The 288,358-nt window shown below is 37.1% G+C and overlaps 1 protein-coding gene across 1 annotated transcript; it reads left to right on the forward strand.

Annotated features, from left to right (window-relative positions):
• Positions 1 to 3,937: 3,937 nt before the first annotated feature.
• On the forward strand, positions 3,938 to 235,152 carry TMTC2 (transmembrane O-mannosyltransferase targeting cadherins 2). The gene is made up of 12 exons (XM_062491239.1): positions 3,938 to 4,445; positions 104,372 to 104,942; positions 144,068 to 144,896; positions 158,132 to 158,246; positions 167,423 to 167,508; positions 168,339 to 168,523; positions 170,117 to 170,195; positions 180,372 to 180,493; positions 194,034 to 194,115; positions 208,150 to 208,264; positions 215,089 to 215,152; positions 234,973 to 235,152. Exons 1-12 carry the CDS (start codon positions 4,363 to 4,365, stop codon positions 235,150 to 235,152), a joined length of 2,511 nt encoding a protein of 836 aa, XP_062347223.1. The 5' UTR covers positions 3,938 to 4,362.
• The last annotated feature ends 53,206 nt before the right edge of the window (positions 235,153 to 288,358 follow it).

Below are 288,358 nucleotides of genomic sequence, written 5' to 3' on the forward strand. Positions count from 1 at the left end.
CATGAGAAAACCAGTAAGAGGATCATGTTCTGGAAGATGACAAATAGACACATATGCATTTAGTAAGTTTATACTGTCAACTTACTCTGAACAAGAAGGATTAGAAACTCTTTTTGATCTCTCTTTGAACTATCTCAAAGGACATGGGAGATAAACATGCAAAACAGATTAGGATTAGTTTGGAATGGAGCAATATTAAGCAAAAAATCTTTGAAAATTCAGAAGAGATGAAAAATTACCTTTTTCTCTGCCACTGAGATATGCTCACCTATGAGTCACACAAATGCTCCTGAATGTGTTGTGCATACAAGAAACTTCCCTTGAACTATTTTTTTTTTTTCTCTGTAGAGAGAGTCTGCATAATTAGATTAGGTCAAGTTAAAAATGCATTGGTTTTCTCTCTCCCTGTGTCCCTTTCTCTCCCCCTCTCTCACTCCAGCTCTGCAGCAATACTCTAGCTCCACTGACTGATCTAAAGTAGGAACTGGTGCCTCCCAGAAATGCACATCCTTAGGAAATGTGTTCAGTTAAAATCTCTTCTGAGTACTGATGAAAGTCCTGTGTGTCCTTGTTTTTCCTGCATCTGTTTAGTTTTTATTGTCTTATTTCATAAAGATTTCCATTATATTTTACAGTTTTGGAGTTGCAACTTATTTTTACTTCGGCTGTCATTGCTGATATTATCATAACACTAGCCAATAAAAAACCCCAAAAACCCAATAATTTCTTAGAGAATGCAGGAACACTGGTGTCTTTGAAGATTAACATGATCTTGTTAGCATGAAAGGAAAAGAACAGCTTGGATCCTAGTCCAAAGAATCCAACAACTTTACCTCTCTGGATCCGTGAGTAATTGTGAAAGCAGCACTTGGCTAAAGCATTCCCCTCTACTCCTCTTTTTCCACTTTTGATCAAGTAAAATCACTTTTTCCTTCCTTAGATAATGCCATTTTGTTCTTGACTGCATTGATGTTTTGAAATGCACCAAAATTTACATTTCTGAGATTCATTAAACTGCATCTTTGGGTGTCATTTAGATTGCTCCAAATTAGGCAGAATATATTATGACATTTCTTTGATGGTATCTGAGCATAAGAACTGGTAAAAAAAATCTAAAATCCCAATTAATTATTCCTAGAGTAACATTTAATATCCAGTTACCTCATTCTAATCAAAACCCCAGCAGCTTTCAAAGGGTTAGCCTTCCTCTTCTCAGATAATTTAAGGAAGTTGGCACAAATAATTTTTACAAGCTCCAGCAAATGAACCCAGTGTACAGAAATTGAAGTGTCTAATCTAATCTGTTGAGGGATCTGTACCACATGCATTACCCTGACATTTAAGGTCTCATAGTCAGTGACCGGTTAACCAAATCTGTCACTGTGACAGACATGTGTTTCTACATGCTGAGCCACAACTTAATCTTTCAGGCATGGTTTAGGTGAAATATCTTGTAGCACAGTGACTCAGAGTCCATAATGTCTTTCATGAAGAAATTTCCCAACTGGCATTAAAACAGATCATTTTTGATTGTTGTATTTGCAATAAAGCAAAGCCAAGCCAATTTGTCTACTAAGCTCTCTACACAGTAGATCAGCTGTTAGACTATATAACTCTAGCTATCTTTACAATTACTGTTGTTGTTATTATTATGTGCTATTACACCCTACATCTCTTCCCTCTTCCCTGGCACCACAGCCTGTGACTTTCTGGAGGTGAAGACTGCTTTTGAAATATCTGCTTAGTGACAGATCTGAAATTCTAAATTAGTTCTTCTGACACCTTTGGTTCCTGTACATCACATTGTAAATCTGCTACAAATCAGAATGTTGTGTGATATCTCTCAACGATATAGTAAAATATAATGTTGTTCATAACTACATGCATTTAATACTTTTAACTAACTCTAAGAAGAGAAGGAATTCTTTTATCATTATTTGCTTTCTACCCTCTTGTTTTCTTTTGTGGTGCTGTTTAACAGGGTCAATAATTTTGTTGAATTTGTCTCCAGATTTCTGCCTTGCTCTTTCTGGCTGCTGCCCCTGGCATGGCCTGGCTTATGGAGTCCCAGAGCTGACAGGTGGGGCAATGCACATGTTGCCATCCGTATCTTTCTACAAAGCAAGTTGTCTCCACTGGAGACAGCTCTTGCCACTGGGAGGAAACTTGTCCTTTGTTTATACAGGGAAACGTCTCCGCAAGATACAGACTTTGTGGATTGTTGTAGTGCAGCTAAATCTACTTGGACAGGCTGGTTCCAGTCACCCTGGAGCACTTGGGATGTCCTGGGGAACAGGCACTCCCTACACATTTCATCCCACCCTTTCTTGACATTTGCTTTTACTAGATAGTGCCTGACTTCGTAAAACTTTTTTTCCTGGATGATCTATTTTGTTTCTAAAGCTTTTCTGCCAGACCTCACCTACCCCAGTCAGTAGTCCTACGTCTTTGAAGAAAAAAAAAAAATGCTTTTGATAGATAACAAGAGGCTTCCGCCACTATGACTCAGCAGCAATTATACTGCTTTTTATGCAGAGTTTATTAGGATGTTCCAAAGAAGGAGCTGCACAAACTTAGTGTGTGAATTCAGAAATTCCACTGCAGCAAAAAGCACTGAGTCGTGATGACTGGGATCTTGGCAGTAGGTCCAAAAGCCTGTTGAGAACTGGTGTTTGAAAGGAAGGACCGCAGGTCTTATGACAGAGTACCAACTCCTTAAAATCTAAGTTACAATGTTCAGTGCCTCAGGCTGAAAACTTTAATGCCAGATCAATGTGATCTGCTAATGGGTTCAATAAGGCCCCTCAAAGCTTTAATATACTGAAAAAAATGTGCCCTCCCCCCATGTCTGCAATTACTGCCACTGATGGTGATAACACACTCCCTAAATCTAAGTAGAAGCAGCTGAGATGTTTGGGACACTTGGGGCAGACTTCCCAGGAGCACTTTAAGCATGGCTTGAAAAGAGGTCTTAATGCACTTTGTATATTTTGAGGTTGCAATGAACAGCATTAAATAATCACACAGGGGAGAAGGGAACCTTGTTATAAGCTCCCCAATTTATTAGACACAGCTTGATGAACAGATTCCCATTCTTCTGGGACAGCATGATGTGCCACTTGATGGAAATCATGAGGAAACTGTTACATAAAAGAGTTGGCTAGCAGCGAAAGGAGGCAACATTTTAAAAACTCTCAAAAAAAAAAAAAAAATAACCAGCTTGATGGACCCAAATCCTTTCCATAACTTCATGCCTCTATATCCCATGAATTCTGAAAGACAGTTTCAGTGCATTATTTTCCACAGCTGGCTTTCCTTTCCAGTCTATGTATCTGTTCTACTCAAAGTGCGCATCTCCGGCTATACCCATCCCTCCTCTCGTGGGCAGCAGTGGTGGGGCTGTCCTGAGGGAGCACCAGCTTGCAGCACTCCTTGCCTTGGGGTGTGTTTGTTTCCCACCCTCTCTGCCAAGTTTCAGTGATTTTGCTTAACTAGTTGTAAGCTGAGCTAAGAGCTCCTCATGGATGTTCACACTGATAGAGAGGGAAAGAGCAGACTGTGGGCAAGTGTGGGGCTCCCCACTCTGGCATCCCATCCCCAATACAGGTAAAGCCCTTCTCTTTCCTACTAATCTGACCTAGTCACCAGGGCTGCGTAAAAAGAAAAAAAAAAAAAAAGGGGGGGGGGGAAAGGGGAAACAGGAAAACAAAGAAAATGAAGACGGGAAAAGGGAGAAAATGGAAAAAGGAGAAAAAGGGGAAGGAAAATAATCCCTGATTGCGCCCGGCTGGCAGCGGCGCGCGACCCATCACCCGACCCGACCCGGCCCGGCCCAACACAGCCCGTGCCGCCGGTCCCGGAGCGGGCGCGGACGCGGGGCTGGCTCAGCCGCCGGCGCGCGGGGCGGGGCGGGGCGGGGCGCGGGGGGGCGGGGCGGGCCCGCACGCAGGCGCGCTGGGAGCCCGGGGCGCCCCACGCGGGCGCTCCCAGAGCCTCGGCGGCGGCGCCCGGCTCGGCAGCGAGCGGGGCGCGGGCCGGGAGCGGAGCTGCGGCAGCGCCGGGGAGCCGCGGGAGGAAGGCGGGAGCCGGAGCCGGAGCCGGAGCCGCAGCCGCGCCCCGCCCCGCTCAGCCCAGCCCAGCCCCGCTCCGTTCAGCCAGCTGCGCTCTCGCCGCCGATCGCCCCGCTGCCATGGGGTAGGGGCGGCGGAGCGGGGGGGCGCCGTCAGGCTGTGGCCGGCGGAGCGCGGAGCGGCGCCCCGCGGTGCCGTGGGGCGCGAGGGGCAGGAGCGGCGGGGCTGGCGCGGGAGGCCGGGCAGGGCAGGGGGCTGTCCCGGTGCGAGAGCGGCGGCGGCAGGCGGAGAGATGATCGCGGAGTTGTTGAGCAGCGCCCTGGGGCTCGCCCTGTACCTCAACACCCTGAGCGCCGACTTCTGCTACGATGACAGGTAGGGCGGGGAGCGGCAGGGCGGGCGGGGGCCGCTCACCTGTCGGAAGCGGAGCTTCGGCCGCTCCCCTGCTGGTGCCCGGGGCGGCGCCGGGTCCCGGTGGCTCCGGAGCTCCGGGTGGCCGCGGCGACACCCTCCGATCCCGGAGCTTTGAAAGGTCGGACTCGGTCCCGTGCAACCCCGCGCATCGGGAGGGGACCCGCCGTTCCAAGTTGGCGTGTCCCGGGCTGATCCCTTGTGCGCGGTGCCAGCGGGATGCCCGGCCGCCTCCCGTCCTTTCCCGTCCCCCAGCTCCGCAGGGACCGAGCGCCCACGGGAAGTTGCCGTTCGCTGCTGGGCTGCGCTGGGCGGCCGCGGGGAGCGGAGCGAAGCTGGGCTGGCTGGGGCCGGCTTGGGCTGCCCACCTGCTCCGCTCCTGGCCGTACCTGCCCGCCGGAGCTGCGGAAAGGCGCTGCTCTTGGTCGGGGAAAATTCCGATTTGTGCCTTTTCCGGTGACTTAATCTGATAGCATTTAAAACAGATGCATAATTGTAATGTATTATTAGGGAGAACAGCACGCCTGGCTAAACTTATTAGCAGTCCTGGGGTGATTCATGCTCCATTGGAATTAAACCATCCAAAAAGTGAGGCGGGATTGACTTTGACAGCGTTTCATCAGCCTCTCTCCTCTGTGGCCAGAGACCGTCTGCCCCGGGGGCGGCTGGCTGGGGGCTCTCCTGGGCCCGTCCCGTCCCGGCAGCGCGGCTGGAATCCTTCGGGAGTCGGCAGCTGGCCACGCGTGCGGGGCTGCCTGTGCGGGAGGGAGGGAGGGAGGACTGCCCCTGGGTGGGTGTGTGAACGGAGGCTCTTGCAGCGCTCAGGTTCACGGTGCCAGCGAGCTCCCTGAGCAGCTGTCAGGCAGGGTTGGTGCCTTGAAGCCTTTGGTGTGAGAGGAGGAAACGCGAGGAAGCGCGACGAGGTGGGATGAGAGATGCGCCTGATCAGGAAGATGTTGGCTGGATGAGTTGAGCTTCCCGGCGCGCTGATGGGATGCGAAAGGGTTGGATGTGTCTGTGATTTGCCTTGGAAAATAACCTGCCTGTCCTGCAGTAATTAGTTACTGAACTTGGAATTTTCCTCCCTTAAGCGGTATTATGGTGCACCTGCCGTGTTTAGGATCTGTCACCGCTTCCAGAATACTCCCCCCTGTTTTCAAGGCTTGCTACTATTAAACCTATTATATTGAAATCAAATGCCAAGTGTTAGTCCTGGTATAGGTCTCTGGCTGAGAACAGAGTTGGCTGTAGAATGTGGCAATTCAGGCTTCAGCCCTCCAGGTCATTTACATGTACTTGAAGCCTTACGAGCAATTAAATGGTTTTAGGTTTCCCTGAGTCTTCCAATTTTCTACAGCGATTTTTCTTAAACCCATTTTGAAGTTTTGAAGCTTTCATTCATAAACAATAAAAGAGAAAAGTCTGCTGTTGCCCTGAAATATGAGATCTGAGCGGAATCAATAGGAAGTAGTGAATATTTTGATAAAGCGACACTATTTTAAACCTGCTTATTATAGTTAAGAGCTGCAGGAGTTGTGGAATATTTACATAACACTACATAGCATATACTGCAATGTTTGGGCAAAACCGGGTTGTTCAAGCAGAAGCTTAAAAGCTGTCTTACAGGCCAGTTCAAATGGACTGGGCATGGAAAGCCGTATGAAGTATTTTCTGGTGCTGTTGATGTGGAGGTCAAGGTTACTCTTGATCTTGCCTGAGCGTGCTTTAATGCGGTTAGAAAAAAGTGATATTTGAGTGTCATCTCTGAAAGTGTGGAAAAGGTAGTCACACACTGATTTTGCTAGTACTATTCCCACACTGTTTAAAAGGTGTCCTAAAAGACTGCTTTGTTCATGTGTTTACGTCCTAACTAAAAAAAGTACATCCCATCCTTGTAGCTAAGATTTAGTCATTGACTAGAGTGCTCTGAAAGCCAGTTAATGGCATATCTGTATGTGGGGTCATCTAATTATGATGTTTTTCAATTGCAGCACTGGAAGGGACAAGGCAGAAAGGGCTGTTTCGTTCTAGTAATTGTTGAACTAGAAAGGGTTATCTATTCAAAGAGGCAGGCTCTCAGACCCAAAGTATTCTTTTAACTGTAATCACAGAATCTTGCTGCCCCGCAGGAGCCGGCTTGCAATGTAACAGTAGAAAAGGAGGTCGATGCTGGAGCTGCAGGACACAGCGCTCCATGTGGGAGATGGATCATGCTACTAACTTGAACTGAACCAATATTGTGCATTTAAGCTGGGAATTAGCAATGTCTTGTTTCAGAGGGCAGCATATTGCCAAGCTTTTTTTTGTTCTACTTCCTTTGCTATTATATTGAAATTACATCACACTGTTCTCTTTTTAATACAGTGATCAAACTTACTGCATAAAGGGTGTCTGTAATTGCTTTCTGTATTTTTTTATGTAGGTTGGGCAAGATTAAGTGGCATCATAAAATTCTTATAGCAAAATCAATTTTCCAATGGTAAGACGTAATATTTTTAGCAGCACGGCACCAAACTGAGGACTTATGGACAGCAATATAACAGACTTGCTTGTTGTCTGGGCTTTGATTATGTATCAAAGGATTCAGTATTTTGTTTCCCACCCTTTACCCACTTAAACTGAAATAGCATGAATTTTAAGCCTGAGGAGGTTGAGTGAGCAAGCGTACATGTTCTTACTTTTTGTCATTAGTCTGCCTATCTCGTTTCTTTCAGGCCAAGCAGGTATATTGCTCCTAATCAGTGCAATCCCAGAATTTTTGAGCAATTGACTTATTGACCACTTTGAATGAAAGTGCCACTTGTCAGTTTCCAGTCAGTTTCTAAACACAAGAGCTAGTGTTTTGTTTTTGTTTGTTTTTCTTTTGTTCTGTAGATGTAGACCTAGAAAACACAAGCTTTTGCCACCCTTGTCCCTGTCACTGTAATTCTTACAGACAGCTGTGATATTTCCTGTTTACATGTGTAGATTATTACTGGTAGTTTCACCTCCCCAGCTCAAAACCTCCTTGTTCAGCTAGGAGCAAATGGGTGTATTTCCCCCCCTCTGTTTACTTATTTATTTGAAACTGAATTTAAATTGAATGTGGCATGTAGTAACCCAAAACAAGAGATGAATGAAGAAAGGGAGGAAATATTTAATGCCCACAATAGCTCACACTGCTTGTTAATAAAGGTTTATTTATTGTTAAGCAAAATCATCCTGAAACTGGTAACCGGGTAGAGAGAAATGCAATTTTAATTCCTGCAGATGTGTTGAAGATCTTGCCCGTTGCACTGTGTTAAATCCATCTTCTTGCCAGATGAAGGGGGGCTAATCTCTGCGCGCACACAGTTTGTGTTTCGTGCTAGTATCTACCAGCAGTACCCACTGCTGCAATTAGGCTTCCACATAGGCATGACTATTTTTGCCTGCCATTTGAGCGCCACCAGCCCACCTGGCAATTTGACCTGCAGGTGCCTTACGCTGAAGCTGGCATCCTTCACGTGGCCTGTGCTAAGACAGGTCACTGTCAGTTCATAGCTGGGGTGGGGGAGATTCAGTGCTCTATCTGAGGTCATGCATTTAGTTACAGTGAACGTGGCAAAAGCAACTCATCTATCGAGGTGGTCCTTTTTTCTAAATCTCAAAAGAAAGGCATACTTTAGGGAGAGTATGGTAGAAAGCTTTAACCTTGAGTGATGTATTGTCTTAGTGACACATTGTCAAAATTGGTGTTCTGGAAAATGCGTACAGATTTGTCTGTTTCTGTATAGGGCTCTTCCATGAAATTTGGTGGCACAGACCAACTTTGTCTAGCTTACAATGCACTTTATTTAGCAGGCCTGAATGGGGCAGCCTTGCTGATGGTAGAAAATATCCATCCGCCCTGTTTCAAAGTTGCTGGGCAGTAATCCAGACTGCGTTGAAAAAATCCTGTTAAATGTTTTCACCCTGTAGTGTCAGACTTGCATCATTTTAAAACAGGCCGAGCCCATACACATTTGACAGTACCTCTGTGCCACACGAGATTTAATCTAGCAAGTGACCCAAATACATGCACTAGAAGAACAAGTGTAAGTGCACTGGGGAAAATTACTTGCCATCTGTCTCCTTGTTGTGTGTGTATATTTGATTTTTAATTTACATTTGCGATTTTTATGGCCCCTTTTTGTTGTCTTCTGAAGTTTTCACTACAAGTAGACCTCTCCAGTTGCTTTTAGTAGCTCCACTTTGCAGGTAGCTACAATCTTCTGAATTCCAGTAGTGAGGTTGGTAATGGGGAGACAGGGACTCGCGTGCTTTCTCTGTAGTGCTTCTCCTTTGCCCCCTCTATTCCATCTTCTGCATGCTAACTTCGAACCACCATAAAGATAATTTTTGTATGAAACAGGAGCTTTAATGTATTCACAAAGGAATAAAGGTAACTTGGAGAAGATGCTTGAGTAACTTAGGCTGTATAGTAAGGTTTGTAGTTGAGTGTGTTGTAGCTGAGTATTAACCAAGTGAATCAGTAACTGACTGTGTAATGGGATGAACCCAGCTCAATAATATTCTATTAGTACCAGTTATTTTTAAAATGCTGAACATAAAGATATATTTGGGTTTTGATTTAAAAATGGTTTCTGCATTAAAAAATATGATGAATGAAACACTTTGATCCAAATGTGAAAACTTAGTTCCATCAAAATATTGGTGGGTGGTTTTTTTTGGTTTTTTTTTTGTTTGTTTTTTTTTTTTTTTTGTTTTTTTCCCATTTGAGATGCTGTAGTATAGAGATTTTAGAAAGCAAAAAAGAAATATCCCCACTGGGTTTATTTTAAGATTCTTGTTGCATATGTAATACTAACATAAAACATGTCACTTCTAGTAGCTGGTTCAGAGAATATATTCATGCTTGTTAGCAGACAGAGAGTCTCCCTGAATCACTGGCGGGATGTGCCTCATCTGCAGGAAGTTCTTCCAGCACACAATGGAGTTACAAATTCAAATTATCAACTTTCTCCAACATCTCCCATATGTATTCCAGCTGCACTTCTGAATCCTATAAGTTTGCCAGAGCGAAAGTCGCTGAAAGGCTCAGAAGTATCTCATCTCAATTTGTTAACCATCTGATAGCTGCAAGAGTGATGAATTAGAGCTCCTTTGCTTCCCTCATCTGGAAGTTTGCCCTTCCCTTGTTGTTTGCTGCTAGGTTTGGAGGGGTTTTTTATTTTTTTTTTCTGTGAAGTTGACTGAATCAGACTTTGCTGTTTGTTTATGGAGTTTCTTTCTTTAGCTGAAATATTTGATGCTGAAACTGATGCAAGTCTGCTGGCAACCTCTGGTGAGAGTTGCTCCAAAAACAAAGCTGGAGAAACAGACTAAATCAGAAGGCAGAGATGCTTCGTGTTATTGTTACTTATGTAAAGGTGAATCTGTTCTTTGTGCTAGTGTATTATGTTAGATTTAAAAAATATATTTCTAAATATTTTATAGGCTTTACTCAGATTTTGGGGTAAGTGTTCATTTGGAAAAAAACCTTTTTAAAAAGCCCATTTCTTTCTCTGTTTTTTTAACCCTATTTTTTTTTTTTTGCAGTAGTTTTTTAAAAAGTGGAAGCATTTTATCTGGAGACCTGAATCTTATGCTGAAAGTTTTAAAATGAATTTTGGAATTTCTTATAATTGTGGAAGCCTATAATTTGCCTTAGGGCTTGGCAACCTTTGACTCCTTCTGCTTTCCCACTTGGGGCAACTGATCATATAAGGCCCTTTAGAGTGGGAGCTTGTTCTGTGGGCAGGTTCTTTAAGTCAGGATGCAGTAGGTTTTCATTTCACATCTGCTAAATCAGGTTCTTATCCTGTCTCAGGATGGTCATCCAAATTTAAGATGTGTTATTTTTTGTGCAGGCAGTCCCTCCCTAGTAAGAGGGTGTAAATTTTGCAATTTGTTTCCCAGTTTCACCCTCTGCAGAGCTCCATACTATACCATTTTCCCCTCAAGGCTAGCCTGTTGGTGAATGAAACTCGAAGAGTCAGAGGAAAGTGTTTCTTTGGAATGGCATCCTAAATATTATTTAACATGTCAACAATACTGCTTGGTTTGTTACTTCAGGACAGTTGAAGTATTTTGTGGACCTGTGAATAGCTTATGACAGACATCTCCAAAGGCAGCGACATGCACTTGGCTCTGTCTTCAGAGGATGCTTCAGGCTAGCACAGGCTTGCTGCTGTTTGTGTGTGACAGCTGATCATGAGACAAAGGAACAGGCTGGATCGCTGGGGCAGCAGCCAAGGATCAAGTAATCTATCAATCTCTGTTTTACTTCAAGGAAAAAGAAAATTGGTAAATCAAACTGTTTGAAGCAGATAAAATTTTGTGACTCAGCCTCTGTAACTGAGGAAGGTTCATTGATGCTTCACTGACCATTCCTGGCCTTGTTAAGCCTTGAGAGGGAGAAAAAGTAAAAGTGGCTTCCTTGAATACTAATCCTTGTGTTCCCTAGGACACTGTGAATTACTCTGTTAGCCTTCATTGTCCTAGTGGCTTCGTGAGGAAATTTTTCAAGAATAGTGGCAGGTTTCTGTTGGAGGTAAATAGTACTCATTTACTGTCTTCATGTGCCTTATTTCCTTTACATCCTCATCTTTTTAATTGCTTTTTGCTTTATTGCAACTATTTTGCTTTCAGCATAAGATATTTTTTTTTGCTTTTGTATCTTAATTATTTTGATTTTTTTTTTTGTCCAGTAGTTTATTCAAGTGGCCCATATTAATGCTTCAGAAACTTAAGAATCGGTGTAATCTGTAAAAACACTGTGGGTGTATATGCTATCGTTATATTAAATAGCAAAATTCTGTTGTATGCTAAAATTTGAGACCCTGGCTTTTATGGCATCATTCTTCCAATGGAGAGCTAGACAGGTTTGCCATTAGTCTGCCACAAAGGCTCCTTAATATATTCACAGGGGTCACTGTTGACTGCCTCAGATCATTTCCTTCTCTCCAGGATTTAAGCACATTGGCCTCAGCAGCATTTCCAGTCCCAGCTGGCCTGGGAATCCAGAGACTGACAGATAATTGAATGTGGATTTTCCATATGATGGTACAAACTGTTGTTTCTAGATGACTGGACTGATCTGTGGAATCCCCTATTATTCACCAACTTGTCAGTAGACCCCAAAAGCCCTGCCCTAAACCTGACCTGGGTTTCAAGGGAGGACAGGTTTTTCTGAATTTAGCCTCCTATGTCCAGGATGGGTATTTCTGAATTTAGTGTTACTCCAGGCTATTTTGCTAATGAGAGGATTGTGTGATTTTTAGCTCCTGCATGTCTTAGTTGGCTAGTCCAATTTGTGTTCAAGGGAACAACGCAGTAATTGGTAGCAGAACTATTGCTGTGAAGTCCCTGCCAGTGCCTGGATGCTGTTTTCACGCAGCTTGGTAATTTGTGTGCTTAAATCCTAAAAAAGGACTTGAACTCTTGAAACAGGGTCAATATTCATTTACCAAAATTGTCATGGAAACAAACCCACCCAACAGCAGCCAATGCCATTCCCAGATCTCTGTCCAGTCTTCTCACCTCTGTGGCTTTTTACATATAGCAGTTAATATTTAGAAGCTGGGCTCAGGAGTGAGACTCCAGCATGCCACTTCCACATCATTGCTGTGGAATGACCTGCACCCAGTGGTTAGGTGGGAAACCATTCTCTGAACACTCTCAAATGCTTAACTGAAAGATATACCACAAGTGTTTATCTGCAGCCCCAACTTAGAGATAGCATTTCATTTCCGTACGCAGTGCTTCCAATTGCTCGGCTGCCTGCTCTAAGTGTAACTTGAGTTAACTGCTTGACTAAGATTTTTCTCTCCCTCTGATGCAAGGGAATGTAGCACAAAGTTGTATGGCTCTCTGTGAATCAGGTACTTTTATTTAGGAGGTGGTGCCTGGCTAAGAGTGTGGGCTTCCAGTGTCATGATGCATCAGAAGTGCCTTTGCAGCATCCAGCCTCCAATTTCGATGCAGGAATATTTCTAGCTGATGCTTTTTAAAATAGCTTTTATGTTTTCTCAGCAACTATTGAAGCTGGTAATGGTTATTTACTTTGGTGCTAAAAAAGCCAGCATGGAGTTCCAGCATATGAATAAAGCATTAAGAAATAGTCTTCCACTGAAAATAATTTTCTGAAGTTGATATTTGGAGCAGTTTTAAGGTGACCTAATTACTTAGTGGGGGGAGGAGGAAAAACCCCTGAGTCACTGGATGTTGTCCATTATAAAGATCTTTAAGATTTAAGGAAAATAAAAATCTATCTGTAGAACAGGGTCAGCCAAACCCTTTACTGTGGAGTATCATGCCTGAAATCCAGCCATCATGCACAAAACTGTTTGCTTTTATCAAAGAGCCCCTTGATATGTCTTCATCCAGATTCTAATAGGAGATGAAAAAAGACATCAGGAGGAAACTGTGTGTAGAAAAGATTGGGTGTGCTGAAGTTGCCTGTAGAAGGTAGGCAGAGGCATCTGCCCCATTGTAATTTAAATTGTAAATATTCAGTGTGTGGTTGGTTTTGGAACCATGTATGTTGTGGTAATTCCTGTGCCTGCATTTTACCCCTGGGTGTTTTCTAGAGGTGTTTTGTAGCATGCTTCAGTTCAACCTGCTGTAAGTGTGGTTGTGAGTTGTCAAGTTGGAGTTCTTTGCTGTATTAATGCCTATACACTTGACAGGCTTTTAGTAGACGTTTTGCATTGAAACATGCAATCATTGGATTATAAAGTAACAATATCTTGGAGGAAAACTGGGGAGAACTGGAATTCTGAATCCAGTATAATTTGATTTTTTAAAATTTTAAAATTTATTTATTTTGTTTGTAAATTATTTGTTTCAGGTCTTTCACATGAAATATTGAAGTGGGAATTAATTTCAAAAGTCTGCCACTTCTGTGACTTTAGTTTCTCCAGTTTTATGTGTGCGTATAGTTTGATATTGTTTTCAGAGTGTATTTTCAGTGGTGGACCTTTGAAAAGATATGGGAGGCTCTTGCTGCTGTAATTATTTTTAAATAATACACTTAAAAATCTTCCTTTTGAAGCACAGTTTGCTTGTGCCTTTTAGGCTGTTTAGTAGTTTCTCCTCTGCAGGCTGATCCTGGTGGTATTTTTAATCTTTGTGATACTGTAGCACTTTGGAAACATTGGAATATTCTTGGTTTCATTTCACAGCCTGTCCACTTTCCTGGGTCAGAATCAGTTATGTTTGGCTGGCTCCTTTGTTTGAGGGGACTTGTATTGGGCTGCTTTGAGAAGAGGATTAGGTCCAGCTGGAAATTCAGATGAGATGCCTGCAGTCACTTCTGGCCAGTGGAGTAACTTTCCTAAGTTTCCTATTTCCAAATAACACTTAGGATTTCCCTTACTGAAGTAGAAGGAACACATATTGTGTTGAGTGTGACTCTGTGGGTGGAACTTGCAGCTGTTGTTCTGTAGGTTATGAACCTTCTACTCTGTATTTTCATGCTTTGTATGCTTTTAAAAATAGTTTGTCTTTTCAAATAATAAAAAAAAAGCTTGAGGGAACACTGTGCCTTGTTTTATCCTCTAATTTCCAACAGCTATATGACAGTGAAGATGCTGTCATACCTTCTCTTTTATTTGATACTGTATTTATTTGATATTACTACTTAGTGTGGCTACAGTGTTGTTTTAATATTTTAATAAGAAGACGAAGAAATTAGACTCACATTTGAAACAGGATCTTAACAAGCCTTATTTTGTGTGTTTGACATCAGCGCTCTAGATACCACTGAAATGATAAGAATATTTACATCCTGGATTAAGCCTCTCTGTATTGGCCCAGCTGACCTCTTTGGTGCTAGTATTTAGTTGTTGAATCATCTTGGGTAACTGAAATAATTTCTGGTTTGGAAGTTTGGTTTGTGAGTCTCTAGCAAGGTTGCTCCTATTCTCCTATCCTTTCTTTGGCTTTCCAGGCCTCCTTCCAGCTCCCATGCCAAAAGGAAACACTGTACAGTTCCTGGGAAGATACTTCTAAGTATGGAATGCTTCTATCTATTTCCTTGCTGCAAAATCTTGAATTGTAACAAGAATTTTCTTGTAATAAATTCCATGAATTTTCATTGTATGTGTTTCATTTTCTTCAAACAGTTTCAGTTGTACTTGAGGAAACTTTTAAAGGTCATTTTGTCTGTGGGGGTTGTTTTGTTTTTTTTTTTTTTGTTTTTTTTTTTAAGAAAGAAAAGAGGGCTGCTCTGACAAAATTATCATTAGTTGCAGAAGAAAGGTTTCCTTTTTTAACCAATTATTTGTAATTAAACTTCTGATGTCTTATATTTTTTTATAATTAAAGGAGAGGAAAACTTAGGCTTTTTAAATCACTTTGATCTGAATTAAGGTTCCAGTGCCAAAAACATAATTTAAATGCTGCATGGATGTATAAATGAAGCCTGCTGAAAGAACAAGTACTAAGAGCATAATGAAAAAATTTAATCAAATGGCATTTCTGTGTCTAGCAGCTCTTATTTTGTAGCACAGTTCTTTATAGCTTCTTTGTAACACCAGTGTATGTGAATGAATTTTCTGTTTTTGTGAAAAAAATGTAGTTATATGTTCTATTCCATTTCACAGTACATTACTCATCTCTTGCATGTAAATCACTTGGCTTGTTAAAAATGTTAGTATTTCTCTTCAATAAACATCACACTTCTGGAGAGTTCTCCAAATATACTTTTATCCAGAAGATGAAAGACTTAAGGACGGGGAAAGGCCACAAAGAAAATGGATCCTCACGTTTTTGTGCTCATGGTAAAAAAAGCCAAGCCCAAGCTGGATTACCTGGAGTTCTGTCTTGTGCTGCTGTTTGCTGCCAGGCACATTCCTGCTCTGCCTGGCTGTTGAAAGCAGCTCCCACTATGGAGATAGTTGTGATGATGTGGCTTATGGAGTGTGGCTGGCAGGTGAAGCCTCAGATGGGTGCCTGCTCCACCTGAATGAGCCTGGGGCTGTGTCAGGATGGGCACTGAGTGATGCTGCAGGTTACTAACATCTCTTACTGCTTTGCTTCTTTCCTCCCTGTTCCTGCTTGTTATGACAGCAGACTTGTGGCAGTTGAAGCCACATCTTTGACAATCTGTTGTGCTTCATGGTTCCATGGGGCTCAAGCCTTCATAAGGGTATCTGGCTATTTTGAAATGATGGCTTGGGCTTAAAGAAAGAAACTTGTTTTATATATACTTTCCCTTTCCCCAAGAACTGTGAGGTGTCTAGATGCTGCTTAGCCAGAGCAGTTTTGGTTTCTCTGGAGTGTGTTTTGCTGTAGCACTCTACTTGCTTTAATCAAAAGACAAGAGGAAGTGTGGAGAGTCTCCTTCTCTGGAGATAATTTAAATCCAACTGGACACATTCCTGTGCAACCTGCTCCAGGTGAATGTACTTTATTTGGATGGAGTGGAGTGTGTCTTGGACTAGATGACCTCCAGAGGTTCATCCCAAAAGTTTCAATTCTGTGAGTCTCACTAAATTAGTTTTGTTTAATGTTGAATGAGTAGGTTTGTATCAGAACCTGGGATTACCCTGATGGAGCTGATTAACTGGAGTTTCATGCCTGACTGATATTAAATGCAAAAGGAAGAATTGGTTGTCCAGTGAACAGGGTAGCTAGTAGTTCTTCTGGAATTTAGAGCCTGCTTGTAGCACATGACAAAAGAAAAAAGGATATTAATGAAAAAGGTGATGTTTATATGTTAGCCAGTAAGTCTGTAAGAATTTTCAGGAAACTACAGTAAACCTGTGAGAATTTATAGGAAATTCTTTTCCTCTAGGGGACAGTCACCTCTTTCTTCCATTTTTCCCCTAAATGTTCCATTTTCAATCAATATAAACAATCCTGTCCGAGAACAATTGAAGGCTACCTCACTGAGGGCTGGGCAAGTGTGTGGTGAGGTGAGGAAAGAATCCCACAAAGAAAGGCCTTAAGGAATATTGACTTTCACCTATTTATGTGCCATATACCTAGTCTGCTAGCTTGCCATACTAATAATTATTATTTGGTATTTTACTTTTGAAAAGTGATGAAAATACTGACTGTATAGGAATACCTGTAGTGTTTTGTCCCTATATCACTAAGATAAGTGTTAACCCTATTGTAATTCTGAGCTGTTGGCTTGATGTGTGTGGAAATAAACTATTTCCTGTATTGCAGGAAGAAAGGTTTGCTGCTCTTTGAAGCTGTAGATCTAGCTGCTTGATGACAGTGTTGGAGAAGAAGGCTTCTTGGAGCAGGAAATTTACATAGTAGAGATCTGCAGGTACCATGGTGATGAGGACCATACATGTCTTGAAAGGCTCTGATGCAGTGGCTTGGAGCAAGGTACCACCCTGTTGGGCACAGTTTCCAGAAACACATGCTGTGTGTGATACTTCAGTCTACCAGTTTTTCTCTGTGCTCGGCTTGTTCTGAACATCTTGCAGACTGAAACGCAAAGATTTTGTTGAGGTTCTCTGTGTTGTAGCTTACTGTAGGCAGGGGGTTTCAGTTTGTGTTCACACTATGCTCACTAATTGTTAATGCTGTGAGAAAGCACAGGAGTTTATTTTACAGCAAAAAGGTTTAAACTTCAATTTCTTACTACTGAATCCTAATGTTAGGATACTGTTTTCTGAATAAGTAAAATTACTCTAAAGCATAAAAATAAAGAACTAAGACACAAGTAAATGTAAATATGGGGAAGATTACAGGATTCTGGAATACAGAGTTATTTTATTATTGCCTGTGCCTCAGTCTTTCTGTAAATATTTAAGGAAAAATCTAAGTGATGTGGGTGAGAATTTTCAGTGTGTGTGATTGAAAGAATTTATCAATTTTTTTTTCCTGGTTGTCTAGTGTAAATTAAACAATTCTGCTTTAAAACACAAATTGCACTGGATCCTATGTGGTCAGTGATCTAAGGACATCTGTATTTTGTGTGGTGTAGTGAGTGGGAGTGATGGCTGAAGGTTTTTGCTTGAACAAGAAGGCACTGAGAGCACTTTATTTTGCATACTTCTCTCAAGATAAGAAATAGTGGGGAAACATCTGTGTGTAAAGCATGGAAATGTACAATGTTGTACTTTGTGCTGTTGTATGCTGTACTAGTGGAGAGCATTTGTTTTCCATCCTCATTTTTCTTGGACCAAAATCCTATATAAAGTGTGCAAAGTAGCAGAGAATGGTCCTGTTAAGGAAGAGAAGATAATGTGATAATTCTAAGAATGAATCGGAAATTGTCCCAGTTAGTCCTTTGCCAAGAGTAAGTGAGCACATTCAGGAAGGACTTCTTGTTATGGTCTATTTTGTGTTGTAAAAAATGCAAAAGAACCCTTTGCATAACAGGATGGTTGCATTTAATATGCATACTTATTTGCACATCTAACTATATAAATGCATACATACATATACACACACACACACAATAAAAGACATGAATTTTCATTCTATCTGTAGTTGCATGCTATCTTATGTTTGCACCGGCAGCACAGGTCATGGATAAAGTAAAGGGATGGGCCTACAATCAGTGACTTTTCCAACAGAGTGTTTAAATTATTTTCCAGTTATGCCCTTAGGAGTTTCTGGGCTTATAAATATAGTAAGCAGTATGATAATCAGAAAAAGCAAGTTGTTTGTTTTGTATTTAGAGAATCCTTATTTGTTTGGTCATTGTTCTGAATTGCACCAGGAACTGCTAAACTTTTACTTTCTGCAGTGAAGGATCTCTTCTGACTTTGCAATATTTGGGTTTCCCTCTTTTGTTCTGCTGAAGGTTTGAAGTTAGCTCCTTGGGTCAGCCACGTTTTAAAATAAAACTAAATGAGGAAACAAATGCAGAGATTGTATTTCAGATGTTGCTTCAGAAACTAACTAAACTTTGATGTAATTGTATTCAATTTAGATTGGTTGACTATTACTGCTATTTTAATTAAAGAAGACTACACCTTACTAATCTGTTATTCTTGTGGCTGCCTGAAATTTATTTTTTTTTTTAAGTACAAATGAACAGGTGAACTCTTCTGCTTAACAAAGTCAGTGTTTGTGCTTAGACAATTATGCATTAACTATTTCCTGCAGATTGGAGAGGATGACCTGCTTAGTAATATTCAAAAACTTTATTCATACTTAATAATCTACTTTAGTGAAGATCTGTTTATTTTGTCCTGACTTAGTTAAAATGAAAAGGAAAGCAAGCAATTTTGTAGGTCTGACATGCTTGTAAGAGAGAAAATGGCAGAGTATGCCTTGGCTTTGCTGTTGGGAATTCACTTTTACAAACACTTGGACATGTGTTCAGCTTTTCATATGTAAATAGTCCCATTAGATGAAGTCTGGGTCTAAATGGAATCAATGGTAAAACCTGTGGCAATTTAAATAAGGTTAGAATTTCATGAATGAGTTCAGTGAGACTACTTGTATTCATAAACACATGGCTGAGTGTTTGCAGGATAGAGGGCCTGAGGACAGGAGAATAAGACTCTTGTGACACAGTGTGAAGTCTGACCTGTCTTGCTGCTGAATGATGAAGAGCAGCAGTGAGGAAGTAGGGGACCCTTTCGTGCATAAACAAATGCTGTATATAAAACATCATAAATAACTACAATTCATAAAATGCTTGGTTGGTCCTAAGTAATGAAGCAGTGAAAATATTTATAGGATGTACTTATAATATGTTTTTATTTTATATTTTTTGGCACAAATAACTGTTATGTTTCATTATTCAGAAAAAACTTAGTAGCAGGAGACCTTCTTTTGGAAGAGGGAAGGTAAAATAGAAATTCTAGGGCAGCCCCGCCACCTTGTCTGTTTGGTTGTAGGAGTCATGCAACATTTGATAATTGTGTCAACTGTTTTAATCATCATGTGTATTAACTACTTAATTTTACACCACACTTGGTAAAGAAACACTGTGGGTATTACCATAATTGTGATGGTTCTCACCATCTGAGGCTCTCCCCTCCAGATGTTTCACCAGTTTGCGAATTTGATTTGGAGCTGCATGTGCAGCAAAACAACTGTTATATACTCTAACAGATCTGTCTCTGTGCAGAGCATATTTGCAGAGCCTAGTTTCACATTTCTTGATGAGCAATATTATTGAATGACTGTCCTCTTATAATCCTGTGAGATTTAGAAAAATGCAATTTTCCAGGTTTTTGAGGGAGTCCTAATTTACATTTCATAACACACACAGCAATTAGCATGAAGTCTTATGGCAGCTTGACAGTCCTTTGTGCTTATGGAAACAGTTACACAATAGTGCATGTGCAAATAGTGTTATCAGGTGCCCTTTGTTTGTGCTCACTTGTTTTACCTGGGGCATACTAAACAGCTACAGCCTAATTCTCATTTAAACTCAACCTGCTCTGTTGTACAATGAACTTGCATAAAGAGAGAAATGTTGAGATCTTAAGAAAATAAAGAAAATAGTAGTTACCATTCCTTGTTCTGAGTGACCTCATTTTGGCCTGCTCACACTGTTTTTCTCTATGTGCATGGCTTTGAATGCCAGTGATGGGAGGAACATGACCTCCTAGGTGAGGTCAGATTCAGGCTGCAAAGTTTCTTTTTGTCTTTGTTCTCTCTCTTCTCACAGGCAGGTGTAGAGTCTTGTCTCTTCCCCAAGCTGGAGGCTAATAGTGCCTATGTGTTTGGAGAATGAGAAGAACATCCCAGCTGCATTGTCCTGCAGATTGTGCAATCCAGCTGTTGTTGGGGAATAGAGAGGGGAGACTTGGTGTAGTGGGCAAGAAGGTGAAGAAGTAAAGCAGCAAGGAGGTAGAAGGTTTGGCACTGGTACCAAACAAACTCTTTGACTATTGTGTGCACAGATGGCTGGGGCAAATACTTTTGTGCTTCTTACTTCTTGTTGATTTTTTTTTTAAAGTTTAAAGCATTTTGTTTCAGTCTGATAAGATACTGATGCAATTTCATTCACTTGTTACTCAGTTTATCCGGCTGTGTAGGGAGCAATATCTTAGGGTGCTTTCAGGAGCTCTTGAGATTTTCTGCCCCAAGAAATGTTGGGCTGCAAGGTGTAAGAGGAGCAATGCATGGAAAGGAGGCACAGGGATAGTGGTCCTGTGTGTTACAGACCAAATAGTGTTTGCAGGTACAAGAGCCGTCTAAACATTATGGTGTCAAACAGGGGAGGTCTGGTGGAAGGAAAAGGCAAGGCAGAAGACATAACAAGAGAAAGGTGAGATGAGATACAGACCTTGTTGGCTCTTAGGCATGTGAGATACAAAAGATCCAAGCTGAGTACACAGGCTCTGGGAAGAATTGCTCCCAGAGTATGAATGCTGCTGCCTTTGCTGAGAGACATTATCCCTAGGCTTTGGCAATCTTAGCTGTTCCTGTTGTAGGAAGCCAGGCTGGGTCAAGCTGTTTAAGCCTGTTTGCTTGATGGTAACAAACCTAAGATCGATCACACCATCAGCATGGTCAGCAGGTCTGAAGAAATGACTGTTCATAGGGGAAGTGAGGGTAAGCAATCAGTGCACATAATCTGGTCAGAGGGTACCAGGGAAGCCTGTCCAGAGAGGCCTCTGGGGATTTCACTCCTGCCTTTCATGGGTTTTCATGGTACTCTTCTAACCTGTTCTCTCCGTCTATCTGCTTGGTTTTCTCCTCTTGTTTCCTACAATAGAAAGCCATGAAGACATATATTGAAAACAGATGCTGGAACCAAAGGAGGAGAAATGAGCAGTGACTGACTTAATAGATTTAGGCCCAGTGAAGAAGAAAGACACAGTATGGCCTAAAAAAAAGAGGTGAATTATTTTGGAAAGGAAAATGGATTAAACAATGTGACTGAAGACAGAGACTTAGCTGATGCAGTGCAAGAGCTAGATTGCTACAGAAGCTACAGTTTTGTGACTGCCTTGTTTAGCTATTCCTTGCACTACTTTGAGACAGACAATGATGATGCAGAGTACTGCTGCTTTGAGTTGGCCCTTGCCAAGGCTGCTGTGTGGCTAATGAAGCATGAGGTTTTAACCTTGTCTTGGCAATAGTGGTTTGGATTGAACTCCAGGCTGTGCTATCATCAGAGATAGGGCTGTGTGTATGAAGAAACAGTCGATATAAAGCTATGGAAAACTATGCAACAGTGCCCTTGTGCTTCGAATACTTTATACTGAAGTTTTCAAATCCCTTTCAACATGAGAACTGACTGCCAAATGTGGCACTCATTTTTTACCCCATTATAAAATTAAATATTATGCATTAAACAAGTCTTCTTTTCCCTGTTTGCTTAGGTTATTGTTTTAGTAGACACATATCTTTAATTCCAGGTAAATAGGCTTTTCTCTCTTTTTGGACTTACTCTTCTTTCCTATCATGTCTTGGCTTCAAGGACAAAGGAAAGGTTAATTTTTGCATTAAAGAAAGAATTATTTGTAAAGACACATTATACTCCTAGGCTTCTAAGACTTGTGGTCTGAAACTGTAAATGTAGCCACAACTAATGTATTCAGAGATGAGGTCTCTGTGGAGTTTTACTGAAATGTTTGGTGAATGCCCTCAAGAGCAATGAGTGAAGCTTTATAAGTTTTCTTGTAGTTCCCTATATACTGCCTGATGTTTAGTACTGGCGTGATCTTGCTAGAAATGTATTATGTAATTAGACCTCTCAATTTACCATGGAAAAATAGAATAGTGATAGTATTCCCCATCCCCTTTAACTTGTTTGTATATCTCCTTCTCTCATCCTAAACTAGTAAGAAAATACTGAGATCTTTGTTATTGCCATATTTTTTAGTGTGCCATTTTCTTCAGTAAGAGGAATGCTTTAGAAGTGCTAATGGCTATGGCCTGTGTTCACCTTTAGCTGATACAGCATTTGTTTGGTGAGATTGGTTTTGTACTTAGTGGCAGAACTGTTCTGCATGTGGTGTGGGAGCGGCATGCTTGCACAGGTAAGCCAGTAGGAACTGCAGAGAAGGTTTTCTTGTAACCTGGAAGTGCTGCTCCCACCAAAGCTGTAGGTCAAGGTAATGCTATGAAAACAATTCAAATGGTCGGTAGATAATGGCAAAATTCAGAAGGCAATAAGACCTATTATATGTAAAAGCAAAAAAAAAAAAAAATCTATAGTGAGTATTCAGGAATGCTAGTACTTTTCATAATGATTTTATTGCTTGTTGTAGTTAACTGTCTTAAGTACATGTGGCAATAATATTCTATTTTCAAGGTGATTAAGTTGGAGTTTTGGAGACTCTCTAAATATTAGGAACAACTGCAATCTCTGTCTGACCTAAGAAAGGACCAAAATCAGGAAGTCATTCTGGGTGACATATGGGCAGTGCATACTCTTGAGTTCCTCCAAGATCTAAATATACTCAGAGTCTGAGCTGAAACAGCATTGTTTGTCTGCTTCAATGTTATATTTTTGTCATATGCTAGAGTTGTAGTTTTATCTTCAGGGCAGATGTAGCCAGAAAACTGAGATAGACCAGGACCAGACTTATTGAATAAGTGGCTTATCTGTAATATGGGTGGTTCAAAAGTATAAACTATATAATTTCTAATTCATTATCATAACATGATTTCTGAAGCATGAATCTGATCCTTCTAGAGTTGCATCATTGCTGTTTGACAGACTATAGAAATGAAAGCTGTCCCAGCCCTAAAACCTTGTTGTTCAGGCCCCTATTCTGGAACAAAAACCCCCACCCAAAACCAACATACTTTATATCTACCCCTGCCCATTTTTTATTTTACTTAGTAGGATTGCTTGTATGAACCTAAACATTGATATGGCTGTCTTATTTTTTCAAGAACAGAAAAATCTCAGAGATTTTGCTCATGTTTTATTTCTGATTACTTCATGCTGTGAGTATCGATGACATAATGAAAATCTGTATCTGGAGTATTGTTGTGGGGAAAGCAAAGTGTGTGCAATGTTTCTCATCAACCATAATCAAAGGATTGACTATTATAATTAATTGTATTTAATAAAGAATTGCTGAACTATTTTTTTTTTGGTAATGTATTTAAAATCACATGCTCATAACTTTACATTCATGTTTGAGGAAGCTTTTGGAAAATTCTGTTTTCCTCTTTCAGTGTAATTATGTCTAGAAGAAAAGGGATTTGATGTTTCCTGAAGGTAGTTTTATTTCTTAAATCATTGAATGAAAATGCAGTGGTTAATGTTAATAAATATTTACTTTGATTTTAAGCTTGGAATCATCAGCAGTGCCACCAGATAATCTGTGAATTTGCCTGAGGTGGTGATGTGAGCCTTCAGAGTGTTATATTTGAAATTGCACTCATCCATTGATTAACTGAATAAAATTTGCATCTTTAACGAAGACCAGCCTATAGCTTTCTCTAGGTAAATAGTTCTACGCATATTTTTCAGGAGTATTTTACAATTTTTTTCCCTTTTAGTGTTTTAACATTAGTTTCTTCTGTGTGTTGGGGCTTTTTTGTTTTTTTTTCTTCTTTTTTATCTTTAGAAAAAGCTTTTTTTTTCAATACCAAACAAAACCCAAACCCTATCAGAAAAAAAATGTTGGGAATAAAAGCAATTTCATATCATCATAGAGCATGAACTGTGAAAGTGATAAAAAGTCAACTAATCTTCTCACAAGTCAGTATTAAATTTTTTGTCTTCAGGTTTTTATGATTTTGTGGTTTTTTTTTAATATATATTTTTATTGTTATTATTTGCTTTGTCTGTGTTCTTATTCTTTCCTCCCTTTCTCTTACATCATACTTTCTATTGGCCAAGGATAAACCTGCTTGGAACTTGTACTTGTCTTGCAGGAAAGCATTTTCAGTGATGGGTTGGATTCTTTAATTGTCATTACTCTCTTCTCGAAACCTGATATATTTATTGATTCTTATAATTCATGTAATCTGCTGCCTCTCACTTTTGTAAGTATTTGGTCAAAATAAATGCCAGGGTTGATGGTGAGTACTGGTAATGATGTCTTTTCTATATTGCATTAAGTTCTTTAACACTATGAGGTCATAAAAGAGAAAAATAATAGGAAACCATTGTGTTTATCTAAAATGTGTTCTGCTCATCAGTTTGGCTCATGAGCTGCAGTACACTCTCTAGGACACCTTTGCCAGCAGGGCAGATCTGTGAGAATCTTCCTGTTGTTGGGGTCAGGACCCTCTTTAGATCTTGAGCATTTGCAGTCCTAAGGATGTACAGGTTTCCCAGAGTGTTTGCTGTGGAACTGGTGTGTCAGCCTTGCTGAAAGCCTTTGGCCTCTCCTCCCCTCCTGCTTTGCTTGGATAATCCTACAACAGCTGTCAGGTTTTCCTTTGATTCCTCTGGCTTCAGCAAAGCTGCAGGGGCACAAGAAACCTGGCCCTGACCCCTGCTGAGCTGGTGGAGATAAGAGCAACATCATCCTCATTGAACTTGTGTACCATTGCCCTACTTCAGCTAAGTGAATGGTCAAAATCAAATCCCCGATTTGATTTCCAAGGATGAGTGACAGGCAGTCCTCCCCTCCCATCACCGGTCCCTCAGATTCCAGCTGCTGTGCCCTGTCACCAGTGCCCCTGTGGGTGGAGTGTGGAATAGTGATATGGTGTCAGCAGTTCCCTGTGACAGCATCCCTGCTTGTGACAGCTAGAGGGAAAAAGTGGGTGGTTATAGATGAGGTTGTACTCAAATTTGGTTGAGACCTGCTGTCTGTTGTTGTGATCCAATGCAGAAAGTGTTGTCAGTAGTTATCTGATTAGGAGCTGGGTGCTAGGCAGCAAGAGATCAAAAATACAGAGCTGTTGAGTTGGTCCTGTTGTATTTGGTATTGTTTGTGAGGTTCAGTGGAACACATATCCCTTATTTTAGATGGTGTCTCACTGTCCCTGAAAACACATCTCTTAAAAGTTTTGCTCTTGCTTATTTTCGCTTCAGCATGCATTTGTGAGCTAACTGTACTCAGGAAGGGTGCTCTGCCATTGATTCAGTTCTTGTCCTGTAAAGCATCCCCGCTGAACTCTTTTGGAAATGGCTTAATGTATAGTCTGCAGTGTGAGGAGACTGGCAGTGAGAAGGGTAAATGATTAAATCATTCCATAAATACTGATAGACAGTGTGAACATATACTGCTCTGATTAACTGCTTCCGCTTTATGTACATAATTTTCTGTTAAAATAATTTGTTTTCCTACAGGTAAAAAGTTAATCTTCTAATTTTAAATTAATCTGGGTTTGACTTCTATTAGTGCAATCTACTTTCTCTTTTCATTTTGACATAATTTTCTACTCTACTAGGCAAATTCAGTAGTTTTTGCATTGGAACCTGGTGCATGAGACCTTTTTAAATGTGTAGGTATTGCAGGTTTCCTTTTCTACAGCTTCCACATCACTTTGTTTACTAATAACTTTTTCAATGTCTAGAAATGTACAGGGGTGATACAAAGACTATGCCTTATTATTTCAATCTACAAACACTCGTCCTTAAGGGACTGGACTTTGCTATAACCCTTTTATCCTCAGCCCCTCTGTGCAGTATTAATCCCACAGAAACTGCTGAATGGTACATGTACAAGATGGAAATGTATTTTTGCAGTCTTGTGATGTCATGAGATTAAATATGTCTCCATCCCTTGGATTTTGTTGTTATCAAAATGTCGAGGTTATGGCTTTGACATTAGGTGGCTGGTGTAAGCTTGGCTTTGACCCTTCTGTGAGGTATCAGAAACTCCTGTCTGAAGATGTTTTCATCTCCAAAGTTGGTTAGTCTTGAAGTATTTCTCTTTGTCCTGCTGCTGGCAGTGCTGATCTGACAAGCTGTGGGTGAAGGCAGCAGCCCGAGTCCCCACTCACAGTGTGTTTGGGGACACTCTTGCTTCTGGCTGCCAAGAGCTAAAACCCAGGCATGAGCATGGGAGCTTGCTTAGGGGTCCCTGCATCCTGGAAGAATTAGTACCGAAGTGCTTTTTTGCACAAAGTGCTATGAATACCATCCTATCACCCTTTAAAAATCCAGAGTGAAACAGAGCCCTTTGTGATTGTTTGCTCCTTTGTGTGCTTCATGGCTTTCTAATAAAAAACAAAACACCTAAAGTGTTTGTTCTGCTCTTTCAAAGCAAGAAATATGCATTTCTGTATTGGAAAGGGGAGTCTGTATTTTATCCCTTTACGTTTTCATTTGAAAAACATGGTAGGAAAGAAAGAGATACAAATGCAGTGTTTGAATTAATCTTATCCTGATTTTTGAAGAGGGCTTTTCTCATGTATTAACTGTATTTTGTGCTTTGAAAAGTGATGTTGTGTGTGTAAGTCCTAGCGTGCCGCACCATTTCACTGTGAATGCTGGGTGGGGACTTAAGTCAAATCCTCCTTCAGCCATTCTTTACAGAGCCTAGTCAAGGTTTTCTTTACTGTCCAGTAGATACCTCTGGGTCTTACAGATTTAGTCTCTTAGCCAGGGCAATTTTCAGGAATTCCTGTTTGTGGCATTCTTGCTACAAGAAGAATTGTCCAAACATTGAAACTTCTAAATTCTCTTATGTTCCTCCTGTTTGAGGAGATGATGTACAGTGGGGAAGCGTATTTTTAGCCTCTGTAAAATGTTGTTTCTCAGCATCTTTACTTTCTAGTTCCAGTCTGATATTTCCTAGATTTTGAGGTTTCTTTTTGTTTTTGTTGTTTTGTTTAGTTTGTTTTTGTATTTTTTGTTCGGATGTGGGTATCAAGTTTTTATAGGTTTTTAAAATTGTGTTGCATTTCTATCTTCCTCAGATTTTTCTTCTTTCCTTTGGAAAAGCTAGCTATTAATTTCCTGTTTTTTTGTGACAGTTTTGAAAATGACTCTGGAACAAATGACACAAAAGTGCTTTTGCTGAGGCAGCTTTACCTGAGTCTTTGCATTGATGTAGCTGGACACTGCTGGCTGTAATGCAGGCAGACGTTCTGGCAGGTGTTTTAAGGCTAATATATATATATATATATATATATATATATATATATATATATATCTTCCTCTTTTCCAGGTATTTTTTTTTTTTGATATTTACTCAGTTGTTTTTTTGTTGTTTTTTTTTTTTTGCAGTGGTTTTGATTTTGGATTGATGAGTAGTATTACTGAGTATCCAAAGCCTGAAGAGATATGCTTAATTATTGCAGTACTTCTCTTAATAGTTGACAATACATCTGCAAGAGCAGCCTTCTGCAGAATGCTTCCATTTATTCATTTATTTGTTTGCAAGACAACAAGGCTAAGCACACAGTTTGCTTTAAACCAATGTCAGTCCAGTGCACAGATGGAGAGCACCTATTTCGTGCCTGTGCTTCAGGGTGGGATTTTCCCAGCACAGATGTGTATAAGCAGAAGTCAGAGATATATTTGCTTAGTTTGTGCTTTTCATCCAATTTTGCTTCTGTTTAAGGACTTTTGCTTGACCTCTTTGGAGTTTCTTTGCTGAACATGTATGAAGAAGAACCAGGAGCTGAACTCCAGTTTTCAGAGTAATGTACTTTTAATCGAGTGGGGTTGTAAGCTCTTAAATTGTCTATGACCTGTTTGGCCTTACAAATCCCTTCTAGAAGAAGAGATAGTCAGCAAATGTATTGGAACTAGAGTCTATTGGAAAAGGTTGCAGTCTGGAGAGGAATGTGCAAACTGTACTTTAAATTTCCTTCCATTAGAAGTTTCCTTCGTTGCCAAGTGAGTAAAGCAATGATTATGTTATGGGGCTGACAGTTTTGCTAATGTTTTATATTTTCAGAACAAGATTGTTCAGTTGTTGAGGATAATGTAAAGTTCAAGGACTCTTACTAATCTTTTTGATGGGACTAAAATATATTTTTATGCTTCCTACCTCCTTAAAAAACCCTCCAAACATCTTCTCTCAAGGTGACAGAGGAATTGACTCCCTATTTAATGGATTTTTCATCGAATTACAGCAAGTAATTAGGTACTCTCTGCCCTTCTGGTGGTGTAAAAAGCTCCACAGATTCTCTAAGCTGGCCTCTTTACTGAGGATTAAGTGTGTTGGAGTTCTCCCTGCTGTGTTTCCTGCTGCTGCATTTTACAACTCCTTTGGTGTTGTAAGTCATCTCTGGGGGGAGGAGCAGTTACCCATGTCCTGTTCATAACTGCCTTGTTCCTACTTTATCTCTTCATAGTGAGAAGTGTAACTTTCATCCCTTTCTTTTTTCTTTTGGTCCATGCACTTAGGAAATAAGATACAGAGACTGTAGTTGCTCTTTTTGTTGCAGTTACCTTTGTGTGTTTAAGGGCATTGGACTGCATTACTATATGCACTGGGTATCTGTGCTCATGGTGAAATGATGTTGGCTCAGGTACTGATGACTTTTCCTTCCTCTTTGAATTCAGGATGTCAGTGAAAGACTCAGGAGTGACCAGTCTGCAGTTGAGACCATGATGCTGCATCCTCATCCTCTTCCCTTCGAGAAAGAGACAGGAAGCTGTATTCTTCCTTACTTTTGATGTTGGCAAACATGGTGATGCCTTTTTTATTGAATAAAGAGGAAACATAACTGGAGGCACTTTGTATTCTAGTTTTTTCTGCTGTGCATGTTCTTGTGTGTGTGTGAGTAGGTGATCCACAGTGATGTCTGATATGATAGGCTATCTTGCTGTGTAACCCATTTCTGATTTAAAAACTTGAGCCTGATGTCATACTAGCTGTATGAGCAAGATTTATATTGCCTAAATTCATCTTAAAATATTTAGGTCTAGTTGAAAGTTGTTATGGGGGTAAGAATATTGCTCAGAGGGAACAAAGATGTGCAGCATGTGCAGGCTCAATGAATTTCATTACCAGAGAGACTTCTCCCCTTCCCTGTCTCCATTCATAATGGTTTAGTATTTCAAGTCAAATGTTTTAAAACATTTACTTCTCCTACATGCATGCGAGGATTCTTTCTTTTAACTTGAATATGATTGTTTATTAATAACCTTTAGAAATAGTGATTTTGGTTGATAAGGAGTAAATACTGGTTTCTTGCTTTAGAGGACAAAGATATTGAAGCTGACCAAATAGTGTTGCTAAAATATACAGAATATATTATGTTAAGCTTTATTTAAAAAATCTTTCTTTGCCTGTAATACTACATGAGAAAATTATCACATAAAAAGATGATAAAGCAGAGAGAGAAAGAGAGAGTCTAGCATTATTGTTGGTCTACTGTGCATATCAGTCTTTTTAAAGCAGGATTACTAGAAAAATATCATCACAAAATCAGTGGCATCATCTTTTATCCTCCTTCCCTTCCCCTGTTCTTTATATTTAAAAGAAATAAAAAATCCAGGAAAATACCCTGCCATTATATCTGAGCTAAAGTTTTAGCTGCTGTAAGTTAATGCATAGCTAGTAAACATAATTAGGTTGACTCACAACAACAAAAAAAGTTCTTTATTTCAACTTTCAGCAGGAAGAAGGCAGACTGATTTTTAAAACCAGCTACAATTATGACAAAGGAAAGAAATCAAAATATTTTGTAGAAACAAGGAGAGTTTGTGGAGTTGTTTTTTCCTAGGCATGCAGGAACACAGAGACATGATGCAAGTGAAGTAGTTAAATTAGGTCGTGGCATGAGCTTTAGTGGGGCCGACTAGGAAATAATTTGCAGAGTGGAGGAGAGCTTCCTTCCTTAATTGTTTCCACCTGGTAGCAGGCTATTGTCAGACCAGGGACCTCTCTGCCCCTTGGAGCAGCACTCTGAATGAGAAATACACTGTGCTCTGAGAGTAAGTAGTGTTTGGGTAATAGCTATTTCTGCCTGGATTCGTTTTACAAAGCTGTTTGGAAATGTGATAGAACAGCATTCTCCTTTAGGAATACATGTTTTCCCACTGTGGTCTCACTTGAGAGACTGTTTTTCTGTGTTTCCATTTTTGTGTCACTGCTTCTACTACTGCAAACACCATGGTATGTTTTCAGAATTCTGTATAAAAATTTTAAGTGTTATATTACCTGTTAAAGCACTGCAACTTCTTTGTTTTGAAAAAATGCACCCAGAATTTGTTTAGGAATGCAGCGCCTTACTAGAAGACAAATTAAGTAAAGAGTCCTTTATTATGCTCTAGATTTAGCTACTAGGAGGAAGAAAAAGGCTTGCCTAACACACACACACAAAAAAAAAAGCAGAAGGAGCAGGCATGCATGTGAAGTGATATCACCACCTGATCTTGGAAAAAATCATAATGACTTCTGAGGCAAGCCCTCACTCTGTGGAAATCAACTTATCACATCTAATGCACCTCAAAAATTCATTCCAGTTTTAGTAGCTCAAGGGTAGAAGGTCCCTCCTTTTGTAATCTATGCCTCTTTACAAGTGTCCTTGATTTCTGCTTTTAAAGTCAGGAGGATGTAGAAGTGAAGTGGGATAAGCTTTCATCAGAGATCAACTGAAATGTGGATTTCCAAGGTAAGTGTATAGGATTACTGCAGGCTGCCTGTGTACACCTGTTGTAGTTTTAGTCTCATTTAATTTCTCTCAAATGATGGTACTCTATCCTAATTAATAGTTTGCTATGTTTGTTGATGGACTTGGGAATCAAAAATTCAAAACTAAATTGCAGCGATTAAAAATGTCTCAGCAAAGAGACTGGGGACTCTCTGGATACATTAGTAAGTGCAGTCCCACTGGTTGCTGACAGCCCGCTGCTGGTGTTGCACAGGTGGCTTTGTCACGATGGAACACAGGCATTCCTCACACTCCTGGCATCCCTGACATGGAGCAGGAGGCAGACAAATGCCTACCGACTGCTGGGGATGCTTCATCTGCCAGAGCTACCCTGGATTCCAGGAGCTGCTTGGTACTAGCTGTGGAATATTAAGCAGGGTTGAATCTGCCTCAGTATGTTGGAATGAGATTGCATATTTCATTAAAGCCTAATTTGTTTTTCATGGGGAAATACCAGAGGCTTCAGCAATTACCATACTTCTAAGATGGGGAGAAAGATGCTTGGATGAAATTTAGCAAACAAGGCTGTCAGTGCTCATTTAGTAACTCCTTTGTGAATCATTCTGAACCTAATTTGCATGATTGTTGCAGACCCAGAGAAACTTTTGCTGCAATTATTCAGTGATACCACTATATAATCAGCTGGAGGTAGTGGGTATGCTTCTTACAAAGCTTTTTCTCATCATTTCTGGCCTTTTCAGTGTCTTTCTCAGCCTCCCTGGGGGCATTCTCCCTGGCACTGACCCAGAGAAGACAGATACATGAAGGATACTGGGTTGGATGGAGGAGGAAAGTTGGCCTTTTAATGGAAGGATAAGATTTGAACCTGCATTTCTTGAAATCTGCAAAGTTTAGGGACAAAAACCTTGTGGGTTGCTCACATCCCTCATACTGGAGCCTGGATTGAAAGTGCTTTGTGCATCTAGGGTTAACAGTCTAATCTAGGAATTGAATTGAGTCTGTATAACTTGCATGATAAATTTTGAAGTGCTTGCCAGATGAGAAAAAACGGGGGGCTGGGGGGGAGGGGGGGTTAGGGAAATTAGAGAGTAAGTAGTGCCAAATAAGCTCTAAAGTTGTCTTGCTTTGCTCTTTATTTCAAGTAGTAGAGTAGGAAACTGTCTTGAGTTATAATGAAAAAGGAGTCTGTGCCTCACTGTATAGTTGTGAAAGTTAAGTGTTTGTAAATGACAGAGTTCAAGACTAACAGGAAGGAAATACATTAAATCTGAAACAGCAGCACAGATATTTTTGATGGTGATGGGGTAGGGTGGAAAGTGCTTGTGGAGCTCTATGGGACAATATAAGTTTTGTTCCCAGGCTATGGAAATGGTTAGCAGCTGCTTATTGCCTGTAACAGTTTGTTCTTAATTGACAAGGTTCCCATCTTGAGAGTTTTTAGTTGTATGCTTATATCTCCTCTGTCTTGGTGTTCTCTAAACAGTTTAAGAAGCCTGGCATATCTCTTCCACCATGGCAGCAGAAATCAAATTGCATCAGAGCAATCAGACATTGTGAAGTGAGTTGTTAGGAAGTCACTCTGCCTGAGATACAGCTGTTTCTTGAGCATATGTTATCACAACAGCTACAAGTCTCAGTAATGCTGCATGGAAAAGGAAGAATTGTCACTGAATTACTGTTCAAAAGAGAAATAAAATCCAAGTGAACACCCATCTTCAGAGGAGCTGAAATACAGCGTGGCTTGCACTTACTGCCTTTTGTGTGTGCTTGGTTTTTATTTATTCTGCAGCATAGATGGATGGCCTGAGGACAGAAAAAAACCCCAAACAATTAAAAATGCAGAAAGCATTTTTAAAGATGATATTGCGGAACTGGCTGGTCTGTTCTGTGCAAATGCAGTTCCAGTGTGCTTTTGCACATGTGTTGGTGCATATAAAAAACTGACTTCAGAAGTTGAATGCTGTTCTTGTTAAGTTAACTAACATGCTTATAGTAGCATTTTTTTTAACAATTCAGAGATAATAATTTTTACAGATATCATCGTTATTTAGAAGATGTTTTGGCTAAGCTAAAAGAAGAAAGGAAACAAATGCTTTGAATGCATACATCTGAGCACTGTTTCACTTTAAGCAGTCATAACACTTTACCTGCAGTTTATTGGTTTCCTGAATTAAGGTAGTCTGATCCCTCCATGAACAACTGAATCCTGCTGGCAGCACAGGGATCTTTTCAAGTGTTGCCATGCCATGTGCATGCATTTCTACATTGTGATACTGTTGCCTCCAGTTTAAAGCCATGCTTCCATGTCTAATATTCTTGGTTAGTAATTTAACCAATCTCCTCTATAAATGTGATCTTTTTCTTTCCACTTCATTGCTGTGCAATTGCATGGCTCACTTATTTTTATGGTTAATGGACAATATCTCTTGAAAGGATTTGGGAATCCTTCTACCAGATAGATAGCATCTATTTTGCCATTGTGCTTACATAATGGTGTATGATAATGTAAAGCTGAGGCTCCTAAAACAATTTGATTATTCATTCAGATAAGAAGTCTTACCATAAGTCATTGTTGACAGTGAAATGGAAACAGGGTGGTTTTAGTGGCTCCAGTATTCTCTGAGTATGCTATGAAATGGTTCCTTGTAAGAGAATTCTTACAATGTACCCTATGGCCATATGTTCTTTGTTCTTTTTTATGGAAACAGTTTCTTGTGACGACTGTGGCCGTGTGTCTCTTACTAGGCAAAAGCATTGTTCTCTCCTGCGGAGCAAAGATATAATTAGGGGATGGGTTTTGTGGTGGGGCCTCTGCTTTTTCTCTGTGGAAAGACAGGGTGAGGATATGCAGTGCAGAAGAAATGGAGATGGGCAAAGCCATTTAAATGTGTTCTGTAGTGAAGGAAGCATGTAACATGAAGAGTGCACTTGAACTTAATGGTGCTCATGTTATTGCAGAATAAGAAAAAAATGACCTTTTTTATGCAAGCATCTTTCTCTTGAACCTGTAAGTTTCACAGTTGGTGGGAAGGGAAGGAAACTGTACGTGGCTGCTTCATTAAGTAGCAGGGAATGTAATTATGACTTGTATTCTTGATTTGTTATGCTCAATAACAAAGTGAATAGTTAGTGACAGCATAGTGATAGATAGTGAGTGACAGCATAAAGAATGCTCTTAGAAACAGAGCCTGTCTCAAACTTCGCAGCTGGGCTTCAGCTTGTCTTTAGTATCTGTGTTATGTGTGTTGGGTGGATGCCCAGGTTGTCCGAAATGTTGGTGACTCTGCTCCCTGCATCTTCATCAGAACATCAGGAATTCGAACAAGTCCATCCTGGCTTTCTGGTGTTTTTGTTTGTTTTTTTTTTTTGTTTGTTTGTTTGTTTGTTTGTTTGTTTGTTTTTTGTGACTGGCATGAAAGAATCCTTAATTACAGCTGCACTCTGCTGTAAGAAGTGTGGTTGGCTAGCAGAGAAGATATCAGCCCAATTCCTACTTGCTGCTTCCTGCAGGTGAGGTGGGACAGTAGAAAATCAATTAAGAGATGAAAAAGCATGTTTTAAAATAAACTTAGTAGATGAAACTCCCCAAAGTATGGAAGTATTTGCAGGATATGATGAAGATTTTGACATTTGCATAATTGCATTAACATTTGTAAATCAAATGTATTTCTTGTGCCACAGTGAGAGAGGCTGGTTTTAAATATTCTGTGAAATTTTTTTTAATATTTGATAGTGAAAGAATTTTTTTAGAGTGTGTAATTGAGTTGGATTCATGGATAAACAAGTTTAAAGTGATTTCCATCTGTGTTTCTTGTTCCACATAAATCCCCAATTTTCTATGCTCTCTTGAGTACTCTTAGCACTTGAGCAGTAAAACCTTTATTTTACCTGACATTAGAAATAATTTCTCAGTGAAAACAGTTTCTACAATTAAAGCATCATTCCCTTGTCAGTAAGAATATTGCTTAATTGAATATTCTATCTGTAAATACTAATTTGTGCTTCCAGGTGACCTCCAGGTATGCTTCTAATCTTCTTGTCAGTATAGAAGAGTGCTTAAAAACCAAAGACAGAGGGAACATTTTTGTTGGAAGGACTATGTTCCCAGTTTAGTTACCTGTAGAAAATTTCTTCTGTATCACTTAGGACTTGGTGTCCTTGATACGTGACAGTAGCACTTTCTTCCAATTTTTTGTTTTGCAAGATTGTTAAATTACGTATTTATGATTTCTGAAATGTTAGGCATATATCTGTTGCATATTATGTTTTTATAGAGTTCTCTTGTTTTGACAGTATTGTCACCACCAGTAATGTAAGATTGATTTGAAATTTAATCTCTACTATGCCAGTGAGTAGTGCATCCAGTTTGCACATGAACTAATCCATTTGAGTTCTGAACTGAGGGAAAATATAACCTTTTCTAAAAGAGGGCTTGATATCCTAGAATGTTAATTACCTTTAAAATATCTTGCAGACCTGTATGAACACCACTTAATAATTATGATATTTATTTAGAAATAAATGTGTTAACCTCCTTGATACAGGAAGCCTTGCATAGTTCTTGAGCACAGTTTTATATCACACTCTTCATCAAGCTAGGCTTCCGTGGATTGTTCTGAGCTGCAAGCACAGGAACTGGCTTTGTAAATGGACAGCTTCACATTTGCTTCAAAGGTAGCTTGTAAATGAAGAGGTAAGTTTTAGTTAAGGAAGGTACATCAGAGATTTATGTACTTAATCTTGAAATTGCTGAACTCTGGTGTTTTAAGTCCTTGCAGCATTTTGCTTTGATAGGCAAGCCAAATCTTTGCCAGTGTATCACATTGCCATTGTTTAGTGTGGAAGGATTGGAAAGTGCCTCACTAGGCTAGGAATTGTTTGGTACGGTGTAGTGTCTCAGTCTTCTGCTGGAAATAATGCTTACTAAGTACAATAATGTTCCTGGTGAGGAGAAATAACGTGCTCTGAGGAAATAACTAAAGAAAACTGTATAGCATACCATATATTAATTGTAGGGGGAGGCAAATTCTTGGCAAGATATTTAGGAATGTTTCCATTTAAGCCTGTAAAGGTCCAAATATTTATTTTTCTTTTCTTCCAAGAAGGAAAAGAAACATTGACTTTTCAGAAACTGTTAATTTTTTTGTCCCATTTTGTAAAGTAATAGTGTTGCTGTTGACTCTCAACTGGTGAATGTAAGCTCTCACCTCTCACGGATATGATACCTAAGATACTGTGTACTCTATGTGTTAAGTCATAGTTAGAAGTTCCTATCAAGGAAGCCAGCAAGTGAGGAGATAAGGCTGTACTTAAAATGTACAATAATGATTGTAGACTCATTTATCTGACTGCTCTGGTACGCACTGCATTAAAGTACATAATGAATAACTACATCATGGTTCATGTAGGGTTTAACATTCTTAGGTTAGGCTTTTATCACAGGCATTAAAAGAATGAATAGTTATCGTGTGTATAAATCATATGGATAAGCAGAATGTAAAGCAGAATTGAAGTATGCTGCACTCCTTGGTGGCTAATCTGCAAAGGATAACAGCATATGTTCTCTGTATGGTTATATAGCTACCCCTTCAGTTTGTATAGGTCCTATCATGAATCCTCAAACTTCAAATCATATTTATTTATTACATTTTATTTTTGTCCAAATCTGAAGTTATGATAAGAGAATAATGTAGAGTTTTCTCTGTTAATGATGTGTACATACAAGTAGTTAGGAAGAATGTAGTACTGCGCTGTGTCTTTTGTTTTCTCTTCTTCCCTGCTCTATCCCACATTTTAATTCTTTTTTTCCTTCTGATTTTGTACTGGATAAGAAAGGATCTTACCAATTTGTTTGGTGTATGCTTGGAACAAAGGACACTTCTCTGGTAGAGAATAGTGAGAAAACACTGAGAACAGTAAAGAAAAGTAGCTATGTTTAGTAATGTTTTCATCTCCTTTGCTTCACACTACGGACATATCTTAGTTTAGGCTGGTGACCTTTCACTTGTGCGTAATATTTTGGTCATCAAGTTTAATCCAGATCTAGATCTTGGTGTTGATTTCTGTGTTACTGCATTACTGTTCTTAACCACTCCTTAAATCTCTGGAAAGAATGAAGTTACTGCAACAGGAGAGCATGCTGTTACTGATATTCCTGACCATTGCTAAGGTGACCCTTATCACTGTGTATGAGTGCAAAAATGCAGCTTGTATTTGTCTACAAAGTCTGCAAGAGAATCTGCAAATAGGCTCTCAGAAGCAGGTGTTTTCTGCTGCCTGTTACACTGAGTGTGTCTTCAGGAGAGGCACCAAAAACTCAGGCTGCTTGGAAGGGGACTGGGCTGTTTGGTTCTGAGGTATTCTTCAAACTGGAATTTACTTAGTTTCATTTTCCCTCTAACTGGTGTGAAAAAGTCCAAACTAGGATTAGCTCTGAAGCAGGCTGTGAAGTCATTCTGTTTTCCCAGACTATTGGAAGAGAAGGTTATGTTGATTTTACTCTCCTTAAACTCTGTTCTCATCCATAGTCAGTGTATTCTTTGTGTTTCTGGCAAGGAGCACACCTTATGGAAGAGAATTTATTTAGCTGGTAACCTTTTTCAGGAGACCCTGAAAAAGAGAGCTTTTGGCTATGTATATATCTCTGTACATTATGCCACCTAGGGCAATGTCTGAAAATTACTAGGGGGGGTAAAATATTACTACTCGCTGAATCTGGTTTTGATGACAATAGTAAGAGAATTACATTGAAGAAAAAGGAATGTAGACCTTTAAAAATTAATCAAGAGGAGTGATATTCTTCCTGTGTTCTCCTTCTGCCTCAGATTTTAAGATCTAAGCATTAGAGGCTGTGGGTTCTATAAAGACACAACTGTTGCCTTTTGTACCTTGATTTTATTCTGTTTCAGTTAAACAAACAAAATGAGAACTGCTCAAGTCTAATACTCCCTCTGAATTATTGCAAACTTAATTAAGAGATCTCTGACTGTGGTGGTATTTTGATAATATGGAGGTGCTTACAATCTGATTAACATATGCAGCATTTTTCTTCTCTCCTGCTGGGAATAAAAGTCTGGTGCTAATAAAATGTTTCCTGACCTTGAATAAGAGGGTGTATTTCTTTCTTGATAAACATATGAGTGCTGATATTTGATGATTTTTTTTTTTGAGAGACAAAGTAAACAGTACAACTTGTGAGAAAATATGCATAGTAAATTCTACTCATCTCTCTTTTTTTCATGAGAATGTCTTACTCCATGAAGGAGTAAGTTAAGAAAAGTAGCTATGTAGCTACCATGTAGCTAATAAAATAAAATGCTTATTTTGGTTAAAGAGCTTTCTGTTCAGAATTTATACTTAAAACATTGAAGTAAAAATAGGAGTATTGTTATTGTTTTTTGTGTATACCTCTGGGAATTCTACTTTGCATCTTCTAAATGCAGTAAATAAAAAAAGAAGGAATTAGAGCATACATGACTTGAAAAGTTTGCTAAAGATGTATTAAAAATTTGTGAATACTTTATCTTCCTCCCCCCCCCCCCCCCCCTTTATAATTTCCCAAATACTTCTTAATTCAGTGGTGCTTCCTCTTTTTTTGGGCTGAGTTAAAGCAATTTCCTTTGGAGCTTGCAGAGACACATAATAAGGGTCTGCCTACAACCGTGGTTGAATTAGGAAGTGCTGAGTGTCAGGAGACTAGAGGGGAGAAATACCCAGCTGAAAGCATTTGAATTAGTAGATTTTTAGCTTTTCATAACAATCAAACAAACAAAAAAAAGTCATTACATGTTCTTTCCTCCTGGTTATATAGCTCAGATTCCATAACAATAAATGTTATCCTAGTGTAGCCAAGGTCTGCTCCTAAAGCAGCGGCTTTCTCAGCTGTAGGTGGGGAGGGATGGGTGGATGGATGGTGGAGATGCAGATGCAACTCGAGCTAGGAAGATATTTGCCAGTCATTCTGTTATCTCTCCCCTCACTGGTATCTGCCTCTTTGAAGTGCTGGTTCCAGATTTTGTCAGGTGTCCCATTTGGCTTCCATTCGAATCTGATCAAATAAAAATGAGAAATTTACATCTTTGCTATACCAGATATTCTCTTATGGATATTTGTTTTTGGTGGCTGGCACACCGTGTTTGTCAGGAAATTGTCTTTGAAATGCTATTTGCACTCAGCACTTGACATCTTTAGTACAGTATAGCCTGAGACTTCTCTAGCAGCCCTCAAACTTCTTGAGGGAGGGTGAGAGCATCTTCTATGTCTTGAGAAACCTTCCCAGCTCTAAAGAAGGGATTAGTGTTGTAGTCAGAGTTTTAAACCAGCACAGTTAATAGCTAGCACAGCCTTATGAAAGTCCTGGAAGAGGAAGGTTGGTGGTCACATAAAAGTGAGTCTGGTTTTATTCTGATGGCAGCTTGTGGATGCTTCTGGTGATGTTGACTTTCTGTGGGTTAAGGAAGGCAGGATGAGAAGAGCAGCTTTGGAAGAGGAGCTTTGTTCCCAGAGTCTTCTGGCATTTAAGGTTATGGAGAGCACATCTACACCGGACATGATGGCTGAGCAGGAACTGTGACATTTTTGTTGCTATATTGTTTTTATAGTTGGAGGAGGAAGAGAGGAGGGATGCTTGTAAAAGGTGCTTTCCTCCTAGGGAGGATGTTTTTCCTGTTTGATCCTGTGACTACTACAGCAGGAAGGAAATAGAAGCCATAGAACTTGGAGGAGAGACATTTCTCTAGTAGAAAGTTGTTATTATGTAACTGTCAGCTGGGCAACCTCTTAGAATGCTGTGCTTCCACCCTGATTGCTCCTTGTTCCCAGTGATCAGCTGTTTGGCTGCCAGCTTCTGTTTATAAGTCATTGTAACTAGCTTGGTTCCTCCTTCTGGGGTAGGTGCAAGATGCAGACATAGCTCCATTAGTGTCCTGTGGCACTTAATTGCACAGTTGGGCTTTTGACAAGGGAAGGCAACATTTATTGAGAAGTTCAGAGGGATTATGTGAAATGTCATCAGAAGCCTGTGCCTGGAAGGTGGAGGGAAGGGATTAAAGGATTTACTGTGGGTGATGTGAACCTGCACATCTGCCTGGTTTTGCTATGGTGAAGATCAAAGGCTATTTCTGGATACATTTTGGGGGCTTTGAAGTGGTGCCCTTGCTCGTGTCAATAAGCGTCGCCCATGTAAAGGTTATGAAAGTCAATCATGTGACACAAGACTGCATAAATGAAATACACATTTTTTAATATAATCACATTCTGCCTGGTCCACTGGTGCTCTTCTCATCTAGAAGCCTTTGGTGATGGCCTGGCAGCCTATTCAGATAAGAAAAACAAATATTTCTTTGCTTTTTCATGATCTCACTCAGTTTACCACTTTCAGCTTGCTATTATCATAACCAAAAAAAGAGGCTAATTAATGTACTTAAAAATGCATCTTTTAAAACAAATTTCTAAGCATTGTTCAGTCATCGTTTATGGCTCTGAACTTCTGATGTGGTGTTTATTAGAAAATATTTTAGTAGTCTTCCAGTAGTTCAATACACATGTGTTTGGTTTTTCCTTTTTTGATGGCAGCTTTTAGCAGATCAGTGATTTTTGAAAATCATCCCCCTGTTTTGTGACTGAAGTTACTTCATTTCTACCTTTCTGCTGTGTGAAATCAACGGTATTCGAAGTCCCTCTCTGTAAATGTACTATTTCTTGCAAAGTCCTCTGAAGTGATAAAGTGGTCTGAAACATTTTGTTGAGAAAAGGATTGTTTTCCTCATAAATACAGGAAGTAGAAGCAGCATTCTTTCTTTTCAGTATCCACAGAACAGTATCAAAGAATTTGATGTGTGCTTAAAAAACAAACATGCAGAAGAACAAAAACTGTTAAACAAGGCTTTGATATTCCCACCCCCGGACTCTAGTACTAGCAGAGAAACAGGTCTCTGAGCGTTATCTTGTAGGGCTTTACACCTGATAAAAAAACAAAGTACATTTTGAAGGGCGGAATTACTTTGTTGTCCTTGGAATGGTTACTAAGCCGGGTAACAGCATGACTGTTTACAGGGAATAATGCCTCCAGGCTTTAGGCAAGGGAGTGTGAAGGATGTGAGAATAACTGGCCCTGGGAGACACCAGAGAAAGCAGGATAAGGCTTCAGCATCCCCAGGCATCTGATCCGCTGTGAAATTGAGCAAAAATAATGGTACTTTGCAACTCAGGTCGCAAGAATTTAGGATCCAGTGTTGCTGCATATTACTTTCCTGAAGTGGTCTGTTGACATTTATGTTGTTTCTTTTGTGTACAGTTGTGACTCTCTGGGTCTGTGGGGAAGGCTGGTAGTAAGATATGTATGCATGCTGTTTGTTGTGTCTTTGGCTCTGATACCTCACATGTTTCTTACTTACCCCTTCAAACTTTTTACATGGAAATTTTTACTGTGAATGATTTTCAGAAATGGAGCTATGTGATTGCATTAGCCTTATTAATTAATGTTTGTGCAGTTGTATTGTGCCATTATTTTAGTAATGGGCTTTCAATGGGATCTTCAGCTCTGGGCTGAAGATTTTAGTCTTGCAGTACTTCTTGGAAATAAATGTGCCTAAATTGGTTAGAAAAATTATTTACATGCTCAGTAACATCAGGTTGGGGTCAAGATCACTATTCTGTAAGTGAGCATTCTGCTTCTCCCAGTGTGCCCTTCTAGCTCTCTTCCATCTTTATCTGTCCTCTGACTGCATGTTTAGTATGTTTTGACAATAGTTCTAAAAGGAAAGAGTCTCTCCCCTGCTGACCCATGGAAAGCCTTCGAAGCTGAAAGTTAGAGCGTTTTGCTGAAAGATAAGAGATCATATTTCGAAATAAAAAAAAAAAGGAGGGGGCTGGGTTTGAGTCCTAGTCTGGCTGGGATCTGGGAAGGGAGTGTTGTGTGCAGTGTGATGTCCTTCCTCATGTTTCTCAGCCTTCTTATGCTAGGCAGCCACTGGAAGGATGCTGGCTCTCTGGAAGAAGTACTTCTTGCATGAATCAAAGGAGTGAGACACAGTATTTTATTTAGCCCCCAATTTACATATATTAAAAGTGTGAAGGAGGAATAGTTTATACTGACCTAGAGGAAATATAATCTGTTCTTCATTTTCTACGTGGCTTTTCCACTGAAGTTGATGTAGGGCCTCTGCCCCATCCTTATAGAAAACTTGGGCTCTTTTGAAGTCCCCTGCGCAGAGTGAAAACCTGAAAGAGCTCAGGTAAATATTTTGTAATAAAATTACTAACAAAGATCTCTTACTGAGAAAGTGGTGTTCTGTGTTCAGAGGTGTGCATGAGGTGATTCTCTTACCACCCCGTATTTCATATAGTCTGTGTTTGTATGTGTGGGCTTTTCTGTTTCTTCTATGCCAGCTCTCAGTAAGTGACATCTCGCTGATTTCTGTGTGCAGGGAATCCTGCACAGTAGTTCCAGTAGGCATGACACTTAAAATACATTCTAACAGACAAGTGACGTTTATATGAGAATAATATTAGTAATTAAAGTCTTTCTTGAAACACTGATTTGAAATTGGTTTGAACCCACACTCAATTAAGACAACTATGCTGGGAAGCTATGTTTGCTTACATGACTTTGAACTAGAAGCTATACACACACACTACAAAAATACCTATGCTATTATTTCCGTAAAAGTAAACCAAAAATCTCCTCCTAACCTACATAGAGAGTAAGAGGAAGATGCTTCTGTGTAGCAGTGTAAGTCAAATAAAGGAGAGTATAAGACTGGTTGTGCTTTCACCATGTTGTCATTCAGAGCCACATGAAAATAGGATTGTGTGGGAGTGGCTGCAAATTTGTATTTTTGGGGTCACTTTTCTGCATTTGAGTATGTAGGGGTGCTGAGCACATTTAAACAATGGATTGCTAATTAGTTGGTGATAGAGGGTCTGATTGTGACCTTGAGCTGTGAATTGAGTTTGTTTTGAGGTGTGGCTTGAATTAGCAGTTGTGTTAGTGGGGAAAGCTTCTGGCTCAGCATTTGCTTTGTAATGCCAAAATCTAGCCCACGGCAGGAAAAGCTTCTGTTCTTTAAATCCCTAGATGCTATTTTCTGGAGGTAGGTAATATACAGATGCAAGAGAGTTGTTCTTGGAGTATCTGCTGCAAAAGGTTGTATGTCAGAAAATGTTATGGATACCTAGAGGAAGCAAGTATGCTGGTACCTGTGTGCTCTGCTAGAAAATATGAAACTGAAACACTATCAAAGCCCAAAAGGACTTCGAGTAAAATCATTAATAAAATATGTTTTCACATAAATTCACAATGTAAGGCATGAAAGGAATGTTATGATATCCTGTGATCTGAATTATGCTAGATGCTTCTTTCACTCATTTATCCCTTTTGTAAAACTGCTGAATTACTGGACAAAAATACAGTCTGGGGTTATACAACTGATAAAGTACTTTGGTATTTTTTTTCAATTTTTGTTTTTAATCAAAACCTGCAGTCTGTGCATCTGTGGTTCCTAGAAAGCTGAAGACAGATATACTTGCTTCCGTACCTGATGCATAATTTCTGCAGTTGTGATTATTCCCATTCACTTCACTTTTCATCTTTCTTTGTATAGGGTGAAAAAGAGGTCAGTTGGTTTCTTGAACATTTGTCTGTTGAATTCTATAGGCTCTGGGTTTTGGATGAGTTCTGCATCCCCAGTAAAGGACATTGGTGTTTAGGGGATGTGTCTTAAAAGAGCTTGAAGTGAGTGTAAGAGGTGGGTTGTGCTTATAAGGGCTCTTCCTTCCATTCTGTTATCCAGAGGAAGGTCAAATTTTGGTCTAGAGAAAAAGACCTTCTGTACCATCGGAAAAGTTGAAAAGCCAAATTGTCTTTCCTCCACTTCTCTTGAAGTGCTCCTCAGTGTCCACTTCATCAGCTTTCTGAGGGAAGAGGGAGCAGGGGAGTCAGACTGCCTTATAGGTACAGCAAGTTTCTATTTAGTTGCCACTTGAGTTGCGTTATCGGTAGCACAAGTAAATAAATAACAGTAATAATTGAAGCCAAACAATGCAATTAGAGGGCAAGATTTTACAATCTGACTTTCTACAGGAGAATTAGTACATCATATAACAAACCAATTACACACAGAATCAGATTATTTAAAAGCCTGATGATATTTGCAGTTTGTTTATGGCTGAAACGTAAGTCCATAAAATCTGATTTCCATAGAAAAGTGTCAGGCTGTAAAAGCAACACTTCTATATAATGTGTGTAGTGTTGTTGCTTTTTAAAAATTTTTTATTTGAAACTCTTTCTAGATTTCTGTGGTGATGCACCATGAATAATCCTAGAGAATTCCTAGAGAAGGAAAAATGTAGTGTTTTATTTGCTTTGTACTTTTTATTCTTTTGTTAACGTGCAGCCATAGAGAGTGGGAAGCTTAGTGGCCAGTATCAGTAGTGCTCTGAGGGCTGCTTCCAGGGGCTCCAGAGAGTCACATAGATTATTGTCCTGCTTGGCCCCCAGCCAGCTTTTGCTGCTGGAGGGAGAGCAGTGACTGTGTGCTGGGGGCATCCTCTCCTGCCCTGGGCACTCTGGGAAGCTTCAGGATGTGCCCTGGCTGGGGCAGGGCACGTGGGTGAGGCTGGTCAGGAGATTCTGGTCAGTATCCTCACTAGGGTGGTTCTTGGGAATAGGAGGAAACTTTGAATATCTGGGAAACTGGATGTCTGTTGAACTACACCAACTATTGGAGCAAATCAAAGCCTGGTGTTATCAGTTGAACTGTTTGCTATTTTTCTTTAATTTTTTTTTTAATTTTTTTTTACTTTTTTTGAAGATCAATATGCCTTTCTTTAAAAAATAAAGAGACTCTCTTAGTGATGAGATCCAGCATTGCTGCATAAGTGGGCACTGCAGCACCCTCACTGCACTGAGGGGTTTTTTGCTTGTTTTTTAGAGTAAAATACATTTTGCTGGTTGCTAACGAGCCTGCACTTTTAATAGTACATGAATAAGGGCACATAAAAAAACTGGAAAATGAAAAAAAAATCTGGGAAGGGAAAAACTAAAGAACTACTGTTGAAGATATGATATGTATGAAGTAATGAGCCTCCTATAATATTTTACAGTATAATAAATGTGTAAAGGTTTTTATTACAATATATAGTTTTAGTTCTTTGCCACACAGATTGTCAAAGATGCTCAGCTGATACTGTTTCTCATCTCTAGTCTGAAACAAGTTTGTTAAAATCACTTACAATATTAGGCAAGAATCAGAGTATCTGTTTTAGCAGGGCTTTCAGCCAGAAGCAGCCTCCGAGCAGAATCAGTGTTTGATACTTCATGTTTCATGAGAAAAATGTTGAATGAGAGAATACAGATCTTTCAAAATGTGGACATAGCATTTATGACTGTCCTGTAGTCCAATGTCTTATCCTCCCAAATGTCCAAAATAATTTACATCTAAGGGATAAAAATGCTATATTTTTGTACAGTGAGCAGAACCAAAAAATGGCTAGAAACATTTGTTGTCAGAAAGACATGCTAAGTTCTTTTTGTCTGATTTACTGGCTAAATTATGCCGCAGCACAATACTTCAATATTGCAAAGCTAATATTCTAAGCACTATGAGCAAAATCTAACTTTTAGTATGAATAACCATGTTTGTTGTGATGTACTGAGATTCCAGAAAATCACTGATGCATCGCACTGTCTCTGTCAAATCCCAGGTTAGTCCACTGGTATGTACTCATGTGATTTCCAGATAAGTAAGCTGATTGCTTTATTATCTTGCCAGATTCTCGTTTTCTGTAAAGCTGACAGAACTGCTATCTGACACTTGCTAAAATGCATTTTTAAAGGATTTTTCCAGTTCTCCTTTTTATCTTATTTTTCTTCTGGGCCAGTACTCTAAATGATGATTTTAGATCCTCACTGATGGTGATAAATTCGTGATTTTCATACTGAAGCCCATCATCCTGAGCTCAGCTTTTTGCAGAACACTGCTCTACAACACCTAAGTGCTATTCTTGTGATCTCATGCAATACTATCCTGTTTCATTTAATTTAATCAGGATTGATTTTTGAGTAAGCAGATGGCTTAGTGTTCTCTAAGAGTCTATAAGGAAATGTCTTGCCAGGAAAACTTAAGTGTTTCACGATATTTAAGTTAGCTGTGATTTAACGGTTTATAAGAGAGTGTATTGAGCTTTTTTTTGTGTGGTTCATCAGCAGGGTTTCATTGCTGATCCTCAGGCTCATAAATGGAGACCACAATTCTGTTGCTGGATGCCTTTCAGAGCAAAGCCTGTTTGGCTGACAGGACGCTGGTTCCATGCGTGCCGTTGCTTAGGCTGCCCAGGCAGTCTCTTCAAAAGCTTAATCCTTTGTCTGTTTGGAGGATCTGGATGTATCTAGTGCAGCTAATACGAACTGAAGAAAAACAGCACAAAAAAAGACAACATTTTCTTTTGGTTTTTTTTCTGCATAATGGATAAATCCAAATAGAATGATTCTAAAATGTTATTTTAATTGCCCAAATAATGACTTAAAAAATATCAGGAAATACTAAGTTTAAAGAATATTTAATTCTTTTTGACCTCTATCATGGCATATTAGATAGTGATTAAATATATAGTTATTTAGTGTGGAAATTAACTTCTTATTACTTTTTTTCTTCTTCCAATATATGTGTTCAGTGTTAATTTTCCTTTTGTTATAAAACAGTGAATGACACTTTGAATTGCATTTTTTTCCCTAGTTTTCTAGAAAAAGGCTACTTTCAGTTAAATATTGTTGCAGTATCTTGGATATTACCATATTGTGTTCTTGATGTAGTTAAGGCCAACCAGGTAGTGTTCCATATGTGGAAAAGTGCAGCCAGAAGGTAAAGTTAAGCAGTAGCTCCCCTTTGGCCAGTGCCTGGGAGCTTGCATCTGGGGAATTGCATCCAGTTTGGGGCTTCCCAATGCAAGAGAAAAGTTTATGAAGAAGATAGAGTCCAGCAGAGGAACGTTGAGGTGGTTTGGGGTTAAAGGTGTAAGTGCACGGGGGGAGGCTGAGGAAATTGCATTGACTCAAGTTGAAGATGAGAGGACTAAGGGGGGATCTGACTGCTGACTGCAACTCTCTGAAGGAGGGCATTTAGAGGAGATAGATCTTGGACACATTTAGTGGAAATGGTGGACAACAGTCATATGTTTGCTGGAGGAAAATTCTGATTAGGTGAGTGGCAAACAAATATCCTCAGTGTATGTAGCTAAGCAGTTCAAGAGGTTTCTCAGGTTTCTTTGCTCTTGGAGCCCTTAAGCAGCCTAGACTCATCAAGGTAGTGAAGCAAACTGATCTTTGTTCCAAATTAGCCGTGTCTGGTGCAAGGGCTTGGATGAGATGGCATCCAAAGGTCTCTCCCAACCTAGAGTATATACTGATTCAGTGAATAGTCCTATGAATGATGGATTTATTATTTTTTTAAAAGTTCATGTTGCCTTATATTCACTGAATAACTAAGAGAAATTACAAGAGCCTTCCCTCTAATGTCTACTTACCAAAGGAGGTATTTGTGGTTAAGGGACTAGACCTGATTAATTTTGCTTACTATTGTCCCTCCAGATTTGTTTGTGGAAGTAAGAGAGATCACTCTTTGGTTTTACTGATGGACTGGAAAGTAAGCTCTCCTGTTTGTGCAACTCCCTGGAGGTTCATCAGTTTTGAATAAATTGGTAACTGAATGGAGCTATTTGCATGAGCAATGATTAAAAGAAAAAAAATATTGCTGTATTCAAAAGCATGCTATAGCTGTCAAAGCTGTTTTCTCTCTTTAAGGAACTACATCTGCTTAGACAAACATTGTGTGAGTTTTTTTAAATTAAAGCTCACCATAAAATTTTCACTCTTGTATTCTCATGCAGTCAGTATTGTTCTTGAGAGTTACTAAATTTTTACGTGCATAAAAATTCATCTGTTTTGGTCATCCCTCTTTGCCAGGCAGATCAGGTGCATTATGTATGTGGAATAGAAGTGTAAGGAGTATGTATATAGAAAACCTTTTAGGGGAAAAGGAGCTTAAAAAGACAAGAATTTAGTTTAGAAAATTTCTAGCAGCTAGTATAGTGTTGCCTTTAAACTTGGCTGTTTGACTGGATTTTATTGTTACATTTCCCCTGTGTGCAGCTCATTGCTTTTGAATTGAATATTTGCTGAGATGGAGGAAAAGTTTTAAATTGGTGCTATAAGCAAACTTGCCTGAGCAAACTTGTGCCTCAGCAACACACTAATTTGGTTTTTCAGTTGACTGTGAACTAAATGTAGGGGAGGAAACTGGGAAACATCATTGGACAGCACTGTTCATCAGTACAGTTCTTCAAAAAACTGATAGGGCAGATCATCAGCTCAAATTAATTGTCTGTGATTGTGATTGTTTTCACATGTCCCAAATCTTGCTTTTTCAAAGCAATTCCCTGGCAGGACTATAGAATGTTAAGGACTTTCTTGCGTGTATGTGGATATTTGGGAGAAAAAAAAAATGTTCATTTATTATTTGTGTTTTTTCCATTCCCCCTATTTTTTTTTTCTATTTTGTGTCTTAGCTGGCAATCCTACTGGTCTCTTTGACTGACCTATACCAGGGGTTATGTTCTTCCATCTTCCATGTTCTTCCTACTTCTCCTGGGCCTGAATCACTGTCATTGTGTGACTACATGTGTAGCTTAAACTATACACTATGGCTCAAATATTCTTTCCCTGTTACATGCAGTTTCTATGGGTGGTAAAATTAGGAAGCGTGTGTGGTGGAGAAATAGTTCCATAAAAATTAGTGTTCATTGGTTTCTGTTTCTTCTTATTTGGTTTGCACCATGTGTGTTGCAGGGACAGTCTGGGGTGTGGAGGCACTGGTGAAAACAGCACTGCTCCATGTCCTCATGGATGAGTACATATGAGATGTCTTTAAAAGCACTGGTGTTTACCTAGAAATGTAATAATGATAGAATCCTGCTTTCTATCTAAACATGGGTTGTGATCCCTCAGAAATATAAAATCTCATCTCATTTTTTTGTAGTCAGGCTATTGCCATATATGCCCTCTTCAGCTACTCAGCTTGATTCAGAGGGGAAAATCCCAAACAAAAACCCCAGCAAAACAAAGCAAACAAACAAAGCAACCCCACCAAGCCCTCTAGAAACTGCAGACAGAAAGCCTGACACCAAACTTCTGCGTGGTGATATTGTGAGTGTCCTGAGAGCTCAGTCTGGTGAGAAGAATGTGTAGCAAGGGTGGTTTGGCTATGTATTGATGTGTGCTCACATGCCTGCCAGCCATGCGTGTCTGTTGGGCACTGTTCCTGCAGCGCGTTTTGCCCTCTGATCATGATCGATGATTCGTTCCATGCTCTTGGTAGTAGATGCTCTTTACTATTAAAAGGTAAAGCTTAACTGTGGATAAAACATGTTAAGGAGAAAACAGACCAGTGATCTTCCAGCGTTGCTCTTAGCAAAAGGGTACACAGTGTTCTTTTGTCTCAGACAAACTGTCCTTTCTATTTCCTCTTAATGTAATTAGGAATGGAGTTTGGTTTTTATCTGCTTTTGAAATATATTCATGGTATAATTTTTTTTCTTGTGTAGAAAAATAAACTGCATTTCAAAGGACAGATCAGACCACAAACTTAGAAGCAGTGCAATTAGGTTACTAATGCATTACATCATTTGTATGTTTTTTAATAGTATTATTCTATTAGATGGCTTCACAGCAAAATGGTAATAATCACAACCACAATTACATATTTCAGATGCTCCGATTTATGCCTTTTACAGGTGCAATCAAGCAGATGCTATCCTGTATCAAGAAAGGCATTAGACTGAAAGATGATGTGTGTTATTGGTGCAGGTGTCATTAGGTTATGGATAATGTTAGATTCATTGGTCTTCCTGCTGCATGGAGGCAGTGGTGGCAAGCACAGCTTTGGTGCTGTGAGATTTGTCTCTAGCTCCTTTTTTCCTGCAGTGATGAGGGGGTTGGGGATCATGTTGTAGCTGAGGATGAAGGTCAACTAAGAAAGATGCAATCTGCTGGAAATGTTAGCTTATTTGAAAAGCACTTTTATCCCATAATGACTAAAATGGTGGCACCAGATGTAGAGTAGTGGTTTTGAGATTATTTGTATTGATCATTGCTGATGTCCTATTTTACTACCTAATAAGGTACTGCTGAGCTTTTTTTTGTCCTAAGCTGATGATAAGATGCAAAGATTGTCAATACCTTTCATTGTCATTATTTTGAATTTGCATATTAACACATACATCATAATTACACTATTCTTTATGGCTGTTTGTACAAGGTAAGGGGAAATAAAAACAATACTTTTTGTTTTGGTGTTTAGGTCTGGACAATAGGATGAATGCTGTAATGTATAATCATTAGGAAGGGCTGTAGATAGCAGTCATAGAAACTTAGCATTTTTTTCCCCCGTTGTTTTAACGTGTTACCTTTTCATCTCTTTGATCCCTTAAGATGTGTACTGCATAACCTTGGATTAGTAGAAACAAGAAATGCTGTGCATCATCTAATGACATATTTCTTCTGGCTACATCAAAAGAAGGTTAGATAAGATCTGTTTTAGAAAATCTGCATAGTCTGCAGGAGTATGGTTTGTAGCCACGGATACTGTGACTTCCTTTTGGAAAGACGGATAAAACTGGAACAGTCTGCCATGTTGGTTTATCTTCAAATGCTTAGGGAAGCCTTGAACATACTTGAAATCATGTTAATTGTGTAAGAGCAGAGCTCATGTGTTCTCCTTTCCTATGTACTGACACTCAAAATACTAGTGAGAAGTTACTGAGGGTTGATATGAGTTGTACCCCATTCTTGATTATTGAGAAGCTGCTTTTAATTCACTTAGTTTTGATAGTATGGAGTTCAAAATTCTTCGTGGGTGAAGGTGGTGAGCAACATTTTTTCTTCCATTTGAAACTGAAGTAGTGGTAATATTACTTTTTCATGTGTGTTGCTGTTGTGTAGCCCTGAACATAAATAGGTTTAATTGTATCTTGGCAAATCTGGCTTGGTTCCAGCACCATCTGTAAAATGGGAGTAACATTTTTATGGTTTGGAGATGGTGTAAAACTGGCAAGATAAGTTCAAAGATGACATCAGTTTTTAACAATATATAGTTCTTCTCTCTTCCTCTTTAATAAAATTGATACTCGCTTTTATCAGGAAGAAAAATAACTAGTGTGAGAAGGAATCTTTAGATAAAATTACTTCTTAGTTGAAAGGTTAAAAACAATGCTGTGGTCTTGCAGAACAGAAATGTGCAGGCACTGTGCAGAAGCCATCATTTGGGATGCAATGAATTATTTAAAATACTATGTATGGGGGAGACAAGCCAGTCTCATTTTACGTAGAAATTCCAAGGTGCTTCAAGTGGAGTTGCTTGGAGTTACTGTGTGTGGATACAGTAAAGGTAGAGGCCGGCTGTGATGCCAGGCCACATCTTCTGTCCTTGATTTGCAGCTCTTTGCTCCTACTCCTGGCCCAGGGAGAGGTGTCACCTGCTTTGAGTGATAGCCCAAGGATTGGTGCAGTGTGCTGAAGTACCCTGCAGTGAAATGCTTCTCCTCTCCTCTGACCATTTCCATCAGTCACACATTGGCCAGTATTGTTGAGTGTAACAAATCTATGGTGATCCTCCCATTTAATTGATGGCTTTTAAGAAATCTGTGCAAAAGCATGTATTTCAACTATACCATGTTGTGAGTGATAGTCACAGAAATGCTCAGATGCTCACAAGGGTGGGCTTAATGAAATACAGAGGTGTTACCAATGTAATAAAGTACTTATTATCAGCCAACAGAATTGAGGATTTGCTTCCCATTATTATAACTGAAAGTAACAGATATATTCTTTCTCATAAAAGAGAATGTGTAGTGATTATAGTGAGTAACAATGAGTTAATGTCACAAACGGTAAATGTCTGTGCATAGTTATTTGCCAGCTAATCTGGCCTGAATCAGCATTTTCCTTTATTCTCAGAGTGTACCAAAGGGATTCTGCTCCCCTCTACCTACCTACCAGTACTAAATGTCTTATCAGAGATCAATCTTTGCATCTATTAGGAAGAAAAATAGTCAGTGGGAGAAGGAAGTTTCCTATAGCTGGGCCCTTAGACTAGGAAGAGACCAGAAGTATCCTTCAGTATATAGAAGAAGGTAAAAATTGTCACAGGAAAATTCAGTCGTTCAGCTTACAATTTTTTAAAATAATGTTTTAAGAGGTAGACAGGATAACAGTTCAGGAATCCAGTTTGAAAGTGTTTTTGCCAAGCTTCTTGTGGGAGAAGTGAGGATGGACTGCTATTTTTGCTCTGGCATTTTAGCAAGTACAGATCTGTAGCTTTGGCATTTCTTACCTTGAAAATCTATTCTTAGTTTAAACCTAAATAGCAAAACTCACATACATGCACTGAAGTATTGACTATATCTGACATTGAATAAAAGTGCCTACAGTAACGATGGATTTTAAATAAGTAAAATATTCAGGTTTTTTTTTTTTACTTGGTATCAGAGCTCCAGTTACCTCAGAACAATACCTTTTCATCACTATTCATTGTGGATGAAAATGCTTGATTCATTGCTGAAGTAGAACCTCTCAGTAACCAAACTGCAATCCAAATATCTGGGGGGTGAGATCAGAGTTTTTAATGAAGTTTTTTGTTTACTTCAGTGGACTGTAAAGATGTGATAATTATTTAAAATTTAACTTTTTATAGAACTAATCTCAAACCATGTTATGGGGTTCCTTTAGAGTCCAGTATACACATTGAAGTAGAAGCTAAGCACATTGATTGTAAATATAAATGGTGTTCTTGATGTCTGAGCTGGATCACTGGGAAGAAGACATGAAAATACAGTTAAGACTGTATACATTTAAAGTGTATTTCCACTGATACTAATTGAAATGGTGCAAATGGTTGATGTGGTTGCAAGTCATTGCTAGTTGTTTAGGGCCAGTTCATAATCTCTTTTGGCTGCTTAAGGAGCCTACAGCTGCTCAATGTGTCTAGGTTCAGTATTTCAATTTAGTACAGAATGGAATGAAAAATATTTCATTAAAATGCATCTAGCAAAAAAGGCATTCAAGACAGCCAATAATAATTGATCTCTAAAAAGATTTCTGTAAAAAGAAAAGAAAAAGCACAGACTTAAAAATGGGGTTATTGGGTATTTGTGAGATCATTTGGACAAGTCCTGTCATGAAAATGTAATAAAAAGTGTATTTGGTGCCTCCTAGTTCATCAAATTTGTACCTTGGCAACATTTCACATGATACAAATGGAACAGAACTTTTGGTATGTAGCCATTTTACAGAAAAAAAATAAAATTAGAGTGAATAAGCTTTTTCATGTACTCCTTTTTTTCAGTTCATTTTTTAGCACTGAAAGCCTTTCCTCTTTCAAATGAGTGTGGAATCACAATTTGATCATATCCTTTCCAAGACTCCACTGTTTAAACAGATGGGGGGAAAAAAAGAAGCAGCAAACGCAGCTCTTTGCAGCAGATGACTCCAGCCGGTGTGTTTAGAGGAAGTTTAGGAGAGCTTTTCTGTTCCTTAGTGATTCATTGTAGAGCAGCCCTGCCTGAAGCACTCGTGGTGTTTGCTGGGTTTTGTTTAATTCCTGGGACTTACTGGTTTCAAATTTCTTTTCTGTGTACCCTTGCAACCCTGACATGGATTCTGTGACTGCAGGGACCAAAAAAGATCAGTATTGTGCTGCTAATCAGGAGGGTATGGAGATGTTTGATGTGGATGAGACTGAATCAATCAAGCAGTTTTAGTGAGTGGTGGGTGTTTCAGATGGCAAATATCTACTTTCATAAAGCTGAAGAAGTGGCATGTAGACTGTAGATACTGGTAGTATTCTGAGACTATATTTAAGTATGTGGTCACTTCAAGGATAGGCAGAAATTGCTGGTTACCTCCTTGTGTGATGTTTTATCTTACTAGAGCTGACCCTTCACTGATCTTCAGCTGGTATGGTTTGATTTTTGTCATTGTGGAGAATGCCTGCTCAGAGCTAGTTTAGCACCTTTGCTAAAAAGCATGTAGTAGATGTTTTTGCCTTTGGAGCTGTAGCCCTTAGGGTGTGACAGTGTAAAGCCTGGGGGTCCTGATACAATGCTCTTAAACATGATACTGTTATCAGGGTACAGAACTGTTCTTTAATGACTAATATGAAAACAAACATAGGAAACATTTCATGCTCCTAACAAACTGCATCTTAGTAAAATGCTTAATTCTCTGTCATTTACTTCATTTGGGAGATGTGCAAAGTGATACAAAGACAATCAAAAGACTGTTCTAAGTCATAGTGATGGAATAGGTTAACTCTTACTGTGCATTTTGCTGTCAGCTAGGTAAGATGCCATTCAAATGTTAAACACAATTTTCAAAATCAGCAGTGTTAGTGAAGGCTTTTGAGTGTTTTGCTGTTCTAAACAGTCTAGCACATAATTTGTTTCTCAGTCTTTGGACACCAGGAACAGTGGAAGACTACAATGAAAATAGTGTGAGGTTTCTGGGTAGCACTCTAAAAAATGAAGTTCTAAAATAACTTCCTCATTTTAAATTCCTAATTAAGAAAATGTGCTCAAATTCATCCTTGTGATTTAGTTCCTCCTCCCCCCTACCTGACAATAAGTAAATAGCTGCTGTCAGATTTTCTTTTTGCTGTGACTTGGTTAGATGGATCAATGTGTGTCTTCTGGCTACAGGAACTCCTGTGATTAAGTTATGGATTTTAATGTTTGACAGTGACTTTTGGCCCATAGTTGGTTTATGCCGTGAGGCTCTAATGTGACATGAATCTGATGCAATACAAACTGGACAATGAGTTCTCCAAAAGATGAAAAAGCAGAGCTGAGTAAAGCCTACAGAGTTCAGAGCCAGCTGAGTCTTAAAAGCAGAGCTGTTCACTTAGCAGTTGAACTGAAATGACCTCCACAGTTTGTGGCTGGGTTTTTTTGTTGGAAAAATTTGGCTAGAATCATGTCTACTATGAGAGCATGTGGTACATGGCTGGTCTAGAGGGATTCATCTGCTTCATATGCCAGTATGTAACCACAAACCATATGTTCTTAGCTATTGAGTACATCTCTTATGGGTTTTTGGAGTTGGGAAGGAGCCATTAGCCTCAGAAAAATGAGTCTGAGGTGGGGGAAATATCTCTGCAATAGTCTGTTTCATCGGGGCTTTTGCTTAGTAAGCATATATACCATGTTAAATAAGGATGTGGAGAAATATGTACCTATAAATCTCAGTGGCACTCTGCCAGTCTGACTCAGAAGATTTTCGTCATGACTTTTCATGGCTGTGGAGATTTGATAAGGTATTATGTGCTTGAGCAGTGAACATCAGTTTAATATAAGTAGAAACATTAAAGCATCCTCTTTTATAGTTGTGATATATTGCTCATGCTTTGGAAAAAGGTGAAATCTCCCCCCTCCTCATTAGTCTAAATTAAGTAATCTTCCTGGCTTGTTAATAAGAGGAGTAGTGAAACATTGAATGTTGTTGCCTTCTTTTAATGTCTTGGGTCGAAATTCTGGTTTGCCATATTGCAAACCTCATGTTACAGGGCATACCTGAAAATCCTTCTCTGTTCCAATTACTGAACCCACTAATAAGTTTAGGACAGATAAGCTGAACTTTTTTTTTTCTGCATTACTTAGAAGAGGCATAAAGGGCTCTGTATAGAAGAGATACCTTTTAGAGGAAATGCTCTGAATTTCTCCTACTGTGTTCCATAGTCTTCATGGTGATCAGTGGAGTAGCTTGGCCTGCGTGGAAGAAGTAAAAATAAATGTGACTTTATCCATTTAAATATTTTTGAAAGTGATATTTAGCTCATAGGTGCATTAAGGCTTCAATAAACAATATGGCTCTGTTCTTAAATTGGTACCAATTTCTTCATTGTGGTAATTTACTTCTGTACATGGTACATGCTGCATTGTGCCCAAGAATCTGCAAAAAGGTGCTTGGTTAAGTGACAGAGTATCTACATCTTTTGAGATTTAAGAAAAAAAAAGAATTAGCAGACAGAAATGTGCTTCAAGGTCAGCTGTCAGACAAAGCAAATGGTGGAATTGAAGCACTGACAGGTGACAAGAGAAGTGAAAAGTTTGTCTTCATAGCACCATAGTCTGCCTTATAGCAGTTGAAATTACTATTCCTGAATTATATGAATGTTGCGCATTACTATACCTGGCCCAGACTTTTCCTGGCATATTAAAATTTTGTAGATCTCAGCATGGACAGAAGGAAGAGCCATTAGAGACCTTTTTTGTGGTTATCTTTTAACATTAGAATGGGGAGGGTTCCTGGCATATGTAATTTGATAAGATGAAATGGACGAAACCAGTTGGAATAGTTAGAATTCTTGTAGACCATCAGGCTTTTCCTGTTGCTGTATAAACCCAACCCAGAATATTTAGTTTTTTTTTTCCCCCCCTTTATTTAATACTCACAGTATATGCTGTTAGTTATCCAGATTCAAGACTGAATAATCTTCGTGCTTGTGTGGGAATACCTATTCTTGTTTTCTGACTTCCAATTTCTGTGTAAAATGTAATGCCATTGTGATTATCAGGCTCTGTCGTTATGGTCAAGGTCTTGTTACTTCAAGATTTGTAAACGAGTCTGAGTGGAATGGCTGCAGAAGGCAAATATTAGAGGTATTTAATGCTACCATACAATATCTGAAGCAAGTTAATGCTAGTCATTCACAGTGTTCTGTAGATGAGCAGTGAAATAAGCATTTGACCAAAAGCTGACAATGGACAGCAATAGCCTGTGGGAACGCTAGTCAGTACTACTCCAGAAGCTGTAAAACAAACTAACGTGTGAAAATAATTCTTCAAAGGAAAAGGAAAGGTTGAGAGAATAATTTAAAAGTTCATTAAAGCAGTAAAATACTTGGACTCCCCAAATTTCTTTTAATGGATGCTAAAATCGTGGCTAAATTTTAACATCTCAGGAACTGAAAGCACATGTGAGAATATTGTAGCTGGTATGTGTAACCAGGTGCCCGTAGCTGTTGTCTCACAAGTACTAAATTTGTAGCTCTTCCGGAAGCAGTCACAGTTTTTGAAATTGATTTGTAGAATTTAGGAATGAATGAATACAGTTTTACTAATCAGCTGCATTTGTTGGTAAAATATCATTTGCTGTTTAGTTAGGTAAGTGGTGTATTTTATTTAGACACTTTCCAGTTAAAACCTTGTGTTGTTTATAAGAGTATAAGTACACGAAGCATTAGTCTGTCAAAGTAGCAAGGCTGTCATTGCTACCCTGACAATCTGTTCCTGTTTTATGGATGCTGCCCCTTATTTGGCTAGTATAGGGTTTGTTTTCTGAAATTCGGGAATATACCTTTTTTATTTATCTCACAACAATATCCTTTAGCATTCTATGTCCCCTCTGGGGACATAGAGTATTTAAAAGATTTGCCATTCTGATTCCCATCAAACGTCAGTTTTGTTTTCAACAAGATGCTGATTTGGTTACATATTGAGGTAATTTAGTACCTAATTATTCAGAATAATTAACGTATTTAGTAAAAACTGCACAAGAATTGCTTCCTAGTTCAGTTCAGCTTTTCATTTTTATACACTCAAGTAAGCAGTCTCAAAGCTAATCTAAGTTTAAAAAATGAAATGCTTGATCTCTGATTTATGGAGGTCACAGAATTTGTTTAATCATCTTCTAAAATGTACGTAAACATGGTGTGCCTCCTGATGGACTGAAGGCTGCTTTTCTTCCAGATGAAGCTAGTAGGCTTTGCTGACTTTTTAAAACAAGTTCCTCCTGTGATATAGGTGCACTAGTTTTGTTTTTTTAATGCAGAAATTAGAAGCAAATACTTCATTATTACAGTATTTAAAGTCTTAAAAGTTTCTGGTTTGCTATCATGCAATATGTTCTAATGTTTAAAGTAAGCAGAGCTCTGAGCTTGATACATTTCCTCTCCATTTTGCATGATTTGCACAAACATCTTTGCTAAGTAATTACTTGAAAAAATTGTGTTTACTAATTCTTTCTGAAAATATTGGATGGAATATTGGATTGTTTCACTTTGACACAAGAGTTGAATTACATGTGTTGAGCTTTTTTGAATATAAGCAAGTTTTCTTTGACTACATCTTGCTAACAGTTTGTATGATTTGATGTAGCTTTTGGAGACTGCAAGAGAGTTGCCTGTAGGGTTTCAAATGAAATGAGCTTTCTACAGCTGTTGGCTTCCTCATGCCAAGAGTCCACAAATTAAACTGTTCCTTGCTGTTTTAAAGAAAGATCTTTAAGCATGCTTGTAATCCCCTACAAAACCTCTCTCCCTTGATATTAGCCATATCTGAGAACAAAAGCAAGATGTGTCGAATGAAAATTAAGAAAATACGATCTTCTATATATATATTTCAATATATATTTAAACTTGAAAGTTGATGTTGAATGTACCAGTCTTGTTCCCATCATCTGTCTACATGAAATCATGCAGCAGCTTTAGCTTTATATTTAGGATGTGGAAAAAATAGTTCTGTCAAAACAATATGAACATTTATTATGCAAATATCCAAGAATCATATTCTGAGCTTTTGAGCCTTAAACTTGTAAGCTTCTGGTGTGCATTGTATAAACAGGCTCTCCAGTAGGATGTTAGGATCCTGGAGTAAGAGGCTAGGAAACAATTAATTCTTTCTGCAGACTCCACTGGAGCAGGCATAGTTCTTACACATATGGTTCAAGTACAATCTTTCCAAACCTTAAAAGCATGTATGCTCTTTTTTCCCCCTTTCCATAATGTGTGTGCAAATTAGGACAGAGTCATTCAAATGCGTGTGTGCATGCATGATACATTCACTGTGAAATAGTATTGACAATTAAATCCTATGTTGTATTTGGATCAATTTTAATTTTATTGCTATGTCCCGATATACATACCTGCCTTACCTCTTCACTTATTAATGCTAAATGTACGTATTCAAAAGGAGACTTAAGCTGTCTAGTTTCCAATTCCTGCTTCTTTCTCTCTGTGGATTATTTGAAAGGCCTTCATTTAGCAAATGAGGAAAGAAGCATTATTTAATACAGCTCACCCACATTAATGAAGTTGGCAACTAAAGAATTTGCATATTATAATGATGTGCTTGTGTACTGCAAGTTTTAAAAGAATATATAATGAATTGTAATAGAAAAAAGGTATGATGGGAACAGATAATATATGTAGTGGATGTGCAGTCTGTTAAGACTACAGAAGGCTTTCCCTTTGAGAATGGTAACAGTTTCTTCAAGTATTTTAACTTTTCTGTTTTGTAATCTCCTAGAAGAAAGTTCTCATTTCTCTGTTGTTTGTTTTTCAAAAATACTAATCAATAGTTTTATATTTTATTACAACAGAAAGTCTCATGTAAGTCTAAGACATAGGTTAAATGCCTATTCACTTAATGAGTCAGATTAAATATCAGGTAAAATGGCTTAAACTTTGGACTTACTTCAGGGAAGAATGTCTTGTGGGTTCAGAGCTGATGTTCAAGTATTGTAAACAGTCGGAGCAAGTGAATTCCAAGGAAGGCTAGTACCAGTGGAGGTTGCTTATTCCAGGTTTAGGCTTGTTGCAGTAATGAACTGCAATGCTTCTCAACCACTATTCATTAAAAATCTGAACAATTATGTCATTATAGTAGGATGCAATGAAGAGCAGTATTATATTGTTTGGGAGGTTCTCATCAGAGCTTGGGTTCAAGCCCCAAAGATTTAAGTCTTCATCATGTGCGCTTTGCAGAGAGGGGTGAGTGCTGCACAGGCTTTGTGAGAGGCAGGTGTTTGTCAGGCTGAGCCTTGCTGCCTGAAGGACTCTCATATGCTCATGTTGTTACCTCCTCGTGGCTTAAGCTTGAGTGAAGCAGAGAGAGGGAGTTCCAGTGTCTTGTTGTTATTTTGAGATGGCAAGGTATCATTTCTTCTTTGTTTTGTTGGTTAAAAAAGGGAAAGCAAAAAGAAAGATGCCACTGAAAATTGTGACTCCGTCATATTCACCCAGTTACTTCATTGATCCATTCTTCAGATCAACCTTGTTAGACACCACAAGGTTAAAAGAAATGTCACAACTTGAAAAGGAGATAAGGGTGAGAGTTATGACAATGATTTTGATGGTAGAGAAAATTAAAATTTTGAGGCTTCATGTTGATGATGTAGAATTCCCTACAAGTTTTCACAGCTTCTCTCATTTTCAGAAATAAATCCAATTTATGCTGATATTTAAATTTCAAAGCATATTGCATATTACAGTGATGTCTTTTGATCTATATACAGAGTATTTGAAACTTTGAATGCAAGTGACACTCCTTGCTGTTACTAAATTAATAAGGAGGAATCAACATAAAAGTAATTAGTATCTTCATGTCCTCAGTCTAAATTCAGAGGAACTGGCTTGCAGAAACTATAAGAATCAAAACTTCTTTTGTGTGCTGAAGAGCTGCAAGTCAAAAGATATAATGCTGAACATACTGTTACAGACCTTTTCTTCTTTGAGGATCATGTGATGAAATATAAGCAGCTGCAAATACATTAATGTTGATAGTAAAACAGAATAAAATTTTTACTTGCCTACTTGCAAAGAAGTGAACAAAATCCTTAACTTCTTCCCCTGCAAAAACACCTCCAAACAGACCTAAACCTCATTATACCTTACCTTACCTTACCTTTATGCAATCTGTTTTTCATGTTGTCTTGGGAATTCTGGGTATAATCTGTAATCCAGCCATGCAAACATTTCTCATCTTATGACTTTATTGTAGACCTGGTCCACTTGCATGCATAAGAAACTTGCCAATTAATTTTTATTCTTAGGGTTGTGGTCTTTCTTTCAGACTAAACTTGTGATCCGCATTCACCTAGTCTGAATTAAATTTAGGACAAAAAATTGGAGCTATTTACTTCTTCCCTAGAGACCTCTTGTATAGTGAGGTTGTTTTTGCTTAATCAAAATCAGACTGTATGAATTTAAGGGAGTGCTGTGATTTCAAAACTGGATTCTATGCTGTCCTGAAGAAAAATATGAATGAAACACTAGTCTCTGTTCAGTCTGTCTCTGGGCCATAATATGCAAAATGCAAGTTCAGGGAAAGGGAGGCAGGGTGTGAGCAGTCCCAAGGTCAAATTTGTTAAATAAATAAATTAAATTCTGTTCATGGATGTTCTTTTGTAAACCACTTTAAGAAAGGAATGTGTTGAGAAAGCTCTACCAGCCACAGGCAAAATCACTTGTCATTTAAAGAAGCAGAGGGGAGAATTTGCTTGCAAGTAAGGTGGAGGTAGAGCAGAGTCATGTTGTCTCTGAGGAAAATTCGTCATCATTCAATGAATTGTCCATCGCAGCTCTTAGTCCTGGAACTCTGGAAAAATGAATTGTATATCTTCTCTTAAGTAGCTGAGTGGAACTAATATAGTAATTTTGCTGTGGAAAGACATTACTAAACCTCTGGACATACCTCCTGCAGTATGATGATCTGTGATCCCAGGCAATAATCTTGTTAGATTGGTGTGAATGCATGATCATGCCTAATGAGGGGTAATTTAGGGCTGAGATAGACATTGCATTGCCTAATAGTTTTCTGTAGCTATCAGTATATAAATTGTTTCATTAATATATACAAAATACTTCAAACATAGAAAGGAACTTTACAATATCATGTTAATTGACCATTTAATAAAATTCCCCACTAAAAGTCTAGCTGTAGCTTGAGTTCTAGGAAGCAGTGAAATGTTTAAACTTCCCAAACCATGTAAAATTGTATTTCTCATAAAATACACAAAAAGCCTTTTTTTCATTTAAAGTGAGTTTGCTGGTTTTTTCCCCATGTATGATGGATCTGATGTGCATATTTATTGCATGAACATCTACAAACAGTACATTCAGGGATACCTTGTTCCTTTTAGCTGTAGATGAACTGTGTAATATTTAGGAAAATATTGGAGGGGCTTCAGTGTGTTGCAAGATGTGTTTGCAGTGTGTTGTGCTGTGAAGTCTTGTGTGTGATTTTTGTATGCATGTGCCAGCAGCAGAGCTGTCTGATTTCCTAGGGGAACTGGAAGAGTAAGGAGAATTCATAATACAAGAGATAGCATATCCAAGGTCATATTATGATTATCATGGTCATCCATGTCCCATGTTTCTTGCATTATTGATACGTGTATTCTCTACCTTCTCTCTCCAAAATAGCAGATAACCTTGATGTCCAACAGAGTGCCAGTGGCTTAACATTTGTTGTTCTTGTGATTTGTACTGGTGGGTCTGTTAGGCTCCTGGCTTTTGCAGAAATGTTTGGTGGTTTTGTGGTATAAAATGTGTTGTTTTATAGTCTGAGCAGTGACCAACAGATCCGTTTCAACTTTAACCAGAGCCTGATTACAACCAATTACCCCAGAGAATGAATCATGGCACTTTATGCCGGTGCTGTTATTGTGATAGACATCAAGATCCAGGCAGCTATGTAATACTGTTGCTTTCATGTTCAGCACTGCTGTTGCTGTAGACACATTCTTGTTCCTTGTGCTTTCAGAATGGGAGAAAGGTGAGAACTAACTACTTAGTTAAAATTAGAGGAAACATTTTCAAGAAAAGCACTCAAAATGTGATTCACCTCCAGCTTTGTTGCCTCTCATATGTTTAAGTGCTCTTCATTGAGTGAATGTTGTGTGCTATTTTTCCTCTGTAGACCTCTAGGGAAAATTTAAGTTAACTAAGAGAAAAATGTTCATACAAATTAAATAGTTCTTTTCCTTTCCTTGGTTGACATGCCATTTTGCTATCTGTCAATTGCACAGGTTTCCAAAGTCTAATTGTTATTTTCTTTAGCATAGGAGTGCTTTTCAAACTGTTCTCAAGAGCTGAGCCCCTGTGTTCTCTCCAGAGTAGTTTATACAGCGATGACTTTAACTTTTAATCAACTGATACTTGTTCTTGCTTTTTCTTACAGCTCTGGCACTTCAGCACTTGCAATTTTGAGAGTGTTTTGGCTGAACTTAACATAATAATATTAGTTCTGTGTGGTCAATAGTCTCTTAGCTGTTTTAAGTTGCCTGTAATATTGCCAGCTTTCACAGTATCACTGGACATGTTCCTTGCTGTCTACTGCCTGCTTGCTTACTTCCCCTAGCTCAGGTGATAAACAGTGTAATAATTTTTCTTGGAAAATATGATCGAAACTCCTAAGTTTGTCAAGAAATCCATATTCCAGGAATAAAGCAACTGTACTCTTATTATGTGTCTGCCCTATGCTGTACTCCTGAAGACATTTATCATTCTGTTTTGACAGTTACTACATCACAGTTGCTTGGTGTCATGAGCAAGCAATGTTCTAGTCTTTTTTTCTGTCAGAAAAAAAAATAAACATTTTGGGGAATGTGAGCTAAGGATAATTGATAGTAGCATGCTACAAAACTGTGTAGGGACTATTTTAATGTTGGAGTGCTTCCTGCTTTTTCTACTTCATTGGAGCCATAGAAATGCTAAGCACACAAAGCAGCATGTAGCTACATAGTGCACTGCCATTGGTATTGTGTGCCACGTGCTTATGAGAACAAGGAGAATAATGTTTGCTCAAGTTTACTGAAGCTATGCCTTCATTTAGAAAAGGAAAAGTTGGAAGTGGCTAGTTTTGACTCTGCATTAAGAGTTTGAGTGAAATAGGAGAGTGTTCCTCCTGGAACTACCCATGTAAGTGAACTTCAGGTAATGGCTGTTCACGGGAGCCTACTAAGAGAGGCTGGCAAAGAAAGATCTTGTTCGGGGTAGGAGAAGAGCCTATTGGAATATCCCTGAAGTTTTTAGTATTTCAGCTCTGGATGCCTATTTCCAGTTTTGAGACATGGATCTCCATGAAAGCTAAAAGCTTCTTCTCTTTGTAATACACTCACTGAAATGTCCACTCGTAGTGTCAACATTTCCCATGGATCTGCCATTGCAATAGCTAGCACCAACCCTGTTCTACTTGTTTGAGGAAACACTGGAGTTTGAGCATGGGTGAGTGTCATTCGCAGTGTCTAACTTTTGGAAGCTGTTGTTATCCAGGCCAGAGCACATGGCATTAGGATAGCAACCTCAAAGTTTCATGATGATGAAGAAGGGCATCATTGTTTCTATTTTTGTTAAACTGACAGCCCAAACTGACATACCTGGGGAGACACAAGAAATAGAGCAGGAAGGAAATATTTTATCTGGTCATGACGATGAAGAGCAACAGTCTCCCTGGTATACCATGGCATCTGAGCCTTGAAGTAAAATCCTTGTATTTTTTGATGGTTCATCTTCAAAATGAAACAAAATTTCTTGTTTTCTAGAGTCCCAACAAGAGTTTTACCTTATGTGTTTATTTTCTCTTTAAACCCCACTGATGTTGTTGAGCAACTGAAATGCTTAAAGACAGTACTTAGGTCGAAACTGCTCAGTATCTTAAAGTAGAAAGCCTTGTGGGATTAGGAATGAAAAGGAAGGGAATAATGTATTTCTCCCCCAGCTTTCAGTGAAAATGATGAGATGCAGAATTTTCTGTTGAACACCAGTCTCTTATTAGGGGAATAATACTGACATGTGATGGAGTGCCTGCTTGTTCCCCTAATGATACTCTGAGAAACAATTTTTTAAATATCCATAATCATATCTGACTCTGAGACTGGACTCTAATCTTGTCTCTGAAGTACAGGGACTTTATTATTATTGCTTTATAATAGTAGCCTGTCTTCTCTTTGAAGTGTAGATTTTTTTTACTTTTCGTTATGTGTGGTTTGGATTCTTGTAGGTTTGCCAGCTAGAGCTGTTTGTGTAGTTTGAAAAGTGTGAGAAAAGGGAAGTGCTTTCTCCAGTTGGACTTGTCTCTGGTTCCTGGAGTGGTGCAGAAGAGAAAGGAAAGAAAAATTCTTATTATAGTTTTTAACATTGAACAGCTGCTTTTAAAATTATTATTATTTATTTATTCTTACATGTACATTCTGGCATGACTCACAAGTGAGATTGGGATTCATCCTCTTCACTCTGGGGACATTTGTCTGCATCAGAGAAATATCACACATTGTGACAGCATTGGCAACCTGTCTTCTGCAGAGACTGAGCGCTGGATCCGATGGGTAGTTGTAGATAGGGAGTGAGCCTTACTGGCAAAGATTTCTCATGCTTGCACTGCACCTGCCTTTACTGTGTCTTGATCTGTCCCAGCCCCTTTGTTGCAACAGCAGTATAGGAACCAAATTAACACTCTGCTTCACATGAGGGAGGACTGAATTGAGCCATTCTTGCAGGGTGCTGCAAAACTCCACTAGTGGCTTCCAGAGTTAAATCTGTAAGCAGCCAATGTGCAATTTGAGTGCCCTAATGAAGACGCTGTAAGGAGACATTTAAAAACACAGTCCATCAAGTATTCTTACTAAGTTCCTGAATGTCCTCCATTTTGCCCTTACCTTAATAAGCGAACATGCTAATAAAATGGTTTTGTAGAGGACAGAATAGTACTTATTACAGTATGTGGTGGCTTCTGTGAAAGACAGAATATCCTTGCAGTCATTTGAATTGTATTTTGCAAGCAGAGCTGTGTTTCAGAAGAAATTACACTGACAGTCAGCAAACTGGCAGGTGAGGCGTGAAGTAGTGCTATAATTAGTATTCTGGTATTCAGCTTGCTTGTGCAAAGCAGGCTTCTGTCCAGATTGTGAAGACTTTTGGACGAGAAGTCTCAAACTTGTGGAGGGTTTTTTATGTCATTGCAAAATATTAAGCCTGTTCTTCCTTTTTAGAGACTCTTACTAAAGGCTGTCTTCACTCTGGTTTGCAGCTTCATTCAATCCCATTCTGTTTTTGCTCTTTTAAAGGTTTGGTTTCACTGCAGTATAACTTTCAGCATCTGTAAGGACTCTCTATGGATTGGTGAACAATAGGAGGGGAGTGAAACCTTTGCCAGCTCCATACAAATTGAAGCTTATACTTAAAAATGTTCTGGGCTTCAGTGCATCCATCTAATGTCAAGGTCCTGATTGATCGGTGCTGGGAATAGCATCAAATTCCAGCTGGTTGTGATGTGCCAGGTAATGATTAAACTGTCTCATTTGGAAAGGAGGAAGGAAAAGGAGATGAATAAATACATATTCCACAATTCCTTAAGTTGGGATTCCTGTAGCTCTACAAGTGTGGAATAATTTTGGCCACTTATTCCTTAGTACCTCAGAGCTTTTCTGTCCTGAAGTCAGTGAGGAATGACCTTATGGGGTCAAGCTGTTATTAGAGAAGTTGGGATATGTTGCTACCTATGATTTTTCTGTATGAAACCCAAGGTATTCAAGTCTGGTCTGGCAAAATTCTGAACTCCTGTCCAAGCTGTGCTTTTGCCAGCTGTGGAATAATATTGCAAATACGTTTCTGTGTGTAACTTAAAAAGCAGAAAGATTTTGTTTTGTGTGATTAGATGAGGAATCCTTTAGTTAAAGGCCTATAGTAAATGAATCCCTCTCAAATAAATCACATTAAGGTTTTAAGCATGTTGTCTCAAAAGTTTTTCTTCAATAAATGCTTTTAAAGAAAAAGAATATTGAATTTTGGGGTTATTAGAGATGTTAAATGCAGGTCCTCTGTAGTAAAACTTCAGCTCAGCATAAAATAATAAATTTTTTTAAATTCTTCCAAAAGCATAAAACTAGTAAGTATGGAGCTGCACATCAGAATGCAAATGTAGTGTGATGCTTTTTCATGGAGTTGTGGATGAATTCACCAACAAAATTAAAGCAAGTTGGTAGGTTTCCAAATTGCACTTAACTATAAACATGGCCACTTCTTGTGTCAAGTAGTAGAAAATAGGAAAAGCAATTACAAATAATATGAAGATAATTTGTTTTCCTTTTTGTTGATAGTCTTATTTCACAGAATCACAGAATAGGTAGGGTTGGAAGGACCTCTGGAGATCATCTAGTCTAACCCCCCTGCCAAGGCAGGCTCACCTGGATCAGAAACTCACCTGGGTGGGTTGATTTGCCTCCACAGAGGGAGACTCCAAAACCTCCCTGGGCAGTCTGTTCAGTGCTGTCACCCTCAGTGTAAAGAGGGTCTTCCTCAGGTTGAGGTGGGACTTTTTGTGTTTTAGTTAGTGGCCATTGCACCTCATCCTGTTACTGCACACCACTGAAAAGAGTTCATCGCCCCCCTCTTGGCAGCAGCCTTTGAAATATTTAAGTACACTGATGAGATCCTGTCTCAGTCTTCTTCAGACTAAACATGCCCAGCTCCCTCATTCTCTCCTGACAGGAGAGATGCTCCAGACCCCTCATCACCTTTGTGCCCTCTTCTGGACCCTTCTTAGCAGCTCCTTGAACTATGAAGACTGGAATTATTGTTCACAGTATTCCAATATTCCAGATTCATGCTGAGCAGAAGGGGAAGATCACCTCCCTTGACCTGTTGGGCACACTCTTCTGATGCACCCCAGGGTACCACTGGCCCTCCTGGCCACAAGGGCACTGCAGGCTCATGGTCAGCCTGTCATCCACCAGGATTCCCAGGTCCTTTCTTAGGGAGCTGTTCTCTAGTAGGTCAGCCCCCAAGCCCTTCAGTTTAAAGCCCCTCTCACCACTCTGCCCAGCTGGCTGCCCAAGTCTCGCCCTTTTTAGGCAGGTGGACCCCATCCCTCATTACCAGGCTGCAACTGTTAAAGTACAATTTCTGAAGTTAATTTCAAAATCTATGGTTTTCCTTTTCAGTCATAATCCAAAATGCTGTTTTGAAAGGTGCTGATGAATCACTTAAATCAGAATGGCTATTCTGCTGTTACAACATTTATTCTTTAATTTATTTGATTTAAATATTTAACACAGCTTGCTGCTTGCTTATCTTAGATAATGCTATGGTTAATTGCCACCTTCATTCTCTTTTCTCTCACCTCAACTTTGCTTAACTCATTGGTTTAAAGATTAATGAAAATAAGTCTCTTGAAGCTTCAAAATAATTAGTCTTTTCACTTTAATGATAGACCTTGGAAAGGGAAGTTAGATGGGCTTTCTCTGAGGTTTAAATTTTCCTCCGTTCTTTAAAGCAGTGTAGTGCAATACTGCGCATAAGCAGGGAGAAAAAAAAAATCCTGTTATGTTCAAAATTGCTCCTTAAGGGAAAGCTATTAAAAACAAATTGCATTAAAAAAAAACTTTGTTTTTCAAGACAAAAATGTACTCCAAAATCTGAACTGTTAGTGACTTTTTAAAAAATTCCTATCTATGACTGAAATGAGAACTGAATGCATGTTTAACACATTGTACATATGGCATGTATTAGGCATATGTAGTACTGCAAGCATAAGTTGGGTTTTTTCTCCTTTCTTGGAAGAAAATTTCCTGAAAGTCAGGCACTATGTTAGTTATCACTCCTAAGACATAGCATGAGGTGTTTCTTAAATTCTCAGCTTGAAACAATAGGAATATAGATCTGCATTTAAATGTTACCATCTCTAGAATATTCCCCGTAGTTAAAATACATAATATAGAAAATATGCCAGTTAGTAAACAGTTAATACACAGGTGTTATTTTAGAAGTGGCCCCATTGCATTGTACTGTTTAGGAAGGTTATTCCCTTTCCAATTTATCTATCTGTAAAACTGCACTCAAAAATATGAAAGCAGTGATTTATTTTAACATGCTGAACTGACCTATATTATTCTGGAACATCTGTTGCCCTAAATTTTTAGGTTTTGAAGTAGTCTGAAGCCTACAATATTTAGTCAGGTCATGTATTGACTTTCTCTGAATTTCCTCTTCAGTGTTAATTTTATTTGAATAATAACTTCAGATTAGACTCTTAAAAACAAGCCTTTTTTTCATCTTCCCACCTCTCTTTGTCAGTTTAGAGTTTTAGAATTATCTTAGTGTTTTGGTCAATTCCTCTTGGTCGTTGAGCTGTGACTCCATTCATGTGTATCCTACTGTCTTTGGAGCAGTGACCACCTGTTTACTCTTACTGCCATTATATTTTTGGTGGTCTCTTCATTTAATCACTTAATTATTTTGGAAAATATACCAAATGATAGCATCCCAAAATGTGGACGTATCTTTAAAAGCATGTTCATTTATTTCCTTTTAATCTAAAATAATGTTTTCCTATTTGTTTATAAGTACATGGCTTACAGGATTAGCAATGCAACATATACCTCCTTAAATAAAATAATTACATGATGTCTTGCTATTTATTCTTCACATTTTGGCAGGGTTTCTTAACTGATTAGGAGAAGACTGGAGTCCTTGGTGGAAGTGCTTTGTTGGTTTTTTGGTTCTGGGTTTTTTTTACCCCTTCTCGTTAACAATGGATGATAATTTTTATTCTACATTTTATAATAATCACTACAAAACACCAAATACAACAGGACTCATAACATCTTTGGTATGTCACTTCATTTCCCGTTCAGGTTTTTTTTTGATGGCCTGCATTCCTGTGCCTTTCACTGGTCTGGCTCTTCCCTTGCTCTCCTACTGCCTTAGCTCCCTTCTCCTCCCCTATGTGTGACCCTGATTTTTGCCCTCCACGTCTCCCCAGCATACGTTCATTTCCCATTGCCATTTCCTGCCTTTGCTGTGCATTATATTGAGGTTTGACCCTTTGGGCTTAGAGAAGTTTGACTTGATGCCAGGGAAGCAATGAGAAGTGATGGTCCTGCTGGCTGATGACAGCTTGTTCCTGAGCAAAGCAGCTGCAGGTAAATTTAGTTCTCTGATGAGAGCAACACTTTTTTTCTCTTTTAATTTTTTTTCCCACAGGGAAATTTTGAAAAAAGACAAGCATTTCATCAAAGTTCAAGGAAGATGTGAAGTTTATGGAATGTCCTAATTGTAACAGTTTAGCAAAACCAGGCAATGGTGTGTTTACCTTAATTTTACATGAAATTTGAAAAGGAAAAAGAAGTCCACCAGCATCAGAGCTTTAATGTATATGTTAGCATCTAAGCTAGGATACTGGACTCTGTTCAAAGCCAGTGGAAAAAATAGGCAATCTGGGCATGACTCGTTTAAAGCTATTGTTGAAAATAGTCAGATGAGTGCTAATTTCTCAAAGGTAGACATTTAAAGTTTGAACTATGTTACCTCACTGGAGAATCTCTCCAGGGATGAGGAGCATTTACTTAGGAGCGAAAATCAGTAGTAATTTTGCTTTTGAGAAACAACCTTCTGAACTTAATATAATACCTTTTAAAAAAATTCATTAAAATATCAGTCCTTGTAATTAAATAAATCAGAGTCATTGAATAGATATGATTGATTCCTTACAGAAATGTTTCTGTGTGTTTTCTGTCCTCTGTATAATGAGGAAGTATGAAATTTTTTAGGGAATATTTGTATATTCTTAATGCTCAGCTAATTGGGCCCTCAAATATAACATAAATATCTTTGGCTGGAAGTGATGTGGACTTGGCGTCTGTTTGTGTTTTTTTCAGGAAATTGTAACTGCAGATTAGTGATCATGTCACTGTAACAACAGAGCCATTTAATTTTGTTTTCCCCTTTAGGAAGGGTAAGGCAGTGAAGGGGAGAGGAGAGTTTAGACGTTTCAGCATAGCTTATTGTCTACACAGACGAGGAGCTTTGCTGCCCTGTAGCTTCTGTATTGTCCCATACAGTTTTGGTGGCTTGACCTGCTCTTCAGTCTGTTTGACCCTTGTCTTTCTACTGAAGCTTATGCCTGTCTGATGCTAATTAGAGAGCTGTTTTCAGCCATGTTCTCCTGAAAGCAGGGTGTTGTCTAAAGACTACATTGGTGGTCCCAAACAGAGTGATGCAACCCATTTTCCCAGTTGCCCTCACTGACTGCACTGTGAGCAGTTACCCTACCAGATGCATTATGTAGTTATTAAGCCATGAGGTTAAGGTATCAAGTACTCAAACACTGTAGCATTGGCTTCCTCTCTGACTGGCTAGGGAATGAATTCAGCAAGGAGCTTGCTGATGTCCTGCCTGTCTGTCCTCACATTATGGTCTAACTTTATAAAATGTAGCTGTTGAACTTTTTAAAATGTAGCTGTTGATTCAAAACACAGAGAGTGACATATAAAAGATTACTGTGTTGAAGATTCAAACAGTGCAAGACTTTTTGTGTGCTGGACTGTCTTTGCATTCCTTGTAAAAGTAGCACAGAAGAGCTAGTAGGAATTTGGTGTCAGGGCTTCAGAAAATAACTAGAATATTTTGAAGTAGCTGCCTGAATAGAACCAAAAACAGTGTATAAATTACTCTCCAACATATAAATTAACCCTCAAATGTATAAATGAATCTCAAACCTGTTTCTAATGTTTATTGTGCAGGACTTTGTTAGAACTCTGAATCTTACCTATAGATTTTTTATTTTTTTTAATAATAAGTATAATGTTGTTATAGTGCACCAATCAGCTAGAATATCCAGTAAATATATCATAAAATACTTTGGAAAACAGAGTTGCCAAGTCCATCTCAGTAAAGTTAGTATCAGCTTCTCAGCTATGTCCTTGGATAGTTAAGACAGCTTGGAAAACATATGAACTAAAACTTCTGTTTGTAATTTTTTGTCTTTTTTCTTTGCATCACGACTTCACATTTTGAGAAGGTTGATGGTGCTGGCATTCAAAGACTAGTGATGCTCTTGATTTTTTTTTTTCCCTCTTTTGTTTTGAGTAGTGTAACGAATGATGTGATAAGTTTGCTTGAGCCCATTATAAATTGAGAACCATTTTTAAAATCCAAGCTATTTTGAGTTAGCAAAGGCACAAAAATTAATTTCTGTTAGAGTGCCTTATGTATTTATCAAATGAATAATTGCAGAATATCCATACTCAAGAACAGCTGAAACAGTTTTATATGCATATTTGAAGGTGTATAAAACTTGCTTAGTCAAGGAAATAGTCTGCAAAAACATGAGAAATGTTACAAGTTTTGATTTCAGAAATTTTGTTAGTGAGACCTAAGTGCTTTCTTGAGTTAAGTTTGTGAACAGAGAAGACTGTACACAGTTCCTTTTTAATTAGGAGTTGTGGGCCTTGTTATTTGGAATAATTAGACAATGTTAAAAGACTCAGCTAAGATGGAAAAATTACTTTCCTCCTGACTATTTTTAAAAATTGCAAATATGAACATAGAGTGCAGTATGCTAAGGGTGATGATTATTATTCATAGAGTTGTAGAATATGCAGAGTTGAAAGGGATCCACAAGGATCATTGAAATCAAACTTCTGGCCCTACAGGAGAATCTCAAGAATAAGATTGTGTGCCCAAAAGCATTGTCCAAACACTTGAACTCTCTCGCGTTTGGTTCTGTGACCACTTCCCTGGGCAGCCTGTTTTAGTGCACGACCACCTTCTGGGTGAAGAGCCTTTCCCTAATATCCAACCTGAGCATCTTCTGGCACAACTTCAGGCCATTCCCTTGGGTCTTGTCACTGGTCATCAGTGAGAAGAGATCAGTGTCTGCTCCTCTGCTTCCCCTTGTGAGGAATCTGTAGACCAAGATGAAGTCTCCCCTCAGTTTCCTCTTCTTCAGGCTGAACAAACCAAGTGACTTGAGCTGCTCCTCATAAGGTTTCCTCTCCAGACCCAGACACATCTTGATTACTCTTTTCTGGATGCTTTCTGGTAGCTTTATATCCTTCTTTTTTTTTGTGGTACCCAAAACTGCACAGAGCACTTGAGCACAGAGACTGCCCCAGTGCAGAGAAGAGGGGACAATCCCCTCCTTTGCCCAGCTGTGATGCTGTGCCTGATGTCCCCCAGGACAGGTTTGGCCCTCCTGGCTGCCAGGGCACTGCTCACTGAAGGTCAACTTGCCACTCTCCATAACCCCCAGGTCCCTTTCCACAGCTCTGTTTTCCAGCGTCTCATTCCCCAGTCTGTCCATGCATCCAGGGGTGCCCCATCCCAGGTGCAGAATCCAGCCCTTTCCCTTGTTGCACTTCATATGGTTGGTCATTTCCCATCTTTCTACTTTGTCATGGTCTTTCTGTAGGGCCTCCCTGCCTTTGTGGAGCCAACAGCTCTTCCCAGTTTAACTATTCCCTTCCAGTCCTGTGTCCAAGTCCTTTAAGAAAATGTTGAAGAGCGAAAGGGCCAAGGATGGAGCCCCCATTCACTGTAACCCTTTGTGCCTTTCCCATGAACCAGTTGCTCACTTATCATATGATGTATTTATCCAGGTGTGTGCTGGACATTTTGCTCAGAAGGATCCTGTGCGAGACAGTATTGAAAGCTTTACTGAAATCCAGAAAGATTACATCAACTTGCTTTCCTCCATCAACTGGATAGGTCTCCTTGTTGTACAAGGAAGTAATTTTGACAAGTAGGACTTAGTTCCCATGAAGCTGTGCTGGCTGTGATAGATGACTGTTTTGTCCTTCAGGTGTTTTTCAGTACCTTCCAGGATAATCTCCTCCATATTTTTACCTGAACTGTTATTTTGTGTGTGAACACAGTTATTATGTTAAATGCTTGTTGGCGTGCTTGAATATTTAGAGAAGTTCTATAATAAGTGGATTGCCGTGAGTCATCTTGGTTGTTCATCAGACTGAAAAATTACTCCATAGAAGAAAAATTACAGGAGTAAAACCTTCTAGGTGCAGGTATCTGTGGTTTGTAATGTAGGAATGTGGATTTCATGTGTGTGCATTTTATTTCCGGTATCTTTGCTGTGAGTGATTACTGCTGAGCTTTCTGTGATTCTATCACAGCCCCAAATTGCTTTTAAACAGGAAACCTTGTCCAGTCATTTTTTAAAAAAAGAGTGCTTTGGCTGATGTATTTGGCATGCACCTTGTCTATGACTGTAGTTATAAGATACGTTATTATTAAGTGAACAAGAGGAAGAACTGTAATAAAGAATGTCATGACACAGAAGATCTCTTCAGGTGTTTTTAATCACAGTGCTGCTTTTCTCTTACTGAAGCAGCATCAAGATTTTCACCCCTTCATCACTCCCAGGTTTACAGATATCTTCCTGAACGTTACTTTGCTTCCAAACAACTTCATTATTACCTTATTAAAGAAATATGCAGTTAGAGTTTTCTTGGCTTAGAATCTGTGACTCTGAACTCTAACTTGAACATTTTGATAAAAGATAAAATACTTCTTAATATTGATTTCAAAACTGGTATGCTGATACCATTTGATGTAAGGGCTACTTTAAAAGTTTGTTTAAAACTTTGTGATCCACTTATGTGGGAAATATCCTGGAATATTTTTTCTCTACGAGTGAGTAAAGTTATGTAAATATTTATGTGAAAATCTCTAAATATAGACTGCCTGGAGGTTGTTTAAAAAAAAAATCCTGGCACTAGAGTATTGATACTCTTTGTAATTCTGTTTTATATGGCTGCAGTTGTATGGTTCCATGTTGTTCTCATCACCGTTGCTACTCTTACCAAACTGTTGGAGTCTGTATCTTCCAAGAGTTAATTCCATCTACTTCACTTTCTTGTCTCTGCAATGAAATATGTTCTTTTTAATTTTCATCTAAATTAGAGAGCTCTCTTCTCCTGCTAGTTTTGTGTAAGAGTATTGTTTCATTATTCCTGTTGCATCCTGAATGTTTTATTTATTTATGTATTTCTCCAGTGGAGTGGGGTTAGAAAAGGTCACTAAATAATTGGGCATTTTCTCTCCCCTTTTTCTTGCAGTAAATCAGGTCTTAATGCTCAATTACTCTGCAGCTATTCAGACTATTGCAGAGTAGGTATAAGTCACTATGCTTTAATTTGACAGCATTTTAGACTTTCACTGCTGGCTTTTCCACCAACACTTCTGCTATTGGTAAAACTGGCTGTATGATACAAGGCAAAGAAGAGTCAAGTTTGAGTTGTAGCAGAACCTTTTCTTTAATACCAAATTTCTAAATCTGAATCTTTTACTGAAGTGCTGGTACCTTCAAGTTGTAATGCCTCTTGTATTACTCTTGTATTACTATGTTTAAAATTATTAGTAAACCTTCTAAATTGAGTAAGTTCTGTGATGCCAATTATCAGCAGCATTTGACTTTTATATTACAACACTTAAAACCCAGAAAGGCTATTGTATGAGGCAGGTTATTGTTTTTTAATGCTGTCTCATACAAATTTTAACCTCCAAGTTGTCATTTCTTTTAATAATGATTGTAAGCTTTTTTCTCCCTAACAAGAATGTATGAGTGGTCATACTAGATCACATTGCTTATCCATCTTATTATTATGCTCACAGGAGTGAGCAGCAGGTGAGGAAAGATGTGAATGAGAGCAGAGGAAAACACAGTATCACCTTAATGCCAAGGATCTGCACTGAATACCTATATTATTAGTGAATGTTAGAAAGAATAAAGCAAAAACCTCACTTTGTAGTTCACTTCCTGCATACCACCAAATGTTTACATAGCTGTTCAATGGCATTTTTGCAGGTTTGTTTTTTTTATTGAAATTTGAAAGTTCTCAGTTTGTTGAGCTGCTCCTTATATGAAATAAGTTTATATTTTTTCTATCTCTGTGATTTCTTGTTTCCTTTTTAAGAGAAAAAAACAGAGCATGGGCTCTCTAAATCAGTAAAAAACAGTTAGGTGCATGCACAAGTACATAGTGTGAGATTTTTTTAAAGAAATGTCCTTATATTCTACTTCTTGAAATTTGTAATAAATCAGTATTAAAACACAAGTTTATGAATATCTAATATCTCCTCAGGTTTTTCTTTTCTTTTTCGTGGGCAATAGCTAGGCCCAAGTCCATTACTTCCTAAATAGGCATACTCAGGGTATGTTCTGCTTGACTAAATGTACATCTACAGAATATGTTAGGATTTACTAATTTAATAATTTTCATGTAATGAATTGCCTGCAAAATATTGTGAGGGCTTTCTGCAATGCTTCAGAGTTGGCAATAGTCCTTACTATTGGATTTAACCCAGCAAACATTTTTTTTATTTTCACTGTTATTTCTTTTTACTCCTACACCTGTTTTTCAATAATTTAATAAAATGAGAATAGCAGAAGTGCTTTTTGGATCTTTCTAAAGACATTCCAATGGGTGTGAAGAGTGTTTTGAGCCTGTCATAAGATTTATGTCTCTTTTCTAGCTGTCTTGTTTTAAAAGTAGCATTTTCTTTTAATTGCATCCTTACATGGCAGCCTTTTACTCATGAACTCTTTATCAAAAGCAGTGTGTGGTTCTGGAAATTGCCTGACTTTTTGGAAGAAATCATCAAAATTGAATTTGTTAGGATGATACCAAGCCTTTAGTTTATCTATTAATATTTTAATGTGTGCATTTTTCTATTTTAATCTTTCTTCTATTGCATTTAGCTCTGTTTGAAAGTACTATATCTGGTTCTCCTTTTGTTGAAGTTTTTTATCAGAATTTAGATCAACATAAATGGTTGCTACCACTTTATGCAAATTAAAATGACTCACTATCTTACTTGCCATGGTAGTGAACAGATTTTTGAGAGATGAACTATAAACTAGAAGTTTATGTGCAGTTTGTCTTTCATGAAGGTACGCAGGCTTTATTTAAATATGCAGGAAGATTTACCTCCAGCTTGGTTTTGCTAGGCTGCTTTGGAACGTCGCACAGTGCTGTTTCATCTTGACTAACCTACATAATTTCCTGCCATCAGCATTTTTTCCGTCTCCTCTAGGTCGTTAATAAATACATGGAACAGTGTAAGTCTCAGTACAGCTCCCCAGGGCACACCACTGTTAACTTCTTTCTGTGCTGAGAGTCTGCCATTTATTAATGCTCCTTTGCTTCCTACCTGTTGGCTGGCTTTCAGGCTATGACAGGGCTTTACTACTCACTCTGCGGTTACCAAGGCTGTGTTTTGTTTTGTTTGTTTTTTAAACAGCCTCTTATGTAGGACATGTAACCTACATTCAGGGCTGCTTCCTTGCACAGTGTTTTCTTAACTCTCCCAAAGAGTTCTAACTGGGAAGGGAGACCATATTTCATTTGTAAGGGCTGTACTTCTTTTCATCCCTGTAATGCTCATCAAAATGCTTTATCTCTCCATGTAGATTCAACCTCACAGTCCTCAACATCCAGATATTTTTCACTTTTAAGTATGCTACAGCTTACCCTTCAATAAAAGAGGATTTTAGCAGAAAACCGTAATTCAGGTTGATGGTATGGGGTAATGAGTGATGTAGCTAGATATTTGCCAGTGAAACTGTAGCACTAGTGTCCTCTTATTCTGATGCCTACCAGCAGAGAAAAGGAAACTATATCTACATAGGTTTAGGAGGTTTTTTTCAGTTGCCTTATATTGTAAAGAATATGCATTTTGTTACTGAAAATTGCACCTTGAAAGTAATTTATAGGATTTTAAGCTTCCTGAATAACGAAGCCCCCTTCTTCCTATATGTCATATATAATCTAGCATATTAGAAACTGTAAAATAGGTATTATGGTGTTTCTTTCATATAGTATTTCTCTTCTGTGGTATCATCCATTTGACTTGGGATTTATTTTCTCAGTTTTTTCACTCCTTTCAACAGTTAACATAGTTGCTATCTTTTATTTTGGGTTCATTGCCCCATTTCACACTTCCTCCTGATTCTCTCAAATGTGAGAGCTCAGTAAGCTGTTTGCCTGTTTTAGCTGAGTTGCAAATCATGGGAAGAAAAACTTTTCTGTTTAGCAGCAAGCGTAGATGTAATAAGTTTCATAGCTGGTGTGTAAGAAAAACTGGGTTTATCTTTGTCCAAAATATTTTGGGTCATTGCCACTGTCAGTTGAAATTCAGAACCATCAAAATTCTGTCTTCAGTCTGTTTTGATGTAATGTAAACTTCCACAATGGTGGGTTCATGAGCAAGAGCCTTGCTAACGCGGGATTTGTATGCATGCATAGGCTAAATGTTGCCATATGCAAACCCCTTACTTGTTTAATATTTACAAATTTAAATTATTTTGGGATATTTTTAAGCATAATGCATGTGTTGCATACTTGAATTTCTCATCTGATGTTACTGAGATTTTAAACTTTTTTGAATTTAGAAAAAAGTTCATGTGAATTAATGGAATACGGTGTATCCTTGTGTTTCATTATTTAAATACATTGTTGCACTAATTACATGTGTATATATGGGGATATGAATGTGTGGATCACTTAAGCTAGGGGTGGTTTTTTAGAAAAGTACTTTAAAAGCAAAAGAATTATGATTTTATACTAAATGTTGTGATGGATTCCTCCCTGAAGAGTATGGGGGAAAATAATTTTGAGTGGGTGGAGGGGGTTTAGTTCTATTTATAACCTGGTAATAAATTTCAGTGTCAGAAGGCTTCTGGGAAGACCTTGTCCTTTGGCTTCATTTGCTTCATTCTTTGTAGAGTCTGTTCCTTTGGGAAATACTTAGGTCATACCATTTATTTAGAGTGTTTGAGGTAACAGAGTAATTCATAGCAGATTGCTTTGGTTGATAATGAGTGCTGCTGCTTTTTTTTGGTCTTGATCTGCTGTTTGCAGTGAGATAGTCAGAGACACATAGCTGTTCTTTTGCACAGGAATTAATGTCTTAAATGTCTTAAAGCTTGAAGTTGTTCCTTGTCACCCTCCTTTGCCTCCACTCAGCTGAGGTACCACATTCCAGCTGGAAGCACCCAACCTTCTCAATAACTGTGAGGAAAATGAAGAGGCCTGTTGTCACTTGTATTTGCTCTGGAGTTGTGAGGGGTTCCAGTTGAAAACAGACTTTGTTGTGTGGCATCAAATGTGATCACACCCATGGGAAAGACCTTGTGCTGAAGAGATTCATTCAAGTAGAGGTAGATTAGTGCAAACCAAATAGAGATAGATTAGCCCAAGCCAAATTCTTTACTTTTTTTCTGGGATGTTATGCTGCTCTTCAGCGCTCAGAGGTGACAGACTGCCATCTTCTTCCTGTGAGTGCAGTCAAGGATGGGGCTCACCTCAGGGATGAGCTGATGCTCGAGGGGTGGTTGTTCAGGTAGGTACATGTGCATGGAAGATGTAGATGTTAAGTGCTGATGCTTTGAAATGCTCCTTCAGAAGACCCAAGAAGTAAAGCTAGAGAAGGGTTGTGTAAGTTGTTTCTTCCCCATTGTGGTTGGAGTCCAGCAGCAGGGTTGAGAAACCCTGTGGGTGTGGAGATGCTGAACATGAGAATGATCAGTCTGGGTTACCAGGTCATTCTTGACAGGCACATCCTCACTACTGGAGATGGGGAAGTGATTTTAATTCTTCTCTTTTGATCAGCAGAATTACAAACAAACCAAGTTCTTTCACCTTCTTCCTGTATTTAGACTTGATTCATGGTTCCTGGATTTTTTCTTCTCTCACCTTAAATAGTTTGGTGGTAACAGGGAAAGGTGGCCATGGATTGTCTGGACAGTCCTTCTTGAAGGAAGGTAGCTGTGTATATGTGGCTCCAAGCAAGTGGTGACATATATTGAATTGGGGAGGTGGGTGCTGGAGGTGGCAGAGTGCTTCTTTCATTTGTCCAGTTGTTAAAAGCTTCCATGATGGGCATGCTTTCTGCATAGTGCTTGTCTGCTGTTGTTCTCTTGCTGTTGCTATAAAATGTACTTCATAGTTTTGTTTCTGCTGAAAGTTCTCACTAGTATATGCTCATTCACACCTAAATCATCCTGTCTTTCAGGCCAAAAAGTAATTCTGTATTCTCATAATAAAAAAAAAAGACATAATAGTCATCTGGGTCATTTGTTAGAGAGTGACATCTTAGAGGTCAGGGCAGGCAAACAGCTGGCTGCTATATTGATTTGGAATGCCACAGAGTATTTCTTGAAGGCTGGAAGTCATTACTTTTACAGACCTGTTATGTCTTATGTGCTCAGCATAAGCTTACTCTTTTGGCCCTTGCTGCATGCTCTCCTGCTGTGGTCCAAGTGTTTTAGACACGGGCTGCACTGCCTTGCTTCTGCCTCGTATCACACACTGCTGATTCACACATCTGTGACCTTTCACTCATCTACTGGTGTATAGTCCAGATAGGTGGGAGGGACAGAGGGGCTCTGTTACTCTTTGGAAAATGTGTTAAAAGAAACAGACTTTGAGTACCAGCTTCATAAAGTAGGCATTCCCTTTCAAAGGGTCTGATTTGCCTTTGGCAGAACAGCCTCTCAGCTCTGCACAGGCTATGTTGAGAACCCATGCATAAGTGTATGTTTTTTGTGTGAATAGATGCCTTTTTCCTGGAATGTTGCTTCCACGGAATGATGTGTTAGACTTCTACATGAGACTTCTACATGAGACTTCTAAGAACTGGGAACATTTGCTTTTGTATAAAGTCATTTGGGTAAAAGCCCTTTTGAGCTAATATGGGGAGGATTTGAACAAAGGTATCTGCTGCTTATTCAGAGCCACTTCTTCTATGGAGAGGTAGGGAATAAACTTCATAGAAAGTTTAAGAAAACAAAGCAGGAGTTTTCAGGAGTGTAACAGGCATAATTCAAGCTAATTATATATAAAAAAGTATGTGAAATTAGGGGGGCTAGTACTGATAGTTTTTGCTTACAACTGTAGATTGTTAAGTTGCACTGTTATCTTCATGCATTCTGTATTGCTTTCCATACTTTTAATTTTGTTAACTGGATAGCCTTTGCCTTCCTCCACCTGCTGCTTTTTCCTGACAGTCTTTGAATGTCATGAGAAATGCATGCATCTTGGTTTTGTGCTTGAAAAGATTTTCGTGTACCATCTCACTTGGAGTGCCATAAAAATGCTACTGGTTTGGTAATTGCAGACTTCAAGTTAGTTCAAGTGTGTGGTGAAACATGAACATTTCATATAGTGGCTGTGGAAAGGGACAAACAGGATTTGTTGTATAAAAGTCATATTTTGGTGTTATAAATAACATACAATCCATTGTTTACAAATAAAGTGTGAATATATGAAGTATACATGTGAATAAAGAATTCTGTATATTTTACAGGGCAGACTTTGGGTATATATGCTCAGTAGCAACCACTTCCAAACGTCTATCATGTGTACCAGACTTCAAAGAAATTAGTGGCTAACATGACTGATATTTTGTTATTGTGTTGGTCATAGTCATAAGCACACAACAGCAACTCTTGCACTGTATACGGCATTTTAAAAGCCTATGAATTACTTTATGTGCTACTAGGAGCCAAGAAGTCTTTGAAAGGCATATTTGGTATGAAATGTGATTGTTTGGATATCCAACTGATTCACTGCTGCACTTCCTTTCATATTGCTAGGCTATTCAGAAAAATCCAGATCTTTCTGAAACTATTTCAGTGACAAAATCCCACTTTCATCAGTGAAGTAAGATCCAGATATGCACTTCCATGTATTCTTAACTCTTTTATGTGTCTTTCCAATTTGTCTGCCCTGAAATGTTGTTCAATGGGAAAATTAGCACTTAATATTTGTCTTCAAGAGTTATTATGTTTGCTAAAATAATAATTTTATTCCTCTCCATCCAAAACAGAATAAAGAAGGTTCCCAAATGAAATCCTCTACAGGGATGAGTGCCTTCAGTGCAGAACTTGAATGGAAGCCCAAATACTGAGCTGCTGTTTTACTTTTCAACAGGAGAAAAACATGTAATGTCTTAGCAGTGTTACTTGTAGTCTTCCTGTTATTGATGTAATCCCTCTGCATTCCATCAAACCAATGTCTTCCAATGAAAATACATTAAGGAAAAAGGAAGGACTATTTGTAATTATTTTCATTTGTCAAGCAAGTTAGTGCTTGTTCTGTCTTCACTTCTTGCATTTGAAACTGAGTTCTCCATCTTACATCATTATAGCATTTGAGCTCCTCACAGTCTTTGTAGCACTCATCATTGCAGCACAGTAAATAATTTTTTTGAATTGCTTTTCTGCAGAGATGTAATTATGGGTCAAGAAGGTTTTTTGAAGTTGCATCTTAAAGAAGTTCTCTGTGTATTTCAATGATTTCAGTGGGCGTTAAAATTCTGGTAATCTGAGTTATGTTCACTACCAAGCCTGGAGCTGCATCCCCTTTGCTTGATATGAGCATGTCAAATGGTAATACTGTGTACCACGTCTCTAAGGAGTGTTCCATTAGACCACAGAGCCAGCTACAAAAGCTCCTCCAGCCTGTGAAGTTTCTGTTGGTGTTTGGGACATGGAGACATAATTACCTCCTCTCCCAGATGGTTCACTGTGACCTGAGGCTGTGGCAATCAGCTGATGTTAAGGGACAGCCTTATTACCCATCTCCCTAACAAAATGTACAGCATATATCATTTAAGCAGTGAACTGGTAACAAATTAAATAATTTTACTGTTCGTGACAGAACCTTAATTAATAAAATCTGACTCCAAGTGAGCAATTCTGCCCCTAGGCAGAATTGTAATTAGATGTTTTAAAGAATCATGGTAGTTTTTTTTCATGTGTTATTATAATTATTATATTTTCAGTCTTCAGTTTTCAAACTTGCATTCAAGAATCCTGAAGATCTGAAAACATAGAGAAAGGAAGTGTTGCTGTACTGTTGTGTGATAAAGGGTTGCTTACATTCTTCTTTCTGTTTGTAGCTCATAGGGGTTTTATTTATTCCCTCTGGTTACTTGCTGCTTTATTTCCATGCCTGTTGATATTTTTAAATGGATACTGAGAGTGAAGTAAAAATTGTCTGAGGGGTAGATAAACTGCTTCAATAAATGGGTTTAAAGATTTTTGATTTGTCTCTTTGGGGCAGGTCTTGCAAAAAGCCTGGGACAAGTGCACTATACCATTGCTACTATCAGGATAGTAGTGATACTCAATCAACTTTAATTAAAAAAAAAAGTGCATGAAAAGGCAGGGAGTCCATAGAGATTTTAAAATACATTTTTTTAAAAAATCAACACTGTAAAGTGAACTTACTTTTAGCTTAATAGCAGAAAAACTTCATCACAGACCAACTAGCTTTGGGGGTTCTAATACATCCAGATTTTCAAGTATTTCATTTTATTGTGGAATGAAAAGTGTGAAAAGTAGTGTAATGGAGTATTGGTGGGAGTATTTTAGCTATAGTATTCTAGGACTGGTCTAATTGCCATTAGACTACGATAGACTATGATTGCTTAAATTAGCAATCACTTCGTCTTTTTCTGAAGGGGAATCTTACTCTGAAAGTGAAACAGATTATATTCAGTGCTGTTATTTGACATTTTTGGCCCTCTGTCCTGGCTGTAGTTAATAGCTTTCTTTCTGACAGACTGTGATTTGTACCTAAATTTGAGAAGACCCTGGAGACTTGGAGGTGCAAATAAAATGGGTCCTGTCAGATGTGGTGGACAAATTTAGGCTGTAGAAATGAGGTGCATAAATAGTACTGCTATTGGGAACGGGTAGCGGTGTGTGTGGCTTGTCTGAGTGGTGCTGGCAGGACCCAGCATGTGTTTAGGTGTCTTTTCAGGTATGCAACCCTCAATAAACATCTGACTGACTGCTATTGCCTTCTATGAATATACAACTCACTGGTGGTGAAAGTTGCTACTAAAGTCTTAAGAAATGATGCTCTGAAATGATGTCATGACTTTTTTAATGTTAGTGTTGAAGCCAAGCATCTGGAACTAGAGATTTAAATGAAATGTGAATGCCAGGAACCCATTTCTTGTTCATATTGCATCAAACTTCAACACTGCTGTAGCAGTACCAGACATTTGAACTCTGAAGTGTATTGACTTTTGCAGAATATAGAAGGCCCTATCTGTGTTATCTGAAGGTAGTAGCAAAGAGAATTGATCTCTTACTAATTTTGTGAGTGCATATTCAAAGTATGATTTTTTTATTTTTTATGTTGATTTGAAAATGTGAACTGTTTAGTGTAGCTTTAGATCAGCTTGTTAAATGAAGCTCTTTATTACACAGCTGTGAGAAGTTTAAATTTAGGTATGTTTCTGTAGATTTACTTACTGTTTCCCGTGCATTTACTGATCTCTCGGCTGGAGGCATGATGGAAAAGATCAGTAATACCTCTGTATGCCTACATAGAACAGTTAGAATATTTTCAGTCCTTTTTGGTTCCCCAAGTATTAATAGAAATCTTTCATTTATTGTTCCAGTTACAGGTGCTCACCTCCAGTTCTGTGTGCAGTTTTGGGCACCACAACATAAGAAGGATATAGAGTTCTTAGAGAGCATCCAAAGGTGTGTCACAGGAATGGCAAAAGGTCTGGAGGGGAAGTTGTATGAGGAGCAGCTGAGGTCACTTGGTTTATTCAGCCTGGAGGAGGAGACTCTGGAGGTGACCTCCTCGTGGTTTACAGATTATTCATGAGGGGAAGTGCAGGGGCTGATGCTGATCTCTTCTATGTTGTGACCATGACAGGACTTGAGGGAATGACATGAAGCTTTGTCAAGAGAGCTTTAGTTGTGATGTTGGGAAAAGTTTCTTTCCTCAAGGGTTTAGTCAAGTACTGAAAGAAGCTCTCTAGGGAGGTGGTCACAGCAACAAGCTTGAGAAGAAAGTTCAAGAAACACTTGGACAATGCCCTCAGGAGCATGGTGTAATTTTTGGGGTTGTTTTGTGCAGGGCCAGGAGCTGGACTCAGTGATCCTTGTGAGTCTCTTCCAACAGAATATTCTAGGATGTGAAGTAGTTACACTAGTTTATCTATCCTTATGTCAGTTCACCTGGTTTTAGTAACCCATGTAAATTTTAATTGAATTGCCAGTTATGGTTAAACCATGACAATGGGAGACTATTTAATATTGGAATAAATTATCCTATTAGAGGGATAATTTTTTTTTATATATTTCGTAAGTAAGGCATAATGGAATGCTTAACCTCTTTGTTGGGAAGCATAGCCAGGTGGAGGATGACAGACAAGTATGGGACACAGTGTATAAAAATGTTGGTCCTTTCTTGCAGACTCATTTCTTCTGTTGAGGAATTGCTAGTACTGTCCAAAAGTGATGTTTTTCTCCAACTATACAGTTTACTGCAAGGTTGGTAAATTGATTTGATTCCTTGAAATAGATAAAGAAATCTATTTCTCTAATTGCTAATGGTTATGTAGGCTGTATATAGCAGGTAGATACTATAGCATATATGTTTATTTCAGATGGCCTTTCACACTTTAAAATCCAGACATTTTTACAGCACAGGTGAAAACCAGTCAACATCATAGTATTGTCAGAAACTGGTGGGGGGGGGTGGGGGAGTAGAAGAGATCATGGAGCTGTTAAGGGAGCTCCTTTTTCTACTGCAATGAGTTTTTCAGGTAATGAAGATACTAGCTTCTTGTGACTCAGCTAATAAATGTTGACCTCTACAACATGATTCTAAGTTCACAGTAATTAGAGCAGTCTCACTGTCCTATGTGAATTTTTGGGTTACAGCAACCAGAAAGGCACTCATTCCTTGCCCTTTCATTTGGGAACTGTGATTTTGTGGGGCCTTCCTGTTCCTGTGAGGTGACTGCTTTGAGTTGACTTCATTCAGAATTGATTACAGAAACAAGTTGAGGCTGTCTGTGCTTTTAGTGTGCTTGTCAGTGCCTATTAATGTATTTGTCAGGCTTTTTATAGACAGTCTGTGAACTTTAAAAATTTAAAATGCTTATATTCATTATGATGAATGGGATTTAACTGAACTACTCCTATTAACTGGATGCCTGTAGTATTTATGTAGTATTTTACACTTTTGAAGTGCTGTACTACCATTAATTAATTTTCCAAACACCCCTGTACTGTACTCTAGGTGAGAAACTTTGTGTCTAAGTACCCATCAGTAGTGCTGAGAATGTTCCTACAAAGCTATAAAAAATGACTGAACAGAGATGCTATAAATTAAAAAAACTGTTTCATTTACTTTAATGTAGTTTGTTAACTCTGACTTTTGTTCATAAAGAACAGAAGATGACTGTGCTTGCTCTTAAGACCCTTGGCTCCTGGCTATAATGGGGCAGTAGTATGCAAGAAACAACCTCACCTTTCTTTCTTTCTTCTTCCCCCCTAAATTATGCCAACTGGTTTCTGCATAAATACATTTATTGTGTTTATGATGTCTAGAGAGGGACATTGTAAGGTGTGAAGTTTATATGTACATTAAAAACCAAAAAGCACCAGTGAGCTTGATAATAAATCTGTTGATGTAATTGGGGAAAAAGAGTTGGTGAGTATTCACAACAGCCTACAGTCAGATGTAAAAGTTTTCTAACCTGCTTTTAGGAGCAAGATTTTAGAGCTTGCTATGAAGACATTTTTAGCCAGACTAATAAGAAGTGGCATAATCCAAAAAGGCAGATTGTTTGAAATTTTGATCACTTGCTTAATAGAGTGTTTAAGTTCCTAAGACTGATCACTGTATTTTAAATTAATACTCGGTCAGAGAGGGAAGAGCCTCTAGCACTCAGTCCACCTATTAACAAGGGAAAAAAGTATTTCCTGTAAATTGATTGATTTCTAGCTTATTGTGGCATTTGAAAGGAAGTGATTTAGGAAAAAAAAAAAGTCCCAAACTTACTGGATGGAGGTTTTTTTTCTGACAAGAACTATCATATACTTGGACAACTTAATGAGTTTGTGTTGAAATTTTATTTCTTTAGCATGGGATAGTAATCGTATTATTTATTGTGCAAAATTTTTTCCCCCAGTGTGATCTAGTATTCCTACATTCTTAATGGAAATGGGAGAATATAGAAGAAAAAAAAAAAAAAGATGGGGGAGAGGGAAATGCTTTTTGATCTGATGTATAACTGAAGAAATTTTAAAAGATTTGACCAGAGCAGAGTAAGTCTGAAGTCTTATGGCAGAAAAATACTTGAGGCTCAGAAACCATAGTTCGTGAAATTACAGTGTGTAAAACCAGGTTGCCATTATAGTATTGAGTGTTTTTGTGCATGAAAGCACACTTACAATAAGAAAATTTACTGAATGTTAGATTCCTGCTGCTGCTGTAATTTTCTTCCTTTAGTTTATCTTTGTTTAGCTAGATGAGTCTTACAAAAGGAAAATTAGTCAATAATGCATCAGTCATGTAGAAATAATTCTTTAGAGGAATATTCATCTTGGAATGCCTGAGTTATTATTTATATTAACCACTTTACCCCAGCAGTTAAAAAGCCTCCAGATACCAAATTGTTTGGACTTGTCTCCTGAACACTATTTTCTAGTGGCTGTTAAGTTATGGTACCTTTTCCTAGAAGGCATGGAGTTACAGAATCCTTTAGGGTGAGAAAGATTTCTAAGATCATGGAGTCCAAGACCACCACTAAATCATATCCCTAAGTTACCACATCTACATGGAAAATGAATCTAGGAAATTTGGAATATTTTAGTTGTTTGGATTAAAAATGAAATAATCCCCAGCAAGTTACTTTTCTGGAAAACAAGAGCTGATTTACTCTTACAAGTTGGTGGCTTAGACACTGTTATTAGCAAAACAAGGAGATGTAATTTTACATCATGATGTCCCTTTGGTAGTGAATTTTGAAGTTCAAAAGGGGGTTTCTGTCACCTGACCATAACCACACTTCCAAAAGGGCCTACTGGCTGCTTAAAAATAGACCACATCAGCTTTATTAAGGGTGCTGAAAAGTGGTGTTCTCTGTCTTTATGATTCTACTTATTATGTCAGTTTTACTACTACTGGCCCTGAAGAACAGATAGTATCATGGGCTGGTTCACACATCACCTAGAGAATTGCTAATGAAGTTTCAGCTGCCAAAGTCTACCTGCAAATTAGAACAGTTTCACCTTGTTTATGTGGCTATTTAATATTCTGCTTTGCCTTTTGATTTCTAATGAATCTGCTTGCTCCTCCAAAGCCTTGCTTTTGTTTTTATGTTCAACTCAAGCTGATAGTCCTGTACATTAATTTTCAGTGTTACTGTTTTGAGCACAGTAGATGTACTCCTATGCATGTCTTGTTGTGATCTGTGATGTTTAACACTGCAGTATATGAATCTCACTGCAGTTGTAATTAGTCTACCAAACTTTTTAATCAAAGGCCATGTAGGCTTCAAAGAGGAATAGTTTGATTTGCAGAACCCTGGTTGATTTTGTAGAGCTAACAGCTGGAGATAGGGAACATCTTTTTGTGAGCACATTGATCTGGATTAGAAGGCTAAAAACTTAGAACCAGTCAGTCATTTTTGCAAGAGAAAGTGGTCTTTCCTTTCTGGTTGAATGACACAGAATCAAAAAATTTTGACAGATGAGGGAATATGTCTATGTGCAATTCCTCTGTTTTATGAATAGGAGCTATGATTGCAGCTATCAGTGTGGATTAGAATTTTCATTTTGTAGCAGAAAACATGCCATGCCTGAAGACTTGAAAAAGGGCATGAAGAGAGTTGTCACTGATCAGTAGCTCGAATTTTGTAGAACACAGATTGCTCGCGGCAGTCATTAATTTATTTTTTTTTTTGCCTGATTTCTGTCCCTACTGTTCTCCAGCATGGAAAAACTTGAAGAAAGGACAGAACAGAGAAAGGTGTGTTACACAGCTTTTAACACTGGTGTTCTAGGACTGGAATCCAATGAATGCAAGAGAGAAATAGGAGCAGACAGCAACTGGTTTCTCTGAATTCTGGTTCTAGCCAAGAGCTTTGCAGTTTCTTCCTGTATTGTCTTTCATTCTCTCAAATTAATCATGTGTTTGATGAAGAGAATGGGTTAAGTTTGAGTGGTTGTTTCTGTGGTCAGGGATGCTACTTCACTGCTCCAGAAAGAGGGTGGAATGAAGCAGTGGCAGGATTTTGCCCTACTCCATCCTAATGGGAGCACTCAAGATTCATTGTATTTGTGCTTGTTCTCTAAAACTAAGATGCTCCACTGGAAAGACTGTAACAGAAATTTTCTCCCACTTTCCCTCCCTTGCCTCAGCTAATAAAATGAGAACCAAAGTGGTGCTTGGTAGCTCTCTGTTCAGAAGAGCTAAAAGCACCCGGGTTTAGGAAATCAGTTGTAATGCAGTTTCACTTTTATATGAGGAGCTTCTTAATCATGATAAACTCTACAATATTGCAGTATGGAGCTTTGCATCTTCCTCACTGTGAATCTGTACCTGTAAAAAAGGTTCAAATGTTACTACTGGTAAGTGTGTTGTTCCTTCTGAGTTGTTGCAGCTTCTCTACTGGAATATTTCTGGCTATATTCAAAGAACAGTTATCCACTTAAGCAAGGGTGTTTTTTTATGTTAATGACACTGAAGATAGCCTTGAAATATGTACCAAAAATACTTTTACAATATTATATTTAGGGAGAGATCTTTGTGTATTTGTAAGGGTTTTAGAAGTGATGGGGAGATATGCAAATATTTGAATGCTTTATTTATTTGAATAATTTTATTTATTTTTCCTATGAAAACACTCTCCTAAAACCAAGGAGTAATTTGTGCCTATCAATACCAAAAAAGAATTTGCTTTGCCTTCTTTCCAGTCATAGGTACCTGGGGGTATGTATTTTGACCTGATCTGAATGGCAGAGATGAAAAGGAGTCTGCACTTATAGGTTCATTTGTATAGGAGTTTTTACATCACAACAATGTTTTATTTCCCACAATTTCCAACAATCCATGCTTATAATTTTCTAGTAGTAAAACCCCCAGAAAAGTAGAACTAAAAGGCCTAATTATAATTAATTGAAAAGGTTTTCTCTAAAAGCTAGTGGCACTGTTTTGCATAAATTCTTGTTAAGGTGGGTAGTATATTTTCTTCAAGATGCATTAAACAAGCTTTAATTAGTTGAGCTTGAAAAACATCACCGTGAAACTTCAGTTTAAAAGTAATTACACAGCATCTTAAAGTTCTGAAAAATTACAAAAACACATCTAAGAGACATCAGCGTCCTTCACAGAGTAAGAAGCTATGCAATAAATACTGAGAGGAAAGGTGGATTGTTGTTCCTAGCTTTAAGTTAATTCCACAAAGGCAAAACATGCCTGCTGGGAAGGAAGCCCAATGGTGTGTCATATCAGAGTGAGATATCTGAAAACTACTTTTTGTGCTGTAGGTATGCTACAAGAATCTGTACTTACCACCTCTGCCTTATGGGGTGCATACCCCACTGAAGGTTTGGCTTTGCTTTTTTTTTTTTTTTTTTTTTCCTTTTGAACTGTTAAGCTGAGCTGGCCATTAAAACATTTATTTACACAAATGTTTAGGTTGCATACATATGTCTCTGTTCTCTTTTAGTTTTCAGCATTGAGTCAGATGCAGCCTTTCGGATCACAGGCACTGACTGGTTAGATGCATTGTCTTTAGCCTGTGTTTAATTAACTTTTCTTTCTGAGTTAATCCATTTGATGTTAAGAGTTGTGTGGAATTCAGTTTGGAGCAACCATTATATTTTTTTGGCAGTCTTTTTGAAGCCAGGAAAGGTGGAGTTTCAGAAACTCAGAGTGTCTGCTGTTCTTGGCAATACTTTCCTCTCTTTATTTAAGGCCATAAAGAAAATACCACTTTTAAAAAAGCTCTAATAATAGTGATAATAATTCAGTTTCATTAATTGATATTTATTATTACTGAAATTTGCACTGAATCCCTTCCTTGGCATTTTGTAAAAAGTTATGCAGAAGTCAAACAAACTTTAGATGCAGGCGCTGAACTATCTAAAACAGCAGTTCCTCAATTGCAGTGTATTTCACACTTGTATAATTTATTGCACACTTTTCAAAGTGATAGTTGACCTGGATGGAACTGGTACTGCTGTAATTGATACCTGCTGACCTTTATTATGGTACCTATTCAAAGAAAAAATCATCACAGTTTTGTCCTATTCTAGTACATTTTTCATGCTGCTTTCTTTTGTTTGATGACTTGACTTTATAGTCTGAAATATAGATGTGGGGCATTTTAGAATGGATGACTGCTATTAGGAAGTACTAAAAATTTCATTCTCTTTATTTGGGTTAATATGACACTTGTTGTCTTTGAGAGAGAGCTTTTGTGGTAGCAGTATCACTGCAAGAAAACAGAGAAGTAAGTATAGCTTCTGTTGTGTGACAGAAGCTTTCTTCCTGCTCATTATTTGGCATAGCGTTTTTTCCTTGTGAGTTTCTCTTATTTCAGAGACCTTAACTGTAAAGGTTGAAATAAGATAGTCTGATATTTTCTTGTGCTATGAAAACTCCCTCAATTAAAAATTGCCAAAAAGTTTGAACCTTCTGAATGAAAAATCATTCATGATTCTTTTTGGGGTTCTGGAGCCCAGAATGAGAAAATGATTGCATATTTTTTCAGTTAGCAGGATGCCCCTAAGACTACTGTTATTTGTGAATGTTCAAATATTAGTTTGTTTTTTATTTCCTCACATCATTATGGTTTTTCTGATAATAAGAGTTGGCTGTTCCAGCTTCTTTTTTGTGACTCTGGAGAAGACAGGGGAAAAGGAGTTTATTTTATTTATTAAAAAAACCCCAAATCCAACAACGAAAAAACAAACCCAAAAGACGCCAAAAAACCCTGTATGGTGGCCTGAATTACTTCCTTTGTTTTGTGATAATTATCACCATTGTTTCTTGTTTTTTTTTTTTTTTTTTAATGTTGGACAGTTTGTGTATTTCTTTTAGCTATGTAAGGGCATTTAGGTTCTTTATTCTTAATTCTAATTAAATATATAATTATATATATATAAATAATATATATTATTTATATATATATATGATAATATATATATAACTAAATATATATCTAATTCTGTTTTAATTAAACCATCCCCAAAATGTTGCCTGACTCATCTGTAGAGGAATATGCACATTAAAATACATCCAGATAAATCCTGTTCTGATGTTTTTCCCCGTTGCTTCAATTTTCAATGATTTCACATAATGTTTAAAGAGCTAGTGTCCCAAGGACAACTGGTATATGCTAAGATTTAGTTGATTCAGCTCCTTTAAATGTTATGGGAGGTCTGTAAGTGATGGGTGGCCCAAAACCCAAAGTCACCATTCTATTCAAATAAACACACAAAGGAAGTATGTGCAAGACCTTTAACTCTTACAGGAGCTTGGCTTTGTGCCGTGCTTCTGACTTAATGGAATGACTGATTTCAGGGTTGCCTGGGGCCATAACCACAAATAAGCATATGTATCTCTGAGGTCATTGAAACTAATTTTATTATTTTCAGACTTACTGGAAATAAGTTACCTGGCTTGATTTATACATAAAATTGCAGAATAACAGCCTACAGAAGGGCTGTTTAATTAAAAACTTTCACCTGTTTTGTTGCCCTGCAATGTTAAATTAGCAGCTGTTTGTGTCTCTAGAAATACTGTTTTATCTTTCTTAAAGTTGATGTTAAGCATTCACTGTAAGGTTGAGATTTAAGTTGAATGACTTAATTGAAATAAGGCTAATATTCAGCACTACTGCAGTTCCCAATTAAACTGCTGTGGGGGTTGGACTTCCATCTTCCAGTGAGTTTGAAAATGTGATGGTGAGCTTTTGAATTTCCTGTGGACTCCTAGTGCCTCTTATGAGCCAGAAGCTATCTCTGTTCCACAACAATTTCTACACACTTTTATCCTAAAAGACTAAGATGAAGAAGGAACTGTAAGGGGCAATGAAGTTGATTTGAATGAGGTGTTTATGGCTGATTACATTCATTACCCAGGTAATTTTTTTCTAAAATAGTTGAATAGCAATATCTTACTCTCAGTATTTCTTCAGATTTCCTTAAAAGGACATGGCAGCCTGCACTGAAAGCTTCCTAGGTCTTTGCTGACACTTTGTCTTAGTGGATGGTACAAATGGGTTGTACAGCTGTAATTATTTATTGGCTATGTCATAATTAATTTCTCAGTGTCTTTATGTACCACAGCATGCAAGGAACTTGGGAAATTTATGATGCATACACAGCACTGTATTATTCCAAACAACTAATTTCATGTGGTAAGAAATAAATCTTGAATTCCTGATGATTCTGCAGCAAGATCAATGAAGAGCCCCAGAAAGAGAAGCAAGTCTTGTAGAGCAGAAACTGCTTGTTCCTTGTGCTGTTCTAGGTTGTTTTTATTATGCAGAAATAATACATCCTGGTGTTTTATATGGTCTAGCAAACTATGGTTTTCTTCATTAAACTTTCAGTGGCTTACAGTACCAGGGGAGACAGGTAAATAGGGCTTCTGAACTCTGAAGAGGTAGTAACCTTCCACTAGCTTTGTAGGCAGTAGGTATTTGCTTAGTTTATGTAAAGATTCATATGGGTCATTGCTCTTTGGATATAAAAAGGCATCACATTGCTGTCTCTTAAATGGTACATAAAACATGTGTTTTATATATCATCATATATAATATCATACATCATTATATATCATTATATATCATATTAATCATATCGTATGTCTTCATGCCCTAGCAGAAATGAATCTCAGTTCAAGCTCAGATGTGAATTTGAAGCTACTTCTCTCCAAGGTGAAATTCTGCGTTTCTCATCTTCTCACATATGGATAGAAGTTACTTGAAGAGAGTATACTTGCCTTGTCCACAAGTGCAGCAACAACTGTCATAGTTTCTTTTTGAAGTCTGAAATGCCAACTGACCTCTCCATGGCAGTCTGTTCTCTGCTTCATTTGGGTCAGCTTCATTGCACTGAGTTGCATGTTTTTCTCTTAATCTACCTGTGTTTTTCCCCTCATGTTTGAAGTTTCTTCTTACTGTGATCTCACGCAGTCTTCCTGCTTTGGCAAGAGGAGCAAAATTATTATTGTTCTTTGGCAGTACTGGAATTTTAATGGAAATTAAATTGTCTTTCCGCAGTACTGGAATTGTAATGGAAATTAAATTATCTTTCCACCAGTACTGGAAAGATAATGTACAATTTCTGTTGTGATAAAATGCTACGTGTTTTGTGCTCTCACAGACCTTTTTTTTTTTTAATGAAGACTACTGAAAGAGGCAAGCTACTTATTTTTTTTAAAGCTTTCATAAACCTTTGTGTGTGATCAGCTTTCCTCTGTGGGTCTCCCCAGGCAGAACCTAGAGCTATTGTTGTCTAAAGGCCAGTGTTATGAAATGCCATGACCTTATGTGGCACTTGGGTTTCTCATCTGCCAGGAAAAAAATGCAGTCCTCTGTTGTGCTGCTGTCAGGGGTGGTTGTTCTTTAATGTTAGAGTGGGCAGTTAAGCCTAGCAGTTAAATATTGGTTTGATCTTCCAGGAGATCTTCAGACCTTCATTTATAGAAGGATACTACTTACTTTGGAAATTTAAAGCTGCTTGGGAGGAAAAAAAAAAAAAAAAAGCTGAGAGCGCAGAAGTCAGTAGTGGAGAAGAGTGCAAGTGCTTGGCTGGCATAAAACTGGAAGGACTTGGAAATCTGGCATGTTTCAGTTCAAAGCTCCCTGCTTTTATAGTTCGGCTTGACTTAGCTCTAGTTTTGTTGTCAAGAAAGGTTGATCAGTTTTGTGATTCAGGTAATGGCTTCAGTTTACCTGAATTGCTGTCTGAGATCCTCCTTGCTAACTGCCTCCTCCTGATAGCTGTTCTAAAACATAGGAAGGAATGAGGTTTTATTGTTTTGTTTTTATTCTTGGAAGTCTAAAAAGTGTTCAGAAAGGCTATAAAAGCTTATGCCAATTGCAGCTGATTGTAAAGCCTTCTGGTTTTAGTGACATAAAGTGCAGGTTATTCCAGTAACAATGTGAAATAAAGCTAATATAGCAGAAATCAGGATTTGATCCTGTGTGTTCTGATAACATAATTCAACTAATTCGTCATTTCCTGCTTTTTTACCTCAGTCTTTCACTACATCTAGTAAAATCCTTGAGAGTATGCTTGATACAAACTTGCATATAATGGTAATTATATAACACATTTTTATTCCAAGATAACTGTGATTAGTTGTCTTGATGTCACTCCCAAACTCATGCCTACTAGCTGGGTGCTCCTAACCAAGCAATTCAGAGAAAATAAAATTTATTTTTCATGCTGCTATAGTTTCAATTTCTGGTGTTTCAGAATTGCTATGGCATGTCACAAAACTTGTTTTAATCTTGTGTATCCCTGCATCTCCATAAACTATTGAGGCACAAAGGTGAAACAAAACAGTAAAAGTAATTTCTGCCTTTTTCAGTAGGATTCACACTTTCCAAATGAGTGGATGCCATCTGCTCTTTTAAAGTATATTTTTGAAAGGCATCCCACAGTGCCCTCTATAAAGATGTTGAAGAGTAGAAAAAGCCTAGTTCATTCATGGAATCATTAAGGCTTAAATAGATCTCCAAGATCTAGTCCAACCTTTGATGAAATACAACCATGCCCACTAAACCTTACCAAAGAGTGCCATGTCTACTTATTTATTTAATACTTCTAAGGATGGTGACTTCACCACTTTCCTGAGGAGCCTGTTTTGGGACTATGCTGAACAGTCTCTCTATTCACTAGAAGTCGTTACACATCTTCCTGTGAACAAATGTTGTTTTTAATTAGTTGGGTTGTTTTACTTTTTTTTGGTGAGAATTTAGTTTTCATAAAAATAGGTTCTGACATAAGTCTGTACCAAGTTCCATTTTTTCCCTGCTAAAATATAGTAAAAATGCTTACAGGAATTGGTCTGACATGTCTGTGGCAAAGAGTGGAGGTAAAGTCTTACTCTGTCACAAATGCTTTTTAGCCAGATTTTAGGCCCTCTATGTATTATGTAGGAATTTTGATTAATATGCATCTGAGAAGGGAAAGTGCTACATGTATTTTGAAAATTTGGAATCATCTGAGAAGGTACTTAAAGTATTTTAGTTGATTCACTGGTGATTAAACTATCATCACAGTGAAATGTAAGCCTCAACTATATGTTAACATTTCTTGCTGCTTTTTCCATCAAGTTAAGATTGCTTTGCTTTTTGTGTTTCCTCAAGACTATTTCATTGAAATGGCAGAACTTGGTTCATGATAGTGTAGTTGGACTTTGTAGCTGACACAGAATAAATTTTAGTAATCCTCAAGGAGGATTCCCTTGCTCTCATTATTTTTCAATACCTGCTTTTGAATGGGACCATGACTACATGGTCAATCATCATTGACTGCATATCAAGCAAGTTTATTAACTAGACTAGGAAGACAGTAGTGACTTGAAAGACAAGTGGTATCTGTTTGGTTTCTTAGACCAGACTGATTTCAGGGAAAAAAAAATTAACCAGAAGTTGCTGTCTAAAAATGGTACCTTTTGTAGTGTGCAAATATATTTGTGGGCAATCTTTTATGTACATAGTTGGACAGCTCATGAGGGCAGTTAAACTAAAAATGGACAATACTGCAAGAAAAAAATATGCAAGAGTTCTAGTTTCTTGCTATACAAAATAGTCTTTTAAAGCCTCAGGATCAATATTTGTAAGATATGAAAACAGACTTAAACTAAATGGAAAATGCTTATTCTGTACATCATTATTAAAAAAAAAAAAAAAACCACAAAAAAACAAACTCAAACAACCCACCCTGAAAATCTGGTAACGTGATACCCTTTGGGTAGGAAAAGTTGATACAGGGTATTATACAGTCGATGTGTGTCAGAACATTAGTCTTATGCATTTATCTATCTTATAGTGGGGCTGGAGAGAGGGAAGAGGAGACATCTTGGAGACATGAGAGTTTTAGGTGAGCACATGTCTGATAGTCTGTAGTATGGCACAGTCTGTACTTGCAGTTCTGTGGATAGTTGAAGCCAAGGTGGACCTGTCTGTTCTCTGAATTACTTGACTCTTACAGTGAATAACATGAACATGATGAGGGATAGTTGTTTTTTTGATGATTGGGTTTTTTCCTCTCTCCACCAATATGGATATTTCTTTGATAAGAGTTCTAAAGACAGGATGAAGATTACATTGATCTCTGTGGATATGCATGCACCAAGTTGTTTTCACTGATTAGATTTCTAATAATACTTTTCAGTTAAACCAGTAAAACTAAATTTAGATCAGCCCTTGTTAATGAAGGGTTGTTTTACTGCTAAAATAAAATACTTGAAGAAGGAAACTTAGGCACTAAAACCCTGTTTCATTTCTTTATCCTTTGTCCCCTTCAAAAAATAAGAAAAGGAAAGTGTCTGTTATGTTGTGGTTCAGTGGTTTTTCCTCAACTCTTTATTTCTATATTTGTGTGGGTGTGTGTTCTTGGTTAGTCTCTTCAGTACATTGTTGAAAATCAAAATCAGAACCTAAAAATTATTTCAGGCTTTAAATTTAGAGCGCACAAGAGTCATGGACTTAGGCATAATTCTGTACAATTTCCTCAGACTTCCTGAAAACGCACTATAAAATATAGATTAAATGTGGGAGAAAAAAGTTATTCCAAAATTAAATTGCTGAACTGAATTTTCTCCATAGTCTGCCATATATTGAAAAAAAAATAGAGAAATGAATAGTCATGGGACTGATGTATGGCTGATAAACTCTTTTTTGCAATGCTACAGTATGTGTGCCTCTATTTTCAGATAATGGCGCAAAATGTGTGTGTCTTGGAAAGGCATTATGTATATTCAAAAAGTGACCTGTCAAAAAAAGTAATATCTGTACTATTAATTTGGGTAAGAAAATCATAATTTTTACTCTAATTGCTATATTTTCAAGCTTTTAAATATCTGTTGTTGTAGTGGTATGAGTGGCAAAAATTATTTGTGTTTAATTTTTTCAGTGGGAAGTGAGGAAGTGAAATTATCTGGTGCCATATTGTACTGCACAACAGTAAATCTAATAAGGGTTGCTGGGCCCACTTTTATAATCTAAAATAGATTTCAGAAGGGCAGCAGAGGTTCCAGCTATGAATTCTAACCATGCTTCAGAAGCAGGTATTACATACATACAAAAAATAAACAAATTGTGTGTAATTGTGAGGAAGTCATTTGGCACAGGAGAATGTTTTATAGAACAACTTCAGATGTATGTTTGAAAGAATATTTATCTGGTGAAAGCAAAGTATCTTGAAGTTTCAAAAGAACAGACTTAGCAATTTTGTGTTGCAGGGTGTCATTGAGAGTCAAGCTAGTTTATTAAATAGCTGTGAGTAGAGCAGAAAGCATTTCTGATTTAGGAATGAAAATATCTTTTCACAGACCTATGATACATACTGTGGTGTAGAAACTCAGGAAGCAGAGACAAAAGCAGGAGCTGTTCTTCTGCTTGTGTTTTTATCAGCTTCCTCTTAAGAGGACACTGGTGTCCTATTGTTCAGCATATGAAAGTATTAATTACTTCTTTCATTACCCTCCAGTGTGTTTTGTTTTTTTTAATCTGTGCATGAATAATGATATAATACTATGTCAGGCAGTTGGAATTAATTAGGGTTTCAAATTTCACATAGTCCATCTTTTAGCATTTGTTATGTCAGGCTAAATCTTAAATTGAGGGGAGTGGCATGCATTTAGGGTTAATACTAAGGCCATATTCTTTCCCCATTTGAGGACATATACAGGAATGGAAAGGCTTTTACAATGGAGAAAAGAGTTCCAAACCTTTATAATGAGTTGTTGAAATATTTATATTCTGGGCGGAAAAAAAATTTTAAGGCCATCTCAACCTTCTTGTAACCAAAATGTTTTGAACTTCTAGTTGCATAAAGATTTCAAAGTGCTCTTAGTCAATAAGAAAATCAATAGATGCAGCACACTTCAGTGTAGTTGAAACAATTTCTAAGAGCATTGAGTGTTATATGTAAGCATTGCCACCACTTCCTTCTTTTGAATAACATCCTGCATCTTCAGTTGCAAAATTAGGAAGTTTAGAAGAGTGCAGCTGATGGGCTGCTGGATCATAGCCAGTTACTGGTAGACAAAGTCAAACCACAGCAGATAAAGTCATTGATGGAAATAAACAAGGAACAAGTTATTGCTTATTTTAGAAGATCAATTTCTTTAAAAGACATAATGCAGTATAGAAAAATCTTAGAAAGTTTGTGTGTCTTTGTGTTGTGATATAAGACCATAACCTTTGTGTGTGTAACTGTTTTTCTTTGTGATTTTACAGTTTTGTTTTTCTTTAGTATTTTTGTTGCGTTGTCTTTGTTTTTCTTTAGTATTTTTGTTGCGTTGTCTTTGTTTTTTGGCAGTGGTTGCAATCATCTAAGGGTATAGTTACACCTGTCTTGCTCATCCATCTTTCCACTCTGTTTTGACCTAATTTAGGAAAGTCTCATCCAAGAAAGTTTTACAAATAAAATGCTCTTTACAGACCTGTTACTTGTAGTTCCTGTTTGTTCTGGTACTAAACTAAAGTTGTCTGTAGAATTACTTTCATAATACAAAATTAATATTATCATATGTTAACATGTTTTCCAGAGGCCCTGTAGTAACTCTGTATAGAGTTAATAGCTTTCACTGGTAATTACATAAGATAGGAAAAGAATTTTAAAACTGTATGTTGTCTTCATTGTTTGAAGAGTTCAGCTATTTTTATAGTTAGAAAATAACCATATCATTGGCAGAAATTAGCTAGTTACAAAGTTCTAGTAAGAGTAATTTCCCTTTTGTGACGTTCTGTTTTCCTTAAATTAGTTTTAAAATGAGTTGAACCTAGGTATTTCAATCAATCTGTATGTATAGAGCCATTCTCAGAGCCAGCTAGCAGCTCAGGATCCTTTATGTTGCTTGGCTAGTTGTTGCAAAGTATTTCCTTTCTGAAAACAGCTGAATTATTAGACTTTCCTTAGAGATTCACCTAAGAACAATTTTTCTTGAAACAATCCAAAAGCTGCAACATGAGGCTCAGAGGATGCACAGATGTTGGTCTTCTGCAGGTGTCCTAGTTGACATATGCTATAGGGGTTTGTGGTTTGTATTTTTGGGTGTTGTTTTTTTAGGGGGTGGTGTTCTTTTGTTGTTGTTTTTGGTGGGTCTTTTTTTGTGAAGTGGCATGGGTAAAACTTTACTACCTGCTGGATTTGAAGGTAAATTCCACTTGAATAACTGTTGAGAAAGATGAACTTTAATACACATGTCAAGCATAATTGCCAGAGAATTCTACCAGAATGGCAAGTAGTTCCCTTGAGTCTATAATTAAGCATTTAGATGAATGTGTTTTCATGTGCTTAAGCTTATTACTTTAAGACATCTCTGCATATTAAGTAGTATTTTCTGACTTTCACTTTATCCTGTCCATACAGACAATGAATGTGTGTGTGTGCATATGTATATATATATGTTAGTCTGCAGGCAAGTATGACAAGCTCTACTTCCCTGTATTCTGACCACCACCTGCCTAAGAACCTGTAAATAGTTTGGAGGATTTACTTAGCTGCTGTATGTTTTGGGGATGTGAAGCTGTTGTACTCAAGCAAGTAGGCTCTTGGCTGTGTTTGCAGTCTTGTTGTCCTGTATAAGTAACATATAGTCTTGAAAGCCTCCTAAGGGTGTCTCATTAATATCCACTGTAAAAATACCCTAGGGTGTTTTCCAATTGCTGTTTAAGCAAAAAAAGCACTAAATTAATACTGTTTAAAAATGACTGGGGAAAAACAACAATGAACCTCCATGTTCAACCTTGCCAGTACATCACTGACTATCTATTTTATGTGAGAGACATCTGTTCAATGGCTTCCTCCATTCACAGTTGGGAATTCTTCTGTTCCTTTAAAATATGTTGTCTACTTCAAATGCTGATGGTAATTTTCAGCATATGGGGACCATTAGCAGTATTGAAGCTGGATATAAGGCTTAACTCGTTAACTCACTTTAGAATGTCGCATCTGTTTTTTTACCCTAGTGTTAACACCTGGATCAGTTTAACACCAACACAGAAGTCTAGGACGTACATAGCTGTTAATTTTGAAAACATCTGGAAGTTTTTTGTGTGCGTATGCATGTATATGTGCATGTGTGAATGGCTGTATCTCTGCCATTTTTGGGTTTGATGTATAAAAGCTCAGTGAGTTGTGCTTAAGGTGTGTACTGACCTGTGGCAAATAAGTGATTTATGGCAGAGGCAGAAGCATTGTTTCAGGTGGATTAGAAATGATGATTTTGTCTTTACAATTTTTTTTGTTGTTCTTCAGCTTTCTGTTTCTGAAACACTGATAACTGAATCAAATTCCTTTCCTTCGCCCTACCCCCCCAGCATGTCCATTTGTTATACACTGAGTAAGATATCCCATTCTCCTGGGATTTGTAAAATGGGCAGGCATTGCAAATTGAAGACAGCAAATTCCCTGCCTGAGTGTGCAATCCTATTCAGAGGCTGCTTGGATGTAAAATGCCAGTTGTGTTGGAATTTTGAGAAACGACTTTCTAAGGTGACCTGCTGCCTTTTAGCAAGAGCAGAGTTTGCAGCTCTGGTGAAGAATGATGAGTTGCTTCTCTTATGCCCATTAGCAAAATTGGACTAATTTGCACTACATAACCTCAAGGTAAACTGTGAGTGAAGCAGGAAGCAAGGCTAATATGGCATTTTGTAATTTCCTTTATCCCAGAATCTTTTCCAGAGCCAGCAATTGCTATTGTTTTCTATCTGTGGAGAGTGAGGGTGGCTGCTTGCACAGGAGGCTTTACTGGAGACAAGCTTGTACTGCTACCAGGCTGTGAGGAAGTGTTGCTTTCAGAATTTTCTGCTGGAACTGGAGACCAAGCAGGGTTAACAGCTTGGTGTTTCAGTAACTAGAGAAAAAACAGAGCCTTGCCACAGCCAGGAGCCTGGGCAGCCCAAGCCCTGGGGACTAGGCACTTCCTTGGGAAAGGACAGGCTGGGATGCAGGTTCAGCTCAGCAAGACCCTTGTCAGGGTAGTGCCTGGGCAGCTGGAGAATGGTCCTGCTGAGGTGTCCCTGGGGCAGGGGCTGATGGCCTTGGGAGACTCACATGGGGTCCTGGGCAGTATCAGGGGAGCTTCGGATACCTGACATGAGGTCATGGGACTGTGGGGCAGGGTGTGGGAATCTTGGGAGTGGGGTCAGGCTGTCAAGGCTCATTAGTGCCCTTGGAATCATATGGAAACCATAAAGAAAGAAATTTTAACTTTATTTATCATTTTGATCTGCAGAAAACGCAGCATTTAATGTGACTAAACACTGAGTAAGGTGGAACTGTCAGCTTCTGTATTCTTCATGCTGGTGGCAGGTACTGGAATTTGTTGGGTCTACATGCACAAGAAACTAGGAGTATTACAGAACTGCCTGCTGCTGAAATCTGTACCCAAATACAATTATACAATTTGGTCAATACTGTATCTTCAGGGCTTCCTTTTGATTTTTTTTTTTTTTTGTGTGTTGTGTGGGGCTTTTTTTTTTGTTGTCTATTTCAATGTTTTAGTTTTTAATATGGACAGGTCTAAACAGAAAAGAATCAAAGATGCTAGAAATTTGTTGCTAAAGGTGTGAATAAGATGTGACTGAATTAATGCCTTTGGAATATACACTAGGTTTCTTTATGATATGAACAGTTAACTTTTGGTGGGGATGAGCTCAACATGAGTGTCCGCTGTATGAAAACTATTGGCATAGAGGGAAGGTAAAGGGAATACTAAAAGCTACCATTTCCTGGGAACAACCTGGGAACTGTCAGGGCTCTTTGCAGAAGAATGCTCTGCCTGGGAGGAGGGTGGTTGTGCTGGTAATGTTGTTGCCTCTTACTTTTTTATTGTTTCCCCAAGAAAAAGCACGTTTGCAGTTCAGGATTTCAGCTCTAAATCCTGACATCTGATAGCCATTCTTAGCCTTTGGAAGCTTGTTGTCTGATCTATTATGTTTTTCTCAGAGAAAGGACTCTTTCTTGCCTGACACCTGCATTTATTTTTGCCAAATTCCTGGGTTTCTGATAGTGGTTCTGAACATTATACGAGAAACAGAGGAATTAGGTTTCAAGAAAGGGCAACACAGAAGGACATGATAAATAATGTGGAAACTGTGATCTTGTTTTCCTCCAGTGTTCTTTTGTGACTTGCCTAAAATGAGAAAAATGTGTGTAGGGTTGGGAAAACAAATACAGGCAACCTGATCCAATGCATAAGCAGAAGTCAAAATGAATATTTTAAAATATTCTAAAAAGCATCATCAGATCTTTAAAGGATTTAAGATGACCTTTCTATAACCTCTGTGTGCTCAGAGACAAAAGGACATGCTGAGAGGAAGCGTGTCCGAAAGCATTACAGCAGGATGCTCTGGACAATGGAAATGCTGAGCTGTGTGGTATTTGGAGTATTTGCATGGAGATTCTGTGGTGCAGTATATCAGTTCTGAGCATTTTTGTTCCCAGAATAAGACAACATTCCTGAAATTAATACCACCCAAAACAAAAACAAACAAACAGACAAAAAAAACCAAAACAAAAAAAACAAAAAAAAAAAAAATCCAAACAAACACACAAAAAACAACAACAAAAAAAACAAGAAAAAAGAAGAAAATAAAAAAAGAAGGTTTGCATACAGGTTCTAAGGAAATGGAGGATGTGAGGGGAGTCTTGGAGTATGAATTAGTCATGTATTTTAAATGGCTTGAGTTTCACACTTTTTTTCCCTTCCTAAGCTGAATTGAAAAATTAATAATTATAGGACAGTATTTATTGGTAAGGTGGAAAGGCAGGTAGAGATTTTTAATAGAGAATGAGATATAAGTCATCTCTCTTGTTTAGTATTTTGAATAGAAGAGTCTTGGTCTGACTGGATTCTTAATTACCCTAATAAAATAAATGCTAAATGAGTTAAGCTCAGTAATAACAACAATGCATCTTTAAATAATTGCTTAAATAAAAGCAACTAATTAAATTCTAGTCATCTCTTTGCACTGAGCGGGTCTCACACCTTCTCCCACTGCATAAATCTAAATGCAAATCTTTGGATTTGTGCAGACACTGTAGGAGACAGATTTTTACAGTAACGAATTAGACTTAGAGGCTGCTAATGGCTGGCATGAGTTCTTGCCAGTGTGGTTCTAAGCATAAATGCTGAAAGCTGAAGCATTTTTTTTTTTTCTAATCAAGCTGACAGACTTGAATTCATAAGCTAATGCAATGTAAAAATGTTTTTTTCCCGTCAATTGGAAATGTAAAAAATTTAAAAAGAAAGTCTATTTTAATCTGTAAAATATTCTGTTGTCTGTCTTCAGCAAAGTGTTGCAGAAAATGTTGTCAGTCAAGATATGCACAAGAAAATTATACAAGGGGAGTGCCTTGTCCAGAAGCAGAAAATTGTGCACTCCTACCAACTTCCATATTTATTGTTTATCCATGTTAGCAAAATCCATTCCAATATCTAAATTAAAATTTCACTATAAAAGACAGTTGGTGTTTTAGTTCTGATTTACTGGAGGAGCCATTGTTTCGGCAATATTGTTTGCAAGATTTCATATTTATTTTCCATTTTAATTACAACTCATCAAATCTTAACTGATTACTCCTGGGTTAGATTCAGAAAAATGTCACTGAAGGGTGTTTTAATTTAATGGAAACATCATAACGTCTGTTTCTAATGTTTTAAAAGCCAATTTATATGGAAATTTTGCTATAGAAGAAAGTCAATAGATACATACTTTTTTAACACCTCCTGTTAAAATTCAAAACTTGAATTGAAGCAGCACCAAAGCAATGCCATTATTTTGCTTGTAGCAGTGTGATTGCATTTTCACAGCCTTTTATTTGTAGCCATTTTGTTCTGTTAAAATTAAGTTTTTGTTTGTCTTTTGTAGTCGAGCTATCAAGACAAACCAGGACCTTTTGCCTGAGACGCCGTGGATCCATATCTTCTACAATGACTTTTGGGGGACATTGCTTACTCACAGTGGGAGCCACAAGTCCTACAGACCTCTCTGCACACTTTCCTTCCGCATTAACCATGCTGTTGGGGGAATGGACCCATGGGGCTACCACCTTGTAAATGTCCTCTTACATGCTGCAGTCACTGGCCTTTTCACAAACTTCTCCAGGATTCTCTTTGGTGATGGGTACTGGACCTTGATAGCGGGCCTGCTGTTTGCATCTCATCCAATCCACACGGAAGCCGTAGCAGGGATTGTAGGGAGGGCAGATATTGGAGCCTGCCTCTTCTTTCTGCTTTCCCTCATGTGTTACGTGAAGCACTGCTCTACCAGAGGTTCCTCACCGAGTACTTGGGGCTGGATCTTGGGAGCAGGGCTGTGTGCAGGATGCAGCATGCTGTGGAAGGAGCAAGGAGTGACTGTTCTGGCCATTTCAGCTGTGTACGATATCTTTGTATTTCATCGACTGAAAATGCATCAGCTCATTTCTGCTTTATACAAGGTGAGTCTCATTTATGGTAAGCTATTTGTGAAGCACCATTCACTGTTAAACAGGTGTTAAATGAGGTTTTGAGTACACAGTAATTCTTAGTAGTCTAGTCAACTCCCAGAAATAAGTTCAGATATGTAATGCTGAAAGAACACTTTAAGAGCTTTAGTATGGTCTTTTTAGATTTTGTTTAAGCAATGTGTTATTAGCCCTTGCTATTACTCGATGCTGGGGATGTGTTTTTTCAATTACCTTCCTTAGCTCCAGCAGCTCCCTCATTCTCTTTACTGTCAAGCACTGGATATCTGAGTTGAACACTGGATATCTTGACTGCCTTTTGCAAAGAATTCATTCATGCTCTTATCCTCTTGTATCTTGCAAACTCAGCTTAGTTTGGTCAGGCGTGCAAGTTCGGCAGCTGATATCATCAGCTTTGCTCCCTGAGGCAAAGATAAAACTCTTATTGTTCTAATTTAACAGAGATGCATAGGACTTGGTGCATGCATTTGGCACAGATTTTTTTCTTCCCCTAGTAGGAGCTGTGACTTAATTGTATTATTGCCTTAATAAAATAAGGATTTCCTATTTTAATAGGAATTATTTCTTCTTCTCCAAGAACAAACAAGTAAAATAAGCAAACAAACAAGCTTGCCAAATCCCCTACCTTCCCACTCACAGAACTGTGTGTAGTTTAGTGGTGCTCAGAAACCCCAAAGTTAAACTAGTTAAAACTCAGAAACCCCAGTCAGGAGTCCTTAACAGCAGTTGCTGTACAAATGAGTAAGCTAAATATATGTAATTCTCTTTTCAGTGAAATTGCTGTCTTTCAGAAAAATACTGTCTTGTCAAAAGGTCGACAGTGTTTCATATGGACATGTGTTGTCACAGTTTTCAGTGAGATGTAGGTTGCAAAAATGTATTTTGTTTCATTGCTTTTCTTATTCACCTCAAAGACCTTGATTTGAAAATTTTGATTTCTCTTCCAAATGGATTGAAAAGAAATTGTAGATTTGATAAAGCAGTGATGATTTCTGTTTATACAGACTATATAGTTGTAATATAAAAGGAAAGTAGTAGTGTAAAAAAAACAAAGCACCTAGTCACTTGTAATTTCCTCTTAAACTGCTCTAAGGTGTTGGCTTAGTTATTATACTCTTTTCTGACAAAATGGAAAAGGAAAGAATAATTTCACATATATATATATACATATATATATACACACACATATATTTGGGTTTTTTTACTCATATATAATGACATATGTAAGACTTCTGAATATCAGTAGCCAAATACTGTATGGTACACTGTGAATCTAACACTGAGCAGAAGCAAATAGGAAACTGATTAAGTTGTTGCATTAATTTATTCCTTAAAGTACATCTGCAACAGCAGGCTTTATACTGAACACCAGGCTTTATACTGAAAGGCACAAAGATGAGACTTTTTCAAGAGCTTCAAGGAGTTTGGTTAATAACTCAAGTGTTACCTTATCCTATGGAGTTGAACAGTAGTAAAAACATTCATATGACAGAAAATTCTGAACATCTAGAAACTTTTTATTATTGAGCACTCGTTGCTCAAACCCAAAGTCTTTGCAGATATTTCTGATGAACTTTTAATTGAGAAAAGCTTCTTATCACCTTTTTCCTCCTTTTCCATGCCAGAGCCAGAGTAAAATTGGTCCAGAAGAGATCTGAATGACACAGGTGAAATCCAAGCTTCCATATACTAACATTTTGAACGCAAGGTCTCTCCTCCTAAGGTGTGGAGCTCTAAATTTGGACACCTGGCTTGTGAGGAGTATTTTGTGAGGGGTACCCAGCATCAGAGTTGGACAGAAAGTCAGTGTTTTTGAAAATTTATTTTTTCATCTGTAGTGCTAGAAATAGTAATTTGTAGATTACAGACCTTTGTGGAGATTTGATTTTTGCTGGAGACAGTTTAACAAGGAGAGACTACACTGAATGAAAATAGGAATATTTTGGTTATTGGCCACCAGAAATGCATTTTTTAATTCACTAAATTACTAGGCTGCATGTTTTTTGCACATATATTTGGGCTGAGTGCTGATCAGCATGAACAAATTAGAAGGAATTGTGTCTGGATACCTGTTCTGGAATTTGTTCTTTATATTTTCCTAGTGTAATACTGGGAGAGGGCAACTTCAGGAGAAAGGTGGGGGGGGAAAGACATAAAAAAGGTCAGTTGAAAAAGTTGTAGTCTTTTGTAGTGTGTTGGAGGGCAAAAGTGTAGAATGGAGTCAAGGAAGAAACGAAAAGAATTTAAAGGTTGGTGAGCTCAAGCCTGTGCTACCTAAGTAAGCAGTAACTGAATGCTTTGTAATGGAGCAGTAGAAAGGTCCTTTCAGTCTACCTAACCTTTAGCTCAGCCCTGTCCAGCTGAACTGATATAGCTGTATCCTAGGCTGTTCTGCAGACTGAACTGAAAGGAAATGCAGGTTAAAAAAACCCTTTAAACACCTCACCTCAAACATTCCAGATACATCTTTTAGGAGTTACTTTAAATCTGAATCAGTTCAGTTTGTATTCAGTCCTGGACACTGTGCTACAAATAGCTGTGCTGACTAACAGTGAGAGGAAAGATGCAGTGTTGGCACAGAAACAAGGAATTGAGAGAGATGGATTTGGGGGAGTGGCTGCTTAAGGATCTGAGCTGATATGCTGCCAGACTGTGGCTTTTAACTTTGAAAACAATGACATTTTTTAGAATATACCCCTGGGGAAACTGAGACACAACTATTTATATTTAAAGAATAGTAAAACTACTGACCATCTTCAGGACCGTCAATAAAGTATGAACTGGTACAAGCAACTTGAAAAACGCTCCAGCTGATGGTAGGATATACTGTTGGGTGACAAGCCTATTCTTTCCATTGTGTTCTTATCTTTGGGCCAAGTATCCAATGCTTTAAAATGATGGCTACTACACAAGAGCAGTTGGACCACATGCTGGAATGCGTTAAATGAATCTGATCATTCAGTATCTATATGTAAAAGTATGCAAAATTTGCAAGATGGTATCTCCAAACTCAGAGTCAAAAAAGGATCATAGTCAAATGATTTGTCAAATTGGCTAAGTCTCTCACCATTGTGGAAAAGTTTTTGAAAATACGCATGTCTGTGCTGATTGTCATCATGAGAATCATAGTATTTGTGCCTTGTCTACTTCAGTGTATCAGCCAACAAATTAACAAAGCTGTCAACACAGTGTTCATGTTCAACACTGTCAACAGTGTTCATGTTCAAGCAGAAGGGGGTGATGATGGATCCCAGAAACCTGGGGTTTTTGAGCTTTCTGTTCTTTCAGGCACTGACCCCCTGGAGAGCACTGCTTTTGATGAGGCCTTAGAGACAGCTTCTAAATATGAGTGATGAGGTTAAAATCATGAGTGTGTAGTGAAATAGAAGTGTGTGCTTTCACATGGTGATAGGTTTTAAATGTGAGGTGTTTATAGTATAGTAATAGGTATGGGACAACATGGAGGATTTGGGGCATTGTCTCTTTCAGTGTTCATCTTCCTTCTTCCTTCTTCTTCATGGGTTTCAGGTAGTAGTTTCTGGTTGGTCAGTCAGTGTCACACTAAGGGTCATAGGAATTTAGTTATTGGATTAAAAGTATAAATAATACAAGTGTTAATTCTCTATTGGACTGTTTAGCTTTAAGAGACCTTGTAGCAGCTGGATCTTCCTTTGTTTTCCTCACTTCTAGCAGGTAGCTAGAAGTGCTGTTGAATGCTCTGTACTTTCTGATAAGATTTAATAAACAACCAAGCCCAAACACGAGCAAATCCATTTCCATTGTGTATTTGTTAATCCTGGCTCTAAGTGAAGGCAGAAGAGACTAAGACAAACCATTAATTTAAGTGGTGCAAAACTCCCACTGCTGTAACACCAGTGCAATTTGAGTAAACTAGCAGGGCTTCTAAACAAGGTAGCTGCAAAGCTGGACCACTAGTTGAGCAGATTAATGCTGCCCCTTATTTAGAAGCTATTCTTGTGGCATCTTAAAAGTTTATATTGTAACCACTTATTAAACTATCCAGCTCTTTTCTCTGTCATCTATGTACTGGTTATTCAGTAGAATTTGGCTGCCGATTTTTTTTCTTTTGCCAAGTCTTGTATTCCTGTCTGCCTGTGACACTCTCACTCTGGCTGGAAAAGTTGTCAGTCTGGACTCCATTTCATTTGGTTAGCTCTGTTTTATTCTGACTGGCTGACAAGAAGGTATGCAGTGCCTTTGAGTCAGAAGATTTTAATGGGATTGCATTTATTGCAGTCATAAATGAGTTGTCTGAAATGAGAGTAATTGAAAAAGTGGTGTTCTACTGGGGTAAAGCATTCCTTGTGGAAGTAAGTTAGACTTTTGTTTTATTTTTCAGGATCCTAGACCTTGAGTAATTTAGAGTGTATGTTACATAGCAGGTATGCAGATTGATTGAGTTGTCAGGTGTGATAGTTATTAGAGACTAGCAGCTGGAGTTGTGCAAGTTAAACCACCAGAGGTATAGGACTGGGAAGGTGAGCTTGAATATGGGAGAGAGCTGTGATCAAGTTTGTTATTAAAGAAAATTTGCAAATACTGAGGCTTAATTGTTTTGTACTTGCAATATTCAGGTTGAGTGCAGAAGCATTAATCAATAGTCTTCTGTCCAATTAACAGTACAAAGCTAATACAAACCCTACTGTGCTGCTCTTTTTTTCATCTTGTGGATTTTTTAAGTTTTCTTTTGTTTGCTTGGTTATTTTGTGGTTCTTTTTAAACTGTAAGCAGATCTAAATAATATTAGCAGTTAAAAAGGTTGAGCAAATGCATTTAAAGCTCATTTTTAATATAACGGTAATGATAAAGTATTTATTGCTCTGTGGCTTATGTATGCAAACTGCCATACAGGAATAACTAAACCAGATGTAAATTCTGCTAAGATTGCACTGCTACAGTACACTAACATTTTACCAGATCAACATATTGTTAGTACAGGGGGTTTGTTATACCAAAATAAGGAAGTGTGTCTTTTCCCATCACTTATTTGATTAAAATTTCCCCCCAGGAGATCTGTCTCGCATGTGGAATTAGTTATTGGTGTCTATAGCTTAAACATGAACCACTAATTTGATTGCAGGATGCATTAGCTAGCCTCCTGTGCTATTATAACAGCACTGGTTTTGTAAAAGACAATTTTATTGGAGGCCTATGTTTTATTTAAGGTAATGATGTAAACCTGGGGCCTCCATGGATGACATGGTCAACCACCAAATCAGGTTTTATAATACTGTACTTTCTTTTATGGTCTTGGAACAGTCTTAGTTGTGGGTATATGCTGCTGGATATTAGATAAAGCTACTGATTTTTGAGAACACTCTAAACTTCACATAGTTTACTTTCTGCTTTCTTTTCAGTTTCTACTTTTAGAGCTATACTGCTTTGAAAAGCAATGTCAAAATAAAATGCTGCTCTTGATTTAAATTTGCGGTTTTATGCTTCTCTTCTGAGTAGCTCTAAAGCCTTAGTAATGTAGTAGTCAATGTTGCTTATTGTTCATCTCTTCTTCATTTACAACTTAGGCTGTTTTGCAGTATTTCATCATTATTGGCAGTGTTTCGTCATTATTTAAAATCTAACTCAATGGTTTATCTTCTACTAATTTCCCACCATCTGAGGAATTTTATTATGCTGAATTTGCCCAAAGGTCTTGATATTTTGGCACAACTGATTTGAAACCTATTTTTTTGTAAGTTTTCTCTTTTGGGTGGGCATGGTCCAGTCTTGTGTCCATGTCTTTGAAGTATAGTATTTACAGTGTTTAGACTGTTAGGGCAGGAGCTATTACCTTGCAGGACAGACTTCATTCTTGGAGTTAGATATTTAAATATGCTTTTCGTAGAGACACTTTTATTACAGTTAAAAATAATAAATAACTTACAGCTTCAAAACATGACTTGACCTCTCATGGGTTCATTTTGTCTAATGAGCCACATATTCAAGTGCACTGAGCTGTTAAAGATTGCATTTATGGGCTGGGTAACCCTTAGCATTTCAAGAACTGTGGAAGAGATTGGGGGCTCCATTGCCAGCTGAGTCCCGTTTATCCTTAGCATCTCTCATTCTGCAGTAGTCAGCTGGGGGTTAATTTTCCTGTCAGCTTTAAGGCTGTACAAAATGCTGAAAATGATGAGACGAGTGTGCCTGCACATGCATTGCTTATATTTGTGGATGAGCTGGCCTGATGCTTTTCACTCTGCTGGATGGCAGCAGCATGAGGCCTGTGTGGTCTTGACCATCGCTCTCCTCACCCCACCAGGTATTTCCTAGACAAAAGAAGCTTTTTCCAATTTACTTCTCTCTTGACAATTTCAAGTAGCTACTACTGCTGTTTCCTGTAGTTCCCACAGCTCCTTGCTGCTTTTCTGTTTGATCCTGAAATAAGAAAAGCAAGATTGGTCTGCAGTATCTTCTCAGTGATGTTGATCTCCTGCAGGTCCCTGTGATGTCGGTGGAGTGGTACTGAATTGGACATCAATATGTATAAATAGCTGTATAAATAGCTGTGTTTCCTGAAAGTATTTTCATGGGGTGATTTAAACCGCTGGAACAGATCACATATGACAGAAATACAGCATCCTAAGGCAAATGTATCAGCGTTGTACCTTCTTAAAAATGAGGAATCATAACATGTCTTGCTGAAGTCGCTGACAGTGGCATAATAGAGATTATATTTTAATATTAAATCTGTAGTGTCTTCCTTGGAGCTGCCACTGAAATCCCCATTACTTTTATCTATCCACTTGAAGTTTACAGTAATATTTAGGAGCCTGTATTTGAGAATACCTCTCTAGAAAGATGAAAAAGTCAGTCTTCTTTAATAAACAAGTAAATAAAAAAAGAGAGAAGGCTTTTCATATTTATAGGAACTGTGGAGAACTTTCAGTTTACCAGAGAGGTTAGTTTGCCAGAGAAAGGTCGTTCCTGTCTTCAGTCCTGCATAAGTTTTGTACTGCATGCAGTATGATGTGTTGCTCCATTCTTCCCTGTTGTGGTTTAACCTCAGCCAGCACCTCAGGCCCACAAACTACTTGCTCACTCCCTCCCCTTAGGATAGGAGGAGGAAAACTCAGAGACTGAGATAAAGGTAGTTTGATAGGTAAAGTAAAAGCTGTGCGTGGAAGCCAAGCAAGGAATTAATTCACTGGTTCCCATGTGTGGGAAGGTGTTCAGCCATGTCCAGGAGAGCAGGGCTCTCTCTTGCTCTGTCGTTACTTGGGAAGACGCACACCACCACTCTGAGTATCTGCCCCTTCCTGCTTCTTCCCTTAGCTTTGTACGTGAGCGTGATGCTGCGTGTCTGAAACTTCTCCATGGACAGCTGTCCTGGCTGTGTCCCCTCCCAGCCCCCTGTGCACCCCCAGCCCCCTCGGTGGTGGGGCCATGTGAAAGGTACAAAAAGCCTTGATGCTGTGTGAGCACTGCTCAGCAATAGCTAAAACATCCCTGTGACATCAGCACTGTTTGCAGCACAAATCCAAAACATAGCCCCATTCTAACTACTACGAAGAAAATTAACTCTATCCCAGACAAAATCAACACGTTCTCCCTGCCTTAAAAGGGATCTCTTTAAGAGGGACTAGGTAAGAAAGTTTCCACAGGCTTTGCATAGTTATTATAATTGCTTATTTTTCATTCTGAGGTTACATTCCAGTTAGGACATCAACAGCATGGCTTGTTCATGGTGGTTTTTCATTACAGGCTATTGAGGGGCTCTCTACTTTTGCCTCTACAAAATCTTTGCAAATAATATCATTCAGAAAATGTTACTCTCTTAATTTTTAATGTTTTCATAGTATTTAAGGAACCAATTGAAGACACCAAGTTTATTGTATTGTCTAACAACTGAGTTTCAGAATATTAGGCATTGTTACAGATGTAGGTTTTTCTTCCTCTTAGTGATTAGCTAGCTCCCTAATTAAACTCTGTAAAACTTTTCCCAGAAGCTGACAATTTTACTGTTTAAAATATCAGTATTAAAGAACAGTTAAATTTCATGCTTTTTGGTAGTGATGCTTAATAGATTTAATGTTTAAATGTATTTCATGCTGTGATAAGGGGTCTTGGGTTTCTACAAACTTTGAGGGATAAGGAATATATGTAGCTTTGGCCAATCTTCAGTTTTCCATTTCTTCACTAGGTAGAAAAGCTGTGTTCCTTTCCCCTCTGGTTCTGCTTCTCCCATGGGTCAGTTGACCAGCTATTGGCCACAGAATGGGAAAAACACCATACAGTGCTAAAGCTCAGTGGCGTTTTAATGAGTTAAACATTTCCTGGTGTAATTTGTTTCGTGCAGAATTATGCCTTTCTGCTTAAACCTGGTTTAGTGGCATGGTTAAAATGCATGCATTCATGGTTGTATCCATCAAGTATGGACTCTGTTTGTTAAATACCACACAAAGTTTATATCTATGCCTGTGTGTTCAAACATAAGTACTTTACATCAGCCTCCTAATGTCATGTTTAGATACCTAAATGTCCTGGTTTGATGAAGTGCAGAATGCTTGTACCTCCTGGTGAGCTTTACCTAATGACCTCCTTGCAACTTGGTCAATCACAGCTAAGTAGCAAGCTAAACCTCTTCAAGTCAGGGCATACAATAATAGTGTCAGAAGAGGGAAAACCTGGAAGTATGTCCTCAATCAGAATCAGATAGATTAGGGAGCAGGTGTAGCTTCTGGATGCTCTGAGTTCTGATTTCCAGCAGTTTGTTACGGCGCCTTTGGGAATGATAAGGCTCTGAGAGTGGGTAGGTCAGGCTCCTGTTTTTTTTGCGCATGTTAACAGTGGTCATCTAAGTTTCAGCACTGTAGTCCTCTGACAGCATTCCCGAGTCTATTCTATAGAGCTGCATCTTCAGTTGTGTTCCTAGAGTGCTACCCACGGGGCATGAGCATGAGCTCTGGTTCCGAACCTGAGAGAACTTTTGAAGGAACAGAACCATACACAAACCCTGAGCCACAAGGGAGATTTTTTTTTTCCCTGACATTAGGTTTAATTTTGGATTTTCTACCTTATTCTCAGTTTTATTTATATCATAATGATTTAATGATTACATACATGCTTTTTCTAAGTGAATGGTTCTAAACATTAACCTGTGTAGGCAGATACAATATTAAAAAGAGGGGAAGGACAAGTGTATGAGACTTACAGTGGAAACAGACAGTTGAGATAGAAGACAGGAAACACTTTTTGGCATATTTACTGGAGGAACAATATTTTGTGCCTATTGAGTGTATTTCTTTTCTCCAGCTGCAATATTGATTAGGTATGGGAAGGGAAGGAACCCATGCTTACAATTTTGTAGCTGTCTTTATTGGTCAGTTACTAGGTGAATTTCCAGCCTCACTAACCTTAAATGTCTCTTTTATAAGAAAAGAATCTCTTGATAGTGTGGGTAGTCCTCACTGGGAGAAAGGGAGAAGAAAATACATTCTATTTTTGAGTTTGTAGGAAACTAATTGAAAATGTGCATGCGGAAATTATGTTAAAATTATCCAGAAGATTTTGGGGGAAGGGAGAGAGAATTTTTGTACTTGGCTTTTAAATGCCAGGTAGAACATATGTACCTTTTTATGATCAGAACTGTAAGACTGAATTTCAAACACATACACAGATTTTTTTTTTTTTTTTTAAGGCTGTAGATTTGATTAGGTTGTGCAAAAGTCAGAGCTTCTGTGACATTTAATCACCAAAATCTCATTTTTCTCCTTGACAATAAAATATGGAAATAAATTCCCATAGCAACAAAGTCTTTAAAGTGAGTGTAGGGACATATTGAGTTAATAAAGATAATGAGGGAGCAAGGGAAAAGAGAGGGTAGAATTGTATTGAGACTCTGTAGATTCTTCCTCTCCCAAAAAATAGGACTTTGGGGGTTATGGATAAATTTTTTGCATGTTCTAGTCTGCATGTTTTAAAAGTATCCCGGGCAGCTCATATTGCTGTAGAGTACAGTGAAGGTGGCATCAATAGCACTGTTCATTTAGCAGGGATCTTGGGATTATGGTTTATTCTTAAAATATATGTCTATTGTAGTTTTGTCTCTATTCTTGGAACTTTTCTCCTTAAAACACTATTAAAAGTAGCAAAGCATCACCACAAAAATAGCTCTCAGTTTTAACCTTTTAAAACAGAAGAAATGACAATTTTATAAACTTTAATTCTTGCTTCTTTGGACTACTTCATGTATAGCATTTTTGGCTGTTGGTAATTTGTAATCTGTGGAAAGTCAGCATTAGCAATCTTGTGATTTTTCTTTGTTTAAACAATTAACATTTTTATCTCTTCTGATCTGAGCCAAAAACTTGATAGTTTGTGGGTAACTCTGGTTGAGAATATGGATTGCAAGATACCGGGTTCCATGATTATACAATCCTGTTTAGTTACAAAGAAAATCCAAGAAATTATCCAAGGATAATTATCCAAGGATAATTTCTTCCAGAACAACAACTGCCAAACTATGTACATTTATCCCAGTTCTAAACCCCTTTCAGCTAGAAGGTACCTGCATAATACATATTTTTGCCTTGCTTTCTTTGCACCTTCCCTGATCTCTTACTAATACACATATATACAATACCATACCAACCCAACCCACCCCTCCCCTACAACAAGATAGAAAAAAATCTCCCCAAAAAACAAAACTAAAAAATTCCCTCAAAGCAAACACCGCCTCCCCCCCATATATCTTTGTTCTGGTAGTGACTTTTTTGCTTGGAAGAGCACAATTATTTTTTTTCAATTAACTTCTGTAAAAGCTGGCTAACTTTAAGGACCTTGGTACAGACTACAAAATTGGATTTAAAGGCAAGGTAAGTGGGTAGGGTCCTTGGATGCCTCGTACTAGATTGATACTAGTGCACATAGTTTGAGGCTGGCCAGACGGTGCATATCTGCTAATATTATAATTTGTCCTAAGTATTTATTTTTGTCAGGACACCTTGTAGTCAAAATAAATTTGCACTATTGTCATCTCAGGCCTTTTGAAGTAAGAAGGAAGTGTTAATAATTTAGAGGTAAACTTTGGAAAATTTTAATTTGCTTTCTGTTTTGTACATCTGTAGAATAAATCTTTTCAGGATTTCATCTGTAGTACTGAAGCTTGGAAGAGGGGAAGAAAGATTCTTTACTTGCCCAGAATTGTGCTTCGTACTCGATGTTAGGATAATTTTCAGATAGTGCTATGTCCTGGCTGCAGCTGTGGCATTGGCATCTGTAATTCCACTTTTTTACCTGCAGTTACACATTAGGTACTAGATGTAACCTGAATTTTTAGGGAAAAATAAAAAAAAACAAAAACCAAAAAAGAAGAGCAAGAACAATTAATATCTATTTATATTTTAATTATTAGTTTGATACCTCTGTGTTGATGTATTTTGAAGGTGTAGTTTCTAAATGCAACTTCAATGGATTTTAAAAAAAGTGTTTTTTTCTAATTCTCTGACCAGAAAATTATTTTCACTCCAACATAGACCACCATATATATAGTACTATTTTAGCTGTAGTTCCTATTAAATAACCATTTCTGCCTTGGCACTGCCCTGCTCATGGTATGGTGTGTTGTCAGCAGTCTGTGGTCCTGCTGTAGTGAAAAGGGTTGATGTGTCCTTGTGCTCTCAGGTTGGTCTCCAAGGCTCTGAATTACCCAGATGGCTCCTCTGTGCTCTGATAATTACCCCTGGAATCATCGGGTAAATGAAGATACAGGTGTCAGTGTAGCTTCTTCACTGTTAATCTGCCTTATTCCTGTTTGTGACTGCAAATCTACATTCAGTAAGGAGGTGGTATGTCTGTGTAATCGTTACAAGGCATAGATATCTCCTTCAGTTATAGCCTGATTTTCTACTGGAAATGAATTCAGTCTGAGACTAAAACCTTACTCTGAAGCAGCAGAGATTTATTAGTAGGTTTATTAATGAAGACAGTGCTCTTTGACTTAGTCCTTGTTGCTCAGTGTTTTTAGCTTCAGGTCTATACCAATCCTAATTAAAATGTTTGGTTTTCTCCCTGTGATGTTTAGAATGAATTTCATTACCTGCTGAAGTCCAAGTCTTTGGACTATCTGCTGAAATTATTAGGAAAAGAAGGAAGAATGTAAAGGTGGGAAAAAAGCACATTGATTGGAAAGTTGAGTGTATGAAAATTTGGAAGCCTATACAGGTCAAATATCTTTGTATTAATCAGCAGAATTGTTCTTATCAGCCAGATGATACAGTTTCTTTTCTCTGTCCTTATTGTATGCAGTGTTTGTACTTTTTCTTGTACATTTTGGCAGAGTAATGTGAATTTTTAGAAAATCTTTTTCAATATCTGACTTTCCATTCCATGGCATTGGTGGTTAGCAACCAACATACTGCCTCTGTAGGGTAATAAATTCATGTTTTAATACAGTTATTTGTTTTGCTTGTAGTGTAGCAGACAGCTTCAAACCCTCAGGGGGAGCTTCATAAGTCTGTCTGTCAGGTCTCTGCTTTGCTATTTCATCCTCTGGGCATGGTTACCGTATTTTGATTAAATGTTATATTACTGAGATACAAAAATAATTTAAAATGCTAATATTTTTTCTAAAACATGGTATTTAAAAAACCCCAAATGTACGTGTCTGAAAATTCAGGCTTAACCTTTTTGTGAGTCCCAAAACCATACTGCTTCACATCAACAGACTTCTTCCAGGCCTGTCAACATGAAGAGATGCAGCAAAATGGCTCCAAAATTTTCTAACTAGAAATAATAGAAGTCTTTTTTAAGGAAGCTAATTTTTCTGTGCATTAAAGGAAATAAATAAATTTTCCTCCTCATTTTCCCCTGTATTGATACTGTAAGTAGCTGTGAAAATTTAAGTCTGTCATGTTATATATGTATCTATATATATTTATGTATATGTATGTTCTATATGTCGTTTTTTTTTTTTTTGATAAGCTGATATATTCCGCCAATAGCTGGCTGCTACAGCCAATTGTTAATTGCAGAAATACAAACTTCTTTTGAAAGCCTACTTAGATGTAAATGCTCTGACAGCCAGGAGGGCCAGCCTGGGGTGTCCTGGGGTTCATCAGGCACAGCATGGCCAGCCAGGCAAAGGAGGGGATTGTCCCTGATCTGCTCTGCACTGGGGCAGCCTCACCTCCAGTGCTGGGGGCAGGTTTGAGTGCCACAATATAGGAAAGACATTAAGCTCTTAGAGAGTGTCCAGAGTAAGGACACAAGGATGGTGAAGGGCTTTGAGGCGAAGCCATGTGAGGAGTGGTTGAGGTCACTTGGTCTGTGCAGCCTGGAGGAGACTGAGGACAGACCTCACTGCAACTTCCTCGTGAGGGGAAGAGGAGGGACAGGCACTGATCTCTTCTCCATGGTTTTCAGAGGCAGGACCCGAGGGAATGGCCCAAGGTTGTGTCAGGGGAGGTTTAGGTTGGATATTAGAGAAAGGTTCTTCACTCAGAGAGTGGTGTAGGGCACTGGAACAGGTGCCCTGGGGAACTGGTGGCAGCACCAAGCCTGACAGAGTTCAAGAAGTGTTTGGACAACAGGCACACGGTGTGACTCTTGAAGATGATTCTGTGCAGGGCTAAGAGGTGATATTGTTGCTTGTGGGTCCCTTCCTATGTGTGGGTCTCCACAGCATATTCTATAGTTCTGTATATTGTCCTTTTAGTAGAAAGAGGATCTGAAAGGGTAAGTTTTTTTTTGTTGTTGTTGTTGTTGTGGGTTTTTTTTTTTTTTTGAGATACTAGATTCAACCCCTGTGCCTCTTTGCACCTTGCCCATCTGCTGCAATTTTTATGATGCCAAATGTTTCTTTAATAAGTGCTCTGTTGAGGTCAAATACACATTTGGAACTGGAAGGGGGACGTAATTTTAATGATGTGCAATTTCAAAGTGGCTTTAAGAAATCAGAGTGATTTGCTTCTGAGGAATTGTAATTTGAAACTAATGATCACAGATGTTCACTCAGGTATGAGAAATAATTACCATACCTAAAGTCAGGATACAACTTTGCCATTCCTATCTTCCACTTAATGCTTCAAAGTATTGCTAACTTATGCTATTAGCTGTTACTTCAGAAGATGCCCTTGGGATTGCATTAAACAGGGTTTATAGACCTGTTTTATGAGGACACATGCAACCATTTAGGGACTAACACCAAAAATTGATTAGAAATATGGATATGAAAATTTGTTTGAAGAAAGTGCTAGCTAATGCAGAGGATTTGTTTGAAAAAATGACAACTCTGTAAAGAAATATTGGGTGGTGGTGTTGCAAAATACAAACTGGATGTTAGAAGAGGTAGAATTTGAAGATGCCAGTTGTGGAAGTGTGTCCTGCCATGTCTTCCTGAAGATAAGGATCAGTGAATTCAACCTGAATATGTTTGCTGTGGTAGGAAAGAAACTGTCATTGAAATGGATGCTGTAGGCTGTGTCATTCTGCCATAACTCAAGAATGAAGTTGCTTCTTTCTAGATACTATTTTAATATTTAAAAGCCAAAACTTATTTTTTCAGAATTTTCTCCACATGAGATAATTATGCATAAAAAAAATAGAAATCAGACAAAAGCATCATAAAATTGTGGGCTAGATTTTTTTTCTTTTTTTTTCTTTTTTTTTTTTAGTATGGGAAACTAGAAAACAAAATATGCAAGTTTAGCACGATGATGACAGATCACTGCTAATTTATAAATAATTGAATGATAAAAACAATGCTTGAAGGGACTTTCATGTTTTCTAGCAAGGAATGAACCTCTTGTACTGGGTTGTCAGAATATTCCTTCAGATTAAGATGGAAGCCTTTTATAGGGTATGAACAGAGCCAGATTGGGAAGATTCATTATCAGGTAGAAAAAAAAAAAAGATTAATTGTGGAAGTGGAATGTGTTCCTAATTCGTAGTCTGGTATTTTAAGATCTTGTCTTTACCTTCATGCTTTGTTAGAAGAAACATGTCCTATAAAAACAAAAATCTTAAGGAAAGAGAGGTATAAATATAAGTTAGCTGTAGAAGCTTATTGGCAAACTATGTTAATCCAGACTCTGTCATAAACATATAACAAATTAGGCCAAGATGTGAACAAGATTTTTATTTAACTAGTTTCTGAGAATAGCCCTTTGCTTTAGAAGAGCAATACAGACCAAACCTAAACACTTTTAATTTTATACATGCTAGGGCTGTAAATTTGCTGTAGAAGGCTTTCTTTTGGGAAAGACAAAACCCAAGTGCTCTCATGTTAGCTCTGTACTGTCCAAGAACCCAACTCTTTATTTTTGTTTTAGTGTGGTCAATGATAACCTAAAGCCAAAGAGTTTAAGTCTTATCCAAATATGTAATCTTTAAAATTCCAGCAAGGAAATGAAGTAGGGAAAAAATCGCTGAACCTGGAAGACCTGCTAATTGCCCACATATCTCTCAGGATGTGAAGAGTTACTTTTCAGTAAGATTGAACACCATATATGTTGCTCTCTAGGTCTAGTAGAGTGCCTTATTAGAAAGAAGGATTTAAAAATGTATATTTGACCAATCTTCATAGTGTCAACTGTTATTTGGGGAAATGTTAACAGCTGATTAGAACTCCTAGACAACTGAATGACAGCAGATTTTTTTGAGTTCAGGGGATAAGCTGAAGAAATTTCAGCATATTTTAATATTTTATTATTTATCTCTGGATATTACCAACCTCTCAGAAAGTTAGCTATCATGTCTCTCTCCTGTCAAGTAAATTATAAACACGTGTGTGAAGCAGTGGGAGGTTCTCACTTTCTCTACCTGTCAGTCCTAAAAGGGAAAATATCATCCCTCACAATTAGTGAATGTTATGATACATTTTTACAGAAAGCTGAAGTCCCCTGCCTTCTGTTCTATGAACTATATTTTGTATGATACCACTTCAAAACCAAACTTCTCAGTCTGAAGTTAACATCATTAATGAAAGTTGATCAGTCACTGTATTTATAATGTAGTCTCCAGACCCCAGGGCTCTTCTCAATTAGCAAACAAGAGTAAAGCTTGTTATCTGTATCACTGTCATAGTTTAAGAAAAACTCAGTGCCCAGAGATAAGCTGACAGTTCTAGCATCTAATCTGTAAGTGCACACATGACTGCTGGTAGCACATTTGAGGCACAAACCAGGAAAGTACCATCCTGTCAGCCCAGCACTGTGAGGGTACCAGGATGTCTGTCACAACCATTGGGGGCTCCAGGAATCAAGGGAATGGACTGGTTCAGCAGCATAATTCTTTGTGTCGGGGGGCCAGGGGACAACATATTTAGAAGCTTTTCTTCTAAGAACCAAACAGCTGATGCCAGGTACTGGGAGCAGATAATTTGTTATGAGTCAGAGAAATAGAAATATATTAAACCCCATGTCTGGCAATTACAAGTGATTAGCATAATTGTTTCCTCCTGAGTTTCCTCCATTTCTAGTTCTTCAAGTTGTTTTGTACTCTAGAAGGAATCTAATTTCAAAACTCTTCCTAATAAAACTTGAAACTGGGAATTTTTAGACATCTCAGTGTTAATTTCTACCTACCTATTCAACAAAATAGCATTTTTAATACTTTCCTCCCAGTATCCTTCTAAAGTGGCCTTGACAAAGAGATGTTAGTGCCAAACTTACTTTATAGCCTAGCTATAAATGTTGTTTAGGTCAAAATTTAGCACGGATCATAAAGTGACAGAAAATAGGTTTGATGTTCCTGAACTAAAGATAAATTTGCTAATTTTCTATCTCACAGAAGATTTTTAGCAAGTTAACAATCTCTGGATGGTGTTGTCTCAGGAACTAATTTTAGTGCAAGTTTATTTTAGAAGACACAGATTGCATTATTATGCTTGAAAATGCTGTCCAACTTTCTACTTGCTTAAGTGTCCATCAGTGAAGGAGAAGCCAATTTGACAGAGGAACAATACTCTCCAAGGTGAAGCACTTAAAAGCTTACTTAAAATTGTGATAGGAATAAAGAAGTTTCCCTGAGAGAAAAAATAATTCAGGAGCACCTTTTTAGTTACTGGAAATCCAAGCAGCAGCAGCAGCACATTGTGAATACTGTACCAGGCATGAAGTCTTTTGCCATGCTATGTGCATTCAGGGGAAAGCAGGCTTCATTGATGCTAATGTTTGCAAACTAATTGTGTGTAGATGGCTTACAAGTTTCTTTGCTTGTTTCTTTCTTTCCCATTCCTCCAGAAATACATAAGCTTTATGCTGATACATATTCCTACTCCCTGAGGGCTGAAATAAGGAGGTATTCTGTTGAAATGTCTGAATTAAAAACAAAATTTTGTTTCAGTCCTCACAACTGATTCTCAAAATCTTCCCCATGCGAAATATTCAGAAACAAATAACCGAGTAGGACTTACCAGTAGGTGTGTTTTCAGTCTGTTTTAATTTTTTTTTTTTTAATTTTTAAATGCAATGCTCAAAACCAATTGCTATGAAACTAGTCCTCTAGTTTCCTCAGACCTGTGCTCACTGTGACCCAAGTCATGTTATATTCTCTTATAATTTTGCTTTCTCTTGCATGGGAATTCCAAACCAACAGTCAGTGTACAGTTTTGTGGAAGTTTGAATTCTGTGCATGTACATGAAAATTCATTTTATACAGTATGAAGAGAAATGCTCATCAATTAGCTGAAAGATTCTCCAGTTTGTGGCCAAAGTTTTAAATACTTACAGTAGCTATTAAAAATGTTCTTTAGGTTTTCTAGTATTTATGAATCACTATATAAAAGAGTGATACTTAATCTTTTGTTTGGCACAGAGTCACTTAAACCTTTGGTTTTGCCAGTCTGCTTAATAATGTTACCAAGATGATAATTAGCAATTGTTTTTCCCCCTCTTTTTTTCCTTTCTTTGTAATGTTAAAGACAGAATATTCTCTATGGCAACTTGATCAAAGTTCTCAATCCCTTATAGGTTTTCTAAAGCTACTTCAGAGCTTTCAAAAAAATGTGTTTCTTTTTGCTTTGAAAATAAAATAATTGGCTGTAGTTGCAGGAAATATTTCTTGAAAATACTAAGCAGTTTTTAATTTTTTTTTAATATTGTAGAATAATAGATTTCATTTTGCTTTGTTTTCGTAATAGTTACAGAAGCTTTTGTCTGTTCTAGAAAATGTGATGAGGAAAGGGCAGAATAATGTGACTACTGTTCTTGTAGCTGGTTATAACAGAAATTCAGCAGAAAAAAGAATGTTTATCTCACAGGGCAGTGCTACAAAGTGTAGGTTTTCCTCTGTGGAAACTGATGATATTTGCCTTTTCCCCTCTCTGTTTTACTATCTCTGTTGATATACTTTCCATGTGCTGTGTTCACCAGCATTAAACTGCTTTGGCAAGATGAGAAGGATTTTTAAGAAAGTCAGGTTCTGTCAGCTTCTACCATTGACCCACTATTGCCCTAGACAAGTTCATTATTCTGTGTAGATTATTTTTCTGTGGATTTGGAATGATAATAGCAGACTGTTTCCATGATTTCTACAAGTAGCCATCCTCTAAAAAGCTTAATTTCTATAGGCTGATTTGCTATAAGTTTATTGATACATTTTTGGAAGTAGTAGAGTTAAACAGCTCACAAAATTTCAGGGTGAGCAATAGAAAGGAATGGGATTGTTTGGTAATGGTATTTATGGTGTAAATTCCTCTTCCTTGAAGGACATAGTCTATTTTGTTTTAGGTTTCAAGTATGAATGGAGTCCTTTTATCAAGTTTATAAGAAACCAGCAATTTTAGAAGACATCTTTTGTCTATGAGATTACTTTACTGAGAAATTTTCCAAATACGACTTAATCAGAGAAAAATATGCATGGAATATTCAGTCTTAAAATTTTGAAGATTAATTTTTGTCAAGAAAAGGCCTGGTGTTGGAAGAATTTGTCTAGTGGTAAAATTTAAACTTTTCAATTTGTAATTTTACACTCTAAATTAAACTCCATTATAAGAGTTGTTTATTAATTTTTCTCATCTACCTGTCTTTCAGATGACATTAAGCCCTCATTCCTTCAAATTAAACTAAGTGGTAGATCTTCCCCTTCTTTGTAGGTTAACTGTACCAGACTCCAGTCAGTTTTGTCAAATAGTGTAATTTACAATAACCATGAGGAAAGCAGTGTAAAGACTGGAAATACCTCAGTCTTCAGAGAAATATGATTTACATATATATATATATATATCTCATTTTTGGAGGAAATATCTGTGCTATTCAGTGGTAAGTTTCTTCATTCATGCTTTATCTGCTGCACTGGCCACTGTAGCATTATGAAAACCTGTTCTATCTCCATACTTCTGTCAGCAGGTCTTGCAGCTACTCATTCAACAGTTCACTCCTTGCTGCAGCTGTGTTAGTCTGGCATAGTGGAGGTTTTCTCTCAAAGCAGTGGTTCTTTCCCACTTGTACAGGTCCTTACTAGTCTGCAAATCTGGGGCCTCACGTGGGCCATGTTTGCCTATTATGCCAGATGTGCAATCCATTAGGAGCATGCACTGCAACATTTCACACATACTAAACAAAGGATTTCTATAAAATAACATGGCTGTTGGCCACCTGGGACAAGGCAAAAATCCAAGGAGGTGCCCAAAGCAAAAGGTCAGATTCCACAAATTTGCCCAGTGCCTCCCCTGCTGCTTCCCTCCTCCTGCTCTCTCTATTAGTGCTGCACCTGATAAAGCACCACTCAGCATTTCCCAGCAGGGTCATGAATCCTGAAAGCCTATCAGGAAATGATTGACAACTTGATGGAAATGCCTCAGCTTCACCATGATCACCAAACCAGGCAGAATTCCCATTAGACATATTTATCTAGGAATTAATACAATTACTTTAATCCACTGGACAAGTTGTCTAATCTCATAGGTCAACAGAAAAGAAGGTGCATTTAAGAATGTCAGCATTGGCAATGGAATTAACACATACTCACGGTTTTCAGTCATTGTAGAAAAATTTTGTGGGGTCAGACGATCACTTTATAAATAATTTCTGAAATTTGTTAACCTTGTTTAGAGTTTCACACAAGAATGTGTTTATTGTATACAAAGTGCTTGTTATACGATGTAGAAAAAAACATTTCTTTTTTAAAGCAAAATATACCTTTGCTTCAGGTTATTCATGAAAGTCCTTCCTTGATAGTAGGGTCTTAAAATAAATCTTTGGAGGACAACAACATTTTGTACAAGCTCTTTCTAGTTGCCCCATGGCTGTACAAAGCAGGATTCAAGATGGATGTGAAAAGGTAAAAAAAAAGCTTTACATTCCCAGATATATATGTTACATTTTCCACACTGATATTCCTATTTTAACTTTGTTTCCAGGGTAAAATATGAATTGTCTATCATAGTGTCTGTGAACAGTGCTCTGTGGCCAAGTACCATGTGCACAACTCTGTCTGGGTAAAAAGGTGGACTCAGCCCTGTCCCAGAAGGCTTGGCTTGTGAGAACAACTGGCTGGTCATGGAGACATGCTGCTTTGCAAAGCATAACTCTTGTGGACATTCAGTAACTTTCAGTCTTTTCGTATCAAGCATAGGCTAACTGCACACAATTTCTTTTTGTGTTTTTCACCACGTATTTTACTTTCTACATGCAGTGGAGGAATGTGGGGTAACTTTGAGATCAGTTATATGTTGGGTAAATGATTGGGTCTGTTCTGGTTTTCAGTTACTCACATCCTCATAATATATATATATATATATTTCTTTTTTATGGACAATACTGTTGAAAAGGAACAGTACTGGCTGTGAAAACAGCAGTTAGACATATCCAGCAGTACTTTTTTTGTTTCAGTCTCATTACAGTTCAGATGTACTGACCAGTGAAGGCTTAGGGGAAACTTTTGACTTCAGATAGCATAAAGACGATTAGCCAGCCAAAAATATCCCCAAGTAGCTTCCTTCATTCTTCATTTGTTTATCCACCCCAAAAGCTAAGCTGGTATTTCTCAAAGCTGGTTTAACCCCCTTTAGACTCTGCTGGAAACTTTCAGGCTTATCCCTAAGCAGTTAATGTTAATGAAACAATGAAGGTTGTTAATTCACAGAAGGAGATCAGTTTGTGTAAGCTGATCATTTTTGTCAGTTGGTAACTATCATGGTCAATTAAAGAACAGTTGCTTTATTCAACCAGATAAATTTACAATTGCACTGGTAAAAAAACCAAACCGCCAAAACCCCCTAAATCAATGAATAAATTTGTAGTCTCTTTAGGTGTTGTGGAGATTGTATGCCTAGCAGAATGGAAGAGCTTTTAAGTAATTATTCTAGTAGCTCATTCAGCCAAATCCCTGCCAATTCACTCTATGTGTGCTCTCTCTGCCTTCAGTATCTGAAATTGTTCTTCAGTCTGAAGCAGTATAGTCTACCAAAAATATCACTGGGCTGAACACCTCTTCTTTAGTCCACTTACCAGCCTGGCTTTTTTCAGGGAGAGTTGTTTGTCACACACATGCCTTGTCATGCTTACTGCTGCCCTGTCCTGCTCTTCCCTTACTCCTTACCTATCTGCAGACAGAAGTGATGTCCCAGCTGAGTGCTCAAGAGGAAGCTCTTGAGTAGGGACAGCTGATGGAAGGGTGAGGAGAGAAGAGGGGTCTGGGAATCAAGGTGGGCATGAGCAGAAGGGGTGGGACTGAGGTTGGGGGGTGAGGAGGAAAAGAGCAGTTTGCTGGAGCAAGCTTTTAGATGCTGCTTTTGCTCAACTGGAGGAAACACAGCAGGTGTCGGGAGCAAGTTTCTGTACTTCGTCTTAATCCCACCTGTGTTTTGTTCAGTGACACTTCTTATTTTTCAGGATATACTTGCTGAAAAGTTTTGCAATGCCCTTTGAGAAACCTGTTAAACTACTGGTAAAAAGTTTTACTGGGTATGTGAAGGGAAATTAATTAAATATTATTAAAAAAAAGAACATAGAATTAAGAGAGTTACTTTATTGCAGAATTATCTATACATACGTTTAATATAGGTACAATGATCCCCAACAGTATACTTGGTGCTATTGCAATTTTGCAACTTCTTGGTGGCTTTTTTGTTAGTTTGTTTGGTTTTCACTTCACTAACAGAGTTTTGAAATTGCTGATGTTTTTTTCCCTGAGCATATTCATTTTGAATGCTCTCACAATCTGCAATCCAAAATGCAGTTACTGTGCAGAGGAAAACAAACATATTTTGGTTATAGATTTGTTCTTTCTGAGATTTTCAGTGGCATAACTTAGCAGATTTATCTTGGCTAGTCTGGTGGTTCGAAAGGTGTCTGAAAGGTACACCTTCAAACCAGAAGGATTTTAAAACTGGGTCATATTTTAGAGTGTATAAAATCACATTGCTGAGTCAAAGGAAACCATTTTTCCTCCCATCTCTTTTGGGATGGAAGGAGAATTGTCAGCCTGTCAAATTGTTTTAATCTGAAGAATTTTGATTAAAATTTGGAAAGAGCTTGCACATTTTTAATTGGTGTAAACGCAGACACAATGACATGTTCAGGACTGCAAATGTCTTTTCTTACATGGAAACCTATACTGTGGCAGAGGCAAAATAAAGTTTCAAAGGATTTAATGCATACCATTCTTCAAAATACATTCTTCACTTGCTTTCTTGCTTTTACAAATTTCTCCAGAAATCAATACTCTGCATTTATTAAAACAAGTTGAAATGGTCTTACTTTTATTTATATATATATATATTTATTTATTTATTTTTCTTTGTCTCAACTTGTCCATTAATGTCTGGCACAAAGCACTTGAACAGAGGGGCTGCATAATGACACCTAATATGTTTATACTTGAAAGAGCAGTATTTAAAGTACTCAGTCATGTGGATCTGTCCAGATCAAGGACTTAGTCACAGCATAAGGGGTTCTAGGGGTTACATTTCTAACATTCCTCCCATAAATGCATCAAAGCTCAAGTATTTCAAGAACAACACAAATTCTTTATGGTTCAACATACTGATTTATCTGAAGAAAAAACAATATGCCCGTTCTCCATTTTTTTTTTTTTTTTTTCATTGAGGAAGGGATATTTGCAGGAAAACCAAGTTCCTTGTGCAGTGATGAGGGTTAACTTAAGGCACTGAAACATGCTTGTGCTGAGGTGTCAAAGTGACTTTTCTGGAGCACAGTCTTTGTTAAATGAAATTTCAAGAATGAAGTGTCTCTTAGCTGCTTCTTTTCCTTTTCTAACCATACTTATATATCCATAAGTCTTCCTCTGAATGTATTTTTCTTTACTCTGTTTCACAAGCCTTTTTTTATTCACTATGTGTGTTGTTACAGAACGACAACATGAGCTAGTGCTGAAATTTTTGCTAGCTGTATTGCATTTTTTGATTTTTATTACTTTTCAGAATTTGCAAGTTTGTATTTTTAATGTACAAAGCAAAATCTTTTCTTTCTCACTGGTTTGTAAAATAACCTTTGCCAGACTATAGCTATAGGAGGGACAACATGCTTAGCATTAATAACATTTTAAAGTATAAATTCTACATAAATTGCATTTGTGGGTTAAAAGAAAATTTACCTTTTAAGAAGTTAACAAATGCTTTAGCAAGAGTAGCTGCATCGTCAGAAAAGGTTAGATGCTACCCTTCTGTTGGTCCACTACTGTCTGGCTGTAATATAATTGGGAAATATTCCAGAACTAGATTGGCCTAAAATACAGCTTTCAGGTAGCTTCAGGGTAAAAATGAACAAATTAGGGCATTCAAAGAACAAAGCTCAAACACTTTCTACTAAGCTGTGTTCCTTTCCAGTAAATAACTTTATTCCTGCAAAATCCTTAGACTTTATTCTGTACTCATCCACAGTAACTTCCACAGTAACTTAAAGAATATTAAAGCACATTTCTGCTGTCTCACCACCTTCCCCCTTATGAAGCTGCCACTGTTGTTGTAGAACTAATCTGCTGATGTGCTAAACCACTTGTAAATAAACAGGCTTTTGATTAAATATTTTTCTGGTTACACTTAATTCAGTGTGGGGTTTTTTTTGTTAGTTTTTTTTTTTTTTTTTTTGTAAAGTTGAACTCTTAAATAGTCAAAATTGGTTATTAGGTTCCTGTCCTTTAAGAAACTGACTAAAAAGTAATAATTTAATCTGGTGGGAAAGTGGCAGGTCATGAACAAGCGTACTCAGCATCTGCACACTGACATTGCAGTCCTGGGCTGGTGGAAACCCTCCCAGGACTGTATCCTAGCATAGATCCCAGGCAAGGCAATCCAGCTCTCTGGGCATGCTTTTTAAGTTCTGCTCTCTGTGGAGCTACATTTCTTCCTACGTTGATTTTGTTGTGACCTTAGAGAAATGTAGGGTTTTTGCTGGTAGTGTCAAAATGCTGTATGCTGGTTGATCTTTTCTATTTGAAAAATCATATCTCTCATAAAGACAAGTTGGCCTTTTATTCAATGAGGTTTCTTTCTGTCAGGGTCAGTGGCATTTTTAGAACAAAAGGAAACCTCCATGTAGAAAGAATATTTTATTAGTTTATTATGTTTAGTTTATAATAGTTTACTATGACTGTAGTAAAGAAAACACTTCTTTGCATCTTGAGAAAGAAGGGTCATGATGCAGTTCCATGTTGTGTGTCAGTTTTCTTAGCATTTTCTGCTGTAGGTCTTAGGCCATTAATGCCATCTCAGATCTGAGAAATGTCCTGTCTGGATATTTCCATTAAAGAGAATACACCAAGAATCTTTAAAATTATATGTATATGTGTGTGTGTATATATATATATATATAATATAACTATTAAAATAAAGCAGAAACTCATAAAAGAGAGAGAGCAGATTTGCTGGGTGGTGTATATTCAAATAATTGTGTTTGAAAGCAGGTTTAATCCTTGTCTATTGTCATCCTTGAAAGGGAAAAGCCTCTTATTTTTCCTTTGTTGGATCTTTGTGGTCTCCTGTAGGTCTCTAGAAAAGTCTTCAGTTCTTTCTGAGATTTAGTTCTTTCCTTGTCTCAGGCCTCCTCTTTCCATCCTCGAGACTCATTGCTTCCCACAGCCTTCCCTGTTGAGCCCTGCACTGCAGCAGCATTTCCAAGTTTGGTGCTCTCTGAGAGCAAGCTCCCTCCTCCTTGCCAACATCCAATTGAACCAGTGCATAATTGCCTGGTAAGACAAGCAGCCAGCCCAGTGCTCTTTTGACAAGCCACAGCCCTTTAAAAAAACATACACGTACAGTAGACTGTGAGCAGCGAACTGCACACTTGTAACATCTGTCCCAGTGAGAATCTCAGCTTTCACAGGGAAAAAACCCCAAACCAAACTGATACATGTAGTCATCGTGGTTTTGGCCAGTGCTTAAGAATGTAAACCTCTTTAATCTGGGATTTCAGAAAGCAAGTAAGAAAAATTAAAACAAAGTGGGTTTTCTAGCCTTCCAGTTATTTCTGTGATAAGATTCAAAGGCTGACTGTGGGTTTGACTGAAGTGAGGTCAGCCCCAGCTGTTAATGCTCTAATCCAAGGGAGGCCTGTTGCAGTAGGAGGTGTTCTTCATGACTCTGGATTTATACTCCTCTTTATTTATACTTGTAGTATGTGGAAAGTATGTAAACCTTGGCCAAGATGCAAAGGAGAATGTAGGGACAAAGTAGATTCTATGCTATCACATTACCCAACTCCAAAAATTGTGTCTTAAGGTCCTGTTCATCTCTTGCTTGCAGCTGAACTGGATCCCTGCATACCATCCTTACCTCCTTTTAGGTGTACACTAGCTAGTTTATGAGCCGTGTTTGTAAAGCCTATCCAACCATGCATCTTTCGTTCTTTGTTGTCAGGATGTTTTATTCCTCATGTGCTGTAGCACACCAGGGCTGATCCGCTCAAGGGGAGCTCCGAGTGATGAGAGTATGCACAGATAGATAGTAAAATACTATGCGATGGCATAGCTCAGGTGTCCTCCAAAACAAGGGACTCAAATCATGTGCACTCGTGGCAGCCTTTAGAAGAGAATGTATAGTCTGGAGTCTATCACAGATAATGCATAGAGGCTGAAATGTGGATGTGGTGGTTTTCTTCTTAAAAAGGAGGGTTTTCCATAATTCTGGAAAGTTACTGAGCAAAAGGAAAGAAAATACATAGTTTTCTAAAAAAAAAAATCCAACTGCTTCATTCTTCTGTTTGTGAAATTAAGACAAATAAGATTTCTGAGGAACTTGGAGACTAGCCTTGACAAAGTGATGGTTTCTGTGGACCCTCTGCTTTAAGGCACTTAGTTTCAAATGTTTGAAATGTTGATACTCTTAAGCTGGTAGGTGATTAAAAATGGATTCTCATCATTGTGATGTTTTTATAATTTTCATAATTTTCATTATCATCTTAGTATTACAAACAATCTCAGAAATCATCTCAGACAAACCCAACAATACAGAATTTGTTTCAGAGAACTACAAATTCTACTACAGGACTATCTTTATAGTTTAGTTTCTGCTTAAATATATGTATTATGGAAGATGTAGTTTTTAATACCTAGAAAAACTTCAAGGTTCATTCATAGAGACTTGAAAAATTTAGCAGTTGTCATTTCTGTCCCAGAATGTATTTTGGTTAGTGATTTTTATGTACTTGTGTAGATAAGAAGGAATTTTAATGAAAATTGTAGGTATATAATTTGAAATGTTAGTCTTTTCAGTCAAGTTTTTGATCAATAAAATTGTTAGCTAGGTAAATCAATTATGTGTGGTCATTCCTAGTCTTTAAAGGTTATTCTCATTTTTTGTTCTCTAAGCAATGTCAAGAAATGTATTTTGTTCACTGGTTGGCAAAGTTGAGAAGAATGTGAATGATTAACAACTTCTGAGTTTTTTGGTGCTCTGAGTAACCTGTCCTAGTTGAAGAAGGCCCTTCTAATTGCAGGGATGTTGAATTAGATTGCCTTTAAAGGTTCCTTCCAGCCTGAACTCTTTGGTGAATCTATGAATATTTACATGGGTTTCCTAGGATGCAGCGTTCAATTTTATACCAGCACACTGGGTATAAAATGGTGGACAGCACCATTTAGAAAAGCCCCATTGCATTTCAGGGTAATATTTGGCAAAAGCAAACAGAGAAAGGAGCCAGGGGCAAAGAAAGATGAAAATAAAGTCATTGACACCTGATACTTAGACTGGATAAATATGCAATAGAAGTATGTTGGATGACAATTTCCAGACAACACAGTAGAAGAGTTCACTGCTGTCTGTAGTGCTTAATTATTTGTATAATAGATATTTAAGTAGGGGCAGAACCTCCTTAAATTCCACAGAAAGCATAATTACAAATTCCTACTACTGTCAAGGTGGTATGGGAAGATTACAGCAAAAAGAGGCAGAAGGTGGTTAAGCAATCTGCTTAGAATCATTCAGCATATCTATGTCAGAAGCATCACCTTGGGCTGTTATCAGGTGCATTTTGTCATGGTACTTAACAGCAAAACTTTGAAGAGTTTTCACATTTTGGAGAGATTTTAGTGTAACTACCATCTATGAGGTATAGATGAAGGTTTCATAGGAAGACTTAAGGTGCTTTTGACAGGAGAATGATGAGCTGATCAAAGATCTGTATGTTGGAGATGGTTTGAAGTGCAGACAAACACAGCAGTGAAGTTCATCCTCCTATCTGGGGGTTATGATGAAGCTGAAGATGAGCATACTTCCAATGGGCAAGGAAATACTTCACAGCTTCCTGACTCAGAAATTTGGCCTTTACTGTCATGACATCTTAGTAACCTGTGTAGTGACCCTGAAAACTAGCAGCTGGTGTATAATGAATATTTAAGACTGTCAGGTGGGGGGGATTTTTGTGGCGATGTAATTCTTTGTGCATGATAGCTCAAGGATTTCTCGTTTTATTGCAGACTGTGTCTCTTCTGTTCAGTAGGACTTGTTTATTTTTCAAGACTTAGAAAAACGAAATGTTACTTCTTGAGGTATAGCAGTTATAACTGTTCTCAGATACGTATTTCTATTACAAGTCTCAGTTTGCTGAAGAAGCAGGGATGGCTGTGGTTTTTTTTTACCATGAGTGGAAGATTGCAGTTGTCCTAGTGATATTCTTGGAAGTTGCATTTTGATGGGCATCTTTGGTAGCAGTCATTGCTTAACAAAGTTAACCACTTTCTTCAGCTTCCCACTTTTATACACTGTTCCCTCCACTGGGCTGACACAATGTCTTTCTGCACAAGGAATGGATTACTCTGGAAACAATAGGGGGGGAAAAAGTTCCCAAGGCATCATTACTGTTTAAATTCTTCTACTATTAAAAAGTCTAAAGTGCCACAGTCTAAATGTACTCATTAGAAATTTGCAACCTGAGTAAGTTATGCCTATATGTTGATCTTAAGAATTCTGGCATACTCTGCTCCACTGTCTACTTCCTGCCTCTTCACTGGTGTCCTTCCTTAGCAAAATCAACAATTTAATCTGAAAGCCAAGGTGGATGATTTGTAGCATGCAAAGTCCTTATGTCTCCATCACATGCATAGAGGTTACGGCACTTGGTTTACTGAAAATGTACTTCTTTTAAAATCAGCTACAGGCTGAATGTAGCTTTGATCTGGAGGTGGATTAAGAGGAGGCTTCAGGTTTGTGTGTATCTGAATTTGGGTCATCAGCACCCTTAGTGCTCCCCTGCAGGGGGGAGTGCTGTACAGAGCAGGGAACTGCAGGTAACTCAGGCCTCTCCTGAGCTTGCTCTCTGCTCTTTCATTGTGTCTTTGCCAAACAATGTCTTGCTTCAGGGCACATTTTTTTCTTGTTTGCTCTATGGAGTGCCTGACCTTAGGCAACCTAGTGTAGTTCATTAAACTTCACTAAATTTTTTTATACTGCATTGTGTCTATCTGCTAATCTCTACAAATCCGTGCTTTACATTTGAAAGAACTTAGTAAAAAATGAGCCAAAAACTCAAGATAGGAACAGCTTTGAGGATTTTTCTTTCGGTGGTTTTACTGTAGCAGCAATATTCAGCGATGTGGGTGTCTGCATAATGTAACACATCCTGTTCCAAATCTTGCCTTTTTTGAATTCTTGAAGAAACCCACACTCATTAAATAGCTTTCTGTTATGATAACTTGCAGAGAGAACTGCTGTACTTTAGCCTTCCTACTGAGTGACTTCTCATTATAAATCATCTCTTTATGGCTCAAAAATACTGCACTTCCAAACGCCACTCATTAGTGAAACTGGAATGAATTTAATAATAGCTGGGTCTTTGCACCAGAGCTTTACTAAGGAAAAACTGTTGTATTTATGTCCTTGATGCCCAAAACATGTTTGCAATGCACTGGACCTGGACAAACCAGGAATTACCAAGGCTAGCTCTGTGTGTTTCTGTGTGTAAATGCGGATGAATACAGGCAGGCAACATGATTTCTGTTTGCACTTCTTTTTCTTCTTCTATTTTGTCTATAAAAAATGAGAAATCTATTTAAAACAAACATTTTGCTAATGGTGATGAACGTATTTAAGAAAAAATAAATTTCTTCCTTTCTTCTAAAAGAGTATGTAATTTTTCATTTCCTTGAGAGAAGCTGGATTTTTTACAGGTGGACTCATTTGGCCACAGATCGTTACTCACAGGAAATATTAAAGATTTTTTTTTAAGCTAAACAAGGTAATTGTGCAGGATTTCAAGTAAGTTTAATGTAATTGGTTAAGGGGTTTCAGGACACCTCTTACAGTACCAGCAACAGACCTCTTTTAACTTCACCCCCTAATAATTTAGAAGTATTGTCATATTGGTTCACAGGAGATTGCTACTAACGGCCTCATCTCTTCACATTAGCTTAATGGAGAGTAATGACATTCCATGTCATAAAGTAAGTTTTGTCATCCATATTCTCCTTCACCACTTTGCACTCTCTTTTTTTGAATTATTGAAGATTTGCTTTTGTAATACAGAGGTCAGTAAATGCCTTACCATTTACTCTGTCTCTGATTCACACAAAATGCAGTTTGTGTTTTTAAAAGGTCATGGTTAAATATAATTTTAAATGCACCTTGAAAGGATCCCTAGAATAAGGGAAGAAAGAAATCAACACCAATATTTTTTGTATTCTTTTCTTCATATTTCATGTATGGGGAAACAAAGTAGAGGACATCCTATTCAAGGTTTTCTGTTACTTTTATCAAACATATTTTTAAGGAAATTTTCTTTTGAAGTGTTTGCTGTTTTAATTATTGGCTGAATGTTCTTATATTTGAGCATTTTTTTCTCCTGTGTTATCTTTGCAATACTCTTCACTATCATTGAGCAGTAATTACTTATGTAGCTAGCCAAGATTGTTTGCTGCAAAAAGTTTAATTTGTTTTCTCTATTCATTTTCTGATAGGTTTTCATTCCCACTTCTGTTTAGTGTATTCCATAGGGAATGAATACAAAAAGCTTCCCCAGTAATTAAAATAGAAAACACCAAGCTTTCTCTTCTTTAAATTAGTCTTCGACCATAACCAATTCTATTAAAAAGCTTGCAGTCTAATGAATAGGGGGAGCAAATTAAGTTCTTATTAAAATGGTAGTTTTCCCAATCTTTCTTCTCAAGATTGCAGTACTTACTGATCAGGTCTTACAAAGGTTCTTTTATGAGGTGTTGTTTATCTGCTTGTTTGGTTTTGTTTTTGTTTGTTTGTTGTTTTTTTTTGTTTCTTTGTTTTTGTTTCTGGTTTTTTTTTTTTTTTTGTCTTTTTAGGTTGGGTTTGTTTTCTTGTTTTTTTGTTTTTTTTTTTTACTCCAGTGTATTACTCTTCAAATTTTCAAGCACATATATCCAGAATTTAATTGCTAGTGCATCATAGCTACTTGGTTAGCTATGTGGGAAGCAAGACTAGGTTAGATGAGAAAGGAGGCATGTAGATGTGCTTCAGACTGCTTGTTTTCACTAGGAGTTTGAGAGAAGTTCTTGTCAGTACACCTGGGAGCAAAGCTTTTCATCAGTGGTGGTGACCTACTGTTTGTCAGCATTCTTTGTGTGTTATAAAGATATCTCACCTTTCATCTGCTGTTAGTGAGACTTTGAATTTTGAAGGTGTGTTGTTCTCGGTGTAAGTCACTTTTGTTAAGACTTTTCAAGACTGTTAGGCATTTCTGTGTTGCCTTCAGCTTCTCCAGTTCTTTGTGCTTCGCATTTTTTGAACTGTGATCCTAGTGGAGCATAGAAAAATGAGTAATTAAACAGAGATTGCATCCAGACTGCAGGAGACATCCTTCAGGCTGCTATTTATAATACGCACTGCATCTGAAATAAACTCCCAGTAAGTGGCTCATACTGTGAAATTTATTCCTCCTCCTAGAGGGTACTGTCTTCAAACATAATACTTATCTACTTGGGAGTGTCTTTTGGCCATCCTATGGTGCCTTCTCATAAATAGGTGTATTGCGTGGGTGTAGAAGGAAGGTGAGTTATTTTAAAATAACTTTTTTAGTTACAACATAGCCTGTATTCAGTTTGTCTCACACAGGGGTTCTGAGTCACTTAATCTTTTCCTTATATTTAAACAGCTAGATCTGAAAATAAAATAACAACACTAAAATTAGCATTCCTTTTTTTTAAGGAAATAACTGTCTAGTTGATCTTAAACGAATCTTCCTTGATAGTATGCCTTCTGAGTTGATAAGCAGGTTCTGTGTTTTGCGTGGACTATCAATACTAGTATTTCTCTTTGAAATGTTGTAGGTTTATAGGCTTTGCTAGAAGAATTACAATTAAACATTCAAAATTGTAATGTATTTTCTTTGTTATGAATATAGTTTCAAGATTACTTTGCTGCTTGTTCTTTTGGCATATTTTAAAAGTACAAGTCAAACAAAAAACCTTGAGTTTTTAAAGTAGGCAAAGAGAAAAATTAAAAACCCCGCACATAAAATGCTTGTTGTTATCCATGATGCCCTCTAGAATCCTGTTATCCACTGTAGCAACTGACTGCTGTGCTTGATGGGCTTCCAGCTGATAGATTTCTGTTACACCTAGAGAGGTTGTTCTGTCAGACTTAAGAGACAACTTGCTATTTATTCCATGTGCAGAAATTTTTTATTGATGATGTTCTTCTGCTGGTTGGTAAAGTTGCTTAGTCATTGCCAGAGGCTTAATCTGGGATTTAATGACATTTTTGCTCAGTATGTATCTATTTATATTCTGTGTGTGTTTTTCTCCCACTGCATATTAAACCACCTCATAGGCTTTAATTTTCCTTACTTGCCCTCTTATTAATGTAGGAAATATGCAAGGGGACATTCCAGTTAGACATTTTGTTAGATTGGTAGGATTGCGGTCTGTGCTTTTAGGAGATATTTGATACCTTGTTTCTTTTTCCTTAAGCATGGCACTACATTGTATAGGAAGAGGAGAAGAAAATGAGAAAACTGCGTGCATTTCTATTCAAATAAGCAGAGCTTTAGTAAATTGCAAAATCAGGTCAGATTTACTTAATGTGATGAAAGAGATGTAAATTATATCATGAGCCTCAGCTGTTGGTACTCATTTTCACGTATATTTGTTACTCAAGGTGATGGGCCAGCTGTACAGCAGGTACAGCCCTTTTGTTCCCAGTGAGATTGTGGCAAGGCTCCCTTTCTCCTTGGGGCTCTGCAGGCCTCCTGATCCATTTGCTCAGGTGTAGTGCTGAACTGTGTTCCCCATCTCGCTGTGCCACTCATCTGTGAGTCTGACCTGCTTCCCTATAGTCCATGTGGCGATGGCAGAAGCAAACTGGTTCCATTTTACACAGATGGAATCTTCCTTTGGTTCCCTTTGAGTTTAAACAAATTACTCTGTCATGGTGCTCTATCCAGTTCCTTCTTTTATTTCTGAAAGATCTGTGTTGGAATAAGTTCCTTTTAAGATTTATTAGTATTGAGAAGAGTGGAAGGATTGCTTGACGTATCTTGGAGGGTGTGCTTTCATTTGTAGCCTCAGTACAGTGTTTGCCTTTCCCGCAGTGGTTTAAAAGAGTTTCTTGTGATCTGTGATGATCCCTTATGCTTCTCTGAAGATGAGCCAATTACTTGCTCCACTTCTCATACTTATGTACCTTTAAACAAACAGTATTGCCCCGCCTTTTATACAAGTTTGTTTTTCTGAATATTTCTCTGTTATTTCAAAATCATTTTGACTTCTAGCTCTGCCTTACAACATACTTGCATGTTCAGTGAGCTCTCAGTGTTTTGTCTAGCATGGACAGTGCAGCACTCTTCCTTTGCTGCCAGGCCTCTGGATGAGACAATACTTGTTAAATGAAATGCAGGTATGATGACCACCTGCCTACCTGTGCGGTGGTAGCAGTAGTCCTGGGCAGCATCCCTGAGCAGTCTGGCAGTCCAGGAATGTCTTTTGGTCCCAGTGGGTTTCTAATCTCCTGTGTAAAGTCCTTGCTGTTGCAGATAGATGGAGTAACTTTGGGTAGATATCCACAGCATCATCGTCACACAGCATTTAGCTATGTGAACTTAGAGAAAGTCATTCCTTGCACTGATCACGAAAACAGATTTATCAAGCTACTGTGTTTTCATACTGAAAGTAGCCAAATATAAATTTTATAACAGATTTGAGTATTACAAAGCAGACATTCTTTATTGCAATGCTGGACATTTGAAGGATCCTTTCACTCATCAAGTACCCCAAGTGCTGGGTAAATAGAATTCTTATCATACACACTAATTACATATCATTAGGTATTCCTGCTCACTTGAAATATATGTATTACTTTATTTCCATAGTCACAGCCCTTATCAGAAGTCCTTTTATGGTTCTTTGGGGTCTTCTTTAGTAGTCTTCATTGTCCAGTGTCCTTTTCAGGTGGCTATTCCTTGACCCCCACTTTTGAGTAAGTGTGGTATTATTGTTTTGTTTTGTCAGCCTTGCTGAGCTGAGCTGGCATCCTGCTTGTGTTTTGCATGACTTCTGTTTGCCTAAGTTACATATTTTATCTACTTCTCCAAGGGTTTGTGGTTCTGTTTTCCTTCCGTATCAAGTCCTTCTGCTCTTGTACTATCTCCAGTCATTCATGCACTTTCTGATTTTAATGCAGTTGTCATTTCTTCTATAGTCCTTATAGCTATTTTTCAGGGGAGAGTTAGAGTCTTTTTTGGGTTTGGATTTTTTTTGTTGTTTTGATAATTTGAAATTCATATTAAAGAATGAAGGGTTTTAGAGTAAGACTTTGGCATTTTTAAATGCCAGTATTTATAACTCAAATTAATGTAAAGCACATCAGTAGTAATAACGACTGCTTAACTTATGCTGCAGGTTAATTACAATAAAAGTATGTACAGATAATCTTTAGCTGTTTTGTGAATGTGCTGACTTCCTTGTTGGAGAAGAATTGTGTGGGGTCATAAGACTAGAAGTAAATGTCATTAAATATGCACAGTTGGCCCCAATATTGGACAAGCTGTTGACAGAGTTCCAACTCTGTGGAAAAACACACCTTCAGGTCAGTTGCTGCATCACCAGTGAAAATGAGTAAACCTCATTTAGTGGGCCATGCAAACAGGAACAAACTGGGCAGGTGATCAGGCAGTGCTCAAAGCCACTTCTGTCTCAGTATTGTGACCCAGCAGGGGCTGTACAAATAGCTTCATTCCTGGTGAGGATATGCTTTGAATTGTAGTTTGGCTCCAACCTGGCTGATCTGTTATCCAGGAACCTCTACCAACTGTGGGAGGAAGATACTATCAGTCTAGTGATCTGGCAGCATTCTACTACTTTTGGAAGTCCCAGTTTTCAAGCCAACATATATTTAAGGAACTCTAATTTGGGAAAGAAATTCCTGTGAGTAATGCCTGATGACACATCATCTTTCATTTCTGCATTTCCTGAGTTCTCAGAATAACATTTTGTGTGTGATGATTTTGATATCTGGACTGTCTCAACCACGTGCCATATTTAATGCTGCTTGTGAAATAAACAATTTGAGGTTAAAAGAACAGTGTCTTTTGAAAATGCTTTGGATACCACTTAGGTGATGACTGAGTTTTGGCAGTGGCTACCCAATTAAGAAATATGCTGCAGTGCCTTATTTAAGGGCAATATAATGAAGTGAGGAATTAGGATTTAATGCAAGGGAAATGTGCAATGTGGGTGGGTCATGCAGATGGATCTTGGTAGGGTGATGGAAAAGGTTTCTACAGTCAAAAAGACTAAAATTGCAGTGGTGGTACTTGCCTGTGAGCAGGCAGAAGACACATTAAATCTGATCTAAATCAGTGCTCATTTTTTACTTCAGATGAAAATGGCTACTTATGAAAAGCTAGAGGATTTATGGGGGTGTTAAAACGTATGGCAGATGGGCTGGATTAGGACTCATGAGTATAGTAATCCAAATCCTTTCTGCCAAGCATTACAGAGGATCTCTTCTGCTCCTGGACTGCACTGAATGTACACAATCAGATCAGAGTAGCACAGACTGTCAGGAGGCTCAGAAGAAGAGTTACTAGTGAAAGTGCTTGTCTCATCAGAGTTCATTTTGAAAGCGCTTCCTTTGCAGGCAAAAGTCTACTGGAGGACTGGCTATTTAATTTATTTAATTATTAAATTAAATTATTTAATTTTAATAAATTGCTGAGATTATTTTCTTCCAAAGCCTTAGAGAAAGTAAAGCCAAAATATGTGCTAAACCTTTCTCATTATCTGTGACTATATTAGCACAGAAGGATAAAAGCTATGCAAAACTCATGAATGTTGAGAGAGGAGAAAAAGGGGAAGGAGTTTGTTTTACCCTTCTAGGCCAATGCTGTCTGTGAGATTTGAAAACTAAAAACTTAAAAAAAAGAAGAAAGGTAAAAGGCATCCTACTTTAAATTGTTGTGACAGACATTTAAAGTGTTAGGGACAAATTTTTCTTGCCTCTAGACTGAGCCTACCCTGAAATCTGAAAATTCACACTGACAGGTCAGTGTTATACAGGTTATTGCTAACTGTACTTAACATGTAGTTAATTTTAAAAGGTTGTAAAGCTACTGGCTATTGAAAAGTTCCCCGTGTGAAATCTGGGGAAGAATGCAAGCCATTTGTGTCTGAGGCAGCAGCAGGAAATTTGTACTTCACTCCTGTGGTCAGTTAGCTGAGTTTAAGAATCTACCAGGGCTCAGTGTCCAGTTGACTAGTGCCATACAGCGTGATAAATTGATATGCTGGAGTGGGAAACCTACTCAGATATGTCTGAGCTCTGAGTGAATGCTTACATATTTCATTTGAAAATCATGTAAAATGCTTAAAAGATAGTAAAAAAAGTTCTGTTACATTATGACACACAAACCTGTATATGGATAATCTGTGTATTTTGTAAGACCTACAAGTGTGAAAATCCAGGTACTACAGACCTTAAATGTAAAATTTAATTGAGAGGCTGCAAACAGTTACTCCAGCAGTGAAGACTGATTAGCTCTGAGCTACAGATTGTTAATATTTTTGGGATAAAGCAAGAGGCAATTGTTAGTATTTGGTTAACATATGAGGAAGACCTGAAAATTTTTTGAAGGTTTCACTGTTATCCATGAGGGATAGCATATCTGCTGTCACATGGTTTTCTCAGAGAACTTGGCATTTAGTTGAGAAGTGCAATGGTTAGGACTTCAGAAAAGTGAGGTTTTCTTCCAGTTGTTAAGTAAGTATTAACAAAATAATAAAGCAGCCTAATCAATCCATGAAAGCTCACTTTTCATCTGTTAATCAAGTTTCGCTTCCTTAGTGTTCGGGATATCTTAATCTTTGAAGTGCTATATAGCCTTCCAGAAAAGACTATTTCTAACTTAAAAAAGCTGTCTTTCACTTCCCATCTTCTTTCTGTCTTAGCAGCCTCCTCATAAGAGGTTCATAAGAAGGTTGTATGAAAGAGCAAATCAGTCACATTTAACATTTCGGAGTTGTTTATATGTATGTTTGAAGGAAATGAGTTTGGAAATTATTGAGGCAGAAGGGTAGGCAGAAAAAATTTCATGTAGAAAAATATGATGAGAATGAAAGGAAAAGTTGAACCAGTGATCTGGGTTTTTACTATGAGGACATACATGCAAATCCATGAAATCTGAATAATCTCTTTATTCCAAATACAAACTTAGTAGGGAGTTTCAGTGATAACCAGTTTATACAGCTTTGTAACATTAAAAGTATTTAAATAGTTTTGGCAGCCATGGATGAAACTGTATGTGAAGTGAGTTGTGAAGTATTATCCAGCTTACAAATAAAAGTAAGTTGTTCTAATAGGTTTTCAAGGGAATGTAGTTATCATGATGTGTAAGATGAAGGTTTTGATTGGTATATCAAGAAAACATTGTGGATTATCCAGGATGTAAAAAAAGCTAGTAAATCAAACTGGTATTAATATGGCAAATTAAATCTGGACCCAGGCTTTACTTTATATATAAAAAGTGCCAGTGTTTTTTAGGTTTTTGCAATCCAAGTGCGTGAATGTTTCCATTATAAATTTGTTTGCTCCCTACTAATGCCTCCATTAAATTCCATAATGTAGCATAATTGAATGAATGAATCTAACTGACATTTAATATTGTAAATTTCACAAGAAGGAACTCTATAGAAATGTGAAAATGTATAAATTTCTTCCTGATATAAGATAAACTATAAATTATCGTTACTTGACTGTGTCTCCTTAGTAGAACTTGTGTAAACTGTAGAAAACTATTAGTAATTGACCTAAAATGGAGCAACACAATCATCTGTAATTCATGATATTAAGGGTAGAACCACCCACAAAGGAGAAAAATGAGTTGTTTTGTAGGAATAAGATAAAACATTCTACTGTGAGGTTCTTCTTCTCTATAACTAAGTAAACATTGAATGATCATCCCAGGAATGTGTAGTGTGAGATAGAAAAAAACAAACCTGATAAAATGAAAAATGATTGACAAATAATTCTTTCTAATAATGGGGAAAAGATTAGCAAAGCATTTATTCTGTATCTGGAACTATTTGGCAAATAGTTTTTTTTTTTTCTTTCCTTACAAAGGCGTCTGAGAAATTGAACTATAAAAATACGTATACTTTAGCTTCTATATATAGAGAGAGTAATGTAAACCAGCTTTCATTATGGGTGCCCACATAATTGAGAGTATAATTTATCCAAGAAGCAGCTCCTGCTAGAAAATGTTCAGTTATTCCATAAATAAGTACAGATTCTTCCAGTTGCTAGCATGGTGATATTGGTAGGTGGAGTCAGCTGCCTGCTTCCCATAATGTTACTTTAGATGCATATGAAGATGTAAAAGGTTTTGGAGCTCTTATTATGGTATGCTTGAAGAAAAAAACCCCAATGTATTGTTTGGCTCTGAGATCACGGGATCATTAGGGTTGGTAGGGGCCTCTGGAAATCATCCAGTTCAAATCCCCCTGCCAAGGTAGGGTCACCCTAGAGCAGGCAGTCCAGGAACAAATTCAGATGGGTTTTTAGTGTCTCCAGAGAATGAGAATCCACAACATCCCTGGGCAGCCTGTTCCAGTGCTCTGCCACTTTTGTTGTAAAGAAGCCCTTCCTCATACTGCAGTGAAACTTTTTGTGTTTTATGGAAAATGGATTGGGACTTTCAGTAGTAGATAGGTCTGACAGCTCCAAGTGATCACTGTAGTTAATAGGTACAAACTAGGAGACTTGGGATCTGCATCTGTTTTCCTGTCCTCATTTCTTGGAAATTATAATCAGTTCTCTAGTGAAATGCCTCAGGAGAGACTTTGATTAAGGAAAATTGAAGTGGAACATCCTTTAGGCTTCAAATCTAGCTAAGGCAAACTGGTGTTTTGGTCACGGCCAGAAACAGAGAAGGGATTTGGGAGGTTATGTAGGAACTAATGTAAGATTCCATAAATGTCTCTGAAATAAGAGTTTCCAAAGCATTACACAACTAAATCTTAAGCAAGGACTGACAGCCCTAAAATGTCTGAAGGCTCGACTCTGATGTATTCTTGATATAGCTTAAATGAAAGAGCCAGTTCCTTTATTCTGTCGTCAACAGTGTACCCCACCATGGTGTGATCCAAATTTCAGAGACTGAGATCTATTGTGTTTGTTTCCATTACTGAAAAATAGTTCTGCCAGATATTTTCTTGGTTCTTTTTTGTGTATAATTCACACAGCTAAATACCTAGTATTGATTTATGCTATTTTTTTTTTTCAGAGAAAGAATTTGACCCTGTTCTTCAGCATTGGTTTATTGACCTCCTGGGGAACTGCACTGCTGGGTATTCGCTTATACTGGATGGGCAACAAGCCCCCAAGTTTTTCTAATTCTGACAATCCAGCAGCTGACTCAGACAGTTTTCTCACACGTACTCTAACCTTCTTCTACTTGCCAACCAAGAACCTCTGGCTGTTGCTGTGCCCAGATACCCTCAGCTTTGACTGGTCTATGGATGCGGTGCCTCTTCTTAAAGCTGTCAGTGACTGGAGGAATCTACACACTGTGGCCTTCTATGCAGGACTCCTCCTCCTTGCCTACTTTAGCTTGAAGGGCTCCAGCAATGAGAGAGAATGCAATGGGAAAACTTTAATGAATGGCAAGCAAAATGCTAATGGGCATAGCTGCCACCCAGAGATGGAGTACAAGACACTGGAGGCGAAGTCAAGCTTTGCATCAAAAGAAGAGAATGGCCTAAAAAAGCATGAAATTCAGAAACTGCAGCTTCCTTCAACCGAGAACATTGTCATTCTGTCTCTCTCTTTGTTAATAGTGCCCTTCGTTCCTGCCACAAACCTGTTTTTCTATGTTGGCTTTGTAATAGCAGAGCGTGTGCTGTATGTTCCTAGTATGGGCTTCTGCCTGCTGGTTACAGTAGGTGTCAGGGCCCTTTATGTCAAAGCCCAAAAGCGCTTTCTGAAGAACTTGGTTTTTTGTTCCACTGCTGCATTAATTGTTTTCTATGGACTCAAGACTGTTGTCAGGAATGGGGACTGGCAGAATGAGGAGATGCTGTATAGGTCAGGGATAAAAGTAAACCCTGCTAAAGGTAATTTTTGCTCTTTATGGTGAATGCTTTACTTATTCCTGTCTGTCTTTGCCTTTTAATTGTCTGATTTTACTAGGTACATCTAAAGAGGATACTTTAAGAAATGTCATTTCTAGTTGCAGTGGTATGTGCATTAGTAAAAAATGGGGAAAAGCAAGAATGTGTTTTGATTAGGTGTTACAGGTTTGGCATTAACATGGAGAAAAGGAAACCCTAAGGTAAGGGGATACTTTCGTTTTCAGTGGTATTAGTTCTGTATTTTGAAATTAAAGATGCATTATTAGTATTATAGAGCCTGCCCTTGTGTTTATCTATTTGGAATCTGGTATATAGCATGCTAGGGAAGATTTTTCATTAGTTTCAAAATGTTCTGTTTTCTATGATTAGAAAATACAAGAAATAGGAAACGACAACATCAGGGAAGTGCTGTTCCTTTATTTCATCTGATGCAAGTAACGTCAATACTACATAATAAAAATGAGGAAATTAGGTCATATAATTCAGCCTAGGAAATGACTGTAGTTCCCCCTGCCTAGGAGTACTGTAAAGAGTTATTGTCGAATACTTATGCCTTCCTGTTCATGTGTAAATATCAGCTATTTGTAACATTGCCCAGCCATGTCTCAAAGGTTATATCTATGCTGTAATGAGATGTGACCACAGCTAGTGTAAACATATCCAAACAGGCAGTAAACCTGCCAATTTAGGTATCAGTAACAATGTTTAGCTGTGGCTCTGTGGTTTGAAGCATGTGTGGCAGATCCAGCTTGAATCCTGAACTCCGTGCTGCCTGGCTGTACTGCTCTTGGCACACATGCAAGTTTATATGAGAATGGTCAAAATATCACCTGTGAGTGCAATGTAGACATTGACTAAGCCTTCCTTATTCACAGTTCATCAGAACTGAGAAGGGATCAGTTGATTGCTTTGCCTGTCTGTGAAAGAAAAACTTGACAGCACTTTAAATACTAGAGTTTTTTCAGGCCTCTGCTCAGCAACCCATTATGTCATGTGAAGTCATCTGCTGATAGAGTTGTGCTTTTTGGTTAGGCAGTTATATCATGCCATAGTCTAAAAGCTGTGATAATAAGAGGCAAATGCAGGTAGTTACTGTGAGCTGATAGGGAGTGAAAAAGTAGATTTGGCAGATAAAATGCCTAGCAAAGCAGCATTTTAGTAGCTTGTCAGTCTGATTTTGTAATTCTTCTTGATATACTTTCTCACCCTAGGAAAATTACTTGTTGCTGCAGTAAGTGAATTTTTTAAATTGTGAGCCAGCACAACCCATTTGGTTTACTTTTTTTGTTTGTTTGTTTGTTTTTTAAACTAGTGCAGGAGAGCAAGAAATGAAGTAACTGATCAGTGAGCCAGCACACCAGAGTGATTATATGAAGCTCTGAGACTTACAAGCTTAGTCACAATATAAAACTTGTATTAAAACACTGGAATTCCTTGGAAAGAAAAGTGTTAAACTTGGTTAGTTAATTCATGTTCCATTTTTGTCCTTGGTGGAGATCTCCAGACATTAATAGTTGTCTGCTTGCAATGAGCCAAATTTTGTGATTAAAAAAAGAAAAAAAAAAAAAACAACTATGCTTGTTTTTGCCCAATAGTAGGACTGGCTGCAGCATTGTCTGGAAATTAGACTACTGGGCATTATGCTCCCAGGAGACAAGATGAGCTGTTTTCATCATGCACAGACTCGTGTGTGTATGATCGTCTGGTTCCTTGCTGCATAAGCTGACATTAAGCATCTTGTAAGATGTGTAAAAGCAAAGACAGTATGTCAATGCAATGATATACACATGACTGAGCTGACTTAAATAAATCTGCTTAAAATATCCTGTTAAACTTCTGCTGAATATTTACTAGCCCACATACATTGAAACCAGGCTGGGTATAAGAAAACCCCTAGCTAATGTGACTTGTCACCCAACTCTGTTCATTACTGTGAATATTTCTAAGATTATCCCTATCTTTGACTATGCTAATTTTATTTTCTATTTCTTATATAGTCAGACAAGCCTGACTGGACTAGACTGGATGCCAGTACTGCCAAAGCATTAGGAGATGAACTATTCAAACTAGTCTTCAGTAATTAAATGAGGTTGACATACGAAAAACAATTTATTTTTGTTTGCCTCTTTTTTCTAGTTTTATGAATGCTAGTAATAATTAGGCTATTCAGAGAGTGGGACAATAGGCTACTCAGATGGTAGAGTGGACTAAGTATTTTCCTTATTTTAGTCTACTAAGGAGAGGCTGTCACTCCTCCTTTCTCTGCTTTCCTCAACTCATAGCAAGTTTCTCCTCAAGAGTATTTTCTTAATTCAGAAAATTGTGGAGTGGCAGGATCATTTTCCCTGATAGTCCTGCTTTTTCTCTCTTCTACTGCAAAGAGCTTCTTCTGAACAAGAACTGCTTTTGTTGTAATCTAAAAAGCAACAAGGTATCCCTTGAAAAACTCACAGTGTGGATACTGATAAAGAAATAGAAATCTGTGAAGACCAGCTTTACTGAAGCAAAAAGATGAGTGTTTTGTTGAGGATTCATCTGTATTCTGGGCTGGCAGGATGAATGCCACTGATGGCTGAATGCTGTGTGCCACTGAGCTGATGTGCTGTAGTCATAAGGGCATTTTCAAGGCAAGCTTTTAGTGTGGTTGCATTTGTGTACTAACGTGGCTGAACTGCTTTGGAAAGGAAGTTGTCTCATTCAGTGATGGTTTATTATCAGTTCCTCTGTGTTGTGATATGTGTAAAATGATAATCTCATCTGCTGCTGTGGGACTTTCAGGCAAACATACTCAGCATCTTCTCCATCTTCAATCCTCAGTGGGGAAATGGGTTATAATCGCCTCACTGGTACTTTTTTCTGATCCCTTCAGGGGTACCTTGCAGGCAATGCAGACAGAGTAGTGTTCTGCTGCGGGTGAAAAAGCCTCTACTCCTGCAGGCAGCCACAGCCTTTCTGCAGTTTACATTTCTCCGGGCTGTTTTTGTCAATCATTGACAAGGTGGAAGAAATACTCAAAAGCACGGGTCGTGGATTGTCTCTTAAAAAAAAATCTGAAAATGCACTGTGGTGAGTCAAGTGAGAAGAAAGTGGTGAAGCTGCTTCCAAACTACCCTGTGTGTGCCAGCTTTCTTGACTGCATCACTGTATGGCAGGCAGCTGCCATCCCTTGGCTGAGGGAGTCCTGGTGAGGACTTGGGATGCCTTAGCTGCATCTTTACTGGTCTTGTTCTTCTGTTTTGGTTATGAATGGTATTTCAAATACCTTTAAAGTGGTCCAAGCAGTACCTTTGTTACAGTTTATCAGCACTTAAGGGAGAAATATGCAAGACTGACTAATTTAGTTTAGGGACTCTGAAGTGGGTGTATGAATGTTTTGACCGTAGGGAGAGAAAGACACAAGTTCTGCCTTCAACTTAATGAGCAGTCCAACTGATATAAAACCATTCTCATTATCTGAATGTTCTTTTACAGCAAAGGAAGCCTCCCAAAATGTAAACACAAACAAAAAAGCTAAAAGTGGGTGGTAGCTGTCACATCTTTTCCAGTTAGACTGGGGGTCATTCTGTGGTGATGATTGCCTTATGCTTAATATAAAATAGTAATGACATACGAAATAATTGTGCTTATTATGCCTCATTAACTCTAGTTTTCCCTGTGGTACCAAAAATAAGCTTCAAAAAGTATAATCTTCCTCTGGGTAATTTCATGCCTTGCAGTCCACACCTGAACATCAAAGATCATTATGATATAGTTCCCATACCTGGTATAGATGTTGATTAAAGAACTAGAAAATAGAGAGGCTTAAACTACTAGACTGCCACAGGGGTATTAGTTCCTTGATCATATTTACTGATGAAATTTTAGTCTCCTGGTGCCATTGCGTTTGTAAGTAGTCTTTGAGGATCCTTCCAGGAAATAGTTGACCTATTGCACAAAGTGGATGCTTAACTAAAAATTCAGCTGACAGTTCAGTGAGGTTAAACAGTTACTATACTTTGTACTAAACTAGGTAGAGAAGCCATTTTTACCACAAACAAAAAAGATGCAATAAAACATTTTTTTCCATTATTATTTTTGTATTACTACTGATGACTGGAAACCAAAAGAGATGAAATATCTTAAGGTACAGCATTCTTCAAAAATGTTTATTATGAAGAGCTTACATTATGCTGACAAGATCTCCCCTAATGCCTTCAGAGCTTTGAATAGCTATTGGTCTGGCACACAGCTTGTTGTTCACTATACATTTTTGTATACCTCCTAAATAGAGTGGTGTGTATCCTAGTAAATACTGCATAGGCCATTTAAAAATACTTTTAGCATTTGGGATTGCATTTCAGGGTTTTGGTGTGTATATTCGGGTTTTTTATATGTAACTTGTCAGCAAAACTCCAAAACTCATGTTTAGCCCAACAGCCCAAATATTACTCTGTACAGTAGGTATTTCTTTTTCCTTTGCTTCATTTAATGTCAATAATAATAAAATTATTATTAATAGAACATTGCACAGAATAGAAAATGTAGGTTTTGGGGAAAAAGGCTTGAGAGAGAAAGTGATCTCAGTGCACAGATTGCCGTATAAAGCATCAAGTTTTAAACATATCAAATCTTCTGATAAGTACACTTAAGTTTTGCATGTTATCGCTGTTAAGAAATACCAGTGATATGAGCATACCACCTGGAGTTAGGTATTTTTGAGTCAGTTTTAATTTTGCTAATGAACTCCTCTTTAGTCTATGAAAAAATTACTTTAATCTCAATTTTTCTCTCTGGAATGAAACTCATATTATCTGTTACCATAAGATATTAGTTTGTTTTTTTTTTTTTTTTTGGATGATTCATGGTTGTTTTAAAACCTCCTTGTGTTTATGGCAGTATAACATCCCTCCTAAGCCACTTGATAAATATATATCGGAATATATAGTCATTATGGTGATTCTTGACGTGCTTTTCAGTTAATATTTTTAAAATTGTCAGAGAAACATAATAACAAGTAATCATCCATTTTCCCAACGTCTTTGCTAGAACTTTCTGATACTTAGTCTTTTTTTGACTAAATGTTGCATGGATATTTTCCTTGACTTCTATAGTAATTTTCAGCTTTAGTTACTTTTAAAAAAGAAATTGCTTTAAGGTATCATCTTTCAATGTATTAAAGATTTCTGGCCACCAGTAAGAACCTTGCAATGATTGTACTTAGGTAACAAAATAATAGGTTAGAATTGCACATTAAAAGTATCATTTATAATATATGATGTTATGGCTATATAAGTCTGTTATATATGAATTATGTTTAATTATGTTTTATTATATTTATTATGATAAATTCGGTTCATAACAAATATTTTGGTTCATAAATTTCTGTTCATAACAAAAACATCAGAATTTGAAGGATAAATGTTCTACAGGATTCTTAAAATAAATTGGAAGTACTTTTTATATCTGCCACTCTTAAAAGCTTGTTGTGGTTTAGGAATACTGCTTCCCACCCAGACTCTCCCAAATGCTCTCTTTCTCCCCTGACAATGGGAAAAGAGAGATCTTGCAAGTGATGGGAGAATAACCTTAGGGTCTGGCCATGCCTGCTAGGGTAGCTGGGAGGACAGGCGCTACCTTGCCTGGCTTCTGTAAAAAAATTAACTCTGTCCTGGCCAGAACTAGGACACAACTTGGGAAGAGTTAGTTCAAATGAACCACATGGAATTGTTTGAAAGTTAAATAAAAAGCCTACTCCCTGAAAACAGTGTAGGGCTCTCCAAATGGATGGTAGTGCCACTCTGGATGATTAAACAGTGTAGAAGGAATGGTAATTTGTAAGTTGTTTGGGAAACAGCCATAATTATTTGGGGCATTTGTGCATGCCCCACGCAGCCTGCTCTCAGCAAAACAATCTGGTTATGCCAGATATGGTGAAGACCTGAAGGAAAGTGGTTTACAGTTCAATTCAAATTCTGAATTTATTCTGCAGTGAGAGTGTTCTCTCAGTTCTTTAGAAGTGCTGTAATTTCCTCTGAAACCCAAATCAGTGTGGGATGTGATTCTTGTTCAGCAGGATATGAGAAAGCCTTTATATATGTGTAGAGGTCTGGAAACAAGGATTTTTTTTTTTTCCCTCTTGGAGTGTAGTACAACAGCATCTCTAATCTATGAATCTTAAAGTGCTATTATTAACTAATAGTTAGGCTTTTTTAAAATAAATACACATGAGACATTGAGACATGGGCCAATCAGACTGTCACTTCTTCCCCTGTCTTCACTGATTTTGCTCTGCAAAATCATTCAACAAGCTCATCTGGGCTAAAAACTACAGTGTAGGAAAAAAAAAAGACAGGCTGGTCAAGGAGGAATCAGCTTTGGCAAGATGAATTTTCGTAGCATATCAAGCAGAATGACATAAGTTACTGTTTTTGCCAGAAAATTATAGATTTTATTTTCCAGTTTGATTAAAAGAGAGACCTTTGGTCCATATTTGCATGTTCTGCAGTATAAGCCTGAGGTTTTTTTCAGAGGGAAAGAATTACTTTTAATTAGAGGAAAACGAGATTATCTACATTGGTGCTCAAGCCAAGCATGTTTGTTTAATTGCATTAGATGATCATTCAGTTGTTTTGTTATTTTGCTTTTTATTCAACATATGACAACTTGGAAAATTTCCTCTTTGTTTAAAATTTTCACCATGAATTACATGTCATCGTTTTCCTACCTGTGATGGATTTTGTATCGGTACATATTCAGGTCCACTTACATAAATCTGGTAGAGAAACTAATCTTTAATAAGGACAGTGCAGTAATCTACATATATGCCTTTTTATACCACTTGTGGTAGGATAAAATCCCAATGTAGATAGTTAAATACAAGTATTTTAAGATTTCAAATAACCTTCCTTTGTAACAGGGGTTTTTATTACTTAAGCCTGAACTGTCATTGTTGCCAATCCTCATGCACCCTAAAAGTAAATGATGGCTGATGCAATTACAGTGTGCACAAGAGGCTTGTGTATGGTTTTCTTTTAAATTGCAGAAAAAATGATGAAATAGAACAACTAAATTCTCAATGCCATTTCCTTTTCTTTCCTTGGATGCTCTAGCACACTGAACTTTCCTGTAGGGTCTTAAAATACAGAAGGCATTTTGAATATGGACCATTAAAGATGCTAGTTAATAGTTATAGTGTCTTTAATTAGTTTCGCTGGTAAATGAAGGAGGTAATTTTATGACCTACCTACCTTCCTTCCTGCCACCTATATTTCCATACCACTGGAGATATGTTTCAGCTGGCAAAGCTTCACAGGCTCTTGTCTTGCCTAAGTGATTTAAACCAAAACAAACGAAACCAGTCAACTTGAAGTGTTATGAAAAGCCTGCTATCTGAATATGAGCTAATTTATGTTTTCCAAATCTGACATACGTCGTTTGAGCACATCTGAAGATTCTCTTGGTTTGCCAAACTCAAATGCTGATTTTCTTCTCGCTGTGGCTGCTCTGAGATGTTTCCAAGACCCTGTGCTCACTGTTCCCCTTTTCTGGAAAGAAGCCAACAATGGTCCATCTGCTCTGAGCTTGGAGGACCAGGGCTGACATTTCAGCACCCTGCCATTGCTGCAAGAGCCTGGCTTGCAGTTTATCACTTGGAACATAAGTGATAGTTTTGAATATATCTTAGATAATTTTTTAGAAGCCTACTGTAAAGAAGGTTACATAATTTAACAAATTTAGTACCTGGTCACTTCTTTGCACTGTGAGGCTTTGAAGAGTTCCTCAGGGTTCATCTCGAGATGACTGGGATGCCCAGACATGTCCTCTTCTTCCACTTGTATTTTTATGCTCATTTGTCCTCCTTTCTTACATGATTTATATCCATTGCTTCTATAAAATACAGTTCCTTATAGAATGAGAGTTTCAGATCAGCACTGTTCACAACTCTTTTCCTGACCATTGTGAAGTTTTATGGAATGTGAACTTCTTGGCAGTAATGTCTTAATGGTGTTCACACACTTGCAATGCAAACTTAACTGACCAAGCTGTGCAAAGGTGTGATTGGGCCCTGCTGTGAACAGAACAATGAGTAGATTAGATGTTAAAGGTACTGTGGTCATCCTTTTCTCATTGTTTTCCCTAACTTGGATCAGCTTGTTGTCTTATTGATACCATACTCTTCACAAAAATCATTTTAGCATGAGGGAGACTGTGGCAGAACTTGGTTGGCTGTAGGGTGGTAGGTAATGGTGAAGCCAATGAACACTAGCAGCTGCTCAGTCTCATTTCTCAGGTTCATCGAGCTGCCAGAGTCACTCTGCTGTCCTTTGAGGAGGAAGAGTTAATTTTCTGTAACATAGAGGGTGAAGGGGGTGTATCAGAAGTAGAACAGGTCATGTGTTCGCATTCATTTGCATCAGGGTTTCAGAACTGAGAAACAAAACCAAAGCACTGCCTGCCAAATGTGAGTTGGTTAGTACCCATGCTGACATGTTGCTGGATAGCTTTCAAAGCAGTGCAGTTTTCAATTCTGTTTTTCTTTCACCTGCTGTCATTACAAAAACCCTGCAATTGATCAACAAATGAACTGTTGAACAAATGATACAAATAACAGCCTTAATACATAGAAGAATATGTAAAAGTTAAGAGGGGATAGATTTCTAACATGGTCTCTCTCAGCATTTCCACATGCTCACTGATACCAAACAAACAAACAAAAAAGTGTGCAAAGTAGATTAAACACATAAATTATGATTATGTAGAAACCATTATTCCTGTAGGAAACAAGAAATTGGGCAGTGTTGTGGTTGAGTTAGGAAAAGGAGGTAACTTGATCAAAATGTTCTACTAATGAGTGAAGTTTTCAGAGGAAAACTACTGCAAATTATATGCATGAATTTATTACATATTTTGAAAAAAAGTCATTATTCTCTTGAAATAACAGGAAAAATATAAGTACCTTATACAAGTCATAGTATAGAAATCATGCAAAACCTGTCCCACTTTGAAAGTAGCAACCTGTAGCATTTAGATAATTTTTTCCATTCTCAAACCACTTAATAAACATGATCTAGTTGTTCTGGCTGTCTTTGTGAGTGGTAGTGACTCAGCATTGTAGAAAAACTGTTTTAGATGTTGAAGTATTTTCATTATGTTTTTATGAATGTGCAGTTGAGATTTCAGAGGTTTTTTTGGGTAAGCCTGTCATTCTTCTGTTGGTGAAACTTTCCTCCTTGAAGAAAAAACTGAAGGCTTTCTTCTGGGCCAGCATTGCTTCATCCTTAAACACTACTGAAGAAAAAAAAATAGAGATTCTAATTGTCATGCATTCATTTCTTTTTCATAGACAAGTCAAAAGAAATGTGAAAGATTTTAAAGAGAAGGAATGCAAACTGCAACCTCTATTTCTAATTTCACAAGCTAAAAAATAATAAATAATACACAAATATATGTAAAGCTCCAATGAGGTTTTCTTGGCTTGATGTGTATTTTTCTATGAACTGAAGGTTCTAGTTTAGAACTGCTGACAAGTTGATTACAAATTACAGAGTTGTTCCCTAAATACTTCAGTCTTTTCTCAAGTAGTTTGTTTCACTCAAATAATAATCTAGTTCACACTCCTTAATGCGTTCATCAATTTGTGGATTAACTTATGTGAGTAAGTCTGATAGCATGAGGTGAGAAAAGTATTACCAAACTTCAGTAATTTCACGTGAATAGGGAATGTCTTTTTTAAGTTTTGCATCTTCTTTCATTAGTTTTCAAGTATGTTTTCATAACATAGAAGTAAAGGCAGCATTTTCCTTTTCTTTGCTATATTATTTTTAAATGTTTACCAGGCTGTATTTGAGTGATTTAATAGGCAGTTCTAGTTGGATTTTTTTCCTCTTCATGTTTCAGCAGAAGTGTTTGGAGAGCAATATGTTAATGGAATGGTAGTTTCCAAATAGATTTCATTGTTACCTAATTTTCTGTGGATTATATAAGGGTGCCAGGTAAGAATCAGAATTTAATACTTCAGATTATCTTTATTAATGATTTGTGATGTTGATTTTTTTAATTTAAAGCAAACTTTGAATCAAGAAATCAGCATACATGCTTTTAACCCATCTGACTGCTCTTCTATGGCACTTTGTTGCTTTATCATCTTCATTTCACTGAATAGCATAGTATGATCTTTGATTCAGTAGAAAGGAAATGTTTATTTAAATTAAGATGCCTGTAGACAACAATTTCCATTTCTCACTTGTTTTCATAGTTCAGTTGCAAGCTGAAAGTTTACTAGTTTTCTCTAGAAAATGTGCTTCTTAAATACAGGCAGAGTAGACAATGTTATTCTTGTTTTGCTGTTTAACAAAACACATATCTTCTGAACGTTAAATGTCCCCTTTTGCAACTTAGGTAATATAAATATTAAATGAAAAATATTTATCAAGAATAATTGGAATAAACATCCATTCTAAATTCCAGAATTACTGACCAAGGTTTTTTTTAAATAGTTTTTTTTTTCTTTGTACAGATGGAAAATAGTTGAGTGCTGTAATTTAGTAGGTATAACCTTGCTCCTGTTTCTGAATGTGCCCATGGTTGAACCAATCTATTACAGTTTTGAAGAAAAAATGTTGTTTTAGACATGGAAGTTAGTAATTAGAAGGTTGTTTGTTTTTTCCCCCTGAAGGTTAGTTGCATTACTTAAGACAAAACAGAAATGAAGTTCCTTGAGAAGTTCACGTAGTCTCTTCTCCATGTATGTACACCATCCTCTTTTCCTCATATACCAAAACCCAAGAGGACGTGGTTACTGCAGGTATTAACTGTTCATTCTTGGGTGCATGAGTATCATCTCTACATGTGCTCTATGTATCTATCACCAGCCAGAGCTAGGTCATTCTTCTAACTAGTTCTGTATTTTAATAGATGTGAATATTTATATCAAACTTATATAGTTTGGTTAAGTGAAAAGACCTTGGTTTTCATGTTTGCATTAATGTTAGATTGTCAGATTATCATGTTTTATGTTTGCTGTTTTCTGCTATTGTCTCTTCTTCTAGGGCATCACATAATGTTAGTAATTCACAGTTTTACAGGTTTAGACAAAAGTCTAAATGGAATAAATTTTAAATTGAATAATGTAGATTAATTATTGATTGATATGAAAAGCTTGACACAGATTATTTTGCAAAATGCAAATTAAAATATTGTCTTAAAATTTATGTTAACTCAGATAACTATTAGAGCCTAAGGCATGGAATGAAGTGTAGAGGAAAAACTATTACACTGAAACAGTGTCTTTGCAGTCTTAACAGATGAAAAGATGCACTGAATCATCCTTTTATGCATCCTATCATTTACTGAGCTTCAGAATGGTTGGGAGTAAATAACTATGTGGCTGGAAATTGTTATCAGTAGCTCAGATGGTCGTTTGGTGTAATGCTGTGTTATGGGAGATTAGAGTGAAAACAAATATCCCTATAGATTATATGGAATGTGCTATTATGGGAAACAGGATGCTCATCTACTGCAAAAGCAAAATGAGGTCATGTTTTCACAAATTAATTTTAAAACTTATATGTAAATATGTGTTTTTCTTCCAAGGGTTAATGCCTACAGACTGGCTAGTCATGTTCATTGGTACTTCCAAAGTGTTTGTGTAAAAAAGGAGGAGTAGTAGTAATGGGGAAATTTCAGAATTTTGCATATATGCTAGCCAAGTGTAAAAGTTGTGTGAACCTGAGAATAGTTTTAGCAGCTGTATTTGAAAATGATGAAATATTTTGTGACTTTTGTTGATTGATCAGTATTGATCAGTAAGGATTGATAATTTATTTTTCACTAAATACTAGGGTAAAATGAATTGACTCACAGAAGCAATAGTTTCTTTTCTTATGGAAATATTGCATATATTTTCTTTCTTTGATTTACAGAATATGTTGTGCTCAGTTGAATTACACAGTTTTAATGAATTCTAAATGGATTTATTATATTTTCCCCAGCAATGACTAGTTTTTTTCTGCTCAGAGGAAATTCTGTGTTTGCTGCTGTTTCCATCCCTGTGGTAGGATGATTCTGCAACAAACCACAGCAGCTTGAAAGTGATGCAATTTCTGAGGAAAAAAATGCCTATCTCAATTATCAACCTACATAGCAGTGTTACATTAAAACTAACATAACATTTTGCATTAGTCAGAACTGATGCAAATTCTTGGGAAAAAAGAGGGCTCAAGTGAAGTATTGGTGTTAGTTGCTACTTTATCTAATGTTTAAGTGCATCTGGAGGGAAGAATATTCTGACATATATTGTGTTTAGTGGAAAGGACACACATAATCTTTCCGTTGGTTTCTTTCATGTAAAAAAGTATGAAAGTAGAACTTCTTTATGAAACAACTTTGCATTTATAAGCGCATTGTGGTTTTGTTTTCATGTTCACACACACTAACTGTAATTAGGTTCCTAAACTCTGAGTAACAGAGGTTGTATTTTTATAAAATGTTAGCTCCAATTCCTTCTTTAAGTAGCTTTTTTAAGTGCCACTCAACAAAACTGCAAAGAGAACACATGCAAGTTTAAATATTTTTTTTTTACCTAAAGTCCTTTATAGATGGGTATAAAAGCACATTTTGTAACATAATAAATTGCATGGAAAGGGACCACATGTTGTTGTAGTAGAAAAAAATGCATTTTAGTGATCTGTGTAGTATGTTTATATCCATATGGCATATTTTAATCCTAGTTATTTACCAAACTTTTCTTTAAATTTCTGTGTCATATATCAAATTTTAATACTTCAGTGAGGACTATGTCTACTCTGGAAAATTTCTTGCTGTTTACAGTCAGTAGGCTTAAAAAAAAAAGTTAAAACTAGAAAGATGCCTCAGTTCCAAATTTGACTCTGGAGATTTTTATTTGTAGGCAGTATGAAATAAAATGGTCCTTTCCCTTTGTTATGGAAATTTCTAGAGACGTATTTTTTTGTAAAAACCTTCCTTTTGCCGCCCAAAAGCTATCTGCATGCAGAGTGCATGTAAATCACCTCTATGAAATGTGAGTCTCACAGTAAGATGCAGAGAACCAGAGGGTTGGGGGGGGAAAAAAAAAAATAGAAGGCAACCTCCCCTCCTGTTCCATAAAAATAGTTTCTTTGTGGGGTTTGTCTCCCTGAGAAACTACCTGATACTTGCATACTCTGTCATGTGTAATTGGATTGTAGCTCTTTCTGAATACTGTTTTCTCCTCTTGACAGCATGGGGTAACCTTGGAAATGTTCTCAAGAGCCAGAGCAAGATTTCTGAAGCTGAAAGCGCCTATAGAAATGCCTTGTACTATCGCAGCAACATGGCTGATATGCTTTATAATTTGTAAGTATGTGTGGCTTTCCTGGGATTAAATTGTCTTTGAAACCTGTTGTGAATAGAACTACTGATTTACTTGCTGGAAATGGAGACAATGTTATTTGTTGCTTTGTAATAGTTATTTCATTAATTGTGCTCCTTAAACTATGGGGTGGACAGGATTCTTTTCTTGGTCAACATTATTGTATATACACATAATGGGTAGGGATGAGGTAAATTTACCAATCTCTTTGCTTCAAAAGAAGAAAAAAAAAACCCTACATTAAACAAAGTACCAGTAGATGAGTTGGTGAGCTGTGTAGCCCTCCATCTGTTTGAGATTCAATTAAATTGCAAGGTGTTATTTAGACTTCTCTTTTTAAAGTCTGAATAACACTTGGTGGGCAGAGTGGGTGCAAGCCCTTCCAAACACAGACCAATACCCTTCTGTTAGCTCCAGTGGTCTGAAATCTTAAATTGGCAAATTACTTTTCTCCTGTGATTGACTTCAGAGCAGCACAGGTTAAATAAAGTTTAATTACTTGAACCCTGTTCTAGGTGAGTAAGAAGATAAATAAGATGAGCATCAAAATAGTTACTCATCTGGGGAAAAGATTTCCCATCTCAGTAATGTACCAAATCATGAAGATGGAAGAGAGCATCGTGCCAAGCTTTGCCCTGAGGTGGGATGGTGCTGTTAGCCCCATCAGGGAAGGACTGATTCCCTGGCTGTCCCAGCTGGGTGTCATGCCTGCACCCTGGTCAGCACTGCTTGTCCTGCTGGCCCTCGCCCTTCCTCCCCCTCCTGCCTGCCTTGCCCCAGCCAGCACAAGCCCTCGGAGGGGGGCTCTGCTGCACGACAAGCTGGTCACCTCCACCAGCCACATGCTCTCGTTTTGTGATGTGTGTGGAGGGCAGAATCCAGGTGACTGCTATTCCATAGGTAGCCGTTCGAAAATAGTATTCTGCGTGCAGCAGGAAAGTGTAACTGTAAGATAAACAAAATGTGCAAAAACTGCATTCAAATAGTAAGCCTATTCAAATCAATCAATCAATCAGTCAATCAAAAAATAATATTCTGCCTGTAAGTTCAGTTGAAAATAACTGCTTACAATATGTGAAAATAAAGTTTACCATAACAGGTATTTCTACTATTTTTTTTGTTTAAAAAGGAAGTTGACCATTTCATTAATTTGTCTGTCAATTAAGCAAATGAGCTGAATTCCAGAAACTCTAAATAATTTAATGATAGAATTTCTGTTCAAAAATTAAATCTGTATTTCACAATATGTGTATTTTTACTAATAATTTGGTTATACAAATACATGTATGCACGGAAATTCCCTCTCTGTTAGGCAGTGAGGAGTATGAAAAACACATTTTTAAGAGGAATCTTCTGCTCACATTTAAAAAATAACTTCTGAACTGAGCAGAAAATTGTAGGAAATAAAGTGACAAGATTAAAAAATGTATATTTCCTATATGCTATTCATTTTGAAGGTGAAAATTATAACTATTAAATTTTTGTACGCCTGTATAGTACTTTTGTCTCTTACAGTGTTGTAGGGAGAAGCTGAAGTCAATACCAGGGTAAGTAAGAAGAGGAAAGGGGTTTGGACGATAAAGACAGGGACATAAAACAAATCAGATTTCAGTCTTTTGGCTGTTCTCAGAATAAGCTGCTAGTCTTCCAGTTTTCCATTGATATACCAAGTATATGTCTATAAGCCCTTACCTCTGTTGAACAAAAAAGGTTTTGAAATTCTACTGAATTGTGTGGAAGGATTTTAACTAAAACTCTGGTTGGAATATATATGGAATAAGAAGTAAATTTCACTTCTTAGCCTTTTTACTACTACATTGAATACAGTAGAATCCCATGTTTTTTAAACAAGCTTTACAAAACCTTCAGTTACTCAACAGTAGTTGAAAAGCTTGCATCATTTTTTCTTTTCATAGGCTTTGTCAGTGTTGGATGCTTCAATATCCAGCATGAAAAATAGATGGTAAATGAAGTGTCCTTTGATATTACACCAATGAAGCAATTATTTTAAGCACAAACCCTCAGGAGCTCCTTTGCAAGTTAAACCCATCCTTGGCACGTAGTTCTGTGGAAGCCTTTTACAAATATCTTCTGTAGTGGAAAATGTCTTGTATGTGCTTACAAGAGGCCAGCCAGTTTTGCTGTTTCTGGTTCAGTATGTGCCACCTTTGAAACTAAAACAATCACTCCATAGAACTCCTGGGAAAAAAGGTATCTTTACAGTTATTTAGAAGTACTGTATACCTTTCATGTATTCATTATTGTTTCTAAGCACCTATGCCTCAGTATTTGGTGCAAATTAATTGGCATGTGCAGCTCAGTGTTCACTCATAGCAATAACAAATCCAAGTGCTCTTCTCTGCTAAAAACCAAATTATTAATTCACAATTTTAATGGATAACAGAGAAACTACCTAAGCAGAAGTGCTTGATCTCTTTCCTTCTTTTTCTATGAATTGAAATGTGAGGTTGGCTTAGAAGTTGACTACTAATACATTAACATACAAGGAATTTAACAGACTACATGAATTGCTGAATTCAGTACTGTATTTTTGTTTTTTGACTTATACCTTATGGCTGTGAGTTACAGCTGTTTTTGCCACTTAAAAATTTTAAAATGCATTAATGCATAGCTACATAATCTGCATTTGAAGATTTGCCTGGTTATGGACATGTTATATTTGTGTTCTCAAAGCTATGTAGCTCTGCTGTTTTCAACTAAATTTCATAGAGTAGTAAATCAGTATAAAATAATCTATCTTTCTCTGCTTTTTTTTTAACTGAGAAAACCATACATTTTAATACTGTGAAGTACCAAGGACAGAGCTGTAGAGAAATGATAGCTTATTCTTTCAAGCAAGGCCACACTCAGTAGATTAAAAACAAGCTATTTTAGTTTGTTTTGGCTTTTCAGTCTTTGTTACCCTTATGATTGTTACCTAAAGCTTGTGGGGCTTTTTGTATTGTTTCTAATTGCTTATAATTAATCTAAAATCTAAAGTAAATCTAAAATAATACTGTTTATCAGTTAAAAGACAGTTTTGCATATGTTTAGCCCTGGTTTGGCTTAGAGTATTTTTTTGTCATCCACATAGTAATGTATGTTACCTTGAGTTTCTCAGTGATCATAAGGATGTTCTCAATCTGTCATAGATATCGAATATTCCTTTAAAATTATACAAATTGCTTGAAATGTTGTAACTTTGGAGTATACAGTGCCCTATAAAAGATGGATTTCTAGCAATCAGCCAGCCCCTTACTTCTTTCCTGAAGTATCTAATTTTACCTTTACTGATATAGCACTGCGAGTACAAGCTCGTTATTCAAATCATTTAATTTCTTTTGATAAGTTTGGATTATGAATTTCCATAAACTTTACATTGGAAAACTTAGGGTGTTATATCAATAAATGTGGAATTTTTTTCATGTTTCTGTTAGAAATTTCAGCCACTATTGAATACTTCCTATCCTAGAAAGTGTAGGATTGCAGTGTTTTAGAAGCAAAGTTTAATTAACTCTGCATCCTTAGGTAAAAGCGAATATAAGCAAAATTCTTGCCTGTCTGTTGTTGTTAGGCTTTATATGTTAGAAAATGTGTTCCCTGCCTTTTAAGAGTGCTGGCATAAGAATCTCCTTATCAGAGACACAAAAGTCTAAAAGCAGTATGACCTACCAACCTGTGCTGAACTGTGGTTGAACCCCAGACAAAGTTCCTGCAGCACCTACCTAGTAGGAAACAAGTCAAGGTTATGGTTCCTGTTCCTTGATAGCCCAGAAGTTTTTATCATTCAGGATGTTGAGTTAAAAATCAAAGAGGATGTGTCATCTGGTGAAACTTTTGTTTTTCTCAGCTGTGAATGCAAACTTGTTGCAACCTGTTTGGAATTAATCTCTGCTTTGCCACTGGTTCTTCCTTTGTCAAAGGCAGCAGCTGAAATTTGTGTCTTGTAACCAAAGATGTCTTGATAAAATCCTGCTGTTTTTTGAGACTGACTCTTGAGGTAACACCCAAAGGTGACTGGTGGTTTCCTGCAGTGCAAAACTCTTCTCTGGCATGCTTTGTAGGACCTATATGAAGTACAGATAGTTTTCAAAGTCATATTTGAGAGAGGTGAAAGGCATTCAGTGACCTAGCTATTCAATTACATATTCAATATTTGAAATTGTGGGCACTTACAGTCTTTGCATAAACATCCACCATTTTATAAAATTAGGAAAATAATGGTTTGTGGCTGCCATTCAGTTTCAAGAAAGACCCCTCTTGTAGGAAGTTCTTTCCAGCTCTCTATCTATATTGACTACTGGGGCACATGAGAGGGAATAGGCACCTGGTTTGAGGACTGCAGACACAGCATAGCACTGCCCATTGTCCAGAGCAGTGAGAGACAGGAGCAATGCTATTCCTCATCCTCATAGCAACCCTCCCTCTGTCAGGGAAATAGGGGTTGTGCAAGTTGATGTGGTTCTGAAAAGGTAGTATTCCCAACCAAACTGTACCAGTAACAGAGAAGAAAATGGGACTATATTTGCTGACCAATTTGCTTTCATTTGGGAAGCTCTTCCCCAGATCTGGGAGAACATAACAATTTTGCTGTGCTCTGAAAGACTCTGGGTTGTTTTGAGGGTGATAGTTTAGGGGTGGTTTTTTTGTTGTTGTTGTTTTTTTTTTTATTTACTACTGGAGTAATAGATTGCTTAGTGAGCTCTGCAGAGGAAATGGTTATTCTCTGTATTTTTGATTCTTATTGATAAAAGAGTATATTTTGTGGTAGCATCCTTACCTTGCTACCCACTAGTCTTCCAAATGACAGTGGAAGTGTTGCCTTAGGCAAAGCAGATCTGCTCTTGCTGTGTGATTGTATCCACATCTGTGTGAGGAATAAAAAAGGATTTTCTTCCATTCCTTTCTTTGTTTGCCAGTGCAGCATTTAAATAGATACAGTCCTTTGTAGATAATCCCACCTGAAATCAATGGGATGAATGCGGCTTGAAGCACCCCAGTCACAGCAAAATAATAGCTAACAGGCCCTATATTAATTGTTATAAATCAGTAAACAAAATTGATTAAACTGTTTCAATGCTGTACCTGGGTTGAAAATGTTATAAATATTTCACTAACACACGTGTTTGCTTTGACAGTTGCTGTTCCTGTGTATTGTATTTGGCCAATTTATGCCAGTTTTAGTCACTGAGAAGTTTGTAAGCAGACTAGCTGACTAGAATAGGACTACCAAAGGGAAGAAATTATTATGAAACTTGAGAAAGACCATAGACCATCTACTGCTTATTTTTATCCTGTGACTGCCTTCTGGTCTCTGAAAACATTTCTGTGCCATTAGTATTTAGTGACTTTGGGCCAAAACCAAGGAAGAGGAAGAAGACAGGAAGATTTTTTTATCGTTGGCGAGGCAAGATAGGTAAAAGTTGGCAGCTTTAAGAATTCAGGAAGGTTGAAAACAACTCATTTGGGGGGGAAGTGTTTTCCTGCATGAACTAAACAAGCAATTCTATCTACAGAAATTATGTGCATAATTTCCAGATATTCAGAACTTGCTTTTCATTTTTTTCTTTTTATTTTTCTTCCTATCTTAAAAAACCAGGATTCTGAGCCACTTCCTAAGTCACTTGGAGAAGTCTACTCCTGCAAGCAGTCAGCTCATATCCTCTTTTTCATAAATGATTAACACCCCATGTAAAAGTAGATGGAAGTAATGCAGGCAAAAAAAATAAAATCCTGTTGTAAGGTTCCAGAATCTTGATGCTAATGATAGTTACAACTTGTCTCCTAATTAATCCTAAATGAATTCATGGGCAGTTTAGAACTGTCCACTGTGTCCTGTGGTTTAAGTGGCTTTTTCTTTTCCAAAGACATTTATCTTCATGTATTTCACAGAATCAAAGAAATATTGGAAGGGACCAGAGTGGGTCATCTGGCCCAACCTCCCTGCTCAAGCAGGATGATCCCAGAGCACATGGCACAGGGTTGTGTCCGTACAATTTCTGAAAATCTCCAGTGAGGGAGACTCCACAGCCTCTCTGGATAATCTGTTCCAGTGTGTGGTCACCCACACAGTGAAGAAGACCTTCCTCATTTTCATTTATTCTTTCATGGTACTTGTCCTACTAAGCCACTTTTTTTCCAGTTGTGTCAGGAAACTGTCTTTGCACAGAAGTTGCATATTTCATTTAGCATTTTCATTTGTCTGCCTTATAACTGGGAAGGTGAGCTGGAGTGAATAAAACATTTTGGAAGTATCAGCTTGAAGGAACTGTTCCTGCATTTTGGATTTTTGTGGGGGAATTTTGGCAGTTAGGCTTTTTTATGTAGTTTGGCATTTTTAGTAACTGTAGAAAGTTAAAAATGCCAGAAGGACTTTCAGGTCTTCATCCAAGTTCATCACTTAAACTAACTCTTTTTATCAATCTCTTTACTTCAAGGGTATTCTTTCCTTTGTTCATCCTTGGGTAAGGAAAAGGAAAGTTTTATGTCTTTGTAACCACAGAAGTTAGGTACATACTCAACATGTGTCAGCTGCTCTGTTCCACCTCTGGCTTATGTCCAACACTTCTCACTGTATTGATGCCTTTGTGGTCTTTCTGCTCCTTCTCCCCTTTGCAAAAAATCTCCAGAGAGCAGTTATCATTTTGCAGTGTAAGCAAAGAAATGAAAGGCATGTCAAGAACAGATCTGCTCCTGGCTGTAGTGGACACTTGGTTATACAGGCAAGTTATACAGCCCTGGCCACTGGGGGGGTGAGGTGCTGGAATCTGCAGTGCCTGCAAGGTGTGAACTCCAGCGGAGGGATGTTCTTCCATAGCATCTAGAGCTTTTTCTTGACTTTCTTTAATCTCACACTGGACATTCATAAATCTAGTAATGTTTGTACTGCCAGAAGCTACAGTGAAAAGTAGTGATCAATCAGGACCAAATTCACAAGAAGAGGCAGTTTCATGCCTTTGTAAGATTATATTCTCCCTCTCTTTCTTCTCCCAAACTCATAAAAATTGCAAATAAAACACTAATTATTAGGTGGAATTCAGCACTCAGTCCTTCATCTGAGCTGCTTGGGTTATATATATGAGGAAGAGAGAGGGAGAGAGAGACACACACTGACAGACTGACAGTTAAGGGAACAGCTTTTAAAAGAAAAACATCTTTTGGAAGAGAAGTTATTAAAAACAAAAAACAAAAAACAACACCTCAAAGTCTCAAGTAATAAATCAGAAGTGTCAGTATTAGACAATGTAGTGAATGCAAAATATTCATTTGTAATAATTGCAAATAGAAGTTCTTTTAATCACAAAACCACAAATATTGTACAATTACCAAAGTAGTTTGTTTTGGTGAAGTTGACCAATTACTGCATTACTTCTCTCAATATGTTACATTATTTATTCCAGTACTAAAATAAGAATGGAATTTCTTAGATAAAATTTTTCAAAATTGTGTGTGGTTTTGCTTTCAAAAAAATGAAGCAAACAAAAGAACAGCAAACTGTTTTTGCTTTTTAAAAAATTTATAAGTACCTTAAATGTCAGACCATACACCTCATTTTTTTTCTGTTAAATCTCCTGCTATCAATAGCAAGCAGGATCAAAGTACCATAATTAATCTTCCTTGAAGTAAGGACAGTGTATAAAAATTTTCAGAGTAAACGAAATTCAGCTTCTAGAAAATTTAGATGTTATTTCTTTCCTGATGATCATACCTCTTGCCGTTTGCAAGATAATTGATAGTAGTTACAAACCTTGGTGCCATGCCAAAAAGTATCCTGAATGTATTCCCTCATTGCTTACTTTACTGCAAGTACTTGCTAAATGTAAGTTCTGTTAATATTCAAAATTATTTATTACTGAATCTGAAGTTATTTGGGAAACAGTTTCAAAGTGAGGTCATATGATGCTGATAGGATAGTATAAAAAAAAAAGAGGATATATTCCTCAATTCCATTTAATCCTAACCCACTGACAAGAAGCAAACAACGCAGATGCTGGCTACTTCAGCTAATTGCCCTTCTCTTTTCATCTTTTGACATTTACTGGTTTGATTCAAAAAGTCTTCCTGAGATGTTAGAGGGAAGTAAAATCTTCTCTGATTTGAGACTGGAGGTAAAAGAATACTAAGCTCTTTGCAGTTCAAAAGTCTATCAGCAGATAAAAGGATAGAGGAGGAAAAGAAAATTGCTGTAGGTTAGGGAAACTGCAAGTATATATGGTACTGCTTCCACCTTAGAAAAACAGCTGTGTTTTCCTGGATATTTTGAGCTATATGACAAAGAATGTTTACCCCTGGATAGTGAGGTTTGAGTGTCCACTCCAAAAAGACTAATTTTTAAGGATTTTTAAATCATTCTGGTTTGAATATATTTGTATATGCTCTTTTTCCGTTTTCTGGAACTTTGGAAAACTGTAATGCTTTGAGCCTTAATGAAGCATACAGTATAAATTCATATCAATGATGCCCAGACCACTTCTCAGAAATTTGGGGGTAGCTGGTATAAATCATAATGCACAAGGATGTTTGTCTTAAAAGCTACATTAAAACCCATCGATTATGAAACTGGAAATATTCAGTATCATCTTTAAGTTACTTCAATAAGTAAAATTGTTCAGAGTATAAAAAATACTGGAAAAAACAGAACAGTTGCAGGTGCTTGCTCACCTTTACAGTGAATAATCTAGTGAAATTTCTCAACAAGGGGGCTCCTTAACATAACTCGTGAAGTCTTGGGTGCTTAAATTTACAAGGCATTTGAAAAAGATCTGCTTATTTCAGGTCAAGACAAGAAGCCAGGCTAATCATTAATGACTTATAGATACCTCCATCATATTCTATCCACTTTAAAAAAGTCTTGCAGGCTAACATTTTCTCAACGGAGTAAATGAATCTCCTGGTTTCCAAAAAAGCCCAAACTATTCTGTTTCACATCTGCTTTGTTAAAGCTATTTGAATGCTTCTGATGTCTATGAATCCATCTTCATACATGGAATAATTTTCACACTGAACTGTGAGTGCTTGTATCTCTGAACTACCAGTAAGCATATTTTTCTTTGTTATCCAAGTTTTGTTTTCAGTATTTGTTTTCAAGTTAGTCTTCGTAGTAACCTCACACCTCACTCTCTCTTTTATTTTTTTCTTTTTTTTTTTTTTCCTTATGCAGAGGATTACTACTTCAGGAAAACAGCAGGTTTTCAGAGGCATTGCATTACTATAAACTGGCAATTGGTAGCAGACCTACACTAGCTTGTAAGTATTTTAACTGTACAAGCTTTTGTAATATTGACTGTAGTTTCCTTAGAAAATTTTCCTACTGTTTTATATCGCTTTCTTTTTTTTTTCAGGAGCTTTTAAGTCAGAAAGCAAAAGGTGAAATTGTGCTCTTGAAAGCAAATGTTTATTGGTAAACAACTACATTTAATGTGGTACAAGTAAGAAGCAGATAATATATTAACACTCAGCATCACTACTGGAACTTAAAATGCTTATCTGGGGTGTTGAGCCACAGATTACTACTGCCCAAATTTTCAGGCTCCTGTTTTCTGTTTCTTACAGCCAGTCCCTGATGATTATGTGGGTGAATAATACAAATATTTTTAAAGTCCTTTCCTTTTTTTCTTTCTTGCCTGGGGAAAATGGAGAATAATCATTTGGGTGGTGCCAGTAATAGTTTCCAAAATTTAGTGGTTCTCTTTAAGATGGCTGAGACTTTTGTACCTTCAGTATTAATCTTCTCTGTATGTATATATATATTTTTTTTTTTGAATACTTCAAACAATGGTGCTATATGCTTTTATACAGTCCTAAAAAGAGGAACAAAATAGAACATCCTGCCTAACCAGTGATTCCTTACCTCCTTACTCAGTCTTTATGGTTACCTTCTTTCTTTGTCTCTGAACTTCTACTTTTTATATGTTCGCATATGTTACATGTTCACACTCACACAAATGAGTGTTCTATGTTGTTCAAAAACCAAATTAGATCACCACAGGATCTCTACCAGGTACTACTTAGAATTGAAACAGTAGATACAGCATAAGAGAACTCCATTGAAAGATAACATTTTTCCCTTTTCACAGCTGCCTATTTAAATACTGGTATCATCCTGATGAACCAAGGGAAGACAGAGGAAGCCAGGAGGACTTTTGTGAAGTGTTCAGAGATCCCTGATGAAAACCTAAAAGATCCTCATGCTCATAAAAGCTCTGTTACCAGCTGTCTTTATAACTTAGGAAAACTTTTTCATGAACAAGGACACTATGAGGTAAGATTCCACATCTGTATATAATACACTTACAAAACTTTCATATACGAATAATACATGTTGCTTCCACTCAGACTTTCAAAATATATCATGTGCATGAATTGATTTGATTTCACCAGATCAAAATTCACATTCTCTACAGAGAATATTTGTTCTCTGTATCTACCAGTGTAATGCTATTAATTAGCAGCATGATGTTCTCATGTCAGAGTCAACATTAGCAGTGGTCACATCCAATTGGTGTTAGTTCATTGGTTTTGGCTTTGTACCCATAGCTGCTATGCAAGAATAAAACCTGATTAAAGGCCAGTCAACCTAAAGTGTAGAGCCATTATAATTCAAAACACAGTAAGTCCATCTTTAGCTGGAAAAGTGCAATTATGCATTTAAGTCTCCAAAAATAAGACCCAGTCGAAATAATTTAAAACTTTGGTGATTAAAAACATTCCATTGTGTATTATTTTCAGATAACTTGACCTAAGTGGTTTGGGTATTTTTAATGTAACAATAAACTGCACCCAAGCCATCCCATCTCATTTACACATGCAACTGTGACTGTTGTGACTCCTCTCCATTTTCCCTGATGAACTTAATTGAAACGGGAAATTCACTTGAGGTTTGACCTTTAGCAGTATTTGAAAGAAATTCATTCTCTCTTTGCATAGTCAGGCATACTTCAGAACAGGAGTTGTGAGTGGTTTTGATCCATGTAAAGTGTTCCTTACCATGACAGTTATGTCAGCTGTTTAAGATCAGGCATGCGCAGGCTGGACAGATTCCCTGTCATCTGTCTGCTGCATCCAGCTCTGTCACATGGAGTTACTAATTGGTTAAAATACACACAGCTGATGCATATATACAGAGAAGAGAACAGCAGCATGCTGTCTGCACAGGAGTTCTGTGCCTGCAGGATACAAGAGATTTTAAGAATACAAAACTTCAGATTTCTTCCTGGTGGCCATTGCTGCCTTCATAAGCTGTGATTGTTTGATGCAGAGCTAACAGACTGACCAGCAAGCATCCAAAGTGGTGTCTGAATAAATGTGTGATTGGGTAATTCAAGAGACAGCATATTTGCAAAGGGATTCCAGTTTTGGCTTTCTTGACTTTATAGTGCATCTCATCCTTTCTGTTGAACAGACTTCAGTTGTGAGGATTATGCTTTGTTATTATTTGGCTGTAGACAATGATTCCTTTATTTTTAGGTCCTTTAGTGTAGTTAATCATCAGAATGTCCTTTGTCTGCTATTCTATAATACTCCATATTCTTTGACAGTCTATAGAATTTTATGTTTATCAACTTATCAGTTGTTAAGAGGTATGAAAAAATGGCCTTGTTACTTTTGCCCAGAAATGAAGTTGCAATATTTGAACTAACTTGATCTCTTATCTATAAGCCTTACTGAATTTGGTAAAATTGAGGTAAAAAACCCAACTTTTTAAATGGAGAAATTTTGTACTTTGTGTCATTTTTGATGCTGATCTGTTTTCTCTATACCTTTCGTTTGGGGAAAGAAGATAGTTTGGTTTTACTTTATATGCAAAAGGATGCTTTTTAAGTTGGTGTTTTCCCACCTGTGTCTTTCTTTTCAGGAGGCCCTTACAGTTTACAAAGAAGCAATACAGAAAATGCCGAGGCAGTTTGCACCACAGAGCCTATATAACATGATGGGTAAGTGCTTCACTAGTGTTGGTTAGAATGGCATTTGAGGAATCAGGGTGAAACAAAAGACCTTATCCAGGCAACTGGTGCTCAAATTAATGAGCTAATAAAACCCAAAATAATTACCTTCAGTACAAGCCAGACTAAGTTCAGAGCTTAAATGCCAGCAATTGCAATGCTGGATAAGGTACAATAAACTATGAGACTGTTAAACACTGGATGCCTTTAAGAGTGTCAGTGCAGTAGTTTTACATTTAGAATGCATGGATTAGTGTTTTTCTTTGTCTCTGGAATATCTCATCCACTACTTTGGAGGCCCCATGTGCCCACATGTGTGTGGGTTTTAGATGTTGAAATGCCTTGTAAACCAAAAAGGCAAACAGACCCACAGAGATAGTTAGATTTTTTTTTTTTAGGTTATGCTTATTTCCAGCTGATGTACTTTAGTTTAGATATCTACAATGAGAGAATTCTTATTCCAGAACCAGTTATTTGTCCTTCAAAATTTTAAGATTCCTTTGAGTACTGCAAAAAATGTCAATTCATCTGTGGGGTGTTTTTGTTTAACTTCAGCTCCTCATATTCTTCATCACATTTTTATATGAGATACATTAAACAGATAAAGGAAAGAAGCTAATATGAATTCTTACTTATAATACTCAGATCTGAAAACAAGAGGGCTGGTTCTTAATGTTACAGAGATGTTTGCAAGTAGAATTATCTCTCAAAGCTCATGTGTTTCTGCTAAGCAACCTCAGTGTTTGGCCCAGTACTCTCTTGTTTGGAATTGAAAAGGATGTAAGAACCTTTACTTTAAAGTACTTCAATGTGGAGCAATTAAAAATATCTGTGGAAACAATTATGATCAACAGGAAGTATATGGAGTTTTGTGTGGTTCCCCCCTGCCAATGCCACATATAGAAGGAAATGTATTGGTTGATACCAATTGCTTTTACACAGTTCTTGACTACTTGTTCAGGAGAGACATCTTTTATTAGTAACTTACAAGTACTAGGGCACAGGAAAAAGTCAAATTTTAGTTGTAACTGATGCTGTATGTTTGAGAAATGTAAATGTAAATGCTAGATTAAGCAGTTCACTTGCCACAGTGCAAAGTATCTAATGTCAGTCTAAACACTTTCTTAGCAGTTCATACAGTTCAAAGGAGAGTTACTTTTCCCTGAACACCAAGCTTTACCAGATTGATGCTCATAGCTAAAATCCATACATTGCACAAATAGATTATCACATATACTTTTGCTCACTGTCAGTCTTAGTGAAATTATTGTTTTACCAGTTTTTATTTATCAGCATTTGCTGATCAATTTGGTGATGGTATCAACAGTCACCACCGTGTGAATTAAACCTCTGCTTACTATCATTGTCCTATAGTGGCTGCTCAAATACTGCAGTGCTTCAGCAAATTCTCTGAAGTTTGATTGTCCTCTTTAGTGTAGATATGTTTTTCATAATTCTGATAAAAGTGTTCCTCAGAATGCGAAATCGGAAAGCGTAGACCAGTGCTGTTTCTAGCATGCAATGCTTGTCCCATTGCAAAGCAGGCTTGGGCTACCCTTTTTCTTTTCCAGTTAAGAGATGCTACCTTAAAAATACAATGACCTATAAGTTTCTTCAGATTTTTTTTTTTTGTTACTTTTTTAGGTTCAGGAGGCCTTTCCCAATTTCCTTACTAAGTACACTCTGTGATGTCCAAGTTCACACTGTTCCTGCGGTTTGCATTTTTCAACTCACAAAAACACAAAGACTAGCTCAGTCCTTTTCCCAGGCTTGGCTCCTGCTATATTTCCTCCCTTCTCTCCTTAGCCCATACTCTGGTTTCTGCTTCCTTTAAGTTGCTGCCAGCACTTCATGGATGTCCAGGTGGCATAACAAGACATGGTCAACTGAGTGTACCTTAGCTCCTAGTGAAGCTCTGAGAATTTCAATTTATGGTTAATGTAGCCTGTATTTGTATTTTGGTTGCTTTTGTGATGGTAGCTTTTGCAGGGGAGACATAACTTGCTTCACGCTGGCTGCTGAAGTGTTGCTTGTAGGTTATGCTGCAAAGGTAATCCACAAGGCTACATAAAGTTGGATAGTGACATGAATAGAATGCAGTGCAGCTGTCTTAACAGGACTCACGCTGATTTGTTCAAAGCTGTCCTGGCTGTGTCTAGATAAGCCTACATGGCTGCATTTAGTCTCTCCTACCTGAGATGACAAGACAGAGCTAGGTAGCTATGCCTCTTCGTAGTGTGGAAAGAAAACCGTACTTCTGGGGAGTAATGAAGCCCTTCTGATTCAGACATCTATTTAAGATTATACACATAATCCCTGCAAGCATACTTCTCCTCTAAAAGGAGACTAGCTTAGACTCAGTAGCTCGAGTTGGGTGAGATAAATCCGAACTACCTTTTTGGTCATCTCTTTCCTTTGTGTGTGACAGGAGAGCAGGGCAACTGCATCCATTATCAGGAATGCATCCGCTTTGCAGCTCCTATGGTGTCACTGAGTATCAGAAGGCCGCCTGGAGTGTTTATTTCTGTTTTGATGTTCAAGACAAAATTATAAACATGTTCGCTATAACACTTTCTTTGATAAACAGCATTATATAAACTTGTCTGCCCACTTCTTGCCTTTCAAAGGGAGACCAGAGGAACTGAAATAGGCCAGTCCTGTATCATGTGCTTGCAATTGCATAAACCTGACTGAGCTGTCCCCACTCCTTGTATGCTCATTGCTGGGGAGGAAGGAGGAGAAACTGGGGAATGCTGCCCATCTGCTTGGGAAGTAGCAGACAGAAGTAGTCTTCCCCATTTCTTTAAATGTGGAAAAAGTTGTCACAGCTTATCATGAAATCCAAGAGAAGTCACAGTTTGAGGATTAACTGCTATGGTTGTTATTGTGATGACTGTATTCCCAGTTTCTAGCAATCCCTTTGCTTGGTTGAGTGGCACACATATTGCTACATATTGGCACCTCGTATAATGAAACTGTGCGTCCTCTAATTTTTAGTAACTGCTGATTCATTGAAGATTTTTTTGGAAGATTTTTTTTCTCCTGCATGATGTACATGACCTACTTGAAAGAGAATAAACAGGAGATGAGCTGTTTAAACTGAACCAGGTTGGAACTCCAGTGCTCTGAGTGCAGTAGCATTAACACTCCAGCAGTGCTAAGCCTTTACACCACCTGCTTTCCCTCTTTGTTACACTTCTTTTCCTGTGCTTGCTTCTACTGGCCTTTTGCTCTGACAGCCCCAGTGACTCATTCCTCCGGTGTGTCAGTCTGCCTGACAGACTCTCATCCTTTAAAACACGCTGTAACTTACCTCTTAATGGGAAAAAGAAGTGTTGGGGCTCAAGAAGCAGGCATCCATTTGACTTTGGTTTTTTTTTTTTTTTTTTCATGATACAAAAGACGGGGCTGTAATACCAGCATCAGATGTTCTAAGTTTGTGCATATGAGAAAGTTGCAGGGAAGATTTTGGTCTCCTGTTGCTGTGATTTATTTTGCCAGGTGTGCAACAACTCAGCTAAGGAAACCATATGTTTCTCTGGCATTGTACCAAGATATAAAGCCTTTTCATTTTTTTTTCCTTAGGAGAACCCAAAACAGCTAAAGATTGAAACTTTAAGAACTAGAATCAAAATAATTGTTCAACAAGCTGTATAAGGTTGGCTTGGTATTTATTTTCTGTATACTATATTCTTTGATGTAAATTAAAAAGTACACGCTAAGGTTACACAGATTAATTTGCTTTGCATGGCAACTTGCACTACAAAGACCAGAGTCCAGCTCAGCTGTATTAAATAGGTAATATATTTTGTTTAAAGTTTCAATTAAGGCCTGAGGTCAGAAGATAAAATGGTCCCTGTGAGATCTTGAACACTTTAATGCCAATATTAGGATTGCTTAAGGATCAGCCTCTGCTCTAGATGTCTTTTGCATTCCTTGAAATCTGATATTGTACAGGTGATTGTATTACATTGTTTTTAAAACCACACTAGCCCACCTGCTACAGTAATTCATACTCCTGACAGTTAAGTGGTGTGAAGTGGACCATGGAGGTTTTATTTTAATACCAAACAGTAACAAGAAAGATTGTGGGGTGGCATGGTTCAGGTTTAGATTGGCAAAATACTGTCATAAAGACAAATGTCTTGATTGCACTTCATCTACCCTTGCTAACTAACATCTGAATATCTATTTTCAAATGCACTTCAGGCAAAGCCTTACAAATTTTTTTTTTTAATGAGAAATGCAATTCACAAAAAGGCTAACATTGCAGAAGTGAATACAGTTCATGATGCACAAAGTTTAAATTTCTCCTTGAGAATCTGCTGGACTGCACACAGACAGAAAACAAATCATACACAAGTGTACAGTTCAGAAAAGGGGAGCCAGATTTGACATCTGGTGCAGAGGTTTGTGTCATAAGTACAAAGGCTTAGCATGCAGAGAGACTTTCAGTGTTGATGATTATAACATAGCTATCACTTTACTTGATTATGCTTTTGGGTGGACACGGCTGTTTCTACAAACCTGTTAATATTGTTAAGGCTCCTATCCCATTTACCCCTCACTCCCATTAGATGTTTTCATATTGAATTATTTTGAAATAGTGTTTAGAAATCCAGGAAACCCTTTGGTATAGTTTTACTGTGCATGCTGAGCAACACTTAATTTATAAGATCCAAAGATGATTAAGCTGTGAAATACATACCACACATCATAACTTATGCAGAGTATGGTACCTGCACTTATCTAAGCTTTAGTCATCAGTGTGCTTCCTGTGAATCTCATGAAGTTCTACTGGTAATTTCTTACTAAATGTACATTACAAGTCTTTTTCTTTTAAAAGTAACTTGGATGGAAGAAGGGTGTTGTTTTTTTTCCATATGTACATTTTATTGCATGTTCCATGGAAATAAGAAAGATGTCCTCTCCAGTGGTGATGTGAATAAAATGCTGGGCTTCTTCTCTCCCCCTTACCACCCTCACTCTGATCCTTTAGCCCTTCCCCCTCTGAGACTTTGCAGACTGTGGTAGTTTATATCTGGTGTCCAAAGCTAAGTAGCTAAGTGCTGCAACCAGCTGGCAGCCAGTCCCTGGCAATGTTCTACAGGGCTCAATATTAGGGCCGGTTGTGTTTAATATCTTTACTGATGATCTGGATGAGGGAATTGAGTGCACCGTCAGTAAGTTCACAGATGACACTAAGTTGGATTGGGAGTATTGATCTGCTGAAGAGCAGTAAGGCTCTGCAGAGGCACCTGAACAAGCTGGATTGATGATGGGTCAAGGCCAATTGTGTAAGATTCAGTAAGATGAATTGCTGGGTCCTGTACTTGGGTCACAACAACCACAGGCAGGGGGGAAGAGTGGCTGGAAAGCAGCCCAGGGAAAAAGGACTCGAGGGTGTTGGTCACCAACAGCTGAACATGAACCAGTGTGTGCCCAGGCATACTGGATGGTATCAGAAATAGTGTGGCCAGCTGGACCACAGAAGTTACTGACTCTCTGTTCTCTGCACTGGTGAGGCTACACCTTGAATCCTCTGTCCAGTTCTGGGCCCATCACTACAAGGAAGATATTGAGGTGATGGAGAATGCCCAAAGAATGGCAATGGAGCTGACGAAGGGTCTGGAGCACAAGTCCTACAAGAAATGGCTGAGGGATCTGGGCATATTTAGCCTGGAGGAGAGTCAGGAGAGATCTTATCACTCTCTTCAACTACCTGCAAGTAGCCTGCTGGGGGTTGGTCTCTTCTGCCAGGCAACCAGCAATACAGCAAGAAGAAACAAGAACAAACTGTGCCAGGGGAGAGTGGACATCAGGAAGAATTTATTCACTGAAAAGGTTGTCATGAATTGGAATTGGAATTGTCAAGAATTGGGCTACCCAGGGAAGTGATGGAGTCACCATCCCTGGAAGTGTTCAAGAAATGATTGGATGTGACACTTGGTGCTGTGATCTAGTTGACGTGATGTTCAGTCAAAGGATGGACGTCGATGATTGATGTCTCTCTCAACCTAAATGATTCTGTGACTATGATTTTAAATAGGAATCTTCCATCTGATTGCAGTGTCTCCTGTTTTTCTGACTTTGATTTGAGGGAATCAAGCTGGGTAGGAAGGTTACAGCAGTGGTTTGTTGGAGACGGTAATTGATTCAATGTTTGAGAGCATGTTTGGATTTTTTTTGGGTTTTTTTTTTTTCCCCCAGGTTCCCAGATTTTCTTAGTTTTATCTCTTTGGACTATTGATCTATATTTTAATGTGAAATGCTTGAGTTTTCTTAGGTAATAGTCTGGAAAAGCTGATTCTACGGATGAAATGCATTTTAATTTTAAATATGCCACATTTCATATGAAAATAAGTATAATCATAACATTCGAAGACTAAAAATATGGTCCAATACTGAAAATAGAGTACAGGGATCCCAGTTAAGCATGATTCTAAGGCAAAGTGCTTATACTAATAGAGTTTTAAAGAAACCTATACTGGCATGAAAATGAAATTGCCTATCTTGTGTGAGCTCAATGCCTCTGTCTTTGTCAATGTATGACTTTCATTGGAAGCCTTTGTACAGCAGGAAACAGCTGTGCAATATCCACGCTGTTCCATGCTGCAGCTGATGTTATTTTGCCCTTCATTTATATCTGTTTTCTACTTTAGGTATTTTCCCTCAAAAGTAGCTTAGTGATCTAATTAAAACAGATAAGGCTTTGCTTCAGCTATTTGAGGTCTTTTAAGAATTTGTTCAGCCAAAGTAAATGTGGATTTATTCCCATCCATCAAAAACCCCAGTAAAATACAATACATTCCTTGAAATCTTCAAGGAGATTATTCTGTAAAAGGAAAAAAATTGACCCACAATATGCTTGGTCTATGCAGAACTTGATGCTATTATGTTCACCTGCTTCAGCTGTTTCAAGGAAGATGTGCATGCACTGCATATTTATAACCAGAACTGTTAATCTGTTGCAGTGTATCTTATACATAAGTATAGTGTACCATCAAATTGTACTTCCAGATTTATTATGTTATTTTATGCACTGGTACCAAAGGGAAAAAAGAGGGAAATAGTATATCAAGAGAGGTGCAGTTATGGTAAGCACATCTGCAGCCTTGATTTGGACAAGAAAGCTGCATGGTTGCATTATCCAAGACACAGACTCCCTGTGGTATTGCGGCACACAGGGACACAGATCTCTCCTTCGTTTTCCAATTGTTTATACTTCCAATTGAAAGAAATTATGGAAAAATTAAATTTAAATACTGATGGAATGTATATATTCGAGATTTTTATTTTCAAAGAGCACAGCAGGACAATGCCCTCCCTTGCCCAGCTGGTGATGCTGTGCCTGATGCACCCCAGGACAGGTTTGGCCCTCCTGGCTGCCAGGGCACTGCTGAGTTATGTTCAACTTGCCATCAACCAGGACCCTTTATACAACTCTGCTTTCCAGCCTTTCATTCCTTGATGTGTCCGTACATCCAGGGTTGCCTCATCCCAGGTGAAGACTCTGGCACTTGCCTTTGGTCAGCTTCATATGGTTGGTGGTTTCCCATGTCTCTGGTTTGTTGAGGTGTCTCTGCAGAGCCTCCTTGCCTTCAAGGAATTTACCAGCTCCTCCCAGTTTTCATCTGTGAAGTTCAGGAGAATACAGTTTCTTTCTTTACAGTCAAATATCTAGATTGGCATCTTGTAGCTTTGTTTCTAGGTGTCCCCACTCAGAAATGTCCTCAAAGTTTTAGGAGTTCAGTTGTGAAGTAGTTGTTCTCTTAAAATCTATTAAAAATTGAATTTTCAAGTACCCCAAAGTTTTATATCAGAATCCATAGTGAAAAATAGATTGGAACCTTGGATTTATTTGATATTTGGCAGTGCGTTCAGCCTTTACAACCTGCAGATAATAGAGCCATCTCTTATGGCTGCTTACATTACTCTTAAAGCATCTTGTTTTAATTGCTTAAAACTCTACCAATCTGTAACAGGTTGGGGTGGAATTTTCCATTTGAAGAAAATGACAATATGGATTCCTAATTTCCTGTATGCTAATGCAACAGGGGTCTGTGAGAAAAATAGTATGCAATCAAATAATTAAATGTTCTTCATTAAAGCATGCAGCTAGGGAGAGGAGTTGAGGGGAGCATACAGCTTGACTTCTGGCTTCTTCTGTCCTTTCAACACTTAATGACTTTTATTTGTGCAGATAAAGTGTAATGTTATGTCGCTTATTTGTGAGTGCTGATACAGTGAAAAAATCAAATGTTACTATCACTGAGTTTGATGTTCATGTTCTTTTGGGGTTTCTTACTTGTTTGGATTTTTGATTTTTTTTTTATTTCATTTTTTTTTTTAAATTTAGCCTGGGCATTTTTGGAGGGAATTGTTCTATCTTTTTTGCCCTAAACAGCAGCAGAATTACTTGAGTGCTTCTGTGTGTAATCAGATATCCAGACCAATGCATGAGTATGAAATGTGATGTAGATCTTTGATTTAGAACAAGTAGACTTTTTTTCCAAACAGGGATGCAAGCCTCTAAGTATAGCAGGCTTGTTTGAAAATAATCTATTTGCTCATAACAATCACGTTGGTTTCCCTTAGCCTTGGCTCAGTCAACATAACTTCTGTCTCTTCATCAAGCTCATTTTATCTGTGATCTGAAGTTTGGTCATTTTGCTTGCACCACACCCTAACTCTTGAAACTCAAAACACAAGTGCCACATTTTGCCTGGGATCCTTCTCCTCTGATGCCAAAGACAGAAAAAAAATCTGACTTGGCCTTGTCCAATTTCTATTATGAAGAAAATCTTCCATAGCCTCTGTAAATATTCAAGATAAAGACATAAAATAGGTCCCATGCTATGAGTTACTTGTTCTTCCTCTTTGAGAATCTTTTTCTCCAAGTTTTGGGGGTGTGGCTGTTGGCTTCAATCTTGATCATAGAACTTTGGCCCCTCTCCTCCCTGGTACCTTCCCAGTTGTTCATTTTCATGTAATGCAGAACTGGAGGCTGTCACTAACCTGGAGGGAGCCTAAGCTGATCTTTTCTTGGGTCAGCTGTAGTCTCTTGATCCTCCATTAATAGCATTTGATAACCTGTAACTTAATTTTGGTAGATACTTAGTAATTTATTAGAAATGGATTAGCTGCTGGGATGATGAAATCCTGAATCGTCAGTTGGCATTTTCAGACTGTCAGTGACCTGGGCAAGGACATGTTTATATCTAGTCCTTGTGAAAGAGCTGTGTAAGTATAGAGTGTTAATCTGAAAACTGTTATTCTTCACCATTGCATACTCGTTTCATATTGATTGTTTCCAACCTTTGAGAAATTTGTTTGCTTCTTGAAGAAAGAGACTTTCTTGCTATGTATGCTAAACTCTGTCTCAGAAACTTCATTACTACAATTATCTGTCTAACACTAATATTATACATATATATATATATATATATAAACTTATAACAGGCTTTCTGACATCCCATTTATATATTATTCTTCAACATTGCCTGCCTCAGCCTCTCATTGTAAAGGATTTCGCTTTGAAAAATGTCCAGTTTCAGTCATTTTGTATGTGACTTCTTAAGATTAGCAAATTTAAAATAATGGATGGTGTGTTTTAATTTAACCAGATTGTGGTAGATGATCTAATATAACTACATTCAGAGATTAGGTTTTTTTTAATGTCTTGCCCCTCCCTTCAATATACTTTCAGGACTCTTTTCTCAAACTTCCCTAGGTTTTGAAACAAAATTTAGGTTCTTGAGTTATTATGATTAAATGCAAACTTAAATTTCAATGTGCTCCCTGCTATTCCATGCTTTGCAATGCAGGGTGATGGAAAAGAAGTAGTTTTTCTAAATTAGATCAGGCGAAATTCCTTTCAGATTTTTGACAGAAGCTTAGCAGGTGGTGCGCTCTCTGACAATTCTTTTCCAACAATAGTTTCCATCTCAGCTATGCTATTTCAGCCCTAATAAGGCCTTAACATAATCTCCTCACTCAAGTGTCTCCAAGGATTTTTTGTGTCTTGGTGTGGTTATAAGTGTTCAAATCACTTCACCCTCTTCTAGATCTCTGCACATTTAAAACATAGAAAAGTATGAGATAAACAAATTATGGAAGCCTTGAAAAATGAGTGGCATTCTCACTAGCATTTGTTTGACCCTGCAGGTGAAGCCTATATGAGAATGAGCCGACTGCCTGAAGCAGAGCACTGGTATGTGGAGTCACTGCGATCCAAGAGCGACCACATCCCAGCCCACCTCACCTATGGAAAACTGCTGGCTCTGACGGTGAGTTTATCAACACCTCCTGGGAAGTGGTCTCAGGTCCTTTGAGTAGGTTAGGTAAAGGGATGGGAAGGCTTTGGCCTGAAAATTGCTTATTGCCTTATGTGTCACACTGATTCAGTTACTACTTTTAATTAAGGACTTCGACAGTATTGGGGTTTTGTGAGACATTGCATCTATTCTTGAGGTAGTACCAACTCTGTGCTGGAAAAAAACAGTTATAATGGCACAGGAGGTTTGTAATGCACAGTATGGAGTTCTATTCTGAAAAAGCTTTTATTATAAGTTCTTTGGATGACAAGTAATGGAATGAATTCTGTAAGATATTCAGTGTTTGACTCAGGGCTGTTGGAGCAGCATATGTCTGGGTGTCACCTATACTTTCTGAATAACATCTCATGCTTTGAATTTACACTTCTTTAGAAATATCTCTTTGAGCATGTGAGAGGAACTACCTAACTATTATGAGCTAGTTCTAAAAAATCAGGAGACTTGGACTTGTTTATTTCTGTAAAATTAACTTAAGTTTTGACTGCAGGTGTGCTTGTACCTTGTAACCCCATATAATATTTATAGCAAAGTGCCAGTCCCTCATTGATATTCACACATTTTGAAGATGAAGATAGATTTATATTTTACTAATTCAAATAATTGTGTTTTAAAACTGCCTTCCATTTGTTTTTCATTTCTCATTCCCATTTTTCTTTTGTTTTTTATCTATTCTACATTTTCTGTCATTGTTCACCTTACTGGGTTTGTATTTCCTTTCTGTGCTCTACTGATACACCTGTGTATGGTTCTTGAGTCCTCGTGGCTCAGTCTGAATATTCCTCAACTTTACACCTGGTGATAAGCTTTTACTATAGTCTTGATTGTGCTGTCCAGTCTTCAAGCAAAAAACATCTTTTATCCAGTGGAAAACAACAGCTCATGTTTGATTTCAGGAGATCCCTTACTGCTAAAAGTATCTGATTTTGGAAAAGGGGAAGGAATTGAAACAAAAGTTTTATGTATGACTAACAGGTGACAACATAGTTTGAAAGACTTAAAAATTGTTATCATGTAATTATGTCATCGTGTTATGATAAATGTGATGTCATGTAATGTTAAATGCAGAGTTTTATTGAAAGCTGCCTGGAAGAGAAGGTTTTAACTTCTAATGGAAGTCAAAGTGGTAATGTTGTATCCTCATTGTCTTGGAAAGGTGTGGGCTTTTTTTTTTTGTTTGGTTTGGGTTTGTTGTTTTTTTTTTTTTTTGTGGTTTTTTGGGGTTTTTTTTGGGTTTTTTTAAACAATTTCCAGTTACTGTTTAAAATTGCTGGGATATTGATAAATATATGCACCCACTGTTTACCTTCTTCTGGAATAGAACTACAGATAGGTTGTACAGGAAAAATTCCTTATGTACCTTGCTTTTCTAGCAGATATCTTTGTAACTTGCACCTAAGAATAATAGCAGAAAGTCAGATCTTTGACAGAAAAGTGCTAATTTATTGGAATTGCTGTGGGGAAGTGTTGTGGTTTAGGAATAGTATTTCTCAATTTAGTGTTCCCACTGTAACACTCCAAACCACATGCTGCTCTCGCACTACTTCCTCTCCCTCCTGCTACAGCAGGCTAGAGAGGATAATTGAAGGCACAAAAGGTAAAGATCATGGGCTAAAATAAGAACAATTTACTGCAAACAGTAATAGAATAAGAAAACAAGTAATAAGAGCAACAGTATTAATAACAAAGTGTAGGAGAGAGGCAGAAGATTCAGATGGGAATGCTCACAACACACAAACCCCTGGCAATATCCGACTATGGCACCATGCTCCTCGATCCAGAAGTCACCCCTTTACCCCTTTCCTGGATGGGGAGGTGGTGTAGAACAACCTCTGGGTCCTGGCCATGCCCCCTCTTGGCTACTGCAAAAACCTTGTCCTGGCCGGGACAGGAAATAAAGAGATTTTGTAATAAAATCCAAATGTTTGTTTGTTTGTTTGTTTGGTACACACAAACCCCTCTACCCTGCTACTCCTCTAGTTAATTTTTTTGACCGATGAGTGTGAAATATGAGGACTGTTAGGGAAAGTCTTGCAGTTGTTTTGGGAAACAAGGTCTCACAGTTTTCTTCAAAATAACAAAATTCCCAAATCCAAGAAGTGTAGACACATTGTGAGCCACTAATATATTTTTTTTTAATTCTGTCCCCTCATTGTGAAAGAGCAGTAATAGGATTAAAATTTCATGTTATTATCTCAACTTTTAGAAGGAAGCAATGAAAAATCTGCTTGTGTCCTTATAGTAGAATTGAACTGTTTACATTTCTCTGGGGATATAAGCAGAAGAGATGTGTGTGGGGGGATTGTGCCTTGAGCATCTGAGCTGTGTTTGTGGATGAATGTGTCTCAGCAAAGAGAAGAGCTGTATACAACTTCGAACACTGAATACTGCGTTATGATAGGCAATAAAATACCTTTCCTTTCTCAGCATACACTTGCTTTCCTATACTTGCTCTGTGCCATAATTGTGGTCTATTCTCCTCACGTTTGTTGTTACCCCTTGACACTTTTTTTTGTTACTTTTGCTTCTCATATTCATGGCAGTATATACAGAAAGGGTTGATGTCCATTCTATTGACAGCAGTGTAAGCTGAAAAGATGGTGCTGATGTCCTGTTGACTTTCAGGACTTCATAAACCTATAGCAAGAAACATTATGATGACAAAGTATTTACAGATGGCACAATATTTTTCTAATGGTTACTTAATTAATGAAAAATAAATTTTCTTTTTCTTTGATCTATTGAAAATTGGCATTAATTCCAGTTAGTTCTTTGAGCTACAGGTCTGAAAAAATATTCAACACAAAAATGGATGAAGAGATTTAGCAGTAAAATATGTATATGTGGGTTTTGTCTCTATTTTGGTCACTTAATTTTTCAGGTTACTGTCTGCTCAGTGATTCACAAAATTAATTTTGTCCAGTTTCTGGTGTACTGAACTGTCCTAGTATTAGTTCCCATCGCAAACATATAATTGCTGTAACTGACATGCTTCCTGGAAGTCTTCATAAACTTCCTTGGGATTCAGATTAGAGCTGCTCCCTTTGGCATAGTTATGTCAGCCCAATCCCATCTTGAGCTACCACTGTGATTTATTCTTCTTTTATACTTTGCTACCCAGGTTAATGATCATTTTCTCACAGCCTGTAAATTTACGAAAGAGAAAAAACTACTTCAGTAGTTTTTGGATGCTAAAGAAGAGATGTGTTAGAGGCTTCTTTGCCATCAGAACCTGGAAATTTTTACAAACCTATTTCTGAATATAGGTACTGAGACAAAACTGTTAATAACACTTCTCTGTATCTCTTTTCTAGGAGAGAAGTATGAGAGATTGAATAGGAGACTAATGAAGCGAATGGTGGATGTAGGTGCTAATATAGATAGAAAATTTTTCCATCAGTGAAACTGAGGGTGTAAAGGAGGAGAGGAAGTGATTTCCAGACAAGTTCCTAAATTCCAGCCAAAGGCAATTCTGATATAAAACCCCTAGCAGTCAAGTCAGGCCTGTAAAGTTCACAAATTCAGCTCTGTTTTACTTTCTTACTTTTATTCCAAAGAAGTGGCTTAATTTTAACCTCAGCTTTTCTGCCTTCTCAAGTCTGTTGCCAGTATTAATGCTTACTGAAAGCAGCATCACGGAGAATCAGAGATTCATTTAGGCTGGAAAAGAGACAAGTAATGCTCAAATGGACTTGGGCATGCTGTTGTATATGCAGGGAAAACTACAGCAGCTTAAAGACCTCCAGAGGAATAGCTAATGAATTTACAGTCCTGTTACCTAATAGCATAAGTCACAAGAATTTCCTAGCTTCTGTATTAGTTCATGATATATTTATATCTAAGAATTACAGCCCACTAAGCTACAATTTTCTTGAAAATATGTTTGGACAACATAATTTAGTGGTTGAAAATCATGATTAGTAGCTCAGTTACTAGAATAATTGGAAAATAGCCAGTTGTTTGGGGCTTAGATTTGTCCTTGTTTTATACTTTTGAAATGACATGTAGCTGTTTAGAGCTGTAGTGCTTTAGCATTATGTGCTTTTCATACCTTTAACTTGCTAAGCTGCTTAAATTACTTGAGGAATTTATTTTTCAATGTGACATGTTAGTTGACATAGCCAATCTTCTGGTAGCTTCGTACCACAGCATCTGAGCTTCATCTCTTGCTTAGGTAATTTATTTTTCATTACAAAAAAAAGCATAATTTTTTAAAAGGGTTTGAAATTGTAAGACTCCCAGCTTTAGGATAAAAATGAGTCTGTCAAAAATGACAGTGCCAGGTGATGCCTTGTGCATCTACTGTAATTCTTTTTCCATTATATGAGCAGACGTTCTAGAAGAGAAGGCATTGCCTGCCATGCTAAAAAATAATTTGCAAGTAAGGCTTTTAAATTTTTTTCCTCTCAATTTAGTAGTCCTAAAGAGAATACTAAGAAACCTTCCCTCCTAAATGTCTGGCCTCTCTGCCATTAATCACTGGTTAGTTGTTACAGCAACATGCTAGTCTGAGAAGCTTTATTTCAATCAATCAAAAATGAATTGTTTTTAAGTTTTGTTTTATCTGTTTTGAGGGAAGTTGAGCCCACAAATGATGCTGCATAATTTGCAGTAGGGGTTCTACTTGCTGAAGTACTTAGGGATAACCTTATATTATAACATATTGTACGTTGCATATAGGAGTTACAGGCTTTGCTATATTTCTCTGGAAAAAAAATGCAGGTTTTTCTTTCATTTTACATGGCTCCACACAGTGCTGTTAATCTCCCTTTTTTAATGGCTTGAAAAATCACACAAAGTGCTGTAAGAAAAATTTACTTTGCCTTGTAAAATTTCGGTGCTGGAGCTCCACCTATTCAGCAATAATCATCCTAGAAGATACCCTATCATATAAAATATTTTATTTTAAATTGTTTTCTTCAAAAGGGGGTTGGGGAAAGGCAGTCATAGACGTGATAGAGACAGGCAGTGTTTTGGATTAATATAAAAGCACCAGGATTGTGACATTCAAGCATCAGCATTGAAGTTTAGTACGTCTCTTAAGTTTTGAGAACGTTACTCCTCAGTGAGTGACCATATTTTTGCCTGTAGTTGATTGTTGCTTATGCGTCTGACAAACAGAAGGCCAGTTAGGTACCCTGCCATTTTTGGTTAGTTCTGAAATTACTCAGTGTTGCTATCAAATATCCTACTGTATTCAGTAATTGATGTAGTGCTTGACTGTCATCTCAAAACAAATATAAATAAATGCCAACGTAGAAATAAGTGGAAGATAGGAAGAACAGAAAAGAATGGGACAGCAGGGGCAAAGGAGAATGGTGTACAATGAATAGACTAATTCAACATTTACTATTCCTGTAATTACTTGCTGCTGGTGTTTCAGCACAGAAAGGAAATTTGCATTTCTGTTGGAAATATCTGTCATATTGTCATCTTTAATGTCATTGGTTCATTGCTACTTTTTTTCTGTCTCTCTTGTTTTACGCAAATGGGAAGAAAGCAGGAATGAGGGAGAACAGTCATGATGTCAAAAGAATCATGGCTGTCTTTAAGACATAGCAGTTGAAATGCTCTATGATAAATCTAGTCCTGATCTTCCAGAACAGTTTCTTTTAGTAATTGACTCCTTTAAAGCAAACAAAAATATTTTCAGTAATACTTAGGGGACCAATAAATGCCTACACATAGAGAAATCTTTAATTAGTGAAAAGGCATTTTCTGAACAGGTCAATTTAATTAGATCAGCAAAGCTCTTAGGTATTTCGTTTTGGGAAACTATATCCCTTGGCTGTTAGTACTGCTTCTAGGAAAATTTTTTTTTAATTTATATTTGATATGTAAGTTAAAGTCGCATCATGACAATACAAAAATGGCACTGAATCCATGAGAATGCCTTGCCTAAGAAATCAAGTTAAGCCAAGCAGTAGCCACTACTGCCTTTTTGTCTTGTATTCAGTTTGTGTTTGGAACCTGGCACAGACACTATGAGCATTCTTGACACTTGAAATCTCTTGAGGGTTAAAACTGATACATGCACAGTTTGTATTTAATTCTGAGTTTGCAAAATGTGAGTTGTTTTCATTTTTGTTTCCACCTTACATGCAATTCACTTACAGGGGCTAGAAGGAAGGGGTTTCCCTTTTGGTGGTGAAAATCAGATTTACTGACTTCAGAAGTGTGAGCCCTTTTTTTAAAGGTTTGGTTATCTGGTGTATCTGGAGCTTTAACACCTCCAGTTTGAATGACAGGATTTCCGAGTGACAGAAGTTTCAATAGCTGACATCTATTGAGCTTGTATTTCTTCAGAGGCTGCCTTCATGCCAGAAGTATTGCATCCATAGATATACTTTCCAGTCCCCTTAGGACATGTGTTTGGCTGCATGCCAGTTGTCATAGAATTAATTGTAAAGCAGAATATTTTCATTTAAATATAGCATATCTGTCTAGTTCATAAATTACTCTGGAACAGGTACTTAGGCACATAACCTCTCTCTAACCTCCTTTAGGGATCTCGTCTTCGGTGTCATGTTTCTAACTTCCTGTACAGGAAAGGGGGAGCCCTAAACTTCTCACTTTACTCAACATAAATTTGAAGCTTGTTACAGAGAACATCACTGACACAGGATAAACTGCTTTCATGAAAGAATCACAGATTGTTTTGGGTTTGAAAGCAACCTTAAAGACCATCTAGTTCTAACCCACCAAAACAGAGATCTTTTTTGTTTTATTACATGGTTGAGTATAGTTACTCTGTGCATGGCAATTTTGTGAGTAATCGTGGAAAGATAGGCCAAATTTCACTTAAAAGAAATTCATAGGACTCAGTGAAAACAGCATGTGAAAATACTGAATTTCTATTCTACTGGATGGCCAGTAAAATATGGGCAGATACTAATACACTTCTTTATCAGAAAATACAAAATATGGTTTAAGACTGAACAGAAAAGAAAAAGACTAACCTGGAAATCTACTTCACATTTCATTGCATATTTTTGATATGAAATGGTCAAAGCTTAATGACAGAAGTGAACATTTCAGTAGGGGTTTAGACAGTAAATAAATCACAAGGTATAGAATGAAATCTGTTCTTTAAAAGTTTACTTAATACTTTACACAATATTTCTTGGTTCCAGCAGTGATGTAATGAGGTAAGTTCCTTCTAGACTTCAAATTACCACAAAAGAAAGACTAAAAATAAATACATCATTAAAAACAAACACCAAACAAAAAACCCCACCCAACAGGACAGCTGAAAAAAAAGAAACTTCCAAGGGGGAAAAAACCTATGCCTGCATTTATTTTCTATATTGTTTTGAATACTTTAATAAAATAAGAATGATTTTGGTAATAGGAGACACATAAACCAAGAAAATGGATGTCAAATAGCTTTAATATGCTATTGATTAATTTGATGTGTAATAATTGAAGAAAATTTCACCTTAATAGTCTCTCAATCATGTCCTGTGCCAGTAAAGTTTTGAGCTGTGCTTTAAATTTCTACATCTATGTGTCAGTTCATATGCAGTGGTGTCACATTCAAAAAGGCTTAAGCTCCAGTAGATTCCTGCCAAAGTCCATGGGCACTGTTTCAGTCTCAATGCTCTGGTTATAATGCCTTTAATTATCACTGGAGATGTATACTCAGGAATACAGTTTGTGTTACTATGCTCTCAGTTACCCTTGGCTCACAGAAGAATCACACTGACTTCAGCAGTATCTCAGTGAAGCTAGTAGATGGATTTTTACTCAACAAAAGTCTGCATGTGTTTGAAGGAGGAATAATGTTATATAATAAGATGGAAGTGAACTGCTTAAGATGCAAGTAGAAGATTAAACTAAAATAAGGGGTTGCATTTTATTGATTCCACCAAGGCTTATTTCCAAAAGCAACTAGGTTATGTACTGGGTTGTGCAAGCAGTATGCAATGTACTGGATTGTGCATGTGAAGACCCTGGTCCAGTGAAATGCCTAGGAAGAAGACCTCAGTAACAAAGTTATGTGGTTGTGTCACACTGGACAATAATGAGAAAGTTGCTTCACATTTATTTTAAAGTTTAATATATGGTGAATTACCTTGAATTGGTAGATAAAGATTGATAGTGTAATTTCCTCTAGAGTAATCCAATTCATGCTCCCATACACTGAGACGGCTTCTCTGCCGTGTTTGGTTGTTATTATTTTATTGTAATAAAGATGAGATGAAAAGGCAGGATTTGTCTCCTTAATGCACAGGAAGTATAGAAACCTAGATAAATTTTAGGCCTTTGATGTTAATAATCCAAGTCCTGTATATTCCAGTTGGTCTAGCATTTCACATACAAATTATGTTACAAGATATTTATATTGTAATTCAGAGTGAAGAGGGAAGAGTTGTAGAAATAACAGCAAAATGAAGAAAAAAAGAAGAATCCCCTTAGCTACTAAATATTAGATATTAGAGTTTGTTTTGAACTTCTAATATTTAGAGCCAGGGTGGAGAGTTTGCCTATGTCAATATAAGATGCAACTCCATAGTTCCTGTTCTATTAGTCCAGCTAAGTAAAAGCTTTTGAAGAATTTATTACTCATTTAATAAGTATCACACCATTTAAGTTTTGTTTCATCTCACTCTTGTGAGGCAAAAGGAACTGATTATGAAACAGGATATGCAGGTCTGCAATAACTTAAACATGGAAAGGAAGTCAGTTCAAACTTTTTTATTATCACTTTTTATTCTGTGAATTTAAAATGTTCTAGAGGAAGAAAAATCATGTAACATAATACTTGTTTTTTTCTGTATTCAGTGTGCACATTTTCATCAAATTTCCATTAATAAATCTTTTCATAATTCAATCTGTTTTATTAAAAAAGTGAATGCTTGCCAAGAAAAAAAAAAAAAAAAAAAGAACAGATGTGGAGAGTGATAGTCAACTGCATTTGTGGCATGAATTAAGTTCTTGATGCAATCACATTATTACCAGTTAAAACTGGTAAAACTGTATTGAAGAATGAAGCCTGTGTCCTACTGGTAAACACTTGTAAGTTTTGAAGAATGATGAATATTTATGTCATGTAAAGTTGGCTCAAATTGCAGAGACCACCTAATTTGTTGAACCACCTTACTGGTTGCCACTGTGTCATCATAGTTTCCACAGGAGGGTTATTCAGAGCTGCTCAGCTGTATTAGTCTTTCCCAGTTTTACTACCATTGCAGGGTCCCTGGGCCTCCAGCAGCCTGAAGTACAACAGCTGCCTCAACATGAATTTGGCACAGTTACAAGAAAAGTGAGGAAAAAAGAACTGGGGTGGATATCGAAATGTTAGTTTTTTTCCTCAGCTTTTTAATATTTTAAGGATAAATACAGTCTTCTATTAATGTATGAACTGCCCTTAGCTGGCTCTCTTTTATTTGTTCTGGTGATCATAACAGCCAATTATATTTCATTTGTATCCCAGGTAAGTTGTATGTCTGACCATATTAGCAAGCACAAATACATTGTTTTGGTCTCTAGGGAAGAAGCAACCAACAAAACAAAAAACCTCTTGCAGTCAATTGCAAAGAACTGGTCTTAAATATCAAGCTTCTGAAATAATATTTAAACAATTAGCAGTTTTTCTTCCAAAACTGCAAGCACCCAGCCATTCTGATTTAGAGTCTGCATGATTTGCAGAGAGTGAGGTATTTCTGAAAGCCACGACAATTTACGTGTTAGAAGAGCCCTGTAATACTTACCTGCACTTATTAAAGGTTTTTTTTTTTTCCTTTTAAATTTGTTGGTGTCGCTGGAAGATGGTAATCAGGGAAAATTCATCTTTATTTGGACATGAGACAGGAGAGAGGGGGACTGATGTTTTCTTTATTAATGAAAAACTCCCCGAGGTTTGTCCTCATTTTATGCTTTAGGTCCAGATCCAGTAAAGCAAATACCAGCCAGTCTTCCAAATCAATTATTAAAGTGTCTTCATCATGTTCAAGTCCTTTTCTTCAGCAAGGAGATTGACACTGATTGTTTTATGATTCTGTCTTGTTAGTCTCTGCACTGAAAAGCCATAAATATGCTAGTGCGTCTGTGCAGAGGATCTCCATTAGGGCTTGGGACCACCCACTCATTTCTCCTGAGCAGACCAGTAGCTGTCATATAGCACCTTTTCATTAGCTACTGACCTGGACTGAACCTGAACTGGTGACCAAGAGGAGAAAGGTATTTTGTATCCCATTGTTAATCCTCAGAGCTGTCAAGTATTTTCATTAACATTTATGAATAACTACTTTATCCTTTAAGTAAGTCTGCTGTCATATGGCTGTAAACTTTCAGTTTTTTGCTTTGTAAAATTGCCAGAGCATGTCATTGCACATACATGACTGCAAACCCTGCTGCTAGAAATTGGGAGGTTGCCAGTGGCTCTCAATTCCTGCATTTGTGTGGGTCAATGCACGTAACAGTGAGCATGCACACAAAATGCCTTCCTGCCCCAAATCAGTATTTTTCAGCTGTTTAAACAATTATTTGGATTTTCTGTAAAAGTTACAATTTTATTCCGTTATGCCTTCTGTTTTATTTGACACTGAAAACATACAGAATGGGAAGGGGACAATGACAGGACTACTGTCAAGTAAACTACACAGTGTCTTCATTCTGTTGGGTTAGTTAGGATGTGTATTGGATAATTGAAAATAAGTTGATAAATACTAAGCTTTAATTGTGAAAAAGCCTGATTCTGTCAAGCAGTTATATTTTACATACTTTGGCACAAAAAAATAATGTGTATTAAATCTACATTGAGGTATTAACATTTTAGCAGTAGATTGCATTAAACGGGACATTTTAGCTGGTGTGAGGCAAGGTTCTTCACAATGCCAGTCTGCAAGAAAACACTTTTATTGATTTTTTAAAATAATTTTTGACAAATGTGAATAAATGAAAGTGATGGGCAATGTGAACAAATGGAGCTTTGCCGTTTGTTTTTAATCAGATAACTTTGTCTTGGTTGATATAATTAAAGATTTTTCTCCCCTTTATCTGTGAAATGGCCATTTGAGCCTTTAAATAGCACAGTTCTTTTGATGTTATGTATGCTGGCACCTGCCATCATTGTGTATTGTAGGTCTCCTGACTAGCCTGAACTTGAGTGCAGTATGCCATTTGGAAAGTGCCAAAAAGCATAGAGCAGTCATGTATTTTTGGTAATTCCAGTAAATAAAAATTAACCATGTTTGACAAATGTTTGTGGCCTTATAGTTCTGTAGGTAGAAGCTACAATTTTATGACTGTATTCAGTGAACTGTGCTTTGATGTTCTAGAAATAGACACAGAGTGCAATCGGCTAAAACTAATTGTGTTAGTCTGTTAAAAAATGCAATTATGCAAAATCTGTAGATGTTCATTCTGTCAGTATTAATGATACATATGCTTAGTGCCTCATTTTGAAGCCTCAATGCTAGACTTAGATAAGCCATTATAACTTTTGCCAGACCACAACTGCCAGCCATAGACTTAAATGTGCAAAATCGAGTGTTCGATTATCTCCTCACCCTGCCAATTGTTTTAATTGATGATTATTTTATTTTCTTATTAACTATAGTTACATGCAATTTTTTAAAAAAATGTGGTTTATATAAATGTATGTGTGTGTGTGTGTGTGTGTATTTACTGCACTAGTAAAAGGGGAAAAATCAGACCTGGGTTATGTGTCATATGGTTTATTGTTTTGGGCTTTTTGTTTGTGGATTTGTTGTTTGGGTTTTTTTTTTTTTTTTTCTAAAACAGGATGAGCCACTGCAGTATAAGATAGTATACTCTATCAGGTGGTTGCACCATTTGGTTGATGAGAACCTTGTGCCATGTGGATTTGGCTTTAAGGAATATGGATTTACCAAAGTTTACTAAATAATAAGGCTGAATTCTTACCTCCAATGAACGTTCATTTTGTGAAACTGGAATCCTGTAAATGTTAAGCCTGTTCATATCTCTACCAGGATGATCTCTTGAAATGTGGCCTCTGTGTTGGTTTTGGTGGAACCTGGTCTTCATATAGTTCTTGGTGTGCTGCACAACTTCCTTCACTCTGTTTTATTGTGTCTAAGATCCCAGAGGGAAATACTGAGAATCAAAAGCAGCTGTAATCATGAACAGACCTCATTATTATTCCTATGTTAACTTGTGGGATAGTACAGGATGTATGCCATGTCTGTTTCCAAACCACAAAACTTGAGGAAGCCTATATGGCTGTATCTGTGAAATAACACTCAAGGCAACTCGAGAGGTGCAGACCACAATGCCTTTCTTCCACAGGGGTTAAGCTTAACTGTTTATTCTGCAGGCTGCCTATTTTATAGGACAAGCCACAGCTAATTTTGTGGGGATAAACAGGTTGCAGGTGTCTTAGTGTATATGTGATAGTGATTTGTGTTTGAGTATCAGACTAGACTAATCCAATATCACTGTTTTTTCAAGAATAATAACCAGTAATGGATCTGCTCTGGCACTTCTATACCATAATGGACCCATAGTGATTTGGTGATTCCAGTGATAAGGAAATCTGTCTCAGAAAATGGCTGTTCTTTTTGCCATCAGTTCTGTTAGGCTTTGATTTTGGGTATTTTTTCCCTGACCAACTGTCATATCCTTGACCTTTTTTTTTTAATTCCTATTTCTATTACAGTTGTTTTACGGTTGTCAGGATTGATTTCTGATAAAATCTGACTTTCCACATTAATATCTGAAATACTGTTTTTTCACTTTCCATGTTAAACCCTAAAATATTTTCTATTTATGTACTTTCATTTCTGGTAACCTTGCCTTTTGCCTTATATATAGTGTTATTTAGAATATAAGGAAAAGAAATGGAGCTGCCTCAGGGGGCATTCAGAATGGATATTAGGAAAAGGTTTTTCACTGCAAAGGTGACTGGTCACTGGAGCAGGCTCCGCAGGGAAGTGGCTGCAGCACCCAACCTGTCAGAGCTCAAGAGGTGTCTGGAAAGCACTTAGTCATATGGCTTTAGGTAGCCCTGTGAGGAGCAGGGGGTGGGAGTGAATGATATTCCAATATGAGAACTTCTGGATTCTATGATTTCGCAGAAACATAACATGCTTTCCCTCCCCCAGCCCCCACCAACTTTTTTTTTTAAAAGCATGACTAAAGTTCTAGTTTGTCTTCTGATTTTAGCTTGGGTAAGTGTAATCCTTATCTGGAAAAGTAGCATGGACCTGACGTTCACCCCAAAGCCCTTCTTGCAATATGTTTCTACCACTTCCTTACTTCTTGGACACTGATGATGTTGGATACATTTCTTCCTCCTCAGACTGGAGATCTGCACCATAAAGTAACCGACCACAAAACTTACCTTTACACTTAAACATTTGGATTATTTAGGTTATAGTGTAGTGATAACAGTGGTTGTTTTTCTGCAGTGCCTAGAAGTTGGAAATTTTAACTGTACATGATTGCGTCAGGGTGACAGAGTGTTAAAATCATTTCACCCACTTTTTTTTTTTTTTTTTTTTTTTTTTAGGGACGCAAGAGTGAGGCAGAGAAGTACTTCTTGAAGGCTATTCAGCTGGATCCTACCAAAGGAAACTGCTATATGCATTATGGTATGTTTCAGATAGATAGGATTTGAACACATATTCCAGGCTTGCCGTTAATCTCTCCAAGTGATTAAAGATTTGAAAAGTTTTATTGGCAAAATATCTTCTTTAAAAGGAAAGAAACCAATCTACCATACATTACTTCATTACAATTTTTCAATCATTGTAGAGGGAAAGGTGAAGATTTTCATATTTTGCATAGCTTTCCTCCTATGAGAGGAATTTCAATATCTCTGCCTCTCTGGGAAAGAACTAAGGCAACTTTTGCCGTATGTCAAAGTTTCATGACCTGGAATATTATTGTTAACAGTTTTGGCCTGACTTCACTGATTGTTAGTGGGTGGGCAACCAGAAGTTTTACTTTAGTGTGCATGAGTTCCATACATTGAAGTGTCTTACAGGCCTTACATCTACCTCTTTCCCAGCACCTTCTTGGCTTGAAATGGCAAAGTATAACAAAAGGCTTTGACTAGTTAGCTGTATCTTTCCTTTTACGCCATGCATGTTGCTTGAAGCACACAGTTAATTTGAAGGTATCTTTGTAACTTTGGATTGTTTTTGCTAGATATGCAAAAAACATTTCCAGATGTGTTTAGTCTCGGGGAACCAAAATTATTTATCTTTTTAGACTCATTCTTACTGTATTTTAAAGCTGATAATGGACAAATCTTAAAATGCAGGCTATGTTGTGCCAATTGCAACGTAGAATGTAATGTTTCATATTAGTTCAGGAAGATGGTAGGAACCACAAAGCACACACTAAATATATCTTTTTATATTATTTTAATTCCCTCTTCTGTTTCTATGTGGTGAAATAAATAAAAATGAATGGGCAAGAGGTAAAATCAATCTCACATAATAACTGTGTTTTTACTCTGTGATATCTTTGTCTGAATTGCTCACATGTTGTATTTGTTTGGTCCTATGCAGTATGAAATTCTGTGTGTTGGATTCCCAGAATCAATCTTTGGACTTAAAACATGCATATAAATTAGTGTAGCCCAGTGTTGCATTATTCTGCATTATGAAACATGGCAGTTCATAGCCTTGTCTTCTTTTTATGCCTGTACAAGTAAAGGTGATAGGGATATTTATGCATATAAACTCCATTATTTCAACTGTATGTATTGTGTATACCTGAAGACAATGAGGAAAAGTTACAGCTGGTTGTTTCTTGAAATCCTTCTCAAGATCCTTCCAGCTTTTCTTGTTAAGAACTGTGTTCTTAGTTATTAGGAAATCTTTGCATACAAATTAAATAGTTAGTCTCAACAGTCCATCTCAGCAAATGATGTTAGGATTTAGCATATTTTATTACAGATCTAGAATTTTTTTTCATTTTTGCTCATTATTCATCAACTTGCTTGTCCTTTCCTGCAATATTCCCTCTGTCTCATTTTCAACTGCCCTGTAAACTAAAAGCACAGTTATCCAAATCATCATTCATGTCTGATGCACTGACTTCTTCATTACCAGATTACAATATTAATGTGGTGTGTTATTTCGTAATTAAGATTATTCCCTAAATACAGTGGTAAACTTTTCCTTTTTTGTGCCTCAGGTTCAAAAAGTGGGTTCTGTCAGAGGTGATAATTGCAACATAAGTGAGGTTCTGCTCAGCAGGTTAGGAGTGAAGGGTGAGATTTAGTCAGTGTTTGGAATAACAGCACAGTAAAACGAGGTGCTGAAGGGCAATAGACACAAGAAAGTTCTCTCTAACAGTCACTAGGTCTTGGAGCATTATACCCAGAGAGCTCTTTTGAATGCAGGTGAAATCTTTTCATAATGTAACTTCTGATCACCTCACTGATTCAGTGATATTATTCTACGTTTGTGTCACAGTAGCTATGAGAAAGATACTGTCTGCTTCTGCTTGGCTCTTGTGACTGTGTAGCATGGCTGATCTCAAATATTTATCACTTTGGGCACAGGACTTTATAAAATTTGAAATAAATGATCCTTGCTTTTTCTTTCTTTTCTTCCTAGCTCTCCTCTCCTCTCCTCTCCTCTCCTCTCCTCTCCTCTCCTCTCCTCTCCTCTCCTCTCCTCTCCTCTCCTCTCCTCTCCTCTCCTCTCCTCTCCTCTCCTCTCCTCTCCTCTCCTCTCCTCTCCTCTCCTCTCCTCTCCTCTCCTCTCCTCTCCTCTCCTCTCCTCTCCTCGCCTCTCCTCTCCCCCTGAATTAATGAGGGCTGTGTACTGTGTGTTACCAGGGGCATTCCAAATAATCCATTGGAATCTCTAGTGAACACTTCCAACTTTACCTCTCCGTCTCATTATTTGTCCCAGCACCTTGTCACAGATACATTCTACATCCTATATGCCAAGAATTTAATTATGGGAAGTACATCCATATTTTACCTGTAAATCTGAAAGAAAATCTTAGAAAAAATATTTTTTTTTCTCAGCATGAAGATATTGGAAGAAAGAATAAAGTAGTTGGCATCAGTCCTAAAAAAACACGTAACTCACAAAGCAGCCAAATTAAAAGAGTGGTCAGCTGGGACATGACAGGGTGTTGCTGGAGTAGCAGGAATAAATGGACTGAAGATTTTCTTCCAAGTGCACATGGATTACATACACTTAAAATTTGTGCTTCCAGGTTGTGCGGATGTTCTTTTTGACTTCTAACCTTGTAGACTTTTCTTGGAGCTATGAGAAAAACTTTCAACATGCTGTATCTTTTAAGAGGCTTACCTTTGTATTATTCTGTTCATTAATTCAAGCTGTAAGCCAAACCTATTTTTAGGTCTGACTTGGTGCAGGAGACAGCTTATTTAATCACATGAAAATTTGGAGGGAGTGGAACAGTTTCTTGGTTGCTCCTTGAGAGATACCACCACAGCATGTTTCTCTGCTCAAGCTGGCGTTATAATTAGTTTTCTATAGGTACTTGGCTGTCTTTGGGCTTAAGGGGATTTAAGTTTTAAGCAGTGTTTCCCAGACTCATTATGCTTGAAGCTGTCTGAAGGGAGAAATAGTAGAAAAGATGAAGACATATAAATCCCTGTAGACTGCTGCCATGATGCCACTTCATTAGGCATTAGAGGAAGTGGCTTTTATTCTAGTGACCAGAGAGGGGATGGCAGTCCCCTCTCAGATGGAAATACAGGCTGCTGCTCACCTGACCACCCTTCTTTTGCCCTTCTTTTCTTCCTGCCTCTCATGTGCAAGTTATCTGAACTTGGTGCAAAACTATTGTCAATACATGAGTATTGATGAGTGATCTGGTACAAGCTGCTCAGGTATATCCTATGCTACCAGAACCACCTTGCAGATGGAAGAGAGAAAATTCTCATGAATCAGGAAGAAGAAGTGAGAGAGGAATGAGTGAAGAAGCACTAATATTTTCTTTTGAACTCTATACATGTTTTTGAACTAGAACACTGAAGGAATTTTTTATACTGATTTTGAATGCTTCTCTAAGGTTTGCAGCTTTTAATTGGATATTTTTAATACACATTTTTAAAGACTAAGTAAATGAATTCATTCTAAAATGAACACTTTTGACTAAAAAAGGTTGAACTTAACATTTATTTATTTTTGAATTTCCATTTTTTTTTCCTCTGGGAAAGTTTTCTTCCACCTGTCATACCCCCATCTATTCAGGATATTGGCAGTCATGCATCCCACTGTACTTTGAACGTATAACTCAAGCAGGCCATCCTGCAAGATATCAGTAATGTCAGTCATCAACAAATTGATGACATAATTGGTCTCCATGGACTGTTGATTCTTTCTGAGCTACTTGCCTCAAAGAAATGAAAGGGAATAATCTAAGTGTCAGTTTGAGAAACCACAAAGTGGTACCTGTGAACTAAACAAGTTAATGGGAACTGTCCTCGAAATATTTTGAGAACAAAATGGCATCTAAAGAGTCAGTACATCAAATTTGTTTACAATTGTGCCCAACATAGGGGTGTTCAGTCAGGTCAGACAAGTGCCTTTATGGCTCAGAGGCTATATAGTTTTGGATATAGTACTTGATATATGACAAAGGAGGTAAAGGTCTCTATTTCTATCTGCACTGAGCCTATCTCAGGAGAAGTTGAAGAAAGATTATGTATCAAATTTGTCAGTGCACAGAAATGAGGTGTGCATTTCAAATGGTGACATACTTACAAGCTCATCTCTTTAAAAAAAAATAACAAAACCAAAATAAATTCTTCAGTAAGTAGGATGCAGTGTAATTGAGGAGTTTGAAATTGTTGAAAACCTTCTGTACTGGCTTTCCCTTAAACAAAAACCACCATAAATCTACAGTGATATTTGTTGTGTAAAGAGTTTATCTCCAGAAGTGTCTTATTTTATTTATAATTTGCTGTTTAAAAACAAAAATAAAACAATAATAATAATGATGATAATAAAAAAACAAGCAAACAACAAACCAAACCAACCAAACAAAAAAACCCCATACACAAACCACCCCCCCCCAAAAAAAAGCCAAAAATTAAATCAAACAAACCCCAAGAAAAAAACACTAAAGCAGAGTTCTTTTTACTTCTCTGCTAAATATAGGTTTTGCCACCATGTCTCTTAAACTGCATCTTTTGACCTTTACAATATAATGAAAATGGAATGGGGAATAAAAGATAGAGACAAAGGAGGAGTGAGATTTCAAGATAAATGTGTGTAGAGGTCCCTTCTCCCTTATATTTATAATGGTTTAATTGGAATAGAAAAGTGTAGAACCCAACATGATGTTCAAATTAAGTCTGTTTTATTAATAGCTGTTGAGACCTCTTTTTAAAATAGTTTCCTTTGAATAATGCATTGTTTCTAATAACTCTAAATTGTTTAAAGATTCCTTTTTCATTATAAAAATTGATTATTCTCATTATAATTATGCATTCACTTAATTCAGCAGTTCACATTGATCATCTGCCTTTTTAAGTGCACTCCTAGTTAGAGACTTAAAACAAAAAGAGACTTTCGGATTATATAAAACTGAATTAGCTATATAAAACTGTATTAGCTATATCGTCATTGAACTAAGAACAGATTAAAATATTCCCAAATACACTTTTGTTTTTACATTGTCTTTCACTTTTGAATTTGTGATAATTTAGATGTTATTTTTATAATTTTTCTTACATTATTTGTTTCCTTTTAAGCAAATTTTAGTTCTTAACTGCTGTTTTTATTTTTTTTTAATTTCATCCTAATCTTTCTAATCACTGTTACTGCAAAGAGCTCTTAGCCCATTTTGATGCCTAAATTTTCACCTAAATTTATGAGCTTTTCATATCTGTCTTACTTCTGAAGATGGCTGCTTTACCACTCCTATGTCACAGCCTGAAAATGGGTTGCAATTGCTATGGTTTGTGGATCAAAGTGTATTTCATTGAATTATGATAGCAGGGAGTTTTCAAGCTCTGTTTTTTCAGTCTTTAAGTCTTAGATTTACATGTATTAGTGAGTGTGAGAATTTTTATAGGTTTACAGGTGTGACTTCATTTTTTTTTTTTCTTACATGTTTCTGCTTAGATTGAGATTCAGTAAGGTGAAGTGCCAGGTCTCAAACTTCAGTCATGACTGCATGTAGCACTGCAGGCTGGGGGCAGAGTGGCTGAAAAACTGCACAGAGAAGTACTTGGGAGCGTTGTTTGTCATCAGCTGAACATGAGCCAGCGTGTGCCCAGGTGGCCAAGAAGGACAAGAAGGACAAAAGTATCCCGGCCTGGATCAGCAATAGTGTGGCCAGCGGGACAGGGCAGGGATTGTCCCCCTGTACTTGGCACTGGTGGCACCACACCTTGAGTGCTGCGTCTGGTTCTGGGGCCATGACTGCAAGAAAGACATTGAGGTGCTGGAGAATGCCCAGAGAACGGCAGCAAGGCTGGGGAAGGGTCTGGAGCACAAGTCCTATGAGGAGTGACTGAGGGAGCTGGGGTTGTTTAGCCTGGAGAAAAGGAGGCTCAGAGGAGACCCCATCACTCTCTCCACCTATCTGAAAGGAGGCTGTAGCCAGGTGAGGTTTGGTCTCCCAGGCAACCAGTCACAGGATTAAAGGAAGTGGCCTCAAGCTGAGCCAGGAGAGGTTCAGGTTGGACATAAGGAAGTATTTCTTCACTGAAAGAGTAGTTAAGCATTGGAATAGGCTGCCCAGAGAGGTGGTGGAGTCACCATCACTGGAGATGTTCAGGAAAGGACTGGTCATTGCACTTAGAACTATGTTTAATGAGCATGGTGGTGGTCAGTCAAAGGTTGGACTCGATGATCATTAAGGTCTTTTCCAAACTAAATGATTCTTTGTACTGTATGTATAATATTTCCATGTAGTCACATTTCCACTGTAATCACTCAGTGTTTGAGATTTGTGGTTTTTCTCTTCATTGACTGAACAGCAGCCTAGGAAAAATTTATATATTTTCCCCCCATATTTAAGGAAAAGCTCCTATGACAAAAGCAATGACCTACTGAAAAATAGGCTATCAGTGTTGTATTTATAAAAAAGAGAAACATCAACCATGACCTGCTCATGAAATCTTACTGATTTCTTTAGGAGAGTTTTATGTGTATGGTAGAAATGTCACCCTAGTCCACAGGTAGGTCAGTGTTCACTTTTGTCAATGAAAGGAATAAAACTCCGCAAGCCATAAATCCAGTGAATGGATTATCCTATTTGACAGGCGAGCTAAATGCAGTATACCAAATGAAAAATAAAAGTGCATGGATCTGCTGCAGTGGGAACCCCAGATGCTGCATGGTGATTTTGTATTGAGAAACTGAATCCCTTGATGAGGTAGGGTCAAAGTGAGCCAGATACAGTATGTCCATCACTAAGTCACTTCCCAATATACACTCGTGAACCTTTCTGCCAATGACAGAGGTTTTCCCATTTTAAATCTACTGGAAATCCTAACTGTAGTATACAATGATTTTGTAGGGAAACTATAAACAAGTTTATGATACTCAAATCATACATGTTCATAGAACATATGTGGTCTTTGGAAAAAGGGTTTCTCTGTGTTGAACATACCACGTGCCATCAGATCAGGTTCCTGACTTTGGTCTATGGCTTAAACCTGTGGCTGCAATATCAGTGAACGTAATTCCAAGACAGGACTCCTAGACCTGAAACAGGAAGATATAACTGTCTTTCAGAAGGAGACTTTATTGAACTTCTGGCCTTTCTGCTCCTGGAACTGTCTCTATAAACTTTAAGAAAGTCTTCAGCTACTAGTAACCACCAGTATTTCTTACTTCCAGACTGAGGACAAAAACTGAGCTGTTCAGAACAATCTTCAGAACAATTTTAAGTCTTTTTTGTCACTCTCTAGGCTACTGGTATCATACAATATTAAAATGAGATTGTTAAAGACCACTATAACAACTACTTTTTTCAACTACTTTTAGAACCAATCACCAAGTGGAATGCAGTGGAGGATTTCCAAACAAGCTAGGTCACTGACCTGAAATGCTGTGGAATTTCCATGCTTCTGGCTCTTCCCTTGGGTTTAGCCTTAAATCTAATCATTCTGACATCTCTAATACATGGTTGACTCTGCTTCCTCAGCACAATATACTAGACTTTTTAAGAGATGTGAAATAGATAGTGCATATCAGAGACAAGGTTAGAAATGTATCTGTATGCTTCTTCCATATTGCCAAAATGTGATTCTGTAGGGACTGAAAAATGAACACAAGCAATGCTGGAGGCTTTGTGGCACGAATAGTGCTGGGGGCTTCTTTGCTATGGTCATATGTTTTGGCCTATGGGGGTTTTTGTAGAGATAGCATGAAGCTGCTACAAAACTGCAGCTGGATAGTTCTTTCTCAGCCAAATTTTACATTTCCCAGCCTTATACATCATCAGGTTCTGGGAAGTGATATAGTGTTCAGGATCTTCCTTAGTATCCATAAATCATGAGATCCTCTGTAGTATATATTTTCATCATTAATCTTTTGGTTTGGTGAGAGCTTCCAGTGATCCAGATGTGGTCACAGGTTTAGTCATCATGTCCCAAAGGTTTGCTAGTGAATTTTTTCTCTCTTATCTGTGATCGTGCTCTGAATGACATCCAGTGATATATTTAGCACAACTGCAACAGATAAGTTTTTCAGACAAAGAAAAGGGCTAATAAAAGAGTCTTTTTCAAGCCAGTACATACATGACATTGCAGCACCCACTGGCTTTCTTAGTGTTTCATTATTTTGTATTTGCATGGAAGAATTTTCTCTATGAGAACTAATTAAAGGGTGAAAGTCTGCGGAGGTCCTTCCAGGAAGAAAACAGGAGTACACCTTTAAATTAAGATGGAATTGGGTATAAGGAGCAGCAAAAACTGAAATGCTGCTACCATTTAGGTGATTGTGATATAAGTTACCTTTGTTTCTCCTATTGCATCTTCCACATTTAGCAAGAAATGGTCTAAACAGGCTGGAAAATCAGGATATTCAATCAAACATTCCCTTGCTCTGGGAACTGTTCCTTCACAGCCAGTGAATCTGTTTCGAAACTCCTAAAGGAAACAGTTATTAGGTCGTGTCTGTCACTTTGCATCTTGAAACATTGATTCATCACGTGAAATAGTTTGGAAATCAATTTGAAGACCAGGTCTTTCCTCATTTCTTCCACTGAAAGCAATTTAAATTTTCCATTTTGAAATCTCTGGTTGCATCAGCTCTTTAGCTCTGCATTGCTGCAGCAGAGCTGAAGTTGTTAGTAACTTTGGTGATGTTTCTGCTCATGCTACTGTGAATATAATTCTGCTCTCAAGACATCATGTGCATCAAACAAGATAAAATGCCTTGAGTCAGCCAGAATCTGCTCCCTTTTCTGATTTCTATTGAAACTTGAACTGCTTTGAAAGCACCAGCAGATATTCAGCTTCAAATCCTCAATGCTGAATGTGCTGGAAGTACATCTAGTGAAGTTTATTACAAACAGATATTACAGTTGAATCATGGTAGAGACACTTTTCATGTTGTGGAAGTAAAATCTTTTGAAGAGGAAAAGAAGCAGAAGACTTGGTGAGAAATTATATTAAAAGGGACAAATTCCTGTTAGGATGGCATTGGAAGGATTTTTTTGTTATTATTCTGAAGGTAGTTTACTCAGTTTTGCTTGGATTACTAAAGATATCACCACACAAGTCTGTCATGGCAACCTAAGTAAATGCAGAACCAGCAGTATTCTGAGAACATTCAAGGTAGTTCTTTTCAAAAGCAATACCAGCAAGATGAGCTATTTCAGAAATCTACTCTGTTCTGCGATGGACTTCCTTTGTATGTTTGCCAGTGAGTAAAAGAGGGAACATTTCTACCAAAAGATTGGTGCAAATTGCACTTTTATCTAGTAAATTAAGCAAATTGCACTTTTATCTAGTAAAATGAAGGCTCTCAGTGCCTGCAAGCAATAGTTAAGACCATTGAGCCCATTGTAGAGGAACACACTAATGCCTTTGTGCTGTGAACATAAAAGATTTTTACATATAGACATATCCCAACCAGTTAATACCTTTCTTTTTACAATGAGGCAGCAGAACTACCAGATCAGATGTATGGCTTTTAAATTGGTGGTGCATGTCTTAACAAATGGTTTACCAATGTTCATGATTGTTTTAGGGAGACAATTATACAGGATAGTGAGCTGTATGCTTTCATTTATGTAGATAAATGCTTTTTTTAAATTGATAAAAGTTGAAAATAAACTGTTCTTTTCAGTTGCTGGGAAATGGAAATTTTCTGTTCTTGTTTAAATTACATACATACTTGTATCTTACTTTTCAGTAGATTTCATATATTGCCCCAAAGCTTTTTGATCAAATATAGACTCAAAAACCACTGTTAATGGTTTGCAATGAAAAGTAAATTTGAACAAGGCTGCAGGTACAGATTTCAGCAGCTTTAATGCTATTTCTGATTATAGATAGCATAGGAAAAAAATTAGTAAGGGGATTATGAAATACTGAATCAGTTCTCTGCTATTAAAAAGCTTTAACAACTCTTTAATGACTGCACATTTACTCTCACCCCTGTGCTGTCTAGCAAGAAAGGTGGATTTTTTTTTTTAAAGCAACTTTCCAGGCAAATAGCAGTGTTTCTGAAAGTCACGTCTTTTCCTGAACTTTGGATTTTCCATTTCCAGTTAGAAGAATAATGAAAAATATTTTTTTCCTCGAGATAGGAAAATGTAGTATTTGGAGCTGTTTTTTAAAAAAAAAGCTGTTGTGATTCCATAAACAGTCAGGTTACCATAATTTATGTTGTTGGCAAGAGCTGGAATCGTGACACCTGCAATAAGTAAGTCCTCTGTGTGATGTTGGGCAGTGTCTCATAAATCATTTGGTTTGCCAGCTGCTCTTCAGAGAAGAAAATACTAAATATAAATTTAAACACACACATATGGTTCCTGGATGCAGGGGCTTGCAGATCATACCTTCTGATCCACCTTCAACACCTTGCCAATATTACACCCTGTAGTGCCCTTCTCTTGGGAAAACTTCTATGGCTTTGACAGGAAAGGTTCAGAAGTCTGTTTTTTAATGAAGAAAGCACAACAGTAAACTGCCAATCCAGCTAATTCTTTTATGAATTTAGTATATTAGATTAAAAGGAATGGCAGATAATGTTTTCAAAATGGTATTTTTCTACTTAAATGCTTTAAATTGAGAAGTGGGACTAAAATTAGTCTGCCTTAGGACAATTGACAAATTAATTTTCAGCTGAAAGTTTCTGCCTTGTACTGGGTCTCGCTGGGATAGTGTTAACTTTGTAGCAGCCTTGATGATGCCTTGTTTTGGATTTGTGACTAAAGCAGACTGGATAACACACACCAATGTTTTGGATGTTGCTGAATAGTGTTTGAGCAGTGTCAAGGCTTTCTCTTTTTGGGGCAGGACACAGCTTGGACAGCTGACCTGAGCTGGCCAGAGGGATAGATGTAACAGTCTATATAACATCATGTTCAACAATAAAAATGGGGAAGGAGAAGCAAGAAGGGTTTTGGCTTCTGAGGTGGCTTTGTTTGGAGGCTGGCTGAGCATTGCTTTACCTGTGAGAGGTAGTGAGACATTTCCTTCACTTTCCTGTTTGCTGTTTTAGTTTTGGGGTTTTTTTCTTCCCCATATTGAACTGTCTTTATGCAGAGATTTCCTTGATTTTATTCTTCTGTTTTCTCCCCTCACCCTGTGTGAGTACTTGGACACTGGCAGGGGACAACCTACCAGGCACCTGTACACTCAGGTATTGACTTTTTCACTAGACTGAGAAAGTTGCAGAGTATTTTATTTGTAGCCCATGCAGTTAAGGAAATCTTTGATCAGCAACCCTCCTCTTGATGCTCTCTAATAGCTTCATGAACTTCTTACGTTATGGTGCCCAAAACTGCATGCAATATTCAAGGTGAGATCAAACCACTACAGAGTAGAGTGGGAAAATCACATCCCTCAACTGGCTCGCAGTGCTGGGGTTCTGTGACTCATGATTAACTTGCCATCTACCAGGACACCCAGGTCCCTTTCCATGGTCCTAGCATGAAACCTAGAAACCTTTCCATGGTTTCTAGCATCTCATTCCCCAGTCTGTACATCCAGGGCTGCCCCATCCCGTATGCAGAACCCTGCACTTGCCCTCATGAGAATTGACAACTCCTCTCACTGTTATGGGCAAACTTAATATTCCTTTAAGACCTGCACCCAAGTCACTTATGAAGAGAACTGGCCCTAAAATTGAGTTCTTGAATGGCTTGTGTATAGAGGATAATATAGTAGGTTTCATATATGCATCCTCTGCTACTTACCCACTCAGCATGAGTTATTGCCACCTCCAGCAGGGTGGAGAGACTTGTATGTGGTAATATACAGTCCTAGAATTTTCTTTTTTGGAGAAGTGAGAGTTTTACTTATATCTTCCTTCTTCCCCCTGGCTGAATGCATTAGTAGCACATCCACTTAGCAGTGTTTCACTCTGCTAATCCAGGGCTTTCATTAGCAAAAGTGCCTTAATGTTAACATTTTATGGCTGATTTGCCTTAATATGGACTTAAAGATTAGGGATACTGTTTTGCTTCATTCATTGGAAGAGAGTTGGAATATTAGTTGGTCAAGCTTATTTCAAAGATTGCTCTTTAAAGAAAATAGGAATTCAGCCCAAATTGGAATATATGAACTATTTTATTTGGTAGATTTTACGTTTTGTCAGAATTCTGTTCCTTCTAGAAGAAACTTCCATTAAGAGTTCAACCACTGATTTATAATTCTGAAGACAAATTAATTTCTTGTGGTCCAAACTGTTCTCAATCTGTGTTTTCTTTCTATGTTTTTTTCTCTGTTTATTTATGTATTTATTTATTCATTCGTTCATTCATTTGTTTTCCTGTGTGAGAAGGTTTTTTTTGTAATCATCTGTTTTTGGGCACAATAAGCACGAAGCATTGTATTGCATCCATGTGGTACATACTAGAGTGTGGATGTAAATAAAGCAAGCAAACCTTATGCTGTAAATGCAGGAATGTATCACAATGTTTTTACAAGTTTTGCAGTTCTGAATAATTAAGATATAGGAGACTGAGTAAATAATCCACCAACTCTCCCAAGCTGAAATGTCTCCACAGAGAAAACAAAAAGCTAAGAAAGCTGCCTTTCATCACTTTTTGGATTGAAATGATTCCTTTTGCAAAGGTCTTTGTTGTACTAAAGCATCACTGAGTTCATGATGCTCACACAGACCTTGTTAGTTCTGCTTAAGGGAATTTTTCGCATAAGTACACAGCAAGTATGTGAGCAACAGGGAATGCATGAGGAAAGGGGAAAAAAGAGAAAATCCCTTGCCATGACAGGATGATATTATTGCTCGTGGTCTGTTGTTCCTGCTGAGGCTTGTGGTTAGTGGTGGCATAGTGAAGCTTTGGTTGAGAGACCTTCCTTGACAAAGCAAGATAAAAAAGGCAGGATGGGATTCTGGAATGTAAAATCACTAGGTTTTTGGAATAGCTTTTCCAAATGAAAAGTTACGTAGGCACAGATTCTAGATGGTTGAATTCCTTAAAAAAGTTGCTGCAAAAAATTACACATTTTACAGATTAGGTGTGAAAAAGCATTACAATGAGCAAAAATAAGGTTGAGTATCTTCCAAATTCTTTTTTCTTTCTCTGTCTTCAAAGATAAACTCATTTTTATAGAGTTCTGCCATATGTTACATGTTTTGTTTTCAAACTACTGCACTTCAGTTAAAGATTGGTTAATGGGAAATTATTCATTATTTTCAGTTTATATTTGGTATAATGATAATGTCATTTGTAAAAATGAGTCCCTTGATTTTATCCATCTTCTATTATTGTTTAATGTGAGAGGTAAGTATCATATAGGAAACTTGTAAAAAGCTACCTGTTGTGATTCTTTTAGTGTAATTCATGATAAAATACCAGTCCATTAAGGTATACATTTACATATAATGGTTTTAAAGCAAATACAACTTAGAATTCTAAAGCTGAAAAGATGTTATCATATATGTATACAAAAATGTATCATTTTATGTGATTTTGGGATATGCTTTTAAGACAAATTTTGGGATACACTTTTCGAATGTGTTTAATTTGTAGATACTATTTTATTTCAGTTTGTTTTGAGGAAGCAAGTATAATGGTAATTGTGTAGGCAGAAAGGCATTCTCAAATAGCAGGCTTCTTGGGGTTTGGGAGTGTTGTTTCTTGATGTCTGAGTTTTACTCTATCATTCTCACTTTTCTTAAATATATCCCAAAAGAACTGTTATAACTTCTCATATTTATTGCAATTTTTCTACATTGACTATATTTTAAAGATATGGAACTGCAGAGCAGATCAAGAAATAACTAAACATTGAATCTGAGACATTAGTTTCCTGCTTGTTTTATTAGTTTGGGGTTTGGTTGTTGTTTTGGGGTGTTTTTTTGTTTTCTTTTGTCTTTTTGTTGTTTTTTGTTTTGTTTGTTTGTTTTGTTTTTGTTTTTTTTTTTTTGTGTGTGTGTGTGTGTGTGCTTCCTTTTCCTGCCTATACTGTCTGAAGTGTATTTCATCAGTTATTTTCTGTGGGCTCATGCTCATGCACTGCATTGCAGGTCAGTTCCTCCTAGAAGAATCCCGCCTGATAGAAGCAGCTGAAATGGCAAAAAAAGCAGCTGAACTTGATAATATGGAATTTGATGTTGTTTTCAATGCAGCCCATATGCTCAGGTTAGTGCTTGTTTTGTGCTTGCTGCCTCACTTATTTTCCTCTTCCTTTCGAGGAAAAAAGTCTTTACAGCCTTTGATTATGCAGGATTCTTTTTAAAGCCCAGCAGCTCTTTTGAATAATTTAATATTATTGCTAATAAGATACTAGGAAATGGAATTAAATTGCACTTTGCATTTCTTAAATTCTCTTTATTCTATCATAATTTCCTACCTTCAAAACTTCTGTTGTTCACAAGCAGATAATGCGCTTTGTTTGCAAATGAGAGCAAGTGTTTCTTTTGTGAAGAACCTTTTGTAGCATTTCCTTTCACCTGATTTTTAAAACTTTAGTGTGCATAGATCTGAAAGGAGGAGACCATATTTCTTATCTGGATGTAAATAGAGAATATTGAAAATTTCTGTTAATATCAGTAGGGAACATTATGATAATCAGAAATCTAAATATTCCCAGGCTGATCATCATCACTTTGAGACACATCGAGATTAGTGATATTGTTGGAATCTGTGATTTAAAATGTAGTCTTATGTTTAATTCTGTTATATCTGAAGAGAGCAAAACTTTGGACTTCCATTTTGGTTTTTAAAACTGTCAGACCTGGTTATTCAGTAACATTAAGCTTCTGTCTGTGAGTTTAACATTATCATTAAAGTCACATTACTGTAATAGGTATTCTCCATGCTTATTTCTAGGATAACTGTCTAATTATAGTCTATTGTCCACTTAACAGCTATAAGGATACTTGATTTTATTTAGAAGGTATCTAAGCATAGAAAATGCATGAAAAAAGGAAATAAAAAATATATTTCATTAGTACAAAACAGTTCTAGAGATAATTTCTCTGTTAAAGATACCTTACTAGGCCCCTTTATATTTTTTAGAATTTTAAATAAGAAATGAAAGAAAAAGAAAACAGTATAAAAGGGAAGGTAGAATCAGCTTCAGGCAAGTGACCTTTGTTTCAGAATTATGGTTTCTGTACCATGATTTTGAAATAAGCCCCAGAAGCTTTCATTTTAAAATAACTTACTGCTTCTAGATTAGAAAGGAAACCAAGACAAATGACTCATTGCTAAACAACAGTTTGACCTGACAGAGGTGTATGAGCTATTTTATGGATAGCTCTTCCCTTCCCCGTGACTATTTTGTGAACGATATCTCTCAAGACAGGATTCAGTAATTTGAAACATTTAGATTACTATTACAAATTCACAGACAAAAGCATAGCCAGTTAGGCATGACAGCTGAATTTAGAAAGGTGTGGAGAGGTCAGATTCCTGATTGCACTAAGTGTGTAGTAGAAGATGGTTTAGTGGTATGATTGTGTGTATTATAAAATGTGGTGGTATATGTAGATCAATGCTATTTTGGAAATAGGTTTAATAAATGTCCTGCTTTCTCTATGAGTACTGATTGTACCATTCAAGGTCTTCGAGGCACATATATTCACATCTGGATATGAGTATTTTTTCACTTTTAAAGTAACTGTTATGCTGCTGTGCTGTACATCAGTCATGGTTACTCTGCTTGATCTGCTTGGGAGCTTTCTGTTTATGGGAGGGCTTGTCAGGCAATGAGCTCAGTGATTCTAAGCTGCATTCTCAATTTTTACTGTAAGTGCCGAGCCAAAACCTTCAAAAACAAAGAAAATGCACTAAACTGAAGCACTTAAAAATAGGCCTGCTTTAGTTTAGCTGGAATCTCCTGTGCTCCTTTGGGATACCCACTTGATCTAATTTCTCACTTAATATTCAGCTCTCTTTGTGGAAGATCATGTCTTCCTATTACTCTCTGAGAGTCTAAAATGGTTTGTAGGATTTAGCAAGAGTCGGGGTGGCAAAGCTGAGTACAGTGCTGACAAGTATTTGCTTAAAACCCCATGTGTTAACATCTGACTGATTTTTGCTAAAGGTTATGATTTTGTTGTCCGTCCTTGTTCAATGCTTTACTTAGCAATTAATTCAAATATATTGCTTCTGTAATACTTGTTGGACAAGGGCAATGTGTATTCATTCAGTGTAACAGAGCAGCTACAAATCCACCAGGGGTCTGGCTCTTCAGAAGCAGATGATTTTTAGGATCTTTACAACACAGGAGAACTGAGGTGATTCCAAGAGGGAATCTGATACCAAGACACAAAGGAGGGCGGAAAGAAGGGAGTACTCCAACTGGCACAGTGACACTGCTAGAAACTGAATGCTAAAGACAGTCATAAATGAAAGGCTGACATAATTTCAAGTAGGTAACCAACTGCTCTTTAGGTGCCCTAGAGAGCTATAAAAACAGACTGGTAAGTGAGTAAGAATTTTGAATGAACTGCACAGCTGTGAGATAGAAAATACATTATAGAAGCTCACAGAGCATGAAAATGAAATGACTCTTGTGAGAGACACAGGATAAATTCTAAAGATGTGTTGTGAAATAAGAGACAGAAATTGATATTAATGTAGATGATGCAAGGTTTCCAAAATGACTGCAAGATAACAACAGAAGTGTAGATTTTTGTATAGATTCTGACATTTTTCTTTTTCAGACCAAATATTTTACACAGTGATGTATTTTTGAATTAGGAAGGAATCATCTTTCTTTCCTCTCCTACTACTCTTTCCACCTTTAGCCTAAGGAGTGTCACAAGGCTCAGAAATTTGAAGACATTTCTTGGTTTACAGCTGTTTTGGATGAAAAATAAACATACCATTCTCTTGCAATTAATTTTTCTATTCTAGTGCTAAAATATTTTCCTTTTCTTTAAATCTCCCTACTTGCTGAGAAAAAAAATCAGATTAAAATGCAATCTAAATAACAATAAACAAATTCTGAAAATTTCAAATTGGACCGCTGCAAGTTAATTTTCTTTTTCTTAAATTTGCAACAGAATTTTTAACTGGGTCTGAATGCGGTGGCTGTATTTGCAGATAGTGTGTTCTCAGTTTAGCAGTCACAAGTAGAATGTCTGTTCTTCCAATCAGATATTCCAACATTGCTGATTTCCTCTCTTTGCAACTGAATCTGAAGTAAAAAAAATAATTACTTAGTTCTGTTTGCATTCTAGAGAGACCTCCCCTTTCCTAATTACATTATAGTTATTATTTTTTTTCCTAAATGACTTCTGTAGCAACCTGTTAATGCAGTGCAAGATGATTCAAGTCATCTGTAAGAGGGGTGAGATGTGGGATGAATGCAATTAATTTCCTTGCAACAGTCTGGTAACTTTTAACTTGCATAACACTTGTCTGTAAAATCCATTTTCTCAACAAATTTGTTTTCCAGACCGCTTTCTTCAAGGGTCATGCAGCCATTTGGGTGGTTCTTAAAACAATATCTGGTCATGTGTTTTACGTTTGTAGTATTTGCAATGCTCTCGCTCAGAGGAGTTTGCAGTCTCTCAGCAAGGCAGTGAAGCGTGTGTGCCACGCTGCACAGTGGCTGCAGCTTCAGTGGCTGAGCCGTGTCTTAACAAGGGCTGCGGTTCACTTTGCTCTCGCAGACCAGGTGAGCTGCCATGAGCTCCTTCCTTGTGAGCAAGGGAATGATTATTTCTGCAATGAAGGATGGCAGTTGTGGTGGCACCGCCAGAAAAATTAGAAACAGGAAAAGAATTTCACCTTGCCTCCACATGAAAACAAATTTAGGAAAAAGACCTCTTTGCTTAAAACCACATTTTGTAGGAATAATTCATTTTTACATCCTTTTGTGATAGGGTTGTTCTGGGAAAATCTCATGTGACATGAAGTTACAGGATGTTTATTGGCTGTTGAAAACAGTAGTCTGAATTAGAGCAGTATTACATGACGTGGTCTTTATTTTTCAGTGATTTTCTGTTGGAGCATTTTGGCTGTCCTGAATACACTGATCAAGCATGGAGTGTAATTGCTGATACAGTATCACAGGCGCATCTTAACCCTATGTTATTTTCAGGACAGATTATATCCATCCTTTATATACTACCTGGGTGCTTAAATCTATATGCATGTCTGGCAAAGTATATTGTCTATATAGATTTTTGAAACAAAAAAACGTGCTGACATCTATGATTTTACTGTGAAAATCAACAGTCTGAAGCCTTGTACCAAGCAGCAGGCAGGTTAAAACTAACCCTTTCCACCTCACATATATCTAAATCAGTCATCGTTGGTGGTTTTTCTCTTACAATAGTATTTTTTCCAGTGAACAATGTAAAAGTAAATGAATGTAAACTGATTATAGCTGGGTGTCAGGAGAATCTGAGAGTGATGTGTTGTCAAGCACATTTATTAGGTGTCACTGTTAGTCAGCTGGAGCTCAATATGGGGAATTATTTGGTTTGGAAGCTCAGGTTGAGAGATATAAAAACTGGAAACTTTTTTTTCCCTTAAAACTATATTGGATGGTAGTTGTCAGTGGGGAAAATCAGATACGTTTTCAAGGTGAGTCCTCACGAAAAGATTTAGGACAGAGGTTAAAATATAGCTCGTAACTATGAAAAAAACTCTCTTCTGAACCTCTCTCTTTCCTTCCTCTCTGTTTTTTTATATCAGCATTTTATCTAATATTTTACTCTGATGTGAGTTATGTTACTTTTAATAGTGTCCTTCCTTTATTTGACATTGATCCAGAGCTCTTTACTGCTCAGTGGCATTGGGTTACTTCAATTTCCTACCTCTGTGCCTTTAATTTTTCTCAAGGGAAAGCTGTTTCACGGCTTAACATAATTAATTTCTAGCTTAGATTTGCAGTGAAAATGGGAACGAGAATTCTGCAGCGTCTTAACTGAAGGAACTGTTGCTGAATGTCCCAAAATGGAACTAGCATTTTCCCTACCAGGTTACTGTGCTATGCATTCATTTCTATAAACTATTTTAATGGAGAACTATATATTCAAACTGATTTCAACTTGGCAGTAAATGATCCTTATTTCAAGATGTACATGTGGCAGGAAAGCAGTCCATGTATTTCCACTGGCCTAAAGGGGGGACAGGATTTTAATGTGTCCCACACTCACACGCCAGCAACTCTTTTTGGAGGTCAAGTGTACCATTTGTATTTGCCTCCTGGGAAAGGCACCTTGTTTATTGTATGTTATTCTACCAGTTTCAGTAGTGATTTGTGTCCTGACAGTTTTGTGCAAACAGGACAAAAAAAAAAGAAAAAACTCTGTAACATGTTTCATTTTATAGTGCCTTGTTGTAAATCTTGGAATTCTTAAGCATGAGTTTTTTTGGTTGTTTTTGGTTTTTTTTTTTTTTTTTTTGCAATAGTTTCAAGTGCTACTGATGCCCATCAGGAGTGATTCAGGAGCAGGTTGAATTAATGTTTTTAGACATCCAGTCTTCTCTAACCACTGCAACCACTGAGTCAATGATACATGTGCAAAGTAATTTAAAACAGTTAACAGGTATAAACCAGGTTTTATTTAGCAAACTATTAGTCATTAAGTGGTTTCAGCTTGCAGAGGAATTATGTGAGCACCTTCAACAGGATTTTCCTTTCTCCTTTTCTCCTCCCAATACCAACAGCTATCAAAATATGTTGTTTGGGATTATATGGCCTATCCATGTGTTGTGGCTAATGTTTAAAATTGGGTGGATAGAAACAAAATTAGAGCACAATTTAATAATAAATCATGTATAGGCTCATGCAATGAACAAGGTAAAACAAGTGCTCAATTGACTGATACTTTGAACTAGTAACTGTTTGCAAAAGCAGGAAAAGAAGGAAAAAAGAAATGAAACAGCCAACCCTACAGTCGTATCCTTGTTTTCTAATGTTTCCATTTTGTATCACAGAAATGCGTCAGTAATCACATAGCAAACACAAATATGCTGAAAATCTCCTGTCCTAACTCTCCTATGAAAGAACTTAATGTTTCAGAGGAAAATAGCAGTGACTTTAGTAGAAGATAAGTAACCCACCTGAGAGTCCTGCTTGGTTGTTCTTACGTATTTGCCATCTTTCTCTTGACATGTATGTGATCAACTGATATTCATTGGACTAGTGGCCAAAATGATTAATTAAGGGGAAATTAAGAAGGTGGAGACAAAAGGAGGAGAGAAGAATTTGAGAGAGGTGATGAAAAGGGCCTACTGAGACAAAAACGTGTTTGGATTTCTTTGGCAACGTACTGCATTTTTGTTTGAAGACATTAAACTAAAAACTCAGGAGAAGAAATAAAAACTAAACTATTAGGATCATGTAGATGCTGACAGTAGTAAGAAGAAAAAATGTTGAGCTGAAACTGTCAGATACCCAGAAACTCATCTTATTCTCTGGGAATATGAGATTTACGTTTAAATGCCTGCTCAGAATTATGTGAATAAATGTTGAAATCGGAACTCTTTTCTGAATTAATCCTCTCAACCATGGAAACCTAGTTTTCAGAAATCTTTATGTTCCCTGACATTTTTTCCTTTTTTTGCTGGAATTTTAGTGGTTTTGGGAGGGAACAAAGTGAGAAACTGCATTATGGTATAATATACAGTTTCAGAATTTAAAGTATGTTTGATAACAAAAAAATAGGCCACATTTTCTTCTGGTGAAGACTGCTATATCTCTGTTTTTGCCTGAGATGAGTGTTCAGCATTCTGTATTTCTTTCCATTAGGTAGTAATGTCATTGCAGAACTAAAAAGAGTTAAGCTAAGAGTATAAGAGGATTTGTGCTAATGGACATTCTGAACTATAAGAAAACTTCTGGATTCACGTATTTTGTACATTTGTTAGGGAAATATCCTTAAACAGCAGGGAGTAGTTGTAGTGTTTAGTTTTTAGCTATGCTTCTTTAGGTATGGTTTCATTATAACATGAGAAAAATGAGGTGTAACTATGTTGTTCTTTTTCCATCCTGATAGACAAGCCAGTCTTAATGAAGAGGCTGAGAAGTATTATGAAATGGCAGCAGGATTGAGACCTAATGTAAGTACCTTTTTAATGATAGCCATTACTAAAGTTGATGAACATGCTATGGTACTGAACCCTTTGTGTTGAGGAGAACTTGCTGGAGCATTTGATCTCTCAGCCTGTGTTATATATGTTCTTTTAATAGTTAATTATTGGGAAGTCAGATGAAGCTATTCATTTGTCATAGCAATCACTGCACTTTCAGCTTGCCTCAGTGAAGAGGTCTAGCCATAAGTCTTACTTAGCTAACATACTTGGAAAAGACTTCTAGATTTAGATTTATTTGTGTTTAAATGTGTTAAGTTTGGAAAGCTTTTCCAGTTCCATCTCTTCACTAGTAAAAGAGAATGAAAGGCTATACTGTGAGCCACAGTTTAAGGCATTTTTAATAACACATTTATGCATTTTCATCTGTCATGAACTTCTGGCAAACATTTTTCAGCAAGCATAAAGATGTTCATCTCTGATGTAGTGGTATATTGGCAAAAAAATACTTATTGTTTGAGCAGATAGATGTAGGAGTAAGTGACAGATGCTTTTTAAGTAGGGAAGCTCATTTCCAATTTCCATTGCATCAGGAATTAAAGAAATAAAATATTTTTTACTTAACTTTTCAAGGTAAGTAAAAAGTGTTTTATTTCTTTTCAATTGCCTTCACATTTTGAGGAAAAAAATCATGAATATAAATGTGACAGAATTGATTTTAGGTACATAACACTTTGTCGATGCAATAAATCAAATCTAGGAAAAGTTCGGTCACAGAAGTCTGTAGTGTCAAATTTGAGGATACAAGTCAGCAAATGCAGCAAAAAAAAGTAAAAAATCCCAAGTTTAAAAAAAAAAGACATAAAAGAGTTTTCAGAGCTAAGAATGAAAAGCTAAGACTCAAAACAAGCTAACAAAACATAATAAAAAACCCTCATAATGACTTTTTCATATGAAATTACAGATTTTCATACTGTCTCTTACGAACTCTCAAAAACCTACTTATTTTATTACTTCATACTTTGTGGTATAACAATGAAGACTGTGATTCACAATGCTTGCATAATGCAAGACATTTCTTCCTTTTTTTTCTGAGATGATACCTTAATGTTGAAAGTATTCCCTCAGCTGTCAGCAAATTGGTACAATTTCTCTTTTCTGTGCTTTATTGTATGCTCAAAATGCTTCTCAGAAACTAAGAAATAAGTTTATTGTGTTTAACCCTATATAAATATGGTTATATGTGCAAGGTTTCTCGGAGAGCTTTGGAGTGACTGACAGCAAGCTCATAGCAATAGTACTCTAAAGGTTAGGTATTTCTGATTATTGATGATAAGCTTTACATGTTATGACTGAAATATCCTTTTTGAAGAATAAGGTTATCAAAACAATTTATTGTAGAGACTTTCTTCTAACTTTGATTACTGTAAGTAAAAATCTAATAGGTACGGGTGTTCAGCTTTCTTCAAAATATAATTATACTTTTATATTCAAGATGATAGTTTAATTTTCTAGCTAAGAATATGGGTCATGACTTTGTAAGAGTATTTTTTTGATGCAGAGTGGGAAACTTGTATACATTTTCACAGCCATTATGAATTGTCTGACTTTACAGGGATATGTCTCAAAAATGTTAACAAAACCAGAAGTAGTCATATGTATTTTTGTTATTATTAACTCTCAACTTTACCATACTAGTTTCAGACTGGGAGGAAAACAAGCCGCTTGAGGGGTCTTACTTGGTGGTAAACAGTTTAGTGCGTACATGGTAGGACAGAAGCTCCCAGTCTTTCCAAATGAATATGGAATGAAAATTATTTAAGAACTGTGTACTTCATGGCCGCATCTGTGCCGAGAAATTAGATGTTCCCAGAACTATTCTCTACTGCTGATTGTACCAGCTGCTTAGAGTGTGTCCAGGTGTTGTCCTAGAGACTGCAGTGGCCCACTGCAGAGCTGTGTAGAAACCATACTCACAGCCTGAAAATTACCACAGTTGATTTTGTTATTTTGTATGTGTCCTGTGTATCCTCTCACAGTCTTACAAATGTGAAGGATCAGCAAAATTATGTGAGTCAAGATAATAAAGAAATATAGTTAAACAGAATAAGTAGTTGAAGGACCTTTGTTTGGGGCTGTTTTGGTTTTGGTGTTTTGTTTTTTTGTTTTTTGTTGTATTTTTTTTCTGGTATCCATCACTAATGGTCTAGAAACATTTCTTGACAGAAAATTCAAGATGATGTATTCATGTGATGTAATATACAGATTCCTACTATTCCATCTATGTATAAACACATACCTGTATGTATATTTGTGTGCATCTGTTTAGCTGCTAATACGTCTGTCCCCAGATTGCCTCTCAGTGAGAATACTGTGGCAGCATTGAAGTCTCATTCTGTGCAGTGGATCAGCCTTGTTACTAGTATAATTAAGTGCTCAAAGGGTCTGTTTAACAAGTCTTCCTTCTTCTGGTGCTTTAAACAGTAGTGTTTGATATCAGTGAATTATGGAGCAGAATCCCAAGTAAACTGGCACTCTGCTTTTTTTGATGTGTTGCTTTCTTCCTTTGGTTCCCCAGTCATTTGACAAGATCCGAAGTTGAAGATCCATTTCTTTGTTATCAACTTCTTTCACTGTGCCAAAACAATTAAATTACAGCTTATTCTTTAGAATAACTTTAGACCAAAGCCTGGCTCCTGAGAGATTTTCATCTAGCGCAGCCTGAAACGAAACTCAGATTTCCACTCTCTTCTATCTGTTTCTTTACAAATATAACACTTTGTATAGTATCTCTAATATCACTGCTATAAGAAACAGTCCTTAAGAGCAATAAGAGATTTTAGTAATACTCTTATTTTAGTAATACTGTCAGTACAATCTTTTACTGATTCTTAGTGAATTTTTAGGCTCGTTTAACTATCATGGCACAGTTTTGAGTTTTGTTCTCAGCATTCTATTTTCCTTTTGCATCCCTTTGTTTGGTTTCTCAACCATTCCTGTTGCTTTTGGAATGAAGCAATACTCTATGTACAACAGTTCCTCATCTGCTCCCTAATGTATAAGGCTTTTGGATCCAGAAACTGCTCTGCTGAGCTTTTCTACACCCATGTCCAGTTTAAATGGCCATCTGATTTACTACTTTCAGAGATACTTAATTGGCTATTTCAGTGCTTTTTCCAGACAGCAGTATCCAGTCTTGCATTTGTCTCCTAGACAAGCCCTTTTATTTCAGTGTCTCAGAATGGAAGAACAACAGAGAGCACCAATATGCCTGCATGTCTGAGTCACATTCTTATTCAACTAATCTATTTTTAGAAAAGTTGTGACTAAGGCAGCTAAAAACATTGCCAGAAACACAGTATTCAGTTACAGAAAATGTAACTGCTCTGAAACTTATAGGCTATTGTTTTTAAGGAAGCAAGCATAAAAAGATTTTATTTTTGCAATTTTGGGGATGATTCATTTATCACTGAATTAATTCTGATCAGTCTGAGAATACTATTTACTTTTTTCATTACAAGTCTTATTACAATGAATAAGAGTATTTGCAAGGAAAATATACTCAGTAAAGGAACAACTGAATACAGCAAAGTTGCATTAAAATGTATATCCACATCTTGAATGCCATCCTTGCTTTTGGGTACACATTCTGTCTGCAGATGGTAAAAGAATTAAAACACTTTGATATAATAGCTGCAGCAGCTGAAAAGGAGTTTGGGTGCAAATTAAAAACAAGTCTGGCTGTGTTTGTGTTTGAGATACAGACCTAGCTGTTTCCTGAATAATGTTCACAACTGGCCTTAATTTCCAGACAAATTTCAGAAGAGCAGTATTTTCTGTAGAATGCAGTGCTGCTTTGAAGATGGGAACAATTTGTCTTTAACTTTATTGAAGAAGCAAGATTATGTCTATTTTAGCTTTCAGAGAGTCAACTTTCCCTGGACAGCCAAATGACAGAGAGGAATCCAGAAAGCAGTTCAGAAAACAAACCTACTTTTGTTTGCAATTAATTATTTCTTACAGGACTGTCTTTTCTTCCTTCAACTCTGTAGGCAACCTACAGAGATTAGTCTCCCTAGTCCCTTGATCTATATGAATGCTTTCCAAAAAATACGTTACTGCATTGTGTGATGTACCATGCTCAAAACAAAATCATTTTAGAGCCTTCTCAGTGAGAAACGTGTTTGTTCTAGCAGTGTTCGCTTGAGTGTACATTAATCACATTAGTCTAATTTTAACAAATTCAGTTGCATGAAGAAATGAAACCATGAGTTTCTTGAACTTTTACACAGTAATTATTCTGAGTGTGAGTATTGCTGAAGAAAAGCTGTATTCAGAGATGATTTCTGGGTGTCCTATATATTGTAATCTTCACAAAGCAGGAAATAGTTTTAACAAGCTGTTAGGCACTCTAAAATACAAGCTTTAAGCTTGCTTTGTTGTGGAAAAATCAGTCATCCGGAAACTGTCTTTAAATTGGCATTCTTTACAAGAATGTGAGATACCGACTTAAGCCTTTGTTCAACTTTTAAGATATCATTTGTGTAATAGAGCTGCATTTCTAATTTTTTAAGCCTGAGCCTGAAGCAGCCAGTCTTTAAAAAGCTGCTCTAGAACCCCCACATATGGCCAATGGCTTTTGAGAAGAAAGGGCACTTTGAAGTGTGACCTCAAGAGTATTAAATGAAAGAGAGCTCACCAGAGCCTTAAGACTTTGAGCCACCACCTTGAGCTGATTGGCTTAGGAGCATTCCTCAAGGAGGTGCCATGACCTGTAAGTCACTACCATCCCAACCACATATTAGTGCTGCTTGCAATCTGGAGCTCATGACAGCTTTAAGCCCCATGTCATCAGCACATTGTCAGATACAGCTGTTTCCACTCTACCACTTCAAAAGGGCTTGATTAAATGTCTTACTGTAACAACATACATAAAGACACACACAGAGAGTGAGGGGGAAAGGAGAAATGTACCTATAAGCAAAATAAATACAATTTCCACTAGATGGTTTAATCATGATGTGGGGGACTAAACCATTTTTTGACTTGAAGGGCTTATGCAATCAGTTAACACAATATCATATTAAAAAGCAGTTTCTACAAGTGCTTCTTTTATTTTTTTTCCCAGCGCTGGAGTACAGATTTCATGCCAAGGGCTCCAGGCTTGCAATAAGCCCTACCTCAAGCTGTCTAACTGGTGAAAGAAGAATGCTAGTGATTTCTACATAATTGACTGTAATTTCATAGGCACCTTAGAGATAACATGCTTTCACTGCCTTCTTAAGGAAAGTGTTCATAATTCATGGGATTTATTCATGGCAGGATTTCTAAAAGAAAATACTTCCAATAGTACATGCACCTTTAAAAAATAAAGTAAATGTGGCATTTTTGTCTTGAAACATCTGTAATCAAGATCTGCTTTATTATGTACTTTTTTCCTTCAATGTTTCTCTGCCAAATTTTCCTCTTTGATTTTCTCATGAGTTGCCTCACGTAGCTTTACCAGGTTTGGAGTAATTGTGAGGGGAAAAAAAACTTAAAAAAAACCCGTAAAAAGTAAACTGCATTTTACCAGCTTTTTTAAGGACATGTCCTGTTATTGCCAGGGAAAATTTTCATAATATTTTTAAAGAGCTTCTGCTATGTTAAGTCTACTGATAATGGCAGTAATGGATGGGTTAACAGATTCTTACATTGTCTGCAGCTGATCCTCAGTTGACAGAAAAACTGGCTACACTGGATCCATCCAATGTCATTGCTCCAGGGTTACAGCAGATCCCTCACCAGTAATGTATCTATTGCTCTTGCAGCTCTTTTGAGCAGGTTTACCTAATCCCTCTTATTCAAGTGCAACTGGAGTGCCTTGCCATCCATACTCCTGGTTTCTGGAGCATAGTACAGATAAAGCTGATATAATTCCATAGAGAAACAGTGTATATATATGGTTTTAAGACTATATTATTGCCAGTGAAGCATGACAATTTAGAGCTGCAAATCCTTGTTTTAAAATGTTCTGCCTGTTTACTTCTGTATTCAAAATATTGAGCACATGGTAATATTTCAGCTTTATCTACTGGTGCTATGGCATGACTACAGAGCTATATTTGTAAGTAGTTAGCATCCAGCAGATTCATCTGTTCAGTTGTCTGCCTGTACTGAAAATTGAAAAGTGAGCCCTGTGGAGCAGAAGGAGCTTCTGTTGACTGCCCATGTGCCCTCTGAGATGCTCCCAGATTCTGCTCTGTGTCAGGGCTGCTCTTCTTCCTACTACTAGCACCAGCTGCTTCTAAGCCTCACATAGTTTAAGGCTCCCTCTCAAGTATGCCAAACTTTCTGCCTCAACGATATGAATGGCTGTGGATTCCTTCCAGCCTAGCAGCGCTCTTGGCCTCCTGAAAGTGCCTCTTTTCTTTGCTCGTGTTGAAGGGGGTGAGGAAAAAAGAAAACATCCCAGGATCCAGTTTCTTCCTCTCTTCCTGCTAAAGGCAGAACCAATTGTTACAGGGCATACAGGACTTTTAGGCACTCAGACAGGTACTGTGGCTTCCTAATAAGAAGAATAGGCATGACTGATGAGAACTGTACTTCCTGATGACATGTTTTTATTAGTTTGAATTCAGACAGATACAGGGGTGGGATGCTCAGGCGTGGATCAGCTCCACTGGGAGAGGAGATAGTGGAACACCTGTATTGAATAGAGGACATCACTCTCTTATCTCAAAAGGTTAAGAGAGCCCTTTCTTGGTTACTGTAAATTGGTTAAACTGTCCCTGTTGAAACACCATTAAAAAATGACTCTGAGATTTGATATCAGAATAGCTGTGACATTTTCCAGTCTGTGAAGTGCAAGGGTGACCTAGCCTAAAGGTTGTGCAGAATGGAAAAATTCAAGAAAATTAATATGAACTGAATGTAAGCTTCCCTTCATTTAAGGTAGAAAGACTCTTCAGTGTTTGCACATAAATAGTACTTCCCCATGTAAAGAATTTATCCATGCACAAAGTCTCTCTGCTTCTCCTGAATTTTTTGAAATCTTATTAGTCCTAAACTCAATTTTCCTTTGTTGTTTTGCTTCATCCCTTTTAGGTCCTTCTTGTCTGGGGCTAAGTCTAAGGCAGATACATTATTTACATCCAGCTATTTGGGAAAAACAGTGTTTATTATTTTGAACAAAACTTTTTCTTTCTGTATTTGCAATTATATTACTTCACGGCCCTTCAAAATATTTCTATTACACATTTGGGGAAGGATTTGTGTGCAATTGTCAGCATCAAGACAGGCTGCTGCTCTGAATCTTAATGTATTCCTACTTCAGCAGAGATCAGTGTCTCCCACCTTAAAAAAAGTACAGCAGAATAAACAAAAAACCTCATAGAGTGTTTTCCATCCCTGTGATCTCCAAGAAGGGACAAAGAAAGAATTCAGGCTACTGGAATGGGGATATTTACTTGTACCTGAAGTACAATAACAGTATGAGTTATATAATTTGAAAACCGATTTACTCAGCTGTGAAAAACACTGAATTTCCTTTGGGATATACATGAGAATATTTATTGCCTTACCCCAGAAGAATCATACATGTGTTTTCTCCCGCATTGTAGCAGGTCTGCAAAAGCAAAGATACAATATGCTTTTGGGCAGTTATAGAATACTTAAATTTAGTGCTCAATACTGTGATCCATCTTTGTGTAAGATGCAGAGGAACAGTCTGGAAATCCTTTCATTACAGTTCTCATCTTCACTTTTGTGAGAGTTAGGTTATGGGGAGTTGGTTTGTACTCTCCTAATCATACAAGGAGTTAAACACACAGATGTCTGAGATCTATTGGTTTGTTCAGTGTAATTTGTAAGCTTTGAAATTGAATTAAAGTGTGTTTAAATTGCTGTTTATTTCCCATCTAGAATAATTTGGTGTATATTGATATTCTAATCACTACAGAACTATTTTGTCTGTGCAAGTTCTAAATGACTGAAATGAGAATACATTCAAGTTTCTTCTGCTTATAAGATATTGCATTGCAATACCACCATTGACTTGTTTAGAGTTGCTTCTGTTTCTCCTGCATATGAAAGATAAAATAGAGTCTGTATGTTCTGATTTCACATGAAAGTATGCAAGCAGCTATGAGCTGTCCTTAGCTTTAAGTTTTCCAAGCAGTAAGCTGCATACAAGAAACACTTGGCAAAGTAAGCCAGAAACTCATTGTCGTGGTAATTCAGAGTGTTTTTCATTTCATTTTTAGCTATAAAAATATTTGCAAATTTTCCATAAATATTGGTCCTTCTACTGTCTAATTATTGATGCATTTTCCAAGTCATTCAGCTTCATGAACAGTGAACTATATGGACATACTTTTACTTAACGGGGAATCAAATGTTGGAAATAGGCATCTATATACTAACACCCTTTTTCTAATTTATTTAACCTTTAGAACTCCTTTAAATAATCAATTACTCTTACCAGGAACTGTTGAAACAGTAATTTTGTGCTAAACATCTACTGAGAGAAACAAACTCTCTGTTAATTCATATTCTATTCACTTAGCACATAGGTCATACCAGGTTTTCAGTATGTCTTTTGGCAATCCCTTCTTCTTTGATTCTTCCAGTACTGTTAGATGATGTTATTCCCCTTGGATAGCTCATACATTCTCCATAGTGAAGGTACTGTCATACCAAATAATACTTGAGCTGTTTCATTATCAAGACTTGGATTCAGAAATATTGTAGGACTGCACCTCAGTTAACTTGAATGGAAATCTCACTTTTTTTTTTTTAATATGTATTTTTCATTATGACAATGAAGTCTTTAGGTCATGTATATATATGTTCAGTCCACCATTAAAATTGCTTGAAGAAAAAGAAAGATGTGAAGTCAGCTAGGCCTATCCCTTGGAATGCAGATTTGTTTCATCTATCATTTTAGTATTTTTCATCCACATCTTAGTAGACAGATATTCTTTTTTCCTGTGCTTACTCTTCAAGAATAAAAAAAAAAAACAAACAAACTGCACAGTGGTTGTGTTTGTACTCATCTGTGATGTTCCTTTACTGAATAATTTGAAAACAATGTTTTTTAAACTAATTAATAGGAAACTAAATAGTCTAGATTTGTACTACTGAGTTAAATAAAATGAATCGTTATGCTTTGAGATGATGAGAGGTAGTAGTTTGTAAAGATGAAGTTTCTGCTGAAGTTGTGGAATTGAGGATGGTGTATCATGATTTATGCACTTGTGATTTGCAGTCTGATAGTAATAGGGCAGGGGATACTGTGCTGCCTACATCAGTTCCTGGAGAGAGCAAGATTGCCTTTGCCTGGTAAATTTGCCCTAGGTGTCAGTCAGAAATAAAGTGCCATGAAATAGAGAACTCACACCATTAGATTAGCATTTCAGAAATTAAACCATCTGTTTGAACTCAGTTAAGGCAAGGCTTTTCCTAATAGAGTTTTCTAGTGCTGATTCTAGAAACAATGCAATGGATTTATCACGTAATTAGAACTTAAGAGAATGTGGGTTTAATGCCCATTAAATAAACCCAGCAACAGTATATTCTCAATAGGATGTTTTGCAATAAATAACTTAGTAATTTTCTTCCTAATCTGTAGTTCTGATGTGTTTCTCAATCTAGGAGTGACTTTTAGTTGTGTATTGACATATCCTACTTGATTTCTTCCCCCCACAAGTTCTGGAGAAAGTTTCTTTCTCACAAGGTGGTTTTGCTGCAACTGGTCTTCTCCCCCACCCTCCCATTCCTTTGGGTTGAATGCTGTTTTGTGTATAGAGGAGAAATGCCCTGCACTGAGGCTGGTTTTGGTCTGAGATCTGCCTGAGAAGAACAGAACATTTGCAGACTGCTAGGAAGGGGATGGGTGGCAGGAGTCTGTATGAAGTAATTTGCTTTGAATTTGTTTTTAAGAGTAACTTCACTATCAGTTTGAATGTATTTTTGCCTCCGAAATTAGTCCAGAGATCAGGTACCTGCACATGAGAAGATGCAATGGGTAGAGGATGGAGAGTTGCTTGTTTCCCTTTTTGAGACTGTCTGAACCCCACTGTTTATTGGTTACCTCTTCATTTTGCATTCACATGATTCTGTTTACTACAGTTAATTTTACTGGAGAGCAAATGTGCATTCCAGTGTACCTATCCTATTGAAATGTCTCCCATACAATGAACAGCTTTATTACTAAGCTGAAGAGGAAGAGGAAGTTTTGCTAATTTTTCAGGTGTTCCAGTAAGGATTGTCTTCCTTAGCAATAAATAACTTTAATCTGACATTGTGGTTTGTAACAGTGCCAGTTGCCTCAACATCTGGCTGCCTCAAGCTCATTACAAACAATTGCAGCATGAAAGAAAAGATAGACTTCTTCCAACAGAACAGCAACAGTAAATAAAATCCACAATAAAACCCCTAGATTAAATTCCATAGGAAGATTTGCTGTATGTCTCAGATTCTAGGGGGTGGATGATTAATATATTTATGGTGGAGTTATTTGGTGGAGTTTTATTGCAACTCAGTAGTTCTACTTCATTTTTTCACATTCTGACTGCATTTAATTACACATAAAATTATCAGACATTTTCTGTCCCTTTTGAAAGATCCATGACCTTTCATTAATTCTGTCTGGAAAATTCTATTCAGATAGCTCCATAGAAAGAGTTTTTTTGCTGATTAGCTCACAAATTGAATGTTTTACCCATAACAGAGGAAGAAAATTCTTTCTGAACAGAGATTGTGGAAATTTCACAGGAGACAAGCTTTTGGTTTGGGTGGAAAAATGAGCTTGAACAGAAAGTTCACTGGTAGAATTTTCAAAATTAATTTCTGTGGGATCTGGTGGTGTTCATATAGAATGAGTGATAGGTGTAGTAAAAATTGAAGCAAAATAACCTCAGTCATCAACTAAAACGTTGCTTAGCAATTCTGCTGGCTCTGGATTATACTTTTCTCTGTCCATGGAAGGTATTTTCTGGTCCAGTTTGGTGCAAGCATCTGGTTTCACTGAATAATTTCTAACAATGAATTTCAGAGGCAGGAATAGAACTTTAATTTCTTGGTGCTAGTCCTGCAAATATTAACTGTCCTCTTGTGCCTTTAAAAGTAATTAATTTATTGCTTTTTAAAAAGGAAAATATTATTCAAATTGTTTCTTCATGTGTCCAATTCTTAAAACATTAGTTTGACAAATACAGAAAACTTGTGTTTGATAAACATTTGTCAGCATATGCTGCATCAAGTGCAGTCTTTCAGAGTAGAATGTGTAGCTCTACCACTGAGCATGTTTTGCTATTATTGATATTATTTACTGTAAACACATGTGTCACTATTCAGGTGTGGTAAATAAGGCTGTCCTAGGTGCAAGTAATTTTATGTTTTTAGAAGTCACAACCTGGTAAAAGCCTAGTGAGCAATTAGTGGTCTTACTATTAGTGATCAAAAGACCAAATTTTAGAAACTGCAGCTCTAAAATCTTTGAGTTGTAAGAATAAAAAATTAAATCTGTGCACTTACTGTGGAAGTTAATAATTTTAATATGTACTGTGGATTTAATTGCTAAATACTGTACAGGGAACACCTGAAAATTACTGGCTGCCAAAAAGTAAGGCATGAATTTTTATTAATTACACAGAACACTGTAATTCAGCATTTTGCAAAGAACCTCTGGTGTGTGCCTCTCTTCTCAGCTGCTCTCATAATTCTATGCATAAAAATCAAACTCAAGACACGTTTGGGCGTAGCATTTTTGCATTAGGTAAAAAGCATGGAAGTGATAGGAGCCAGATGGAAAAGGACAAAAGGGAACATAAAAATGCAATGCCTCAGAATCTCATAGTGTCTTCTTTCCTGTAATGCTCTAAAACCACACTTAATCTGTGGGCTGTCTTAATGATTGTACATGATGAAAACCTTAAAAAATTAAAAATATTATTGTTCTTTGTGCTCAGAGCAGGTATGTCAAATTGCATAATGGTTTACACAATGTTCCTGAAAGAAATGCCTTATAACTACAAATCCCAAAATAGTTTGGGAAACATACAGTCATACCAATATTAATCTCAATACCAATATTAATTCTCAAGCATTTAATTCAGTTGTCAGCCAAAGGTGCACAGTCTTGTTGGAAATTTAATGTTCAACTGAACATTTGAGTCAAAATATTGGAAATCTCATTATATTGAGATTCCCCTAACTAGAACTTTAGTTAAATTTTCAAGGCTAGAAATCAACATTACTTCTTTCTGAAAGTGCAGTTGTTGTCTGTTCTACTCAAAAAATAGAAACTCTGATACAATATGTCAGTTACAAGCATCTTGGAAAAGCTTGCAACCTTCTCTGTGTTCCAATGTATTTGATGAGTATCTGGGCAAAAATAAATGGAAAATACATTCATTCTCAGCAGACATTTTTATTTTCTAATGATATTTTGATTGGAAAAATGAACATGTTTAATGCTAATAGTGTATCATTGTGATTAAAAACTCTGATCTGTACATTGGAGTTTTCTCTGAAGATTAGCCAGTTTTGATTGTGTTAATGTGGACAGCTATTCTAATCAGCCCTGCATGTGAGCTGCTGGGGTGAAGTACATTTTTTTTTTTAACATTTTGCATTTCTTTTAAATTATAAGTGGGCTTTGTCTGTAGGCAACAGCACAAAGCCCTTTGCTTTTCTGTTCTACAAGGTTTAGAAAGAAAATTCAGGCAAAAATATATTTACTCACAAATTGATTTTCATTTTAATAAACTTACTTTGTCTTAATAGGACAAAATTCTGCTAGTGCAAGATTTTGAGTAATTTCTATTTGTTATTATGATAGTGCAGAAGTACCGACTTACTACTTAGTATGCAGCATATTTGTGTCAGATAAGGTAAGTAAGTTCTCAAGTGTTTTATAACATAATTGTAACTATATATTCAGATAATCAAATTGCAGACATTAGAACACAGTTGGGTTTCTATAAAGAAAAATTAAGTAATTTGATTTTTTTTGTTTTAAATTGAATCCTATAGTGTGAGAAAAACTGGATAAGATTATCCTATACTGATGACAACATTTAACATATTTTTCTTTGCTGGAAAGCAAAGAAGTTTAATTAAAAACATTTTGAGGCCTGGAAAATGTTACCTTTTTTTTATTTTTTATTTTTATACAACTGTAATGTGAAATGCTCATAGCGTATGTTCCTCTTTAGCTTTTATTATGGTAATGCAAGTGTGTTATCTAAAAATGTCCATCACAGTTTCCATATAAACTGAGTGATTACTAGGAGAGTTCTTAAGCGTAAACCAAAGCAATTGATGCATGACCATTGGGAAAAAATGTCTAGATACACAGAAATTACAAGTGTAAGTACATTTTTGTGGGATGTTTTCAGCTGTTGCTGGGTTCCACAGCCTGTAACAGTTGTAACACATGCTTTTGTTAACTTGCCAATCTGTAAACTGGCCTACCCTGAACTTACATGAAGGCCAATGGTAGATAGTTTTTCAGCATCAAGATGTAATGTGTATCCATATATGGTTGTTTGGTTTTGGATAACTGTGTTTATGATATGCTGAGCAGTCTTGGAGGGTTGAGATGAACAAGATATTGAGGAAAAAAAATCTCCACTGGCTGGAGAACATTGACAGGGAAATGTCCCCTATTGATGTGGTAATTTGAGAAACAAAGTAGACTGCTTGATGCTTCCTTCCTATGCCAAGTCTAGAACTCTTCCCTGACTCACAGCTGTGGGTTTCCTTAATGATGTTGGATGTCTCAATCCAGAAGCAAAGTGAATAATTTCATGGTATACTTGTGGATGAAGACTCCCACATCTGTCACCCCTGAATAGGAAAAGAATGGTGAGAAACGGTTCCTTCACTTTTTAATTTCTGGCTTTAAGTGTACGTATTATGTAGTTTGCAATTTGAGATATATAAGGCTACATGCATACAAACAATTTCCATATATATCCTCCTTTTGCCAGGTGGGTTAAAGTGTCATCTGCTTTAGGTGTGCAGATGAGAGTATCCAAGTGTAAAAGAATAAAAAACTAAAAAAATTATGCATGATCTAATGTTTTTGTAGTGTCATTAGCTGTTAAGGTGGCCAGGTATTAACTCATTCTGGTTTTCTGCCTTATTAGCATAATATATTATCCTAACCTGAGATTATATATAGTGTTCAAAATAAACTATTTAATTACTATTTACTTTTTAAAATATTTTTATTTATGTATTTATTTATTATTTCTTTGTAGGTCCTTTTTTTTTTTTCCTGCAGTGTGTTCATCTTCCCTGGAAACCAGTTATTTGTTTGGTGACCAATGAATGAAGTCTCTTCCTGTTTAATTATATGTTAGTAAATAATATGTAAGGTTATTCTCTATTTGGTGTTAAAAGCATACTATTCTTAAAGCAGATTACTAAATCCAAGGATCCACTCCCCTCCAGAGCCTTGGTTTATTGTTCTTTAGATTTATATAGCTATTTATGTTACTCATTCTTAATGTAATTAGATAGGGACACAGGTTCCCCTTGCAGTAGAGATGTTTAGGTCTATTTCTAACTAATACAGCAGTGGAAATTGTGCTCTGTGTTCAAATCAGTACTGGCAGGGTAAATGTTTTTCCTCTCCATTTCCCCTCTTAACTGTTTAAACGGAAAGCTGTTGTTGACACAAGAGTATACTTACTAAAATTGTTCATAAGCAGATTTGAAATTTAAGTGATGTACTTAACTATTGTAGAGGAAAAGTTGCAAAGCATTTTTCCATTTTAAGAGCTTGCAAAGATGCTGAGTTTTTTTGTTTGTCTTCCAGCAGAACTGAATGTTTTGCTGTCTGGTTTGTTGACACAGGAAATACCTTTCAACTTTGAATTTTAACTTTTTGTTCTGTCTGATCCATACTATGCAATGCATCCTGTCATCTTGATCCAGAATGTTTTTTGCACCAAATTATCAATACCTAGACAATTGACTTTTGTTGTCTTAGCCAGCTTACTGGAGATCAGTGTCTTAGTTGTGGTTCATGTACTGTTTGGGACAAAATACCAGACACAGCATATGCAAGCTGCAGTTCTTTAGAAGCTTTATAGTGTAAAGAACCATGGAGAAATATGAGTCTTTCTCCATAACTGCTGCTTGGTATATCTGAGAACACCAGATCACTCAGGTAAAAATGTGCCACTGATGAATTCCATGTGCCACTGATGAATTAGTGTTGCAAATATATTACTCTGGCAAGTAAGATCCAGTTGGCAGCAATTGTCTCTCAGCGTGTTCCTCCCCTGCTTTTTCTTCCACCAGTAATAAAAGTTCAGGAGAAAATTCTTGCTATCACTGTAGGAGGAGAAAAAAGGGCATGACAGCATATTTCTTAGTGGCTGCTGATTAGATGCAGCAGTCCACCATGATTTTCTCTCATGCCCAGTGAGCCATTCTACAACTAATACTCTTCTGTTTGACTGCTCAGTCATTGTACCACATATGTGTCTTCAGTTATCACAGAGAAACATCTGAATTCTTCACCCCTTTTGAACTAGAAGTGCTGGCATGAAATATTAGTTTGTGATTGATGTTTTGTGTCTTTTTAATTCAAAAGAAATCCTTAAAAGAATGTGTCCATAATTGCACTTTTTAAAAACAACACACAGAGCCTTTTTGTTTCTGGTAGGTTGGCCACACTTATTCATTTAACAGTCCTGGGGATGTTTTGAAACATGTACAGCTTCAGACACAGCAGTAATTCCTTAAGAGCAAGATGGATTTTGGCTACATCTTTGCAGTGACCCTTTTAAATGGATAATTGAGAAGTATCTTGCACTTGTGATTCTACTGGAGCAAAACTTGCCGTAATTTCCTTAGAAGTACCCCAGCATCAACAAAAATGCACTTTCATCTCAGAGTCTATTGCACTGATCTCTGTGGTGTTGAGCAGAGAAGGTCATCTGTAAGCAGAGCTTTGAGGAAAACAGTTTCGGATTTCCTTGCTTGCGTTTGTACTGTTCTTTGTTCATACTTTTCTGTCATGCAGAAGGTATATTTGTGCTAGATGAGGTGTTTGTGTATTTGTTTCTCTCTCCATAACTTCTTTGACCATGTAGGAGTAAAATTGTCTTTTTATGTTTGGGACTGTACTTCTGCTATGGCATTTGCTGTATGTGAAGCCAGAGATGGCAAACATGGAGGCAGTTCTTCTTTTATGTCATTGAGATTGATTCTGTTTGTGGGTCCAATAGTGTATATGGTTATTATGGTTACAGTAGTGCAATCCTGAGCTACTACTCAGAATGATTTTGAATTATTTGAAGACTATGTAGTTCTCTAATTTTAGAGAGAAATTTTTTATAAGATTTTTGCATGCCTCAGTGCTCTCCTTTTATTTTGGTACTCAAGGAAAAATTTGAAAAAATTGTCGTCAGTGTAAATCAAAACCACCTCAGGCAACTAAATGCTTGCCTTGTGTTATTTCATTATTCATTAACTAATCTGTTATTCCTTTCCCCTCCTCCCCATGAGCACCCTCCCTCACTGCCCCCAAAAAAACACTAAGGTAACAAGCACACTACGATAAAATGCTAATAATGGGAATAATTCCAAATAGACCATAAAAGACAGCATTTATAACCTCAATAGAAATGCCAGTCAGCTATTTCTGATGTAAAGCATCTGTCTCCAGAAGGAAATGAAGGCAGGCCTGTTTCTCCTTTCAAGTCTCTGAAGTAGTAGGTGGTGTCATTTGTTATACAGTGCTACAAGTCCCATGTTATTGCAGTGGTAGCTGCTGACTGCCTTTGTTAACGTACTGAAAAGTTTTATCAGCTGTCTTTAATAAAAGACAATCTACGTGGAGAAAAACTACAGCAAATGTCTCTTGGTCTCTTATCCTCTGACCATCCTCATAGATGCAAGAGAGCAATGGCACTTATGTAGTATCTTGCAGACATCCAAAATTTTTATGACTGTTAAAATAAACCATAGATATTGGGATAACTGATGCCCTAGAAAGTTAGGGAGTAGTCTTTCCAAACTCCTGTGTACTTCCTTATTTGAAATGTAAAGTTGTTGGAATGAACTTTCAGTACTAACTGAAATGATGTATCAGTTCACATTTTCCATGGAAACCTTTGTGTAGAACATTAATGGCCTAAAATTTGTTTGGCCTCCAGGAAATCAGAAATGATGTATAGAAGTTGGAAAATTTCAGTTGAAAAGCATACAGTTTGTTAATTGTATTAGTTTTTGTTGCTCAGTCTTGTGAAATGATATATCAAATTAAAGACATGATGGTAGAAGAGTTTCTTAGCTAGGCATATAGTCTTACATATATGATGTTCTTGATTAGTCCCATACACACACCATATTTTCAGGAGGGTATGGAGGAAATGGAGAGGAATTCTGGAAGCCATATGAGACAACTGAGTTATTTCCTGCACAGTAAGTTTTGTGAATACTGTAGAATTAGCCCCGAGCACATTTCAACATGTGTGTTATTTATATGAGTGTTTCTAGGTTTAAGATTTTTTCAGTCCTTATCCATTGTAAGCTTTGTCTTGGTGCAAACACGCACATAGTTATAATTCAAGTGAGAGGATATCTTTTTGTCAATAACTTTAAGAAAGTTCATGAACTCATTAAATAAAGAAATAGCATGACTAGAGGGAATGGACATTCCTACTCACTATTTAAGAAAATTCTCTCAAACATTCTGTAGTCTAAAAATGCATTTGATGTGGGGATATTTAGACAGTCATCACTGTACATGGGGGTTGATTTCCAAGCCTTCTTCACTTTAATAACATCAGTTAGCACCGAGAACATCTGTAATTAGGGAGTATATTATTTAATTACAAAACAGTATGCAAGACTGTCACTTCAAAGGTGGAGCTATGAAAATATGGCTGCCAATATGAGTTACTTGTAGTATAGATTACTGTTCAGGGGCCCACTTTCCCCTCTTTTGAAGAATATTTAACTGATAAAACTATATAAAACCCAGCTGGCATTGTTTGTTTCATTTGCCGTAGAATTAAGTAACTGACTTATGGAAGGTGGAAAAAATCTGTCAGGGTAAGACAAAAAAAAGTAAATCTAAAAATTGTATCTTCAGATTCCTCTTCATTAACATTGTGATGTTTACAATAAGGAGAGCTGAACTAATTTTATTTTGCTTAATTTTGAAACTGTAAAGCCATTTGTTCTGAAAATTTGATGCATTGCAGTTCTTTATGAGGTTTTTTGATACATATATTAATATGTTAAAAGAAGCAAGAAGAAAGCTGAAAAAGTATGAATATATATAGTATGAGGATATAAAACAGTGGAATTATCTCAACAACGTTTCTACCATAAAATTTAGGTTTTGGACATAGGAATTATAGGGATTTTGTTGAAGCTTGATTAAAAAGGATAAGAGTAATGAGTTTAACTTTGTAGTGGAGAGGTTTGGAGCAAAGGTAAGTCTTCCTCATCGTAATGATTTCCTATTGCCATGTCAGTCTCAGAGACCAACTGTAGTACATATTTTATTGGCCTTCTGCCTAACATTTTCATATAATCATCGACTGGTTTGGGTTGGAAGGGTCCTTGAAGATCATCAATTCCAACCTTCCTGCCATAAGTTCCTAGACCAGGCTGCTCAGAACCCCATCAAACATGGTTTTGACCGCTCCCACAGTTTCTCTGGACCACCTGTTTCAGTGTCTAACAATTTTCCAGATGTTATTGTCACCAGAGAGCTCCTAAAGCATACCAACACACCCTGACAGTAGTCTCAACTTGATCACCCATGTGGCTTCACATTTTGAATATTGTTTTGAGTGGTGGAACACTGATGAGTAGTGGCTTGAACACCTGTCCTCTGAGGCAAAACTGTGTGATTTCAAAAGTGAGTTCTCCTAAATCTATTGAAACTTAGACTGACCTGAGGGTGAAAACCGTAGTGAACTTTGTGTGGTATTTTTTTCCCCATTTTTCTTTGAAATGCAAGGTACTGGTTTAACAAATGCCTTTACTGTGCTCTCGCTAGGATGTGAATACCTTTGGTGCTTGCCAAAAGGTAGGTTAGACTCTTCAGCTTCAAAAATGTGCTTTTCTGCCCTTGTAATATTTGTTAACTCCAGTGATCAGGTATGTTTCATAATGGAATAACTTAGAGGTGAAAAAAGTAAAAACAAGCTAAGCATTTTGTCTTGGCTAAACATGAATAAATTTTAGTAACATAAGCTTTTAAAATGATTTTTTACAAAATTTTAACTTTTTAGTTATTAAAAGAGCATTTTTCCATCATTGTTAATTTTATTCATTCATTCATTAAGAAGTAATTGCCACAGCCTGAATCTAAGTGGATATCCTAGAACCCCTGAATATCCTTAGAATCTGGGAGCAGGCTGTATTTTCTACCAGATAAATTAAGATGAAGAGGAGAAAGGGATAAGTTCCAATGTGTAAACTATTCCAAATGATTATAAACTCTTTATTTGGAATGGGTTTGATTAAAATTAAATTCTTGTTGCTAATTCACTCTTGGATTGCTTTAATTTTCTCTTGAAAACTGTGTTATGCCAACATTATCACGTTTTAACCTTTTGGAGTTCTGTTGTTTTCTCATTAAAGAGAGAACTCTTATGTCTGTAGGCACCAGAGCTTGACCTGTTTAAAGTACAGACTACACAGCAGCTGTTCAGAAACTTTGTCTTGTTATCTGTATTTGCTTAAATTGCTAAATTGCTTCCAAGAAAAATCAGCAAACATAAGGGAGTAATGTAAGTGGAAGAAGATTGTCTAAAAAGAAAAACTGAAAAATATTTGTAACATTTTTCCTTTCTTGTTTGTTTTTTTTTTTTTTTTATTGATACCAGTATCCAGCTGCCCTAATGAATCTTGGAGCCATTCTCCATCTGAATGGCAAGCTGAAAGAGGCTGAAGAAAACTACCTCCTTGCTCTTCAACTGAAACCTGATGATGTCATCACCCAATCCAATCTTCGCAAATTGTGGAATATCATGGAGAAACAAGGATTGAAAACATCCAAAACATGATGAAAATTCTGACCTTCTTTTTCTTAAAGTGATTAAACCCAAGAACTAGAACTTCCACACAGTTGTCAGGTCAGAGAACTTGCTGGACTTGACTGCAAGATCAGAGGTCCTAATTGCTGCTAGGAGAAGCTATTCTGCTAGAGAAATAGAAAAAGAGAGACTTTGAGGGATTCATGAAGAACTTGTTATGCGACAAAAATACTTGGAACAATGGCACGTAAGAGAAGCTGTTCCAGTATATTTGATAAACAATTGCAAATCCCATATTGCTTACTTTTGGGTGGGTACTTGAAATGTATACTGTCATAGAAATATGAAGGGAAAATCACACAGTATGCACTCTAAGCGATATGGGAGTTAGAGTGGTAATAGTAGGTTAAAGTGTTTTGCTGATACTGTAACTCATTAAAATGTGTACTAAATCCAATGTGTTTGCAGTTTGTCTTAATGCTGCTGTATCTCACTTTTGAACCACTTGCTAGCCAATTTCACAGCCTATATGGCCCTTTCTTTTTCAAACCTGTCACATGATTAGATGACAGCATGGCAAGTTGTTTACTGAGAATATGCCTGTTCCTGCAGCTTCTTAACTTACAGTGCAGTTTTCTCGAGATACACAAATTTCTGTGAGGTAGACAGAATGACCAAGGAGCTGCCTGTATTCTACATCAGATGTAGTATGTAGGCTGGTAAAAAAAAGACCAGGGGTGTGATTTAGTAATGCAAGCAAGAGGGATGTTTGCCCTCATACCAAAACAGTGTGGTCAGACTGTCATCTTAGAAAAAAATAATTGATCTCATAGACTAATATGTTTGACTCTCTTTACTTTGCTATCAGATAAGTCCAACTTTAAATTGGACTCTGCATATGATATTTTTGCAATTAGTAATTAAAATGAGATGTGAAAATATTAGTGCTTTGGTAGGCTAAAATGAGACTTCATGAGCAACTCAGAGAAAAAGGAATGTTATGCATTGATGGGGCTAGCAAATAACTGAAGGGACTCTATTTGATCATGCTTAAAATAGTGTAGATTAAGAGGAATCAGTAATGGTGGTTGCCAGTTACTTTTCATATTGTTGGTGTTTTAAACAAACTCATTCAGATTCTAACCAAATATTAGCATTCTGTTTGTATTCTGACACATGCTAGCAACAGAGCTGTCAAATATCTAGGTATGTTTTTTGGTGAGGTTCAATTGATTTCTGTTTCAGAATGATTTAGCCTTATTACTGTTTTAGTCTTCAGATTTAAATGTAAAAATAATTTATTCTAAATCAAAGTGTATGAAGCTTTAGTAATTTTTTTTCCAGGCCATTTGTTAACTGCTTTCTTTCTTTGGAATAAGTATTACTGCTTGTAAGAAAATGTACTATTTCATTTAATGGCCCTTTGGTATCTGCTTCAGTATTTCTTTCATAATGATAGATAAAGTGGTAGAGCACCTTGAACTGAAGCTTCTTCAGGATCTTCTGTTAAAAACTCTTTGTTACTGAGAAGGGGTTTGGGGTTTTTAGTTTATGTATTCCTTTTTAACTGTTGAGCACCATTCCAACAGAAACATATAGAACACTTTGCTGTATTTATTTATTTATTGCTTGACTGCAGCAATGTTACCTTCCATTAACACAACAGTCTCTAAGTGTTGCTGTTTCTTTTTTTGGTTTGCATTTGTTCTGTGGTTAGTGTATGTACCTAATGGGAAAGGGAGCACTTGAGTTATACTCTACCTTCTTAGTCATTCTACCTTTACACTTGGATTTTAAATCTGTATTGAAATAGATTGGGGAATAGCTGTTTCAAAGTCAGTATAGCAGAAAAACTGTAGTTGTGTGTGATTCCATTTCTTGCCTCTTGCTCACTAAAATACTGTAAGTTGCTAAATTTAAAGCTGGCCCATCAAAAGGGCCAGAGGGGCAAGATTGTTTGGTTTTGTGGAGTATATCAAGTTTGTCTCAAATAATGTTCTTGCTGGTAAAGCAAAATTGAAGGATCAAAAGTTGAATTTCTGCCTGATTGTTGAAACCAGTGTTAGAATACAATGATAGCTTGAACTTACTCTCCTGCTTTACTGACTTTCTGGGAAAAGACAGAGAAATAGGTAGTAACTGTAACCAAGCTGTAACTGAGCTTGGTGTAGAACTGTGGTATCCTGCAGCTTTATTTGCTCAACAGCCATCAAACTTCGATGGCTTCTTGGTCTTAACCATTCACCAGGTTATTTGTCTCCTTCAGCTTGTACTTATTCTTGTTTGGTAATTTTTATTCATTGCACAAAAGGGGGAAGAGGGGAGCACTCCTGTGATACAGTGTCATGCTTGCATTGATAACTGTTTTTGTTTGTTTGTTTAAAAAAAAGAAAAGCAACAAAAGAAAAAGAAAAGAAAAAGAAAAAAGGACTGCCGTAAATTTACCAAGAATGTCCCTGAATACATTTTTTTTAAATATAGGTCTGGGCTTGATAACTTTCTTCTTTTGGGATAAATTTAAAACATGTTTAAAATATGTCTCTCTGCTCAGGGATTTGTGGTGGATTATTGCAGACAGTGCTAAAAAAATAAAAAGAGCACAAGACAAGTTTACTAAATTAAAATTTTATTTTTTGAAAAACTGTTATTTGTATAAATTATCAGATTTGTAGGCTTTCCTTTTTGTAGAAATAATTGTTTATGTGCCAGATAAAAGAATTTCAATTTTGTTTTCAATAATAAAGCATTGATAACTAATACCCTGTGTATTCCTTTGTGTTACTGTAACAGTACTTTGGGTTTTCTAACTGTTCTAATTTAATGAGTAATGTTCATTATTTTATGTATAGAACTGTCTAGCATAAGTAAACTATAACCCATCACATTTGGCTTTCTTCTATACTCTATTGCAGTTAGACTTAAGTGGATATTCTCACAAAGGTTCCCTGAAAGCATTTTTTAATATTTATACTCACTAAATCTAGCCAAAGGGGTGTGATAACTATCATATTTGATTATTGTATCTAAACTCTATAGGAATAAAAGCTGGTTAATATATTTACAAAATATTGTTTATGTTACAATATAAATGTGATGTCAGTAAAAACGTTGCTAAAATGTAATTGGTTGGTTACAAAAGCTGAAGATTCCAGTTGTGTACAAGGTCTTTTGCATGTATGAGGTCACCTTTTCCTCATGCTGCAGTGTCGTGATGAGTTTAGAATCTTCTCCCTTCCCGTGCAGAGATATTATGAAACAACATGGTTCTTTCACCTTTTGGCTTTCTCTTAATCTTCTGTGGACAGGGCCTTCTTAGCTCAGGGCTGCACTGATATTCTTGTGTCTTCCTAGTTCTGTTGCATTCAGGTCCCGAGCATTGATAGGTTTGCTCTACGACTGAAAAACATGCATGGGCATGAGCAGAGCAGTCTTTCGGTCCCTGACTTGCAAATTCACCTGTCATGCCTTATTGATATTGAGGGTCACGCCTCACCTTCAGCCATTCCGTGTCCGAGCAGGTGTTGATAAATGGCTGATGATGAATGCAGAGTATGCAAAGAGTCATCTGAACTGTGTCACTTGTTTCTTGTGGAAATAGAGTTTAAGCATAGGCTTGAGCTCCTGCTCTGGCACCTTAGCCCTGAACCCGTCTGGTGTGGAATCCTGTTTTGTCTGCCTTGTGCTGTGCTTCCAATGTTTCTGTTCTTCCAAGAATCACACTTTCAGGCCACAGATACTTGCTGCATCTCCATTTCTGATTAAGGCACATGAGAGGTCTCTGGTAATTTTTTTAGTTCTGCTTTCACAGACCCATCTGAAGTTGTTCTCAGTAGCTGGTATGGATGGCTGTATCTCTTCTGGGATTTCAGCTAAGATAAAGGTAAGGCACTAAATGATTCTGTGTAAATAGACCAGCTCCTTTGGATCTGACTTGGCAGTGTGTTGGAGGCATTCTCATAGCAGTTCGGCCTGACAGAGGTGAATGCAGGTAGCATGGGAGAGACCCTGCTTCCAGTTCACATCTGATAACAGGCACCAGCAGCTGAATTACAATCAGATAGGCTCCCTTAGGTAGACTGATCCTGCAATTTGAATAGTCCCTGCCGTGTTTCACACAGATACTGACCATTTAATCTCCCTGAGATTCAGTACTGTGACATTGAAAGAATGTAGTTAGAGGGATAGAATACATCTGAAGTTGTGAGGGGATATTATGAGGGAGATTGGGGGCAGAGGCAGACATTTTTGGGGAAACTGGTAAACCTTTAGAGGGACAGACTTTATTCCAAAAGCAGAGAAGGAACCCTGAGATCAAGTTATTCTAGGATAAACTATGGAAAAGCATATGCATAAGTAATTTTTTTTTAAATGCTGCAAAAAAATCCCAACAAACAAAAACAAACCCAAAGCTATACACACTTGTAAAAAGTTCTAAGTTCTTCTGTTATAATAATAAATTGAAACCAAACATTGCCAACAGGAAAAGCTGGTCTTGGAACATAGTATTATGAAGTTCAGGACATAAAAATATATTCCCCGTTGTGCTGGTTTTGGCTGGGATAGAGTTCATTTTCTTCACAGTAGCTAGAATGGTGCTGTGTTTCAGATTTGAGCTAGAAACAGTGCTGATGTCACAGGGATGTTTAAGCTATTGCTGAGCAGTGCTCACACAGCATCAAGGCTTTTTGTACCTTTCACATGGCCCCACCAGCGAGGGGGCTGGGGGTGCACAAGGAGCTGTGAGGTGACACAGCCAGAACAGCTGTCCATGGGGATATTCCAGACCATTTGGTTTCATGCTCAGCAATAAAACTGGGGTGAAGTTTGGCAGGGTGCAGCTGTTTCTTTGGAACAATCTGCATATCGGTTGTTTGGTGGTGAGCAATTGTTTTTCACTTGTATCACTTGTGTTTCTTGGGCTTTATTTTTCTCATGTTTTTGTAATATTCTATTATTATTATTATTGCTGTTAATTTTCTTTAATGTATTAAATTTATTTAAATTTTAATTATGAAATTTTTCCTAAAACAGCCTATGATCTTCCTTACTTGTACCTTTCCAATTCTCTTCTCCATCCCACCAGGTAAAAGTGAGTGAGTGGCTCTGAGGTGCTTAGTTGCCAGGAGGGGTTAAACCATGACACCCATGAAAGACTGAATGTGTGACCCAAGTTATGCCACTTGACTGGAAAACCTTTAAAGTTGTATTTTTATTCACATTTCAAGTCAATGTTTCTCCCATCCCTTCAGGATAAATTCTTTATCTTACTTACCCTCTTGTTGTGCACTGGCTCTTTAGTGGTACCACAGTTTTAGAGCTGGACTGCTTTAAAGGTTATATATAAGGAAGCATTTCAGAAGGGCAGAAACACCACAGTGCACCTTCTGGAAAGCTTTAAGATGAAATAATAATAAATAATTAATTCACTCCTGCTGTACATTCAAATTCTTTTGAATATTGTTTCAGTAACAAAGCCTAGTTTTGCTTGCTAAAGTTACTGAGTTTACAAGTATTTATCTGTAAGGCTGGAGATTAAATAGTTTACACATACAAATTTCTATCAGTTTGTGTTCATTTAACCACAGATTTATGTTAATTAAAATAAAAGGATTTCCTTTTGAACGAATGGGTCTGGAAGCCATGTTTTGAGAAGATGTGGGGTTTTCTTCATTTGATGGAACTGTGTGAGCCTGTCTTCACTTGCATCACTGGTCCTGTAGCTGACGAGATTCTATTTCTTTCTTGCAGAATTTCAGTAGTTTTAAGTTACAGGTTCTGTTTAGAGCTAGATAGAAATGGAGCTTTGATGGCTAAACTTGAGCTCAGTTTTGACTTCAGTAATTATTTAGCCCAGGTGAACAGATTTTACAACCCAATAATACAGTGGTTGGCTGCAACAGGTAATCCTGGAAAGCAGAGATTGTTTGAGAGTCTTTGTTGTTCTTTAGTTTTCTCCTGTCAGCAAAGCATTTTTTATCCTCTTCTGGAGAAATATTTTGTCTTTAATTGCCTTGCAAACAGATGTTTCTGCATGACTAGTATTTGTCTGTATTACAATGGGAAAAATTAGCTTTTCGTATACTTGTTTTCTTATTATTTGGTCATGTTTGTTGTAACCACAAGCGTAAGGTTCTCTACAGTACATGAGTGCATAATTCAGTGTATTGTTACTTATATTAAATCAATTCCCTCTTCTGTTTTATAATGATATGCAAAGCAAATCATTACCAAAGCGACTTATTCCTGCACACCCACAGTTTCTGGAATACAACATTTCTTTTCTTGTCATGATAGAGAATGTTTTGATATGACAACATGAAAATATAAAATGGTAGAATATAACTTTTTATATTTTTTTCAACCACAATGATTTCATAGCCTTTTTGTCTTTTTCCTTAACTAAAGACCTTAACAATGATTTAGAAAAAATAAAAACAAACAAAAAAAACCAACAAACAAACAAAAAAACAAAACACCAAACCACAAACATACTATTAATAGCAATAGAGCTCAGTGAATGGCACTTTTGCCTTAAAATTCATGGACAGAACATATGGCTGTCATTAAAATCATTTATTTTAATTACTATTCCTCCCTCCAAAATGCCATTTCCCTGTGAAGTTTTAATGGCAATTAATATTTTAGCTATATAACTGTAAATTTGTGTTTCTTGATTTTTTAAATATGGAATATGTCTCCTGATAGTTCTCATTAACTGAAAGATGCTTTAGATATTCTTGCATAGAAAATTGTTTCCCCCATCTCCTCTGTCAGTTTTATGAATTATTTAGAGACCAGAAAAGGAACAGCTCTCCCTGAAGTGAAAGGCCATGGTTTTTAGCCAAAGCCAAAAAGAAAGAAAATATGTTTTGTTTCAGTTTGTTTTGGTTTGGTTACTTACAATTGGTTTCAGCATTCTAAGAATAACCTGATATCCAGCTGATGGGTTTTGCACTTCGTCGTGCTAAAGACACACTTTGCATACATGTGGACATGCGTGTGTCCCACTGGCACCATCACAGCCTGATAATCTTCCTGTCAGTCTGCAGATATCTGCCCAATTTGTTCTGAATCAATTATTTACTGTAATGTTTATTATGATGGATATGAAAACTTCCTCTCTGACATAACAAGGAGGAAAAAAGCCATGTGAGATGAGATGGGTGCTGTTTAGGATTTTTCTGGATTCTCAGTAGTGACATGAAAATGTCAGTTAGGTGTGAACATATATAAAAGTAGATTTTTTTTAAACTCAGTGAAGATCATTATTTTGAAAATATAAGGAATCCTCTGCAAATAGGATTATTAATACTTAGATTTGTGGACAGATTAGTTAGTGAAATACTTTTGATACTGATCAATGTAATAATATTTACTGGAGTTGTCTTGTCCTTTGCTTACTTGGTTTTTCATCATTATTTCAGTTATGGTGCACTTTTTAATCTCCAATTAAGGTATAAGGTTTTCAAATTTATTGAGAAATTACTAATTAAAGATGTCATCAAACAGATCATCTTTCCCACATTTCTCTTCTTCTGAGAAAACTTAGGAGTAAGAATAAGGAAGGAGAAATCTTGTATTTAGTTACTTTTTTAGCTTTGTTACCATATAAATAAATAATTAGCTATACAAAACCCTCAGAGTTCTGCAGAAAACTGACACATGCACCTGGGCCCAGGTAACTCCAAGTGAAAACAAGGAAACATCTCATCTCTCCCTGAAGAGGCAAAAAAATTATGGAGCAGGATCTTCACTTTACAATCATGCCAGCTACGGCTTGTTAGGACATTTACCATAATTTCGCTAATCCTGGTATCAGGTGAGCCCATCTGAGTCTCAAGATCAAGTTTGTGTCTGAAAGAGACACATAAACCAAATGATGGTCCTCCCTGGAACACCTAGAATATAATACATGAAGTATTAAAAATGGCTACTGGCAAGAATTACATCAGAACATTTTCCTTCATCTTTTGAACCTTTACAGCCTTAGCAGGAAGATGTGGTGCGTGTTTGCGTGCTTGGGCTCTCTGATTGCCTTAGCTGAGAGCTTGTTGCATGTTTGTGGAGAATTGATCTCGAAGCAGGGTATGCGTAGAAAGATTACACAGGGACTGCAAATGACTTACATAATTTCTACTGTAAATGCGTCTAGAAAGTTAACAAGTATTCATTGACCATATGGAGAGGCTGAGCTGGGAGAAGCAGACTGGACCTTGATAGTTCCCCAAAGAATGGCCAGTGAGATGGGAGAGAGAAGCTGGCAATCATGCATGGATTTCATTTATCCTATCTCATTAAAAAGTATAATATATAATTATATGATTTATTTTCTTGTGGAGGTGGAATCCCAGCAACCTCATTAGGCCTGGGGTATACAAAGTACAAAACTATAGAAAAACTGGACCAGAGTGTCCCAAAAGCATTTATAATCATAGTGTACAAATACAAAAGTGTCCTTTTTTTTAAAATCAAGTTTTATTACCTTGCAAAGCTATGCAGTAGCTCAAACACCTCGCTGAATCTACTGTCCTCATTTGCTAAAGGGTTCTAAAACATGTTTTCTGTTGGTTTGGGTTTTTTTCTACCTTCAAAATTATAAAGTAGCAATAAAAAATCAGTAACATCTAAAGAAGAAGCACGAGGAAATTCCCATTTTAGTCCTTATTGTAGAAATAATAACTGATTCCTGGGCTCCTAGAAATTTGGGTTGAGTGGGACTACATGACTACATTTTTTGACAAATCCCAAACTGACATATTCATCTTGACTTCCCTGCTTAAAATCTCAGGAAGTGACAAGATGAAGAGATCATCTCTCAAATTTCCCTAACCTTAATCTTCCCATAACCCCATTCCTGCCATTGGCTCCTGTCCCTGTTGCCCTGATATGTTCACTGCAGACAGTACTGTCTTGAGAGCAGTGATTTGTTCCTTCCAGCTGGCTGTGAAATGCTCTAATGGGGCTGCATAAATAAAAGTAATTAGTTTTTCTGCTTCATTCAAGGGACTATAAGTAAGAATAACGGGGTACACAAATCTAACTTTTATATAAATTACTTCATTGCAGGGTTAATAGTTTTTTAATATGCACCTCTGGTTTTACCCCTTAAATGACAAGAAAAGACAGTAATACCTAAAACATAGAATTACCTCAAACATTTCAAAGCAGAGAGACTCAGAAAGCTGTAGAAATGATAGATTAATTTATTCTGAATAAGCATCATCACTTGGTGTTAGATTTCCACTTTTAATTCCACATTGGAAAGAATATAACCATACTCTGTACCTCGTAAGAGGAGTTGTACAGGTTCCAGCCATCTGTTAAATTAAACACTGATGATTACTATGAGCACGTGGAGCAGACCTGCTACAAGGGGGATGATAACTCTGTGCATGTACCTAAGCCCTTGGAGCCTACTTGATTCACAAGGTTGGATATCCAATTAAAAGAACTGAAGGGTGGGGTTTTTTTAGGGGAGTGTAGCTCGCTGCAAAGTTCAATGGCAAAGTTTGCTCCAAACCTTCTATATTGGATACAGTTTATCCTGTGTCTGAAATACTGAAATGCTGGAAAAGGTCTGGGTAGTTACGTCTTTTAAATAAATGCTTTAATAGGTTGGCGCTTTTCTGGAAATAATTTCCCGTGCCAGACATTTCTGTCCTGGTGGTATTTTGAAAACTGGGAGAGGTAATAAATCTCTTGAAGAGAGAAGTTTGGATTACTAACAAAATCCTAAGAGAAAAAGACATGGCAGTATATGTGACAAGTCTGGGAAAAAATAAATAAACATCCTATTTCAAACAGGAAACTTCTCAAGGGTCCTTCTACTTGAGGGCCCTGCTCCCAAATAACAGAATTTGCTGCTGTACAGTTTCTGCTGCTTTTCAGGCAACATGCTGCTGCTTTTCACTTACTTGGCTTGTAAGGAAGAAATTCTCTCCCAGATGAAATAATAATGGTAAGTCAGTGACAAAAATTTCACTGTAGAAAACTATTTGTGATAAGGATTTACCGACATTTTTGTGCTGGTTCTACTGATTATTTTTCTGATCTCCTAGTTGGTAAAAATTACACATACTTTGTTCAGGAACAGAGACATGAAGTGGTCTTTACACAAGAAACCACTCAGGTACACTGTTTTTCTGCTGGAGCTTACTGCCTCACTCAGGCAATGTGAAGCTGTGTTATTTAAGAGCACCAAGACAGAAGCTGCTTTAAAGTATCAGTGCTGGAGCAAAGAAAGGCTGAACACAATTATTGAGTTGTTGTTTTACTGTGCAAGGCCACATTATCAAATTAGAACAAGGATGCTTTGCAAAAGTATTTTTTTTCTTGTATGTTAGGGAAAATAAAATTTATTGGAAGATATATTCCTTCCAAATGCTGGGAGATCTTCTGTTGTTAAGGCAACTGGAGCAATCAAGTGCACATTTGTAATTATTTCAGTGCTGTACTGAATTAATGGTAAGGCCTGATAAGAAGATGATCTGTCATTTCTGTGTATAACCTCTTCTCCCCCCATTCTGCAAAAACCATTAGATTTTAGTTGCTTTCAGTATAGCTTCTCTTATGATGGGCTTCAAATGCACTTCACAGTCCACTGAGCAATGTTTGAAAATTGATTTAAAACTGTAATTATTGTACCAGGAACATAATCATGATTGATAGGATGAAGCCAAGTAATCAAGGGAAGAGGAGGATTCTCAGAGTGAAACTTACTTCTGCTCTAGCAAAATGTAATTGAAACAAAAAGCTGTATTTTCTGAAAGTTAGAGGAGTTCTTTTACTGCTGTTTTTAACACAGAAAAAGGGAGAAATCACAAATACAACCATCAAACCTCATAAATACCAGGCCTCTTAAAATTATGTGGATTTCTGCAACCTGAAGTTAATATAAAAAAAGAGCAGGTTCTAGTTGGTATAAACCGAAGAATCTAGTTCTAAATATGCTATCTCATGAGAATGAGGATAAAATATATTCTTAATCCCTGTTACATATTTCTCTTGTAAAGTCCAGTTGTAATAACTGCTGTATGTTAATAATTAGTTTTGTTTTATCACAGACGTCAAGAAGAACCTTTTCCTCTGAAATGCTTTTATGTTGTTAACTTTCAGTGAAAAAATGTGTTCCTCACTTTATTTACCAAAAAAATTTAAAAAAATAACTTCACTAATGATGTCTTTTTCTTTCCTAATTTCATTTTTTCCCCAGTAATTGGGTTCTTACATTTAGTTCTTTTCTACCTTCATTGTCACAGCTGTGATTTTTTGCACAATCACTTGATTTTTCTAAAAGCATCATTCTCTTCCTGATTTTTCTAATGGCATCACCTCCCACGTCTTGAATAGGTTCAGATTTTTTCCTTTTCTGCCACAGTGCTGGTCATTCAGCTGGCAGATGCCAGTTTTACAGGGTAAGGCAAAACAAATAATTTTTGAAAATTGAAAAATTCAGCTGAAGAAAGAGTAAACGTATTTTAAAAATTCATGAATGATGTGGCTTATTAGGGGGAGGGGTTGTCTTTTGAATCTAAAAAGCAGTACTTTAACCTTACCTAATCTTCAGTTGTAATATTGATTATGAAGTGATGAACTCTGCCTTTTCAAAGAACTCTTGGAAGGGTTAATTGCTGTTGTGCATGTAGATTACCTGTCAGCTTCACAGGTGCTTGCTCAGCTTCAACTTGACTCTGACTGTGCTGTTGCTTTTCCTCCCCTCTGTTCAGGTCTGTGCAATGGCAGGAGTGGGCTTTCAGGGAGCTTAAAGCATCAGGGCTCAACATTCTTGTGGAGTTATAGATTCAACATATATACCTGAAATGTGAGAGCTTCCCACTCTAAATCTCAAACCATTAGTGATAACAGTACTTTTCAGTACAGACTTGCTTGCTAGACTTAGAAAGGTTGTTCTGGTGCTTGATGTTCATAGAAGATCTTGTCATTCAGAACCAATTTACGGAGAAATCAATTACTGTATTTTTTTTTTAGCTTTTCCTTTAAAAAAAATACTAAACACAAAACCAACAAACCCTCACAAAATTTACACTTGATTGAGGGGTCCAAATTTGCCTTTAAACTGTTGTGGGTAGTACAGGATGTTTTCCAGCTGGGGTTCAGTCACTGTCAGCAGTCACTGAACTGGGGTGCAAGCATGGGCTAATTTAATTTAATTAACAATTTAATTAACAAAATTAATTAAGGAACACTACAAGAAGCTGAATTTAAGGCTAGTCATCTCACATTTGTTGCATCTAAACTTTTTTTTTTTCAGGGATATTTACTGTATGTCAGCTGATCTACAGTAACTTGTGTAATATTATCCATGCTGAGAGCAAAAATTGACTTTTTGGTGAAGTACAAGTTAACATGACTGGAAGTGATATGGCTGGATCCTAGGCTGACCTAGAATTATATTTGAGAGTGTTAACAAAGCAAATTGACAAGTTCATTTTGCCGAAGCTGCTTCTATAATTGTAGCAGTTGATGTCTTTCATGTTCACAGCACATGAATGAGGGCAATTATTCCATCTGAGAGGCCAGAATGATTGGATCTATTGATAGTCCCTCGCTTAATGTAATCTATCACAGTACTCACTCCGGAATGGCTTATCTCTAATCCTTTAAGAAACATAATGCTCAGAAGCAAAACAATGAAAGTATTTTTTGCACAAAAAAGAGGACTAGGAAAACCAAATTGTGATATGATCACCTCTGTGTTAGGTGAACTAAATGAAATCCATTGAGATCAAATAGGGTGAGCAGTGGTCTGTCTGGGAAAGCCACGAGCATAGCAGAACACTGACTGAAATACACAGATCGCTTGAAGCTGGTTAAAGAAAAGCTAGTGGGTCATAATGAAATCCATCAATACTAGGAGGACTAGGACACATCAAGGACAGAGGATGTCATGTGAGAATGTCTTAAACAACAAAAATGGCCTTTGTATTGCATCTGTTTATCAGTCCAGTGCTGTAATAAGGATTAGATGTGTAAACCTTTTGAAAGCCAGCTGTCCTTCACACGGTTAATGAATCCCACACTCATATTCTGTAGCAATGCCCACATATTTCACTTCCATATCTAGAAAAATCATAGGGTCCCACCACAGGCAAAGGCACAAAATTGAACCCAAAGATCCCAGCTTTTTCTTGCTATTTATCATTTATTCCTCATAACAGGTAATAATTATGAAGAGCAATAATGATTTTTTTATTACTGGATGCTTAAAAAGGAAAGCACACTAAAGAATGAGTGTTATTAAACAAGACCTGGATTTATATCCAAGTAAGCTCTTAAGAAAAAAAAAAAAACAAAAAACAAAACCACAAATTTAACAGCATCTTTTATTCACTAAAGACGAATCGGTGATGAAAAACACATGCCAAACAATTTAAATAGCTACACACTCTATGTTTGATTCTGTACATGCTAATCCTTTTTTCATAATGCCTGTGAAGAGGCAAAAAAGGAAATTGCTAGTTTTAATTACCTTTATAGTGTGGGTTAGAGACAGTAATATTACTAGTCACTGCATCTTGGAGCACTTTTAGGTTTCAAAAGAGGTTTCCACTTTTTCATACATTCAAAATCAGGGTAGTTCTGACTGAAGTTGGCCATTCAAAGAGCTGGAGTGCTCACTAATTATCTTTGGTACTAGATGAATGTATTCTGGAGCTTTTAAAAAAAAGTGAGTCTGACAAAATTAATCATAAGGGAAAGTGTTTGTTTTATGGTGAGAGCAGGTCTGATTTCACCACAGGTCTACTCCTCTTGTGGGAATTAAAGACAACCTGATTTCACACAACTACACATAATTCAGAAGATACTTGGTTCAATTATGTTTTAAAATTTTTATGTGCTTAGGACTTTCCAAATAATCAATTAAGTTTAAGGGTAATATATGAATGTTAATTCTGAGCAGAGGATGAATTTTTTTTGTATTTACATGGTTGTATCTCAGTGATGACTCTAGCACTGATGTTTAACAGCCTCAACTTCTGTCTCCAGTTTGGAGGACACCAAGCAGTTAATTTTGAATATCAAAAGAGAGCTGAGATGAGACACTGCTGTTCCCATAACAAAATGTGCAACACCTCAGTGTTTTTGAATACGGACATGACTTGTTTTCTAAGGAGTTAAATAATCTATGTTTCCCAATTCCAGGTGTCTGATGTTGTCTAGTTGGGTATTGGCACGTATGAGATACTGATGCTTCATTTTTTAATGTTTCATTTAGCCTTCAACATTACTGAGAAATTTTGTCATGCTTTCTGTTTAGTATACTTTCAAACTGTTCTTACTTCCTTGATAGATTTTTTTTCCAAGTGCTCTTGACTTTGACAGAATTATTCAGTTGGTTGAGAGGCAATCCATTTCTAAGATGTTATGTTTTGAAAATATTCTCAATTTAAAATTGCTCAATAAATATGTTTATTTCATAAGTTTATACTCTATTACTTTAAAATACCAAGATTACTAATTATGCTGTTCCTTTTCATTATATTTACTTAATTTCAAACATTTAATAAAACAATTTACTTCTACTTCAGAAGCCTCTAACAGAAAAGTCTAAACCATTATTTTGACAGAATAGATTTTATTCTTCCTTTGTGATTAACCTGTTTTTGAGCTTCCACATTTAAAAGTTTGATTATATCTTCCATTGTTGCTGCCTTGATTTTAAAGTGATGAAGAAATTGCATTTCCCTAGAACAAGTGAACTTACCTAAACAAAGATTATCAAATGATGACAGGAATATAAAGCAAGGAAAAGAGGGAGGAGGAAAAAAATACCTGATGAACAAGCGTTTGAAAGAAACCAGAAAAGCCTTCCGTGAATTGAAGTTAACAAAATGTTCTACCCAAAGTCAGGTAGAAAAACCCCTTTGACGACTGGCATGCATGCAGTTTAGCTCTCTTGTCTCAGTAGTAGCTTTGCATAAGCAAACACATTTGCTTCTTGAAGTGGTTGTTTCCTTGCACACACATGGATTGTGGTGCTGTGATCGGTATGATGAAGAATGGTTTTCTAAACAGAAGTAGTGGCTAAGAAAGACCAGCATCAAGTAGAAGACTTTGGAAAGATTTGGCTGGAAATACAAGGATATGGATGAAGTTTGACTTCTCTTTTAGCAAGATGAGGCTTACATGATGTCTGTCTATCCTGTTCTTACCATCTTTCTTGGCCAAATTCTATCAAGAGTGACATAAATGTAATTGTACTGTTAGTAGCCAGAAAATATCCAGCTGGATAAATGAAAAAAGGATTCTGCTATTGTTCTTTATCCCATCCTCCCCCTCCCTCAATCCTTTTGGGAGAGAAATGTTGAAAGTAAATCCAGACTGGAGGGTGAGAACTTCAGTGTTGGAAAACAAGAGGTTGCACCTTTTTGGACATAAGGGGATCTGTCCATTAGGCACAACCCAAAGGAAACCAGGTCTCATTAGTTCTGCACTTCACAGGTCTGTTTTTCTAATGTATAAGGGTTCAGTTGTGCTAGCAGGTTTTTCTTCTGAGACTTGAAATCTGGATGTTTTGGGGTGTACAATGCAAGGTATTTTGGACCCGATTTCCAGCAGTGAAGGAAAATTTCATGTAGTGTAATTGTTGTGTATTTGATATTTTTAAAACTTCCATTCCTTGTATGATAAGCTGAGAAATACTGGCAGTCTCCTCATGCACTGTGTATTCTATAGGCTCCAATGTCACATTAGGAGCTTTGATATAAGAGAAGGTTTAAAACGCCGCTCACTATTTTATTAATACTGGTGTATTCCTTAATACCTTTCCCTGAGGCTATCAGAATATTTAAATGTCCCATCACTCCTGCAACATACAGAGGGTCATAAAGTGATAGTTTTCCCATGGCAGAAATGCCTTTGAAGCAAAACAAAGCAATATTTAACACTTCAGATCAACTGAAGCTCAAAGGCGTTTGCCTTTGTCAATGAGAAGCAGTACTAAACTAAACAGTACTGTTGCATCTGCCAGGGGAATGTAGACCAGCAAGATGCAATTATGTGTCTAGAAATTTTGAAAGATAATGAGATTAGTCCCCTATTCTTGTACCAAAAATCCACAAAGTTTTTAGAAACCACAGCTGAGAAGACACTCTGTCTTAATTCTTCTTGGAAAGAGAGAATCCCTGTGAAGTTTACTGCTTTATAGTGTTATGTTCAAGGTTCTGTGCAGTAGTTGCTTGCTCAGTTACCCACTTCCTACTGCAATATGGGATTCCTGGAGATCAAGGGAGGTCATGAGATCAGTGCAAAATACTACAACAAAGATCTTCCAGTAAACTAAACCATATTTTGAAACTGACATCAAGGAACAAACCATCAAAAGCAGTGAACTAGAAACTGGCCACCCAGAAATAGAGTATCTTGACATTGTATCTTTCATCTTACTGTATCCAAAGTTATTTAGAATCATAACAAATGGGGATCTCCTTATTTTATGCAGCTGCTTGGGAGGTGCAAAATTATAGGCTCGATGGGAGCATGGACCATTGGAATTTAATATTATGTTTATTACAAATAGCTTTAAGCATTGGCAATATTACTGTGTTATCTGTGACTTTTTTATTATTTTTTATGACTTTGTTTACAATAGTATCTGAATATGTTCTGGAAGTTCATAAACTGACCTGAAAAACTGACCTGTAGCTCATTTTCATTTTCTTCCCAGGAGACAAGAAAGTACAAATGTATGTGAATGACTTAAATTTATAATTAAAATCTGCTTTGTAGTTATTGTTCTAATAGTTGTTGGGGGTTTTTTGTTGTTTTTTTTTTTTTTTTTAAATACTATTAATTTAGCTATCTTATTCTGTGCTTATGCTGGGCATATTTGTCACAGAAAGATGTAAAATAGCATCTTAGAGTGGAAGCTAGTGAGGGCTTTGGACCTTAACTGTATGAGAATCTATTAAAGAATTTCAGACCAGGCTGTGTAAAAATGTTTTGTAACTAATGATTGGGCGAGATTTATCCTTGCTCTGAAGTGCTGTTGTGCCAGAAAAGCAAAACTGCATACCATGATTTTTGTCAAGGGATTTGCGTAAACATTTTACATGCTAGACATAGATATCTGAAAATTTACAAATATTGGCTATTCTGACCTGAAACTTGACTCTTTCCACTGAAGAAAGCCAAGGATAACTTTTGCTAGTCTCTATGGTTCTTAGATGAAGAAGCATGTTTAGTATTAGTAAACACTTCCATAAGGGATGGTGATTCCACAACAGGACAAAGGAACATTTGTTGCTGTTCAGACATGGTGTGATACCAGCATGTGGTGATGAGCCTTCTTGATACAATAAAGATCACTGACATTTTCTGCAATTTGGGAACTGGAAAAAACGCATTGTTTTTATTAGGAAGCCTGTCTCATTATTGGGCTGATTTATGTTTCACTCAGTTCTGACTACTACTTCCAGATCAAACCTGAGCTGTGACGATCTGTGCATACAATGAGTTAAAAAGTGTAGTTAAATCCATTTGTAAGTGAAATTCAGCAAGATTGCAGGTTCTTTAGTAAAGCTAATATTGAGCCTTTATCAGTCATTGGTAATTTCTTGCTTGCATGTGCTATGTAATCTAATGAGCATTCAGTTTATGGTCTGATTACTTAGCAGAATCTTTTCCACAAGAAAAGAGATGGAAGCCCTGCTGACCACCAGCACTTAGCTTTTGGGGCCTTAGGAGAGCACACATAAATACTTTTAATGGCTTTAGTGTGTTTTCTTTGGGGAGCATCAAAACCAGCCTAAGCAGGATGAGCCAGAGAAAGCAGCTGAGGCTTTGTCTGCACAGACGGGTGCAGACAGTCACGCGTTTGATCTGCTTGCACACTGAGCTGTCTGAATGGAAGCCAGCTCTGGCCTGGAAGCCATAAAGACATGTTAATGCATTGCCATGCTGGAGCTCATAAGCCTTACCAGTGCTAAGGCTACTTTTGTTTCAATAGCCTCTCTATAACTGTTTTTATAATGAAGTTGCTCCCATGGTTTGTTCCAACTACTACATAAAATACTTTATGTTAACAGGACCACAAATCACATTTTCAAAGACAGAAAGCATGAAATGTTTTAAATGCTGCAAACTTATTAGTTGTTATTGTTTGAAAATTTTAATTAGTTTCTGGCTCTACTTGTGAAAAAAACCATAAAATTTAATACAAGACCCAGGTCTGACAGGAGTGTACAAAAGCGAGATAAACCTGGCAACCATGACAGTTGTTCTAGTAAACAGCTAGTGGTCACAGATAGTTTTCTGTTTCAAGTATCCAGGGGTACTTCTGGTTTGAAGTATGTATGACATTACTTCAGCCTCTAATTTAGTGTTCTGGATTAATAACAGGCATAACTTGGAGCAGCTGCCCATTGTCCAAAAATTCTGTACTCTGCCACAGTGATTCCTCAGTGTGAACCTGTGTCAAAAGCAGGGATGGCAGAGAAGGAAGACATTGGGCATAAACTCTTGAGGTATCTTTATAAGGAGGCAATGCTAAGTTTAAAAAAAAATCACATAAAAAGGCAGAGAGGATGACAGAGTGAGTGTGATAAAAAACAGCGAGGAAAAAGGATGTGAGCTAAAATAATAAAATGATATTGTCATAACACCCACAGGCCTCCCTTCTGGAAAGAACAGGGAGTAATTGTCAGGAGCTAAACTCAGTGCGCTGCAAATTCAGTCTCAAACTATCATTAATAATCTTGAGAAATGAGTCTGGAGGATAGAACTGAAACTGGCAGTATTTCAGAGGCAGAGTTGTCGTCAGCTGTCATCCCTTTGAGAGACATACCCTGTTAGGCCTGTTCATGTTGCACTCCTATCAGAGTGACATATAACATTACATGTTAAACAAGTGGCAGACAAGACAGTGTGGAGGCAAATTGTTCAGCAGATGGCACAGGCTACTTTACTTACCATCTGAAGTCAGAAAATAAAGCAAGTGCTGTTTTTTGCATTCACTCTCTCATTCTTCTCAAATTCTTTTCAAATTCTTTTCAAATGGTAGTCTGGGTACTGCTCAGCAACTTCCTTTGTTGTGGCTGTTGAGACAAGAGGAACTTCACAGTATGATTATGCTAGGAGATATGTCAAGTAGAGCATTAATCATGTGCGTATAAATGTACATACACTTTGAGCTGAAATTGCAGCAGAGTTTCTGAGCCTCACTGAATGAATGCTCTGAGAGTATTACATCTCCAGATATATGCTTTGAGCTGTGAATCTCCTGTGGCTCATTGTGTCTCCTTTTTTTTTTTCAAAGCTTTGCAGTTTCTAGACACACTAGACTTATACTATCCTCCTATGTTCTTAATCCTTGAGGAGAAACGTTTTCCTTGGGAGCAGGAAAACTAATAGTTAAGCAGCATGATAACTTTTTTCTTTTAGAGTTCAATTTCCATCCTTTTGGAGTAAATGATGATGTTCTCATTGACTTTGGTAGTGTTGGACTCTGGTCTTTCCATGAACTGGCCTCTTAGGAGAAAAGAGTGTCATCAGCCATCAGTTTGGACAATCTGAATTGAGTAACAATTTCATATTGACCACCTTTGAGATACTCCTGGTTCAGTTTCCTGATTTGTCTAGCTCAAGGAAAGGGCAGTAAAAGGCATAGTAATAGCCATTGTTATGCAAAGTGACAGAAGGGGAAATGCCATAATTTCACACCTTAGCAAGAGTTTACTCTTCACATGCACACAAGAGACAACCTCTCCCCTCAGGAGTTTGCATGCAGACTAATTAGAAGAGACAGAAGTGGTCAGAAGCCTCTTTGTCATTCAGAAGAAATCCCAGTCAATGGTTTAAGAAGACATACAAAGGAAAAGTCAAACCAGTAGCAAATTCTAGTCCTGTAAAGTAGGAGAAAAAAGGAAAATCTCACTTTCATAGGTAGAGTTCATTGTTTTTAATTATATAAATACCAAAATCACTATTAAACAAACACAGGAAATTTTTGAAGTTCTATACTAAGTGTTTTAGTGAAGGACCATGTAATACTGAATTTTAAATTATTTCTTGCTACACATAAAAAATGTAACTGTTGAGAGATAAGCATAAGGTCTTCTTTTACATCCAACACACAGGAGTTCAAGAATGTGCTAAGTATAACATTAAAATCATAGGTTGATTTCAGTGGTGATATAACGCTACTAATGCACAAAAATCTGTAATACTATCATGTGTTTTAGTTGTTCTCAGCAGTCCACAAACTCTTCAGGTGTTTTATGTGTAGAAATTCAATATGAAACATCTTGATTTCTTTGTTTTATTCCCTGGTGATAATCATCAGAAACGTAACAAAAAGAAGACTTATTTAACTGATTTTTCCTGTGTCACATGTTGCTCTCATCTTAACAAAAGATTTAACAAAGATATTTATTTTAAAGTCAAGGGATCCCCTGAAGATGGGAGCTTTCAAGGTGTATTGTAAATCTATAGCAATGTAAACAAAATTTCCATTTCCTTTTACCAGCAAGAAAATTCATGTACCATTTTGACAAATCTGTTTTAATGAAAAGTTGTAATATAAATACTTTCTACCTATGACTGCTGATAGAGCAATAATTTCTATGTATCCTCTTTAACAGTCTTGACCTTGGTTTGATGTAACTCAGTACATTCCAGCTCATTATAAAACTTTATCGGTCCCTGCAACATATCTGTTAATAATCAACTGCAGTTTCAATGTAAGTATGTTTCTGGATAACATGAAATATATGAGAAGAAAGACAAATGGCAGTTGTAATTATTTTATAGTTTACAGGAAACAGCCTGAAATTGTTATAGCTATTTTTACATGGGAAAATTTTGGAGAAGGATATTCACAGAGGGTGATATAAAATTCCCTACATTCTTGCAACAATTTAATTTGCAAAGATAGACCTGACGTAGCTCTTCTAAAGGGCCCTCCACCTTTTTGAATTGAATATACAGGGAGAGATTGGCCTTGGTAGGATAGTGTTGGCCTTATGAACAATCCTCATAGAGATTAATAGGGATGAAAGAGAAATAAATCACTAATATATGTGTACGCCTCTTCAGAAAAGGTTTCAAATAAATCCTGTTTTCCAAACTATTACAAAACCTTTACATCCAGTGAGTCCAATTCTGTGGCAGACTTTCAGTTTCCCAAAATGAGGTAATACAGAATGTAAAAGGAATTATATTGATCTCCAGGGGTTTAAAGTCATTCTGTGTGGTTTTCCATTAATTAAGTAGGTCAATTAAAATAATAATGTGAAGTAAAATTTCACTTCAGCTCCAATTTCCTTAACATGTTTTGTCCTTCCCGAAATCTACCACTACTTTTTGACTGATTGACAGTAGCTATTCAGATATTATGATACTGAATACAGAGACTAATGAGCCCATGTAGCAGACCTTTGAAACTGCGAGATCAAAATACAACTGTTCTCAGAAACCAACCAAAGAGTTTAACACAAGAAAAATCCCACATGGCTAGTGTGGAGCTACTGCTTGTGTGAAAACCCTTGATGAATGACAGAAACAGCTTGAAAAGGTGCCCAATCCATTGGAAATATGAAAATACGCCCACAAATAAAACTAAGTTCAAATGCTCAGACAGATGATGGTGAAGGCAAATAATGTTAATACCTGCTTTCAGAAAACAGATCAAGGAAAGTAATCAAAAGGAAAGATTAATTGTTTTATCCCCAGATTATCTGGAATCAGTTGTTGATAGAATCACAAAGGGTGTTTAAAAGCTCTGGTTTAATTAAGAGATAATCCAGAATTATCACGTTTAATTATTTTTTAAAGGTCGTTGTGTCTTCTGTTTTTTTTAGCAATCTAAACAGAGTGGTCTGTTAGAAGAGAAGAGAAAGAACATATTACTTTAGGAACAACACTGAGCAATGAATGCTGATGTATGTGAGCAGCTGATGTTCTTCATTAGAGTGTTTACGAATGAACTTGTCACATTCTTGAACAAACAAAAGTACGAGTAATTAAATTGGGTGATTCTGGATTATTTCATGTAATCCAGCGTTTAAGAATGGTCATTATTTCAGAATCAGGCTGATCTTCAATAATCTCTAGACTAGGTAATTAGTCATTTTACCTCACATGTCTGATCAAGGGCTACTTTTATGAACGGCTCATTTTCGTTGCTACTTCTTTCCCTTCTCCCCATTTTTTCTTTGGAGTTAACTTAAAGATCTTGAAATAAAAAAGCCTGAATTATGATGAGATTTCTGCTTTTATTTTTCTATGCAAATGTTAGTGTTCAGCATTTCTTGCAAAAGTCCCAAAGCAATTCTGATGGTTTTTTGCCTGTTCTTTCCTTTGTGCCCCTCAATATCACAACATGTTTTTCTACTGAATATTAAAAAGCAATATTAATTATCCAACATTAAGGAGAAGAGATTTAGCTGGTATAAACAGGCTTCATTGACTTCAACAGAGCTGTGATAATTTATAATAAAAGAAGATCATTAAGTAAATAGCCTATTAAAACTAAATTAAATGTATCATTAATTGCATGTGGTATATCATCTATAGCAGTGTTTGTTCTAGGCATTTCTTTGAATTATATCATTACTATCTGGTAAAAGATCTGAAATCTGCTGTTGGAAGTATGGCTTCAAGATAACCATAGCCAGTGAGTGGCTAAACAGATTATGTGGGAGTAGCAAATCTGTTACTTTTTTAACCTAATCTGTGTTAGATATAAAAAAATTGGTTAATTATAATTATTTTAATGATAGATAATGAAGTACAATTTATGAAAATTGCTTTTAAATTTCTCCTTGAAATTGAATGAACTTTGCTTTGATGAACCCATTCAATACTGGAAGCCTGATTCCTCAGAAAGCCAAGATCAGTGAAAAATAGAAACAGCAATTGTTTTCACTTTCACTTGTGGAACTAGTTCTGTGACATATTCTGATTATTTGAATAGCTTATTATTTTAACTGGATGACTATTTTGACTTTTCATTAGAATTGTAATCTTAGACACATAAAATAGGGACAGAAACATTTAGTTTTCTAAAAGCAGGCATCTGGTACTAGGATCTAAAATACAGACATGGGAAGAAAATTGCTATTTGCAAAGCACGAAACAACAGCCAGATTGCTTCTTGTTCACTTACTGTGCACAGTGTGTGTGTTGGCACCATAATGCAGCAGCTCAGAAATCTCAAACTGTCAGGAAAAACAAACCATGCCCCACAGACAGAATAGAAGGTTGAAGAAAAGGCACAAAAAGGAAACCAGGAATTTATCTCCATTTATCAACAGAATGCCTGTATTTGACAACAGTGTGGTGGAATCTACTTCTTATTCATGAGTCTTGCATTCCCAGTTACTCCTTTTCAGGCTGCTCTTGTCTCTTCCATCATCTTACAGTACTAAGCTTGATTTAATGGGCAGTGAAACAAACAGGAGGCACATCATTCATTTTGATGTTTCTTAATTGCATTCTTTCATATTAAGAACTGAGAAGGTATTCTAATTGTTGAACAATCCAGAATTGTTTCTTAGTTGAATGTAGTTTCTGTTTATATTAGGACAGTTTGGTTTTATAGAATTTTTGTTTTGCACGAATGAGTTACCATTTCTTTATTAGTGTACCTTTTGCTTTTTATTAAATTTCCAGTGAAATTTTCATCAGAAATGGCACTGTCAGACTGGATGTCTGAGGTGTTCAGAGAGTGGAGGTAACAGAACTGGACTTACAGCTTCTGAAGGGATTTTCACTGAACAAGTAATCACTTAGTGAGCAAGCATTTTAAGGAGCGAGGGCAATTGATATTAATCCCAAATGGGCCCTTTTTACTTGGTTCCACATATGTAACTTAAATGCAGGCCCAAAAATTTGTACACATCAAACAATAACTGAACTTATGCAACACTGTGGTTAAACAATTCAGACACTTAGGAAGTATTAATCCTTGCAGTCTAAAAGGAAGGTGAATTGCCTCCCTGTGCTTGTTGGAACGAGAGGTAAGGCATTTTAAAGATGCTGTGGTGTCAATTGCTGAAGTGTGCATGAGCCAGTGTGCTGCTCCATGACTACAGTTTTGTCTCCAAAACCTAATTGTTAGGGCAAATGTCAGCGTTTGTATGTGTAACTGAGCATTGGAAATGTGTAAATTTAATCGGTACTTACAACTATTGCAGGTGCATGATTGTGCCCATAAAACTAGAATTCTTCAAAAACACCTAGTTCAGCAAAAAATTGCTTATGTGGAATAAAATAAAAACCTCCTAGCACACCTCAGAGCTTATCACAGAAGATAATTCAGGGCTCCTGGGAGGCGGTTTAGTGGAATAATACTCGACTGTCAATGTCAGGTCCTGCACAGAATAGTGGAAAATGGGCTAAGTTTAAGGAAATTTAAATGCTACAGCCTTGCCACATTTGGGATGCCTTTTCTTTCAACAGGAAAAAGAAATAGCCACATATGTTCTCTCAAATAGCTAGACTCTTTTCATCAGCAGTCTTGCATAATACTTTTTGACAATAAAATGCAACAGCTATTTTATTTACCCATATGCAGGTTCTCTGCTAGATTTGTGACTAAGTAGATAAGAGTAAAAGGAAAAACCTTGAGAATATATTCTTAATCTGATGAACAATATTCATAAAAACAAAGAAAAAACCCTGAAAAACTCATAAAGAACATGGTTTCATTTTGTCAGTTTAAAAATTAATTGTTTTGGTGTTTGCTTCAGAATAAATTCCTACTTCAAAAATGTATGTCAAGAGTTAATGACCCTGTATTAGTTTAAAAACTAATAGTGAAAAGGAAAAGCCAGCAAACTTCCAGACTCAGATGAGTTGCTTCTTGGGTAAAATAAAGCCTCTTGCTAAATCCAAACCAATATGTTTGTTTACATCCCTGAAGCTTCCCCACAGGCAAGGTGTTCTCTGACTGGGGCTGCTGCCAGTGGAGGGTTCTGACCCCACCAGTGGCCAGTGGTCCCACAGTACAGCTTGAGATGGCACCTAGGACTGAGAACAGTTGGATGTTGAACATCCAAAAACTGGGCAGGAATCTTGGAGCAGCTGCTTTCCCTTGAAAAATTGGTAAGTTGTCAAAATTAGTACTTTTACTTGATTCATACGTTTGAAGAAAGGAAAAAAAAAATCTGTCTATCGTTTCTTTTAAAGGAAAATTCCTGAAAAGCTCAGGGGGTAGGCAGGATGTGGGAGACCTAGATTAAAAATCTCCTTTAGTCTTATTCTTTGCAGTCCAAAGAAGATTTAATTTTTTATGGAAATTGGGACAGTTCAAACAAATTAATTTGGATGACTGAATTGTGTCCAATCATCAGAGCCTGGATTTCATACAAGGCAGTCTGCTATATAGAGAAAGGATAAAATAGGGGTTTAGGATCAGGAATTTCTGAACTCTTTCCTCGCTCTTATAAGAAGTAAATCCAATTCAAGTTTTGATCTGTCTGAAGCCCAGGACTAAGTGGAACTATGCTGGACTAAAGATCTAAACCAGAGCTTTCAGTGTATTACTAGAATGAAATATTTTAAAAGTGTCCAAAAATAGGACATAGTAGGGCAGAAAGAAGAACATTTTCAGGACAGATAGGATCATTAGTAATTTATTTCAAAATTGCTTTGCTTCATAAGTCACAAAACATTGTGATGACTAAGAGTTAGATATACTTTTATAAGCTTTCAGCTGTTGAAAGAGTACATCTATTAGTGCAGCCAGATTGTACTCTTTTTTTCCCCAATACTTTTGTAACTTATTTCAGCTTAAATCAATAGTTCTCTGGGAAAATAAATTATCTACTTCTACTATGAACAGTTTATTTGAGCAGAGTAGAAAACTATGTTTGTTTGTGCTTCGACTGCCCATGTTGGGATTCTAAAGGTATAATTTATATATTTCATGTATTATACCTTCTGCCTGAAGAAACACTAAGGGAGGGGTGGGGGTGGGGGGGGAGGTGGTGCTGGTGGTGAAGAGAGGCAGAGAGATAGAAGAGTGAAAAAACAAGAGCTTAATACATTGCAATATGTGGGGAAATACTGACATGCACATTAAAAATATCAGTAATCACCACAATTTCAGAAGACATAACAATAGCAGAAGGAGAGAAGCTAGATGACCCAGGAATATCATGGGAGGGAAAGCTTTGGATACAGTAGCTGTTGCTGTAAAAGTCCTTTAAATAAGACCTTCATTTATGGCCCTGGGATATTAGTGGTAAAGTTTAAAATAATAATAGAAAAATAATTTTTGGTTTATTTTTGCAAGAAACAACTTGCAAAACGAGAATTAAATGAAAATTAAATGTATATAGAAAAGGTGGCACTACAAACCTTGTTAGGCAATCCTGAAGAGAGCAGGAGCAGTGAGAACAACCCACGTGTATGTATTACAGTCCGGGAGAAGTGAAGGAAGTGCTTTCTTCCATGCCAATAAGCTGACAGGGGACATGTTCAGCTCCACACTGATCATCTTTTCTGGCTGATCTTTCAATCTGACCACGAAAATGCTGTGTAAATAAATGCAACTTTAGATTTTCCTTCAGCACAGAAAACAGGCAGGCATTTGATTGGAATTCTTCAGTCAGTCTTTGCTGTGATAAGTGAGCTATGAGAAAAGTCAAAGTACTGAAACACATCATTGTTCACAAGAATTTACCAGTTAAGAAGAAAAATTTTATTCAATGGAAAGCAACCTAGCATGAAATATCCTGTATAGGCAACACAGCCGTAAACTCTCCTGCTTTGACTTGGTAGTCTTGGCCACGGAGAAAATTTGAGGCAACATTTTGTCTTTACATATATAGGCTCTTTTTGCACTGTGCCTACAAGCTACACTGAGTGTTGATAATTTCTTGTTGGCTGGTTATTTTATCACCGTGCATTGGCCTGATGAATTCTGTTCAGAACCCCAATTGTTTTAATTTGTTTAATATGCCCTGCTGCATTTGCATTTCAAGAACTAGTATTGACAAAACTAACATTGTGACACCAGAAGTGACATCAGTACTCCTCAATTTCCTTTAATGTAAAGCTTCTTCATCAAATCACATCACATCTATATACTTTTAACTAAATCACCTTAACTTTATTGCTTTTACCATGCAACTCTAGAAAAACACGTGGAGACCTGTACACTCTGGTCACTCATACCTTGTCTCCCTCAATTTTTCTGCTAACGTTTTTCTTACCCCTTAACTGAATTGAACTAAAGTAGTCTGAAAAATAATGTATGGCTCTTCTTTAGTTGCAAGGAGGAGATGTTAACTCTGTTGTTCACATTCAGAGTCCACATTGCAGAAAGAGTGAGTGACCAAAATTTGTTTGTGTGTTTGTGTGCCAAAAAAAGTATTTGAAGCTAGATAAAAAGTGCGAACATTTCTAGAAAATCTCGTAAGAAGTCAAATTCTGCTGTTCTGATGTTCAACAGTTATTTCCTATGGCTTTGAAACCAAACCAGGTGCAGGAGGTGCACTATATGCTCATCTGCACAAAGGCCTGTATTTCTGTCAATCCAAGCAATGACGGGATAAATATCTGTCACTTTGGTCTGCCAAACCTGATAATTAGAATTTTCTTACATCAGCATCTAGATGTTTTATTATTAGTCATGTGAAAAGTAGCAGATTATATCGGTCTGCCACAACATGGCTTATCAAAACTGCTTTCTGAAAGTATCTTTAGGTGTTAAAGGCACTTTTTGTGAAGGTAAGCAATATAAGGAATTTTAGGGCTTTCTTCTCATCAGGAAGGCAAATTGCACTGAAGACATCAGCATCTAAACATTTTTCCTATCAATAAAATGGGGAATTTTGGTGCTATTAATGGTGGTAAGACAAAGAAGTTGCTCTACACAAGATTTTTGGAAGAGTAAAAGTCTGCTATAGCTTTCTCCATTACTCAAAGTAGTGGGATGATTGCCTTCTATTTATCTTATAGGGACCTCAGTTTACTCTCCTTGGTATATGGCATATGCTTCAAGTGAGATAAGTTTATTTTGGAGAACAGACAAGTGAAGGAAATTCCTTTGTGAGCAAATCCAAGACCATTGAGGAACTAGTCTGCTGTTTCAGGGAAGAACTCTGCTTTTCAGCTCTTATATCGGTTATCAGAATTTCACTGTTGTGGCCCTTGTACAGAGTATAAGATAATGTTCATTTTTTATCACTCCTTTCCTTCTGTTTCCATGCTGGAAAGGGCTGATTCCTTAGCATTTTTCAAATAATGCAGAACTTTGGACTTCCAGATATGTGTAGTTTATTTTCACTACACCTCTTGTATCCAATGGTTTTGCTCTGGGGTTGTTTTTTTTCATCTCATGGCTTTCCTTACTTCATCAGATGCACATGAGGGTGCACAATCTGCAGTGCCTGTGAACAGGCAGGAATCACCTCTCTAGAAGTGAACTCTTGCAAGTCACCATGACCTGTCAGCTCCAAGGGATGGATTTGGCAGAGCACAGAAGGATGCATGCAAAATGCTTCAATTTAACTGTACAAGCACTTCAAAAGTGCTCCTCAGAAAAGGGCGCTGTTCCATTCATTTATGAGAAAAGTGAACATTTATAATGAAGGTTTAAGGTGGGGATGGTTTTCTACTTGTTGTAATTATCATTTGAATACAGAAGTGCTATTAGTTTCTCTGAGCTCTGCCATGCAAATGCAGGCTGTGGTCTGGCAAATATAGCCCCTTAATGATTTGATATTGAAATCAGGGGATTTAGCCTCTTGAATCAGCAATTTGTATTCTGTGTGGTTGCTACAGTAGATGCTGCATTTAAATGATTTATGCAAAAGGTTCTGTTCTTGTCTTTACTTCAAATCACACTCATCACATGCTCTGCAAGGGTGGAGTTTCCCTCTGAAGTTCTGCACTGTTTCAGGAGGGTATCTTTATCCTGTCACTGGCTGTGTACTGCGATGAAGACGAATTGAGATCACACAGCACTGCACCTCTCATTGTCACTGGAAGCAGAATCAGCTTTGTGCAGAGATAGGAGAATCTACTGGCAGCAGAGAATTCCCCTTCCATCAGTCATTAGCACTTCCTGTAGGCCATAGAACCGAATTCTTCAGGGCATGAAACCAAGTTCAGACAGTCATGTGGGCCTGTCAGTACAAATCTGCTTTTAAGCGGAAGAGAAGACAAGAGGAATCCTTGTAGTTTCCCAGGAAAAAAGGGAAAAAACCAACAACACTGACAGTATTTAAGAACAAATTGAATAGAACTGGTGCTTGTGGAAGCAAGCAAATAACAAACAGACTCTCCGTTTTCCAAGGTGGTGGACTTGGCCTGCTAAATTCTTCAAGAAGAGAAAATTCACTGCTGTCTGTAGATCAGTCACTTCAGCACTTTCATAAATCTCCACTTACAGTTCTGTTTATTTCAAAAAGCCTTAAATACAATTTTTCCTGGTTAAACTTCACCAGCCATATATAAATAATAATTTCTCCCACAAAAGTGCAGTTTATTTATATATATTTTTTCACACCCTGTGTACTAGGCTCTTCAGCTAGTAATGATTTATATTGTTTTTAGCTCAATTTTTTTTTTTTTTTTTAGATCCAATTTGAGCAAAATTCTGATCTACATGACTGGTCTGATTTTTCATGCATGATCTAACATAAAATTAATTTTTCTCCTTCACTAATTTGAAATTAGCCCTTAAATTTGCATTGGTTGGTGGTCGATAGGTTACCTCTTTTTTTCCTGTGTCTTTGAAAATGTTTTCTGTCTCTTTACTTGGAAAAATGTACCATCTTCTTAAAAAACATTGCTTAGATTCTTCCTTTCTTTCTGTGGGACCTATTTTAGAATACAACCATCATAAGAATAAGGCTAAGAATAAAAGTAAATGTTTCTGTCCAAGCCCATGTTGCCATATCTCTGCTCTGGTCTCCTCTCCAGCTGTGTCCCACTCCAAAGAGCATGTAAGCCCTGGGTGAGCAGGAGTGAATGTCTGCTCAATTGTAACTGCTCCGTGTTTGGTACCTGATGCTCTGCTCCTGCTCCTGCTAGCACAGATCTAGTTACATTGTTAAGTATACTCGAGTCATAGGAATCTCTTTCCTTGATTATTTCTTTTTCCTTCATTTTATTTCCCTTATCTTATAAAGTTTAATCTGTGTGACTAGAGTACCAAGATGCAATAGTCTCTGTTGGTGAGGCATTACTACCAGCCTCTGGACAGAAAAAAAAAAAGGGTCTGAGGGAAGATTTCTGCTGCTCAGCAGTAAGTGTGATCAGAGAGGCTACAAAAATCTAGCCAGACTCATAACAGGGGACTCCTGCTACCCACTTGTAGCATGTACAAATGTATGGTGCTTGTGAAAACTATTTCTTGACACTTTAAGTGGTTGCTTCTTAAAATGGATGATTGCAGAGGATGGCACCAGAGCCTATCCTTGCTTAGTCTGAAGTAATTCACCACAAAGCTCATTCAAATCACAGCTGTAGCTAAACACCATAATAAAGTTCAACACACCTAAAGGACAGCAAGGAACAGAATCAGAAAATGTGCTAAAAAACGAGATTTCAGTTAAAAGATAAGTCTAAAAAAGAAGAAACCCCGTGTGTATAAGTAAATCAATTAAAGTCTTCAGAAGTTTGAGAAAATTTTATAAAAGAAAACAACAACTGTTTATGGAAACAACTATTGTATTACTGGATGTAAGCCACCTACTCCTGGCCCTTTGGAATAGAGGATTTGCCAGATCAAAAAGGAAAGGAGTCCAAAATTTTCTGGGCTCTTGAGTCAGGAGAATGTCCCAAAGAGACTGTTCTGGCTAGTGCAAGAAAGAATAGATCAAATCAGATGCAACTTAAAGGAAAAACAGGATCCTGAAATAGTCAAGAGGCAAGACAAAGTTTTGGGGTTTTTTCTTTGTTTCCTTTTTTTTTTTTTTAAATATTCCCTTTGCCAGAATTTCAGAAAGCTGGCCAAGAAAAATAGAACTGTTGCCAAGAAGTGAAAGAGCCAAAGAGGAAGCTAAAGTTTAGGCAGATCTCTTGTGACACTTCTATATTCTTGGCCTTAGGGAAAAGCCTGGCTGGTGGAAGCCAAAAGGAGAGCTGTCATGGATTTCCTGAGAGCAAGGCTTGCATACCTTGTCCAGCTCTAAACAAGTTTTATAAATAGGCATGCCAAACTGTGACCTTGGGCACAGTGACAAAAACCTCCTCTTAGCATAATTTGAATTCATGTCTTCAGAGTGGAAAGGTTGGACAACTAATAGCTGGTGTCAAAGAGCACCTTCAACCCTTCAGTTGCCAAAGGAAACAATATATAATAATCAGTGACTCCAGTCACATTTTAAGCAATATTTGCCATTCATGTAATAACACAGTTTCAAGACAAGAATGAACACCATTTCTATCTCCTCTGCAAATGAACTGCAAGGAATTCCTTCTCAAGGATGTAAAAGTATCTTGCAGATTGTACAGATAGGGAAGTTACTCTTTGTTTGTGTGTATGTGCTGCTGCTCCACAACTTACAGATATTTTGTTATATTTTCACATCCATTCTCTTTTCAGAAAGGAGAAATAAGCTTTAATGATGCTTCTTTACTCATGGCTAGATTTTTGACTCCTTATTCACCCATCAAATTCCATAATTATACGAGCAATCTCAACGAACACAAAATAATTTATTATGCAAATTGAGTTTCTTATTCACTTAAATTAAAAAATTTTAAGGTTTAGCAGCTGGAGTTCTGCATGGTGCCAATCAAACTGTTGGAAAGTCTGCTATGATGGAGTTGCTGATCTTGCTCTAGTACACTGAATGATTGTCCTCTGAAGAAAGAGGATGCACAGAGCTACCTTTAATGGTACCTAAAAGCAGAAGAACAATTTTAATGCCAGTGGGTTTAAGCAATTTATGGTAATTTACTGGATTTCATTAATGGTTTTTTTTCAGTGGTGAAAAGAAAATGGATATTAAATTGTCAATCCTAGTGATAAATGGTTATGTAATAATGTTTTATTCTAATAATATTATTTGTTTAAAGTAAATAATTTATTCCTATATTCATTGACTTAAACTCTAACATGTAAATGTGGTTTTATTTATTTAAATACTACTGCAGCCTGCTATTGGAAAGTATTAGCAAAATGTTTTGTAATAATTTATGAATACTCAGTGTATATTGATAAGTTACCCAAAAGGAGACATGAACTCTTGTCTCAAGGGAGCAATCACATGCGAGAAGATTTCAAACCCTGCAACATGATTATGACTTCATTACTTTTTTAAGCTATAGGAATATGTAAATACATATGTTAGCAGACATTATTGGTTTATTGTCTTAGAACTGTGTATGTCTGGGATTGCCTGTCCAAAGATCAGAATCTTTATACTTTGTCATATTTTCTTCTTAAAAGAAACAACTATTTAAAATAGAAACCCCTTTTTAGTTATGAATCACCAATAAATACATTTGATAGGATTTATTTTGATTTAACCATATGACAATTTTCTACAGATAGAGAATATTTTCATTTTAATCACACAATTTTGTTACTTCTTTCAACACCTGTGATAGGGTATAAGCCCATAAAGGAGAGAAGTGGGTTAGTTAATTCTAAGTGTGTGTATACAAGAGTGTCTGGACGTCCTAATTCAAGTCATGTCAACAACTTTATTTTTCCTTGATATTTTGCTTCAAATTTGTTGTCTGTACAAATGTGATTCTACTTTGCGCATATTATAGAAGATGTGAAGCTTCATTAGAGCTTGATAACACAAGAAATTAGCTGTTCCTGAATAATTCCACATGAGAATCCATTTGAAAAGGTAATTATGTTGAAAGGGAATTGCATTTCAAAGTAGAATAACTATTGAATTTAGAAAACACTCTTCCTTAATACAAATAATTTTTTAGCTGGGCTAATGTGGCTAATTCATTAAGGTTTTCCTAAGTGTGGAAAATCAAATCAGGAGATTACAGTAACATGTCCTATTCTTATGTGTTCAAAATACCATGTATGAACTGATTTATGGATATCCAACTGATGCCTACAGGATCTTCTGAGAGTGTCTACATGCATATTGTCTTAAGTAGTGGTGTTCTGCTGAAGCAAGATGCATTTGGTAGACATTATCATTCCATTTCTAAGAAAGAGGCTTTATGACAACTTTAAAAGATATTTTGTCATAGTAATGAATATTCCTGTGACATTATCTTAGCCATTTTAAAACAATTCTCTAGTAGCATTATGATGTGGAGAAACACTTCTTGTCAGTTCTGTGGAGATAAACTTGAGAAAAATGCAGATGTTGCCAGCTGTTATACTATAATCAGGTCAATGACATTATAGGGTTTATTTGCCTCCCAATTCTGATAAAACTTTAAAAATAAAAGCTCTTTCCAAAGAGACTATTGAAATCTCTGTTAATTCAAGGTGTTACCACCTTGGCATGTGTATTGCCATGCACAGGCCTGCATACAAAGGTTGCACAACCTTTGGACCAATAACACATTGCAGAAAACTATTTATCAAATGAATGGGAGGTAAGTTTGTAGATGAATAAAAATATTTTCAATAGCACCTACTTTCCATTTAAAAATAAGTCTGACCCAGTGATAGTGAATAGCAAATCACCACACATGCAACCTATCTGGACCCTTCAACAGACTTTTAATCCACGTTTCTATTTTTGGCTGCAAGACAAAAAAAATTAATGGTCCTTAGTGGGGTGTGGGAGGCTTCTCTGTGTGAAAGTTGCTGTGGAATTATGTGTTGTGGAATTGACTGGCATGAATTTAAAACACAAGGGCTGTTCTGAAGAAGTTATTCATAAAGACTTGAAATTAAAATTTTTGTTCAGTTATTCTTACTGAGATATGAATGGAAATGGAGTTTTAATCCATAATAATTTCATGTAGGAACCAGAGGGAGAAGTATTGGGTGAAAGACCAACAATCTTCTGATAGCTGTGGCTTTTCTGCAAGGCAATAACTATCAGTTTGACTACTGAATTCCCTCTTTCTCATCAATTGCACAAAACATAATTCCACACAGTTCCACAGGAAATACCTACCCAATGCTACTTGGCAGACAGTGAGAAAGTGAGCTAGAAATGTCCTAGTACCTCCTGGTGTTGAGGCAGTGCTCTGTGCCATGCACCTGGGATTGTGGTCCCTGGGCTGGGCTGCTGGAAAACATGGCTGTGTCAGACTGCCAGGCCCACAGTGGGGTCTCCTGCCATGGCAATTAGAGAATGTGTGGAAAAATGGTGGCTACTTGTGTTTTTCCCTGAGGCAAACAGCTGGAAAATGTTCTCATATCTTGTAAATGTCCAGGGTTATTTGAGAGTTGATATTATTTTTGGTGTGAAATCTCTCAGTTTTGTGAACACCTACCAGCTTCTGTCTTTTCCAGCACACGAGGCAGTTTACCTTGAGCCAGACCTTCCACGGTCACAGGTAGGAAGGCTGCAGGTGTCTGTGTTGGATTGCATGCTGAGTGTGCCTGGCATATCCAAGAGCAGAGCTTCTCATGGCGGGTAGTGTCCTGGCCTCTCTCCCTGCTGGAGCCCGCAGGTTGTGTGCAAGTCATTGGTGACAGAAAAAGCTGCCCAGTTGGTGAGCTGTGGTGAGTACAGTGGCAGCCTGAGATGGAGATCAAATTAATAGCTGAGACACAAAGGGAACCACTTCTCACAGCTGCCATTGCATGGGACCAGTTTCTTACATTACTGAAAGAGAAGGGAAACCTGGAGAAGGAAAACTACATCTTGAGCATATACACCTTACATCCTACACCCTCTTCCTTAAAGACTAAGCAAACAATATAGGACCATTGGTTTGAGGTTTGTTCCCCCCCACCCCCCGCCCAGGTATGTTCATTACAGTCTCTTCCCTTTCATAGGGTCTTACCTTACAGGATTTTTATATCCAGATTTTTTAATTCCCTAAGAAGAAATAAGGCTGGCAAATTTAATCTTAGGTGAATGGCTGGGTCAGGATAAGGATTTAGTGAACAGTTACCTCTTGAAGGATGAGTCAGGAGGCTTTAGAGGATTTTGAACCAAATGAGAGATTCAGTGGTACACAGATGAGTTTGGCATTCACAGCAGCTCTAAGTAGAGGATTCAGTGATGTGACAGATAAAATTTGAAGGAAACAGGTAATAAATAACATCTGGCTGCTTGAGCATGGTTTCGAAACAGATGGCTCGAGATGGTACTTATTTTTAGCTGACTTATGTGTAAGGAACTTCAAGAAGAAATGGGAAAGGAGGCAAGGATTGTTTGGTGAACTTTTGATAGAGAAAGTAGGGATGTTGTGACAAGGTGAGGCATTTTCAACTCGGGAATTAGTGGTAGGATGGGTGTTCGGACGAATGAGGATATGATGATCTTTGCTATGGCCGGAATGCAGTGCTGCAGTGCTTTGAAGATGTGGTAATGTCAGAGGAGGTTTCTAATACCATTCCATGTCACTCAAGATAAGGAGTCATCCACGGGGAGAGAAGAGACAGGGCCTTGGATCATTTATAAGAATTGGGAGAGGGTTCCTAGAAGAACTATTTGGGACAGAAGATAAAGGATAACTCCCATGTTTTTACAGTAGGTTGTCTGAAAGACTGTCAAGTACCCTCTCTCCTTCCCTACTAGTCTTCTCTTTAGACTACTGCTAGAAAGATTTAGCAAGAAGATCAAAACCTGGAATTAAATTTCAAGTTTAGGGAGATTGAGAAAGTTCAGGTTTAGCAGCTCTTGTAGGAGGGTTCTGGGATTTGAAGATCTGGTTTATCCTTCCCTCACCAGGAATCCATACAGAATTTAGTTTGTATGGACAATTTGGGACAGTTTACTCTTTCACATTCCTCTCCCTGTTTCAGAAAACAGAATGTGTTTTCTGAAACACACTATCCTGACAGTCTTCTGCAGAAAACTTTTTCCCTTTGCAGAATGTAACTTATAGCTTAAAAAGTAATCTGTTGAAATATAAACCAAACACCCTTTAACATCTGTCTGTTTCTCTAGGTCAATATTTAAACAAGAAGCCATGAAACTTCAGCATTCTACTTTGACCTGTAATTTGTATGCCTTAGACTTCATGTTTCTTGGACTTTGAGAGCTCCGAATTTACAGTGGACACTCTGGACCTCCTGCTGCTGAATCTGTGCACTGAAGGGCTGCTTCAGAGGAATTTGCTGTATTTGCTAGTGCTGATTTGACATTAGGTATTCAACAATTCAGTGAGTGTGCTGTGATATAAACGTGTTCAGCATCCTTTGTTCTGTGCTTTAGACAAATGAGATGAGCAAGAGGAAAGCGTGCAGCCCTCGCTTTTAATATTTTTATTGGACTCAACCCTAACATTTAAAATACCAACACACTGACCACAGAAGTGATTCTTCTTCCCCACAACTATCCACATGCACACACTTTCTCCCCTACTAAAATATTAGAAGGGCAGAAATTCAAATGACCTGACTGTGAAATCACTGAAATTGCATAAATTGAGCAATTGCTTGATAGCAGCAACAGAGTTGGTACTTGCAAAAACACATCATGAAAGTGAACTTGCAAGCTTATCGTTTACCCCAGGCAGAAGGACTTTTAAAATTGTGGTTATTGTTTTAGCGAAATGTTTGGACAATAAACTCCCAGAAACTGAAGTGTAGGACGCACTTTGTTTATACAGAAACCCGATTAGTATTCTTTACACACCATTTATCCGCTGGATCTTGTTGCAGAGCTGTTGACAGGATGTGTTCCTGTCATTGGACAGGTCTAAAGTGACTTTTTTTTTTTATTTTTTTTACTTTGAAAGTTATAAATTGCTTTAGAAACTATTCTGCTTTGAATGATATGAATCAACAAAAAAGGTAGTTTTTTTTTTTTAAGGAAGTAACAGGATAGTGTTCCTACTTGGAATTGAGGGTTGCATATCAGATACTTTTTATTTTATGTGGACTTGTAAAATGCTTTTTTCCCCCCTTTAAGTATGAGTGTTAGGACATAAACCATAAATTATCCTTCAGCAAAAGGCTTCTATTATCTATAGGCATATAAAAAAAGGAGGACATTTCAGAATCTACTCCTTGAACATCAGTTGTACAAAATACACCTTGATAAAATAGGATAATTTCAGAGTCTAAACCAAGCAATGGTGGCATTGTAATAGATGATATTCTTCCTTATTTTCCAGTATTAATTAAATTCATGTCCCTGCATAATTGTTCATGATGTTGGAGTTGATTTTTTTCATGGAAGAGTTTAATCAAGATATTAATTACTTGTCATTAAAAATAGTCTCCTGATGATATTTTTAAGAGGAAGAGGGATAGCTCCATTGTTCTATCTAAATTCCAGCTCTGCTAATTGCACTGTGCTTATCTAAATTATGCCAGCTGTAGATTCTCATGAATGTGTAGATTGGCTGTTAGCAACTGATATGTTCCATCTTCCATATTTTCATATCTTGCCAAATTGATGTCTAATGCTGAAGAATGTTTTTGGGCTCACTCCACCTCATTCTCTTGTTCAGGAAATGGCACCCAACTTCACCCCTGAAAGAGTATTTCTACAGTTAACGAGAGAGAGAATAAGGTAGGAGTTATTTCTGTGCTGCACAAATTAAGTCCAAGCAGTCAGGTGAGGTAATGTGCAGCAGCAAAAGAAAAGAAAACAAAATCCATTCTCAGCCTAGAAAATTAGTGTAAGGAAAAAAGTTGACAGCCAGTTCTGAAAACTGTAACATATAAAGGTTAATAAATATCCAAAGTAATATATACCTGTAAACTTAATTCCTTCCTCTAAGCAACTGCTTTTAGTTCTTTCATACATTTGGAGTGAAGAGTGAGAAGTAAAGCCAGGAAGGTAAGTGGGTTTCCATCAAGTTTATCCCAATATTGGATACGGGGAAGGTTGCTTCCTTTTCCAGTGTCCAGAAATGCACACACACCAATAGAATTGGTACACATTTTCTCATCACATGATCTGTTTTCATTCAAGTAGTCACATCTTTTTATCTGTGTGTGTTGGACAAGATTTTCTAGTAATTTCCTTTCTTAATGTATTGGTTGGGACTTTAACTCTCACTTCCTTCATTTTTAAAGCACATTTTTTCCTACATCAACATGTAATTTTAATATTATTTTAGCATAAAATTTAATATTGCATGTCCATAATTGTAGTAAAAAAACTCCAACAATTTTGCAAGGTAAGTAAAACAGCGATCACGCTGACTAAAACTGTGATATCAGTAAAAGAGAAATATTAGATGGGTGGGTTCAATGACCTTGGTATCCCCTCTCTAAATGTTGCATAACGAGAAACTTTGAAACTTTTATAGTCTGTACCAGCTAGAATGCTTCTATGATATAATCTTCAAAAATAGTAGCAAAATGGTCTAAAACTACTGTCAGGACACCTTTGCAAAAAGTTTCAATATTCAGGATATCCAGCACAGACCCTTCCACATTTGTCTGTGGTCCCTAGAGAAAATACCGAAGTAAAACTGCAGAGGTTTCAAATTCAAAATATCACCCAGGAGAAGTATCTTGCTGTGTGCACATTTGAAAAAATAAATTTCCACTTTCTTCTGTTTATTCTTAGTGCATGATTTTCCAAGAATTGAGAAACCAAACCCAAGAACTGTACTGAAAATGTGAGTAGACTCTCTTGAGTCCCTAAAGATCTCTACAATATTTTAGGCCGTAAATGATTATGATCAGAAATTATCTGCTGTGCCTTCCAGGGATTATTTGCTGTAACACTTAACTAAAAAATAATAATAAATAAATAAATAAATAAATAAAAAATCTTTATTTCCTGGCAAATATTTCCTTGGTTTTACTAAACACAAAATTAACATTACCTGGTCAACAGGATAAAAATGAAAATAGTTCAGGTGTAGCATCCTGCAATATAATTGAATAATATTTTATTCAACCAGTGAACTAACTTGTTTTTTAAAGGAGAATATACTGTGTTGTTGCTAAATAATTTTATCAGTTTTTGTGTTCTTTTGTACCAAATCTTGCATTAACTTTGGGTGCCTTTTTCTAATCACTAAGCTTTCCAAACCATTTATGAAAACTCATACATGCACACACGTACATACACTGTCAACACTATAATTCCACAAGTCAAATTCAATTTTGTTGAATTATTTTAGCACCTGCCTATCAACTGTTTCCTTCTGAAAGCCCTGACATTTCCTTCTGTTATGTTCCATGAGGAAAAAACAAAACTATAAAACAGCTTCTTTCCATGCATTTCACTTGCTTTATTTTTGTGAAGCTCAGGCAAAAAAAAAATAAAAGAAATTCCACTTCAAGTTTCCTAATGTATCTTCAGAGTCATAACAAAAGCAGAAACCCTTTCATGAGTGAAAAAAATGATTGTTGCAAAAATATTAGCAAGAGATTTTTACTTGTCTAAAAGAAAAAAATCTCTCCCAACCTGAGATTGCAACATCCATGTTTTTGCCCTTCTCCAAATTTCACCTACATTAATACTTTAAAATCTTATCAAAATTTTAAGTGATTTGATAACCCATCTTACTTCCAGAAGCTTGATGTTTTTAAGTAACTAAAACTGAAACATGGGGTGTGTGTCTGGACTTTTTTGACCAAAAAAGTGAAAGGACATGAATATAGAAATTGAAAAAAGGACCAACAAAAGTCACAGGATAAGGCTATTTTCACAGCAGTTCAGTCTTCTGCTTGTTCTGGACTAGGAATTAATCTATTCCTTCTAACTGGTGAGCTACTGTTTGACAAGAGTTCATCCCTAGAGCATTGGATTAACACATGGGACTAAATTAAAGATTTTAAAAATAATAATCCTCTCTGGCTCCTTGACCCAGTGCTGGTCCATGAAGTCAGTAAAAAATCTTATAAATTCCGGTTCCTATTTTCAAAAGTCCATTTTGTCCAGGTAATAAGTTACAGTAATTGGAAATTACATTTTTACACTACTGGCTTCCAAGTAGAAACAACTATGTTGCAAAATGCTTGCTTTTTAATGATTTATTCTTTTAAATTTATATATATATTATATAGACTGTATTTAAGAAAAGCATGCCATTAGTTTGCATTGGGAAAAGAAACATAAAAGGAAATAAGGACTTAACTTTAGGGTCTGGACAGTGATAAATGGGCTATTTGTTACCTGATCCCACATGAAGGAAAAATTTGAACTCATTTAGTGAAATACATGTCTGTATAGACATAATCACCTCTTCAGAGACTTTTTAAAGCTCTGTTTTCTTAGCTAAAGCATCAGTTCTAAGATCAACTTCTAAGAATTTTGTCTTAATGAACCAAAACTGAAAAACAACCCAGGGCTTCCTGTTGAATCTAAGTAATGAAATTCACATTTCATCTATATTTCCATTTCAGTGAAACAACCTACTGTTTCTCCAGAATTATCCCTTTTCATAAACAGTCACACCTACTTAGCTTTTTCTTCATGAACTTACCACAACCAAGCCCACACCTCTATGTCTGGTAGTCTGTGGCAGAGACATATTTTAAATGTAGGGATATACAGATAAATGGAACTGAATTAGAGCTGCTGAATAAGTGGAAGGTCTCCTGGACCACTGTCACAGTTTTAGTACTTCTCATCACTGAGCTAATGCATTTTATCTCCCTACCAGGGCAGGTCAGTTGTGTCAGCTCAGCTGTCTTTATGTCAAATTGTTGATCAGGGTAAGATGATAACATTTAGTCTTGAGTCCAGAAACTTATTATGAAAATCGGAAAGAAAAACTGCTTTTATGAAAAGAAGATAAATAGAGACTAATAGTTTAAAAATCTTAAATCCAAACCACATTTTCCTGACATAAAAGTTAGTGAATGTGAACACGACAACCAGATACATGTGGGCTTTTTTATATGCCGTTCCCCATCCATATTTTTCCTTCTTTTTAAAATCTAATTGGAGAAGGTATGTGTACTTTCCAGAAGTGCTGCCTATTTCACCTCTAACTTCCAAAAATACCTGTATTTACTAAATAGTGTGAGAATAATAATAGTTTTCCCACAATATTTGAGATTCTGTTGTGAAGATTGAGTTTTAGAAAAAAAAACCTCAGCAGTAAAACCACATTCTGATATCGCCTCTTTGAGTCTGAACTTGTTATTCAGCAGGTTTATGTTGCTGCCAGTGATTTAAAACCAGGTGCTCCACCACAATAGAATACTGACATTTTATGGAATAAATGCAAATCAAACGTGAAAGCATAGCTGGAACCTCTGAGTATAAAACATTAAAGTTGTTGTTAAAGTGGCTATAGATACCAAAACAAAATATGTTTGACAGTGAAAAAAGTCCTTAGGCAATGGAGCTGGCACCATGTCAAAGGGAGAATAAAACCATCTTTCTGTTCCACATGGTTATTGATCACTGAGGCAAAATTTCTGAAAACAACATGCATTGACTTCGTCAGCCTCTCTTGCTCTGTCTTTTCCAACCAGGCCACTGACATCTTTCAAAAGCATGTAGTTTGTCACTTGAAAGCTATATAAAGCTTCAGAGGAAATGTTTCACTGGAGAAGAGACTTGGGAAGCGATACTAGAAAAAATCATTCCCCCCACCCCCAAAATGTTCATTTTCAAGAGCAGTAAGATATATACTGCTTAGCTTTTCACTCAAGTCTTGATGATTGAACTGTTTTATTACATTTTGAATTTAGGTAGGATTATATGTGAGGTACCCTTGAACAAAGAAGTGATTTTGACTTTCAATCTGGCTTAATAGTACGGCTTTGCTGTCTCAACAAGGTAGTGAATCTTACTGCGTACCTGGTGCCTTACTGTAAAATACCACTCTTTTAAAAACCCATTTAAGTACCATTTTGTTAGATTTCTAGTTTTGGTAGGGTGTTTAGAGTCAGGACTGGTCATTAATATGTATCCAGTTTGCACGTGAATGTGGTGCACAAAGAGTGAATTAATACATATTAGGAGAGGGAATAGCTGGAGAAGGAGAAAGGCAGGGAGGAGGAGCAGAGAAGCTGAATGAGACAGAGACAGAAATCACTTTCAGGAACCAGAACCAGCAGGGTTCCACGTTCAGACAACTTACTGGGACAAGGGATGGGCCTTCTCTCTTGAAATGGATAAAATAGAAGGAAACAAAATCCCTGGAAGGCAAATTCAATCCCTAAACTCAGGATATGGCTTTAAGATGTTTATTTTAAAATGTTCAGATTTTAACAGGCTTCTGAAAGTCACATGGATTTAAACCATGTTACATCATCAGACATATCACTGGAATTTTTGTGGTTAATTAACAGGTGATTTTACCAGAGGGGAAGTTTTAGGGGTATATTTTTTACCTTAAACAAAACAGAAATGTTGACATAAGGTATCTAAAGTAATATTACTTTTTATCAGATACTTAAAAAAAATGTTGTTTGTATATGTTATTAAGAAAATGAAGGTACATTCATATTCTATTTTCTTTAAACAAATAAAAATCATAAAATACTTCTAAAGATGAATGACAAAGTAAAAGTTAAATGCTCTCTATTTCCTAGTTTTAATGTATTTACATTTACTGCAAAAAAAAAAAAATCGATTTCCTTGATTCAAAAAATCAATTTTCAAGGAGAGGTGTTTTCACTAGAGAAAGTAGTGCAAGATACTGGATTCAGTTCAGAGGAGAATAGGTTCAGTTCTTCTTCCCCATGGTCTAGAAGAAGTTCAGATTCTTGCAAGCATAGGAATTGGCTATTGGCTGATTAAAGTTTGGAGAGCTAATCTTCTGAGAGGAGGCTAGAATGGATTATCTTAATTATGGTAGTGAAATGAAGGGCTGGAAAATATTTTTTCACTCTAAAAAGTTCATAATGTTGAACACTAGGGAATAAAATTACTATTTTAGCTGAAAGCTAGCACTTGGCATATGAGCATAGGTAAGCAAAATGGTCACGTAGAGGTCTAGGGTGGAACTTAGTATAAAAGTTTTTTACCATTAAATGAGTGAGCTTTGGACCAGTCTACTACTTTGCAGCACTGGCAGTAAAAAATGCCTAAATGATTTTAAGGGGAAGCTTAAGAGGACTGTGTTGTGTGATTTATTTCAATAAGAAGAATGTACATTTGATATAATGGGTGGCTCCTTCAGGTTCTTGCTATCAACAAATTGGAACAATCAATCAAATAAAACAAAATTGAAAAAAAATAACAAGATACTAGTGACAGTAATATTTAGGTTATACATTGCAATCATTTATATTACAGTAGCAGATATTTTAAAATTATAATATAACTGTATGAAAACAAACACTTTGATTAAAAAAAAGAATGTATTCCAAATTCATGGTCAGCACTATTGTTATGAGTTCTGTAATCAGATTATAGCTACTGTGGACCCCATCAGATTATGTAATTACCTTCCCAGGACTGAGAGTCTTCAAAATCCATTTGTTAAAAACATGCTGTGGTATCATAAACACACTTATTTGGCTTTATTGTTTTTATGCTATGTTGTGAAGAAGGTGTAGTGGATGTTTATTTTCTTGGAAGAGTGTGATTAGAGGTGTGGGATGTGAAAACAAGATGCATTTCCCTGTTTGTGCTAAAACTAGAAGCAGATTGAATTCACTAAATTTCAGTAGGTGACATATAAATCAGAATTTTCTGACAAAACAATATAGGGTGAGCCTTCTAATAACAATGACTTTATGGTCTCGATGAGTCATAAAACTCTCTCTGCAAAAGAGTGGTCTTAATTAGACACCCAGCAATAATTCATTACTGTATTGTCAGAAGGGTATAAACAGGGCAGAAGGCCAAGTCAAGGCCATTGTCACCTAACAGCACAACACATTAGCAAGAATGAAAAACTAAATTTCCGATGTATGCTAAGTCACAAGCAGTATGCATCTCTATATGTTGATTTGTTTTACTGATGAAAGAGCTCAGGAACAACTAGAAAGATATTATGTTGTTAATGTTAAATTTGCCCAAGGTATGTACCATTACAGAGCAAGGATTGAACAAGGATGACATCTGATCTCATGAAATAGTTCATCTTCTCTGAATGGTAAATAATTTGGTTTCAATTTGTTATGAACAATAGGAGTTTACTGGCTATTTGAATAGTCTTAACTATGCTGAAAAGATCTGTTTTATGTAGGGGTTTACTAGAACACAAATAATTTGGAGAGTTGCCTTAGAATTGTTTGGAAAAAAAATCTTTTTCTTCTTCAGCTGTTTTTTGCTCCCCAACATAGCCTTTCTTTTAAAAAAGAAGTCTGTGTGTTCCTAATGCCAGTTGAATTACTTAAGCAAGCAAGTCTGAGCCCAGATGTAAAATCTTAGGGAAAGAAATTGATAGCCCCCAATAGAAAATAGGAATTATAGCTGTTTTCTTTTCTATGAGACACTTTCTCTTAGGTCTCAGTTTGGCAGAATACTGGGACCTAAGAGAAGGCGTTATTTCAAGGAAAGAAATAGTTCTAGTTTACTTCAATGGAACTACTTCTGTACTAAGGAATCACATGGGTTTAAATATCTCACTGGATCAGCCTTTTCAGTTTTGGAATTTTCACTGGCTGGATGGGGACTTACTATTGGGTCATTGTTTTTACTACCATGGCAATAAAATTTGAAACCCCTCTGAATAGACTGAGATGGGGAGTTCCAGACTAAAAATGGAAATGTGTGAGATTCAGTTATTGTTCATGATTTTCCTCACACTCAAAGCTTAAATCAAGCAAGTAGTTATGCAGACATTTTCCCTAGGCACACTTTTAACTGTGTATAAGCATTTGTATGGATGGTCCCAATTCATCATGATTTTAGTGGTGACTTAGTTCTATAAACCAAGAATGAACACTTTCTACTGAAAAAAAAAAAAAAGCTCTGGACTCCTTTTGGTGATGTAGAATACATTACATGGGGTAGTAGTTTTCTTAGCACAGATTCACGTTAGACACTCCTTCCAATGGCAGTGGAAGGAGACTCTCTGTTATGGCTCAGACATAAACCAAAACTGCATATGAACACATTACTGATCAAATGAGCACTTGCTGCTAACTGTGCATTTACTCCAGCTTGAACTATAATGTGTTAGCTTAAACCTCTTTCTCTGAGCCTGTTGTGTTCAGTTGAGGCAGAATAAATCCTGAACTTGTAATAATGTAATTGTGTGCAAAAGCCCTTTTAAATAGAAATTTGGTACTTTTCTTAAAGAAATTTATGGGTTTTGAAGTTCAAGCAGGATATGCAAGGACAACAATTCTTTGTTTTTTTATCAGAATGTAATAGATCGTATCAGGCACAAAACAGCTGAAAAGCATCTTTTAATGATCTCTTCTGGAAAGACTTTTTAATGGCAGGGTATCCTTTTGGTTTTTTGGTTGTCTCATTCAAAGAAGCAGCCCTGCATGTTAAAGTTCCTTAATGTAGCTGTTATTAAAACACATTATATGATGGTCCTGTGTTGAGCAAAATGGTTGAACTGAACAGTCTTCAGAGTTCCCTTCCAAGCTCAGAAGTTCTGAACCCATGAGTCAAAACTTAAATTTCAGTCACCTTGAAGGTGGGGCTATCGGTCACATTCAGGCATTGATTTCTTCTTTACAAAAGATTAAGGTCTGCCTTTGCTGCAGGATGGCAACTTATAGGACTGTTGTGCACTGTATATATTTCTCTTGCTGGTTTTTAGTGCAGTGTGAGCCCACTGATGCACAGCCAGGAAGACACTGACCGTCCAACTCTGCCAGTAGCAAAACACAGCCATATGCTAACAATCTCAACATCCAGGTCAACATTCAGCAGTCACAAATAGTAACTGAATAATACATAATCCATCACATTCAGGCTAAAGAACCAGATTTAATAGTGTAGTTAGATTTTATAAGCACTTGAAATAGCACTTGGTTAGTAAAACCCAATAAAACAGAGCTTTTACAGTAATACAGTATATATGTATAACTTACACAGCTAATCATGTCTGAATTTGTTTTTAACAATCAGTTAGTATTTATTGATTATAGAGTCCAATAGCTGTCTGGTTAAATTCATAACTGGAAAACCTAATTCGAGCTGTCATTGTAAGTTTCTCATTCAAAGGGTCTCTTATGCAACAGCTTGGCAAAAACAAAAGAAAACAAAAGAAATAAAAAGTCCAATATATACAAGAGGCATATTGTAAAAAATATCAAAATCACTGAAACACATATATTGAGCGAGATTGCTTGGTCTTATTTTAGTATTTATTCTCAGTGAGACAAGCACAAAATAATTTCTTACCATTTGAGCAGGAGCCACAAGTCAGAGCCTGACAGTTCATTGAATTTGTTTCTGTATCTGTGGAAGAGAGAGAAACGGCATTGCAGAGAATATCTGGGTAATGTACTCAAACAAAATATCAGGAGTACAGTATCCCTTCCTACCAAGCTTGCTTTGCCAAAAAACTTTATGATATTTGAAAAGTGTACAGTACTGGGGAGGGAACGGAGACATAAAATTTCCACATAAAGCTTTCTCTAATGGGCTGTCAGCGATGTGAAACTCAAATGTATGTGTCTGCAATTGTTGCAAGAGTGAAGGGAGTGTTGTCTTGCAGTACTTGCACCTTTGTTTTCAGTATTTTCAGTGGGAAAAATTACTAGTTAGTTGTTGCCAGTAAAACTGGATTTCTCTGTGATGTCCAAAATCAGGATCCTTCTGAATCCTGTGCAAAATGAGAAGCAGAAGGCTCCTGGAGTCTGTTGAATGAAATTGAAACCTTCACATCATTTAGGTGGTGAACACAGATTATAATACAGCCCAATTGCCTTAAGTGGCTAATATTAATGATGTTTGGCTTTGTTATGGACATAGAATCCAAACATTTAATGAAGTACTAAAAATATGGTGGGTCTGGACTCTAACTTAGGTTGCACTGTTGGCTGCAAGGTAAATGCAGCAGTTTAGATATCCTTTCAGGAATGTTTGAGTTGCAGGAAGTTTGGCAAGCTGAAACACAGACAGTCTTGACTGGCTATTTGTCTTGGTTCTTTCACAGTGTATGATGCTTCCAGTGTATAAAAATCTTTTCACTGTGAGACTGTTGCTATTAGAGCTGTAGTGGAGGGACACAGTCACTGTGAAAAGAATGAAACACATAACCTGACTGCTCAAATACATGTCCAAATATACATCCAGTCACCCAAACACAGAGCTTCTGTAGATCTACGTATATATAGCAAATGTGTTTTATGTCATATTGTATTGAAAACAATTGTTCCATTAAAAACTTTGAACATAATATTGTTGCTAAAATAAACTCTTTTTGCACATCATTTTAAATGCAATAGCTATTAGAATTTTCTCATTGCAATGGACATGATTAATATCCTGCAAGATTAGAAGAACCTGCCTGGTGAGCTGATTTTCTGCTTTATTTTGTTCATCTCTCTGTAGGCTCAGCAGTCTTTAATGAGTTCAATTAAACATCTTTGTTTTCAATTTAAAATATATTTACTTATACTTTAATGCTCCATCTGGAAGCCCTATGTTTCTGGAAGAACTGGTTTTGGACATTTAAATATTCAAGAAGCTGGCAGAAAACCTGTGAAGTTAAACTATATTTTGAAAACAAAATTCAGTTCTACAATCAGATTTGTCATTATAATGCATCTACATGTGAACTAGTATTGCTCCAGAGATTTATTTTACACAACAAATTGTAGCAGGTTGTATGTTCATCAGACATTGAGCAGCATAAATCCTTTTTGAAGTATTTAAAATCTTTTCTGTATACTAAGATGTCCTAGCATGTCATAGATGAAGATAAGGTAAGGCAAAAACCTACTTCAGTGCTTAACAACATCCTTAGGTAAAGCAATCCAGTAGTCCATGCTGTGATGGCTGTCTGTTCCTAAAAACACCTATAATAAGATGCTGAGTCCTACCTATGGGCTTATCTGCCAGTATATATATACAAACAGAAGAATTCAGACCTTCCTTTTAAAGGCTTACAGTTAACACCACCCAGGACCTGATACACAGAAGACATGCTGCAAGTTCTCATTTAAAACACTCTTTATAACTATTTTTAAGTGCCTAATAAAGCTATGTGAAACCTGTCTTCCACTTGTTCTTTCAGAGAAACCATGCATTTTTGTCATCCAAACAAGATGCTGCTGGCCTTTTCTTTGGTCTAGACTGGAAGTTAATTCTCCTGGAGCAATTGTGAACCAACCAAGTAGCACGAACACTATAGCTATAATATGTAATGGATGGGTGACTGCCAGTCTTAATCTTTTTGTTGCTAACTGAAGTATGTAATTTATATTCTAGCCTACTGTATGAATAAACTGTACTCAGGTAGTTCTCAAAATATATTTCCCCATCAAGAAATAATTTTTGAATATTAATATTGTAAAAAAGAACTCTGTAGAACACTAGACAAGTTTTATGGAAGGTTTAATAACCATTTTAGAACATAATCTTTAGCTAATTGTTTTAAGTATAGGCCTGCCAATCAAGATACAGAAATATGCATGGTTGCTAGCAAATCCATTGTAAGAATTTTAACTTGATGTTTGCACAGTTTGAAAGGAAATCTGTGTTGATATTGTGAAAGGTAGAGAAAATTATAGACAAATAATTTAAAGCGCCCTATTTGAGACATGATTTTAAAGGCAATATCTATTTTCATGTCCTCAGAGCAACGAGGAAAGGAAACCCAGGAAAAATGCAAGAAGTTTGATTCAGTAGATGCTTCAATGCCATGCATCCTTTAGTGGCTGTCAGTGTGGGTGAGTGGTTGGCCTAGCACTGCATTGTTCTACCAAGGATGCTTGGGCTTTTTCCAGCAGTTGAACTTTGATGATTTTTATGGGTCCCTTCCCTTCAGGCTATTCTATGATTCTGTGATTCTATGATTTACTCATACGAATTTTATTTAGTGGATCCTATTATGTATTTATAATTGATTCAACCTTGACTACATTTATTTTCTTAGAGGAGGTTTTTGAATGTCGGTAACATTTGCCTGAAATCTGGAAAGCTTGGATTTTAGCCCAAGAGAGTGACAGAAAGAATCTCTGTGAACACCTCTTAGAAGCAATTGTATTCTTCTAGGAGTTAAAGAAAAGGTATGTAAGAGAATATTTACCTGATATATGTACCTAGACTGCTAATAAGAATTTTTAAAAGCTGGAATTTTGCACCCTTAAAATCTGCAACAGGAAAAACCCCAAACACTTGTATATAAATACAATACACTTTTTATATTAAAAACTGAAAAGTATACTGTAAGTGATTTAACAAATGAGATTATTTTATCACTTTCCCAAAAATAAACATATAAACCAATCCTTTGTTATTTACAAGCATTATTAAATACAATGGCATCTTCTACAATGGCATCTTAGACTTCAACACTGAGAAGTGCTAAATGATTTGGTCAGGGAGTTATGTTTGGTTATTAGGGAATTAGATGACACAAAAGTCCTTACAGGATTAAGACAAGGCAAATTTCTCTGTCTATGGAGCCATTATATTTTGATGTTAATTTCATTTATATGGTAGATCAGGCCTTGAAATTGCATAATTTCAGATTTCAGAATGATTACTTCTCTATGACAGTTCACCCTATTCCTTCATTCTTACATGGAAATGAGCTTTAAAATATCCCAAAATTATAATTTTTGCATAATTGATATAATCTCAAAAAGCAATTAAGGTATATTTAAATAATTTCTGGAATTTAATTTGAATTAAGTTTAATACAGACTAAAAAAATCCCTCAGTCATCTTGGTAGACCAGGAGATTTGTAAGAAGTACAAATTATATGTGCTGTTCAGCAAAACAGGTTTAATGTGTTGAACTTTTGCAGTCCACACACATAGAGAGTTTAGAGATGAGTTTATGCCATATTTGGTATTATCATGAGGGATTTGTAGGCAGCTCACAAATGATCTGCAATAATTATTTTAGTTTTTCATTAGCTTTCATTGCTCCTGATACCACTTCCAATGATAAACTTCAACAAACTCTTCATTAGATCTCCTTGTAAAATGTGATAATTTCCTTTTAGAATTTGACCTTGAAAGAATATTTTAGCTTGATTCAACAAAGCATTTCTCCAGCTATGTAAAAGAAAATAGTTGCACTGACCTCTTTCTTCACCTGAACACATTAGATGTCAATGGGTTTTTATTTGTTTATAATTATTGGGAACAATTACAAGTCTATACCATAGTTAAACAGTTTGATGGTATTTATATAGGATATTCTTCATAAATCATCATGCCTCTAAGATAAGCACATTAACAAAATTATTGTATTTTAGAATACTCAGACTGATACATTTATCAAAACAATGTCAGACCATGCTGTTTAATATAAATTATGCATAGATTTTCCACTGTTCAGCTCCCTGCAGTTTATCAGATTTTTTTCCAGCTCATTTTCTATTCTCCATCTTTAACATAATCCCTTCATTTTCAATTGTACTATTTAAAAACATGGCAATACTTATGTCAGAAAATACACAATTAACTTAATGCATATATACACATTTCCTCAAAAATAACTTTTTTTCACTTGGTGTTAGTCATATTATCCCAAATAGCTTTTGAAGATATTGATTTTTACACAAGCATTTTCCCTGAAGTTAGCTGATTTTAGTATTTGAGCACTATTTATTTTTCTCTTGTAAAAAGTATCTAATTACCATATTACCAAGATAATATGATTTTTAAAATTATTATTGGGAATAGCATGTTATTATTACCTTGTACTGCACTAACCAGTAATATACTACAGAGGATTTTGGTGTGTATGTTTCATCACCTTGTTTATCACAATAACTTGTGTATTAGAACAATAAAGTAGCAACACTTCTGAGATTCCTTTCAGGTTTTTAATTGTTACTGCTATAGAAACAGTGCTTTAAGCTGATGCCAATGTATGGTCCTGGAAACATTTATAATAATAAAGCTTCAGCAGAGATGGTAATGGTATAAACAGGTCAAAGGAAATACCAGAAATGTAGCAGATGCAATTGATTTTATGCCTTGGAGAATATTCCACTTAGGTATTTTAGGTCCTGTCAGTGTAAATCAAAAGGAGGTGATGTTGTCAGTAAGATATAACACAGTCAAAATAATATGCAGTGACAGCAGTCTCCCCATGCTGATGGAACAGATCGTGGTTTTTGAAATGAAGAAGACATCCATAGCACAGCTGGTGTATTATAAACCAGGGGAAAATAATCTTTTAAACATCTGAATCATTGTGAGCTGTGATCAAATTTATGCTGGAAGTTCATATGACTGATAAGGCTGTATGAACTTTATTTTAAGATGATAGGGCTGTTTAAGTTGAGTTGACTGGTGTGTTTGAACTTGATCTATGTTTTATTCCTACCCTAAATGTTTGTAGCCTTCATTAGTTCTCAGGCTTGTAAATCTGGAAGCTGAGCAGTTTTTGAGAAACTGGAATAAACACCCATCAAAGGCAGGCATGCAAGTCTTGATTTAGAAGACAGTGCTCAGGGTTCTTGTGATGGTTAAGTACGGCGTGGCCCTGAAGAAAACCTTTACTTGTATTTATGTATTCAGATCTGCAAAGAGTTATTTTACCAGTTTTGGAATGAATATTTTAAACACTTGAGTGAAATATTACATGCTTAAAAAGCTTTTTCACTCTTCCTTATAAATAACTTTTATTATTGTATTCTAAAGAGTTCTGTGCTAAGACTTGGAGCTAAGTTTGCCTTTTGTAATATGGAAATTCTCACAGTGCCTCTGAAAATTCCCTTAAGAATAGAAGATTAGCCTTACAAGTTTATATAATGATGAGAGTAATAGAAAATTATTAAGCTATTCTATAACTAAAGTATATTTAATGTGCATTGGTATAATAATTTCCTTGAAATTACATATTATATGGACATTTATATCAAAAGGTATTTTCATTGAAAAAAACCATTTTTTAAAAAATGTAATATTTCAAATAAGGCTGACATATAATCTGCTGGAAAATAGAATGATTTTTAACCATATAAATTAATACTGGATAATTTGAAAATGAAGAGGTCGAATTCTATTTTTTTTTTTTTTAATTAACAAGCTGTGTCAAGGAACAGACCACATTCTGAAACTGTGTAGTTAAATCAAATCTCTTTTGGTTGTTACCTAACTGAAAACTAGGAGGTTAGTGAAAAAATCCACTTGTGGCCACATATCAGTGGAGATGGATGGGCAATTGTCTTTGCCACCCAGTGGAAGATGCCATAGTTCCACAGGTTTTAAGTGGGCTGTGTACTTTTAAATAGCTGACATGATAGTAATGTATGGATCAGCAATTAATAGACACTTTTTAAAACTCATCTACAGTGACTGATTGAGTACCTTTAGGTAATCATGGTGCTTTCAAAAGATTGTGCTGAATGGATTGCAAAAAAGCAGAAAATGCCAAAAATTATTTTTAGAAATTATAAGAGGAATGTGCACTTGCTGATTTGGCAGGATTCTTCCATGGAAGAAGAAACAAAAAGAGGTGTCAGGTTGTGGATAGCTTTCCCATCTGAGCTTGCGTATTTTGTGAATTTGGCCAGATTCTGATATGAATTATGCTGCAATAATCTACTGTCTGTCAAACACCTTTATATACTCTATCACTTAATTAATTTCCCATTAACAGAGTGTAGAATACTTGCAGCAATTATTGCAGCACACACTAAACTTTGATTTACAGATTTTTTCAGGATTTCATCCCTTGTTTTTTTTTCCATAAATTTGCTTACACTGTGTGCAGAGTGCTGAAGGACTGTCTCCAGAATATTTGGTACTAGGAATAGAATTCATGAAGATTCACATGATTTGCACAGGGAAATTTTTTAATAGGTTCTCTGTAGTCATTTAATTTCAATATGAAAACTATCCTTGCTCAAAAAAGTAACTGTGATTTTATTATTGAATCATGAGATTGAGCTCCAAAGATTTACAAGTCTCTCAGCTAACTCATGTACAAATGATCCTTTATAACTTTATTTTATGCAATTCCCAGGTATATTCTCATCATGAAATTATTCATCAGGTTTCATGGCGAAGTCATAAGATCAGGATTTAATTTACATGGTGTCTCTTCAGGTTCCTCGGGCATTTCCAAAGTAACCATATGCAGCAATGTCATACTATGTAACAAATTCAGCACAGTGGTGGTTTTTCCTATCCCTCCTAGGTGTGACCTCAGTTCGGTAGCCAGCCGAGTTCCCTCTGGTACTGCATGTTTTTCATTAAAGGACAGGTGACACATATTAATTTCT

Source organism: Cinclus cinclus, chromosome 4, assembly GCF_963662255.1.
Source record: "Cinclus cinclus chromosome 4, bCinCin1.1, whole genome shotgun sequence".
Classification (NCBI taxonomy): Eukaryota; Metazoa; Chordata; class Aves; order Passeriformes; family Cinclidae; genus Cinclus; species Cinclus cinclus.

Coding starts and splice junctions, on each gene's coding strand:
- TMTC2 (XM_062491239.1), top strand. CDS start 4,363: ATGATCGCGGAGTTGTTGAGCAGCGCCCTGGGGCTCGCCCTGTACCTC. Junction 144,897..158,131: donor AAAAGTAAACCCTGCTAAAG/GTAATTTTTGCT, acceptor TCCTCTTGACAG/CATGGGGTAACCTTGGAAAT. Junction 180,494..194,033: donor GAAAACTGCTGGCTCTGACG/GTGAGTTTATCA, acceptor TTTTTTTTTTAG/GGACGCAAGAGTGAGGCAGA.